Source organism: Pseudophryne corroboree, chromosome 7 (genome assembly GCF_028390025.1).
Source record: "Pseudophryne corroboree isolate aPseCor3 chromosome 7, aPseCor3.hap2, whole genome shotgun sequence".
NCBI classification, from domain to species: domain Eukaryota; kingdom Metazoa; phylum Chordata; class Amphibia; order Anura; family Myobatrachidae; genus Pseudophryne; species Pseudophryne corroboree.
In genome coordinates, this window is record NC_086450.1 from 53709727 (window position 1) to 53960460 (window position 250734).

At 45.8% G+C, this 250734-nt stretch overlaps 1 protein-coding gene and 1 long non-coding RNA gene across 5 annotated transcripts; one reads left to right on the forward strand and one right to left on the reverse strand.

Annotated features, from left to right (window-relative positions):
* Positions 1-2280: 2280 nt before the first annotated feature.
* MREG (melanoregulin) lies at positions 2281-160237 on the reverse strand. Of its 4 annotated transcripts, none has more exons than XM_063933169.1 (7): positions 160076-160237; positions 97607-97669; positions 53057-53150; positions 20058-20211; positions 15828-15918; positions 4359-4522; positions 2281-4268 (listed from the first exon to the last, which is right to left on the reverse strand). In XM_063933169.1, the coding sequence occupies exons 1-7, from the start codon at positions 160140-160142 to the stop codon at positions 4167-4169; spliced, it is 735 nt and encodes a 244-aa protein (XP_063789239.1). In that variant the 5' UTR covers positions 160143-160237; the 3' UTR covers positions 2281-4166. The 4 variants fall into 4 exon arrangements, with proteins under 4 accessions (XP_063789239.1, XP_063789236.1, XP_063789238.1 ...); XM_063933166.1 differs by lacking the exon at positions 160076-160237 and adding an exon at positions 159789-159848; XM_063933168.1 differs by lacking the exons at positions 97607-97669; positions 160076-160237 and adding an exon at positions 53475-53755.
* LOC134944538 (uncharacterized) lies at positions 53337-86968 on the forward strand. The gene is made up of 3 exons (XR_010181893.1): positions 53337-53457; positions 83999-84128; positions 86761-86968. It is a non-coding gene; the product is annotated as an uncharacterized LOC134944538 (long non-coding RNA).
* Positions 160238-250734: the final 90497 nt, after the last annotated feature.

Consider the following 250734-nt stretch of genomic DNA (forward strand, 5'->3'; position numbering starts at 1 on the left):
GACTCCACCCACTGCTCTGTGGGCGGGTTTATGCTGCCACCAAACTCCTAACCTGCCGTGGCGTTTGGAACCACGGTTCTGCTCTGTATGCGCCGATACGCTGCCTTACCACACCTGTGTGGTGTTGACGAATCCCCACTAGTCACTGGACAAGGCCTGCACCGGTAGCTGGCGGAAGGCGGAACTTGGAGACGCTGGTTCACCCTGGACAGCCGGTGAACGGGGCTAGGTTTTGCATAGCCCTGTAGGTCACAAGATGACGCGGTCGTCTTTAGGCAGAAGATCTTTATTTGCCCAAATACAGCCTTCAAAAAGGCTCAGCAATACAGCAAGATGTTCACAGCAGAAAGTAGTTGGTATAATACACTCTGAATGCTCGCAGGCCTCCTTTTTATGTCAATTTTCCACACAGTACAACAGGGGGTCATGTCCCCCCTGAGTCCTTTCTATCCAATCAGGATATCTTACAAAATACAAATACATGAATAAAACAATTTCCTCTTTCCTGTCACACAGACGTTTGTTATCAGTTTAACATTCACTATTGATAAATTTATCACATAGCTTCAAATACGGTTTGTATTTGATTTACCAAACAAATGTTCTTCCTTCCTGCATATACCATTCAGGATTCGTATATCAATTAAATCAGCTACATGAAACAGGTTCCAAGACCATACTACTTTACATATGGGATAAGGAGATCCCCCGTGAGTAACATCTTTCTCTAAGGAACTTACACATCAAAAGGTTTTGTCATTCACACCTCTCTGCTAGCAGAGGCGATTAGCATGTCACTTCCTATTTCCAGAAGACAGGAGATCCTTATTCAGACAGATATAGTAAGTGCATTTTCCCCTTTAAAATACAGGTGACCACATCTTGAATATAAATACAGTTAAACATGCAATCCTACAATTGTGCACAGAGCACTACATATGACATGTTAAAACACATCATTAAACATACTTTTAAACAGTCCGCACCCAGCGCCGTAAGTACGTTTAACAGTGACGCCAAGCGCCTATTGTCCAAATGGTGCCTGGCAGCTGAGGATTAACCCCTTCAGTGCCGCGGCCGCCATTACACGTGTGGCTGGTTAGTCTCTCCGGCCACACCGCCGATAGTTAAGTGGTGGAGAGAGCTTTTTAATGAGAGTCTGTGTTACGCTAGGCCAGCCCTCTGACCAAGTCCTGTGTGACGAAACGCGTTGGAGCATGGCCTAGCGTGAAGGAGTGAGTAGTGGTGTCTGAGCTGCTTGTGGACGTGATCCATGTATACCTGTTTTTAAAAAGTGTATACTTACGGTGGTTGAAACCGCCACCTGTGGTACGTGATTTCATCCTTATGGTTTGTGGAAACCGCTTGATCAAATTCTTTTAAACAGATTCATAGACTATTAGACGCCCTTTTCTCATTGACTACTAGAAAATTATATCCGGCACTCTCAGGATGACAACTTGCAGCGTGTCGGGTGCCTCACTAACACCTGGCCTGGTGTAATGTAGAAACAAATGCAATGGTTGGCACTCCAGACATGGAAAAAACAGCGCACACACACAAGGATGTAAGTTGTGTTCAACCGCAACTTACATACTTGTGTGTGTGCTGTTTTTTCCATGTCTGGAGTGCCAACCATTGCATTTGTGTATGTATATATATATCTATATCTATATCATTGGAAGCAGAGGCACTCGACAGACTAGTGATGAACATACAGCCTTTATTCCGGTCCTACGCCGTTTCGGGGCGATACCCCGTCTTCAGGGACAAGCAATACATGTATTGCTTGTCCCTGAAGACGGGGTACCGCCCCGAAACGGCATAGGACCGGAATAAAGGCTGTATGTTCATCACTAGTCTGTCGAGTGCCTCTGCTTCCAATGCTACATACAGGATTCCAGACTATATCCTCAGATGGCACCGCAGCAAGTATTCTCTCCCTTTTAAGGAGTGCCGAGCCTGACCACTGCATATATATATATATCTATCTCTATATATATATATATATATATATCTCTATATATCTCTATATATATATATATATATATATATATATATATATCTCTATATATATATATATATATCTCTATATATCTCTATATATATATATCTCTATATATATAAGCCTGATTTGTTGTGAAAAATACAATTGCTTAGACAAAAAAAAAAATTGAAGTTCCTCACAGTGAAAACCAACACAAAGGCGTAACAATATCTGTAAAATAACAAAAAATAAAAACATATCTACACAAGAAACAAACTTTGGAAGCATGCATGTTCCTGTAAACACAAGTGGTTTATTAGAGATGTGGCACCTATAAGCGGACCCAGACACAGAAAATAAACAGAGCAATAACTTCTTACAATTTCCAATGATCTGGCTCTCTGGCGAATACAATTATCCATTTTCATTTAATAAATATACAATATTTTATGTCCTGAACAACTGGTAACTATAATCTCTGCAATATTATCCTGGAACATACAATTATATTTATTTACAATGGTTTTACAAATGTATTCAGTAATTAAGCTGATATTTATAAAATCACAATAATGAATCCTCCTTCAGCATTGTACATTGCTGGCTGTGGCTGCTCTTTCAGACTCTGCATCTAGCTTTACAGACGTTTGCATCCATAACAAATAGCACAATGACTCACATAATAGTTAAGTCTATACCTGAAGACTTTTCCATATATATAAGGTGGCGATTGCCACCCCAAAGCCATATTTTATTACATCTTTATCATTCTGAAAGCTAAACATAAAACAGATTAAGTAAATACATTGGGGGAGATTCAAATGTTTGAAAAGTCAGTTGGGTGTCTGTTTTTTCCTGTCTATTAGATAGGAAAAAAAAGACTCCCAACTGACTTTTCAAACATTTGAATCTCCCCCAATATATGTATTTTGACTTAATATAATAAATAGTTAAAAGAAGGTGTAATCGATTCAGCCACTCTGAAGACAGGAGACATATCCTTTAGGTTTAACAGCACTCCATTTTCTCACATTGCGAGTGGCGAAACGCGTGATGCAATGGAAAAATATGTAACTATATAAACAGCATTGCACATTTAAGGGCTAGATGCGTCATTGCCCTTAAACGTTATCTGTTTCACTGCAACTTTTAAAGACCACCTGCTGACTATACAGAACGGTGGCATCCACTTTGTGCAATGAACCCATATTCATGAGCATGCATTCAATCATCTCACTAGAACACCACAGAGGCACTTCACAGCTAGTTTCTGTTAAGCAGACTTCATTCTCAATATTGATAAATTGCACAAATTGGATCACCTGAACGTTAAAAAGGTCTCTGTACAATTCTACAGTAGATCACATTTTCTCTAGCACCAACTCTTAGTGATGCCCCCACAACAAACAGAGACACTGGGGTCTGTTTACCAAGCCTAGGATGGATATAATGTACCAGCCAATCAGCTCCTAACTGTCAGTTTTTAAACCCAGCGTGTAACGTGAGAGTTAGGAGCTGGTTGGCTTGTACTTTATCTCCGTCCACTTTATCTTCAGCCAAGGCATAGTAAATAGACCCCACTATTTCATAACTGCAATCTATACATAAAAAGCATTAGCCTTCTAGGAACCCCGTTACTCTTCTGATGCCTTGAACTATTTTCATAGGCAGAAGATACACCCAGAACATTTAATATCAGCTTTAAAATGCACATTTTTAGAGTCTTGGTTCTATACTGTATCTAGCTATTTAACATATTGACTTCTTTTTTGTATCGTACAACTTGCAATACATCATTCCAGAAAATTGCAAGATCTTGAGTTTAAGAAACAATAAGTCCATGGAAGTTATGTATACGTTAGAGAGAAGTCTACCAAACAGTTCTAGAGTCGGGGGAAGTGTGTTATTCCAAGGAAGAACCTTTATGATGTTTTAGTGGTTAGACAGATGCATTAAATCCAGGGTTTAATATTTTCTAACTTCTAGTAGATTATTGTATCATTTTACGTTCTTTGAGTGACACTCGTGTGATAACCAGACGGAAAGTCAACGTTTCTGTTGTATAATCACTCACAGCTAAGACAAGTTAAAAAGATGTTGACAAGTTGGAAACAGAGCTAGCAGCCCAGCTGGAAGGAAATAATTTATATATAAAAAAAAAAAAAAAAGAAGAAGATGATCATTTTTTCAGCTTAGAGTCTGTTTCCATGTGTGTTTTGGGGTATTTCTTGTGAGCTATGTTGAAGAAGTCATCCACTGCATCAAGACAGATCAGCCGGTCCTATGTGGGAAATAGAAATAGTAATATATAGGGCTACCTTTTTAAGAGCATTGGAGATGACAAGGACTACATAATCAAAAGAGCATTTACCATTATATAAAGGTATCGCTCTGGAAGGTCCCACCCCGCAGGGAAGATGGTTGTATCGTCTGTGAGCCGAAGAAGCAGATCCATTGCCTTCTTCATGTTCTTAGGGTTACTGATCGTGCTTTGCTTTGAAACAGACAGAAGGGATTCTGCTTCTTTTTGAAAACCTGGGAGAGAAAAAAAAATCTCATAGATAATTCAGACAGGACTTGGGGGCCCATTTATCAAAGTATATTTGCGGCTATATCAGGTTATTTCAGGGCTTAGACGCAAATATTAGGTATCTCCTGAATGTAAGAAGTAGGGACCACAGCAGGTATTGAAGATACCTTCTGCGATCCCTTCATTGCCCCAGCAGCTGCATCCCCCATCGGTTTCTATGGGGGATGCGATGCTGCCCGATTTACCAATATCTGGAATGTGATGCATTCCAGATATTGGTCCCCATGGCTACCGCCATCTGAAGATGGTGTTATCCTATGAGCTACACATTGCATTGCTGGCCGGGGCAGAAAGTTCCCCTGGAACCCTCCCCAGAAGTGGTCGCCCTGCAGCGTGGTCTGAGCAGACCACAGATCCTCCGACAGCCCTCCCTGCACATCGCAGCGATGGGCTCCTTTCTGCGGGTGCTGGATGATGCATAGGGGGCGGTAAGACCCTGTCCGTATCGCATTCAAATGCCCCCCTAAGGGTGACATTTTCAAAGCATTGAGAGAAAAAGTAAGAGAGAGATTGGGGTATATGGGGGTAATTCAGAGTTGATCGCAGCAGCAAATTTGTTAGCAGTTGGGCAAAACCATGGGCACTGCAGGTGGGGCAGATGTAACGTGCAGGGAGAGTTAGATTTGGGTGGGTTATATTGTTTCTGTGCAGGGTAAATGCTGGCTGCTTTATTTTTACACTGCAATTTAGATTTCAGTTTGAACACACCACACCCAAATCTAACTCTCTCTGCACATGCTATATCTGCCCCACCTGCAGTGCACATGGGGGGGTCATTCCGAGTTGTTCGCTCGTTGCCGATTTTCGCAACGGAGCGATTAAGGCAAAAATGCGCATGGTACGCAGTGCGCATGCGGTTAGTATTTTAGCACAAAACTTAGTAGATTTACTCACGTCCGAACGAAGATTTTTCATCGTTGAAGTGATTGGAGTGTGATTGACAGGAAGTGGGTGTTTCTGGGCGGAAACTGGCCGTTTTCTGGGAGTGTGCGCAAAAACGCAGGCGTGCCAGGAAAAAACGCGGGAGTGTCTGGAGAAACGGGGGAGTGGCTGGCCGAACGCAGGGCGTGTTTGTGACGTCAAACCAGGAACGAAACGGCCTGAGCTGATCGCAATCTGTGAGTAGGTCTGGAGCTACTCAGAAACTGCTAAGAAATTTCTATTCGCAATTCTGCTAATCTTTCGTTCGCAATTCTGCAAAGCTAAGATACACTCTCAGAGGGCGGCGGCCTAGCGTGTGCAATGCTGCTAAAATCTGCTAGCGAGCGAACAACTCGGGATGACCCCCATGGTTTTGCCCAACTGCTAACAAATTTGCTGCTGCGATCAACTCTGAATTAGGCCCTATGTACTAAACCTTGAATGGAGATAAAGTGAACAGCAATAAAGTACCAGCCAATCAGCACTTAACTGTCATTTTTCAAACACAGCCTGTAACATGGCAGTTAGCTGATACTTTATCTCCATGCACTGTATCACTCTCCAAGGCTTAGTACATAGCCCCCAAAGTACCAATCAGCCCCTAACAACCATGTTACAGGCTGTGTTTGAAAAATGACAGTTAGAAGCTGATTGGTTGGTACTTTATCTCTGTCCAATTTATCTGTCTCTAAACTACTAAATCTCGCCATAACTTCCAAATAGAGGCTATCTGGGACTTCTGTGCTTCATCTACTGAAAACAACACCTGTCGGAGAGATCCTTTGTAAATAGCTCTTCGGTGAGTTTCGGCAGCCTGGCATTCGCACAATGCTGATGTGAAGTGGACAGTTTCCTGTAGCCGACAAGACCACGCATGCATACAAACAGTCTAGACAATTTCAGACTGCACATGCGTGGTCTTACCCTCTCGAACAAGCGTGTATACCCCTTCAGGGGATTTCAGGCTGCACAGGCATAAGCTGCAAGGCTGCGTATGCGCAGTAAAGACCTACACTAGTGCAGAGTCTGGGCATGCATTATGCTTTGAGCAAAAGGTGAGAAAATAAGATTTTAAACCTACCGGTAAATCTTTTTCTCCTAGTCCGTAGAGGATGCTGGGGACTCCGTAAGGACCATGGGGTATAGACGGGCTCCGCAGGAGACATGGGCACTTTAAGACTTTAAATGGGCGTGAACTGGCTCCTCCCTCTATGCCCCTCCTCCAAACTCTAGATATAGGAACTGTGCCCAGAGGAGACGGACATTTCAAGGAAAAGGATTTTGTTAATTAAGGGTGAGACACATACCAGCTCACACCACAAACACACCGTACAACATGGTATATAAGTAAACCAGTTAACAATATGAACAACAAATATCAGCAACAGCCTGATCTCAACTGTAACACAACCCTTGTGTAACCTTATCAATAACTATGTACAATCATTGCAGATTTCAGTCCGCACTGGGACGGGCGCCGAGCATCCTCTACGGACTAGGAGAAAAAGATTTACCGGTAGGTTTAAAATCTTATTTTCTCTTACGTCCTAGAGGATGCTGGGGACTCCGTAAGGACCATGGGGTTTATACCAAAGCTCCAGACCGGGCGGGAGAGTGCGGATGACTCTGCAGCACCGACTGAGCAAACATGAGGTCCTCATCAGTCAGGGTATCAAACTTATAGAATTTTGCAAAAGTGTTTGAACCCGAGTAGCTGCTCGGCAAAGCTGTAATGCCGAGCCACCTCGGGCACCCGCTCATGAAGAACCCACCTTCCTAGTGGAATTGGCCTTTACCGATTTTGGTAACGGCAATCCAGCCTTAGAATGAGCCTGCTGAATCGTGTTACAGATCCAGCGTGCAATAGTCTGCTTGGAAGCAGGCGCGCCAATCTTGTTGGCCGCATATAGGACAAATAGTGCCTCCGTTTTCCTAATACGAGCCGTTCTGGCTACATAGGTTTTTAAAGCCCTGACCACATCAAAGGACTTGGAATCCACAAAGACATCCGTAGCCACAGGCACCACAATAGGTTGGTTCATGTGAAACGACGAAACCACCTTGGGTAGAAATTGAGGACGAGTTCTCAATTCCGCTCTATCTACATGGAAAATCAGATAGGGCTCGTGAGAAAAGGCCGACAATTCGGACACCCGCCTTGCAGATGCCAAGGCCAATAACATGACCACTTTCCAAGTGAGAAATTTCAAGTCAACAGTTTGAAGATGTTCAAACCAATGTGATTTAAGGAACTGTAACACCACGTTAAGGTCCCACTGGGGGCACAAAAGGAGGTTGGATGCGCAGTACTCCCTTCACAAAAGTCTGCACTTCTGGAAGAGAGGCCAATTCCTTCTGAAAGAATATTGATAAGGCCGAAATCTGCACCTTAATGGAGCCTAACTTTAGGCCCATATTCACTCCTGTCTGTAAAAAATGGAGAAAACGACCCAGCTGGAAATCCTCCGTAGGAGCATTCTTGGATTCACACCAAGACACATACTTCCTCCAGATACGGTGATAGTGCTTCGCCGTTACCTCCTTCCTAGCTTTAAGTAGAGTAGGGATGACTTCCCCTGGAATACCTTTCCTAGCTAGGATCTGGTGTTCAACTGCCATGCCGTCAAACGTAATCGCGGTAAGTCCTGGAACACACACGGCCCCTGTTGTAACAGGTCCTCTCTGAGAGGAAGAGGCCAAGGATCTTCCGTGAGCGTTTCCTGAAGATCTGGATACCAGGCCCTTTGAGGCAAATCTGGAACAATGAGTATCGTCTGAACCTTTGTTCTTCTTATGATTCTCAATATTTTTGAGATGAGTGGAAGTGGAGGGAACACATAGACCGCCTGATACACCCATGGTGTTACTAGCGTGTCCACTGTTATCGCCTGAGGGTCCCTCGACCTGGAACAATATGTACGAAGATTCTTGTTGAGGCGTGACACCATCATGTCTATTTGAGGGAGTCCCCAGCAACTTGTCACTTCTGCAAAGACCTCTTGATGAAGTCCCCACTCTCCTGGATGGAGATCGTGCCTGCTGAGGAAGTCTGTTTCCCAGTTGTTCACTCCTGGAATGAATACTGCTGACAGAGCGCTTACATGATTTTCCGCCCATCGAAGAATCCTGGTGGCTTCCGCCATTGCTGCTCTGCTCCTTGTTCCGCCCTGTCTGTTTACATGCGCCACGGCTGTGATGTTGTCCGACTGGATCAGAACGGGTAGGTTGCGAAGAAGGTGCTCCGCCTGTTTTAGGCCGTTGTATATAGCCCTTAATTCCAGCACATTTATGTGCAGACAAGCCTCCTGGCTTGACCATATTCCCTGAAAGTTTTTTCCCTGTGTGACCGCTTCCCATCCTCGGATGCTCGCGTCCGTGGTCACGAGAACCCAATCCTGAATTCCGAACCTGCGACCCTCTAGAACAGGCCTGGCCAACCTGTGGCTCTCCAGATGTTGTGAAACTACACTTCCCAGCACGGCCTGCAACAGTTTTAGCATTCTCTAATAGCAAAACTGTGGAAAGGCATGATGGGACTTGTAGTTTTACAACAGCTGGAGAGCCACAGGTTGGCCAGGCCTGCTCTAGAAGGTGAGCACTCTGGAGCCACCACAGGAGAGAGATCCTGCTCCAGGGGGACAGGCTTATCCTCCGATGCATTTGGAGATGGGACCTTGACCACTTGTTCAATAGGTCCCACTGAAAAGTTCTTGCATGGAACCAAACGGAATGGCCTTGTAGGCCGCCACCATCTTTCCCAACACTCGAGTGCATTGATGAATCAACACTCATTTTGGTTTCAGCAGATCCTTGACCATGTATGTTCTGGATTTTCTGAGCTTTTTCCACTGGAAGAAAAACCCTCTGTCTTTCCGTATCCAGAATCATGCCCAAAAACGACAGCCGAGTTGTCGGAACCAACTGCGACTTTGGCAAATTTAGAAGCCAGCCGTGTTGTTGTAGCACCCTCAGAGAGAGATCCACGCTTTTCAGTAATTGTTCTCTTGATCTCGCTTTTATTAGGAGATCGTCCAAGTACGGGATAATTGTGACACCCTGCTTGCGCAGGAGCACCATCATTTCTGCCATTACCTTGGTTAAAATCCTCGGTCCATGGAAAGCCCAAACAGCAACATCTGAAATTGGTAATAACAATCCTGCACAGCGAATCTCAGGAACGCCTGATGAGGAGGGTATATGGGGACATGAAGGTATGCATCCTTTATGTCTAGTGACACCATAAAATCCTCCCTGTCCAGACTGGAGATCACTGCTCGGAGAGATTCCATCTTGAATTTGAATCTCTTCAAATACAAGTTTAGGGATTTTAGGTTCAGAATCGGTCTGACCGAGCCGTCCGGCTTCGGGACCACGAATAGAGTTGAATAAAAACCCTTTCCCTGTTGTAACCGGGGAACCATGATAATCAATTGCTGTTGACACAGCTTTTGTATTGCCGCTGAAACTATTGTTCTCTCTGGGAGAGAAGCTGGTAAGGCCGATTTGAAAAATCGGTGTGGAGGCACGTCTTTGAACTCCAGTTTGTACCCTTGGGCACAATTCCTAGCACCCAAGGATCCAGGTCCGACTGAACCCAGACCTGGCTGAAGACGTGCCTCTACCGGTGCGGACTCCCGCAGGGGAGCCCCAGCGTCATGCGGTGGATTTGGCAGAAGCCGGAGAGGACTTTTGCTCCTGGGAACTAGCAGTAGGTGGTGTTTTTTTCCCTCTTCCTCTACCTCTGGCGAGGAAAGACGATCCATGCCCCTTTCTGAATTTATGAGACCGAAAGGACTGCATCTGGTATTGAGGCGTTTTCTTTTGCTGTGGGGGAACAAAAGGCAAAAAAGAAGACTTACCCGCGGTAGCTGTGGAAACCAGGTCCACGAGGCCATCCCCAAACAAAACTTCACCTTTGTAAGGCAAAGCCTCCATAAGTCTCTTGGAGTCAGCATCACCAGTCCATTGACGGGTCCACAGCGACCTCCTAGCTGAAATTGCCATGGCATTGGCCCTTGATCCCAAGAGGCCAATATCTCTCGCAGCCTCCCTTAGGTATAACGCTGCGTCCTTGATGTGACCCAAAGTTAACAGAACAGTATCCCTGTCGAGGGTGTCCATGTCAGATAACAAGTTATCTGCCCAACCTGCAATTGCGCTACTCACCCACGCCGACGCAACCACCGGTCTGAGCAGGGCTCCCGTAGTCGCATAAATTGATTTTAAAGTGGTTTCCTGCTTGCGGTCCGCAGGATCCTTTAGGGTCGCCGTGTCCGGGGACGGTAGGGCCACTTTTTTGGATAACCGCGTCAAGGCTTTATCCACCGTGGGTGATGATTCCCACCGTAACCTGTCCTGAGAGGGGAAAGGATACTCCATAATAATACTCTTGGGAATCTGCAGCCTCTTGTCTGGAGTTTCCCAAGCCTTTTCAAATAGAGCGTTCAGTTCATGAGATGGGGGAAAACGTTACCTCACGTTTCTTCTCCTTAAACATACAGACCCTTGTGTCAGGGACAGAGGGGTCCTCTGTGATATGTAATACATCTTTTATTGCTATAATCATGTACTGAATACTCTTGGCTACCCTTGGGTGTAACCTCGCATCACCATAGTCGACACTGGAGTCGGAATCCGTGTCGGTATCAGTGTCTGCTATCTGGGTAAAGGGACGTTTCTGGGACCCTGATGGGTTCTGTGACACAGTAATATCCATGGATTGTCTCCATGTTTGGTTCCGAGACTCAGATTTGTCCAACCTTTTATGTAATAAAGCCACACTTGCATTCAAAACATTCCACGGCCAATATTTACTAAAAAATCGAGTTTGTCCGATCTGTGTTTTTTTTTCAAAGTCCCAATCCGGGAATTCACTAAGCACAAATCTCGGCAGTGTCTGGTCTATTCGTAATGGATTTAACGGCAAAGTTCTGAAATACGAATGAATAGACCATCGGTCAAACGTGGCTGTTATTTCATACAATACGGGTATTCACTATTCATTCGTATTTGGGTGTTAGTCTCTGAGTGCTCAAGTGCGGGTCTATTTTTTTGCGAATCGTTAAAAAAAGCAGCAAAAAAATAGACCTGCTTTTTCCAGTCGAGTTTGGATAACCATGCACGGATCAGTGAGATCTGTGCATGGTTATCTATGGGAAAGGGTGTGTTTAGTGTAAAAACAGAAAAAAAAATGCGTGGGGTCCCCCCTCCTAAGCATAACCAGCCTCGGGCTCTTTGAGCCGGTCCTGGTTGAAAAAATATGGGGAAAAAAATGACAGGGGTTCCCCCATATTTCATCAACCAGCACCGGGCTCTGCGCATGGTCCTGGTTCAAAAAATACGGGGGACAAAAAGCGTAGGGGTCCCCCGTATTTTTTAAACCAGCACCGGGCTCCACTAGCCAGGTACATAATGCCACAGCCGGGGGACACTTTTATTGTGGTCCCGGCGGCCCTGGCATTACATACCCAACTAGTCATCCCTGGCCGGGGTACCCTGGAGGAGTGGGAACCCCTTAAATCAAGGGGTCCCCCCCTCCAGCCACCCAAGGGCCAGGGGTGAAGCCCGAGGCTGTCCCCCCCATCCAAGGGCGGCGGATGGGGGGCTGATAGCCAAGTGTAAAAAATGAGAATATTGTTTTTAGTAGCAGTACTACAAGTCCCAGCAAGCCTCCCCCGCAAGCTGGTACTTGGAGAACCATAAGTACCAGCATGCGGTGGAAAACCGGGCCTGCTGGTACCTGTAGTAGTACTACTACTTAAAAAATACCCAACAAAAAACAGGACACACACACCGTGACAGTATAAGTTTATTACATACATGTTTTGTCAACCAGGACCGGCTCAAAGAGCCCGAGGCTGGTTGTGCTTAGGAGGGGGGACCCCACGCAATTTTTTTCTGAATTTTTAACACTTTAAACACCTTCTTAAGGTACACAATGAAGCCCTGCACGGATCTCACAGATCCGGCCGGGATTCCTTGTGTTTTGTCAGGCAGTGTTTTACTCATCACTCCCGTAAAACACTGCCTGACATTACGAATCACATCGACATCGGAAAATACGAATTTGGAAAATCGGCAGCTTAGTGAATGATCGTATCAGGATTCAAAAAGTTGCAGTAAAATGCACCCGATACCATTCGAGTTCAAACACCCTTAAAAACGGCAAAAACACGAATCTTTGTAAATATACCCCCACATGTCTACCCAATCAGCAGTCAGCGGTGCCGACGGAGTCATTACCACATTCTGCTCCGCTTCCTACCTTGAAGAGCTTTCCGCCTCAGACATGTCGACACACACGTACTGACACCCCCAAACACACTGGATTATAGGGGACAGACCCACAATGAGGTCCTTTGGAGAGACAGAGAGGGAGTTTGCCAGCTCACACACAGTCTGTAATATTAAAAATACCTCAGACCTGTAAGCGCTTTTATATATAAATATATATCAAATCAGCACCAAATTATTGTGCCCCCCCCCTCTCGTTTTGCACCCTGTTACTTGTGTATAGCAGGGTAGGGTCCGGGAGCAGCGTCTCTGCAACAAGCTATGGAGAAAATGGCGCTGGTTAGAGCTGAGGTTAGAAGCCCTGCCCCCTTGATGGCGGGCTTCGGTCCCGCTATTATTTATACTGGCGGGGGTTTGTATACCCTGCCTATGCAGTGTATATACTATGCCAGTTTAGTATCTGAGGTAAATTTTGGTGCCCAGGGCACCCCCCCTGCGCCCTTGTAGTGCCTTGTGTGTGTGTGGGAGCAATGGCGCGCAGCTTGACCGCTGCGCGGTACCTCACGAAGATCTGACGTCTTCTTGCTTCCTATACTCACCCGGCTTCTATCTTCCGGCTCTGTGAGGAGGACGGCGGCACGGCTCCGGGAACGAACAGCTAGACGACACCAGTGTTCAGACCCTCTGGAGCTAAATGGTGTCCAGTAGCCTAAGAAGCAGAGCCCATCAGTCTAGGAAAGTGGGTCTGCTTCTCTCCCCTCAGTCCCACGAAGCAGGAAGCCTGTTGCCAGCTGTGCTCCCTAAAAATAAAAAACCTAACAAAGTCTATTTTCCAGAGAAACTCAGTAGAGCTCCCCTAGTGTGTGACCAGTCTCCTCTGGGCACAGGATCTAACTGGAGTCTGGAGGAGGGGCATAGAGGGAGGAGCCAGTTCACGCCCATTTAAAGTCTTAAAGTGCCCATGTCTCCTGCGGAGCCCATCTATACCCCATGGTCCTTACGGAGTCCCCAGCATCCTCTAGGACGTAAGAGAAAGGGGAATTTTATAGATATCAATTCTGCGCAGCCACCATCGTTATCTTTGGGGGCTGCAGGAATGTGACAACCGAAATGAAAAAGTCAAAGATATCTACTCTATGAGTTCTATGCACTTTTCAGTTAGTAGAAACGAAAAATCCTGCTTTATCTGAAATGTGTTCTTGTGCATTTATAAAACAGATCCATCTGAGCCTTCATGCATGAAACCCTTAATGTTCTGGAGAACTACAGCCAGAACATTGGGGGTCATTTAAAGTTGATCGCTAGCTGCCGTTTTTCGCAGCGCAGCGATCAGTGAAAAAATCGGCTAATCTGCGCATGCGTATGCACTGCAATGCGCGATGTACGGGTACAGAGAGCATCGTGGTTTTGCTCAGGTTCTATCAACGTTTTCAGTCTCACTGGTGGCCGCAAAAAGATTGACAGGTAGGGGGCGTTTCTGGGTGGCAACTGACCGTTTTCAGGGAGTGTTTGGTAAAACGCAGGCGTGCCAGGGAAAATGCAGGTGTGGCTGGGTGGGTGTGTAACGTCAAAAGCCGTCCCTCCAACATTAGAATCAACGCACACGAAGAGTAAGTCCAGGGATGGTCTTGTTTTGCACAAAATGTTTTTGCAGGCGCACTGCTGCACACGCGTTCGCACTTCTGCAAAGCAAAAATACACTCCCCAGTGGGCGCCGACAATGCGTTTGCACGGCTGCTAAAAACAGCTAGCGAACGATCAACTCAGAATGACCACCAGTATCACTCCACTGCCGAGTCCAGTATTTGTAGGGAGATGGGTCAGCGCCATAGATCCAGACTGTGGACCTATAACCATACAGGTTGTCAGACACAAGAAGACTTCACACTCTAAAGACATTTTTGTCTATTTACTAAGCCTTGGAGAGAGATCAAGTGGACGGAGACAAAGTACCAACCAATCAGCCCCTGTCATGTTACAGACTGTGTTTGGACAATGACCATTAGGAGCTGATTGGCTGGTACTTTATCTCCCGCCAATGATTAGTACATAGACCCCTAATTCACACACACACACACACACACACACACACACACACACACACACACACGTGCTGACTAAATGAGGCCAGCAGATCTGATAACACCTTCACACGCACACTTCAGTTTAACACATTTTATCTTTTCTTCGCATCACCCCTCCTCCAGGTCCCAGCAGAATTCTACAACTGCGATGATTCCCATGGCAACTTTAAAATGTTAATGGTGTTCCTAAAGCAGAGACTGAAACACTGCAAGCCATAGTGATATGGGTTAGCACATTTAGGGGTGTATTCAATTGTAGTTGGAAGTGCAGTCTTGTCGGAAAGACGTCAGTTTCTGACTTTTAGGTCAGAAACTGTTCCGACCTTTTCAATTTAGCTGTCGTTTTTCCGACAAGTCGGCAATTCCAACTTGTCGGAAAACACATGGATTGGCAGAATAACCGTGGAGCCACGTGTTTTGTCGGAATAGCGCCCAAATCCGACAGGTTTTAGCCCTGTTTCTGACAATGTCGATAAATTGAATACACCCCTTAAGAGAGACGTTTACTTAATTTCTATGCAATCTAACTAGATTGCTTAGAAATTAAAATCCCATTGCTCCATGTGTAGGGGTGCCGGCGAGAGCAATGCGCGGTCCCGCGCGTCGCTATCGTCAGGGCTAGATTGGCCTGCATGCAGGCACAATCTAGCAGGTCACTCATTTCACCGCTGGGTGAAATGAGCAACCCCCGTGTCGTCCCACCCTCGCTCAGCACACATCTCCCTCCACAACTCCCATCTGTACGGCCCTTTAGGAGTAAAGCTTCCCCTAGGACCTCTTTCATCTGCTTCTGGAGATCTTCTGATGAATATTATGTCTGTGCAGGCCTCCAACATAATTACTTTTAAAAGTCCAGTCATGCTGAAACGTAATTACATCTGAGACCTGCAGCATGGTACTGGCCCCCCCAACACAACGATCTGCAGCGACCATCTCTAGAAAACCGTTTCCAAAAAATTTTCAAAAAAATTAAACAGGTACAAATGATTTAAGCTACCTTCCTGCTACCTACCTAGGTCTTCCAAGATACGCCTCCACCTTGCTCTCACTTCTCGCCTTGCCTGCCTCAGGGTGTAGATTTCATAGTTCAGTTTTTGCCATTCCTGAATGTTGACCAGAAAAATAAAAATTTTGTGATTATAAGATGCCAAGAAAAAATGCACAAAATTAATGAACTCCCTCGGATTTTGACCTCAACTACTTGTTCATAATCCCGGTAAAGTCAATGAGTAAAATGGGTGCCTCGGGCTCCACTGGAGCTTGAACAATAGATATTAGGATCACAGCGACCTACTCCTCCTTATCTCACATGTGCTGGGTTTACAAAGAACACCAGAACTGTAATATAATCGTTTCACACATATTCTAGTTTCAAATTGCATGCATCTCGATGCAAAGCCTAAAAATACGTCTCACTAGTACGTCATACTAAAGAGTACTATCCAAATACAAATGCAATCATCACCAATATGTCATGAATAAAAGTTTATTATAGAGATACAGTATATAGGCTATGGGCTGTATTCAATAAGAGTCGGAAACTGCCGTCTTGTCGGAAAGATGGCAGTTTCCGACTGGAATAGGTCGGAAGGGGTTTCGACCTATTCAATGGGGGCACATGCTGTCGGAAAGCAGGTGGATCGGCGGAATACCCGCCGATCCCCCTTGTGCTGTCGGAAACGGGGCCTAATCCAACAGGTTTTGGCCCCCTTTCCGACAAACTCAATCCGACTTGAAAACAAGTCGGAATGGGTGAGGAGACGGGGAGCAGTGCGGCTGGCTATGGGGATGATAGTACCTGCAGTGCCTCCTCCGCCGCGCATCACTCCCGCTGCCAGCTCCGGCCACCTCACGCTGCTCCCCCGCCAGCCGCCGCACACTGCTCCCCCCGCTGACAGCAGCAGCAGGACAGGACACAGGAACGGCCAAATCAGACAGTCGGATTTGGCCACTCTTTGAATAGGGGTTGTCTGGTCCATTTCGACAACTGCATGTCGGAATGGACCAGACTGTTATTGAATATACCCCTATATGTTTTGAAAAAGGTGCATAAAAATTGATTGTAATGGTAGGATTGTCAATAATACAAACGATAACACTTATCAGGAAAGCTAACGATGTTTCTATATAGTGGCCAGAGGGGGCTAGTATACGCAAGGAAGCAATGTCGCCACTTCTCCTGCATTTCTGATCAAATTCCATTTGTTTGCCTTTTCCATACCACCACTTCGAAATATACATTTATAAAACCGTATGTATGGTTTCTTTATAAATAAATGGTAATTATCTTATACGGCACTGTGTGAAATATTTAAATCCCTATGAAAATAAGATACACTTTGTATTACTATTTGACTTAATCCATGCAAAATGGAAATTTACATTTTGGGTGGAATTTCACGTTGTTTATTACAGTCCGCAAACCAGGGCTATAACTAGGGTGGTGCGGAGTGTGCCACAGCACATAGCACTGCAGGGTAGGGGGCGCTGCCTGCGGCACTTGTCAATTAAGATTTTAAATTATCCTCCCCATTTTTGAAGCCCAGCATCTCCTGATGGTCCTTGTCTCCTTCCCCCACCCCTTCCATTGCTAATACCTATAAAACATTCATAAACTTACTTGAGAGCTCATCGTCATTCAGTCACTGGGGGTCATTCCGAGTTGATTGTTTGCTGCATAGCGATCAGTGAAAAAAACCCGGCTAATCTGCGCATGCACCACAATGCGCACGCGCGTCATACGGGTACAAAGTCCTTTGTGGTTTTGCACTGGTTCTAGCGAACGCAAGGAGCTTGACAGGAAGTGGGAGTTTGCACGGCTGCTAAAAACTGCTAGCGAGCGATCAACTCGGAATGACCCCCCACTGTCCTTTATTACATTTCAAGATGCTGACATATATCCGGGATTCGAACCCATTGCCTGTGTCATTGCATTCAGACACTGTGTTCATTGAGCCATCTGCCTTATTTGAAGCTTGCCTTGTACTTTGTGAAAAAATGATCAGCATTGCAGCTGAGCAGATCTATGTAGTGTGCGGCTGCAAAATAATTGGATGTGGGGCTGCACACTACATAGATCTGCTCAATTGCAATGCTGATTATTATTATTTTTTATAGAGTACAGGTAGCTTCATATAGTTAGAAATCTCAGTTTTTATATAAAAGTTAGGTAGTGTACATAAGATTGACATGATAGCTAACAAGGTGGTTACTTTGGTTGGTTTTAAATATCTGGCAAGGTGTAGTATCAGAGTGCGTGTAGGTACGACAGGATACAATTATGTGCAAAAAATTGTTATATAGCCCTAAAAGCCCAAAGAGAACATGGCAGGATTCAAGCAATGGACACAGAACTGAGATACATTCCATGCAGCTCAGCCGGCCAGATCACAAACTCAGGGCAGTCACAAGCCCCAGTGTTGCAACTCAGTGACGTAAGAGATTATTTGGTAAGCAAAGCACAGCTGGGATTAGTATTAAACAGTTACATAAGCAACAAAGAAGTCACAGAGGAGTTTGCTATGTCTGAAGTACCTCCGCATTTTGGGGGTCATTCCGAGTTGATCGCTCGCTGCCAATTTTCGCAGCGCAGCGAGCAGGTAAAAAAAAATGTCAAAACTGCGGATGCACCGCAAGGCGCACGTGCGTCATACAGGTGCAAAGAGCATCGTTGTTGTGCACTGGATCTAGCGAAGATTCCATTCGCACAGCCGATCGCAAGGAGATTGACAGGAAGAGGGAGTTTATGGGTGTCAACTGACCATTTTCTGGGAGTGTTTGGAAAAACGCAGGCGTGTCCAGGTGTTTGCAGGGCGGGTACCTAATGTCAATTCCGGGACCTCAGTGGCTGGATTCATCGCACAGGATAAGTAACTACACAGCTGGTCTTGTTCTGCACAAAATGTTTTTGTACCGCTCGGCTGCACAGGCGTTCGCACTCTTGCAAAGCGAAAATACACTCCCCCGTGGGTGGCGACTATGCGTTTGCACGGCTGCTAAAAGTAGCTAGCGAGCGATCAACTCGGAATGAGGGCCTATGTGGAATTATACCACACCCTCCTCAGCATTATGGCCCCCGAGTTCTAAAAGCTATAATGAAATTTAGGGGGAGAGCCAAGGAAGCGTAAAGTTCTGACTGTGCACATTGCGGGTATTGCTCACACCAGCCCAGATAGCCTGCGTCATAGCAGCGTGAGAGGTTCCTATGGAACCTTGCAGCTAAGTACAGCTCCCGATAAACATTTCTTATGTGAATTGATTATTTTTAATTCAGAAAATAAAAGGCGAAAGCCATTATTATTATTATTACATTTTATTTATAAGGCGCCACAAGTACAGTATTTCGCAGCGCCGTACATATGGCAGACATTAGAACAAAGCCATTCAAATCCTACAAGCTCTGTTCTAAAAGAACTAATTTCCGTCATCCCCTGCCATGTCACCATGTTTGTTTTAGATTATCAGTTGATTATAGTTTTATACTTTACAATCTTTACTAGGATATCAACTACTGCAGAAACTGTTTTGTGTGTTTATTGTGGATGTTATAATTAATAAACATAGATAAAATGAAGCCCCCTTACTAATTAATGACCTAAAGCAGATAATAATCACTACTTAACCTAAAACCTGAGCTGTGATTTTGTTGGCATTTATGTCTTCTGTTTGATGCAGTCTGAGACGAGTTTTCTATTGTCTCTATGATATGAATATAGCATCAGGACCTGGCTGGGTTTGCAATGCCGGCGGTTAGAATACCGACCGCGGCATCCTGACAGTGTGAATCCCAACACGGGAAAGAAAGTATACTTACCTACCCCCAATGGCTCCGTAACCCTCCCTACCCACAACCTAAACCTTACTTTCTCCCCTCCGCAGCCTAACCCTAACCTGGTGTGCCTAACCCTAACCCCTCCCCCTCTCCCGCAGCCGATACCTAACCATAACCCTCCCACCGCAGCATAAATCTATCCTCCTCCCAGTCTGGCAGTTGGGTGTTCAGGTTCCCGGGTATCGGTACGCCAGGATTGTGTGCCCAGTTGGTATTCTCAGCTGTGTCGGGATTCCGGCGCCACTAGTTTGACAGCCAGGATCCTGACTGTTGGGATCCTAACCGGATCTCCCAGGACCACAGTGTCATTATTTCCATCTAGATTACTAAACTGGCTAAAGAGAGTGGATTTATCACTGTATATTGGGCACCTCTTATACAAAGCAGAAATCTCCCCAGCTCTCCACCCACCTCAGAGTCTTTTTCCAGTTGGCGCCTGGTCTGAATCCACGTGTGCAACAGCCGATCGTCCACAGCCTCTGTATGTGACAAGTCATGAGGGGAGCTCCATAGGTTTCGCTCATCGTCATGGATCACGGAATAATTCTGTATATGGTTGTTGTTGCTACAGAAAGACAGAGGACCAGTAATAGTGTCAGTAGAACATTTAATGCGGAAATAAACAAACTGTGATGAATTCTCTTGCACTTTATTACCAGGGCCATAACTAGGGTATGCGAGCGGTGCCAACAAACAAGGCTCTGGGAGAGGCACTATTACTGTCCCATGGCGCCTACATTTGGCTTGCAGGGTGCCAGTGGAGCTGCCAGGAGTCTCCTTAGGATGCCCCATACAGTGCTGTACTTACCAGAGACAGTGGCCTCACCTGTAATTGTGACGTTATGATGGGACAGGCAGGGCCATCTTAACAGCAGTATAGGACCCTGGGCAAAGCAATGCTCTGGGGCCACTACCCAGGGGCGTCGGTAGGGCAGTTCCGGTGGAGCGCAAGCTCCAGGCGCGACGGAAACCTCAGAGGGCACCTGGCAGCGCTGCAGGCAGGCCCAGCGATGACCACTAAGCAGAGTCTGCAAAGTAGGGAGGCGTTCTCCCTGCTCTGCTACTCTGCTGCCGGCTGCTGCTATGCCTGTCACACTGCATGACAAGCTGCGGCGCCGGCAGCACAGGAATGGGAGGGGGAATTAGATTGTATATGACTCAGTGTGTGAGAGAGCAGCAGCAGGGTCAGTCTCCTCCTCCTTGATCTCAGCAATAGGGTCAGAAAATCATGTGCCAAGCTGTGATTGGAGGAGCTCGGCACATGCTGATTAGAAGAGCCCTAGGGATAGACATCGGAAGCAAACCATCATATGATGGCCATGCCATGCTTCTGCCATTGAAACTTTCGATGCAATGGTTACTAACCATTGAATCAAAAGTATTCGATGGTGAAAACTATTTATATGACTTGCACATGCGCTAAAACCCTAGCATGTTGGTTGAAAGGCACACTATGGTGAAATATATTTTATGTATGTATATATATATATATATATATATATATATATATATATATATATATATATACATACATACATATATATACATATATACATATATATATATATATATATATATATATACATACACATACACATACACACACACACATATACACACTAGCTGTTCTACCAGTTCTTCGCACGGGAGTTTCTGATTTTCACTGTTGTAAATATAAATGAGATTTAATAATTTGGTAAATCTACACAGGTGAAAATCTGAGACGTCTTAATGTAAGTAAATATTAATCAATGGTTCTTGGCGTTACCCGAGGAGCACCTGTAGCAGATACTGTAAACAGCGACAGGACCATTTTTGTAGTTTATTAAATTCTACACACTGGAGGTGCAATCCAAATTTTGTTCAGATTGCCGTTCCTGCAACGCAAGCCACACATTGGTAATCACGTGATTATGTCAACCCCCTTTTCATCCCCTTAGGGAAGGTTTATTAAAATTCTAGATTACGTAGTTTTCCTATTTCCCACCTGAAGAATATGGTTTGTGAAAGGGGTAGGGGGAAGGGATTGGACTTCTGCACAACTTGTTATCAAATTTCTAAATTCCCCAATTTCTTAGGTCATTAGATAATGGAATCCACAAAGATGGGGTGCTGCCCAAGACAATAAAATTGGAGATCAAAACACAAAGAAAAACAGGATTGTATTTTGTTGGCACACTTGAAAAGAAGAAAGTATATATATTTCAATGTAGACCTCATTTTACTTGAAATATAACTTTTGTTTCATATTATTAAAATATCCTGTTATGTTAAATATCAACGAACATACAATTGTGAAAAACATTAAATGTGATCATTAAAATATCTTTTAGACTCAGTGTGTTTCTTTCTTATATAGATATTATGTTTGTTTTTGATGTTTTATATGTATATGTAATTCATGGATATCATATACTGTACGTCACCAACAATATATTTTCTCATTGTGAAGCTCAGCAATTTTATATACGTTTTATTATATGTTCCGGAGATATGCAAACTAGCTATTCTAAACAAGAATTATTTTTTCTCAAATATGTTGTCGAGTTCAAGTATTTTTAATAATCTCTATCACATCTGGTTATACAAGCAAGAATACATATTTGTAAATCATATAATAGGATTTTAATAACCTACCGGTAAATTATTTTCTCGTAGTCCGCAGAGGATACTGGGAATCCATTTAGTACCATGAGGTATAGACGGATCCACTAGGAGCCATGGGCACTTTAAGAATTTGATAGTGTGCTCTGGCTCATCCCTCTATGCCCCTCCTACCAGACTCAGTCTAGGAAACTGTGCCCGAGGAGACGGACATACTTTGAGAAAAGGATATAAAAGGATAGTGGTGAGTTTCCGAACTAACACACATACACACACACACACACACACACACACACACACACACACACACACACACACACACACACACACACACACACACAAGGAAAGCCATGCTAACCAAAACTTGAAAAGAGGAACAGCAACAGCTGAACCTTACTTAACCAAGTAACAGTGTAGGAGTGTAGGAAGAACAAAGCACCGGGCGGGCGCCCAGCATCCTCTACGGACTACGAGAAAAGGATTTACCGGTAGGTAATTAAAATCCTATTTTCTCTTCTGTCCTAGAGCACAGGTTCTCAAACTCGGTCCTCAGGACCCCACACAGTGCATGTTTTGCAGGTCTCCTCACAGAATCACAAGTGAAATAATTAGCTTCAACTGTGGACCTTTTAAAATGTGTCAGTGAGTAATTAATACACCTGTGCACTTGCTGGGTTACCTGCAAAACATGCACTGTGTGGGGTCCTGAGGACAGAGTTTGAGAACCACTGTCCGAGAGGATACTGGGAATCCTTTTAGTACCATGGGGAAGTACCAAAGCTCCCAAACCGGGTGGGACAGTGCTGAGGTTCCTGCAGAACTGATTGACCAAGCTGAAGGTCCTCAGAGGCCAAAGTATCAAAACTTGTAGAGCTTAGCAAACGTGTTCAAACCTGACCAAGTAGCTGCTCGGCAGAGCTGTAAAGCTAAGACACCCCGGCCAGCTGCCCAAGAAGAAACCACCGACCTAGTAGAGTAGGCCTGTACAGATTTTGGAACCGGCAATCCTGACGTGGAATAAGCATGCTGGATAGTGAGCCTGATCAAGAGCGCAAATTGACTGCTTTGAAGCAGGACACCCAATCTTATTGGGATCATAAAGAACAAACAGAGAGCCTGATTTTCTGTGATGAGCTGTTCGTTTTACATACACCTTCAAAGCCTTCACAATGTCCAAAGACTTTGAAGTAGCAGAGGTGTCGGTAACAACCAGAACCACAATAGGTTGGTTGATGTGAAATGCAGACACCACCTTAGGAAGAAATTGCTGATGAGTTCTGAGTTCATCTCTGTCCTCATGGAAAATTAAATAGGTGCTCTTGTGGGACAACGCCCCCAGCTCCGACACATGTCTTGCTGAAGCCAAGGCCAACAGTGTGACGGTCTTCCATGTAAGATATTTTAAGTCTACCTCCTGTAACGGTTAAAACCAGTTTGATTGGAGAAACTGTGGCACCAAATTGAGATCCCAAGGTGCCGTGGGAGACACAAAGGGAGGCTGGATGTGCAGAACACCTTTCAAGAATGTCTGGACCTCAGGGAGAGAAGCCAATTGTTTCTGAAAGAAAATGGACAAGGACGAAATTTGGACTTTTATGGAGCCCAGACGTAGGCCCACATCCACACCCAACTGCAGAAAAAGCAGGAAATGTCCCAGATGAAATTCCACCACAGAATATTGTCTGCGCTCACACCAAGAGATGTATTTCTTCCAAATACGGTGGTAATGTTTAGACGTTACCCCCTTCCTGGCTTGGATTATAGTCAGGATGACTTTGTCAGGAATCCCTCTCCTGGCTAGAATCAGCCATTTAACTTCCATGCCATTAAACGCGGTAAGTCTTGAAAGACGAATGGGCCCTGTTGCAGAAGATCCTCGCGCAGAGGTAGAGGCCACGGATCTTCGAGGTGCATCTCCAGAAGGCCCGTGTACCAGGCCCTTCTTGGCTAGTCTGGAGCAATGATTATTGCTTGAAACTTTTCCCTCTTTATTCTTTTCAGAATTGTTGGGATTAGAGGAAGTGGAGGAAACACGTACACCGTCTGATAGACCCATGGAGTCATCAGAGCGTCCACTGCCACTGCATGAGGGTCTCTCGACCTAGAACAATACCGCTTGAGCTTCTTGTTGAGACGAGAGGACCTCATGTCGATCTGTGGATGTCCCCACCGACATGTCAAGCACCTGAACACTTCCGGGTGAAATCCCCACTCCCCAGGGTGCAGGTCATGTCTGCTGAGGAAGTCTGCTTCCCAGTTGTTTACTCCCGGAATAAAGACCACCAACAATGCCACAGCGTGTTTTTCTGGCCAGAGAATTCTTGACACCTCTGACATTGCTGCTCTGCTTCTCGTTCCGCCCCTGTCTGTTTATGTACGTCACTGCCGCCACATTGTCCAACTGGACCTGAATGGCCCGATCTTGAAGAAGATATGAGGCCTGCAGAAAGGTGTTGTATATAGCCCTGAGCTCCAGAATGTTGATTGGAAGGACAACTTCCTGACTTGACCATCTTCCTTGAAACTGCACCCCCTGGGTGACTGCTCCCCAACCTCTGAGGCTTGCGTCTGTGGTTAGCAGAATCCAATTCTGAATCCCAAACCATTGACCCTCGATTAGGTGAGAAGTCTGAAGCCACCATAGAAGAGAGATCCTGGCTTTTGGCGACAGACGGATCCTCTGGTACATGTGAAGATGCGATCCGGACCATTTGTCCAACAGATCGAGATGGAAGGGTCTTGCATGAAACCTTCTGTACTGAAGCACCTCTTAAGAGGCCACCATTTTTGCCAAAAGGCGTATGCAGAGATGCACCGATATCCGGGTTGGCTTTAGGACATCCCAAACCATCGACTGGATTACCAATGCCTTTACCAACGGAAGGAACACTTTTTGTGACTCTGTGTCCAGTATCATTCCCAGGAATGAAAGCCTCAGTGTTGGCTCTAGGTGAGATTTCGGAAGGTTCAGGATCTAACAGTGATCCAGGAGTAGTCTGGTTGCGAGGCCAATGCTGTCCAACAACCTCTCCCTGGACGGCGCCTTTATCAGAAGATAGTCCAGGTACGGAATTATGTTCACTCCCTGTTTGCGAAGGAGAAACATCATCTCTGCCATCACCTTGGTGAACATCCTCGATGCTGTGGAGAGACCAAATGGCAGAGTCTGGAACTGGTAGTGACAGTCCTGCAGTGCAGAGAAGCCTGATGAGGCGGCCAGATCGGAATGTGCAGGTACGCATCCTTGATATCCAGAGACACTAGGAATTCCCCCTCCTCCAGACCTGAGATCACCGCTCTCAGAGACTCCATCTTGAATTTGAACACTCGTAAGTACGGGTTCAACAACTTGAGATTCAAAAATCGGTCGTACCGAACCGTCCGGTTTCGGTACTACAAACAAGTTGGAATAATATCCCTTGTTTTGCAGATGAGGTGGAACTGGAACAATGACCTGAGTCTGTACCAATTTTTGAATGGCGTCCTGCAAGGTTATACTTGCCTCTTGTGAAACTGGTAAACCTGAGGTGAAGAATCTGTGAGGTGGGAGCTCCTGAAACTCCAGTCTGTAGCCCTGGGAAATAAGATCTATGACCCAGGGATCCTGGCACGAACCTGTCCAGATATGACTGAAAAATTTTAGTCGGGCTCCCACCTGCCAGTCCTCCAGGCATCGCGGTCCACCATCATGCTGAAGGCTGTGAGGAAGCAGAGCTTGAGCTCTGTTCCGGTGAACCAGCAGTTGTTGGTTTGCGTGGTTTACCTCTAGCGCCTCTGGTGGCTGTAGAAGAACCTCTGGATTTTCCCTTAAACTTGGCAGTCCGGAAGGACTGTAGATTAGGTCCTGAGTAGGCATTCCTGGCTGGGGGAGCTGCAGAAGGAAGATACATGGACTTACCCACAGTAGCTTTGGATATCCATTTGTCTAATTCACCTCCAAATAAGGCCTCTCATGTGAAGGGTAGGCCTTCCACGCCTTTCATGGAGTCCGTGTCAGCAGTCCACTGGTGTAGCCATAAGCCTCTGCGTGCTGACACTGCCATAGCAGTGGTGCGTGCATTAAGCAAGCCTATTTCTTTTATGTCTTCCACCATAAAATTCGCAGAGTCCTGTATATGTAGCAGGAGTAAAATAATCTCCCCCTGAGGCAATGTACCTAACCTCTCAAGTAGGTTACCTGACCATTTGGCGATGGCCTTAGTAATCCACCCACTTTCTATAGTGGGTCTCTGGGCCACCCCAGCAGCTGAATACAAAGATTTCAGTGTATTCTCAATTCTACGATCAGCCGTGTCTTTAAGCGAGGCTGCACCAGGGACAGGCAATACATTTTTCCGTGACAGCCTGGATACTGATGCATCCACTATCGGTGGATTTTCCCATTTTTTCCTATCCTCAGGAGGAAAAGATGATATCAACCTTTTAGGGTTTTGAAATTTCCTATCAGGATTAACCCATGGTTCTTCAAACAGGGAATTTAGTTCCTTTGACACAGGAAAAGTGGCTGAGGATTTCTTTTTTTTATATTAAAATAAGATTCCCCAGTCTCCTCTGTTACCTTATCAGGGATATACAGAACTTCTCTGATAGTTTCTATGAGAGCCTCTATTCCCTGTGACAGAGTAGCCTCTCCCACCTCTGAGTCCGCCTCCCCCTCCTCCATGTCTGACCCTTCATCCTCAGAGAGTCAGACTGCAGGATATGGGCCAAAGAATGTTTTTGCAGACAAATGGTAGGGGACTGAGACACTGGTTTGGGTACGAAGTCTCTCTTCATAAACTCAGTCAGATTGTCTTAAGTATTGCATCTCTTTCTCATTGCAAGACAATGTAGTAGAAATCATTCCCCTAATGGAGTCCAGCCACACTGGCTCTGCCCCGCTAGCCTGGGAGGGTACACTGCAATGAACCCACTGGAGAAGAGGAACACTGTGCCTTACATGAAACACACTCTTTGTCTGAAATACTGTGACAGTGACAGTGACAGCACGCACACACACACACACACACACACACACACACACACACACACACACACAGGAAAAGGTTAAATGCACAATTAATCCACAAAGAGTCCTTCCAGGGAGACACAGAGATAGTATGGAGCCAGCACACAGCGCCCTTACTGCTAATGCCAAGCTTAGCCGGGCCGCAGACTAAGTACCCAGATTGGGGACTTAGTACACTAGTAAGCGCTCCCCCCCTGCTATGACCCCCTGGTAGCGCTGAGGTAATCTGGAGTCTCTTCGGAGGAGCTGTGCGCCCCTGTCAGTCAGCGACTGTGTCCACTGCAGAGGGAAAATGGTGCTGGTGAGCTGCTGGATCTGCTTATAGTTAAGCCCCGCCCCTTCAATGGCGTGCAGTCTTCCCGCACTATTTTATGCTGGCCGAGGTAATTTTAGTGCTTAAAATGGAGTCAGCCCCCCCCCCCCCCCCCTTTTAAGTCTGTAATGCCAGGCTGGGTACTGTGTACACACATAGTGTACTTAGACTCCGTTCGCTCCCTCAGAAGCGGTGCGCCTGCACTGTGTACTGAGTCTGGGGAGTCCTCCGCCCCATGTAGAAGCCGTGCATCTCCGTACCCTCATGCTGCCATAATGGCCGGCGACCCGCTAACCGGGATGCCGGCTTAGTACTCACCACTCTTCTATCTTCTGGCTCTGTTAGGGGTGGCGGCGTGCTGTGGGAATGTACGCTCGCCATAGTGGGGCTTGCAAATAGTTCCCTCAGGAGCTAGTGTCCTGTCAGCGGGGAACGAGACCATTAACCCTTCAAGAGGTTGGGCCATTCTCCCCCTAAGTCCTGTCAAGAGGTTGGGCCATTCCCCCCCTAAGTCCCACAAAGCAGGCAGGCTAATGCCAACCAGCCCTGCCTGAAAACAACAAACAGAGAAAATAAGTGCAGAAAACTCTTCAAATACTTCCAGCGACGTGACCGGCTCCTCCGGGCACATTTTCTAAACTGGTAGCAGGGGCAAAGAGGGAGGCACCAGCGCACACTATCACATTTTTAAAGTGCCCATGGCTCCTTGTGGACCCGTCTATACCCCATGGTACTAAATGGATTCCCAATATCCTCTAGGATGTAAGAGAAAATTTGTTTATATTGTAAGATGATTTATTTTACCTTTGTTGGCCTCTGCCACGTCTATTATGCAGATGCGATTGTCAGAAAAGGTTTTTATTTAAATGTTAATGCATATGATGCAGAGTCTGCTGACAGTGGTATCAGGTGTTATGACTGTCATTAATTGGTGAATCCTCCCCTTACAGTTCAAACATGTATGTTCCTCATCAAAAAAAACCCTGCACCACGTCTGTTATACAGACTTACTGTGAATTCCTATGTGCACATACTACTAAGGGGTCTATTTACTAAGCCTTGGATGGAGATAAAGTCGCTGGATATAAAGTACCAGCCAATCGGCTTCTAACTGCCATGCCACAGGCTGTGTTTGACTTCCTGATGAAACCACCAAAGGTGAAACGTGTACGTAGAAGTCTCCATAGGGAACCTGACCAACTGATGGCAACCTGATCAGTAATCAGTGAGGACTCTATAAGTTGTGTATTATTTTAATTCAAATTGTATAACAGAGTTGTGATATTTACTTATATTGTTTTTTATAAGCAAGTATGTTGAAAAATGTTCCTCAGCTCATTGAGCAGAATTGATTATATCCAGCAATAGTACTGAATTAATATCTATGATACACTGACAAGAGGAACACAGTATTCTTTGTGCACATTCTACTGTCATCATATACACTCGCTCACTTCTCCCCTGGCAGAGGGCAGAATGAGAGCATGAAGAGAAGAAGCAGCGGTGAGTGGTGACTTTCAGTGAGACTTTATATATTCTTACTATGGGAACTCAATCACCTTCTGAAATCTATTTCTTCATCTGTGATCTCTTTTTTTTGTCTAAATTTCTGAGCCCTCTCATCGGTGACTACCGCTGTGGCAGAACGATTTCAGTGGTTACCAAAAGCAGAAGCTCAACTATCCTTTTTACCATCGCTCACTGGCCTTAATGTTTTGATGATCAGTATATAAAAAAAACGATGGTGAGAGGCGGTGAAATGATCACATCAATATCGAAAGTATGTGCTCATCAACCGTCGTTTCTCTGAAGAGAGTCATTACGTAAAGGCGAGAAGCGGCGGTGTGTGGTAATTCTACTTTATACTTGCTCTCTAAAACATTTTTTTTCTTGATAATAATTTGCTATCGGTATTGGTAAACCATTGTTTATTAATTGTACACTAAAAAACATATTTTACCAAGGGCTTTATTTATATATGGTATCAGAAAGAATCTTCTTCTTAATAAGATTCAGTAATTGTAACATAGGGGGTCATTCCGAGTTGATCGCTAGCTGCCGTTGTTCGCAGCGCAGCGTTCAGGCTAAAAATCGGCACTTCAGCGCATGCGTATGGTGCGCAGTGCGCACGCGCAACGTACTTTCACAAAAGCCGATGCAGTTTCACACAAGGTCTAGCGACGCTTTTCAGTCGCACAGCTGATCGTTGTGTGATTGACAGGAAGTGGGTGTTTCTGGGCGGTAACTGACCGTTTTCCGGGAGTGTGCTGAAAAACGCAGGCGTGTCAGATACAAACGCAGGCGTGCCTGGGAAAACACAGGCGTGGCTGGCCGAACGCAGGGCGTGTTTGTGACGTCAAAACAGGAACTAAACAGTCTGAAGTGATCGCTAGCTAGGAGTAAGTCTCGAGCTGCTCAGAAACTGCACAATCTTTTTTTGTAGCAGCGCTGCGATCCTTTCGTTCACACTTCTGCTAAGCTAAGATACACTCCCAGAGGGCGGCGGCTTAGCGTTTGCACTGCTGCTAAAAGCAGCTAGCGAGCGAACAACTCGGAATGAGGGCCATAGTACACAAGAGTTTGGCTACATCCTGTAGTATGTAACAAAAATTAATTGGTTACACAAATACAAGATAAGAGGCTGTTATGCCAATTCTCACTATCTGCATGAAGAAATAACGAGTTTTCCTGCTTGTTTTCTGAGTATTTAAGACACCAGATATAGCATTAACAGTGTGAAATGAGTAACATATTTGAAGTATGATAAACTGATAATTGAGCAGTATAAAAGCATGGTAAAGGAAATGTGTTTAATTACTGCATGACATACAACACTACTGTGAAATAATGTCAATGATTGCATAACAATAATTGATGTAAGAGGTGAGAATTAAATAGTGAACTACAGGCTATTGGCATTTTATTATATAAGAGTTTAATGTATGTTTTGTCTACCAGGGATCCAAAATTGATATTTTAACAGTATTAATTGATAAGAGTGCCCCACAAAAAGAGTTTTCTTTTCTCTTTGTTCTATATTTTCTGTGTGTTTGAAGAATGACAGTTAGGAGCTGATTGGCTGGTACTTTATTTCCAGCGACTTTATCTCCATCCAACGCTGAGTAAATAGACCCCTAAGCGCTGAAACAGACTACCCAGCTGGCGTCGCCCGGCAAAAACCCGGCCGGCTTTTAATCGCTGCCGTGATGCAAAGACACATTGAGCGCAATGTGTCCTTACACACGGCACGGTCCCGGCCCGGCTGCAGCCGTAACTATCCACTGGAAGGTCCGGCTGCCGGGCCGTCTTTGCGGCCAGTGAACCGTGTGTGTGAAGGGGAGCTGTCACACACAACGTTTTTTTACCAAGCCGTGTCTAATGCTGCGCATGCGCACAGCATCACACACGGCTCAAAGCCGTCCTGTGTCAGAGACTCTGCCGGTTTCTCACGGATGTCAAAAAGCCGGACAAAGTTTGTCCGACTTTTTGCCATCCGGGAGAAACCGGCGCATGTGTTACAGCCCTATGTCTGCTGACAGTGGTCTTGAGTATCGTGAGTGCTTATTGTTTATTGGTGAATCCTCACAGCACAGTTGAGGTATGTTTATGTATTCCTTACAGTGAAATCCTGCACCATGTCTAGTACACTTGGGGCCTAATTCAGACCTGATCGCAGCAGCAAATCTGTTAGCTAATGGGCAAAACCATGTGCTGTGCAGGGGGGGCAGGTATAACGTGCAGAGAGTTAGATTTGGGTAGGTTATTTTGTTTCTGTGCAGGGTAAATACTGGCTGCTTTATTTTTACACTGCAATTTAGATTTCAGTTTGAACACACCCCACCCAAATCGAACTCTCTCTGCACATGTTACATCTTTCACCCCCCCCCCCCCCCCTTCCCCCCCCTGCAGTGCACATGGTTTTGTCCATTAGCTAACAAATTTGCTGTTGCGATCAGGTCTGAGGGAGTCATTCCGAGTTGATCGCTCGCTAGCAGTTTTTAGCAACCGTGCAAACGCATTGTCGCCGCCCACTGGGAGTGTATTTTCGCTTTGCAGAAGTGCGAACGCTTGTGCAGCAGAGCGCCTGCAAAATCTTTTTATGCAAAACAAGACCAGCCCTGGACTTACTCTTCGTGTCCGTTGATTCTAACGTTGAAGGGACGGCTTTTGACGTCACACACCCGCCCAGTTTTCGCCCAGCCACGCCTGTGTTTTCCCTGGAACGCCTGCGTTTTACCAAGCACTCCCTGAAAACGGTCAGTTACCACCCAGAAACGCCCACTTCATGTCAATCATCCTGCGTTGTGCCGTGCGACTGAAAGCTTTGCTAGAACCTGTGCAAATCTACAAAGAACTTTGTACCCGTACGTCGTGCGTGTGCATTGCGGTGCATACGCAGAAATGCAGATTTTTAGCCTGATCGCTGCGCTGCGAACGCCAGCTAGCGATCAACTCGGAATGACCCCCTGAATTAGGCCCTTGTTTAGTTACCATTTGCACGTGCATACTTTCATTTATTAATCTGCTGACTGTAGCATTGGTCCGTTTATATATTATTCCTTTGTATTCTTATGATAGAATATTGTGAATCATTCCATCCTTTAACTGTACTTCATGTAAATATATATGATACAAAAACTAGTTTAATTTTCAAAATTTAGATTATACAGTATAGTCTCAGAATATACAGGACAGTCAGCAGATTAATAAATGAACGTACGAGACATTGCTAGTTTTCTTGGAGTGTGAGGAAAAGACTTGCGATGTTGCTGGATGTAGTAATTGGCATTCCTGAATTGCACATAGCATCCATCACCCCATACTGCCATAGAGGGGCAGAATAAAGAGAGCCGATTGCCTGGGAGTGCACAAAGGGGGTCATTCCGACCTGATCGCGCGCTAGGATTTTTTGCTGCACTGCGATCAGGTCAGAACTGCGCATGCACCGCAATGCTCAGACGCATCGTACGGGTACAAAGCGGATCTTTGCTGAGCGATGGATTTTACAAAGAATCCATTCGCAAGGAGAGTGACAGGAAGAAGGCGTTTGTGGGTGGCAACTGACCGGTTTCGGTTTCTGGGAGTGGTTAGAAAAACGCAGGCGTGTCCAAGCATTTGCAGGGTGGGTGTCTGACGTCAATTCCAGCCCCAGACAGGCTGAAGTGATCGCAGCGGTTGAGTAAGTTCAGACCTACTCAGAAACTGCACAAAATGTGTTTGTACAGCTCGGCTGCACAGGCGTTCGCACACTTGGAAAGCTAAAATAGACTCCCCGATAGGCGGCGACTATCTGTTCGCAGCGCTGCAAAAAATAGCTAGTGAGCGATCAACTCGGAATGACCCCCAAAGTCCTCTAAATGTTGTGAAATCAGCCTGAACCAGCTCACTGAAGGTACATGTTTTTTATTTTATATAGTGTAACAATCTACATAGTTATATGGAGATCCGGTTAAGAGCCAGAAAGTTGGGATGCTGGCTGTCAAAATACAGACACCGGAATCCCAAATAGGATCACAATGCCGGTGTCAGCATTTCCGACAGCCAGGATTCCGATCGGCGGACTGTTGGGCCACTGTAGAGGTTAGCCGTAGGGTGGGGGGAGGTTAGGTTTAGGCTGCGGGAAATCCAGACAAGGATCAGAATGCCAGTGCCCCGAATAGGATCACAATGCCAGTGTCAGCAATTTTTGACAGCCGGGATCCCAATCGACGGACAGCTGGGCCGCCGAGATGTAAGCCGTGGGGTGGGGTGGTGGGTTAGGTTTAGGCTGCGGGGAGGGGGGATTAGGGTTAGGCTTAGGCAACGGGAAAGGAAGGTTCGGGTGTTAGAATCCCAACAGGGGTCGGTAAACCACTCTAAGAGGTACATTTATGAAGATGTGAGTTCTATAAGTTGGGATGTTGCCCACAGCAACCAATCAACCAACCAACCAGATTCCAGGTATTATCTTCTAGATGGTGCTATATAAATGAGAAGTAGAATCTGATTGGTTGCTATGGGCAAATCCTATCTTAAATAGAACTCTCATCTTAGTAAGTTTACCCCTAACAATCAGGATGCTGCTGTCAGTATTCTGACCCCTGGCCTCCCAACCGCCGGCATTTCAGCCCCAACTTGTTATGTGATCCTATTTTAGTGAAGGCTACAAAGAGATTCTGTAATCAGAGCGAGTAAATTATCTCATTATCCTCATTAGGTATTCTGAATTGTGTTGTGTGTGCCTAAAATGCCCCTTTCTGGTATCGAAAATGGTACACAGAATTCGAGAATATAAATAAAATATATTATTATTATTATTATTATTATTATTAATACTGAATAATAATAATAATAATAATTAAATCTTTTTCTCCTAGTCCGTAGAGGATGCTGGGGACTCCGTAAGGACCATGGGGGTATAGACGTGCTCCGCAGGAGACATGGGCACTTTAAGACCTTTAATGGGCGTGAACTGGCTCCTCCCTCTATGCCCCTCCTCCAGACTCCAGTTATAGGAACTGTGCCCAGAGGAGACGGACATTTAGAGGAAAAGGATTTTGTTTATCAAGGGTGAGACACATACCAGCTCACACCACAGACACACCGTACAACATGGTATATAAGTAAACCAGTTAACAGTATGAACAACAACAGAAAACAGCAACAGCCTGATTTCAACAGTAACACAACCTGTGTGTAACCTTATCAATAACTATGTACAATTATTGCAGATTTCAGTCCGCACTGGGACGGGCGCCCAGCATCCTCTACGGACTACGAGAAAAAGATTTACCGGTAGGTTTAAAATCTTATTTTCTCTTACGTCCTAGAGGATGCTGGGGACTCCGTAAGCACCACGGGGTTTATACCAAAGCTCCAGACCGGGCGGGAGAGTGCGGAAGACTCTGCAGCACCGATTGAGCAAACATGAGGTCCTCATCAGCCAGGGTATCAAATTTATAGAATTTTGCAAAAGTGTTTGAATCCGACCAAGTAGCCGCTCGGCAAAGCTGTAACGCCGAGACACCATGGGCAGCCGCCCAAGAAGAACCCACCTTCTTAGTGGAATGGGCCTTTACCGATTTTGGTAACAGCAATCCAGCCGTAGAATGAGCCTGCTGAATCGTGTTACAGATCCAGCATGCAATAGTCTGCTTGGAAGCAGGCGCGCCAATCTTGTTGGCCGCATACAGGACAAACAGTGCCTCTGTTTTCCTAATACGAGCCGTTCTGGCTACATAGATTTTTAAAGCCCTGACCACATCAAGGGACTTGGAATCCTCCAAGACATCCGTAGCCACCGGGATCACAACAGGTTGGTTCACGTGAAACGACGAACCGACCTTGGGTAGAAATTGAGGATGAGTTCTCAATTCCGCTCTATCTATATGGAAAATCAGATAGGGGCTCTTGTGAGACAAAGCCGCCAATTCTGACACCCGCCTTGCCGAAGCCAAGGCCAATAACATGACCACTTTCCAAGTGAGAAATTTCAAGTCAACAGTTTGAAGAGGTTCAAACCAATGTGATTTAAGGAACTGTAACACCACATTAATGTCCCACGGTGCCACTGGGGGCACAAAAGGAGGTTGGATGTGTAGTACTCTCTTCACAAAAGTCTGCACTTCTGGAAGAGAAGCCTATTACTTCTGAAAGAATATTGATAAGGCCGAAATCTGCACCTTAATGGAGCCTAACTTCAGGCCCATATCCACTCCTGTCTGTAGAAAATGGAGAAAACGACCCAGCTGGAAATCCTCCGTAGGAGCATTCTTGGATTCACACCAAGACACATACTTCCTCCAGATACAGTGATAGTGCTTCGCCGTTACCTCCTTCCTAGCTTTAAGTAGAGAAGGGATGACTTCCCCTGGAATACCTTTCCTAGCTAGGATCTGGTGTTCAACCGCCATGCCGTCAAACGTAATCGCGGTAAGTCCTGGAACACACGGCCCCTGTTGCAACAGGTCCTCTCTGAGAGGAAGAGGCCAAGGATCTTCCGTGAGCATTTCCTGAAGATCTGGATACCAGGCCCTTCGAGGCCAATCTGGAACAATGAGTATCGTCTGAACTTTTGTTCTTCTTATGATTCTCAATATTTTTGAGATGAGTGGAAGCAGAGGGAACACATACACCGCCTGATACACCCATGGTGTTACCAGCATATCCACCGCTCTCGCCTGAGGGTCCCTTGACCTTGAACAATACGTCCGAAGCTTCTTGTTAAGGCGTGACGCCATCATGTCTATTTGAGGGAATCCCCAGCAACTTGTCACTTCTGCAAAGACCTCTTGATGAAGTCCCCACTCTCCTGGATGGAGATCGTGTCTGCTGAGGAAGTCTGCTTCCCAGTTGTCCACTCCCGGAATGAATACTGCTGACAGGACGCTCACGTGATTTTCCGCCCAGCGAAGAATCCTGGTGGCCTCTGCCATTGCTGCTCTGCTCCTTGTTCCGCCTTGTCGGTTTACATGCGCCACGGCTGTGACGTTGTCGGACTGGATCAGAACCGGTAGGTTGCGAAGAAGGTGCTCCGCCTGCCTCAGGCCGTTGTATATGGCCCTTAATTCCAGCACATTTATGTGCAGACAAGCCTCCTGGCTTGACCATATTCCCTGAAAGTTTATTCGCTGTGTGACCGCTCCCCATCATCGGAGGCTCGCGTCCATGGTCACGAGAACCCAATCCTGAATTCCGAACCTGCGGCCCTCTAGAAGGTGAGCCCCCTGGAGCCACCACAGGAGAGAGATCCTGGCCCTGGGGACAGGGATATCAACCGATGCATTTGGAGATGGGACCTTGACCACTTGTTCAGTAGGTCCCACTGAAAAGCTCTTGCACGAAACCTGCCAAACGGAATGGCCTCGTAGGCCGACACCATCTTTCCCAACAGTCGAGTGCATTGATGAAATCAATACTCTTTTTGGTTTTAGCAGAGCTTTGACCATGTTCTGGATTTCCTGAGCTTTTTCCACTGGAAGAAAAACCCTCTGTTATTCTGTATCCAGAATCATGCCCAAAAACGACAGCCGAGTTGTCGGAACCAACTGCGACTTTTGCAAATTTAGAAGCCAGCCATGTTGTCGTAGCACCTTCAGAGAGAGCTCCATATTTTTTAGTAATTGTTCTCTTGATCTCGCTTTTATCAGGAGATCGTCCAAGTACGGGATAATTGTGACACCCTGCTTGTGCAGGGGCACCATCATTTCTGCCATTATCTTGGTGAAAATTCTCGGGGCCGTGGAAAGCCCAAATGGCAACGTCTGAAATTGGTAATGACAATCCTGCACAGCGAATCTCAGGAATTCCTGATGAGGAGGGTATATGGGAACATGACGGTATGCATCCTTTATGTCCAGTGAGACCATAAACTCCCCCCCCGTCCAGACTGGAGATCACCGCTCGGAGAGATTCCATCTTGAATTTGAATCTCCTCAAATACAGGTTTAGGGATTTTAGGTTTAGAATCGGTCTGACTGAGCCGTCCAGCTTCGGGACCACGAATAGAGTTGAATAAAACCCCTTCCCCTTTTGTAACCGGGGAACCATGATAATCACTTGCTGTTGACACAGCTTTTGTATTGCCGCTGCAACCATTGTTCTCTCTGGGAGAGAAGCTGGTAAGGCCGATTTGAAAAATTGGTGTGGAGGCTCGTCTTCGAACTCCAGTTTGTACCCTTGGGTCACAATTCCTAGCACCCACGGATCCAGGTCCGACTGAACCCAGACCTGGCTGAAGAGCCGAAGACGTGCCCCCACCGTTGCGGACTCCCGCAGGGGAGCCCCAGCGTCATGCGGTGGATTTGGCAGAAGCCGGAGAGGACTTTTGCTCCTGGGAACTAGCCATAGCTGGTGTTCTTTTCCCTCTTCCTCTACCTCTGGCGAGGAAAGACGATCCACGTCCCTTTCTGAATTTATGAGACCGAAAGGACTGCATCTGGTACTGAGGCGTTTTCTTTTGCTGTGGGGGAACAAAAGGCAAAAAAGAAGAAGACTTACCCGCGGTAGCTGTGGAAACCAGGTCCGCAAGGCCATCCCCAAACAACACTTCACCTTTGTAAGGCAGAGCCTCCATAAGTCTCTTGGAGTCAGCATCACCAGTCCATTGACGGGTCCACAGCGACCTCCTAGCTGAAATTGCCATTGCATTGGCCCTTGATCCCAAGAGGCCAATATCCCTCGCAGCCTCCCTTAGGTATAACGCTGCGTCTTTGATGTGACCCAAAGTTAACAGAACAGTATCCCTGTCGAGGGTGTCAGATGACAAGTTATCTGCCCAAGCTGCAATAGCGCTACTCACCCATGCCGATGCAACTGCCAGTCTGAGGAGGGCTCCCATAGTCGCATAAATTGATTTTAAAGTGGTTTCCTGCTTGCGGTCCGCAGGATCCTTTAGTGTCGCCGTGTCCGGGGACGGTAGGGCCACTTTTTTGGATAACAGCGTCAAAGCTTTATCCACCGAGGGAGAGGATTCCCACCGTAACCTGTCCTGTGAGGGGAAAGGATACGCCATAATTATTCTCTTGGGAACCTGCAGCCTCTTGTCTGGAGTTTCCCAAGCCTTTTCAAATAGAGCGTTCAGTTCATGAGATGGGGGAAACGTTACCTCATGTTTCTTCTCTTTAAACATACAGACCCTTGTGTCAGGGACAGAAGGGTCCTCTGTGATATGTAATACATCCCTTATTGCTACAATCATGTACTGAATACTCTTGGCCACCCGTGGGTGTAATCTCGCCTCATCATAGTCGACATTGGAGTCGGAATCCGTGTCGGTATCAGTGTCTGCTATCTGGGTAAAGGGACGTTTCTGTGACCCTGATGGGTTCTGAGACACAGCAATATCCATGGATTGACTCCATGCTTGGTTCTGAGACACAGCTTTGTCCAATCTTTTATGCAATAAAGCCACACTTGCATTCAAAACATTCCACATGTCTACCCAATCAGCAGTCGGCGGTGCCGACGCAGTCACTATCACATTTTGCTCCTCTTCCTCCCTCAAATAGCCTTCTGCCTCAGACATGTCGACACACACATGCTGACACCCCCACACACACTGAATTATAGGGGACAGACCAACAAGGAGGTCCTTTGGAAAGACAGAGAGGAAGTTTGGCAGCTCACACCCAACGCTGCCACAGTCTGAAATATAACAATACCCCAGACTTGTATAGCGCGTTTTATATATAATATAAATATATCAAATCAGCACCAAATATTGTGCCCCCCCCTCGTTTTGCACCCTGTTACTTGTAGATATCAGGGCAGGGTCCGGGAGCAGCGTCTCTGCAGCCAAGCTGTGGAGAAAAATGGCGCTGGTTAGAGCTGAGGGACGAAGCCCCGCCCCCTCGACGGCGGGCTTCGGTCCCGCTAATATTTATACTGGCGGGGGTTTTAAATACCCTGCAATGCAGTGTATATAGCTTGCCAGTCGTTTTTATGAGGTAATCTTTGCTGCCCAGGGCCCCCCCCCCTGCGCCCTGCACCCTTGCAGTGCCTCGTGTGTGTGCGGGAGCAAAGGCGCGCTGCGCGATACCTTCCGAAGCTCAGATGTCTTCTGCCGCCTGTGAAGTCTTCTTTCTTCCTATACTCACCCGGCGTCTATCTTCCGGCTCAGTGAGGAGGACGGCGGCACGGCTCCGGGAACGAACAGCTAGACGACACCAGTGTTCAGACCCTCTGGAGCTAATGGTGTCCAGTAGCCTAAGAAGCAGAGCCCATCAGTCCAGGAAAGTGGGTCTGCTTCTCTCCCCTCAGTCCCACGAAGCAGGGAGTCTGTTGCCAGCAGTGCTCCCTGAACATAAAAAAACCTAACAAAGTCTATTTTCTAGAGAAACTCGGTAGAGCTCCCCTAGTGTGTGACCAGTCTCCTCTGGGCACAGGATCTAACTGGAGTCTGGAGGAGGGGCATAGAGGGAGGAGCCAGTTCACGCCCATTAAAGGTCTTAAAGTGCCCATGTCTCCTGCGGAGCCCTCTATACCCCCATGGTCCTTACGGAGTCCCCAGCATCCTCTAGGACGTAAGAGAAAATAATAATAATAATAATAATAATAATAATAATAATAATAATGTGCAGGCATTAACAGCATTCTAAAATTCAACCCTAAACAGACTGACAAAATAGTAATACAGTAATGGCAAAACAGATTTATTCTGCAGCAAGAACAGATCATATTCCCCCCCAGGAATGAGGTGTAATTATTTGTAGTGATGGCATTAGAGTCACACACAGATCAGAATATGCCCTGCAGCATCCAGTCAGAATGAACCCGCCTGTGCTCTTGTCAAAGCGCCTACGCTATTCTGGGAGAATGTTTAGATGGCAATTTCAGAGAAGAAAGCTCTAGGGCAGTACGGATGGTGTAGTGGATAGTATTACTGCCTCACAGCACTTGAGGTCATGGGTTCCATTCCCACCATGGCCCTAACTGTGCGGAGTTTGTATATTCTCCCCGTACTTGCGTGGGTTTCCTCCGGGTACTCCGGTTTTCTCCCACAATCCCAAAAATATACTGGTAGGTTAATTGGCTCCCAACAAAATTAACCCTAGCATGAATGTGTGTGCGTGTACATGTGATAGGGTATATATATTGTAAATTCCACTGGGGCAGGGACTGATGTGAATGGGAAAATATTCTCTGTAAAACGCTGCGGAATATGTGTGCGCTATATAAATAACTGGTAATAAACAGGAAACGCTTTGAAGTAACCAAAGAAAATCTGCACAGTTCCAACTGGGCGACATTATGTCATTACACTGCACAAGTGTCACCTGCTGGTAGTCGTTATCTAGCAAAATACAAACACAGCTGGTGTTTGCGCAAGGGTTGATGGAAATGGCTACGGCACATACAGACTACCCTGTTAGCAACGATAAACTATACTGCCGATGTGTGAAAATCGAAGATTACTTTCAATATCAAGAACATTTATTTGCTCCCAAAAAATATAGAGTAAGACTGTAAGATTGCATATATATATATATATATATATATATATATATATATATATATATATATATATATATATATATATATATATATATATATATAGAGAGAGAGAGATATATATATATATATATATATATATATAGATATATATATATATATATATAGATATATATATAGATATATATATATATATATATATATATATATATAGATATATTATTATATATTTTTTTTTTTAAGATAAACCAACCCTTTCACTAGCAGTCAGCAAATACTGTATGTCTGATATAAAAGACCTGAAAAAAACAAGCAGCCTCACACCCATAAGCCACATGCACAGTCAAAGGTTTATTTTTTTTCTGGTCATAAAGGAATCATTCTCCCGACTCACCACACACATCCTGTCAGCCCTTAAAACAGGGACCATAGATTGCAGGGTGAATTATAGCTACTGTAGTACAATTAGGTCACACATAATATGACTATTCCCAGTTTCTCAGTCCTGTCAGGTTAGGGAAACATTTAGCTTCTTTGTGAAAGTGACAAAATGATGTTCATGCAAATTTTATTTTCAAAGTTTGTGACCACTAAGAACTTTTGGCCGGTTGCACAGTCTAGCGCAAGTCAGACGTAATTGCTTGGACGGGATAAATAAATGCGTAGATTTACATGCATTCAAGGATGTAGCTACCATAGATGCAGGGAGTGCAGCTGCTATGGGGCCCAGAGCTGAGAGGGGCCCACCTTCCCTGTCACAGTTACATGTGTTATTTACAAGGGCGTAGATACCATAGGTCATAGTTACCGACATTCTGGCTGCTCTCTGCGGGAGAGAGCAGCCAGGTCGGCTCACAGGGCGGGCAGGGGAGGCTGTAACGAAGAGGAGGGGGTGGGCCGGAGGTGGGGCAGGGGCGGAGCAAGGGCGGGGTCACGATGACACCTCCTTTAAGCCACGTCCCCGCTCTGTAATGCCGCGATCACCGGCATTATACTGCAGGGGGCGTGGCTATGATGACGCAATTCAGCAAGAATCGCGTCATCGACTGCCCGGACCGCCCACTTTACACACTAAGTGGGCGGACGGGCAGGGGGGACCCCGCGAATCAGGAGACTTGCCTGCTCTTCTGGGGGGCCGGGAGGGTCACCCGATTTTCGGGAGCCTCCCGGCCATTTCGGGAGAGTAGGCAAGTTTGCCATAGGTGCAGGGAGCGCAGCTGCTATAGGGCCCAGAGCTGAGAGGGGCCACCAACCCTGTCACAGTTGCTTACATGTGTTATATAGAAGGGCGTAACTACCATAGATGTAGGCAGTGTATCCGCTGTAGGGCCTGGAGCTGAGAGGGGCCACCTTCCCTGTCACAGTTACATGTGCTATAGTGCACTCTTTGCGATGTATGTAACCCATATCCAGTTTTTACTTGAGAGCAAAAATAAATTTGTATGCAAATGATTTTTAAAACCAGTAGGTAAGGAGACCTTTTGTATATCCTAATTACATGTAGTATGTATATATATTTTTTTTTGTTCAGAGTTTTCAGTGCTTCAGAAGCATAACAGGCATAAATTTCCATATAAAGACAAACACTATAAATATGTATAGATCATCTGATTCAAGCATAATACAATAACATAAGCGTTTGCAAAGTCAGGTTATGAAGGGACATGGGGGTAATTCAGATCTGATCTCTGCTGTGCGTTTTCGCACAGCGGGCAACCAGGTCCAAACTTCGCATGTGTATGCACCGCAATGTGCAGGCACGTCTGACAGCTACAACGGGCATCGCCGGTCAGCGAAGGAATTGTGCGAAGGATCCATTCGCATGGGCGTACGCAAGGTGATTGACAGGAAGAGGCCGTTTGTGAGTGGAAACTGAGTGTTTTACAGGGAGTGTCCGGAAAAACGCAGGCGTACCCAAGCGTTTTTTTCAGGGAGGGTTTCTGACCTCAGTTCTGGCTCCAATCAGCAGGATACAATCGCACTGGCAGAGTAAGTCCTGGGCTGCGCAGAGACAGCACAAACTGATTTTTAGCAGCTCTGCTAACACATAGGAACGCACACTTATACAGCGAAAATACACTCCCCCTGTAGGCGGTGACTATCTGATCGCAGGACAGCAAAAAACGCAGCACTGAATTCAGATCTGAATTACCTCCATTGGTCGAGGATTTCCCCCACCCCACCCCAAAAAAAATAAAAATGTTATGCAGATGAAAAAGCTAAAAAACGTAAAAAAATTCTGCTATACTGTGGAGAAAAACACAAAGAGAAGTGGTTATAGAAAAGTACAGTGCCAGATTCATGTAGCTCAGCGAGGAGCTATTCACTTTCTGCTGCTCAGGAAATATACAAGATAAGTGCACCCTCTTATCACGTGGGGTAACCCACAGATCGCAGCTGCCGACTTCCTGGCTGTTCTCTGCGGGAGAGAGGTGAGAGCATCTAGTTTGGCTCAGAATGGGGGCGGTACAGGGGTGTGACATATAAAAGGGGCGGGGTAGAGGTATGATAATTAAAAGGAGGTGGCACGGGGCATGTGGTAGCCACAATTGCGTCATCGTAGCCACGCCCCTGGTATATAATACAGATATTACTGGCATTACACAGTAGGGGGCGTGGCTACGATGACGCAATTCAGCAAGAATCGCATCATCAGCCTCCCGGACTTTACTTACAAAGTGGGCAGCCGGGCAGAGGGATCAAGTTGATATTGGTTGACTCACCCATTGTTCCAGGGGGCTGTGAGGGACACCCGATTATTTGGAGCCTCCCATCCTTTCTGGGAGAGTAGGTCACAATGCCATATATTCCAGGCACTTAAACCAGAATCTATGAGTTAACGCGTATTTGTAGTAGGCTAACCGTGCGGGGACATTGGCTATTAATTGAATAGCTCCATGCGTTAAACCCAGAGCTACAGCTGTGCAGTAAGTCCTGCGGCTAATTGAATCTGCCCAATTAAATATTTATTTATTAATTATTAGCAGTTTCTTATATAGCCCAGCATATTCCGTTGCGCTTTACAATTAGATCAAATTAGATTTCTCATACGTCCTAGAGGATGCTGGGGTCCACTTCAGTACCGTGGGGTATAGACGGTTACGCAGGAACCATGGGCACTTTAAGACTTTTCTAGAGTGTGAACTGGCTCCTCCCTCTATGCACCTCCTCCAGACCTCAGTTTAGAAAATGTGCCCAGGCAGACTGGTCGCACTCCAGTGGGGCTCTACTGAGTTTCACTAAAAAGACTTTATGTTAGGTTTTTTATTTTCAGGGAGACTGCTGGCAACAGTCTCCCTGTTTCGTGGGACTTAGGGGGAAGAAGTAGGAACCAACTTCCTAAATAGTTTCATGACTCTGCTTCTTGCTGACAGGACACCATTAGCTCCTGAAGGGTACTGAACACTAGCTGCTGCTATGCGCTCACTCCCACAGCACGCCGTCACCCCCCTAACATAGCCAGAAGTCAGAAGACGCGTGAGTATTATTACCGGAGATCTGCAAGAGGGACCTCCGGTCATCGTGACGGCTCAAGGTACCGCGCGGCGAGCGGGAACGCTGCGCGGACATGCTACCCATACACAGCGCACAGCAGGGTGCAGGGCAGGGGTGGGGGCGCGCCCTGGGCAGCATGAAAACCTACTCTTACACTGGCAAAAGTAGCATATTATGCCGTGGCACAATCCTGCACCCCCGCCACTATAAATAAATATTTTAGTGAAAAATTCTGAGGGGAAAGTAAACGCGCCATTACAGAGGGTGGGACTCCTCAGTCAGTCCTCCTCAGTCAGCCAGCACACTGCTCAGCGCCATTTTCTCCAAGCAGGCTGCAGGGTAAGAAACGCTGGTCCTCCTCCACTTCTGAACCAAGTATCAGGGTGTAAATAAGGGGAGGCACAGTGTATTTGGTGCTATATTGTATAATTTGACATTATAAAAGCACTACAGGTCTCTGTGGACATTTTATATTACACAGGGATTTTATATTGGCGCTGAGTTGTGAACTGGCAAATCCTTTCTGTGTCCTCCTGACATATTTTACTGTGGGTCTGTCCCCTATAAGCCCCGGAGTGTCTGTAGTGTGTTTGTGCACGTGTGGTGACATGTCTGAGGCAGGGAGCTCTTCCCCCGAGGGAGCCATTTTAGGGACACAGAGTTGTAATGTGGTGGCGCTGCCACAAGCCACGAGCCTGAATGGGTGAAAGAATTACGTGATAGTGTGAATCATATCAGTAAGAGATTGGATAAGTCTGAGTCTCATGCAGAAAACTGGAGAAAATCCGTGGAAGATGTGATTTTTAATAGTTCTGCTTTTTCATCCACAGGCGACCCCTCTGGGTCACATAAAAGGTCATTTGCACAAGTAGTACAAACTAATACCGACACGGACTCTGATTCCTGTGTCGACACTAGTGATTCCAGGGGAACAGATTCAAAATTATCAAAAAACATTCAGTACATGATTGTTGCTATAAAGGAGGTGTTAGAAGTTACGAAGGCCCCTCCTTTACCTCAGGAGAAGGCTTACTTTTATAAAGAAATGAAAATTAACATAACTTTTCCTCCATCTCATAAGCTGAACACTCTCTTTGAGGGAGTCTGGGTAAACCCTGAAAATAAATTTCAGATTCCCAAAAGAATTCAGGTAGCTTATCCTTTCCCAGCAGAGGATAGGAAAAGGTGGGAGTCACTCCCCGTTTTAGACCGTGCCCTGTCACGATTAACAAAAAGGTGATTCTCCCTGCTCCTGGGACGACGTCCCTAAAGGAACCGGCAGACCGCAAGTTAGAGACTACGTTAAAATCTATTTATGTGGCCAATGGGACACTACTCAGACCTACCATTGCCTGTGCGTGGGTGAGTAGTGCTATTGAAAAGTGGTCAGAAAACTTGTCATCAGAGATTGACACAATAGAGACGAGATTCTCCTAACGTTGGGTCATATCAAAGACGTTGCTGTGTATATACTAGAAGACATGAAAGATATTGGGCTCTTGGGATCAAAAGCCGCTACCATGGCTATTTCAGCAAGGAGGGCGTTGTGGATTCGCCAATAGAATGCTGACGCAGATTCCAAAAGGAATATGGAGGCTCTCCCGTATAAAGGCGAGGCCTTGTTTGGAGATGGGCTGGATGCCTTAGTTTCTGCAGCTACCGCAGGTAAGTTGACATTCTTGCCTTATGCTCCTGCGCCGGCGAAAAAAGACACATCACTCTCAGATGCAGTCCTTTCGGCCCAATAAATACAAAAAGGGTAAAGGGTCCCCTTTCTTTGCGGGTAGAGGAAGGGGAAAAGGAAAAAAGTCTGCAGCGTGTCTCCAGGATCACAGGAGTAGAAATCAACCCCTGCTTCTGCCAAATCTTCAGCATGACGATGGGGCTCCCTTGCGGGAGTCCGCTCAGGTGGGGGCACATCTGAAACTTTTCAGTCAGTTCTGGGTTCATTCTGGCATGGACCCGTGGATCTTACAAATTGTGTTCCACGGGTACAAACGGAGTTTCAAGACGTTCCCCCATGCCAATTTTTCAAATCGGCCTTGCCAGCTTCTCTCCCAGACAGGGAAGTAGTAGCAGCAGCAATACAAAAATGATGTCAGGATCAAGTCATTGTCCTGGTTCCCTTGTCACAACAAGGAGAAGGGTTTCATTCAAGCCTCTTTGTAGTTCTGTAGCCGGACGGCTCGGTCAGACCGATTCTAAACCTGAAATCTCTGAATCTTTACCTACAAAGGTTCAAATTCAAGATGGAATCTCTGAGGGCCGTGATTTCCAGTCTGGAGGAAGGGGAGTTCATGGTGTCAGAGGACATAAAGGATGCCTACTTACATGTTCCCATCTATCCTCCTCATCAAGCTTATCTGAGATTTGCGATACAGGAGTGTCATTACCAATTTCAGACGTTGCTGTTTGGACTCTCCATGGCACCAAGGGTGTTCACCAAGGTGATGGCGGAGATGATGGTCCTCCTTCGACAGAAAGGAGTCAATATAATTCCTTACCTGGATGATCTCATGATAAAAGCGAGGTCCAGGGAAAAGTGGTGCAGAACATTGCACTCTCCCTGACAGTACTTCAACAACAACACGGTTGGATCATAAATTTTCCAAAGTCACAGTTGGAACAGACGACAAGATTGTCCTCTCTCGGGATGATACTGGACACAGAAGTACAGAGGGTATTTCTTCCAGTGGAAAAGGCTCTGGAAATCCAGAGAATGGTCAAACAAATTCTGAAACCATCAAGAGTGTCGATTCATCAATGCATTCGGTTGTTGGGAAAGATGGTAGTATTCCGGTGGGACCTGTTAGACAAGTGGTCCGGATCCCACCTATACATGCACCGGAAGATAATCCCGTCATCCAAAGCCAGAATTTCGCTCCTGTGGTGGCTACACAGTTCTCACCTACTAGAGCGACGCAGGTTCGGGAATCAGGACGGGGTCCTAGTAACCACGGATTTAAGTCTCCAAGGCTGGGGAGCAGTCACACAGGGAGAAAGCTTCCAAGGAAGATGGTCAAGTCAGGAAACCTGTCTTCACATAAACGTTCTGTAGTTGAGAGCCATTTACAACGGCCTTCTACAAGCGGGACAACGTCTTCAAGTTCAACCCGTGCAGATCCAGTCGGACAATGTAACAGCAGTCGCGTACATAAACCGTCAGGGCGGAATGAAAAGCAGAGCGGCGATGGCAGAGGTGACAAAGATCCTCCTCTGGGCAGAAAGACATGCAAGAGCTCTGTCAGCAATTTTCATTCCTGGAGTGGACAACTGGGAAGCAGACTTCCTCAGCAGACACGATCTCAGTAGAATGGGGCCTCCACCAAGAAGTCTTCGCAGAGGTGACAGGTCTTTGGGGAGTTCCTCAAGTAGACATGATGGCATCTCATCTCAACAAGAAGCTTCAGAGATATTGTTCCAGGTCGAGAGACCCTCAAGCAATAGCAGTGGATGCACTAGTGACCCAGTGGGTGTTTTGGTCGGTGTATGTCTTTCCTCCACTTCCACTAATACCAAAAGTGAGCAAGATCATGAGAAGAACAAGGGTTCGAGCGATCCTCATTGTCCCAGACTGGTCAAGGAGAGCTTGGTATCCAGATCTTCAGGAGTTGCTACCTCTTCCTCTTCGCGAGGACCTGCTGCAGCAGGGGCCGTGTGTGTATCAAGACTTACCGCGGCTACGTTTGACGGCGTGGCTGTTGAGCGCCGGATCCTAGCCCGAAAGGGTATTCCAAAAGAAGTCATTCCCACTCTGAATCAGGTCAGGAAAGGGGTAACGTCTAAACATTACCACCGTATTTGGAGAAAATATGCGTCTTGATGTGAATCCAAGAAGGCTCCTACGGAAGAGTTTCAATTAGGACGTTTTCTCCATTTTCTGCAGGCAGGTGTGGATGCGGGCCTAAGATTGGGTTCAATCAAGGTCCAGATTTCAGCTTTGTCCGTTTTCTTTCAGAAACAATTGGCCTCCCTTCCAGAAGTTCAGACATTCGTGAAAGGGGTTCTACACATCCAACCTCCATTTGTGCCTCCAGTGGCACCATGGGATCTTAACGTGGTGTTGCAGTTCCTTCAATCGGATTGGTTTGAACCTCTACAGGAGACAGAGTTGAAGTTTCTCACTTGGAAAGTGGTCATGATGTTGGCCTTGGCATCCGCAAGGAGGGTGTCTGAGATAGGGGCCTTGTCTCAAGAGTCCTTACTTGACCTTCCATGAAGATAGGGCTGAGTTAAGAACTCGTCAGCAATTTCTTCCGAAGGTGGTTTCTTCTTTCCATATAAACCAACCTATTGTGGTGCCAGTGGCTGCTGACACCTTCGCTGCGTCAAAGTCTCTGGATGTGGTCAGAGCATTGAAAATTTATATCGCAAGAACAGCTCGGATACGGAAAACAGAGGCTCCGTTTGTCCTGTATGCTCCCAACAAGATTGGGTGTCCTACTTCTAAGCAGACCATTGCGCGCTGGATCAGAGGTACGATTCAGCACGCTCATTCCACGGCAGGATTGCCGATACCGAATGTGAATGTGATACCGATAGTGAATGCCCATTCTACTAGAAAGGTGGGCTCATCCTGGGCGGCTGCCCGGGGGGTCTCGGCGTTACAACTTTGCCAAGCAGCTACTTGGTCAGGGGCAAACACGTTTGCTAAGTTTTACAAGTTTGACACCTTGGCCGATGAGGACCTCAAGTTTGGTCAATCGGTGCTGCAGGGTCATCCGCACTCTCCCGCCCGTACTGGAACTTTGGTATAACCCCATGGTACTGAAGTGGACCCCAGCATCCGCTAGGACGTATGAGAAAACAGGATTTTAATACCTACCGGTAAATCCTTTTCTGCTAGTCTGTAGAGCAGAGATTTTCAACCCTTTACAACTCGCGGCACACTGAACAAGATTTAAGTATTGCCAAGGCACATTCAAATATAATGGTGATGCATGGTGCAGTTGCATGTCCTATGATGTCATGTTGCAGCTTCTCCATAGGTAACGCCTGAGCCACATCTGAGAAAGCCAGAAGAGCCCAACACTGCCTGGGTCTAAAATAAGAACTGGCTCTGCAACCACTAAACCCACCAGTATTGATCGTTCCAGGGCCTCAGTAGCGGCAAAACACTGACGGGCCTGGCTGTGCTTCTATGGCGGCACACCTGGAGACTGCTCAGGGCACACTAGTGTGCCACGGCACAGTGGTTGAAAAACACTGCCGTAGAGGACGCTGGGCACCCAGCCCAGTGCATACTTTACCTGCAGTTGTTATTTTGTTAAAAAAGTTTTCAGCACGGTTACTGTAATGTTCATGCCCGTTGGCATGTGTTTTGTTGACTGCCATGTGTGCGACATGGTTGAAGTGTAAGCTGGTATGAATCTCACCATTAACTTAAAAGTAAATCCTTTCCTCGAAATGTCCGTCTCCTTGGGCACAGTTCCTATACTGAGGTCTGGAGGAGGGGCATAGAGGGAGGAGCCAGTTCACACTCTAGAAAAGTCTTAAAGTGCCCATGACTCCTGCGGAACCGTCTATACCCCATGGTATTGAAGTGGACCCCAGCATCCTCTACAGACTAGGAGAAAAGGATTTACCGGTAGGTATTAAAATCCTGTTTTAAACTAGATTTAAATAACAATTACTTTATCATGGCGCACAGCAACGCATAACTGCTTTAAAACCTGGAATTTTACAGGAAATAATGATCTAGTCCTACCAATTCCTGTCATTTGATAAATCTAATCTCATGTGACAGGCCGCAACAGAGACATCACTGATCACTGCCAGATGAAAACGTCCACTGCTGCAAGATGCAATGCACTAAGGCACTCTACCTTATGGGAAGTGGAGCGGAGGGAAAACTGCAAGACCGATATCTAAACCACAATTATATGTGTGGTAGCTGGAAACCAATTGATGTTCTAGATCTTGTAGGCAATGCTGAATAACCAGCGCCTGTCCAGATATTAATTATTCAGTACAGAGCCATTCTCCAGAGGGTGACATGGGGGGGGGGGGGGGGGGGGGGGGGGTGCTAGACATGCACAGTATAATCAGCCTGCTTGGCCCAAGGGTTGAGTGCCAAGATCACCTTCAAAATGACCTACACATATAAACATCTTCAATGTTTCGCTACTTCATATGCAGGACGTAAGTGAAGGTAGGTGGAACTCTGGAGGCTTGGGTCTCAGAATTGAATGACATTGGGCCTAATTCAGATCTGTTCGCTCACTAGCGTTGTTCGCTGCACAGCGATCGGGTAGCTACTGCGCATGCATATGCACCGCAATGCCCAGGCGCGCCATGCGGTTACAAAGTGGATCGTTGTTGTGCACGGTTTCTAGCGAAGAAACCATTCGCACAGCCGTTCGCAAGGAGATTGGCAGGAAGAGGGCGTTTGTGGGTGGCAACTGACCGTTTTCTGGGAGTGGTTGGAAAAATGCAGGCGTGTCAAAGCGTTTGCAGGGCGTGTGTCTGACGTCAATTCCGGGCTCGAATAGGCTGAAGTGATCGCAGCGGCTGAGTAAGGTCAGAGCTACTCAGAAACTGCACAAGCTGTTTTTGTACAGGGCGGCTGCACACGCGTTCGCACTTGCAAAGCTAAAATACACTCCCCTATGGGCGGTGTCTATCTGTTCGCAGCACTGCAAAAAATTGCTAACGAGTGAACAGATCTGCATTAGGCCCATTGCCTCTTATAATCCTGTCAGCTAATGCTGCACAGATGGTTTAATAAAAATGAAAGAGGTACTAATTAGGTCACCTGTGCTCAAGCATCGTTATCCTGAAAACCTGGTCCATCGGGGTGCCTTGAGGACTGAGTTTGGGAACCACTGTTGTACTGTATTCATATAGGGCAAAATGTGTGTGTGCCCAAATCTTAGGCTGTATATGTGGGGAGTATAGTGCAGAGTACAGACATAAATATTGCAGACATGGTTGCTGGTTCTATAGGTTTTAGACCACTTGTATGATTGTCATGTAGACTGGATGACATCATTTTGGAGACCATGCTTCAGTGATGTCATTATTTCCAGGTAAATTGATATTTTGCATATTGGTTCAGACCACAAAATGTCTGCCCCCGCCAGGGTTACCACCTCATCGCTTTAATTCTGGACATATTAATTACACAGGTTCTGTGGATGGCTAACTTCAAGACTCCATTTCATCTGGTTTTAATCAGCCACTGAACCTGTGTAATTAATATGTGTCCAGAATTAAAGGGATGAGGTGGTAACCCTAGCCCCCGCTGTGTGTACAGGCGATAGGTACATAACAAGAATAATAAAGAACAGATTTAAAATACTATTAATGACTTTGTTCAGGCACTGCCACAGAGGCTCTATAGCGTCCAGCAATGGGGATGGGTTTAGCAATTTTCAGCACCCGCGCATGTTTCAAAATATTTAAAGGTTGTTCTGCCAATGCGTGGCCGCATAGGTACACAAGAGTCAGGGGCATTTTAACAGAGGAGGTGGGCCCCCTCCTCTGTACGTCGCAGTAGTCTCCGGCATTGTGCCAGAGTCTACTGCACATGCGCAGGTCTCCGGAAACATGGTGCCCACCATGTTCCGGAGACCAATTTGGCTACTGCGCATGCGTGGTAAACATTTTGGCAGCGATTTTCGCCGTGACAGCAGCGCCCGATGGTGGACTCCGGAAAGGCAAGTATTAAAAATGGATGAAGTGTGTGCCCCCCACCTGGACCCAGGGGCACCGCACACATTGCACCCATTATAGAAACGCCTATGACAAGAACCACATCTCTACCGGGAGGAGTGTGAAATGTATTGACCGTTCCTGGGCTGTGACTCGGAGGGGACCATGCAGACTCATAAAACTGTTCCTACTTAAGCGAGTGTTGTGGGCCTGTAGTTGGGATCGGTATGAAATACCTCCAATCAAAATCCTGACGGTCGAAATCCCAACAGCAATTGACAGACGGTCAAAATACCTACATGGACAAAATTCCGACATTTAAAATACAGACAAGGTCAAAATACAGACATGTAAAATGCCGACAGTTCAAAATACCGACATGTGATTTTCATTGTTTTTTTGTGTGTATGTCAACATAGGTCGACATGGACACCATATAAAATGTACCGCTGCGCTCGCCATGCTTCGGGCACAGTGCCTCGTTGCGCTCGGCACACTATTATATTCCCCATGCAGGTCCACTGGGATGGTAAAGTATGAAATAGTAGGTTTTAACGAAAAAATCATTAAAAACTCATGTCGGCATTTTGACCTGTTGGCATTTTACATGTCGTCATTTTGACCTTGTCTGGGTTTTGACAGTCGGTCAATTGCTGTCGTGATTTCGACCATCAGGATTTTGATTGGAGGTAAATTGACTGCATCCCCTGTAGTTGGGGGTTGCTGTAAATCTCATTAGTACTAATGATGGCTGTGACATCGGCCGCACAAAATGGGTGTTCCAGGCTTTCCGCATTCAGGTGCATGGCTGTAGAACTGGCTTAATCTCATTAGCATAGCACAGCAAACATGGATAAAACGCCAGATTAGCGCTGCCATAATATCCCTTTAATCAGGGACAGGTATGAATTATACAGGTTCTGTGGCTGGCTGGCTTTCAGTCTGCATTTCACCTGGTTTTAATCAGCCGCAGAACCTATGTAATCCATATGTGCCCCCAATTTAAGGTAATATTAGAGCAACCCTACCTACACCAGATGGAAAACTGACGCAGATCCTTCTTACTCAGAATCAGCCACTGCGTCTTTGAAAACAGTAGATATCCCATAGTAAAATGTGAGATACAGTACACACTACATAACATGTGCATATAGCAGGACAGAAAACTAACCCCAAGCAGCAGTTCACCCTCAGGCGACCTCACAAGTGAACTAATTAGATTAATGACAATGATATTGCTGTGGATGCCCTGGCTCATCAGAAGGTCCGAACAAGCATCACAGAAAACAGAACATGTAACTTGTACATACACACACAAATATATACACTGTGTATATATATATATATATATATACACACATACATACACACATATATTATTCATAAGAAATAAGAAGAGTTACTTACTTGACTAAAGGCTGCTTCTCGTTTTTGGGATAGTCCAGGCACCCCACTTTGACACAACAGAAGGCGCACAGCCAATCCTTAAGACCCATGGGTTCTGTCACAAAGTAAAAGAACAATTTGCAGTGAGAGGGCTGGAGACTACCCTGCAGCCATCATGCTATACACAACCCTCTCTTCCCCTGCATGTCTGGATCACACAGCTCCCATGTCAGTCCATGGGAGGCAGCAGGCACAAAACAAACACCCAGGAAAGGGGAATACTTTATGCTGTGCTGGGATAGGATTAAGCAGGAGGTTGCAGCCTGAGAAGAGGACAAGCACTGGCTATAGCCATAGGGTGCAGCATAAACTATGCAATCAGCTGAGGTGAGAGGAGTCCTAGGGAAACAGACATCATACATGTGAGTAAATACTGTACTGTGCTTCCAGTGCTGCTGGGATCACTGGTCTGGGCTCAGTCCTGGGCTGCCTGCATTGCTATGTCTCTGGCTGGCTGATCAGAACCTCCCTGGGACCTGGGTGTATATATAATATTGTATCACTTTCTCTTCTGACAAACTTTGCTCTGTCACAACTTGTTTTGCAACTTTGAGAACCGGTATGTATGTTACTTGTATAATGCATTGCCCCACTTCTGTCCCAGGCTGGGTAACATGAATATTCAGTGGGGGTAGGACTTTAGTAGGAGAGGAACCACATTGGTTTCTGATTGTGGAGTCAGTGGGTGGTGATTCTGCAATGATATGCTGCATTGGAGTCACAGGAGCAGTGGTTCCACCTTGTGTAAGGGATTTATAAGGGGCAGATGTATTAACCTGGAGAAGGCATAAGGAAGTGATAAACCAGTGATATGTGCAAGGTGATAAAGGCACCAGCCAATCAGCTCCTAACTTTTATTTTACATATTGGAGCTGATTGGCTGGTGCCTTTATCACCTTGCACATATCACTGGTTTATCACTTCCTTATGCCTTCTCCAGGTTAATACATCTGCCGCCCTGATGTGTAACCAGCACGTAGCTGGCACTAATCATCACACACAATCACTGCCTTTATTACCCAGCTGGCCAGACCAATAAGCTGCGTTACCATTACGTTGTTATAAGGAGGGCTGAAGACAGTGTGATAATTACAAACACGTCAAGCTGAAACATTGCAAATAAAACAAACAAACAACGCTTACAGGAAAACACTTCTATCAGGACTCGTACTTAAGGTGGGTACACACACTAGGCGACGTGCTCTGTGAGCAACATCGCCTACTGTTTCCCCCTCCCGGGCAGGGCAGTCGGCGGCAGGGTATACACACTGAGCGATACCACGACCATATCGCTCAGCGAGTTCACGTCGCTGCCGGGCCATGCATGCAGTTCTTGGATGATGGTACAAATTGAGCTGCATGCAAGGCCGCCAGCGAGGGTCAATAACGGCCTGCAGGGCCGCACATCGCTTGTCGGCGGCGGCATACACACTTGCCGAGAAAGTAAACAACGTCGCTCAGGAAGGGTGAAAATGAGCGATGTCGTTTACTTTCTCGGCAAGTGTGTATGCACTTTTAGGGAACTCTGCTGACCAATTACTGTGAAGGAGAAACATATTAGTTATTAATATATTAATTATTAATATTAATTATATTATATTATTTATAAGAAATAAAAATGATTTAAAAAAAATCCATCAAGAACAGTTTTAATTAATGATATCAGCTGCTGCTGTAGCTTCTGGAAGGGCTGCCATATACTGTATATACACACACACATAATTATTGTAGTAACATTTTCGAGACTCTTGGGGGTATATTTACTAAGGTGCAAGGTTTTATTTTAGAAGTGGAGATGTTGCCCATAGCAACCAATCAGATTCCACTTAACATTTATCTAGCTGCTTCTAGAAGATAATAGCTAGCATCTGATTGGTTGCTATGGGCAACATCTCCACTTTTAAAGAACTCACACCTTATTTAATATACCCCTTGGATTCTTCACTGGGACGCTAGCTGTTGTGCTTCCCCCTCCCTTGTATTAATCCTTGTCTCTATCTCCCCCTCCCCACCCATTCATCTTCCTCTCTTCTCCTGTCTTTACCACTCTTTCTATTTATCTCACTTTCTTCTTTTTACCCCATCTCTCTTTCTTCCCCTGTTTTATCCCATGACTCTCACTTCCCCTCCTTCTCCCCAGAGGTGCTTTAAGAGAGGAGGGGGCCCGCGGCGGCCATTTTCTGAGGGCTATTTGCTGCTCTCCAGCCCACATCAGGTAGATCAGGCATGTCCAAACTGCAGCCCTCCAGCTGTTAAGAAACTACACATCCCAGCATGCCCTGACACAGCTTTAGCATTCTCTGACAGCAAAACTGTGTCATGGCATGCTGGGATATGTAGTTTCACAACAGCTGGAGGGCCGCAGTTTGGACATGCCTGAGGTAGATGGAGCATGTTTGAGCCTCCCTTGACATAGGGGCCTGTGGGCTCCGCACAGCTTGCACCCATTATAGATACACCAGTGCTTCTCCCCATATCTCTCCCCTTTCCCTTTCCCCTGCCTCTACCCTTCTTTCCCTGTTCAAGTCTCAAATTGTTACTCCTTTTCTTTGTCTCTCTCTGGGGGAGATGTATCAAACCTTTGAGAGAGATAAAGTGGGGAAGTTGCACATAACTAACATCATTTTATAGACTATGTTAAAGAAATATTAGCTGGAAGCTACCTCTCTTCTTTTATGGGCTACTTGAAAAACTGCACTCTCTTGAAACCTCCTGCCTCCACCTCCTCTGTTGTTTCCTCCATTATTACTGTAAATGTCGATTTACTTTCAAGGAAAAATAATACCTAAACACTCTGTGGTACGGGCCGCTGCGGCCGCTGAATGCAAACAATAACCCCTACATTGTGTATGCACGTTGCGTATACACGCCGACACGCTATGCGCACAATACAGCGACACGTGTGGCTAAATACACCTTATTCCCCAAACAAGAATGGAATGCAACACCAGTAGTTAAATGTTATGCTGTGGTCCAACGCAGCAACAATATGTTTACTCAAGAGATAGAAGTAGAAAATACAACAATATTACAGAGAAGAGCTACAACCAATAGTACATACGTTTGTTCGCCAGCGCTACCGGATCCAGGTCTCAGTCAGTCTTAGCAAGATGACCTCCAGAGAATAGACTGGTGCCTGGTCAGGGAGCCTCTCTTTTATACAATGGGTCCAAAATACAATACAAAAGGAAATGTAAGCTCTTCTTCCATAGGTCAAGGGGCAGGTCATTTGCAGTACATGAGGGGTCATAGGTTGGTTTGAATAAGTGGGCGATGCTTGGTCCAGGTGTGCTTGCAGGTTTCCACCACCGGGTTCCCGCCGAATATCAAGAGTACAGTAATTACAGTATTTATGAATATTACAATTCTACGCACATCTATGCGATTATGCGCCCGCACAGAGGCCACTCTGTGTGGTGTTTGCACGTGGTGAGTGTAAATTTAATATTTTCGACTTCGACATTACCTTCAAAGGACAGCTATTTCTTTAAACATTTGAAAGAAAGTATGCAAGTATTTAATTGGTATTCTTTTAATTAGCTTTGAAATAAAGCCGTAAAGTGTGGATTACTCTACTGATCACGCATGCCTACTCTTCCGGAATGGCCATGAAACGCCCATGTTTTGGGAAGTCCTCCTGGACTCCTGGCCAGTAGACCTCCCTCCCTGATTCTCTTCAATTTCTTATGAAGTGTTTATGTGCTCATTGACGTGTAAAGTATTTACCAAGAAGTGCTCGCATGCCCAGGGACATACACAGACATACACAGCATATCTGCAGAAGTACCTGAAAGTAGTAATTGCTGGAAAAATCAGGTCTGCTGAGTGCTGATAGGTGTAAGCAGATACCTTTCTAAAAATGTTCTCCGATTTCAAAACAGAGCACGGGTGTCATTTTAAATTATCTCAAAACAAAACTTAAATAGAAAACTGCAAGCTAAATAATGAAGGCAGGCACATGAGACCTTTACATATCCACACTCCACAATTCCCTTCAAGCAACACTCGTACAAAATGTCACTGCTGCTTTTTCTCAAGGCTAGAACGTGTGATTATTAAGGGTACATAGCATATATTTTCGGATACATATGTATATGTCAGATATTTTCTTGTTTATTTATGACATCAGAATTTAAACATTTGTTCTATCTCTTTCCTGTGCATTTATTCTGTCTACCTGATATTCCCTATTTTATGTATGTCCTGCTTTCCTCACTGAACGAGACTGTGGAGTCTGACACATCAAAAACTATATGTCACGATCCGGGTATCTGGACGCCATTACTTACCCTTCAGATGCCTCCTAAGGCTGGCTCAGCGTTCCAGGACCGGATCCCGCTGTTCCTGAGTTTCCACATGCAGAATGTCAGAGTGGTGATTTCATCAGCCGCGGCCTCCGCTGTGCCCGCGTGGTTAAATGTGCGCTTGTCAGTCTGGCGTCTCCTGTCTCCTGTGGCCGGCGTCGCCATTACTGTTTCAATTCTCACATGGATTACAAACCAAACTTCCCTCCAAGTGTCTGCATGGGCGCAGCCATCTTGGATTTTGTCATCTGAGCATTTCCACCAATCTGCTGTCTGTATTGTTGATTTGCATAATTGCCTAGCCAACCCCTTCCTTGCTGCAGGTATAAGTAAGCTGTGCCTGAGCAAGGAAGGCGTCAGTGCTTTGGTTGTCTAACCTAGTTCCAGTTTGTCTCTCTCCTGTGGTTGTCTTCCAGGTTCCAGCTCCTGTCTCCAGACTTCTGCTATAGAGACCCGCACCAGCATTCCATCTGCGGTGTAGCCTGACTCTCCGATCCATTCTGGACTCACCTGTTTCCAGTTATCAATCACCTGCTTCCAGCCCAGCTTCCAGCAGTGTACAGCTTCTCTTAAAGGGCCGGTGTCCTTTCTGCAGTTTACCACTCTCCACCGGTATTATTATTTCACCGCTCTCAAACTCCTAACTTCATTATCAATCACCTGCTTCCAGCCCAGCTTCCAGCAGTGTACAGCTTCTCTTAAAGGGCCGGTGTCCTTTCTGCAGTTTACCACTCTCCACCGGTATTATTATTTCACCGCTCTCAAACTCCAAACTTCATTATTATTTAATCGCTCTCAAGTTCGTTTATTATTTAACTGGTTCCAGCCAGTATCCACTCCGTACCAACAACAGTCTGGTTCCAGCCAGTATCCACAGCAGCCGTTTTATCTTCAGCAGCCCAGCCTTTCCTGGAACACCAGCTGGTACGATCCTGGGTTCTCTCCATTGCTACAGTCAGGCCTGGTAAGGACTTTCCAACTAGAAGATTATAAGAACTGTCTCACACTACCAGTGCCTGTGGCCCTTGCCACCCTGTAGTACCCAGGAATTGTATTTATCCTCTGTTGACTTTTATGTTTCCTTTACTGCTGCTGTGTTACGGAGTTTGTCATAATAAACATCATTGACTTTTATCCTGGTTGTCGTGGTCACGCCTTCGGGCAGTTATTCTACATGTTACTTACATGTCTAGGGGTCTGATACAACCTCCCAGGTTCCGTTACATCTCAGCCCCTACAACTGAGGCTGCCTCCCGTCAGCTCAGGCCCTCAGTTGTGACAGTAAGCACTGACCTAATGAATCCAGCCGGAGACCAGGATCAAGCGACCAGGCCGATGCAAGAACTGGCAGCCCGACTTGAACATCAGGAGGCTGCACAGGGCCACATCATCCGCTGTCTCCAGGATCTCTCTACACGGCTGGATGGGATTCAAACGACCCTCCGTGGACCTGGCACGTCCGGTGCGTCCACTACAGTGACACCAGCTGTAACCCCACCCACCTTACCCATTTCCAGTCCACATCTTCATCTTCCAACGCCAGCAAAATTTGATGGATCTCCAAGGTTCTGCAGGGGATTTCTCAATCAATGTGAAATCCACTTTGAGCTTCTACCTGGCAATTTCTTCAGTGACCGTACCAAAATTGCCTATATCATCTCCCTTCTCAGTGGCTCAGCCCTTGACTGGGCATCACCTTTATGGGAGAAGTCTGATCCCCTGCTATCCTCCTATACTGACTTTGTAGCTACATTCAGGCGCATCTTCGACGAGCCAGGCCGGATAACATCTGCTTCATCTGAGATTCTCCGTTTACGCCAGGGAACACGTACTGTGGGACAGTATCTTATACAGTTTAAAATCCTGGCATCCGAACTGGCATGGAACGACGAGGCCCTGTATGCTGCATTCTGGCATGGCTTATCAGAACGCATCAAGGATGAGTTAGCTACCAGAGACTTGCCCTCTAAGTTGGATGAGCTAATTTCTCTTTGCACGAAGGTTGATCTACGTTTCAGAGAGAGAGCAACCGAGCGAGGAAGATCATCTACTCCTAAATCTTCTGCTCCTCCTCCTCGTCAACCATCTCCATCCAAGGATGAACCTATGCAAATTAGTCGTTCCCGTCTATCTCCCGCTGAGCGCCGAAGACGTCTCTCTGAGTCTCTCTTTCTCTACTGTGCAGCTCCGTCGCACACTATCAATGCCTGTCCCAAACGTCCGGGAAACTCCAGATCCTAGCTCGCCAAGGAGAGGGCCGGCTAGGAGTAATGATCTCCTCTCCATCTCCTCATGACTGTAACCTCCCAGTGTCGCTCCAAATTGCTCAACGTTACAGGAACGTCATTGCCCTCCTTGATTCCGGAGCAGCTGGGAATTTCATAACCGAAGCTTATGTTAAACGGTGGTCCCTACCCACCGAGAGACTGTCCTCGTCCATCTCTTTGACTGCCGTGGATGGCAGCAAGATTTTTGACGCAGTCATTTCCTTAAGGACTCTTCCAGTTCGTCTGAGAGTGGGAGTTCTTCATTCTGAGTATATTTCTTTTTTAGTGATTCCAAGAGCCACACATCCAGTGGTTTTAGGCCTTCCATGGCTCTGTCTCCACAACCCATCAATTGACTGGACGACTACGCAAATACTGGCATGGGGTCCCTCCTGTGCTGAGACTTGTTTAGCCAAAGTTCTTCCTGTTTGTTCTTCCTTCCCCAGATCATCTGATGTTCCGCCTCCTCCATATCAAGACTTCACGGACGTGTTCAGTAAAGCCTCTGCTGACATGCTTCCTCCTCATAGAGAATGGGACTGCCCAATCGACCTCATTCCAGGGAAGGTTCCACCGCGAGGTCGAACTTATCCGTTGTCTCTGCCTGAGACACACTCCATGGAAGAGTACATCAAAGAGAACCTGGCGAAGGGTTTCATCCGACCATCTTCTTCTCCAGCCGGCGCAGGCTTCTTCTTCGTTAAGAAGAAAGACGGTGGTCTGCGTCCGTGCATCGACTACAGAGGTCTGAACGACATTACCGTCAAGAACCGATACCCTTTACCCCTGATTACCGAGCTCTTTGATAGAGTTAGTGGTGCAACTATTTTCACAAAGCTGGACTTGAGGGGTGCCTACAATCTCATCCGAATCCGTGAGGGTGACGAGTGGAAGACCGCCTTTAACACCCGTGACGGACATTATGAGTACCTCGTCATGCCCTTCGGATTGAGCAACGCTCCAGCAGTCTTCCAGCACTTCGTGAATGAGATTTTCAGGGACATCTTGTACCGCCATGTCGTGGTTTATCTAGACGACATCCTCATCTTTGCTAATAATCTCGAAGATCATCGTTTCTGGGTAAAAGAGGTTCTTTCCCGTCTCCGTGTCAATCACCTCTATTGTAAATTGGAGAAGTGTGTGTTTGAAGTTAAAACCATTCCGTTTCTAGGTTACATTGTGTCCGGTTCCGGACTAGAGATGGATCCTGAGAAACTCCAAGCAATCCAGAATTGGCCTATACCCTTAAGCCTCAAAGGGGTCCAGAGGTTCTTAGGGTTCGCCAATTATTATAGAAAATTTATACGAGACTTTTCCACCATTGTGGCGCCTATCACTGCATTAACCAAGAAAGGTGCTAATCAGTCCAAGTGGTCCGAGGAAGCTACACAGGCCTTTCACCTTCTGAAGCAACGGTTCATCTCTGCACCAGTTCTGAAACAGCCCGACACCGACTCTCCTTTTATCTTAGAGGTAGATGCCTCCTCCGTTGGAGTAGGAGCAGTGTTATCCCAGAGGGCCAAAGATGGACATCTACATCCTTGCAGTTTCTTCTCCCGGAAGTTCTCCCCAGCTGAGCGCAACTATGCCATTGGCGATCAGGAGTTGCTAGCCATCAAGCTCGCTCTGGAGGAGTGGAGATACCTGTTGGAGGGAGCTTCCCACTCAATCACCATACTTACCGACCACAAAAATCTTTTATATCTCAAAGGCGCACAATGTCTGAATCCTCGTCAGGCCAGATGGGCACTTTTCTTCTCTAGGTTTGACTTTAAACTCCAGTTCTGTCCGGGTTCTCAGAATCGTAAGGCCGATGCCCTTTCCCGCTCATGGGAGCAAGAAAATGAGTCCGAGTCTGCAGACAAGCATCCTATTATTAATCCGTTGGCATTCTCCACGGTAGGGATGGACTCTACGCCTCCACCAGGGAAAAGTTTTGTTAAGCCAGTTCTAAGGAAGAAGCTCATGCATTGGGCCCATGCTTCCCGTTTTGCTGGACATACAGGCATTCAAAAAACCCTTGAATTTATTTCTAGGTCCTACTGGTGGCCAACTCTGAAGAAGGACGTTATGGAATTGCCTCCTGCCCAAAGTGTGCCCAACACAAAGTCTCCCGCCAGTCGCCTGCGGGGCAACTGGTTCCATTATCTGTTCCCCGTCGACCTTGGACCCATTTATCGATGGACTTTGTTTCCGATCTACCTATCTGCAACAAGTTTAATACCATCTGGGTGGTAGTTGACCGGTTCATTAAGATGGCACATTTCATCCGTCTCACCGGTCTTCCGTCAGCTTCCAAGTTGGCTCAAGTGTTTATACAAGAGATCTTCCGACTTCACGGTCTTCCTGAAGAGATCATCTCGGATCGTGGAGTACAATTTGTAGCCAAATTTTGGCGAAGTTTGTGTCAAGCCCTCCAAGTCAAGTTAAAGTTTTCCACGGCTTACCATCCTCAGACCAATGGTCAAACCGAGAGGGTGAATCAGGACTTGGAGGCCTTCCTCCGTATATATGTGTCTTCCCCTCAAGATGACTGGGTTCAACTCCTTCCTTGGGCCGAGTTCAGCCACAACGATCAATACCATTCCTCATCTTCTTCTACACCATTCTTCATTAATTATGGATTCCACCCTAAAGTCCCAGAATTCCAACCGCTTCCCGCAACTTCTGTTCCAGCAGTGGATGTCACCTTGCGTCAGTTTTCAAATAACTGGAGGAACGTCCGCGCAGCCCTGCTTAAAGCCTCATTCAGGTATAAGAAGTTTGCCGATAGGAAGCGTAGAGCGGTTCCTGCTCTCAAGGTGGGTGATCGTGTGTGGCTGTCCACGAAGAATTTGAGGTTGAGAGTTCCCAGCATGAAATTTGCACCTCGCTACATCGGACCCTTCAAGATTGAACAAGTCATCAATCCTGTTGCCTACAGGTTACAGTTACCATCCTTCTTGAAAATACCCAGGACATTTCATGTTTCTTTGTTGAAACCGCTGATCCTGAATCGGTTTCATTCCGCACTTCCTCCAGCTCCCAAAGTTCAGACTCAACGGGGAGTCGAGTACGAGGTGGCCAAGATTTTGGACTCACGTTTCCGTTACGGTCAGTTACAATACCTCATTGACTGGAAGGGCTATGGTCCTGAAGAACGCTCTTGGACCAATGCCTCAGACGTCCATGCTCCTGCCTTGGTCCGAAATTTCCACGCAAAGTTTCCTTTAAAGCCTAAGAAGTGTCCTGGGGCCACTCCTAAAGGGGGGGGGTGCTGTCACGATCCGGGTATCTGGACGCCATTACTTACCCTTCAGATGCCTCCTAAGGCTGGCTCAGCGTTCCAGGACCGGATCCCGCTGTTCCTGAGTTTCCACATGCAGAATGTCAGAGTGGTGATTTCATCAGCCGCGGCCTCCGCTGTGCCCGCGTGGTTAAATGTGCGCTTGTCAGTCTGGCGTCTCCTGTCTCCTGTGGCCGGCGTCGCCATTACTGTTTCAATTCTCACATGGATTACAAACCAAACTTCCCTCCAAGTGTCTGCATGGGCGCAGCCATCTTGGATTTTGTCATCTGAGCATTTCCACCAATCTGCTGTCTGTATTGTTGATTTGCATAATTGCCTAGCCAACCCCTTCCTTGCTGCAGGTATAAGTAAGCTGTGCCTGAGCAAGGAAGGCGTCAGTGCTTTGGTTGTCTAACCTAGTTCCAGTTTGTCTCTCTCCTGTGGTTGTCTTCCAGGTTCCAGCTCCTGTCTCCAGACTTCTGCTATAGAGACCCGCACCAGCATTCCATCTGCGGTGTAGCCTGACTCTCCGATCCATTCTGGACTCACCTGTTTCCAGTTATCAATCACCTGCTTCCAGCCCAGCTTCCAGCAGTGTACAGCTTCTCTTAAAGGGCCGGTGTCCTTTCTGCAGTTTACCACTCTCCACCGGTATTATTATTTCACCGCTCTCAAACTCCAAACTTCATTATCAATCACCTGCTTCCAGCCCAGCTTCCAGCAGTGTACAGCTTCTCTTAAAGGGCCGGTGTCCTTTCTGCAGTTTACCACTCTCCACCGGTATTATTATTTCACCGCTCTCAAACTCCAAACTTCATTATTATTTAATCGCTCTCAAGTTTGTTTATTATTTAACTGGTTCCAGCCAGTATCCACTCCGTACCAACAACAGTCTGGTTCCAGCCAGTATCCACAGCAGCCGTTTTATCTTCAGCAGCCCAGCCTTTCCTGGAACACCAGCTGGTACGATCCTGGGTTCTCTCCATTGCTACAGTCAGGCCTGGTAAGGACTTTCCAACTAGAAGATTATAAGAACTGTCTCACACTACCAGTGCCTGTGGCCCTTGCCACCCTGTAGTACCCAGGAATTGTATTTATCCTCTGTTGACTTTTATGTTTCCTTTACTGCTGCTGTGTTACGGAGTTTGTCATAATAAACATCATTGACTTTTATCCTGGTTGTCGTGGTCACGCCTTCGGGCAGTTATTCTACATGTTACTTACATGTCTAGGGGTCTGATACAACCTCCCAGGTTCCGTTACATCTCAGCCCCTACAACTGAGGCTGCCTCCCGTCAGCTCAGGCCCTCAGTTGTGACAGTAAGCACTGACCTAATGAATCCAGCCGGAGACCAGGATCAAGCGACCAGGCCGATGCAAGAACTGGCAGCCCGACTTGAACATCAGGAGGCTGCACAGGGCCACATCATCCGCTGTCTCCAGGATCTCTCTACACGGCTGGATGGGATTCAAACGACCCTCCGTGGACCTGGCACGTCCGGTGCGTCTACTACAGTGACACCAGCTGTAACCCCACCCACCTTACCCATTTCCAGTCCACATCTTCATCTTCCAACACCAGAAAAATTTGATGGATCTCCAAGGTTCTGCAGGGGATTTCTCAATCAATGTGAAATCCACTTTGAGCTTCTACCTGGCAATTTCTTCAGTGACCGTACCAAAATTGCCTATATCATCTCCCTTCTCAGTGGCTCAGCCCTTGACTGGGCATCACCTTTATGGGAGAAGTCTGATCCCCTGCTATCCTCCTATACTGACTTTGTAGCTACATTCAGGCGCATCTTCGACGAGCCAGGCCGGATAACATCTGCTTCATCTGAGATTCTCCGTTTACGCCAGGGAACACGTACTGTGGGACAGTATCTTATACAGTTTAAAATCCTGGCATCCGAACTGGCATGGAACGACGAGGCCCTGTATGCTGCATTCTGGCATGGCTTATCAGAACGCATCAAGGATGAGTTAGCTACCAGAGACTTGCCCTCTAAGTTGGATGAGCTAATTTCTCTTTGCACGAAGGTTGATCTACGTTTCAGAGAGAGAGCAACCGAGCGAGGAAGATCATCTACTCCTAAATCTTCTGCTCCTCCTCCTCGTCAACCATCTCCATCCAATGATGAACCTATGCAAATTAGTCGTTCCCGTCTATCTCCCGCTGAGCGCCGAAGACGTCTCTCTGAGTCTCTCTTTCTCTACTGTGCAGCTCCGTCGCACACTATCAATGCCTGTCCCAAACGTCCGGGAAACTCCAGATCCTAGCTCGCCAAGGAGAGGGCCGGCTAGGAGTAATGATCTCCTCTCCATCTCCTCGTGACTGTAACCTCCCAGTGTCGCTCCAAATTGCTCAACGTTACAGGAACGTCATTGCCCTCCTTGATTCCGGAGCAGCTGGGAATTTCATAACCGAAGCTTATGTTAAACGGTGGTCCCTACCCACCGAGAGACTGTCCTCGTCCATCTCTTTGACTGCCGTGGATGGCAGCAAGATTTTTGACGCAGTCATTTCCTTAAGGACTCTTCCAGTTCGTCTGAGAGTGGGAGTTCTTCATTCTGAGTATATTTCTTTTTTAGTGATTCCAAGAGCCACACATCCAGTGGTTTTAGGCCTTCCATGGCTCCGTCTCCACAACCCATCAATTGACTGGACGACTACGCAAATACTGGCATGGGGTCCCTCCTGTGCTGAGACTTGTTTAGCCAAAGTTCTTCCTGTTTGTTCTTCCTTCCCCAGATCATCTGATGTTCCGCCTCCTCCATATCAAGACTTCACGGACGTGTTCAGTAAAGCCTCTGCTGACATGCTTCCTCCTCATAGAGAATGGGACTGCCCAATCGACCTCATTCCAGGGAAGGTTCCACCGCGAGGTCGAACTTATCCGTTGTCTCTGCCTGAGACACACTCCATGGAAGAGTACATCAAAGAGAACCTGGCGAAGGGTTTCATCCGACCATCTTCTTCTCCAGCCGGCGCAGGCTTCTTCTTCGTTAAGAAGAAAGACGGTGGTCTGCGTCCGTGCATCGACTACAGAGGTCTGAACGACATTACCGTCAAGAACCGATACCCTTTACCCCTGATTACCGAGCTCTTTGATAGAGTTAGTGGTGCAACTATTTTCACAAAGCTGGACTTGAGGGGTGCCTACAATCTCATCCGAATCCGTGAGGGTGACGAGTGGAAGACCGCCTTTAACACCCGTGACGGACATTATGAGTACCTCGTCATGCCCTTCGGATTGAGCAACGCTCCAGCAGTCTTCCAGCACTTCGTGAATGAGATTTTCAGGGACATCTTGTACCGCCATGTCGTGGTTTATCTAGACGACATCCTCATCTTTGCTAATAATCTCGAAGATCATCGTTTCTGGGTAAAAGAGGTTCTTTCCCGTCTCCGTGTCAATCACCTCTATTGTAAATTGGAGAAGTGTGTGTTTGAAGTTAAAACCATTCCGTTTCTAGGTTACATTGTGTCCGGTTCCGGACTAGAGATGGATCCTGAGAAACTCCAAGCAATCCAGAATTGGCCTATACCCTTAAGCCTCAAAGGGGTCCAGAGGTTCTTAGGGTTCGCCAATTATTATAGAAAATTTATACGAGACTTTTCCACCATTGTGGCGCCTATCACTGCATTAACCAAGAAAGGTGCTAATCAGTCCAAGTGGTCCGAGGAAGCTACACAGGCCTTTCACCTTCTGAAGCAACGGTTCATCTCTGCACCAGTTCTGAAACAGCCCGACACCGACTCTCCTTTTATCTTAGAGGTAGATGCCTCCTCCGTTGGAGTAGGAGCAGTGTTATCCCAGAGGGCCAAAGATGGACATCTACATCCTTGCAGTTTCTTCTCCCGGAAGTTCTCCCCAGCTGAGCGCAACTATGCCATTGGCGATCAGGAGTTGCTAGCCATCAAGCTCGCTCTGGAGGAGTGGAGATACCTGTTGGAGGGAGCTTCCCACTCAATCACCATACTTACCGACCACAAAAATCTTTTATATCTCAAAGGCGCACAATGTCTGAATCCTCGTCAGGCCAGATGGGCACTTTTCTTCTCTAGGTTTGACTTTAAACTCCAGTTCTGTCCGGGTTCTCAGAATCGTAAGGCCGATGCCCTTTCCCGCTCATGGGAGCAAGAAAATGAGTCCGAGTCTGCAGACAAGCATCCTATTATTAATCCGTTGGCATTCTCCACGGTAGGGATGGACTCTACGCCTCCACCAGGGAAAAGTTTTGTTAAGCCAGTTCTAAGGAAGAAGCTCATGCATTGGGCCCATGCTTCCCGTTTTGCTGGACATACAGGCATTCAAAAAACCCTTGAATTTATTTCTAGGTCCTACTGGTGGCCAACTCTGAAGAAGGACGTTATGGAATTTATTGCCTCCTGCGCAAAGTGTGCCCAACACAAAGTCTCCCGCCAGTCGCCTGCGGGGCAACTGGTTCCATTATCTGTTCCCCGTCGACCTTGGACCCATTTATCGATGGACTTTGTTTCCGATCTACCTATCTGCAACAAGTTTAATACCATCTGGGTGGTAGTTGACCGGTTCATTAAGATGGCACATTTCATCCCTCTCACCGGTCTTCCGTCAGCTTCCAAGTTGGCTCAAGTGTTTATACAAGAGATCTTCCGACTTCACGGTCTTCCTGAAGAGATCATCTCGGATCGTGGAGTACAATTTGTAGCCAAATTTTGGCGAAGTTTGTGTCAAGCCCTCCAAGTCAAGTTAAAGTTTTCCACGGCTTACCATCCTCAGACCAATGGTCAAACCGAGAGGGTGAATCAGGACTTGGAGGCCTTCCTCCGTATATATGTGTCTTCCCCTCAAGATGACTGGGTTCAACTCCTTCCTTGGGCCGAGTTCAGCCACAACAATCAATACCATTCCTCATCTTCTTCTACACCATTCTTCATTAATTATGGATTCCACCCTAAAGTCCCAGAATTCCAACCGCTTCCCGCAACTTCTGTTCCAGCAGTGGATGTCACCTTGCGTCAGTTTTCAAATAACTGGAGGAACGTCCGCGCAGCCCTGCTTAAAGCCTCATTCAGGTATAAGAAGTTTGCCGATAGGAAGCGTAGAGCGGTTCCTGCTCTCAAGGTGGGTGATCGTGTGTGGCTGTCCACGAAGAATTTGAGGTTGAGAGTTCCCAGCATGAAATTTGCACCTCGCTACATCGGACCCTTCAAGATTGAACAAGTCATCAATCCTGTTGCCTACAGGTTACACTTACCATCCTTCTTGAAAATACCCAGGACATTTCATGTTTCTTTGTTGAAACCGCTGATCCTGAATCGGTTTCATTCCGCACTTCCTCCAGCTCCCAAAGTTCAGACTCAACGGGGAGTCGAGTACGAGGTGGCCAAGATTTTGGACTCACGTTTCCGTTACGGTCAGTTACAATACCTCATTGACTGGAAGGGCTATGGTCCTGAAGAACGCTCTTGGACCAATGCCTCAGACGTCCATGCTCCTGCCTTGGTCCGAAATTTCCACGCAAAGTTTCCTTTAAAGCCTAAGAAGTGTCCTGGGGCCACTCCTAAAGGGGGAGTGCTGTCACGATCCGGGTATCTGGACGCCATTACTTACCCTTCAGATGCCTCCTAAGGCTGGCTCAGCGTTCCAGGACCGGATCCCGCTGTTCCTGAGTTTCCACATGCAGAATGTCAGAGTGGTGATTTCATCAGCCGCGGCCTCCGCTGTGCCCGCGTGGTTAAATGTGCGCTTGTCAGTCTGGCGTCTCCTGTCTCCTGTGGCCGGCGTCGCCATTACTGTTTCAATTCTCACATGGATTACAAACCAAACTTCCCTCCAAGTGTCTGCATGGGCGCAGCCATCTTGGATTTTGTCATCTGAGCATTTCCACCAATCTGCTGTCTGTATTGTTGATTTGCATAATTGCCTAGCCAACCCCTTCCTTGCTGCAGGTATAAGTAAGCTGTGCCTGAGCAAGGAAGGCGTCAGTGCTTTGGTTGTCTAACCTAGTTCCAGTTTGTCTCTCTCCTGTGGTTGTCTTCCAGGTTCCAGCTCCTGTCTCCAGACTTCTGCTATAGAGACCCGCACCAGCATTCCATCTGCGGTGTAGCCTGACTCTCCGATCCATTCTGGACTCACCTGTTTCCAGTTATCAATCGCCTGCTTCCAGCCCAGCTTCCAGCAGTGTACAGCTTCTCTTAAAGGGCCGGTGTCCTTTCTGCAGTTTACCACTCTCCACCGGTATTATTATTTCACCGCTCTCAAACTCCAAACTTCATTATCAATCACCTGCTTCCAGCCCAGCTTCCAGCAGTGTACAGCTTCTCTTAAAGGGCCGGTGTCCTTTCTGCAGTTTACCACTCTCCACCGGTATTATTATTTCACCGCTCTCAAACTCCAAACGTCATTATTATTTCATCGCTCTCAAGTTCGTTTATTATTTAACTGGTTCCAGCCAGTATCCACTCCGTACCAACAACAGTCTGGTTCCAGCCAGTATCCACAGCAGCCGTTTTATCTTCAGCAGCCCAGCCTTTCCTGGAACACCAGCTGGTACGATCCTGGGTTCTCTCCATTGCTACAGTCAGGCCTGGTAAGGACTTTCCAACTAGAAGATTATAAGAACTGTCTCACACTACCAGTGCCTGTGGCCCTTGCCACCCTGTAGTACCCAGGAATTGTATTTATCCTCTGTTGACTTTTATGTTTCCTTTACTGCTGCTGTGTTACGGAGTTTGTCATAATAAACATCATTGACTTTTATCCTGGTTGTCGTGGTCACGCCTTCGGGCAGTTATTCTACATGTTACTTACATGTCTAGGGGTCTGATACAACCTCCCAGGTTCCGTTACATCTCAGCCCCTACAACTGAGGCTGCCTCCCGTCAGCTCAGGCCCTCAGTTGTGACACTATACTAGTAATAATAATAATAATAATAATAATAATAATAATAATAATGATGAAAAATGACTATTCTACATAGAACACTTTCAAAGCAAAACAGCTAGCACAGCACTTTTAAAAAGGCAATTCACTGTACTGGTATACCACCGATAGCGTCCCATTTATGCATCTGAAAAAAAACCCCCAAAAAACATTTGCTAAAGCTATACTAGCACCTCAGGGCCGTTACTAGACAATTTGGCCCCCACTGCAAAAAGTTACAAATATTTCCCCACCCCCCAGGACATTTTGGGGGGGAAAAAGACGGTGGTGGCGTGGCCTTGATAAAAGAGGCGTGTCCTTGCAGGAAAAGACTACCTTATACCCCACTTATGCCCCTGACACCATAATATGCCCCCATACAGTAATGCCTCTTACACATTACGACACGTTATTCCCCAAAACCATAATATGACCCACACAGTAATGTCCCTTACACATTATGGCACACACAGTAAGGCTACATGCTTTTAAACTCACTGCTCTTTGGTTCCTGTGACTCCCCCCCCCCCCCCCCCTCCTTATCCCAGCTCATTGTCAGAGGTTGTGCCAGCATACCCCCCCCCCCCTTCTTTCTCCCTGCCTCCGGCATGTCAGCGCAGTACTGGCACTTCAGGGTAGTGATGTGACTCCCGCATCATCATTTCCCTGTTACTAGAGGACCAGTAGGACATCTATCATGTCTCCTCTCAGGTGGTGGCCATTTAGGCATGGGCATTTTCAGTTGTATTACATGCGGACGGCCGGTTTGCATGTAATACAGCTGCAGACAGTGGTCGCTGCGCCCCTTGCGGCCCTAGAAACAACCCTGTACCTCCTAGTAAAATATTTTACTCCCCATAACTGATCTGCACCTTTATTCCATGGCTCATACAGATGTATCCTCACAGAGCATGGCCGCAAATGGGTCCCACGTGCTTATAAGTTGCATCTGTACGTTCTTACAGCCCTGTCCTAAAAGCAGGTGGTAGGAGGAAGATATGAGTCTGAAGGCCAATCACAATCACCAAACTGTTGTGATTGCCCCCCACCACTCACACTGCCCAATCTCCATGCCATTGGTACCATTTTCAAGTGTTAAACAAAATAAGATTGCAGTTCTGTGTTCCTTATCAGTTTTGGAGCTCCAGCTAGGGGTAGGGACACCTTAGTGAAATCTTTTATTGGGTATTACTGGTACTTTAAAGCAGGGGTGTATCTAGGGGTCTGAGCACCCCTGGCAAAGTAAAGTATTGGCGCCCCACACCCGCCCATATTTGAAATATCGAAGGCGCATGTGCCAAAAAGGGGCATGGCCACTCAATAGCACCCAAATACAAATTACACCACACAGTAGCAACCATTACTAACATTACACAGCACAGCAATGGTGGTCATTCCGACCCGATCGCAGGGTGCCCAAACTTTTGCAGACGCCATTTTTTTGTTTTCTGTTCTTTTGAAAGTGTAAATGATGGAAATAAAATCAAACTTTTTTTGACATGTTATAAGAATGTCTAATCTGTAATTTGATGCCTTTTGGAGATTTTCCATCTTTCCTTGCCTTCTTTTTGCCTGGGGTGCCCAAACTTTCGATCCCCACTGTGTGTGTATATATATATATATATATATATATATATATATACATACACATATTTACACATATATATACCGTATACACACACACACATATAGCATATTAAACATGCATACATATCTATATATATATATATATATATATATATACATACATACAGTACACGTATATATACACATGCATGTATATCATATGTGTGTGTGTGTGTGTGTGTGTTTATATGCATGCATGTATATACATGTGTGTGTATATAACTATATATATATATATATATGCATGCACATGGATATATACTGTATGTACTATAATTAAAATAAAGTAAACTTTTATTAAGCACTTTCAAGTGCCACCAGGAAGACAGCAGGCTACAGAGGACGCTAGACAGCCATTAATAATACTCATGGGTGCGCCACTGAGACAAGATAGAGGGAGAGAAAGGAGGAATAGAGAGACACTGTAGAGAGAGAGGGGAGGAATAGTGGGAGATGAGATGGGAGAGAGAGAGGAGGAATAGGGGCTGTGAGAGGACATGTGTATTATACACAGTAAAAGCACCCACAGGACATTTTTATAGACATTAGAAGCCGCCTCACAGGGAGCCTCAGAGATTCCTACCGTGTACAGCATGGAGAACAGCACTGTATACATGCTACACACACATACTGTATATACATGATATAGATATTTCACACATAAACATACATCACACACACATGATACATATATATCACACACATCACACACACATGATGCACACATATGAGACAGAGCTAGGCTGGTGATGAAGTCCTGGGCACCACTGGTGTCATCTTCAGATGTAGGAGGAAGGCAGTGACCACCATGAGCTTGGCCAGCCCGAACCATGCCTTCAGAAAGCGGGGTTCATTCCCCAGCAGTAGAGCCACAGTGTTCCAGGGCAGAGGCCGGCCTGGGAAAGCGCCACCGCAGACGTCATGGGAGTCCAGCTGCCGGTAAGCCATGCTCTGTTCCGTGAGGAAGACTGCTCCGAGCAGCATCTGGAAGAGCCCCGGAAAGGGAGAGCGCGACCTGCTCCATCCTGCGCCACACACTCTAGTCTGCTTCAGTCGGCTGTCCCGCGCATGGGGAGGCAGTTCACTGGGACACACATAGTTGCCCTGCCGCCGGCAGAATAACAGTTAAAGCTGCGGCTGTAAACTCCAGTGGGAGGGTGGGACTATCGGCCGTGGGTGTACGCAATCCGGTGGGAGGAGGGGCTAGCACTTGCGACAGCTGGTCTGGTAGGGAGGTGGGGAGGGTTAAGGCCCGTACACACTGGTCGATGTATCGGCCGTTCTCTTGAACGGCCGATACATCGCGGGACCTTCGGCCAGTGTGTACGGGCGATACGTCTGTGAACTCCGTCGTTCACAGACGTATCGCGTCGGCCGCGCAGCACAGCCGACAGCCAATATATCTAACGATATATTGGCCCGTCGCTGTGTGTGTACGGGGCGGTCGTCCGACCGCCCGTACACATGCTGCGGCGGCCGGCGGTGATTGACAGGTGAACTGGGCGGGCGCAGTTCATGACGTCAGTCCCCCGACGGATCGGGCTGTGTGTATGCACAGCACACTGCCCGATCCGTACATTGATATATCTGCAGATCAATTGATCTGCAGATATATCTAATAGTGTGTACCCACCTTTAGAGGTAGCCCCAGATGGGACAAGAAGACCCAGCTGAGCTGAGACAATCAGCTGCTGGTGTAAGCTCCTGCGAGGGGCTAACACTTGCAGCAGCCAGCCCGGCAGGGGGTAGGGTGGTTTTTGGCAGCCCCAGATGATACAACGAGACCCAGCCAAGCGGAGACCATCCAAGGGTCCTGGCGGACCAAACCGCACCTGGGCCTGGCACCCAACACCACCCCTCTTCCTGCTGCACTGACAGCCGCTGTCACCGCAGCACAAGCGCCCACAGGAACCCCCCTTCCCCGGCAAAGCACAGAAGTTGAGCACTGGGGACGGGGGAACTTCTGTGTCCCGGCCCCCCCCCCTTCCCATGCCAGGACACAGCAGTTCTTTTGCTGTTGCACCACACTGACACCGGCACCCAGGACACATGATGCACCGCTATCCCCGCCCTTTTATGCAAATAGACACTCAATTAAGCATCCCTGTTGGTGCTCGACCCGGGCCCCCTGACACCCGTGGGGCCCGAAGCGGATGCTTTGGCTGCCTAGCGTTAAATCCGCCACTGAATCTACCTCCTTGGCTGGCGCCCCTGGCAAGTACCATCCTGGCCAATAGGTAGATACGCCCTTGCTTTATAGGATATATTCACCCATATTGTATACAGTACATAAGTTTGAAGCACTGCATACAGTTTCTTCCCTATAGTACTATGGTTTAAATAAAGCATTTTTATAATGTATTTACAGCTAGGAATTGATAACTATTGAAAAGGAGTTTAATGCAGTGCTCTACATATGTAATATACACACTGCCGCCAAGGGGGGTAGGGGTGGGTACTAAATACATGGGACCATGATGGAGGGGCCCAGGTCTGCCGCCCCATTACCTGTTAGCAGCAGCTTCAGTTTATTCTCCAGCCAACACACGAGCCACCTTCTAGATTTGCCCCTGGCTGAGGGGCACGATAGCGCACCCCAAATCTGCTTCGGACGCTAAACATACTTTTTTTTTTTTTAACAGTCATTTGCATAAAAGGGTATGGCCACAACTCCCACAATTAGGCCACACTCCCAAAAAAGTATCTGGGCCAGCCACAGTTCTCTACTCCCCTGAATATACAGTGACCCTATTTGTTACGTCCAACTGTCTGTTGTTGCAGTTGTAGGCTTGCCATACCAGAATTAGCCAGCCAGCTACAGAACCTGTTATTCATTAGTGTCCTGGTTTAAATGGATATTATGTTAAGCCTATGCAGTTATCAAATCAACCAATCAAGTGGCAACAAAGCAATGTATAATGGTCAAGAGGTTCAGTTGTTGTTCTGACCAGACATCATAATGAGCTAAAAATTTTACTTTGACCATACTGAGTTACTGCTGCTGCCAAATAGGGAGGTTTAGTATGACTACGTTTGACAACATTTGACGGCATGGCAGTAGAGCGCCAGATCTTAGCTCGGAAGGGTATTCAGAGCGAAGTTATTCCTACCCTGATTCAGGCTAGGAAGGGGGTAACGTCTAAACATTATCATCGCATTTGGAAAAAGTATGTGTCTTGGTGTGAATCCAAGAAATTTCCTGCGGTGGAGTTTCAACTTGTACGGTTTCTCCTTTACTTGCAAGCAGGTGTGGACATGGGCCTGAGATTGGGCTCCATCAAGGTCCAGATTTTGGCCTTATCCATTTTTTTTCCAGAAACAATTGGCACTCCTCCCTGAGGTTCAGACCTTTTTGAAAGGGATTCTGCACATCCAACCTCCCTTTGTGGCGCCAACGGCATCCTGGGATCTTGATGTGGTGTTGCAGTTCCTGCAATCGGATTGGTTTGAGCCTCTACAGGAGGCTGAAATCAAGTTTCTCACGTGGAAGGCGGAAACTTTGTTGGCCTTAGCTTCTGCGCGACGTGTGTCGGAATTGGGGGCTTTGTCCTGTAAAAGTCCCTTTTTGGTCTTCCATGAAGATAGGGCGGAACTCAGGACTCGTCCACAGTTCCTTCCTACGTTTGTGTCGGCTTTTTATATCAACCAACCTATTGCGGTGCCAGTGGCTACTGACTCCTCAATTGCCTCAAAGGCCTTGGATGTTGTGAGGACTTTGAAGATTTATGTGAAGAGGACTGCTCGTCACAGAAAAATCAGACTCTGTTTGTCCTCTATGATCCCAAGAAATTTGGGTGTCCTGCGTCTAAGAAGTCGATTTCTCGCTGGATCAGGTTCACCATCCAGCATGCAAATTCTACGGCGGGATTGCCGTGTCCAAAATCGGTTAAGGCCCACTCTACTCGTAAGGTGGGTCCTTCCTGGACGGCTGCCCGGGGTGTCTCGGCTTTGCAGCTTTGCCGAGCAGCTACTTGGTCTGGATTGAACACGTTTGCTAAGTTTTACAAGTTCGATACTTTAACCTCGGATGACCTCAAGTTTGGTCAAACAGTTCTGCAGGAGCCTGCGCACTCTCCCTCCCGTTCTGGGAGCTTTGGTACATCCCCATGGTACTAATATGGACCCCAGCATCCTCTAGGACAGGGGTGGCCAACCTGTGGCTCTTGAGCCGCATGTGGCTCTTTCTTTCTTTAAATGTGGCTCCTGACACTTGAAGTCACATTACCACAATAGATACGGTAAACCACTGCACTCCAGAAAGACATGCGGAAGCACTACGAGGGCTGTGGACTGAGGAAGCCAGACACTAGAGATAAAACACCCACCGTCAAACAGAGGATCCTTAAGCCCCTTTCACATCGCCAATGCAGGATCCCACCCGGGAATTAGAAACGGTCCTTCCCGGGTGGTATCCGGCATTGGACCCTAACAGGTGGCTTACCGACCCGGCAATTTGCTGGTGTTAGGCGCGGCGGTGTTCGGCCGTGCCCTGACAGAGCAGCGGTCACGGCCGCCGCGCCTCTCTCTCTCCCTGCTTCCGCACGGTGCCTAGCAACGCCGGGACGCCGTGCGCGCGATAGCCGCCGGGTCCCTGGCAACGCTAGGACGCCGTGCGTGCAGGGCCGCCGGGTCCATGGCAACGGGTACGCCACAGGTGGACCGCGTTCCCCGTTGCCATAAGATTACTCACCTGTTCTCCCCTGGTCGTGCAGCAAGGCAGCTGCACGACATTTATCAATTAGGCTCTGTACTGCCATTGGAGGGTTCCCTGTTATATGCCTCCTCAGTGTCTCACACAAACGCCGGTGATAGCTTCCTGTATGCTGTTCCTGCCTTGTAGAAGTTTGTTCCTGGTCAGCTGCATCTGGTCGATCCTGCTCCCTGCCCTCTTGTATTCTGGAGTTCTGAAGCCGGTCCTGGGAATCCTTCTGGTCCTTGTGAACCTGTTACTGTCATCTGGGGTTCTCGCCCGGTTTCGTGAGTAGCGGCTTCTGCCGCGTGTTGCGGCCTAGGCCGCTTAGTATTTGCGTTTCTTTGAGTTGGTGCTTTTGCGGAGGTTTCCGCTTTCACTGTCCTCCCCAGAACTCGGCGGTGCAGTGTGGGGGAGTGGACAGTGGTATCCTTTGTAGTTCTTTTCCTTTGGCGGCGTGCCGCACATACGTTTAGTTTTTAGGTAGTTAGTAGCCCCTAGCTTGGTTGTTTCAGTTAGAGGTCCCCTTGTTATTACCCTGTCTCAGTTCACGCCTTGTCTCCAACTAAGACCGGGGGGCATCGGAGTTGGGCAGACATAATCCGCCCTTCAAACGCGGCTGCCGTGGGCCCAAAAAACCATAGTCATTCAGGCGTGAATTGACAACACGGGTAAGACAACGGAGGTAGGGTGCTAGGGGCTGTTTCCATTCCATTTCCCTATCCCAGCATCACGTCCTGGTGCTCTGGACTTACTGCATAAGATCTCCCCTGTCCTGAGCATCAGGATCGTAACAGCTGAGTTGGTTGCCATAGCTGCATGGGAGGAAGTGGGGGGGCGCGGCAGCGGGGGTGGAGGCGGCATTGGGAGATGAGCTCATCTCCGCGCCGCCTCTCCCTATGTAGTAAACGGGTCCCATCGACCCGGGAACCCATTTACGCTGCCACTGCCCTGGTATTCAACCCAGAAATAACACTGCTTATAACCCAGGTTGAATTATTGGGTCAGGCAACCCAGGAATTTGACCATGGCCCATTCACACTGCACAGCAACCCGGGTCGATACCGGGATATTTGTGCGGTGTGAAAGGGGTAATAAGGAGCTGCTACAATAGCATGAGTTGGGGGGTTCTGAAGTGACATATGAGGGGTCTAGCAGGAGTGACACATGGGGAGCTGGATGAAGTGACGTAGGAGGGTGCTAGCAGGAGTGACACATGGGGGAGCTGACTGGAGTGACACAGCAGGGTGCTGGCTGAAGTGACACATTGGAGAGCTGAAGTGTACTATGTGAATCGTCTTTCATTATATTTTATATGGTTCTGGCTTTTTCAATTATTTTATGCGGAAGTGACTTCTGCAATGTATTTTATGTTGGATCTTGCTTTACAAATGTATTTATGTGGGTCTGGATTTTTCAATGTATATTATACCAGGGTGTGGCCTAGCGGGCACAAGGCCACACCCCATTTGTGCATGCTCACCTTCGGCTCTTTGACGTACCTAACAAGATTTTTTGGCTCTTTGACTCTGACTGGTTGGCCACCCCTGCTCTAGGACGTAAGAGAAAATAGGATTTTCATAATCTATCGGTAAATCCTTTTCTCGTAGTCCGTAGAGGATGCTGGGCGCCCGTCCAGCGCTTCTTTATCCTGCAGTGGTTCTTTGGTTCAGTACTACCTGGTTCCTTGGTAAGTTCTGGGTTTGTTCCTGTTTCAATACTGTTTCAGCTGTTGCTGAGTTTCCCGGTCTGTTAGCCGGATTTGCCTGGTTTGTGTGAGCTGGTATGAATCTCGCCACTATCTGTGTATTTCCTTCTCTTGAAGTATGTCGTCTCCTCTGGCACAGTTTCTAGACTGAGTCTGTTAGGAGGGGCATAGAGGGAGGAGCCAGCCCACACTGTTAAACTCTTAAAGTGCCAATGGCTCCTGGTGGACCCGTCTATACCCCATGGTACTAATATGGACCCCAGCATCCTCTACGGACTACGAGAAAAGGATTTACCGGTAGGTAATTAAAATCCTATTTTTCATCACTCGATTGCTTCGGCTCCTGAACTCTGATCCCCAAGTCCCCAGTACCATCCGAAGGAGGGACTCTCTATTTTTTTATCCAATTGAAAGCTAAGAAATCTATTTCCAGGAACTGGAGATATCTGCAGTCAAGCAAACTGCCCTCCCACCAGAAAATGATAAATATTAAGTCCACTCCACTATCCACCATCCCCTGCTATTAAACATCCCCAACAACCCTAAAAGTCATGTATCGGGGCCCCTTCATTCAACCCAAAGCCCACTTCTACAGTTTAGTGTTCCCCCTCCCACCCCATCTCTCACCATCTGTGCAGTAAAGGAGTAATTAGCAGAAATTTCTTCTCCACGTCCTACATGCTGAGCGCAATATAGAACACCCCCTACCGCCTGCAGGACATCAAAGCTGCCGCTGATAGTACCCCACACCCAAGGCTGGTTCTGGGGCTCTGTGCGATCCGGGCGGCATTAGGGGGCGTGGCTTCATACAGGGGGCGTGGTCATTTACGCCCCCTGTACACACTGAAATGATGTGCGGTGCGCGATGAGGTCATCGCGCACCGCACAGCAAAGGTCCTCTCCACGAAGGGAAACTAGACGCGTACGCGTCTAGTTTCCCTTCACAGCGGCAGCGGGGGGCACAGCAGCAGCGGATCTTGCCCTGGTGCGGCGCCCTCCGGAAGGCGCCCTGCGCCCTCCGGAAAGGCGGCGCCCCGGGCAAAACTCCTGCTTGCCCGTGGCAAGATCCGGTACTGCCCCCACCCCTACTGCTTGATGATGCATAGGGGCCCCCAGGGCATTCCTTTGCCTAGGGGTCTACACTGCTGTTAAGACGGCCCAGTGTCAGATGGGGATCACAGCCAAAGAAGAAACTCTGACCACCCCTATCACTGTGAAGCCACAGTCCTGTCGCATTCTGGGTGCATGTGCTCCTGATGTGTGCTGTGATTAAGCAGACATTGAGCTAGGCAGGCTGAACTAGATGCATAATGCCTTTGCGGGCAGCTTATGCTGCTCATGAATTAATCAATTTACCACTACAAAGCCTACTCTGTATGTAATGAATTAGGTTCATTAGCAGACTTTATTTCTGTTTGTTTTTTTTTAAACCTGGGTCATGTTTAAAATACAATATTTAACATGTTACTAATAAGCAGAGCTGAACTCATAATGGAAAGCTTTTATGTCTTTAATGTAGTTAACCACAAAGCCACACATAATTGACAAAAATCATTGACAGTACATTATTCAACACTGATACAGCAGTCATAGGTAACATGAGACAATTTCCGCAGCTTGTAACATCAGGCCATCACCTCCTGTGCATAGGCGTGCGCAGGGGGGGGTGCCTGGTGCGCACAGGCACCCCCTAATGTCTGTCACCCTCTCACACACACCTGCTGCTGCAGTATCGGTGATCGCCGAGTGTGCTCATTTCTGTCCTCCCGCCCATTGCGCCCGCCACCCCCTCCGCTCAGTCTGGCTGTCATTCATTTGTATGGGTGCAACATCACTGACGTAATCCTACTCCCAGTTCCTCTAACCTGTGGGATGTGTTGTGATGATGTCATGCCGCGTGCATGCCCGCTCATGCTCCCACCCACGCTCTCTCTCTCCTTATCATGTGCCAACGCCACAGAATACAGCGTTCCTCTTGGAGGAGGACAAGTTCAAATTCAGTATCAATATATATTTTGAGAGATTAGGATATAATCTATGGTAATAAAATATACAAATGTAACATATATTAAACAGATTTTTTATATATATATAGACACGCCGGATAGGTGGTGCTAGATACGCCCATTAGGTGGTGTTAGACATGCCCAATAGGCGGTGCTAAACACACCCTTCTAATCGTGCACCCCCTAATAAAATGTCCTGTGCACGCCTATGCTCCTGTGTATTCACTAGAAAGTCCTTCATAAAAGTTCCATTCATAAAACTTGCTTTGTAAAGCAGAACTGGAGCTGGCCTGAACCTGGTAAAGTTATAGTATTTCAAGGTATGCCTACACATAATTTTTGCCAAGAAATATTGACCTAAATAGATATTTTCTAATTCTACTGCATAAGTTAATTGCTTGACCTGACTAGCAGTAGCAGCTTCTCTTACCAAATCGGCCGTGTATTTGCATCTGATAGCACAATCAGTGCACTGGACAAGAAAGCAGCTGCCAGCAAGAAGATATATATACAGTGGCGGATCCAGGGGGGGGGGCACTCGGGCCCGTGCCCCCCCTGTCATTTCTGGCCTCCGTCCCCGTTCTCCCCCTGCGCCGCACAGGGAGATGACGGGCGCCCGCTGAGATTGTGTTACCAGCGGGCGCTCGTCTCCCTGCACAGCGGCAGCCGGAGGCAGGAGCTCAGTACTGAGCTCCGGCTTCCGGCGCTGTCACTGTGCGCTATGGGAGAGACGTCAGTCATGACGTCTCTCTCATAGTGCTGAGTGACTGAGGAGCGGACGCCCAGGGAGGAGGAGGACTGCAGCGGTGCGGGAACGGGGCTCTGTAAGTATGAGGTTTTTTTCTTCCTTAATGCAGCGGGGGCATCTCCTGGGGGCAAACTACGGGGGACATTACTACTGGGGGGGCATCAACAAGGGGCATTACTACTGGGGGGGCAAACTACTAGGGGCATTATAACTGGGGGGCATCTACTGGGGGCATCACTACTGAGGGGTCATCTATTGGGGGCAGCTACTGGGGGATATTTTTACTGGGGGCCATTTACTGGGGGCATTACTACAGGGGGGTCATCTATTGGGGCAAACTCGTAGGGTGCATTATTACTGGGGGGGTCATCTATTGGGGGCAGCTACTGGGGCATTATTACTGGGGGGCATCTACTGGGGGCATTACTACTGGGGGGGTCATCTATTGGGGGCAGCTACTGGGGGACATTTTTACTGGGGGGCATCTACTGGGGGCATTACTACTGGGGGGTCATCTATTGGGGGCAAACTCATAAGGGGCATTACTACTGGGGCAAACTACTGGGGACATTATTACTGGGGGGCATCTACTGGGGGCATTACTACTGGGAGGTCATCTATTGGGGGCAAACTCATAAGGGGCATTACTACTGGGGGCAAACTACTGGAGGACATTATTACTGGGGGGCATCTACTGGGGGCAAACTACTGGGGGACTATTACTGGGGGCCAACTACAAAGGTGCCAACTACTGGCGGCGTAACTACAGGGGCATTACTACTGGCGGCTTAACTACAGGGACATTACTACTTGGGGGCTAAACTACAGGGGGGCCAAACTACTGGGGGCTTAACTACAGGGGCCAAACTACTGGGGGATAACTACAGGGGCCAAACTACTGGGGGCATTACTACTGAAGGCTAAGCTACAAGGGGGCATAACTACAGGGACTAAACTGCAATGGGGCAAACTACAGGGGGGCATTACTGCTGGTGGCTAAACTACTGGGGGCATTACCACTGGGAGGCTAAACTAAAGGGGGGGGGTAAACTACTGGGGTCATGAATGCAGGGGAATTACCACTGGGGGCATAATGACTGGGGGCATTACTGCAGGCAACATTACTACTGGGGGCAATACGGGCATTGCAAAAGGGGCACCACTACTTGGGGGTCTATATAAGGGGCACTACCAGTACAGTGGACATTGCATAATGAGCGCTACAACTGCGGGCATTGTATAAGAAGCGCCACCTCACATGCACCGAAGCCGCACGCAAATGTACTTGCCCCTTCCATGGTGCCCCCCCTATCATTTTCTTCTGGATCCGCCCCTGTATATATATATATATATATATATATATATATATATAAAAATACGGGAGTATGCAAAGAATCCCTAATTTGGAGTTGGGGGTGAGGTGGTGGATTTGGATGGGATGAGGGGGAGGGGCACAGCATTTTGTTGCTCCTGGGCCCACCGCTCGCTAGTTCCGCCATGGCTTTTAATGTAGGTTAGACCATATTGAAATTCCGGGACTGTATGGCACTTCCCAGGACTGCCATTATATTGTGCTTAGAAGGAAGAGATGGAGATCAGCCCATTACATGCCAATTTAAAAGTGCTGGACATACTTTGTCTTCTTTAAAATATTTTATAATTGACCACATCCCTGAGTCTATACGTGGTGGGGACAGATCTAAGTTACTATTAACTAAAGAAGCTAAATGGATTATCTGTCTGAACACTATGGGGTATATGCAATTGTGAATTCAACCGTTTTTAAATTCGACACAATTCGACAGTCACATACCCTCTCACCGGGACCCGAATTCGACATATTCAATAAAAAACGGATTTGACAGTCCCGCTGTTGAAAAACGGACCAATTGACGGATATGTGCGTCCTGGATTCGACTTTTTGGACGGCACAAAAATGTAGAAAAAACCCGGAAAAAAATTGCGTGGGGTCCCCCCTCCTAAGCATAACCAGCCTCGGGCTCTTCGAGCCGGTCCTGGTTGTTAAAATACGGGGGGGGGGGGGGAAATGACAGGGGATCCCCCGTATTTTTACAACCAGCACCGGGCTCTGCGCCTGGTGCTGGTGCAAAAAATACGGGGGACAAAAAGCGTAGGGGTCCCCCGTATTTTAAACACCAGCACCGGGCTCCACTAGCTGGGGAGATAATGCCACAGCCGGGGGACACTTTTATACTGATCCCTGCGGCCGTGGCATTAAATACCCAACTAGTCACCCCTGGCCGGGGTACCCTGGAAGAGTGGGGACCCCTTAAATGAAGGGGTCCCCCCCTCCAGCCACCCAAGGGCCAGGGGTAAAGCCTGAGGCTGTCCCCCCCCATCCAAGGGCTGTGGATGGGGGGCTGATAGCCTTGTGTAAAAAAAAAGAGTATTGTTTTTTGTAGCAGAACTACAAGTCCCAGCAAGCCGACCCCGCAAGCTGCTTTGATCTCTCCATATTATTTTAGTCAGTAAAAAAAAAAAAAATTATTTTAAAAAATATCAAAATAATACTTGTGTCTCCTAATAGACAAGTACATAATCCCTTCTAATATATAGATATGCTATTAGCAATAAAAAAAACAAAAAAAAAAACGTTTTAAATTTTTTTTATTAGATTCCGCCGGCAAAGTGAGGCGAAATTAAATTTACGAAATTACTGTCGAAAAGCACTGTTGTCGAATCGACATTCTTCAATTGAATATACTTTTGTCGAAAAGCCGCATTTTTACCAGTGCAGACATGTCGAATTTGACAACTGTCGAATTTCAAAAAGTCGAATCTGAAACGGCAGGTTTTTTGACGAAAAGTACTGTATTGCATTGTCGAATCCAATTTGACAGGTTTTTTGTGTCGAAAATGCCCAGTTTTTCGACATTTGCGGCAATTCGACCGCAATTGTATATACCCCTTTAACTCCAGGAGGGTTAAATGATAAAGTGGGACATGTTCTCAGCAGTGATAATAGTGGAGAAGTGAGCCAGTGGAGAAGTTGCCCATGGCAACCAATCAGCACTGGCATAACATTTATAATTTGCATACTATAAAAGTATACAGATCAGCTGATTGGTTGCCAAGGGCAACTTCTCCACTGGCTCACTTTTATCACTGCTTAGTACATCTCCCCCTTAATCAACTGGAATTTACTAATGTAGTTACCGTACTATATATTGAATTCTCTCTTGATAATGTATGTATGATTTTGCCTTAGTTGTCTTAGATTTATAAATACTTAAGGTGGTGATATTTCTATTGATATTATATGGTTCTTATATTTGGATTGTATATTTTGTGTTTGTTTTGTATTTTTGTATATGTGTTTTAAGTAATTTCCCCTCCCGCTGGATGTGCTGCAGGGTCTCGTCTGGCAGGAGGGACCCGAATTCCGACTCAGATGGAACGCAAGCTCATGGTTGCCTTGGTTACTAGGATTGCGCTGCCTGGAAGTTCAACGGCGGGGAACTTATGGTGGGCTGAGCATGGCAGGTCGGTGTAATTTGTTCTTGTTTAATATGACGTGGTTTGTACCTTAAGAAAGGGGCGTTCAGCCTCAAAATGGTGGAATGAAAGTACACGTTTTACGTGCTGTTGTCATCCCTGTAGTATTATTATTTACTGTATGATTATTTTGATCACTTGATTATCTGTTTAACATGAAATCATTTATTCTCTTTATTGTAATAATTTGTTTTTATACTTTTCTATTCTATGTCCACCCATTATTGCCCTTATTTATCAATGAGTGATACATTTTACTGTGACTGGTAAATTGCACCAGCCAAGCAGCTCCTAACTTCCATGTCACAGGCTGGGTTTGCAGAATGACAGTTAGGAAGCGTATTGGCTGGTGCAATTTATCACTCACAGTGAAATTTATCACTCATTGATAAATAAGGGCATATGAGATCTCTGGTTGGTTAGAGAACCCTTAAGGATATTCCTACACGGTTTTGACATGAAGGGCCTGATGTAATGACGCACGAGTTTGGCGCTCGTGCGGGATGCCGGCAGAACTCAGACATTGTTTTAAAGGGGCAATCACTAACAAGGCAAAACCATGCCTTGTAAGTGATTGCCCCTTTAAAAAAGGCTATATAACCACGGGGTGGAGGAAAGGGTATAGGGGTGCGCTTAGAAATAGCATCAAGTATGTCAATATTCCGTCTTGGAGGGGACTCTCAACCTCCACCACATAGAGAAATTGTAGAACAGAAGTGACAGAAACAGACAAGAATATTCTTTTTGGATACACACCTTGAAAAAGACCCGATTTGGCGGGTTGAAACGCTTTGGTGGACATGTGGGGTGACGGAGGCAGCTGATCTGACTGAGAACCGACCAGAGAGCCATCTGCATGTGTGGTCTGTGGAACCCGGGCTATCTAACGGACTTATGCACTGCCAGGATTGTTCCTTGCGAATAGTCTCACATCCAGCCGGTAATTGTTCACTTTGCAGCCTCCATGCAGGAATGTTCTTACATCCGGCCCTAAATCTCCACTGTAATTTCAACACTTCTGTGTTTGCATTCTACCGGGGAAATCATCACTTGCGCGTCTCAAAGACCAGATGCTGCTAAAGACAGACTTCTGGTGGAGGGTGGTCTTCAATTTGCCGGCTGTCGGGATCCCAGCCCACAGTATACCGGCGCCGGAATCCCGACAGCCGGCATACCGACACTTTTTCTCCCTCTTGGGGGTCCACCACCCCACTGGAGGGAGAATAAATAGCGTTGCGCGCCACCGTGCCCGATGCAAGCCCGCAAGGGCTCATATGCGCTCACCACGCTTTCTGTACGCCGGTGGTCGGGATTCTGGCGCCGGTATGCCGGTCGCCGGGAGCCCGGCCGCCGGCATACCATACTACACCCCTGGTGGATGCTACAACATGGAAACTTGTTGCGCTGTGGATGGATTATGTTTCGGTAGAGTACTTCCGGCATTACAAAGACCGGATGCAGATAATGATTCCATTTCCACGAGATATCTAAACACAGTTTTGGTGCCAGATTCATCATAAGTGGAAAACTAACTGGATATGGACTTTTTTATTCAATCAATTTCTTATTCTTTTTTTTTTTGTGATATTTAGTTATTATGTGTTATAAAGTGTTGTGTGGATTATAGATATATGTATATAGTACCAACTATGTACTGTCGGATGTGTATAATATTTTATATTATGAAATCCACTTATCCATGTTTTTTGTTAATGTTGTGTGCTTTGGTCATGTGACCAACCAGGTTGGTATATACAGTATAATGGGATACGTTTAATTTATCTGCTGTCGAGATCCCGGCTGTCAGGACCCGTTGCCGGAATCCCACTAGCCGGAGTTCCGGTGCAACAGGGCTATTCCCGCTGGTGGCGAGCCACCAAGCCCGCAGCGTGGCGAGCACAGCGAACCCACAAAGGTGCTCTTAGCGCTCGCCCTGCTGCCGGCATTCTGTCGGGTGGGATGCCGCGGTGGGGATATTGACAGCCGGCATCCCATCCACCATACTGAACCCTATATAACTGCCTTGGAGAAGACCCCATTATACCCCTAAGTGTCAGAAATGTGTTGGTGATATTGGGTGGGGACGGGGGGGACTCTCCATGGCCTTTCTTACATCTTTTGTACTCTCCTTTTCCACAAAACTCTGGATCAGATAAGTTGATATAGTTGTGATATTCTAATGCATTGTTGTGAATGATGCCCATGGGGTAATTTGCCTTTTTAATATATAAATGTTATTGTACTACTTTTTAAATATTTTTTATGTGAGAAATAAATTCTTTCTTTGGCATAACACATCTGAATGGTGAATATTTATTTTCTGATGTCTACATTTGTTTATGCATAAGAGGATCAGAAAAACAAACCCACCCCTATCTCTGGATGAAAGATACTTTTCATTGAATGACTAAACCTGTTCCCAGGTGAGTTATTGACTCTGAGGGATTTCACACAGATTGGTTGTGGGTTCAGAGATCAGATTTTCGTAGATCACTCTTGAAGGAAGTTGACAAAGAAACCTTTATGTGAACCCATCTCACTTATGTTGGGTGAGGAGTGTTGCTGAGATACATTGGATAATGCAATTGGTTAATCCAATTTTCTCTGTCTTTTTTTCCAGAAAGGGATATCCTTTAGGATGGACGACAACTCTAAAGAATTCATACAAATTTTTATTGTGAAGACTGCGCTTATTTTGGACTACTCATATTTTGATTATGTTATTTGGAGTTGTGGTGCACTCGTATGTACTAAGCTGCGGTGTTGGGGCGCAGGTTGTTTAAACCATTTATTGTATTTTTATCAGTTTTAGACACACAGGCTGATCACTGTAAAAAAAAAAAAAAGTAAAAAAAAAAAGTTATATCTACTTGATCCAATGAGGGCAGCCGGTCATCGAATTGCTGTGCTCCTGCTGTGACCCCCCGGTGCAGCAAAGTTATGCTGTGAAGCAGCATCTAACTTTACAGCACCGGGGGGGGTCACTGTGGAGTACAAGATTCGATGACCTCTGCCCTCCCGGATCATCAATCACAGGTCCTTGGGTGCAGGTAAGTGTGAGAGGGTGGGGGGTGGAGGGTACCTAGGAATGGCGCGGACACATTCTCAGGGTATTATTTTTCATGAAACATACCCTTAGGTTTATGGTAAGTGGATTTGCAGGGATTTGCAGGGCCTTCTTGCAGGCTCTGTCCCTGCAAGTGATGATTGATACATCCATGCAATGTATTCAATTATTGCATTGCGGATTTGGTCATATTTATCACATCCCATCTGCATCTGAGATGCGGATTGTGACAAATATCCCCCTAAATACTTTAGAGTAGTTTATAGTTATAATTTTACTTTGTGTAATTGTCCACTATGAAATAACCTCCACCAATATAATTGATTTGAAACTTCTTACTATTTTAAATGTAGGTCCAATATAGTTGTATTGATGAGGCATTTTATCAGTTTACCATGAGCATCTGTAGAATTATGTTTTCTTAAGTGAGAATTTGTCTTACTATTCAGTCTCAATAAGTACTAATGTAAATTGTTGGAAACAACAGATGCTATCAGTGATGTCCTTGCCTGCTTTGCTTCATTCCTTTCCAGACATAGGGAGTAATTCCAAGTTGATCGCAGCAGGAAATTTTTTAGCAGTTGGGCAAAACCATGTGCACTGCAGGGGGGGGGGGGGGGCAGATATAACATGTGCAGAGAGAGATAGATTTGGGTGTGGTGAGTTCAATCTGCAATCTAAATTGCAGTGTAAAAATAAAGCAGCCAGTATTTACCCTGCACAGAAACAAAATAACCCACCCAAATCTAACTCACTCTGCAAATGTTATATCTGCTCCCCCTGCAGTGCACATGGGCCCTCATTCCGAGTTGGTCGCTAAGAGTCTTCGCAACGCAACGCAAATGTACGAAATGTAAGTATCTGCACATGCGCAAATGCGTGATTACGCATGCGCGAGTACATACGTACGACAACTGTGCAAAATTACTCAGAAAAAAAAAAGCCGTGACTGGCAAACGAAAACGAGGAGTGGCGTGGGCGTGGCAGAGGCGAGACTTCGCAATGCTCCGACATGGGCGTGAAAGTGGGCGTACAGTGTGGGAGTATGCAACTCGCAATGGGCGTGTTTTTCGCAAATAAACATTGTCGCTGTTAAAACTAACATAGGAAACCGTAGCAACATTCACGCAGCAGCCGAGTAGGTCTGCAGTTACTCTACATTTGCGAAGTACTGGTACAAGTGTGTATGCAGTAATTAGCAGTTAATTGGATAGCACATTCATCTGATGTCCAATTACTTGTTAATTAATGAGCAGATGAAAGTTACCAACCAGCAATTGTCTGAACACACATTACATGTTTATTCTACTCACATATAAATCTCACACACTGCCAAAGAAGGGTGTGATTTTTGTTGAAGTTGTTGTGTAAGCATTTTTTAAACTTGTTTTAATGTGTGTAAGACTCCCAAATACAAACAAGTGAAAATATTTGTGAAAGTGTGTGAAATCTGCAACATTTTTTACAAATAATCCAACACCCACATAATGCAGCATACACTTTAATTTAGTCTTAAAAGTCACAATAATATTTGATTATAATATCTGACAATGTTTGAAATGATGTCCTGTTGACCATAGATATTTATAAAAAGCGTTGTGTCTGTTTACTTAATATGGACATTAAAGTGTGGTGCAAAGCATACCTTTTTTTTTTTTCATTTTTTAAGGAGAATTTGCAGATTGGTCTACAAGTGTCTATATGCTGACCTAATCTTTCTGGAACTGCATTACCTTGAAGAAACTGCACAAATTTTTAAAATATGTTTTTTATTACTATAATAATATTTCACAACATTTAAACAACATGGCTCCACGTGAGTCGCACAGGCAGAGATGGACCAAGCAGCAAGCAGATGGCACTGACAATCATTAGATAGCAGAACTCAGTACTCTGCAAAATTCTGCTTCTGACAAAAGTATATTTTTTAAGCATAAATAAAACATGACACACCCTGCCACACACAAATTTTAAACCAAATGAGAAAGAATTAGGATCCACCACACAAACACAACAATACATAGCACACTAGTAAGAGGAAGATGGCTCTGGTGTTTATACACATAAACTCACAGGCTACAATACATCCAAACAGAAAGAATACATTTCACTAAGAGGGAGTTATCCATTCTGGCCACACAAGCCAACTCCAAAAATACATAGAGGCAACATCAAAAACATGGGTGCTGCCCATCTGGAGAGACATCATTTTCTTCTTTTTCTCCCCGCCTGAGGCTGTTCTTCTTTGGAAGGTCTGCGGAGCGACCTTCGTTGGGCCTGCCCAGTGGGCTGTTCTTCCTGGGCAGGGGCAGGGGAGGGAGCCGATGTGGGTGGCTCTCTGCCACTGTGGGCAAGGGAGACAGCGATGGCCTGGAGCCCTTGCAAGATGTTATTTGCAAGGCTTTGGAATGAGGAGGCAAGTTGTTCTTGGCCCTGCCTGATCTCTGCCAGACGTTGGCAGAGTTGAGCAACACCTTGCTCAACACAGGTTCGGTGCTCAGTGAGCCGGACAGCTATCTGGCTTACCTCCCGGATGACCCCGTCTTGAAACCGATTTAGGCTCTCACCATACCTAGCGATTTCAAGCAGGATCTCCGGGATAGCAGAGGGTTGGGTGGGGGGGCCAGAAGGAACCTGCAGAGGTGGGATTTGTTGGCCCACACTGCCAGACTCACTAGGTCCCTCCACCTCAGCCTCAGCCACATAACCGTCCTGTGACTCAAACGGATCACCCCCCTGTGCTGTGTTTTGTGGCAAGCAAATAGAAGAATGTGTGGGGAAAAAGTTGGATACAAAATTAGTTTATTATTATAAATACAGTCAAAATTACTGACAACTATATGTGTAAACTTACCTTCCAAGTCATGTCCCGTCAGGATCTCAGGCAGGTCCGTGTCCATATGAGACACCCCTTGGCCCTCCTCATAACTGACACAGGGCATCGCCATCTCCTCCAAGTCAGTATACTCCACAGCGACAGGTGCTCCTCCACCTGTAGCCCTTGAGGCATTCCACTCCGCAGCCCTCTTTGCCTTCAGGCGGGATTTGAAGTCGGCCCACCTACATATGTATTGTGAAAGAGGGACAAAGTAGAGTCTTATTATTTGTCTAAGCTAATATATAGGACACGTGTTCTGCTTGTGTTTGCTAGACATAACATCACATGTAACTACATTTTTTAGTCAACTTATCACAGAAAAATGACTGTCAAGATGCACTTACCGTCGTCTCACTTCCTGTGATGTTCTGACGACAGAGCCAACTTCAGATTTTGTGATGTCTCTCCAGATGCGATCTTTTGAAGCAGCCCCCATGTTTTTTGGGCCTCTATGTATTTTGGACATGGCCTGCGTGACCAAAACACGCAACTCCCTCTTAGTGAATGCAGGCTGTCTTTTCTTCCGTCTGGAGGTAGCCTGTGAGGTTTCTTCTTGTTGGTCATCACCATCTTCCTCCTCACTAGCAGCTTCTGTCTGTTGTGTTTGTGTGGCTAAAGCCAATTCTCCCTCAGTTTGGTCACTATGTGTGTGTGGCAGGGTATCCCCAGTCAATTGTTGGGGTTCAGAAGCAGACATTTGCAGAGTACTAGGTCCTGCCTCTTCAACATCCGCAGAGGCGTATTCCAACATGCGCCTTTGGCAATCTAGGCGTCTTTTCCGCAATGCCATCTCCTGCTCTGCAATGCGGTCCATCTCTGCTGCGATTTGCTCACGAGAAGCCATGTTTGCGATGACGTGTGTACGCCGAGGTGTGTGCTTATTTATACCTACGTGCGTCGCGTTAATTCACACAGGTGTACAATGTTAATCTGGTTACTGATTGCACTGCTTATTTAAGGGCCTACTTTGCACGCTGTGAGTGTAGGTAGTTTGGAGTTTCACTGTTGAGTTTGTTGGCTTGTGCGTGAAGGTGCTATAGGATTTTTCCAAGTGAGTAATTGTCAAGCATACATTTGTCCTTTCGTTTGCGTTTAGAATATAGACAGTGTAGCATTTTGTCTGCGAATTTACGTTTGTGAGTATTCTGGAATTCGTCTTGTTGTTTTAAAAAAAAAAAAAAAAGTTTTTATTTTATGTTGATTGTTTGTTAGTCTTTTTTACACATATATATTTTGCTAGTCCATTTGTGCAAATAAACCTGTGCTTCATTGCTTTTACTGTCATTTTTGGTCTCTTGTAGGAGAATTGTTTTGGGTGACGTAACCCTAGTCTATTATTTCAAATTTGTGTGCTATATAACACAAATTGGTCCTTTCTTTATTTTGGATCAGGTAAGTTCCCTTGGCCTGTGTTGGTGCCTGTTTGTGTTAATGGTCTGTATGTTGTTTTTGACTGTCATTTTTGGTCTCTTGTAGGAGAATTGTTTTGGGTGACGTAACCCTAGTCTATTATTTCAAATTTGTGTGCTATATAACACAAATTGGTCCTTTCTTTATTTTGGATCAGGTAAGTTCCCTTGGCCTGTGTTGGTGCCTGTTTGTGTTAATGGTCTGTATGTTGTTTTTGACTGTCATTTTTGGTCTCTTGTAGGAGAATTGTTTTGGGTGACGTAACCCTAGTCTATTATTTCAAATTTGTGTGCTATATAACACAAATTGGTCCTTTCTTTATTTTGGATCAGGTAAGTTCCCTTGGCCTGTGTTGGTGCCTGTTTGTGTTAATGGTCTGTATGTTGTTTTTGACTGTCATTTTTGGTCTCTTGTAGGAGAATTGTTTTGGGTGACGTAACCCTAGTCTATTATTTCAAATTTGTGTGCTATATAACACAAATTGGTCCTTTCTTTATTTTGGATCAGGTAAGTTCCCTTGGCCTGTGTTGGTGCCTGTTTGTGTTAATGGTCTGTATGTTGTTTTTGACTGTCATTTTTGGTCTCTTGTAGGAGAATTGTTTTGGGTGACGTAACCGTAGTCTATTATTTCAAATTTGTGTGCTATATAACACAAATTGGTCCTTTCTTTATTTTGGATCAGGTAAGTTCCCTTGGCTTGTGTTGGTGCCTGTTTGTGTTTGTTCAAAGTGTTTTGATAATGTTTGTTTTCCATCTTGTTAATAAATGCTATGTTTTTTACCAGGATTGATCAGCAAAGTAGTGTGGTTCTTGGCTGGACTAGCTACTAAAGGGCTAACTTTTTGTTTGTTTTATTGTAATGTTTTAAACCAATTAGTCATTATTTTTTAGTAGGTGTTTGTGATGTGTTTGATGCTGTGTTTTTTTTTTATACTATTTTTAACATTTACAATTTAACATATGTAGCTTTCATCATAAAAATAATTTTGTTTATCTTTTTTGTGATAATATTCCTTTTGTTCCTGAATTGAACTCAGAAAAAATGTCTTACGCTCCTGCAGTAAGTTGACACCCCCTTTTTTTGGAAAAATTTTGGTTGTATATTTGTTGGACTTTGTTTTTGTCTTATTCAACCTTTTTTTGTTTTATTTTTTAAAGTGTGTGATGTCAATATTTATTGCTGCCGAAGCCCTACCTCCCCAACCCACGCCAGCACTCCCACCCCAACCGCCAGCCCCACAACCACAACCGGCTCCTCATCAACCAAGGCAACGGAGGCGTGCTAGGCCACCAATTTTCCGACCCCGTGTCCTACTTTTTGGGATGCCAGATGATGTGGTTGTACGTAGATACAGGCTGCCACCACATCTAATCCTAGACACTCTCTCCATAATAGAGAGTGATCTGGAGTCTGAAATTCGGTATCCTACAGCAATACCACCATTGACACAATTCCTTGCTGTGTTACATTTTTTGGCTACAGGCTCTTATCAGCATGTGGTAGGAGACCTGGTTGGCATGTCGCAGGGCCAGTTCAGTAAGGTCCTGCGGCGTGTCTGCCAGGCTTTCCTAAAGCGTGTGAAGCAATTTATTGCTATGCCTTTGGATGTTGGTGCCCTAGATGTGGTGAAGCGGCAATTTGAGGAAGGTGGTAGTCGCTTCCCACATGTTATTGGGGTTGTGGATGGCACACATGTAGCTATTCAGCCACCAAAACATAATGAAGAAATTTATAGAAACAGGAAACTGTTTCATTCTCTGAATGTAATGGTTGTTTGTGGGCCATCCCTCCAGATCCTTTCCCTGAATGCAAAGTTTACTGGAAGTTCCCATGATGCGTATGTCATTAGACAATCAGGGATATGGCACAGATTAAGATCAAGTCAACGAGCAGACATGTGGTTATTAAGTGAGTTGTTGCACAATTTTGTGTAAAATATTTTATTTTTTTTAAAAATAGACTATTTCTAATTTTGGTTTATCATCAAACAGGAGACCGTGGATATCCTTGCACCCCCTGGCTCATGACTCCTTACCGTAATCCCAGGCCAGGACCACAGACGGCATTTAACTCCGCGCTTACTGCCACTAGGCAGCTGGTGGAGCGCACAATTGGGGTCCTTAAAGGGCGGTTTCGTGTGCTCCACCGCACTGGTGGCGACATCATGTATTCGCCGGAGATGGCAAGTAAACTAGTGGTCCTGTGCGCTATACTACACAACATCGCGGTAAGGAGTAGCGTAGAGCTTCCTCAGACAGAGGAATTGCCTGATGAGGAGCCAGGGGTTGTCCGACACTTCGGTGGGGGGAGTGTTACACGGAGGGGGAGCCAAGTCAGGGCAAGCATTGTTGCGGAATATTTCAGGTATAGTGTTTTAAGTTTCTCTTTTTTAATCAAAATAAAACCACAGTATGCTTTTGTATTTTGATTAATTTTGTCATTTTGTTTGCTATTGTAAGGCCATTGGGTAATTATTTTTTGGCTTTGGAATATGTAATATTTATTTGCCACTAAATCCGTTAACACGTTAAGCTTACAATGTGTTATTTGCAAAAACAATACTGTGATGTTGCTAAATAGTGTCCTTATTTGTTTTCTATCCTAAAATCCTGTTTATTTCAACAAACACACAAACAAATGAAACTTAATGTTGTCCACTTTGTGACTGTCCAGCTGAATGATCGCACAAACTGTGGTGAGTACACAGATATGTATCTGAATTTACCCAAAACTGTGTGTGTGTCTGTGTCTGTTTGTTTTGTTTTATGTTTTAATTTTTTAAAAATTCCTTCTGCGAATGCGTATTTCCGCTCGTGCTAATTAACACTCTGCTCTTCCCAGCATTGCAAAGATCAATAAAGTTATTAGAAATTACAGCATAGATTTTGGACCAATCACATGCTAGCAGACACTAGAAATATATGCCCAAATAAGGAAAACGCCATTGCCATGATGCGTGCGGCACCTTTCACCAGGCGGGAGCTCCGCGTCCTGGTTGCGGTGATGGACCGCCGCGTAGGCCGCGTTGGGCGCTTCATCCCAAATCGGGTTAAGCGCGAGGCCTACGCGGAGGTCCGCCGCCTGCTGCGTTCTCGCGTCCGCAGCAGGCGGACAATAATACAGTTGGAGAGGAGATGGAGTGATCTCCGCAGGAGGACTCCAGAGCTGTTGGCGGAGATCCGGCAGCAAATCCGCGCAATGCATGCACGCAGTAAGTTACATTACATAAGATTAATAGCATAAATTGTGCAAATTTACACTAAGTGGTAGGCTAATTGCAACACTGAGTGAACAATTTTTTACAATAGGACAGTGTGTGTGGTTAGGGCAAACAGTACTGACTGTAGCAAAATGTCACCAAACAAGTGCATGTTTTCCTGAAAAAAAAACCAGGCAGGAAACTGTACCAAAAAACTTGATCAGTGCTGTCTATATAATAAGGTGGCTTGAATAGTGATCTGGTGATGTTGCCTAGACTAATCAATATGTCTCAATGGAATAGATTAAGGAATGAGCGTCCAAATAATTGTTTGGACTCATTTAGTTTGCTGTGGGCAACATGAAGAGGATTTTTTTTTTTTGTTTAAAAAAACCCACTGTGTCTTTTACATGGAACAGAACAGTGAAATTTACAATTGTTTAGTATGTAATTTAACATGCAAATTAAATTTTAACACAAATATCATTATAGGACGACCACAACGGCAAGCAACACATGAGGCACCATCTCAGCCCCCTTCCCCTTCTCACTCCCCCTCCACTTCCCAGTCCCCCTCCCCTTCTCACTCCCCCTCCCATTCCCAATCCCCCTCAGCTTCCCAGTCCCCCTCAGCTTCCCAGTCCCCCTCAGCTTCCCAGTCCCCCTCAGCTTCCCAGTCCCCCTCAGCTTCCCAATCCCCCTCAGCTTCCCAGTCACCCTCAGCTTCCCAGGCCCACTCCACTTTCCACTCCCCTTCTCACCCCACCTCTCCTTCTCTTTCTGTGACCCCTTCTCCTCCTTCCCATACCCCTTCTCCTTCAACTTCCAAATCACCTTCTCAGCCCCCCTCACCCTCTATTGGCCTAACATTCTCTCCGCCCCCCTCGCCCTCTCAATCAGACCCACCCTCTGAAATAACATCCCCAATCCCTCCTCCTTCCCCCATCCAGCCTCCTTCCCCCATCCCTCCTTCTTCCCCAATCCCTCCTCCTTCCCCAATCCCTCCTCCTTCCCCCATCCAGCCGCCTTCCCCCATCCAGCTGGCATCACCACCCAGCGAATGGGCAGAAGAAGCCCCAGATGGGCTAAGTGACAGTGTTGTGGAGGAAAGTAAGTGTTTTTATATTTTTACAATAATGGTTACCTACTTAGACTTACAATCTCAAAACATGCCCTGTTGTACTGTTGGGAATACGCTACCAAGGGAAAAAAAAGAGTTATTATTCATGGTGTACATGTTGCATTGAATTTTTAAAGAGTGTCATTATATGTAGTGTTATGTGTGCAATGTTTTGTGTGTCCACTCTAGGTCGACACTCATTAGTTCAACAGGGTTGCCAGGACAACATGGTTTATCTGTGCTCAGTTTTGATGGTAACATTTCTACTTAAGTGGAGTTCTCTTTAACATGGGACATTGCCCATAGCAACCAATAAGATTATAGTTTAAATTTGTAAGTCCACTTTTACAAGATAATAATTTTATTTTTATTGGTTGCTATGGGCAACGTCCCTTCTTAAATAGAACTCCAGTAGTAATAAATGTACCCCATGGTGTGGTCCACTTTCTTGTAATAAACAAAAAAAGATTGCTGAGCAGGCTTGTGTGTTGCTCTGCTACTGATTTATCTTGAAAACAGCCATGATGTCGTCACTTAGGAATTAAAGCAGGCCTCTCCAAACTGCGGACATACAGCTGCTGAGAAACTACACATTCCAGCATGCCCTGACACCGTTTTGCATTCTCTGTCCCCAAAACTGTGTCAAGGCATGCTGGTCTATGTAGTTTCACAACAGCTGGAGGGCATCAGTTTGGCCAGGCCTGCATTAAAGTGTGCTTTGTGCCCTGCTTGTATAATAGGTAATGTGAGTAAGTTATTAATGTTTTCTTTGACTCTTCTTTTCAGATTCTGCAGTTGGAGATCCCAGCACTTTGCCTGAACTTTTAGGGCGGCTGAAAGCCCATTTAAGGGAAGTGTTAGCAGATATCGAGGCAATAGAAAAAAAATCTGTGATATTTTTATTTTAATTTTGTTAAAAGTTTCTTAAAAAAACAAAAAAACAAAAAAAAAAAATTGTTGAAGTTAAGTGGGTGTTGTGCTTATTTATGCTATAAAGGAACAGCACATTGCCTTGCAGAAATTGGTGACCTTAAACAGTTCACACATCTTACTTAAGCTTAAAAATAAAAATATAAAACACAAAATTCTACACACACAAAACTCGTTAGGAGGTTATGGTTTTTAAATACATGAAAAGACATTTATTCACACACTACACATATACACAATACTTCAAACATTTGCATTATAACAATAAAAATTACAATATCTATATTTTACAATTTTAAACAACAATGTTTCTGGCCAATTAGAGCTACAAAGTGTTCTTCTGGTTTACTTTGGAGACTTAATTGGTCAGGACCATTGACATTAATTACACTAATTGGGTTCGTAATTGAGGAGGGCTTGTGGACTTTTAACATAAAGGTGTAATTCCACTGAATAGGGGAAAAAAAAGCATTGTGGTGCGTTTGTCCACAAAAGTGTGCACTTTTAACATGGATGGGTAAATATACTAAAACTTAGTAATTTTACGATGAAGTATGTGTTAATGCAATAGTTTCGCAATGCTGCGATGGTTTCGCATTGCTGCGATGTCATTTGGCGTACGCCCACTTTGTGTAATACTGCGTACGAATGTGCAAAAATACGTTGGGGGCGGATGTTCGCAAATTTACTACACTAACGCAACTTTGCGAATATGTTGTGCGAACGAAAAACTTAGCGACCAACTCGGAATGAGGGCCATGGTTTTGCCCAACTGCTAAAAAATTTCCTGCTGCGTTCAACTTGGAATTACCCCCATAGTTGCACAAATTCATTTTGCCTCTAACCATGTCACAGACTCACCACCAGGGGCACTGTTGCATGAAGTTTTGCTGAAGATAAACTTGGGAAACAGAAGATGGAAGCCTAAAACGAAATAAAAAATAAAAACTAACGTAAACAAACTTTAAGATCAAATGGTGACAATAAATATAGCCAAAACTATAGACTATGTTTTCACTTGTAAATTGCAATGGCTAAACAGTATGTCTTGGATAAAAAAACAACAACAACAACATCTTTATTACGCCCATAATGTGAAAATAAAAATGTATCATAACACATTTATTTATTATTTATCACCAGTGTCAAAGTCAGAAAAATATCTCTATGCACACTACCATATTTGCACCTCACACAGGTCCGTGCTGCGCATGCGTACGCTCTCCCGTACGTGCGCATACTCACAGTCGCGGGCACCCGCAGGCGCATGGTATGCGTATTTACGGTAGAGTTTATGTGGTTGTAGCGTGCGACTCAATCGTAACATATTTTCAGTAATAATGTATTTTGTAGATCATGGTCCCTTTGATAGATTCTGAAAGTTTGGTTAATATAGAATGTTTATGAACAGAGGAATCCCTCTTTGTTTGATACGAAGGGTCAGACAGGAGTAATACAGTGGTGTTTAGTATCCATCGGAAGAATATTTAATTAGAAATATTCCGGTGTTGGTTTGAAGCAGATCAATCGCTCGTGCGAATAGTTATGGACATAAGAAGTTTATGAACATTTACTTTATTTGCACTTTATTACCCATGCGGCGGGAAACCCAGTTTCCCTCCCACCTGAGCAGTTGGAAATAGTCACAGCCCACCTGTATGAATCAACCTATGACCTTTTGTTATAATGCGAAGCCGAATTCCTATGTCCAATGAACAATGAGATTGTAGGGACCATTGAATTGTATTGTGTGTGGGGCATAAATAGGCAGGCCAACCGTATCCAGTTCACTCTCTTCAACGGTTCTCATTGCTGATAATCGGGAGCTGGATATCGAGGCGCATGCGATCGTTTCCCCTTGTGCGTAAGTGTTTCTCCGCAATCATATTGTCTTGATGTTATTGTGAGCCATCTCTCTCTCTCTCCTTTCTCTTTCTCTCGTATTTTCCCTTAATAGTATTGTATTGTATTTTCTGTATAGTTATCTGGTTAGTTGGTTTATGTTATATTGTAGTGTATGCTTTGTACTGTGATTCTTTTGCAAGTATAATAGTCATAATACATATAATAGGTTTCGGACCCTAAGCCCAGGTATCTGTGTATTCTTTATAGTGTTAAGTATTCTCTGAGCGTCGGTGACGCTCAAGCAGCTTTGTAGTTAATCAGGTTACACCAGGTTGCACTTACACTCTATCACCACACTAAGGTTTACTGTGTATTTCATAGTTAAAGGTATAGATATAAAGGTTTAACGTTGTGAGCGTCTGCATCGCTGGTGATCTCCTCGTGGTCCCGAGCGTCCGCTACGCTATAGCGAATCATTACGTTAGTCGGCAGCCAATAGCGTGCCTGCCTGTGATCACTGGGCCGTAAGCGAACGTGACGCTTGAGCGTCTCGACTACGACTGAGCGATCGCTACGCAACTTGCGTACCCTTACGGTACTTCTTACGTAGATAGCGTACAGTGTTCTTAGACCTCTTAAAGTGATTTATATACGATAAATATTCAGCTTTATCAATTGGCGGCTCGCCCGTCCTTCACATATCCGCACTAGGTAGATCAGCAGACATTATCCCTCAGCAAAGGGCGGGAGGTTGTATCTCTCGTAGTGCTGACGGGATAAGCGTCTGCTTCGCTTAGGTAAAGAGTGCTGAAGGAACCCGGGAACCGGAGGTAAGAGCAAAACGCTAGTGTCTTTTAAAACTGTTTATTTTTCTGTCTTGCGTACACACGCACGCACATATATATCTGCATTTCTTTTTCATCTGTGTATTTTCGTATATCACTCTCCTGTCTGCTAGTTTTATAGTTGATAAAAGTGCTGAGAGAAATTTGCCGCTATTTTAATAGTTTGAGTAAAGGTAATATAGTTAAAGTGTAGACAAACACACAGTTTTTGCCTGGGAGATAAGGCGAAGTCAGTGTGGTGTGTGGTAGATGATCAAGGATCATCTACATTGATAAAAGTATAAATTGTGTTACGGTGGATCTTTGCTTTGCGTACACGTGTCTCTAACAAAGACTTGCGTACGCAATCCAAAGGCCGACGCACGCAGCGTGTATTACGCAACGGAGCGTCTGGGTACGCCCACGTAACTCAAACAACAGGCGATAAATAGCGCAACGCGATAAATAACGCAAGGCGATAAGTAGCGCAACGCGGTAAATAACGCAAAGCGATAAATAGCACAAATTGATTTCAGCTTTCCAAAACTTAGTTTAAATACCTTACTTTACTGTAATACCTCTGGGGAGAGCTATCAGACTACGGGAAATGATTTTTCTGATCAGAAAACTATAAGAATGATATTGGGTTGAAAACGGTATGAGTGTATTGAATCCCGCTTTGTGGACTTTGTGATCTGTGTGATAATCCCGCTTTGTGAACTTTGTGATCTGTGTGGAACATGATGAGCACGGCCTGAAGTGAAAACGTGCAACAGAGTGTGATAAAGTTTTCGTTGTATTACGCTCTGGCTGTTTTGGAGCACAGTAGAGAGACTCCAATGATCCTACCATTTATGGGCAACAAGTGTCTATAAGTGATACGATTGGACCGCACGGTTGTATGTGTGACCAATAACGCAACGTGATATGAGGTCGTATATCCATGCGTAAATCTTGCCCTCATACGTGTTGTAGGGAGCACATGCAAGCGTGATTTGTGTAAAGAAAAAGGAAGGGAATTTTCTCAGGAAAATCTCTAGAGATAGGGCCTGCAACGGCTACACGTGTCTGCTAGAAGGCGGAACGGAGATACCCGGAGCAGAAGAAGTTCAGTGGAAGAGCTTTAAGGATTTCCAACGAAGTTCTGTGTTTGGTGCATTTTAGGAAATTTTCTGTGTTAAAAAGGTCCACAATGGCAGCCAAGTGCACAACACAGAGACGGTCGGAGGTCAGGATTCAGACTCCAGAGGCTTGCAGACCCCGAGGGTCTGCTCGGTTAGTAATGTGGGGGAAATATGGTCCCCACACTGAGACCTTTTGTGATGAATGGACACGAATGACTGCGGGGGATAAGGTACCATTTCCCGGGATAGGTAGTTTTAACTCAGAGGTGTTGCATAATTTAAGGCGAAGGATATGTCTCATTAAATCAGCAAAGAGACGAATCAAGCATTATGATTGTTTACAGTTATGGCAACAGGAAGGTGAAATGCAAAGAAATGTAACTTACATACCTAACTTTCATCTTGAGAGGAGAGACATGGCAATGGAGGGGATTGTGGTTGCGGAGAAAAGCACAAGGGTGAACAATAAAAACGCTCTTAGCAACTGTAGTATAGATAATAAGAATAAGTGTAATAAATGTAACAAAGATAATTGTAATACTGTTGAATGTACAACTATTAACCCATGCAAGTCGCACCCCATGTTAAACTTTCCTCAGGAACACCAACAAGAAAATGAACCCAGAACGATGTCGGCACCTCTTCCAGAAGCCATCACACAAGACATCCAGGTGGACGCGACCCAATCGGTAAAGACTGTAATCAAACCCCCTAATGGAGGGTCAGGTGAGGTCGTGTCCACAGGTACGTATGGTATTATACATTACGCACAAACAAATGTACCTCATATTGTAGAATCAATTCAGAATGACGTTACTGGACTTAATCCTGTCAGGGTAATCGCAGTACCAAATGGGGAAACTGACTCTTCAGGAATCACTCCTGTCAGGAACATCGCCATGTACTGCCCCTTTTCCCGAACAGAATTAAGAACAATTCTGTCTGAATTTCCTGATCCCAGGAAAGACTTAGTTGCTTGTCAAAGATACATTAGAGTGCTAGGACACACTGCAGAGCCAAATAACAAAGATTGGAGGACAGTCTTGAGGGCATGTTTACCCCCCGATGTTGATTCATTGAAATTTATCGCTGATTGTAAGCTAGATGAGGAAGTGCCACTAACAAACGAGTATAACCAAGATAATGTAAAGAGAATCAATCTACAGTTGAAAGAATATTTTCCTACAGTAGTAAAGTGGAATAAAATCTGTACAATAAAACAAAAAGAAGGTGAATCCGCAGAAGAGTATTTTCACCGGGCTCTGCAGGATATGGCTAGGTACACTGGTATAGATGACATTGAAACTAATGTACACCACAGAGAGGTAGCTGTGTCCGTATTAATGAACAACTTAAAAGACACACTAAAAATCAGGGTACAAACCTCCATACCTCACTGGAGAGGCATCTCGGTGGCTGCATTAAGAGAGTCCGCTATCGAGCATGACCGAAATATCCAAAGAACCAGGGAAGCGCAGGGAGAGCGGTTGATGACACTGAACATCCAAGCACTAGAGGATGCATCAAGTCGACCGGAACCCCAGGCCCCTAGCATATGGAGAAAGCCAAGGATTTGTTACCATTGTAGAAGAGAAGGGCATTATGCCAGCACCTGTAATAACCCACATAAAGTCAGACCCCCTAGACCAAGAAATGAGCAAAATTATAACACACACCATTATAATTAGGGATCACATAGGCAGGAAAGGTGATCATTAGGACTGATGGTAAGCCTGAGGTAACGGTTAATAAATGTCATTCACTGAAGACACAGGAATGACCAGGTGAAACGTTGTAAATATATTTGTGAAGAAAAATGTTTTTCTCTCTCTCTCTATCCCCATCTCTGACGATTATTGGTAAGAATTTACACATTGCATATCCACTTGGTCCTTGCAGAAGTCTACCAAACCCCAGCATGACCTATCCGCCACAATGTATTTCTGGCCAGATACAAACAGTGGAGTAATGCAGGTGCTGGTGGGGAGGGACTGTTCAAGGAGACCATTAGACACGTAGATATGACAGCCTGATAATAATAACAATGTTTTCTTAAGGTTGAAAAATGTTTGATAAAAATGCCTTGTTTCTCGGTTCCTATTGTTGATTGTTGTTGAGTTATGTAATATATATATGCACATGAAGTGTTCTCTCTCTCTTTTGTTTTTTTTGACTCTCTCTCTCTTCTCACTCATGTTTTCATGGTTTAAAGATGGTATGTCACCCCTCAGTTGGACCAATGGTAATGCCAGATTTTTGCTCCTTACAGAAAGATCGCTGATTAGGAAGGAATATTGCATCACCAGAATGTTCAGTTGGAAGACTGAAGAGACAGCACCTTTTGAGAGGACAGCAGAACAAGAAGAACAACAAGACGAGAGAACTTATTATCGTAACAAGTTCTCTCCCCCACAAACTGTTTTCTTATACCCCCATTACAAATTTCTTCTTTTCTCCTCCTGTAAGATGGACTTGCCCCAAGAGACTGTGATATGGATTTTTCCTGTCGACCATGATGTTGACCAGAGCAGTCTGTTTCGGTGAAAGTACCAGTGAGGTCGAGAAAGGATCCAGAAAGGTTCTAATGACTGAGACGGAGGTGTAAATTTCCAATAGCAACCCAATCACCAGGCAAAGGCGAGTACCGGGCACGATCTAACAACCTTGTTATTTGCAAACGTTTTGAAGGATTGTTAGTTTAAGAAGAAGACCGTATCTGTAGGCTCTGTAACAATGTCATCAAGGATGGGTGCATTAAGAAATGCCAATCCAGGTTTAATATCCATATGAACCGGCATCCATTGAGTGACTATCACTCCTTAGTGGGTAATGTGTTAAATAAAACAGATTGTTGGGTATGCTCTCAAGTACCTCAAGGTCATAGCAAATCAGGGCTAGTACCATTTCCTTTAACGATAGGGGAGGTACTTGAGCTAAAGGGTGGGAGACCGGTGGACAGGAGGTTTAATATCTCCAGCCCTCCTAGTTTGAAGCTCCACCAATACCATGTGGATAGGTCCCTATTATGTTTCAACATCTCCAATCCCAGAAAGCCGGGAAATTGGGAAGTGTCATGGAGTAACCACACCATGACCTTTTCGCATAGAGCAGATAGAATGCCTACAGATACAGAGCTTGTACGCCACATAGCCAGTAGAGGAAAATCTTTCCGGTAAAGGTACACCTTAGGAAATAGGATTACGAGAGTTGGAGAAGTATCACCAGGATACTGTGCACATATCGTACAACCTGATACGTGTATTAAGCAGATGGAAGAATTAGGGTTAGGAGATTTCACCTGGAAGGTGTGTAATATGGTTATGTCCTTCTCCGTCCCATATGTTCTCCCCGATGATGCATATTTCATATGCGGGAGAAAGGCGTACAAGTGGCTTGCCCCAAACTCTGAAGGATTGTGTTATATTGGAAAAGTATTGCCTGAAGTGATGACTGTAACACATGACAAAATGAAAGACATACATCGTGGTGCCCAAGCTCCTTATACTCACACCCACTACGAGCACGTTGTTAAAAGACACCTGATAGAGAAGACAGAGCATCCGGCCTCTGATCTGATAAGTGAATCCACCGGGATTCAATTCTTAATCGCGTTAGATTTCACCCGCACCGCTAGAGGAGTGCTAAATTATAAATACATATCGGCGCTCGCAAATTTGTTAGATAATATCACTGAAATGTATGATGACACGTTTAGATATACGGGAAGGGAACTTCAAGCTTATAAAACAGAACTGGTGCAGCATAGAATGGTTCTTAATTACCTCACAGCAGTGACAGGCGGATATTGTGTTACATTGGCAACACAGTACGGCGTGAAATGTTGCACGTATATCACGAATAGCACAGAGGATCCGGTCGAGGTCATAGACCAAAAGATGGACGATATTCTCCAATTGAAGTGGGAATTTCGCCGAAAACACAATCTCACTCTTGCTGCTGTAGGTAATGAGCTGACTGGTTGGGTATCATGGTTGAACCCGCGAAATTGGTTCTCCGGTTTGGGAGACTGGGCTCAAGGAGTCATAATGGATGTTGGGAAGTTTCTCCTATGTATCTTAGGTGTTGTCATATCCATTGGCTTGATATTTAGATGCGGTCAGGCTTTAATGAAGTGCAAACATCGTACCAGGGTAATGAGTTTAAGGAGTGAGGAAACTGTAATTAACCTGGATTTGATTTATGACCCAATGATAGAAACAATGATGTGATGAAAATGCGATTTCTACGGTCCGTTTCTTTCACCTGTTTTTCTGGTTTTTCTCCAAGATAAAAAGATCCACTTGGACGAGGAAGTTGACGAGACGCTATACAGACAACGGATAGACCAAAGAAGAAGTTTTGACCACTTGAGATATGGACATTTGATGAACTTTGCCATGGATCCCCAGTTTCCCTAGAATTCTTAAACTTACGCTAGCCCAACATTTTTTGTAAATCTAATGGCATTGACAAAGCTTTTTGCTCACACCTAATGGGCAACACAGCGCAAAGAAGACGACTTTCAACTGATACCGAACAAAACTTCAACCGACAAATGTACATTAACCTGACATAGAATACCACCGCATTTACCGTAATTATGTCTTTTCTTCATTTCTACAACCCCCAGGTAATGACACACATAGTATAGGGAATACAGGCACAGATATCAGCAATCACATATCCCCCCCATTCATGTATCATCAACTAAAATGTGCTCCCCATTTTGTTCAAAACCCGAAAAGAGCTCGGTAAAGTTTGACAGCCCATCCACAGACCCGTACCACGGGATAAGAAGGAATTCAAATGTATACTTCGCAATACCTCGAAGCTTGATTTACAACACGTACGGCACGATGATACATGACCCCCCAAACAAGGATTCATACACACATGCTTCTGCTATCTCACTAGGTCATACCCTCTTCACACCTACTCCTCTCTCCTCCCTTACCCAACCATGGAAATGAATTAACCCCTAACATATATTTTTCTCCTTTTGAAATGTTTTCAGGAAGTGGCAGTTATTATTGACTGCCAAAGGGTGGACTGTCAAAGTCAGAAAAATATCTCTATGCACACTACCATATTTGCACCTCACACAGGTCCGTGCTGCGCATGCGTACGCTCTCCCGTACGTGCGCATACTCACAGTCGCGGGCACCCGCAGGCGCATGGTATGCGTATTTACGGTAGAGTTTATGTGGTTGTAGCGTGCGACTCAATCGTAACATATTTTCAGTAATAATGTATTTTGTAGATCATGGTCCCTTTGATAGATTCTGAAAGTTTGGTTAATATAGAATGTTTATGAACAGAGGAATCCCTCTTTGTTTGATACGAAGGGTCAGACAGGAGTAATACAGTGGTGTTTAGTATCCATCGGAAGAATATTTAATTAGAAATATTCCGGTGTTGGTTTGAAGCAGATCAATCGCTCGTGCGAATAGCTATGGACATAAGAAGTTTATGAACATTTACTTTATTTGCACTTTATTACCCATGCGGCGGGAAACCCAGTTTCCCTCCCACCTGAGCAGTTGGAAATAGTCACAGCCCACCTGTATGAATCAACCTATGACCTTTTGTTATAATGCGAAGCCGAATTCCTATGTCCAATGAACAATGAGATTGTAGGGACCATTGAATTGTATTGTGTGTGGGGCATAAATAGGCAGGCCAACCGTATCCAGTTCACTCTCTTCAACGGTTCTCATTGCTGATAATCGGGAGCTGGATATCGAGGCGCATGCGATCGTTTCCCCTTGTGCGTAAGTGTTTCTCCGCAATCATATTGTCTTGATGTTATTGTGAGCCATCTCTCTCTCTCTCCTTTCTCTTTCTCTCGTATTTTCCCTTAATAGTATTGTATTGTATTTTCTGTATAGTTATCTGGTTAGTTGGTTTATGTTATATTGTAGTGTATGCTTTGTACTGTGATTCTTTTGCAAGTATAATAGTCATAATACATATAATAGGTTTCGGACCCTAAGCCCAGGTATCTGTGTATTCTTTATAGTGTTAAGTATTCTCTGAGCGTCGGTGACGCTCAAGCAGCTTTGTAGTTAATCAGGTTACACCAGGTTGCACTTACACTCTATCACCACACTAAGGTTTACTGTGTATTTCATAGTTAAAGGTATAGATATAAAGGTTTAACGTTGTGAGCGTCTGCATCGCTGGTGATCTCCTCGTGGTCCCGAGCGTCCGCTACGCTATAGCGAATCATTACGTTAGTCGGCAGCCAATAGCGTGCCTGCCTGTGATCACTGGGCCGTAAGCGAACGTGACGCTTGAGCGTCTCGACTACGACTGAGCGATCGCTACGCAACTTGCGTACCCTTACGGTACTTCTTACGTAGATAGCGTACAGTGTTCTTAGACCTCTTAAAGTGATTTATATACGATAAATATTCAGCTTTATCAATAGCTATATAGAATATAGATTGTAAGCTCCATTGGGGTAGGGACTGATGTGAATGGCCATTCAAATCAGTCCCTGCTCCAGTGGTGCTAACAATCTATGGGGCAGATGTATTAACCTGGAGAAGGCATAAGGAAGTGATAAACCAGTGATATGTGCAAGGTGACAAAGGCACCAGCCAATCAGCTCCAATATGTAAATTAACAGTTAGGATCTGATTGGCTGGTGCCTTTATCACCTTGCACATATCACTGGTTTATCACTTCCTTATGCCTTCTCCAGGTTAATACATCTGCCCCATTATTCCCTACCACATATACACACACACATTCACACTAGGGTTAATGGGGGTCATTCTGAGTTGATCGCTCACTAGCTACTTTTTGCAGTGCTGTGATCAGATAGTCGCCACCTATAGGGGAGTGTATTTTCACTTTGCAAGTGTGCGAACGCTTGTGCAGCCGAGCGGTACAAAAAAATTTTGTGCAGTTTCTGAGTTGCCCAGAACTTACTCAGCCGCTGCGATCACTTCAGCCTGTTCGTGTCCAGAATTGACGTCAGACACCCGCCCTGCAAACGCTTGGACACGCCTGCGTTTTTCCAAATACTCCCAGAAAACGATCAGTTGCCATCCACAAACGCCTTCTTTCTGTCAATCTCCTTGTGATCGGCTGTGCGAATGGATTCTTAATTAAAACCATCGCTCGGCGACGATGCGCTTTGTACCCGTGTGACGCGTCTGTGCATTGCGGTGCATATGCATGCGCAGTTTTGACCTGATTGCACCGCAGCAAAAAAACCTAGCGTGCGATCAGGTCAGAATGACCCCCAATGTTTTGTAGGGAGCCAGTTAACCTACCAGTATATTTCTTGGATTGTGGGAGGAAACCAGAGTACTTGGAGGAAACCCACGCAAGCACGGGGAGAATATACAAACTCCACACAGTAAGGGCCATGGTGGGAATCGAACCCATGACCTCAGTGCTGTGAGGCAGTAAGGCTAACCATTATGTGGCACTATCCTGTGGTGTTCCCACTACAGTACAGGCCCATGCCTAGCAACGCAGCACTGCATAGGTTAACTATCCCCTAACTTTTAGTGATGTCAGCAGGAGCTGACATGGGGGGCACTAGGACCCAGGGGAGTCAAGTCTAGAACCAGAGGAGCCCAACTGTCACAGCCAGAGAGCTGGGAGAAAAGTACCCTGCGATTGGCTGACCCCATGACCTTTACAGAGCGGGAAGCTGAGGAGGCAGGGTTACTGCTCTGAGGAGAGTGTGTGAGGCTACAGTGTGGAGAGTTGTCGTCCAGAGAGCCCTAAAAGGGGTGACCAGCGGCGAAAGGAGAGCGGTCGCAAGTGGAGCCGTCTGCGCCCGACAACTGAGTGAGACGCTAGGGAAGGAAGCGTCACAGCTGCTGAGAGAGAAGTGCTGACAGGAATCATATCAGCGTGCGAGCCGCAAGTGAAGCAGCATGGAGTCTCTGTCATCACAGCTGGGAAGCGCTGAAGAGGCTGCCTGACAGTGAGAGGATGGAGTGCAGCTGTGGGGAACAGTGAATAACCTTGCCCCTTCACATTGTGTCCGTGACAGTGCCTCAGCACAGCCAGCCATACCTCAGTGACAGTGCCTCAGCACAGCCAGCCATACCTTAGTGACAGTGCCTCAGCACAGACAGCCATACCCCAGTGACAGCCAGAACCCCTTTTTGTGTCATTCTCCAGTCAGCCCTGTTTAAGTCTGTCAGCACAGCCTAAGACCCCTGTCACCCATCACCTGAGGCTGCCAGGGTCAGACAGACAGTTAGAGGTGTTGTCAGTCAGTGAGGCCATTTCAGCAGCAGCTCAACTTGACAGCCAGCCAACCCTTGCCAACTCAGCCAGGTGCTTCCCTCATGCAGCAATATTCCCATTTGTTACTACAGACAGAGAGGGGAAGAGCCCTGAGATATATGACACCTGTCAGCCAACCAGTACCGCAGCAGCACAGCCGTGTCCGACAGGCAGAGCCCAGGGGGAGAATTTGATGCTTTTAATCTACGCAAGGTCACCCGGGGACAGCGACAGTGTTGTGTTCAAGGAATGAGAAAAAAAAGGTTACTGCCTATTAGGAGTTACCTTAAAGAAGGTGATATTAGTTAGCACTAGTACCGACAGAACCAGCCCGTGCGAACAGTATTGATCCCCCCCTTACCCTAAATAGTGAGTGGCTATCTGACAGAATTGCATCCAGTTATTTTAGTCCGTATTTACCTCAGGATTTATACTGAAAGCCTTCCTATAAGATATCTGAGATAATATACAAAACTCAGTTACTAGTCACTGTCGGATTGTACTCCTACACCCTCTAGTGGACACTGAGATACTGTAAGGAACACTACGGTTAATAGTAATTCTACAGCCACCGTGTGGACACTTGGGACACTAATTTGGACACCGTTCCGGGTTACTTGCTGCCAGTCAATTGGTAGACATTTAAGGTTATGGTTAATAGTGACGTAATAGTATACGATAAATAATTTGTGAGAAGTTCATTTGCGAGTATATTGAAGAAATACTTGCAATTGTGAGTTCTCCTAAAAGCCGTGAATTTGTTGTATGTAACTAAAATGTTTAATGCTTGACTATATTACCTGTGATACCATATGATCTCGAACTGCTGATCTGCATATTGATCTGTTCCTATATATAGTGACATTGCTTAATTTCAATTCTACCCTACTAAACCGTTTAACACAATAGCAGTGACACCTTATTGGTGATAATAAAATACCAGTCACTGTCCAAAAGTGTGGTGACTTGTTTGTCTGGGGTCTGTTTGGGGGCCTCATCCTTCTGCTGGGTATCCAGAGGTGACAAGAAAGCAAAGTCCAAGAAGACTGGGACCGACATCATCAGGGGAAATTAAGGTACGAAACACCGCCACTTCACCACCCGGTGGCCTGTGACAACTACACTGTCCGTGCTGCCCTAATATGATTATAACTCTGAACATATGTGCAGGGCCAGTTCTAGATCTTGTGGCGCTCAGGGCGAAAGTTTCCTTTGGCACCCCTCCGACAGGCCAAACAGGGCTAGTGTGCGCTGCAGACGCACGTCAGAAATAGGGCCGTGGCTTCATAGGGAAGGGCGTGGTCACAGTTTTGCCCCCTGTAGAATTGTGCCCCCAGTAGCTATTGTTCCCCCAGTGGCTGTTGTGCCCCCAGTAGTTGTGCCTCCAGTAGTTTTGTCTCTAGTACTGCGCCCTTGGTAGTTGTGCCCCCAGTAGTTGTGCCCACATTAGTTTTGCCCCATTACTGTGCCCACCAGTAGCTGTGCTCCTAGTAGCGCCACTTACAAAAAATAAATAAAAAATACTCACCAGCCAGCTCCTGCTTCCCGACCCGCTGCTGCCCTCCGTCTGCTCCCTCAATCCCGTGTGGTGCGCGATGACGTCAGACGCACTGCACGGCAGGCATCAGTAGCGGGTAATGGTCCTCCACGCGAATGGAAACTAGACGTTATCTCACTGCGCGCCTAGTTTCCCTTTGCGGAGAGGACCTTTTCCTAACCTCCGGGACAGCGGCGCCCCGGGCAAAAATCCTGCTTGCCCGTGGCAAGAGCCGCTACTTCATGTGTGGAATCTTGGCATTGCGGAATCCTCATTCTGTCATCTGAGGAACATACCTAGAATCACGCACTTAGGCCCTCATTCCGAGTTGATCGCTCGCTAGCTGCTTTTAGCAGCAGTGCAAACACTAAGCCGCCGCCCTCTGGGAGTGTATTTTAGCTTAGCAGAAGTGCGACCGAAAGGTTCGCTGAACTGCTTCAAAATATTTTCATGCAGTTTCTGAGTAGCTGCAGACCTACTCCTACCTTGCGATCATTTCAGACTATTTAGTTCCTGCTTTGACGTCACAAACACGCCCTGCGTTCAGCCAGCCACTCCCCCGTTTCCCCAGGCACGCCTGCGTTTTTTAGAATACTCCCGGAAAACGGTCAGTTACCTCCCAGAAACGCCCCATTCCTGTCAATCACTCACTGAAAAGCGTCGCTAGACCTTGTGTGAAACTGCATAGTTTTTTGTGAAAGTACATCGCGCGTGCGCACTGCGGCCCATACGCATGCGCAGAAATGCCGATTTTTAGCCTAATCGCTGCGCTGCGAACAACGGCAGCTAGCGATCAACTCGGAATGACCCCCTTAATTCCCTCAGAAGAGCTATCTAAAGTCATACATACATTTGTATCATCACACCTAGACTACTGCAATGCCCCTACCTGGGTCTCCCAGCAAAATAATTGCACTGCTTACAGCTGGTACAGAACTGCAGTGTTTGATTACTATATATGACGCACACACAGATTGTGTGATGTTGTCGGTGAAGGTGGTACCACAGTAATATATTTTATTTCCTACTCATACATGTATTGTGCGACACAGTTATTGAAGGTCAACCAAAGTATTTGATCACTAATTCACATATTGTTCGATACTGTTTCGTGAAATTAAACTGCAGTGTTTGATTACTATTTCTGACTCATACTTGTATTGTGCGACACTGAAGGTGCTACATTTTATGTACAAATTGTGGTGTGTGCTGTACCCCACTTCATTCGTGTTTGTGGATAGATATGGAGGATGAACAATTGAGAGGACAGCAGGAAGCACATACTAGTGGGGGTGTGGTATTGAAAGTCGACAGTAACTAGGTCGACAATGTCTAGGTCGACCACTATTGGTCAACGGTAACTAGGTCGACAGGGTGTCTAGGTCGACAGGGTCTTTAGGTCAACATGTTCTAGGTCGACAGGTCAAAAGGTCGACATGCGTTTTTAATGTTATTTTGGTGTCGTTTTCTTCGTAGAGTGACCGGGAACCTCAATTAGTGCACCGCGTCCCCTCGCATGGCTCGCTTTGCTCGCCATGCTTCGGGCATGGTGCCTTCACTCCGCTCCCTTTTCGCTCGGCACAGATTACTGTTCCAATCGTAGTCCACGTGGATCGTTAAGTATGAAAAGGTTCAAAAAAAGCAAAAAATTGTGAAAAACTCATGTCGACCTTTTGACCTGTCGACCTAGAACATGTCGACCTAAAGACCCTGTCGACATAGACACCCTGTCGACCTAGTTACTGTCGACCAATAGTGGTCGACCTAGACATTGTCGACCTAGTTACTGTCGACTTTCAATCTGGATCCCACTAGTGGTGCAGGTGCTCCCACCAGTCATGACGATACAAGTCCGTCAGCATTATCTACTAAGGCAGATGCCATAGAGGGCTTAAGTCAGGGCATGTAAAATCATTTCATTTTGTAGTTGTAAAGAAAAAAAAATCAAAAGGTAATTTAGCTGCAAGGCAGCAAGACAAACTACATTCAGAATCAGAACCATCGGACATTCTTGAGGAACATTTAGGGGTGTCCAAGTCAGCTATGTGTGAGTCTGACATTTCTCACACTGTCCTCATAGAGAAGCCTCTTTCACCCCCTTCCACCATTTCTGAACCATCTGCACTGTGGGGAGTAGTAGTAGTAGTAGTAGTAAAGGTGGTGATGATGAGGACATAATAGAAATTGAAGATTTGTGTGTGGAAGTGGATCAGGATGAGGGGGATATGTGTGTACTACTACTACTACTACTACTATCTGACACTGAGGATGTTGATGATGTTGTTTGTGTAAGTCAACCACTGATGGCTGCAGTGGTTGACTGTGATAAAAAGAAAGCCATTGTGATGTCTGAGCATAAGACCAAAAAAGCCACCTCTTGGTGTGGGATTATTTTTACCCCAATCCTGAACAATGTTTGTGAAAGCATCTGCTCCATTTGTGAGGCCAAATATAGTAGAGGTAGGAACGTTAGCCATCTAGGCACCTCCTCCATGTTACGTCATTTGCGGCAAAGACATGACATTTATTGTACAAGATTTTACTGTAATTAACACCTCATCCAGGGGCAGAACTCTGGGAGGCAGTGGAGTCGGCTGCCGCCGGCCTCCTGACCTCAAGGGGGCAGATCTCCTCCATTGTCTCCAGCTGCCTGACCCTGAAGATCGTTCGCTGCGAGGAGCTTTTGTGTCAGTGACACAGAAGCTGCCTCCTAGTATATACAGAGAGCTGGCTGTGGCTACAGCTAGGGGGAGCTCCAGAACGCAGCTCCTGCCAGGCCCTTCCAGATGAGCTGGCTGAGTGAAGCTCTCTGTTCTTCCGTTGGGCTGATAGCAGCAGGTAGGTACTGGCAGCACTTGCCTCTAGCTGCACTGTGGGGGGGGGGGGGATGTAGTTGGAAAGGGGAGGGGTGCTGGGGGGGTCTTTAATAAATGTTGGCAGCACTGTGTTTTATGTGTACATGTTTAAGTGAGGTGTGTGTGTGTAAGTGAAGGAAGCATGTGTTTGTTTTTGTTTGTGTGTGTTTTAAGTGAAAGGCGTGTGTGCGTGTAAGGGAGACGTGTGTGTGTGTGTATGTGTGAGAGAGGCATATGTGTGTTTAAGTGAAAGAGGCATTTGTGTGTGTGTGTGTGTGTGTATGTGTGTGTGTGTGTAAGTGAAAGAGGCATGTTTGTGTGTTTAAGTGAAGGAAGCGTGTGTGTGTGGGAGTTTAAATGAAGGAGGTGTGTGTGTGAGTTTAAGTGAAGGAAGCATGTATAAGTGAGAGGCGTGTGTGTAAGTGAGGAGTCTGTGTTTAAGCGAAGGAGGCATGTGTGTGTTTAAGCTAAGGAGGTGTGTGTAAGTAAGAGGCGTGAGTGTGAGAGGCGTGCGTGTGTTTAAGTGAAAGTGGTGTTTGTGTGTGTGTTTAAGTGAAAGGCATTTGTGTGTTTTTTATATATATATACTGTATATCAGCACACCACTGCGCCAAAGCATCTCCTTGGAGACCCGCTGGCGGGTGAGGGAGCACTGTAGGTGTGCTATAAAGGTATGCTGGTGTCTATTTTATTGTGATGACTGACTTGGAGTGCCGTCCACTTTGTATGTGTATCTATATTACTATTGGAAAGGCACCTGAGCACGCTACTACTGTTCAACATGAGTGCCGGATAGCTACCGTATTTGCCGGCGTATAAGACGACTGGGCGTATAAGACGACCCCCCAACATTTCCACTCAAAATATAGAGTTTGTTATATACTCGCCATATAAGACTACCCCCTCTTCCGCACACCTTCCACACACCAAATAAAACGTAAAAGAACATCAGATTTGATTTGATTTCTCAGAAACACAGGCAGGCATTTTGCTATGCTATACTGTACTGTACAATGGTGCAGTACTGTGGTTGGCTGTTGGCTGTATACAAAGCCTGATTGGATTGGTCCCTGCCGTCTCTCTGTCACTAGCAGCTGTCTGGTCTGCCCTGTAGTACCAGTATTAAGCCCCCCTCACCTGCAGCTTCCCTGCAGTGCTGCCGCTGTCCCCCCTGCCTAAGCCGCTGTCCCCCCCCCCCTTCTTATGCATACCAAATCTCTTATACTGTAAGTGCTGCCAAAGTCCGCCTGTCACTGCTGAATGTCGGCTCCTGCTCAGTGACATGAGCCGGGTGCTGCACTGTAACAATACGTGCAGCACCTGGCTCCTGTCCCTGTGTAGGAGCCGGACTTCACACAGCTTCACCCGTACACTCACCGTACAGATAGAGGCACTTCACGGGGGAAGTGGGGGGGGCAGCCAACATCATCTTCTCAACCACCATTGCTGAAAACGGGGGTCCGCCCGCGAGGCCACGCCCCCTTATGCTAGGTCACGCCCCTGTTTCGCGACTTCCCACGCCGGGCGACTTCCCGCCCGGCGTATAAGACGACACCCGGCGTATAAGACGACCCCCCACTTGGAGGCATGTTTTTCAGGGGGAAAAAGTCGTCTTATACGCCAGCAAATACGGTACATATGAAGAGTGTGTGTGTATACAGTATGTAGGGGGGGGCACCAACATTTATTATGCCGCTGGGCGACTGGGGCAAACTTACGCCACTGACCTCATCATCAACATTCTCAGAGTATTTGCTTAAGGTAGGTAGTCCTTCTAAAAAATTGTTTTGTGGGGGCCCAAACAAACCAATCATTTCACCCACAAGTGATGGTCCCTGTCGCTGAAATGATTGGTTTGTTAACACATGTCCTGTTTAATATATACAACATAAGTGTGGGTGGAAGGACAAACATTTGTATAGTTTATTAAACTGCCACCCTGTCTGCCACTGCAGTGCCATTTTGTTTCCTAGATGTGCCATGTTGGAAGTTTAAGTGCCACATGTTTGTGCCGCCCGCCCACTGCTGTCGCTTAGCTTAGTCATCATCCAGCAACCTCAGTGCAACCATTTGGCCTAAATTGGATGAAAACAATATTGTGAGCTGTGAGGTGGTCAAAATTGACTGGAAATGAGTGGAAATTAATGTTATTGAGGTTAATAATACCATAGGAACAAAAACAGGCCTAAATTATGTGATTTTAGCTGTTTTTATGATTTAAAAAAAAAATACATATACAAAACAAATACAGATTTAAAACTCACAAAGGAGGTTTTGACAAAAAAAAATATAGATCCAAAACACGAAGGAGATACAAATCCAAAACTAGAACCCAAAACCCGATATTTGGGCTGGCGCACATACCTAATTCTTGTACATGTGCTACTTATTTGGTTTTCACTGCTGAATTAAACTGTGTTTTCATACAAAAAGACATCTGAAGTGAAGAATCGCTCTTTCTGGGATATATTCTTCCTAAATTGTGTCCACAGTTCACATTGCTATGCTCAAACAGAACACACTTTGTTATACTTCTTTTTTTATTCCATATACAGTACCTAGATTCATATGGTAGTCACATGACCCAAGATTCTTTAATAAGATAAGTTGCTGGATCTATCCATCTGTTCTTCGCAACATACACAATGTGTTATTTACAAAAAAAATCAAGAAACACTATTAGGCGCTCTGACTCCAATCCTCTATTTGTTATATATGATATACAGTGTTTGTGTGTATATATATATATATATATATGTATATCTATCAGAGATGAGGGGGTTCATTTCTCAGAGAACCGAACCATACCGGACTTCACGTCACAAGCCCGGATCAGTGTCAGGCTCGGGTTTTCCCGCCTGACTCGGAAACCAGAACGAGGCAAAATGTCATCATCCCGCTGTCGGATTCTCGCGGGGTTTGGATTCCATATAAACAGCCTTGCGTTGCCACCATTTTCACTCCGGCATTGGAGGGTGTAGAGAGCGGACGTATCTCTGTCCTCTCAATGTCCTCAGAGTCCGTGTCTTGTGTTGCATCTGTCCAGTCACAGTGGTTGTGTCCTCTGCTGCCATATGTCCAGTGCTGCTGTATAAGTCCATTGCAGTGTTGCTGCGTTGTGCTGAATCACTTCAGTGGTGTATTGTGCTGCATCAGTCCAGTCACAGTGGTGGTGTCCTCTGATGCCATATGTCCAGTGCTGCTGTATAAGTCCAGTCCAGTTGTGCTGCATCAGTCCAGTGGTGGTGTGTTGTGCTGCATCAGTCCAGTCACAGTGGTGGTGTCCTCTGCTGCCATATGTCCAGTGCTGCTGTATAAGTCCAGTCCATTGCAGTGGTGCTGTGTTGTCCTGCATCAGTCCAGTGGTGGTGTCCCTGTGCTGCCGTATATGTCCAGTGGTACTGCCGTATATGTCCAGTGATCCTGCCGTATATGTCCAGCGGTACTGCGTATAAATCCAGTGATCCTGCTGTATAAGTCCAGCGGTACTGCTGTATAAGTCAAGTGATACTGCCGTATAAATCCAGTCCAGTGGTACTGCCATATAAGTCCAGTGGTGCTGTCCTGTGCTGTATATTATTTACTCCAAATAAAAGAGCTATTAATATTTCATCCAAATAATTTTTACAGGGTTTGCCCAGGGCCGGATTAACAATGGGGTGGATGGAGCTGCAGCTCCAGGCCCAGCATTGAAAATAGGCTTACAACGTCCCCTGCAGTGCAGCCAGACAGTGTTGACAGCAGAATGTCTCCCTCCCGGGCAAGTCTCTTCCTATACCCTCCGGACAGCCCACAGCCATGCACAACCCTGCCCCCAGAACCGGCGCGAGCCGCTCAGCAAAGGGATGCAGTGCAGGGAGGCGCCAAACTGAAGAGGCGCTCAGCCTCTCCCTGCTCTGCATCCCTGCTGCTGCATGCTGCGCCTGTCACCCTGGATGACAGGTAGCGGCCCTGGCAGATTGCAGCACGGCGGCTCCCCCTCCTCCCCACAAAGTGTGCACGCAGTGTGTGCCTGTGTGGCCTCATCCTACACACAGCGCCGCTGCCGTCCCGAGCTGCCTAGAGTGTTGGGGCGTGGCCTAATCGCGGGAGCCGTGGCCACGCCCCTTTACAGGAAATATCATTGTAAAAAAAAAAGTCTAGGCTGTACAGAGCAGGGTAGGTGTAGTCCCTGAGCCCTGAGCCCCCAGCACTGCCCCTGAGCCCCTCAGCCAGGGTCAATTCGAGGGGGGAGTGTGATCACTGTGATCACAATCCCACCACCCACCCATACAGGAACAATAACAATAGCAGCAGCCTCTCTGCCCCACTGCAGCACAGCACACTGCAGCATGTGCTGTGCTGCCAACATGAGAGCTGCTGCTGCCCAGTAAGGTGGGAGGGGGTTTGGTGTGCAGGGGACCAGGGCCCCTCCATCAGGCCTGGGTAATTAGTTCCCGTTCCCGCCCCCTCTCGGGGTCACTGACAACATCCTACAGTCAGAGCCACTGGAGTAACGGAGCCTGCGAAAAACCGGAGAAGAAGGGAGAGGAGGAGCAGCGCCCGAGCCGGGACCTCCTGCAGGTACCAGGGCCGCACTGTGGAGGGAATGAAGGCTGTACCTGGCATAGGGGGTAATTCAGAGATGAATGCAGATCGCTGCATATGCAGTCGGAACTGCGTTCACCTCTGCACATGCTCAAGGCGGCCCAGCCGGACACTACTGTGCAGTGTAATGTGACTAACGGACACTACTGTGCGGTGTAATGTGACTAACGGACACTACTGTGCGGTGTAATGTGACTAATGGACACTGCTATGCGGTGTAATGTGACTAACGGACGCTACTGTGCAGTGTAATGTGACTAGCGGATGCTACTGTGCGGTGTAATGTGACTAGCGGACGCTACTGTGCGGTGTAATGTGACTAACGGACGCTGCTATGCGGTGTAATGTGACTAACGGACGCTGCTATGCGGTGTAATGTGACTAATGGACGCTACTGTGCGGTGTAATGTGACTAGCGGACACTACTGTGCGGTGTAATGTGACTAACGGACACTACTGTGCTGTGTAATGTGAGTAACGGACGCTACTGTGCAGTGTAATGTGACTAACGGACGCTACTGTGCGGTGTAATGTGACTAACGGACGCTGCTATGCGGTGTAATGTGACTAATGGACGCTACTGTGCGGTGTAATGTGACTAACGGACACTACTTTGCGGTGTAATGTGACTAACGGACACTACTGTGCGGTGTAATGTGACTAACGGACGCTACTGTGCGGTGTAATGTGACTAATGGACACTGCTATGCGGTGTAATGTGACTAACGGACGCTACTGTGCAGTGTAATGTGACTAGCGGATGCTACTGTGCGGTGTAATGTGACTAGCGGACGCTACTGTGTGGTGTAATGTGACTAACGGACGCTGCTATGCGGTGTAATGTGACTAATGGACGCTACTGTGCGGTGTAATGTGACTGACGGACACTACTGTGTGGTGTAATATGACTAGCGGATGCTACTGTGCTGTTTAATATGACTAACGGACGCTACTGTGCGGTGTAATGTGACTAATGGACACTACTGTGCGGTGTAATGTGACTAGCGGACGCTACTGTGTGGTGTAATTGTGAATAATGGACGCTACTGTGTGGTGTAATGTGACTAACGGACACTACTTTGCGGTGTAATGTGACTAACGGACACTACTGTGCGGTGTAATGTGACTAACGGACGCTACTGTGCGGTGTAATGTGACTAATGGACACTGCTATGCAGTGTAATGTGACTAACGGACGCTACTGTGCAGTGTAATGTGACTAGCGGATGCTACTGTGCGGTGTAATGTGACTAGCGGACGCTACTGTGCTGTGTAATGTGAATAATGGACGCTACTGTGCGGTGTAATGTGACTAACGGACGCTGCTATGCGGTGTAATGTGACTAATGGACGCTACTGTGCTGTGTAATGTGACTAGCAGATGCTACTGTGCTGTGTAATGTGACTAGCGGACGCTACTGTGCGGTGTAATGTGACTAACGGACACGACTGTGCGGTGTAATGGGACTAACGGACGCTACTGTGCAGTGTAATGTGACTAACGGACGCTACTGTGCGGTGTAATGTGACTAACGGACGCTGCTATGCAGTGTAATGTGACTAATGGACGCTACTGTGCGGTGTAATGTGACTAACGGACACTACTTTGCGGTGTAATGTGACTAACGGACACTACTGTGCGGTGTAATGTGACTAACGGACGCTACTGTGCGGTGTAATGTGACTAATGGACACAGCTATGCGGTGTAATGTGACTAACGGACGCTACTGTGCAGTGTAATGTGACTAGCGGATGCTACTGTGCGGTGTAATGTGACTAGCGGACGCTACTGTGCGGTGTAATGTGACTAGTGGATGCTACTGTGCTGTGTAATGTGACTAGCGGACGCTACTGTGCTGTGTAATGTGACTAACGGACGCTACTATGTGTGTAATGTGACTAACGGACATTACTGTGCGGTGTAATGTGACTAACGGACGCTACTGTGCGGTGTAATGTGACTAATGGACACTGCTATGCGGTGTAATGTGACTAACGGACGCTACTGTGCAGTGTAATGTGACTAGCGGATGCTACTGTGCGGTGTAATGTGACTAGCGGACGCTACTGTGCGGTGTAATGTGACTAGTGGATGCTACTGTGCTGTGTAATGTGACTAGCGGACGCTACTGTGCTGTGTAATGTGACTAACTGACGCTACTATGTGTGTAATGTGACTAGCGGACACTACTGTGCTGTGTAATGTGACTAACGGACACTACTGTGTGGTGTAATGTGACTAACGGACGCTACTGTGCGGTGTAATGTGACTAATGGACACTGCTATGCGGTGTAATGTGACTAACGGACGCTACTGTGCGGTGTAATGTGACTAGCGGATGCTACTGTGCGGTGTAATGTGACTAACGGACGCTGCTATGCGGTGTAATGTGACTAACATACACTACTGTGCGGTGTAATGTGACTAACAGACACTAATGTGCGGTGTCATGTGACTAACGGACACTACTGTGCGGTGTTATGTGACTAACGGACACTACGGTGTGGTGTAATGTGAGTAACGGACACTAATATGCAGTGTAATGTGAGTAACGGACACTACTGTGCGGTGTAATGTGACTAGCGAGCACTACTGTGCAGTGTAATGTGAATTGGTAATATTCTGTGGCCCCTATATTTTTGGCTCTTCCCCCTGCCGGGGGAAGTGGCATGTGTAAAAGGGTGCTCTACCTGGCGCAAAATGTAAGAGGGAACTCTACCTGGCTCAGTGTGTAAAAGGGTGCACTATCTGGAATAATGTGTGACTGGCTCTACCTGGTGGAATATGTAAAAGGGGGCTGTATCTGGCGTAATGAATATAATGGAGACTACTGTGCATCATAATTGTTTTACGCCCCTATATTTTAGGTAATTTTTTTATGACCGTATATTTATGGATCTTGAGGGGGGGGGGGATGGGGGGGCACCAAAATGTCTAGTTACAGCTTTGAGGATGAGATCGGTCACATTTGTATTTGTAGAAAGGCGCAAAATTGATAGTTTGCAGGAGGGCGCTGAACACCCTAGCACCGGCCCTGCCTGCCCCCTCCCCTATGTTTCTCAAATCTCAGACTCCGGAACACGCTAAGCCCCGCCCCAGACTGCAATGTGTTCTGTCCCCTGGGCGGCTTGCAGCTATGCTTCCGCAGACTGCTCAAAGCCCCAGAGGTAGCATATTGGGTGTGTGTGTGGGCGGACGCCGGATAAGCTGTATACTAATGTCTGCACAGTGTGCGGAGGCCCGGGGGTGGTGCCAAAGCGGGACTTGATGGCTACTGGAGTGATATGCGCGCCATCTGATGTAACATAACATGCGGTCTGCAGCACTCCGCGGTGACCTGAGGGGAGTGCAGTTTTTCTCTGCTGCCTGCTTGCAAAGTGCACTTTCTCTGCACAGAAGACTTGGAGGGTGCCTGCCTCTGGAGACCACAGCAGCTGAACTGTAACGAAAAGTAAAGTCTACACTGCAGTCATAGACATATTCAATTAAATGATTGATTCTAGTACTATGGTATGGCATAATATTTGTGTGGCGTACCACAATAGTGTGGCATTGGTATAATGGGTACCACCATAGTGTGGCATGTTTATAACAGGTACCGCTACGGTGTGGAATAATGTGCACAATGGGTACCGCTATGGTGTGGCATAATGGGTATCGCTACGGTGTGGTATAATGGGTACCACTACGGTGTGGTATAATGGGTACTGCTACGGTGTGGCATAATGTGTATAATGCAGGGGTTGGCAATTATTTCAGCTGAGGGGCCACTTGACATTTCCTGTCAGTATCCGAGGTCCGCATACAAAATAGCAGCTCCCCCCACTTGCCAAAAATATAGGGACGTGCTTCATGTGGAAGGGGTGTGGGCAAAAAATAATACAGATTCATATTAGGCAATAGTCTCCATTATTCAAATTGCGCCACACAGTGCCACTTACACACATTACACCAGGTACAGCCCCTTTTACACAGTATGGAAGGTAGAGCCCCCTTTTCTCTAACGTCCTAAGTGGATGCTGGGGACTCCGGAAGGACCATGGGGAATAGCGGCTCCGCAGGAGACTGGGCACAAAAGTAAAGCTTTAGAACTACCTGGTGTGCACTGGCTCCTCCCCCTATGACCCTCCTCCAAGCCTCAGTTAGATTTTTGTGCCCGAACGAGAAGGGTGCACACTAGGTGGCTCTCCTGAGCTGCTTAGTGAAAAGTTAAGTTTTAGGTTTTTTATTTTCAGTGAGACCTGCTGGCAACAGGCTCACTGCATCGAGGGACTAAGGGGAGAAGAAGCGAACTCACCTGCGTGCAGAGTGGATTGGGCTTCTTAGGCTACTGGACATTAGCTCCAGAGGGACGATCACAGGCCCAGCCATGGATGGGTCCCAGAGCCGCGCCGCCGGCCCCCTTACAGAGCCAGAAGACAGAAGAGGTCCGGAAAATCGGCGGCAGAAGACGTCCTGTCTTCAACAAGGTAGCGCACAGCACCGCAGCTGTGCGCCATTGCTATCAGCACACTTCACACTCCGGTCACTGAGGGTGCAGGGCGCTGGGGGGGGGGGGGGCGCCCTGAGACGCAATAAAAACACCTTGGATGGCAAAAAATGCATCACATATAGCTCCTGGGCTATATGGATGCATTTAACCCCTGCCAGAATACATAGAAAAATGGGAGATAAGGCCGCCGATTAGGGGGCGGAGCCTATCTCCCTAGCACACTGGCGCCATTTTCCCTCACAGCTCCGTTGGAGGGAAGCTCCCTGGCTCTCCCCTGCAGTCACTACACTACAGAAAGGGTTAAAAAAGAGAGGGGGGGGCACTAATTATGTGCAGTATTAAAGATACAGCAGCTATAAGGGGAAAAACACTTATATAAGGTTATCCCTGTATATATATAGCGCTCTGGTGTGTGCTGGCAAACTCTCCCTCTGTCTCCCCAAAGGGCTAGTGGGGTCCTGTCCTCTATCAGAGCATTCCCTGTGTGTGTGCTGTATGTTTGTGTCGACATGTATGAGGAGAAAAATGATGTGGAGACGGAGCAGATTGCCTGTAATAGTGATGTCACCCCCTAGGGGGTCGACACCTGAGTGGATGAACTGTTGGAAGGAATTACGTGACAGTGTCAGCTCTGTATAAAAGACAGTGGTTGACATGAGACAGCCGGCTACTCAGCTTGTGCCTGTCCAGACGTCTCATAGGCCGTCAGGGGCTCTAAAGCGCCCGTTACCTCAGATGGCAGATATAGACGCCGACACGGATACTGACTCCAGTGTCGACGGTGAAGAGACAAATGTGACTTCCAGTAGGGCCACACGTTACATGATTGAGGCAATGAAAAATGTTTTACACATTTCTGATAATACGAGTACCACCAAAAAGGGGTATTATGTTCGGTGAGGAAAAACTACCTGTAGTTTTCCTGAATCTGAGAAATTAAATGAGGTGTGTGATGATGCGTGGGTTTCCCCCGATAACAACTGATAATTTCTGAAATGTTATTGGCATTATTTCCTTTCCCGCCAGAGGTTAGGGTGCGTTGGGAAACACCCCCTAGGGTGGATAAAGCGCTCACACGCTTGTAAGGGCTCTACCCTCTCCTGAGATGGCCGCCCTTAAGGATCCTGCTGATAGAAAGCAGGAGGGTATCCTAAAATGTATTTACACACATACTGGTGTTATACTGCGACCAGCAATCGCCTCAGCCTGGATGTGCAGTGCTGGGTTGGCGTGGTCGGATTCCCTGACTGAAAATATTGATACCCTAGATAGAGACAGTATATTTTTGCCTATAGAGCATTTAAAAGATGCATTTCTATATATGCGTGATGCACAGCGGAATATTTGCCGACTGGCATCAAGTCTAAGTGCGTTGTCCATTTCTACCAGTAGAGGGTTATGGACACGACAGTGGTCAGGTGATGCGGATTTCAAACGGCATTTGGAAGTATTGCCTTATTAAGGGGAGGAGTTATTTGGGGTCGGTCTTTCAGACCTGGTGGCCACGGCAACAGCTGGGAAATCCACGTTTGTACCCCAGGTCGCCTCTCAACATGAGAAGACGCCGTATTATCAGGCGCAGTCTTTTCGTGGACAAGCGGGCAAAAGGTTCCTCATTTCTGCCCCGTGACAGAGGGAGAGGAAAAAGGCTGCAGAAATCAGCCAGTTCCCAGGAACAGAAACCCTCTCCCGCCTCTGCCAAGCCCTCAGTATACGCTGGGGCTTTACAAGCAGAATCAGGCACGGTGGGGGGCCCGTCTCAATGAATTTCAGCGCGCAGTGGGCTCACTCGCAAGTAGACCCCTGGATCCTTCAGGTGATATCTCAGGGGTACAAATTGGAATTCGAGACGTCTCCCCCTCGCCGTTTCCTAAAGTCGGCTTTACCGATGTCTCCTTCTGACAGGGAGACAGTTTTGGAAGCCATTCACAAGCTGTATTCCCAGCAGGTGATAATCAAGGTACCCCTCCTGCAACAGGGAACGGGGTATTATTCCACACTGTTGTGGTACCGAAGCCGGACGGCTCGGTGAGACCGATTCTAAATCTAAAATCTTTGAACACTTACATACAGAGGTTCAAATTCAAGATTGAGTCACTCAGAGCAGTGATTGCGAACCTGGAAGAAGGGGACTACATGATGTCTCGGGACATCAAGGATGCTTACCTTCATGTCCAAATTTACCCTTCTCACCAAGGGTACCTCAGGTTTATGGTACAGTACTGTCACTATCAGTTCAGACGCTGCCGTATGGATGGTCCACGGCACCCCGGGTCTTTACCAAGGTAATGGCCGAAATGATGATATTCCTTCGAAGGAAGGGAATTTTAGTTATCCCTTACTTGGACGATTCCCTGATAAGGGTAAGATCCAGGGAACAGTTGGAGGTCGGTGTAGCACTATCTCAGGTAGTGTTGCGGCAGCACGATTGGATTCTCAATATTCCAAAATCGCAGCTGGTTCCGACGACTCGTCTTCTGTTCCTAGGGATGATCCTGGACACAGTCCAGAAAAAGGTGTTTCTCCCGGAGGAGAAAGCCAGGGAGTTATCCGAGCTAGTCAGGAACCTCCTAAAACCGAGCCAAGTCTCAGTGCATCAATGCACAAGGGTTCTGGGTAAAATGGTGGCTTCCTACGAAGCAATCCCATTCGGCAGATTCCACGCAAGAACTTTCCAGTGGGACCTGCTGGACAAATGGTCCGGGTCGCATCTTCAGATGCATCAGCGGATAACCCTGTCACCAAGAACAAGGGTGTCCCTCCTGTGGTGGTTGCAGAGTGCTCATCTTCTAGAGGGCCGCAGATTCGGCATTCAGGACTGGGTCCTGGTGACCATGGATGCCAGCCTGCGAGGCTGGGGAGCAGTCACACAGGGAAGGAATTTCCATGGCTTATGGTCAAACCTGGAGACATCACTTCACATAAATATCCTGAAGCTAAGGGCCATTTACAATACTCTAAAGCTTAGCAAGACCTCTGCTTCAAGGTCAGCCGGTGTTGATCCAGTCGGACAACATCACGGCAGTCACCCACGTAAACAGACAGGGTGGCACAAGAAGCAGAAGGGCAATGGCAGAAGCTGCAAGGATTCTTCGCTGGGCGGAAAATCATGTGATAGCACTGTCAGCAATTCCGGGAGTGGACAACTGGGAAGCAGACTTCCTCAGCAGACACGACCTCCACCCGGGAGAGTGGGGACTTCACCCAGAAGTCTTCCACATGATTATAAACCGTTGGGAAAAACTCGACAGGTATTGCGCCAGGTCAAGGGACCCTCAGGCAATAGCTGTAGACGCTCTGGTAACACCGTGGGTGTACCAGTCAGTGTATGTGTTCCCTCATCTGCCTCTCATACCCAAGGTACTGAGTTTGATAAGATGGAGAGGAGTAAGCACTATATTCGTGGCTCCGGATTGGCCAAGAAGGACTTGGTAACCGGAACTTCAAGAGATGCTCACGGAGGATCCGTGGCCTCTACCTCTAAGAAGGGACCTGCTCCAGCAAGGACCCTGTCTGTTCCAAGACTTACCGCGACTGCATTTGACGGCATGGCGGTTGAACGCCGGATCCTGAAGAAAAAAAGGCATTCCGGATGAAGTCATCCCTATCCTGATCAAAGCCAGGAAGGATGTAACCGCAAAACATTATCACCGCATTTGGCGAAAATATGTTGCGTGGTGCGAGGCCAGTAAGGCCCGACGGAGGAAATTCAACTGGGTCGATTCCTACATTTCCTGCAAACAGGAGTGTCTATGGGCCTGAAATTGGGGTCCATTAAGGTTCAAATTTCGGCCCTGTCAATTTTCTTCCAAAAAGAACTAGCTTCAGTCCCTGAAGTTCAGACGTTGTAAAAGGGGTACTGCATATACAGCCTCCTTTTGTGCCTCCAGTGGCACCTTGGGATCTCAATGTAGTTTTTGGGTTCCAAAAAGTCACATTGGTTTGAACCACTTAAATCTGTGGAGTTAAAATATCTCACATGGAAAGTGGTCATGCTGTTGGCCCTGGCCTGGGCCAGGCGCGTGTCAGAATTGGCGGCTTTATCCTGTAAAAGCCCTTATCTGATTTTCCATTCGGACAGGGCGGAATTGAGGACTCGTCCTCAGTTTCTCCCTAAGGTGGTTTCAGCGTTTCACCTGAACCAACCTATTGTGGTGCCTGCGGCTACTAGGGACTTGGAGGACTCCAAGTTGCTAGACGTTGTCAGGGCCCTGAAAATATATGTTTCCAGGACGGCTGGAGTCAGAAAATCTGACTCGCTGTTTATCCTGTATGCACCCAACAAGCTGGGTGCTCCTGCTTCTAAGCAGACTATTGCTCGTTGGATTTGTAGTACAATTCAGCTTGCACATTCTGTGGCAGGCCTGCCACAGCCAAAAATCTGTAAATGCCCACTCCACAAGGAAGATGGGCTCATCTTGGGCGGCTGCCCGAGGGGTCTCGGCTTTACAACTTTGCCGAGCAGCTACTTGGTCAGGAGCAAATACGTTTGTAAAATTCTACAAAATTGATACCCTGGCTGAGGAGGACCTGGAGTTCTCTCAATTGGTGCTGCAGAGTCATCCGCACTCTCCTGCCCGTTTGGGAGCTTTGGTATAATCCCCATGGTCCTTACGGAGTCCCCAGCATCCACTTAGGACGTTAGAGAAAATAAGAATTTACTTACCGATAATTCTATTTCTCGTAGTCCGTAGTGGATGCTGGGCGCCCATCCCAAGTGCGGATTGTCTGCAATACTGGTATATAGTTATTGTTACCAAAAAAATCGGGTTATTGCTGTAGTGAGCCATCTTTTCTAGAGGCTCCTCTGTTATCATGCTGTTAACTGGGTTTAGATCACGAGTTGTACGGTGTGATTGGTGTGGCTGGTATGAGTCTTACCCGGGATTCAAAATCCTTCCTTATTGTGTACGCTCGTCCGGGCACAGTATCCTAACTGAGGCTTGGAGGAGGGTCATAGGGGGAGGAGCCAGTGCACACCAGGTAGTTCTAAAGCTTTACTTTTGTGCCCAGTCTCCTGCGGAGCCGCTATTCCCCATGGTCCTTACGGAGTCCCCAGCATCCACTACGGACTACGAGAAATAGAATTATCGGTAAGTAAATTCTTATTTTACACATTACAGCAGGTAGAGCCCCCTTTTACACATTAACATTTTATTTAGGATAATTATTGTGCAGCAAGCAAATTATCCAGTGTCTTATGGCCCCTGGGGAAAGGTGTGACAGAACACGGGGAGGGGGGGGTGACAGTGACAGAACATGGGGGGTGTGACACAGTGACAAAACACGGGGGTGACGTGACAGAACACGGGAGGGGTTGGTACAGCAAGAGCTAAAGATCTCTCCCCCAAACCTAAAAACAGTCTGACGCCACTGCTCTCACACACACACACACACACACACACACACACACACACACACACACACACACACACACACACACACACACACTTTCTTTCTCTTACTTTTGCCATTAACTTACTGATCTGGTAGGCAGTGGCAGGAGGAATGGATCTGTAGCAGTCTGGCTCTTGTCCCGTGTAGCTCCGCCCCCTATGGTCCCATGTAGCCTCGCCCCCTATGGTCCCATGTAGCCTCGCCCCCTAATTGGCACGTAGCCCCGCCCTTTTTTCAGCTGAACACAGTCATTGTCACTGGGGACTCTGGAGGCCGAAGGAGGAGGCTGCTACAATGCAGCAACAGGGGAGAAAGGCGCCGCCGGCAGCTTGGAGGTACTGCAGTGCAGAGCAATGACAAGCAGCTCAGCCGGTCGGGCAGCTTGTCATTGCTCGCTGGTGGGAGGCAGTGGGCCGGGCAGGATCGGTTTGCGGGCCGCATCCGGCCCGCGGCCCGTATTTTGCCCACCCCTAGTATAATGGGTACCGCTATGGTGTGGCATAATGGGTACCACTACGGTGTGGCATAATGTGTATAATGGGTATTGCAATGGTGTGGCATAATGGGTACCACTATGGTGTGGCATAATGTGTATAATGGGTACCACTACGGTGTGGCATAATGTGTATAATGGGTATTGCAATGGTGTGGCATAATGGGTACCACTATGGTGTGGCATAATGTGTATAATGGGTACCACTACAGTGTGGCATAATGTGTATAACGTGTACCGCTGCTGTGTGGCATAATGTGTATAACGTGTACCGCTGCTGTGTGGCATAATGTGTATAATGCGTATTTCTACGGTGTAGCATAATGTGTTTAATGTGTACTGCTACGTTGTGGCATAATGGGGCTGATTCAATCGTTTTACCCCGCTGCTATCACAAAATGGAGTAATTCAATTGTTGCTCCGTTTAGACGCCCAGTAGCCGTGGGGCTGGCATTTCTTCTTGCAGCCTCCTGAGGTGCGAGGAGAAATGTGCAACAAGTCAGCACTTTGGGCATCCGAACGGGAGTTTGGATGCCCAAAGCAGGGCTTTTGATGGATTTAGCAGTTTTATGCTGCTTAACCTGGTGTGTTTGGTCGTGACGTGCGATGTGCATGGCCGCCCAAACATCAATTGAATTGTGGCAACTGTATGGGCATCTAAACAGTCCCATTTAGATGGGGTTTTTAGACATCCAAAACAATTGAATCAGCCCCAGTATGCTAAATGCATACTACTGTAATGTGGCATAATGGGTATTGCTACGGTGTATAATGCGAACTACTACTCTGGCGTAACATGTATTTGGTGTTCTACTACTGTGTGGCATGTTTATAATTTATAAAAAGCCACCCTGGGGCCACCACTGGCTTAATTTTTTTTTTATGTTTTGTTTTGTTTTTTTTAAATCCCAGGCCTTGCTTATATCGCCGGGTGAACAGATGCCATGCACATGGCTTCTATTCACAGTAAGAGAAGATCTTGGGGGCAGCCCAGCATGTCCATAAGTGCTGGGCATGACATCTAGAATGACAAAAGGGGGTCATGGCTTCCCGGTCGGCCACACCCCTCTTTTCAGGATGCTCTGCCCGCACCTCAGTGCCTTGTCCAGCCCCCACTCTAGTATGAACATCAGGTTATGTATCTATATAACATGTCTATCATGCTGTTATACATTTTTTGTATTTATTATGTCATCTTTTGGGGGTTTCATCTTGCCCTGGGTGCCAGAAACCCAAGTTACTCCTTTGGCTAGAGTAGAGCAGAACAACAGGACAGGTAGATATATCTTTAATGGGCCACACGTATGGAGTGCAATGAGGTGTGCACCTATAACACGCACATCTTTCTCTTTTTTTATTCATTTCAATTATTCTAGCACTCAAGAAAAGGCAGACAATACAGCTCTTATCCTTAATTTTCTTTTTACTTTTTCTTGTTATAGCGCCACTATAAAGTAGTTGAAGTTGTGCACCAGCTATGCCCACCATAGAGATAGCCACACCCACAACACAGGCCACACCCTCTGTACTGGTCACACCCCACATCGGTCATTCTGCCGCAGCAATTGTCACACCCCCTGCAGCGGAACACAATAGGCCCTTCATAAATTTCAGCTCCAGGCCCAAGTGGACATTAATCTGGCACTGGGTTTGCCCTGTGTAGTGTAGGGGTACGTTCTCCTGTGCCGCATATTGTGTTATATAACTCCAGAAAAATAATGGAGAACAAAAATTTGGAGGATAAAATAGGGAAAGTTCAAGAACCACTTCCTCCTAGTGCTGAAGCTGCTGCCACCAGTCATGACATAGACTATGAAATGCCATCAACGCCGTCTGCCAAGGGCGATGCCCAATGTGATAGTAGAGTACATATAAAATCCAAAAAGCCAAAGTTCAGTAAAAAGACCCCCAAAAAATTAATTTAAATGGTCTGAGGAGAAACGTAAACTTTCCAATATGCCATTTACGACACAAAGTGGCAAGGAACAGCTAAGGCCCTGGCCTGTGTTCATGACTAGTGGTTCAGCTTCACATGACGATGGAAGCCCTCATTCTCCTGCTAGAAAAATTACAAGAGTTAAGCTGGAAAAAGCAGAGAAAAGAAATGTGCATTCTAAGATGGTATCACAAATCCCCAAGGAGAGTCCAAGTATGTCAGCGGTTGCTATGCCCGACTTACCAAACACTGGATGGGAACTGGGAAGAGGTGGCTCCTTCCACCATTTGCATGCCCCTTGCAAGTACTGGAAGGAGCACTCACAGTCCAGTTTCTGATATTCAAATTGAAGATGTCACTGTTGAAGAACAGCAGGATGAGGATATGGGTGTCGCTGGAGCTGAGCAGGAAGTTGACGATGAGGATTCTGATGGTGATGTGGTTTGTTTAAACGAGGCACCGAGGGAGACAGCTGTTGTCAGTGGGACGAAGAAGCTCATTGTGATGCCTGGGAAAAATACCAAAAAAGCCACCTCTTCGTGTGGAATTATTTCTCCATAAATCCGGACAACAGGTGTCAAGCCGTGTGTTGCCTCTGTCAATCTGTAATAAGTAGGGGTAAGGATGTTAACCACCTAGGAACATCCTCCCTTATACGTTACCTGCAGTGCATTCATCAGAAGTCAGTGTCAAGTTGTGAAACTTTGGGTAAGAGCGTAAGCAGTCCACTGACACCTAAATCCCTTCTTCCTCTTGTACCCAAGCTCCTGCAAGCCACACCACCAACTTTCTCAACGTCAACTTCCTCCTCAGTCAGGAACGTCAGTAGTCCTGCAGGCCATGTCACTGGCAAGACTGAGGAGTCCTCTCCTAACCGGGATTCCTCCGGAGGATCCTTGAGTGGTACGCCTGCTGCTGTTGCTGCTGGGAGTCGATCGTCATCCCAGAGGGGAAGTCAGAAGACCACTTGTACTACTTCCAGTAATCAGTTGACTGTCCAACAGTCCTTTGTGAGGAAGATGAAATATGACAGCAGTCATCCATTTGCAAAGCGGATAACTGAGGCCATGACAGCTATGTTGGTGTTAGACGTGCATCCGGTATCCGCCATTATTTCAGTGGGACTTAGAGAACTATTTGAGATACTGTGTCCCTGGTATCAAATCCCATCTAGGTTCCCCTTCACTAGGCAGGCGATACCGAGAATGTACAGAGACGTCAGAAAAAGTGTCTTCAGTGTCCTACAAAATGCAGTTGTACCCATTGTCCACTTAACCACGGACATGTGGACAAGTGGAACAGGGCAGACTAATGACTATATGACTTTGACAGCCCACTGGGTAAATGTATGGCCTCCCGCAGCAACAACAGCAGCGGCACCAGTAGCAGCATCTCTCAAACGCCAACTCGTTCCTAGGCAGGCTACGCTATGTATCACCGCTTTCCGTAAGAGGCACAACCTCATAAGGAAACTGAGGGACATCATCGCACAATGGCTTACCCCAATTAGACTCTCCTGGGGATTTGTGATATCGGACAACGCAACCAATATTGTGCGTGTGTTACATCTGGGCAAATTCTAGCATGTCCCATGTTTTGCACATACAATTAATTTGGTGGTGCAGAATTTTTTTTAAAATTACAGGGGCGTGCAGGAGATGCTGTCCGTGGCCCGAAAAATTGCGGGCCACTTTCGACATTCAGACACCGCTTGCCGAAGACTGGAGCACCAGCAAACACTCCTGAACCTGCCCTGCCATCACCTGAAGCAAGAGGTGCTAATGAGGTGGAATGCAACACTCTAAATACTTCAGAGGATGGAGGAGCAGCAAAAGGCCATTCAAGCCTATACATCCACCTACGATATAAGCAAAGGAGGGGGAATGCACCTGACTCAAGCGCAGTGGAGAATGACTTCCATCTTGTGCAAGGTTCTCCAACCCTTCGAACTTGCCACACATGAAGTCAGTTCAGACACTGCCAGCTTGAGTCAGGTCATTCCCCTCATCAGGCTTTTGCAGAAGCAGCTAGAGAAATTGAAGGAGGAGCTAAGATGCAGCGATTCCGCAAAGTATGTGGGACTTGTGGATGGAGCCCTTCAATCGCTTTGCCAGGATTCACGGGTGGTCAATTTGTTTTAATCAGAGCACTACATTTTGGCCACCATGCTCGATCCTAAGTTTAAAGCATACGTTGTATCTCTCTTTCTGGCAGACACAAGTCTGCAGAGGTTCAAAAACCTGCTGTTGAGAAAATTGTCAACTCAAGCTGAACGTGACCTGTCAACAGCTTCTCTTTCACTTTCTCCCGCTACTGGGGCTGCGAGGAAAAGGATAAGATTTCCTAGCCCACCCGCTGGTGGTGATGCAGGGCAGTCAGGAGCGAGTGCTGACATCTGGTCCGGACTGGAGGGCCTGCCAACGATTACTGACATGTCTACTGTCACTGCATATGATTCTGTCACCATTGAAAGAATTGTGGAAGATTATGTGAGTGACAGCATCCAAGTAGGCACGTCAGACAGTCCGTACGTATACTGGCAGGAAAAAGAGGCAATTTGGATGCCCTTGCACAAACTGGCTTTATTTTACCTAAGTTGCCCCCCCTCCGGTGTGTACTCCGAAAGAGTGTTTAGTGCAGCCGGTAACCTTGTCAGCGATCGGTGTACGAGGTTACTTCCACAAAATGTGGAGAGGATGATGTTCATCAAAATGAATTGTAAATTCCTCCGGGAAGACCTTGACCAGCGATTGACTCCAGAAAGTACACAGGGACCTGTGATGGTGGATTCCAGTGGGGACAAATTAATACTCTGTGAGGAGGAGGATGTACACACTGAAAGGGGTGAGGAATCGGAGGATGAGGATGAGGTTGACATCTTGCCTCTGTAGAGCCAGTTTGTGCAAGGAGAGATTGATTGCTTCTTTTTTGGTGGGGGCCCAAACAAACCAGTCATTTCAGCCACAGTCGTGTGGCAGACCCTGTCGCTGAAATGATTGGTTTGTTAAAGTGTGCATGTCCTGTTTATACAACATAAGGGTGGGTGGGAGGACCCAAGGACAATTCCATCTTCCACCTCTTTTTCGTCTTTGCATCATGTGCTGTTAGGGGCCTTTTTTTTATATCTGCCCTCCTGTCTGCCACTGCAGTGCCACTCCTAGATGGGCCAGGTGTTTGTGCTGTACACTTGTGTCGCTTAGCTTAGTCATACAGCCACCTCGGTGCAACCTTTTGCCCTAAAAACAATATTGTGAGATGTGAGGTGTTCAGATTAGACTGGAAATGAGTGGAATTGAAAGTCATTGAGGTTAATAATACCGTAGGATCATAATTAGTGATGTGCACCGGACATTTTTCGGGTTTTGTGTTTTGGTTTTGGATTCGGTTCCGCGGCCGTGTTTTGGATTCGGACGCATTTTGGCAAAACCTCACCGAAAGATTTTTGTCGGATTCGGGTGTGTTTTGGATTCGGGTGTTTTTTTCAAAAAACCCTAAAAAACAGCTTAAATCATAGAATTTGGGGGTCATTTTGATCCCATAGTATTATTAACCTCAATTACCATAATTTCCACTCATTTCCAGTTTATTCTGAACACCTCACACCTCACAATATTATTTTTAGTCCTACAATTTGCACCGAGGTCGCTGGATGGCTAAGCTAAGCGACACAAGTGGCCGACACAAACACCTGGCCCATCTAGGAGTGGCACTGCAGTGTCAGGCAGGATGGCACTTCAAACAAATTGTCCCCAAACAGCACATGATGCAAAGAAAAAAAGAGGCGCATCAAGGTCGCTGTGTGACTAAGCTAAGCGACACAAGTGGCCGACACAAACACCTGGCCCATCTAGGAGTGGCACTGCAGTGTCAATCAAGACAGGATGGCACTTCAAAAAAATTGTCCCCAAACAGCACATGATGCAAAGAAAAAAAGAGGCGCACCAAGGTCGCTGTGTGACTAAGCTAAGCGACACAAGTGGCCGACACAAACACCTGGCCCATCTAGGAGTGGCACTGCAGTGTCAATCAAGACAGGATGGCACTTCAAAAAAATTGTCCCCAAACAGCACATGATGCAAAGAAAAAAAGAGGCGCACCAAGGTCGCTGTGTGACTAAGCTAAGCGACACAAGTGGCCGACACAAACACCTGGCCCATCTAGGAGTGGCACTGCAGTGTCAATCAAGACAGGATGGCACTTCAAAAAAATTGTCCCCAAACAGTACATGATGCAAAGAAAAAAAGAGGCGCACCACAGGTATAGAATGTAGATGGATAGTATACTTAATGAATGACGACACAGAGGTAGGTACAGCAGTGGCCTACCATACTGCTATATATAGTATAGTGGTGGTCACTGTGTCAGCAAACTGCAAAACTAAAATGCACCACAGGTATAGAATGTAGATGGATAGTATACTTAATGAATGACGACACAGAGGTAGGTACAGCAGTGGCCTACAGTACTGCTATATATAGTATACTGGTGGTCACTGTGTCAGCAAACTGCAAAACTAAAATGCACCACAGGTATAGAATGTAGATGGATAGTATACTTAATGAATGACGACACAGAGGTAGGTACAGCAGTGGCCTACCGTACTGCTATATATAGTATACTGGTGGTCACTGTGTCAGCAAACTGCAAAACTAAAATGCACCACAGGTATAGAATGTAGATGGATAGTATACTTAATGAATGACGACACAGAGGTAGGTACAGCAGTGGCCTACCGTACTGCTATATATAGTATACTGGTGGTCACTGTGTCAGCAAACTGCAAAACTAAAATGCACCACAGGTATAGAATGTAGATGGATAGTATACTTAATGAATGACGACACAGAGGTAGGTACAGCAGTGGCCTACCGTACTGCTATATATAGTATACTGGTGGTCACTGTGTCAGCAAACTGCAAAACTAAAATGCACCACAGGTATAGAATGTAGATGGATAGTATACTTAATGAATGACGACAGAGAGGTAGGTACAGCAGTGGCCTACCGTACTGCTATATATAGTATACTGGTGGTCACTGTGTCAGCAAACTGCAAAACTAAAATGCACCACAGGTATAGAATGTAGATGGATAGTATACTTAATGAATGACGACACAGAGGTAGGTACAGCAGTGGCCTACCGTACTGCTATATATAGTATACTGGTGGTCACTGTGTCAGCAAACTGCAAAACTAAAATGCACCACAGGTATAGAATGTAGATGGATAGTATACTTAATGAATGACGACACAGAGGTAGGTACAGCAGTGGCCTTCCGTATCGTACTGCTATATATACTATACTGGTGGTCACTGTGTCAGCAAAGCTGTGCACTGTACTCCTCCTATATAATATTAATTATACTGGTGGTCCCCAGTCCCCACAATAAAGCAGCACACTGAGCACAGATATGGAGTGTTTTTCAGGCAGACAACGTATACTGGTGGTCACTGTCAGCAAAACTCTGTACTGTACTCCTGCTATATAATACAGCTGCTCCCCAGTCCCCACAATTAAGTAGTGTGAGCACAGATATATTATGCAGCACACTGAGCACAGATATGGAGCGTTTTTTTCAGGCAAAGAACGGATAAAAACTGGTGGTCACTTATCAGCAAAACTCTGCACTGTACTCCTCCTAACAGCTGCTCCCCAATCCTCCCCACAAATAAGCAATAAAGCAATCAAGTTCAACAATAAACGGAGAGGACGCCAGCCACGCCCTCTCCCTATCATCTCCAATGCACGAGTGAAAATGGCGGCGACGCGAGGCTGCTTATATACAATCCGAATCTCGCGAGAATCCGACAGCGGGATGATGACGTTCGGACGCGCTCGGGTTAGCCGAGCAAGGCAGGAAGGTTCAAACCTGCCTCGGACCCGTGTAAAAAGGGTGAAGTTCGGGGGGTTCAGTTTCCGAGAAACCGAACCCGCTCATCTCTAATCATAATTACCCCCAAACTCTGTGATGTTAGGTGTTTTTATGTTTTTTTAAAAAATCATCCAGATCCAAAACCAAATCCAAAGCACGAAAGGGTGGTTTTGGCAAAACCAACCCAAAACCAAAACACGAGTGGGGAATTAGAACCAAAACCAAAACCCGACACACATCTCTTTTATCTATCTTGTCAAAGTCAGAAAAATATCCCTATACACGCTGCCATATTTGCACCTCACGCTGGTCCGCGCTGCGCATGCGTGCGCTTTCCCGTGATAGCGCATACCCGCTGATGCGTGCACCCGCTCGCATCGGTATGCGTATTTACGGTAAAGAGTATGTAGTCGTAGCGTGCGACCCAATCGTTACATATTTCCACAATTAATGTAGTTTGTAGATCATGGTCCCTTTGATAGATTCTGAAAGTTTGGTTAATATAGAATGTCCCTGAATGGAGGAATCCCTCTTTGTATTGTGCGAAGGGTCTAACAGGAATCATACAGCAGTGTTTGGTACCCATCGGAAGAGTATTTAAATAGCAATATTCCGGTGTTGGTTTGGAGCGTATTAATCGCTCGTGCGAATAGTTATGGACATAAGAAGTTTATGTCCATTACTATTATTTACTCTTACTCAGGTATGCGGCGGGAAACCTAGTTTCCCACCCACCTGAGCTGTTTGGAATCATCACAGCCCACCTGTATGAATCAACCTATGACCTTTTGTTATGATGCGGGGCCGAATTCCTTCGTCCAATGGACAATGGGATTGTAGGGACTATGAGATTGCATTGTGTGTGGGGCATAAATAGGCAGGCCGACCATATCCAACTTCACTCTCATCAACGGTTTTCTTGCTGATAATCGGGAGCTGGATATCGAGGCGCATGCGATCATACCCTTTGTGCGTAAGTTTCTCTCCGTAATCATATTGTCTTACTGTGAGCCAATCTCTCTCTCTCCATCTCTCTCTCTCTCTCTCTCTCTCTCCCTTCTCTTTCTCTCGTATCTCCCATTGACTAGTATTGTATTGTATTAGATCAGCATAGTATTGTATTGTATTTCTTGTATAGTTATTTGGTTAGGAAGTCTCTGTTATATTGTAGTGTATCATTTGTACTGTGATTCTTTTTGCAAGTATAATAGTTATAATACAGATAATAGGCTTTGGACCCTAAACCAGTATCTGTGTATTTCCTATAGTTTTAAGTGTTCACTTGAGCGTCGGTGACGCTCAAGCAGCTTTGTAGTTAGTCAGGTTACACAAGGTTGCACTTACACCCTGTATTCACATTAAGGTATTCTGAGTATTTCATTGATAATAGGTTTAGTCATAAAGGTATAGCGTTGTGAGCGTCTGCGCCGCTGGTGATCTCCTCGTGGTCTCGAGCGTCCGCTACGCCATAGCGAATCATTACTCTAGTCATCACCAATAACGTGCTGTCCTGTGATCACTGGGCCGTGAGCGAACGTAACGCTTGAGCGTCTCGCCTACGGCTAAGCGATCGTTACGCAACTAGCGTACCCTTACGGTACTTCTTAAGTAAACAGCGTACTGTGTTCTTAGACTTCATTAAGGGTTGTTTATACGACAAAGGAATTTAACATTGTCAATTGGGGACTCGTCCTGTCCTTCTCATATCTGCACTAGGTAGATCAGCAGACATTATCCCCCAGCAAAGGGTGGGAGGTTGTCTCACAGTGCTGACGGGATAAGCGTCTGCTTCGCTTAGATAAAGAGTGCTGAAGGAATCCGGGAACCGGAAGTAAGAACAAAACGCTTGTGTCCTTTAAAACTGTTTATTTCTTTTCTGTCTTGCGTATACACGCACGCATACATACATATCTGCATTTCTTTTTCAATTTCGTATATCACTATTCCTGTTTGCCAATTTTTATAGTTGATAGAAAGTGCTAAAAGAGATTTGCTGTTATTTCATAGTAGAGGTAATAGTTAAAGTATAGACCAACACACGGCTTGTCTGGGAGATAAGGCAGTCAGTGTGGTGTGCGGTAGATGATCAGGGATCATCTACATTGATAAAAGTAGAAATTGTGTTACGGTGGATCTTTTGTTTTGCGTACACGTGTCTCTAACAAAGACTAGCGTACGCAATCCAAAGGCAGACGCACGCAGCGTACATTACGCAACGTAGCGTCCGGTTACGCCCACGTAGCTCAAGTTGTGATAAGGCGATAAGTAACGCACAGCGGAAGATAACGCAACGCGGTAAATAACGCAAATCTATTTTTGGAAAATTTGAAATTTAGTTTAACAGATCCTGCTCCTAATTGGTAACACAGCTGGGCTAAAGAAAATTTCTGCGCAGAAATAGATATAGAAACGAAAGTGTACATGTGTTGAGTGAGTGTGTTTCTATTACATAAGTTTATATAACTTAGAGGTTGAACCAAAAAGAAATCGGGTACTCGTAAAGGACATACGTGTAAGTGACATATACGGTGGCTAAGGAGGCATCCTTGGTTAAATAAAATATGAGCATTAGAGTATAGCGGACCACAAGGTAACAAGACCAGGAGGTCACAAGGACAAGGCCAGGAGGTCACAAGGTACAAGAATGTCCGCTATAAAGGTACAAGAAGCACAACCCCGGGGGTTGGTGCTAAAACCCATATAGGCCATTGGAAGCTCTGGCTGAAGGAATTCGCAGCCGCAATTTTCGATTCCATTGATCTCTCAGTACATAACAGGTAGTGCTTATGTACTGAACGATTGTACCGCACGTAATTGTGTGCAGTAGTTAGTAATCTGACCTAATACCATTAGAGTAAAGTGGTCACAAACGCTATTTGTACATTCTGACGTGATTTGTGTAATTTTTTATTTTTAAAGGGAAGTTCGCTGGTCACTCAGGAACTATCTAACAACCCCACCTTTACTGGAAAGAGTAAGTGTCCTGCGGGTAACCCTCGTATGTTCCAGTAAACAGAAGGTTTCTGGTAGGGCCCTGTATCGAGTACGCCAGCACCATATCGGTGTGATCAGGTCGTATTGGTCGAGGTGGGCGAGTGAGTGGGGTACTCGGTAAACCGCCACCGCCGGCCTATTTTGAATAATTTGGTTTGCTGTAAGGGTTCGCTGAAGACCGTGATATAAAGATCAAAGGAGTAGTAAGCAACACCTGCAGATTATGGGGGCCAATTGTTCAGGTAGGGGGCGATCAACCTCGGTTCGGGTTGATTCAGAGAACCGACCAGTCGGGTCGGCAAGGTACATCATGTGTGAAAAATACGGAAGTCACACAGAGGTTTTATGTGATGAATGGGAGAGAATGACTGTACAAGACAGGGAGAAATTCCCAAGAATAGGTAGCTTCAGTCCAGAAGTGTTACAAAATTTAAGGAGGAGGATATGTCTCATAAAATCAACAAAGAGACGAATTCAGCATCATGATTATTTACAGTTGTGGCAACAGGAAGGTGAGATACAGAGAGGTTTGGCTCTGGCGGCGGGATCTGGGGCAGTCAGGAAACTGATAGCCACAGCCCCGCCACCACCATACATAGCAGGAGAGAAGTTGATTACGGAGAGAAACGCACTGGGTTGTAAAACACAAACACTTAGTAACCCTGTAAATGTTAATGATGTTAACCAAGTAACCCATACAATTATTAACCCGTGCAAGTTGTACCCTGTTTTGAACTTTCCTCAGGAGTGTGATCAAGAAGACGATCCGGCAACAATTTCAGCTCTCTCTCTCGCAGCCACCATAGCAGAGACCACAGTAGGCACAGCAACACCCACGAGATTAGCGAAGGCCCCTAGCGGAGGGATAGGTGAGGTCGTGTCAACGGGTAAGTACGGCACCATGCATTATACTGAAACAATTTCACCACAAGTTGTAGAATCTACACAGAATGAGGTTGTTAGAGTTAACCCTGTTAGAGTAATAGCAGTTCCCAATGGGAAAACAGATGTATCAGGAGCCACTCCCATAAGGAACATTGCCATGCACACACCATTTTCCCGAATGGAATTAAGAACAATAGTGTCCGAATTTCCTGACCCCAGGAAAGACTTAGTTGCTAGCCAAAAATACATCAGGGATCTAGGTAACACTGTAGAACCCAACAACAAGGATTGGCAGATACTGCTAAGAGCTTGTTTACCTTCAAATTTCGACTCAGTTCAATTCTTAGCTGATTGTGGACTAGATAAAGATGTACCACTTTCAGATGTGTACAACAAAGATAATGTAAAAAGGATAAATTTACAGCTAAAGGAGTATTTCCCAGCCGTTGTTAAATGGAACAAGATATTCTCCATTAGACAAAAAGAGTCCGAAACGGCAGCAGAATATTTCCACCGGGCACTATTAGAAATGGCAAAGTACACTGGAATAGAAGACATTAGGACCAACCCAAACCACCAAGAAGTAGCAGTATCTGTACTGATGGATGGTTTAAAGGAAACATTAAAGACTAGGGTTCAGACCACGCAACCATGTTGGCGAGGTCTGTCGGTGTCCACATTGAGAGAGGCTGCTATTGATCACGACAGAAACATCACTAGACACAGGGAGTCGCAAAGTGATAAGTTGATGTCAGTAAGTATACAGGCGCTGACCACAAGGCAGCCTGCGTATGTACCACCGAATCCTGTGGGTAAGTCAAGTGTAATAACATGTTTTTCTTGTAACAAACAGGGACACTATGCACGAGACTGTAGAACAAAGAGTGTACAAAGATCTTTTCAACCCCCTAGACAACGACACGACACACGACATTGGGAGCAGGGTCCACAGAGGCGGAGTTTTGAGCCACATACAGGGGAAACAAAAAGATACCCCCCGAACAGAGATTGGCATGCCTCTGGTAGTTCCCAGCTAACTCCCTCACAAGTAGTCGCTGCCAGCGGGATTCAGGGAGGTCAGCATACCCAATAGGGGTGTGGCCATACCTGTAATCTGCAGCCAGTTAAATTGATTGCCAGTCTTGGAAGTGAACCAGAGATTGCAATCAATGTAGCTGGTAAAACCTTAAACTTTCTTGTAGACACAGGGGCGGCCAAGTCAGTGATAAATTCGACAGTGGGCATGAGAACCACTGGTAGGACAGTTCCAGCCATGGGAGTAACAGGAGTAGTCCAGCACTACCCTGTTAGCAAACCAGCCGAGATTACAATAGGGCCTTTGCATACCAAGCATTCGTTTTTGCTAGCTGCATCGGCACCAACCAATCTCCTGGGAAGAGACTTACTATGTAAAATGGGTTGCGTCATTTATTGTACTCCTGAAGGTGTATTCTTGGACATTCCTGAGAATCACGCTCAGGAAGTACGAGACATGTTAGACTCCCCATCAAAATTAATGTCACATCCCATTATGACAAATAGGAATCCATCCCAAATAGAAGAAATGACATCTCAGATACCAGAGTCACTCTGGACAAAAGATGGACAGGACACTGGATTAATGGCAAACGTAGCTCCAGTAGTTGTACAAGTAAAAGATGGTAGGATAGCTCCAAAAATCCCACAGTATCCTCTGAAGCCAGAGGTGGAGTTAGGAGTTTTCCCAGTAATAGAGCGCTTGCTACAACAGGGCATTCTAGTAAGAACGTCCAGCACAGCAAATAGTCCCATCTTCCCTGTTAAAAAGAGTGGGGGGAGGGGTTACAGGCTAGTGCAGGATCTAAGGGGGATTAACAAAATAGTTGAGAGTCAGTTCCCCGTAGTGCCTAATCCAGCTGTCATCCTAATGCAAATTCCTCCCACTGCCAAATTTTTCACTGTTATTGACCTCTGCTCCGCATTCTTTTCGGTACCTCTGCACCCTGACAGCCAATATTTGTTTGCATTCACATACAGAGGAGTCCAATACACGTGGACTCGGTTACCCCAAGGTTTCATAGATAGTCCAAGTATATTTTCTCAGGCTTTGCATGATTGTTTACAGTCTTTCCAACCGGAGAGTGGATCAGTATTGATACAGTATGTAGATGATTTACTACTGTGTTCAGATTCGCTGGAAGCTTCCCTGAAGGATACGAAACAGCTCCTGTTTCATCTTTCAGACACAGGACATAAGGTTTCCAAAGACAAGTTGCAATTATGCCAAGCTAAGGTAAAATATTTGGGACACTGTCTAACACAAGGACTGAGACACCTGACCGCTGATAGAATCCAAGCCATTAGAGACATGACACTGCCACAAACCCAGCAACAGATCAGGACGTTTTTAGGAATGTGTGGGTATTGCCGTAATTGGATCCCAGGGTTTTCCATATTGGTGTTACCTTTGCAGGAAATGGTCTCCTCAAACAAACCTGATAGGATCTCGCATACAGACGAATCCGAAACAGCATTTGAGAGACTCAAACAGTGCCTAACGCAGGCACCAGCACTAGGTATGCCAGACTATGGGAAACCCTTTGAACTATACGGAACAGAAAGTGCTGGTTGCGCAGCAGGTGTACTAACCCAAAAGCACGGTGACGCCAGCAGGCCAGTTGCATACTACAGCGCTCAGCTAGACACGGTAGCACGATCCCTCCCCACATGCTTGCGTAGCGTTGCGGCGATAGCATTGCTAGTGACAAAAAGCGAAGATGTCGTGCTAGGCCACAACCTCACAATCCATACACCACATGCGGTATCTGCCTTATTAAATTCTGCCCAAACCAGACACGTCTCATCAGCGAGGTTTACAAGATAGGAATTGGCACTAATGGCCCCAGTAAACATCACCATAAGGAGATGCAGCGCATTAAATCCTGCAACATTTCTCCCAGGTGTGCCTGGTCAGACACAAAGGGTGGAAGGTGAGAGTGATGGGGAAGGAGGATTTAATACAAAGGAAGATACACATGATTGTATGGAATATTTGACCCAAAATTTTACCGCAAGGCCTGACATCAGTGACAATCCACTGGAAGATGCAGAACTCACGTTCTACACGGACGGTAGTTGTCACAGACAGTCAGACTCGGGAGACTTGTGTACTGGATACGCAGTCGTAGATGACCAAGACACCATAGAAGCGGAACCGCTAGGTCCACCTCACTCAGCCCAGGTTGCTGAACTGGTCGCCCTAACCAGAGCATGTGAATTGGCTAAGGGTAAGTCAGCCAATATCTACACCGATTCTAGATACGCCTTCGGGGTAGTACATGATTTCGGAGCCCTATGGCGTCTCAGAAATTTCATGACGGCAGCTGGTACACCGATAGCGCATGCAGCTTATATAAAAAGGCTTCTAACAGCAATACAGGAACCCGACAGAGTGGCTGTTATCAAATGTAAAGCACATACATATAGCCAAGACCCAGTATCCCTTGGTAACAGCCGAGCAGACGAAGCCGCAAAGCTTGCAGCTGCTACCCCCATACAGACAGACACCACACAACTGATGGTATTTAATACCATCAACACACAGAAGTTGTGTGAGATGCAGAATTTGTGTTCCACACAGGAAAAGGCAGTCTGGAAGGCAAAGGGATATGGCCAGGAGTCCTCAGGGCTCTGGACGGATGGACATGGTAAACCAGTGGCCCCCAGGACATACCTTCCATGCCTGGCTGAAGCAGCTCACGGGCTGACTCATCTAGGCAAGGAGGGGATGTGCAAATTGGTAAGAGCATACTGGTGCGCCCCAGGATTCTCCTCTCATGCGGGTAAAAGAGCAATGTCATGCCTTACCTGTCTGAGAAAGAATATTGGAAAAGCAATACCTACAGAACCATCCCATGTCCCACCTGCCGGCGGCCCTTTCCAGGTAATACAAATTGACTTCATTCAATTACCCCCATGTCGAAATTTGAAATATGTACTTGTTTGTATAGATGTTTTCTCGAATTGGGTCGAAGCATTTCCAGCAGCTACAAATACCGCTATGTTTACAGCTAAGAAAATTGTGCAGGAATTTGTATGTAGATATGGTATCCCTAGAATCATTGAAAGTGATAGGGGTACCCATTTTACCGGTGATGTCTTTCAAGGAATGTGTCAATTAATGGGTATTGATAGCAAGCTGCACACTCCGTACCGTCCACAGGCGAGTGCGAAGGTCGAAAGAGTGAACAGCACTATTAAAAATAAATTGAGTAAAGTAATGGCAGAGACAGGATTGACGTGGCCAGAAGCTTTACCCATTGTTTTGTATAGCATCAGAACCACTCCCAGGTCCCCTCTTAACCTGTCCCCTTTTGAAATTCTGTTTGGTCGACAACCGCATGTCATGATTAACCCTCAGGATGATTTGAAATGTAACAATGAAGTGACTGTAAAATACTTGATTAACATGAGTAAGCAGTTGAGGAATCAAAATGATAATCTGAAGTTGGTGATTCCTGATTTACCAGATAGTAATTGTCATGACATTGAACCTGGGGATTATGTAATGATACGAAATTTTCTACGCTCAGGTTGTCTTATTGATAGATGGGAAGGACCATACCAGGTCTTATTGACTAGCACCACAGCATTGAAGGTTGCTGAGAGAGAGACTTGGGTCCATTCATCCCACTGCAAAAAGGTTGCTGATCCAGAGAAGTCCCGTGATAAGGAACAGACGGTAGAGGTTGTATCACTGGAGTGTCTGTTCCAGGAGGACTGAGGCGGCACCTGAGCCTTGAAGACCGAAAGCAGTTGTTGACTCCCTTCTCCCTTTTATTGTTTTTCTCCACTTCCCATCCCCTCTCCCTTAAAAATGTCTTTTTCCCCCTTCTCATTCTTCTCTATTTCCTCCTCAAAGATGGACTTGCCCCAAGAGACTGTGATCCGGATTTTGATGTTAACCATGATGTTGACCAGAGCAGTCTGTTCCGGCGAGAGTACCATAGAGGTCGAGAGAGGTTCTGGAATGGGTTCCGATTATGATGATGGAGGCGTAGTTTTCCAAGATCAACCAAACCAACAAGCAAAGGCGAGTATCAGAAAACGATCTGATAGAAGAAATTGTGATGGATTATTAGCTGAAGAAAACTGTATCTGTAGGCTCTGTGACAATTTGATTGAGGATGGGTGCATAAAGAAATGCCAATCCAGTTTTAATATCCATATGGACCGGCATCCATTGAGTGACTATCACTCCTTAGTGGGTAACGTATTAAACCAAACAGACTGTTGGGTATGCTCTCAAGTACCTCAGGGTCATAGCAAATCAGGGCTAGTACCATTTCCTTTAACGTTAGGGGAGGTACTTGAGCTAAGTGGTGGGAGACCGGTGGACCGGAGGTTTAATATCTCCAGCCCTCCTAGTTTGAAACTCCACCAATACCATGTGGATAGGTCCCTCTTATGTTTTAATATCTCCAATCCCCGTAAGCCGGGAAATTGGGAAGTGTCATGGAGCAACCTTACCATGACCTTTTCACACAGAGCAGATAGAATGCCTACAGATACAGAGCTTGTACGCCACATAGCCAGTAGAGGAAAATCTTTCCGGTATCGATATACCTTAGGAAATAGGATTACTAGAGTTGGAGAAGTATCACCAGGATACTGTGCACATATCGTACAAACCGATACGTGCATTAAGCAGATGGAAGAATTAGGGTCAGGAGAGTTCACCTGGAAGGTGTGTAATATGGTAATGTCCTTCTCTGTCCCATATGTTCTCCCCGATGATGCATATTTCATATGCGGGAGAAAGGCGTACAAGTGGCTTGCCCCAAACTCTGAAGGATTGTGTTATATTGGAAAAGTATTGCCTGAAGTGATGACTGTTACACATGACAAAATGAAGGACATACACCGTGGTGCCCAAGCTCCTTATACTCACACTCATTACGAGCACCGAGTTAAAAGACAACTGTCAGAAAGGTTAGAGCATCCGGCCTCTGATCTTATCCATGAATCCACCGGGATTCAGGTTCTGGTAGCGTTAGATTTCACTCGCACCGCTCGAGGAGTGATGAATTATAGATACATTTCCGCACTCGCCAATTTGTTAGATAATATCACTGAAATGTATGATGACACGTTCAGATACACTGGAAGAGAACTTCAAGCTTATAAAACAGAACTAGTTCAGCATAGGATGGTTCTTAATTATCTTACAGCAGTAACAGGCGGATATTGTGTTACATTGGCAACACAGTACGGCATAAAGTGTTGCACGTATATCACAAATAGCACCGAGGATCCGGTAGAGGTCATAGACCAAAAGATGGACGATATTCTCCAATTGAAGTGGGAATTTCGTCGAAAACACAATCTCACCCTTGCTGCTGTAGGTAATGAGCTGACTGGTTGGGTGTCATGGTTGAACCCGCGAAATTGGTTCTCCGGTTTAGGAGACTGGGCTCAAGGAGTCATAATGGATGTTGGAAAGTTTCTCCTATGTATCTTAGGTGTTGTTAGATCTATTGGATTGATATTTAGATGCGGGCAGGCTTTAATGAGGTGCAAACAAAGTACAAAAGTGATGAGCTTGAGGAGTGAGGAAACTGTAATTAACCTGGATTTGATTTATGACCCAATGATAGAAACCAGGATGTGATGAAAAATGCGATTATACGGTCCGTTTCTTTCACCTGTTTTTCTGCTTTTCTCCAAGATACAAAGACCCCCTTGGACGAGGAAGTTGACGAGACGCTATACAGACAACAGACAAGCACCAAAGATGAAGTTTTGACCACTTGAGAAATGGACATTTGATGAACTTTGCCATGGATCCCCAGTTTCCCTAGTATTCTTAAACTCACGCTAGCCCAACATTTTTGTAAATCTGATGGCACTGACAAAGCTATTTGCTCATGCCCAAGGAGCAATACAGCGCAAAGAAGACGACTCTCAACAGATACCGAACAAAAACTTCAACAACAGATGTACATTTCCCTGACATAGAATATCATTGCATTTTCCATAAGTGTTCTTTATCTTCATCTCTACAACCCTCAGGTAATAACACACATAGTATAGGGAATACAGGCACAGATATCAGCAATCACATATTCCCCCATTCATGTATCATCAACTAAAATGTGCTCCCCATTTTGTTCAAAAGCCGAAAAGAGCTCGGTAAAGTTTGACAGCCCATCCACAGACCTGTACCACGGGATAAGAAGGAATTCAAATGTATACTTCGCAATACCTCGAAGCTTGATTTACAACACGTACGGCACGATGATACATGACCCCCCCCAAACATGGACTCATACACACATGCTTCTGCTATCTCACTAGGTCATACCCTTTTCACACCTACTCCTCTCTTCTTCCTTACCCAACCATGGAAATGAATTAACCCCTGACTTATATTTTTCTCCTTTTGAAATGTTTTAGAAGGTGGCAGTTATTATTGACTGCCAAAGGGTGGACTGTCAAAGTCAGAAAAATATCCCTATACACGCTGCCATATTTGCACCTCACGCTGGTCCGCGCTGCGCATGCGTGCGCTTTCCCGTGATAGCGCATACCCGCTGATGCGTGCACCCGCTCGCATCGGTATGCGTATTTACGGTAAAGAGTATGTAGTCGTAGCGTGCGACCCAATCGTTACATATTTCCACAATTAATGTAGTTTGTAGATCATGGTCCCTTTGATAGATTCTGAAAGTTTGGTTAATATAGAATGTCCCTGAATGGAGGAATCCCTCTTTGTATTGTGCGAAGGGTCTAACAGGAACCATACAGCAGTGTTTGGTACCCATCGGAAGAGTATTTAAATAGCAATATTCCGGTGTTGGTTTGGAGCGTATTAATCGCTCGTGCGAATAGTTATGGACATAAGAAGTTTATGTCCATTACTATTATTTACTCTTACTCAGGTATGCGGCGGGAAACCTAGTTTCCCACCCACCTGAGCTGTTTGGAATCATCACAGCCCACCTGTATGAATCAACCTATGACCTTTTGTTATGATGCGGGGCCGAATTCCTTCGTCCAATGGACAATGGGATTGTAGGGACTATGAGATTGCATTGTGTGTGGGGCATAAATAGGCAGGCCGACCATATCCAACTTCACTCTCATCAACGGTTTTCTTGCTGATAATCGGGAGCTGGATATTGAGGCGCATGCGATCATACCCTTTGTGCGTAAGTTTCTCTCCGTAATCATATTGTCTTACTGTGAGCCAATCTCTCTCTCTCCATCTCTCTCTCTCTCTCTCTCTCTCTCTCCCTTCTCTTTCTCTCGTATCTCCCATTGATTAGTATTGTATTGTATTAGATCAGCATAGTATTGTATTGTATTTCTTGTATAGTTATTTGGTTAGGAAGTCTCTGTTATATTGTAGTGTATCATTTGTACTGTGATTCTTTTTGCAAGTATAATAGTTATAATACAGATAATAGGCTTTGGACCCTAAACCAGTATCTGTGTATTTCCTATAGTTTTAAGTGTTCACTTGAGCGTCGGTGACGCTCAAGCAGCTTTGTAGTTAGTCAGGTTACACAAGGTTGCACTTACACCCTGTATTCACATTAAGGTATTCTGAGTATTTCATTGATAATAGGTTTAGTCATAAAGGTATAGCGTTGTGAGCGTCTGCGCCGCTGGTGATCTCCTCGTGGTCTCGAGCGTCCGCTACGCCATAGCGAATCATTACTCTAGTCATCACCAATAACGTGCTGTCCTGTGATCACTGGGCCGTGAGCGAACGTAACGCTTGAGCGTCTCGCCTACGGCTAAGCGATCGTTACGCAACTAGCGTACCCTTACGGTACTTCTTAAGTAAACAGCGTACTGTGTTCTTAGACTTCATTAAGGGTTGTTTATACGACAAAGGAATTTAACATTGTCAATCTATATACACTGCTCAAAAAAATAAAGGGAACACTAAAATAACACATCCTAGATCTGAATGAATGAAAATATTCTTATTAAATACTTTGTTCTTTACATAGTTGAATGTGCTGACAACAAAATCACACAAAAATTATCAATGGAAATCAAATGTATTAACCCATGGAGGTCTGGATTTGTAGTCACCCTCAAAATTAAAGTGGAAAAACACACTACAGGCTGATCCAACTTTGATGTAATGTCCTTAAAACAAGTCAAAATGTGGCTCAGTAGTGTGTGTGGCCTCCACGTGCCTGTATGACCTCCCTACAACCCACACAAGTGGCTCAGGTAGTGCAGCTCATACAGGATGGCACATCAATGTGAGCTGTGGCAAGAAGGTTTGCTGTGTCTGTCAGCGTAGTGTCCAGAGCATGGAGGCGCTACCAGGAGACAGGCCAGTACATCAGGAGACGTGAAGGAGGCCGTAGGAGGGCAATAACCCAGCAGCAGGACCGCTACCTCCGCCTTTGTGCAAGGAGGAACAGGAGGAGCACTGCCAGATCCCTGCAAAATGACCTCCAGCAAGCCACAAATGTGCATGTGTCTACTCAAACGATCAGAAACAGACTCCATGAGGGTGGTATGAGGGCCCGACGTCCACAGGTGGGGGTTGTGCTTACAGCCCAACACCATGCAGGACGTTTGGCATTTGCCAGAGAACACCAAGATTCGCAAATTTGCCACTGGCGCCCTGTGCTCTTCACAGATGAAAGCAGGTTCTCACTGAGCACATGTTACAGATGTGACAGAGTCTGGAGATGCCAAGGAGAACTTTCTGCTGCATGCAACATCCTCCAGCATGACCGGTTTGGCAGTGGGTCAGTAATGGTGTGGGGTGGCATTTCTTTGGGGGGCCGCACAGCCCTCCATGTGCTTGCCAGAGGTAGCCTGACTGCCATTAGGTACCGAAATGAGATCCTCAGACCCCTTGTGAGACCATATGCTGGTACGGTTGGCCCTGGGTTCCTCCTAATGCAAGACAATGCTAGACCTCATGTGGCTGGAGTGTGTCAGCAGTTCCTGCAAGACAAAAGCATTGATGCTATGGACTGGCCCGCCCGTTCCCCAGACCTGAATGCAATTGAGCACATCTGGGACATCATGTCTCGCTCCATCCAGTAACGCTACATTGCACCACAGACTGTCCAGGAGTTGGCGGATGCTTTAGTCCAGGTCTGGGAGGAGATCCCTCTGGAGACCATCCGCCACCTCATCAGGAGCATGCCCAGGCGTTGTAGGGAGGTCATACAGGCACGTGGAGGCCACACACACTACTGAGCCTCATTTTGACTTGTTTTAAGGACATTACATCAAAGTTGGATCAGCCTGTAGTGTGTTTTTCCACTTTAATTTTGAGGGTGACTCCAAATCCAGACCTCCATGGGTTAATAAATTTGATTTCCATTGATAATTTTTGTGTGATTTTGTTGTCAGCACATTCAACTATGTAAAGAACAAAGTATTTAATAAGAATATTTCATTCATTCAGATCTAGGATGTGTTATTTTAGTGTTCCCTTTATTTTTTTGAGCAGTGTGTGTATGTATATATATATATATATATATATATATATATACTGTATATATTCAGTTTACCTGTCGTGTGAAAGCGATCATGATACATCTGCAATGGAACGTTTTTCCAAAAGATATGATTTCCACTCTTCCTAACTGGAATTCTTGCATGTGAACCTAGGCAGCAGAGAAGCCTCAACAGAGTTTTTCACCAGACATAACTGCATCTGGACTGCAGCCTCGACAGCCAGCAAGGAGCAAGTAATAGTTTTTTTTTTTTTTTACAAAATACAAGTGTGTGAGGCGCTGGGAAGTGTTTATTAGAGAAAGGAGGGAGTTTTCACTAGGGTGGCAAAAAACTGGCCCATGTACTGGCTGGTGTTAGTGGCAATGCATTAGACTGAGAGGTAGTGATGTGCGTTGAAGTCAATGGCGGGGGAGGCACTAGATAGCATCAGAGCCAGATTTACACACACATATATAATTTGGTGAGCTTTAACTATAAAAATGATTAGGCTAATGCTGTGTGTATGGACTTACAGGACTTTATCCGGGCTTCACCCACTCTGTGGAATGCCCTCCCACGCACAGTAAGACTCGCCTCTAGTCTCCAAACCTTTAAATGTTCCCTGAAAACTCACCTCTTCAGACAAGCCTATCAAATTCCAGACCCACCCACATAACCTTCAGTGCTTCCCTATCTAATTACATCCTCTGTAGAGTATTCATAACATCACATATCTTGTCTTTCTTTAGTCTCACACCCTCCTGACACTTGGATAACATTGTGGGGTATCATCATACAACCCATTAAGAACCTAGCAATCTGGTGGACCATTATGCAATAGGTAGCATCTATCCTTGTGTATCTATGCCTATCTCCCTATAGATTGTAAGCTTGCGAGCAGGGCCTTCCTACCTCTGTCTGTTTTACCCAGTTTTGTTCTATTACTGTTGTTCTAATTGTAAAGCGCAACGGAATATGCTGCGCTATATAAGAAACTGTTAATAAATAAATAAATAAATAAATAAATGTGCATTAGACAATCTGGAAATTTGCAGGCTACGTATACGGTATACCTGAACCAGTAAGCCGCACACACACTGCAAGAAACGAGAGGTTTTTCTTGTACTACAACGGAAGGAGCGCCCGTACATCGCAAGCGCTAAAGCGGAGCATAACGCCATTCTGTATGTTTTTTGTTTTTTTTTAACAAAAACAGCAAAAAGCAGATGCGAAAACCCCAAAAAGCCCTCTAACTGACAAATTAAGTTGATCAATGTTGGGAAGGGTTATTTGTTAATTTCTCTGGCCAAAATGCCAGAGAAAATAATTCGGTATGTTTAATAAAAAGATCCCTAATGCTGTTACCATGGGGATAACCTAGTCACACACAGGGTGATCCAGCATTGCGGCATTAGGAGATCTCAGCAGTTAGATAACTGCTGGACTGCAGCACCAGCTGGATATTCCTGGCTGCTTCTGGAACATTAGCCATACTGTGTGAACGTTACTGTCGATGGGTTCTGTAGACACAGGCACTCTTGGCATTTTGACTTTACCTTTCACATGTAATTACTGGTTTTCATTTTGTTACTCATTAGATCTTGTGAAAAAGCCACTAATTGGCAATTATATTATAAATGATAAATTAAGTGACTATTCTGTCTGAGCCCAGCTCCATAGCGGTCACCTATTTATGCAGAGCATCCAACTCCTCTCACTAACAGTCATTGACACTTCTCACATTACAGCACTGTATCACACTCTACCCAATCACCTGCAGATACAGCTGCGTCTAGTGTTATCATGTGTTACGCATCCACCACTGTTAACCTTCCACATTTTAAAACAATAAGTAAATAAACGAATGAAATAAATGATTTATTGAAATAAATGATTTATTGAAATAATGTCAATAAATACATTTAAAGAAGCATTGAAATAAATGCTTGATTGCTGCACCTTTCAGTCTTTGTTGCTCCCACACAGTCATAGCAGGTCTATTTTCTCACCACACGTCATCACAGACGTCTATAGTCTCCCCTTCCCTCCAATTACACACGTCTGCATTGACATATATATATGCCAGTCCCTCATGTTACTCATCCCTATAACGTCACCTGTCACTTCAATACAGTGTGCCCCATCTCACTTTAACCCTGTAGCCGGAATACTGCACATACTGTACAGTACATACAGTACTACCCCCCCCCCCTCCCACGGGCATTCTAGAAGGGGTGTGGTTCATAGGATCAACCACACTTAAGTCGACAGTGTCTAGGTCGACTACTATTGGTCAACAGTAACTAGGTCGACAGGGTTTCTATGTCAACCTGTCAAAAGGTCGACATGAGTTAAAAAAAAAATTGTGTCATTTTCTCTATACAGTGACCGGGAACCCCAATTAGTGCATCGTGTCCCCTCACCTGGCTCGCTTCGCTCGCAACACTTCAGGCAAGGTTCCTCGCTGCGCTCGGCGCAGGTTACTATTCCCAATCGTAGTCCACGTGGATCGTTAAGTATGAAAAAGTTCAAAAATATATTTTTTTTGGGAAAAACCCATGTCGACCTTTTGTCTTGTCAACCTAGAAACCCTGTCGACCTAGTTACTGTCGACCAATAGTGGTCGACCTAAACACTGTCGACCTACGTGTGGTTGACCTAGAGACCGGATTCCTTCTAGAAGACAGGTCTTCCAGTCAGGCATGGATTGGGACGCTGGGACACTGGTACAGATCCCCCTTGGCTGGTCCCATTGTCCCCTCTGTGGCTGTCCATCAACCACCCGTGGGCCGGCTGCTGCAATCAGAGCTCAGCTCCGATCGGCAGCGTCAACTGTTAGCTACAGAGTAATAGCCACCGGGGGAGCTATTTGGCCTCTAGCGGTTTGCGTTCCAGTTTGCGGAAGTGGAACGCATCCCGCTGCGCTGGTTGCCATGTTCCCTCCAGCGCACCATGGAGATGAAATAGTAGCAGCGCCAGCAGCAGCAGCAGGGGACCGTCTGAAGGGGCTCCGGGGGTGCCTGTCTGCTATTACTACACACAGGTAAAAATCCCAGCCGGGAAGATAGTAAAAATAAGATTTTAAACCTACCGGTAAATCTATTTCTCCTAGTCCGTAGAGGATGCTGGGGACTCCGTAAGGACCATGGGGTATAGACGGGCTCCGCAGGAGATAGGGCACCTAAAAAGAATTTTGACTATGGGTGTGCACTGGCTCCTCCCTCTATGCCCCTCCTCCAGACCTCAGTTAGAGAACTGTGCCCAGAGGAGATGGACACTACAAGGCAGAATTTAGAAATCCAAGGGCAAGATTCATACCAGCCCACACCAATCATACCATGTAACCTGGATCATACATAACCAGTTAACCGTATGAACAACAACAGTAACGGTCCAAGACCAAATTTAACTGTAACAGAACCCTTATGTAAGCAACAACTATATACAAGTCTTGCACAGTTTCCGCACTGGGACGGGCGCCCAGCATCCTCTACGGACTAGGAGAAATAGATTTACCGGTAGGTTTAAAATCTTATTTTCTTTTACGTCCTAGAGTATGCTGGGTACTCCGTAAGGACCATGGGGTTTATACCAAAGCATCCAATCGGGCGGGAGAATGCGTATGACTCTGCAGCACCGACTAAGCAAACGCTAGGTCCTCATCAGCCAGGGTATCAAACTTGTAGAATTTAGCAAAAGTGTTTGACCCCGACCAAGTCGCCGCTCGGCAAAGTTGTAATGCCAAGACGCCTCGGGCAGCCGCCCAAGAAGAGCCCACCTTCCTAGTGGAATGGGCCTTAACCAAATTTGGTACCGGCAATCCAGCCGTAGAGTGAGCCTGCTGAATCGTATTACAGATCCAGCGAGCAATAGTCTGCTTCGAAGCAGGTGCGCCAATCTTATTGGCCGCATACAGGACAAACAGAGCCTCTGTTTTCCTAATTCTAGCCATCCTGGCTACATAAATCTTTAAGGCCCTGACTACGTCCAGGGATCTGGAATCCTCCAGGTCACTTGTAGCCACAGGCACCACAATAGGTTGATTCACATGGAATGAAGAAACCACCTTAGGCAAAAATTGCGGACGTGTCCTCAATTCAGCTCGATCCACATGAAAAATCAAGTAGGGGCTTTTGTGTGACAAAGCCGCCAATTCTGATACTCGCCTTGCTGATGCCAAGGCCAACAACATGACCACCTTCCAAGTAAGAAAATTCAACTCAACCTTGTTAAACGGTTCAAACCAGTGTGATTTTAGGAACTGCAACACCACGTTGAGATCCCACGGTGCCACTGGAGGCACAAAAGGAGGTTGGATGTGTAGCACTCCCTTTACAAACGTCTGGACTTCTGGAAGAGAAGCCAATTTTTTCTGAAAGAAAATCGAGAGGGCCGAAAGCTGAACCTTAAGAGAGCCTAATTTCAGGCCCATATACACACCTGTCTGTAGGAAGTGAAGAAAACGACCCAGATGAAAATCTTCCGTAGGTGTATTCTTGGTCTCACACCAAGCCACATACTTTTGCCAGATACGGTGATAATGCTTTACCGTCACCTCTTTCCTAGCCTTTATTAAAGTAGGGATGACCTCTTCCGGAATCCCCTTTTTCGCTAGGATTCGGCGTTCAACCGCCATGCCGTCAAACGTAACCGCGGTAAGTCCTGAAATACACAGGGCCCCTGTTGCAACAGGTCTTCCCTCAAAGGAAGAGGCCAGGGATCTCCTGTGAGCATCTCTTGTAGATCTGAGTACCAGGCCCTTCGAGGCCAGTCTGGGACAACGAGTATCGTCTGTATTCTTCTTTGCCTTATGATCCTCAACACTTTTGTGATGAGAGGAAGAGGAGGAAACACGTAGACCGATTTGAACACCCACGGTGTTATCGGAGCGTCTACTGCCACTGCCTGAGGGTCCCGAGACCTGGCACAATACCTCCGAAGCTTTTTGTTGAGGCGTGACGCCATCATGTCTATTTGAGGAGATCCCCAAAGACGTGTTATGTCTGTAAAGACTTCTTGATGAAGTCCCCACTCTCCTGGATGGAGATCGTGTCTGCTGAGGAAGTCTGCTTCCCAGTTGTCCACTCCCGGAATGAAGACAGCTGACAGAGCGCTTACATGATTTTCCGCCCAGCGAAGAATCCTGGTGGCTTCCGCCAGCGCGACTCTGCTTCTTGTCCCGCCTTGGCGGTTCACATGAGCCACTGCTGTGACATTGTCTGATTGAATCAGAACCGGTAGGTTTCGAAGAAGACTCTCCGCTTGTCGAAGGCCGTTGTAAATGGCCCTGAGTTCCAACACATTGATGTGTAGACAGGACTCCTGGTCTGACCAAAGTCCCTGAAAATTTTTTCCCTGTGTGACCGCTCCCCATCCTCGGAGGCTCGCGTCTGTGGTAACCAGGATCCAGTCCTGAATTCCGAACCGGCGACCCTCCAGCAGGTGAGCACTTTGCAACCACCACAGGAGAGACACCCTGGCCCCTGGGGACAGAGTTATTTTCCGACGTAAGTGCAGATGGGACCCGGACCACTTGTCCAGAAGGTCCCATTGAAAAGTCCTTGCATGGAACCTTCCGAAGGGAATGGCCTCGTAGGCCGCCACCATTTTTCCCAGAACTTGAGTGCATTGGTGAACTGACACCCTTTTCGGTTTTAGCAGGTCTCTGACCATGTTCTGGATGTCCTGGGCTTTCTCTATTGGGAGGAAGACCTTCATTTGTTCCGTATCCAGTATCATACCTAGGAATGGTAGTCGAGTTGTCGGAATCAACTGTGACTTCGGTAGATTTAAAATCCAACCGTGTTGCTGGAGCACTCTCAGAGAGAGCGCCACACTGCTCAGCAATTTCTCCCTTGATCTCGCTTTTATCAGGAGATCGTCCAAGTATGGGATAATTGTGACTCCATGCTTGCGCAGGACCACCATCATTTCCGCCATTATCTTGGTGAAAATCCTCGGCGCCGTGGAAAGTCCAAACGGCAACGTCTGAAATTGGTAATGACAATCCTGTACAGCGAATCTCAGGTATTCCCGATGGGGGGGACATGAAGGTACGCATCCTTTATGTCCAGAGACACCATAAACTCCCCCTCCTCCATGTTGGCTATTATCGCTCTGAGTGATTCCATTTTGAATTTGAATCTTTTTATGTACAGGTCTAGGGATTTCAGATTCAAAATAGGTCTGTCCGAACCGTCCAGTTTCGGGACCACAAATAGGGTTGAGTAGTAACCTCTTCCCTGCTGGTGCAGGGGAACCTTGATTATCACTTGCTGTATACACAGCGTTTGAATTGCAGCTAACACTACATCCCTTTCCGATGTGGAAGCTGATAGGGCCGATTTGAAAAATAGGCGCGGGGGCACCTCCTCGAATTCCAGTTTGTACCCCTGGGAAACTATTTCCAACATCCAGGGATTCAGGTCTGATCTGACCCAGGTCTGACTGAAAAGTCAAAGACGTGCCCCCACCGGTGCGGACTCCCTCAGGGGAGCCCCAGCGTCATGCTGTGGGTTTTGGAGCAGCCAGGGAGGACTTTTGGTCCTGGGCACCTGCCGAAGAAGGTGCTCTCTTGCCTCTGCCCTTACCTCTGGCGAGGAAAGAGGATCCCCGACCTCTTCTGGACTTGTGTGCGACCAAAAGGACTGCATCTGATAGGGTGTTGCTTTCTTTTGCTGTTGGGGAATATATGGTAAAAAATTTGATTTACCTGCTGTAGCTGTGGAAACCAGGTCCGTCAGCCCATCCCCAAACAATACCTCACCCTTATAGGGTAGAACTTCCATATGTTTTTTTGGAATCCGCATCACCCGTCCATTGGCGAGTCCATAAGGATCTTCTCGCTGAGATAGACATGGCATTGGCCCTAGAAGCTAGCAGTCAAATGTCCCTTTGAGCATCCCTCATAAATAAGACTGCGTCTTTAATATGGGCTAGAGGTAAGAATATAGTATCCTTATCCATATTATCAAATTGATCAGTCAGCTCATCTGTCCAAGCTGCAATTGCGCTACACACCCATGCCGACGCAATTGTCGGTCTTAGCACAGCACCCGTATGAGAATAAATACACTTTAAGGTAGTTTCTTGCCTGCGATCTGCAGGGTCCTTAAGGGCCGCTGTGTCAGGAGATGGTAGCGCCACTTTCTTGGACAAGCGCGTCAGGGCTTTGTCCACAGTGGGGGGTGATTCCCAAATCTCCCTGTCCTGCTTAGGGAAGGGGTATGCCATATAAATTCTTTTGGGGATCTGCGGTCTCTTTTCCGGAGTCTCCCAAGCTTTTCCAAAGAAATCATTTAATTCATGAGATGTGGAAAAATTAATAATCTGCTTCTTTTCCTTAAACATGTGTACCCTTGTGTCGGGGACCGAGGGTTCATCCTTCATATGCAACACATCCCTTATTGCCACAATCATACACTGAATGGTTTTAGTCACCCTAGGGTGCAATTTTACTTCGTCATAGTCGACACTGGAATCAGAATCCGTGTCGGTATTAGTGTCTTGTGTTAAGGGATGCTTTTGAGACCCCGACGGGCCCTGTGAGTCGGTCCAATCCGAGGATTGACCCCCTGATGTCCCCCCTAATTCAGCCTTATCAAGCCTTTTATGTAAAGATGCCACACTTGCATTCAACATATGCCACATGTCCATCCATTCCGGAGTCGGCACAACCGACGGGGACACACCACTCATCTGCTCCACCTCCTCCTTGGAGAAGCCTTCCGCTTCAGACATGTCGACACCACATACCGACACCCCACACACACAGGGATTACCCTACAAGGGGACAAAACCCCAACTAGGCCCTTAGGAGAGACAGAGAGAGAGTATACCAGCACACACCCAGCGCTTAATAACACTGTGGTAAAATATGACCAGATAGCGCTTTTTTATATAATAATATTCCACACACACTACTGAGCCTCATTTTGACTTGTTTTAAGGACAATACATCAAAGTTGGATCAGCCTGTAGTGTGTTTTTCCACTTTAATTTTGAGGGTGACTCCAAATCCAGACCTCCATGGGTTAATAAATTTGATTTCCATTGATAATGTTTGTGTGATTTTGTTGTCAGCACATTCAACTATGTAAAGAACAAAGTATTTAATAAGAATATTTCATTCATTCAGATCTAGGACGTGTTATTTTAGTGTTCCCTTTATTTTTTTGAGCAGTGTGTATATATATATATATATATATATATATATATATATATATATATATATATATACACAAAAAAAGAAAGTCTAAGAATAGAGCAAAAAGTAGTGATTTAATATTATGTCCTCATCAACGTTTCGGAACTAGTCTCCCTTTCATTTCGGGAATTTTGTTTGAAATTGCAAAAATCTTTACACAATATATGTAGATCATACAAAAAGACAATAAGTGATGGGCAAGCATCCATGTTTTAATTAATTAATTTATTCCCAAAGCCGTGAGTCCCCCCCCCCCCACCCCCCCCCCCCCCCTCCCCACACACCCCAGCATGCTGACTGGCTTCCCTAGTTTCCTTGTACACCCTAAACCCCCCAGTTGTGACTGCCATATGAGGCGGTAGTATCCCACCCCCTCCACAAACCCGCCCCCATTAGGACTGTTTCCAGAAATCTCCCGGGCTGGTTGTCCATGCCAATCCGCCCCTGCTTCCAGTACAAGTTAGACATCAGACGCCTTTCACTCATTACTAATAATGACTAACTGCAAGCACATTGCTACAGTACATGCAGGTTACAAAACACAGATTTCACAATCACCAGAGCTTCATGCAGTCATATTTTGCCCAGTAATTTACAGTATACTTTAATGTTTTATTTATTTATTACATTTATTTATTTATTTTACTTTATTTATTTATGTTAAAGGCTGCAGACACATTTTGAACACTGCAAATGTATTTCACAAAATCAGTACATGGTGACATGCATTTAACACACACACAGGTCATTAAGGGATATCGGTTTTGTAATTGGATACAATTTGGATACATTAATAATGCTCTGTACCATTTAATGTGCTCCCAAATCGGATACAGGATTACACCATTGTTCAGACCAAACAGCAGCAACTGGTGATTACCTCTATCACTGACGGATTCATTCCAGCCATTTGGCTATTGGTAGGAAGGACACGGTGCAATCTATTGTGCTAGATGATAGACCACCCATTTTTAATCATGATACTGTACATATACAAAGCTTAACATGATGCATGGTGCATGCACACACACTGCACTGCTATCTGCAGCTATAATCCCATCATTTTATAACGAACCTGCTATAAAATACATTATACAGCTACAGTTCTACACTGTTTGATTTCCTCTTCAGTTTATGGAAATCCCAGAACGAACAAATAAAATATGTCTATACGTGTCTAGTGCTATGTATTTGCTTGCAGGCAGCACATAAAGAACACTGTACTGTAAGGGGGGGGGGGGGGGACACATATGCAGTGTGACATGCTACATCATACCTCCCAACATGACCCTCTCCAGGAGGGACACAGCGCTCTGCTTCTGGACTTTTCTCATCATTTATGATTACCAGCACCTGTATTGAACAGGTTACTGGATAAGAAAGGTGTTTCAGCACAGGTGATGGCAATCATAAATTAAGAGGGAAGTCCAGGAGCAGAGCATTGTGTCCCTCCTGGAGAGGGTCGTGTTGGGAGGTATGCTACATGGATAGAAATATAGAAGGTCATTTATAAATAGACATAGATACATGCATACATACACTCCCATTATGTCACATCCATACCTTTTGTTTTGGGATCAGATCCCTCCTTTTGTAGAACAGAATTTTTAGCAGTTTCTGGATCCTTCATTTTTTTCCTTTTCTTCCAGCTGGAGAATGTGCTGAAATCACTTGATGCACTGATTGCCTGCACAGACAGCAAGCCATCCAACACAAGGTGGGGAGAGGGAGCGAGCAGGAGGGATAGATAGCTGCAGAGGTACAGTCAGCCCTCTCCTGTGTAATACAGCTGAGCCGCCACATAGCAAATGCTGGGCATAGAACAATATAGGGCTCCTTTTTGTTGCATCTATTAACTCATTGATGAAATGGTTATTAAATAAATAGCAGTACAGGCCTGCAGCAAACGTTGGAATAATTGTCACATCCTTGGCTCATAGGGTTAGTATGAAAATGAGCGAACCATGATTTAAGACTAAGGGGTCTATTTATTAACATTATTTTTACTAACATAATGTGAAAAAGGGTGTTTTCTGTTTTCACACCGTTTTCACATTATTTTAGTATCACCTGAATGTATTAAAGGGCATTTGGAGCAGTTTTCTTGTAAAAATTGCTCCAAACCCTTTACTTCACTTTTTTTTTTTAGTAACCTGCATCGCATTCCCCATACTTATAATGGGAAATGTGATGTGGCCAAATTTACTAAAAACAAAAATGTGAAAAAACACTGCAGTGTGCCCTGTGATAATCTCACCAGCTCAGGCTGGCGTGTTTACAGGGCAGCACTGCGATCTGCACCCTTTTGCCCAGCTTTCTCTGCCCCTGGCAGAGAAAGCAGGGCGGGGACCCGGCAGAGTGATCAGCTATGTGTGTCTGATGAACACACTAGCTGATCACAGTGTAAAACTAAAAAAAAAAAAAAAATAGTCAAAAAATCAACCATACTCACCTGTCCAGTGAACCGGTGTCCGCTGCTCTGGTGAGCGCTGACGGGTGCCGAGTCCCCCATATGCTGCGCTGTGACCCCGGTGCAGTAAAGTGACACTGCAAAACGGCAGCGCACTTTACAGCACCGGGTGTCTCAGCGCAGGAGAAGGACCCAGTGCTCGGGAGCCTCCTGAAGCAGAGCGGACCGGCTCCCTGGACAGGTGAGTATATCGATCTTCTGGGGGGGGGGGGATTTGCGGTGCGTGGGGGTAGTCGTGACGGGGGGTTGACCGGGCGGCAGCGGTAGCGGCGATGTGGGCAGGGGCGGCGCATGCGCAGCAGGACATCAGGGTATTTTTTATGAAAAATACCCTGATGATGCTGCGAAGAGGCATCGCAGGGACAGAGCTTGAACGCAAACTCTGTCCCTGCACGCGGTAATTGATACATCCCTGTGATGTAATCAATTATCGCAGTGCGACTTGGGGCGATTTTATCACCTGTCATCCACATCCTGGATGCAGATGGTGATAAATAGGCCCCTAAATTAGGCCAAATATAATAATAATAATAATAATAATTATTATTATTATTTTATTTGTATAGCGCTCTTTCTCCAACAGGACTCAAGGCGCTTTATATACATAAAAAACAATGCACATAGGGGGTAATTCCAAGTTGATCACAGCAGGAATTTTGTTAGCAGTTGGGCAAAACCATGTGCGCTGCAGGGGGGGGGGCAGATATAACATGTGCAGAAAAAGGGGAAAGAGAAAGCGCTACTGGGATCATACTAAATACCTTATAAGTAGATTCAGAGCCGGTAAATAAATTAATTCAAAAATGTATTATTAATATCTGCTAAAATTAACATAAATTAATAATTAAATAATATAACAATTAAAAACACCATATGAATCAATAATTTACTAGCTGGCCAGCAGTATCTATTGGCAATAGTAAGAATAAACTCCCCTCCGTGAGATATCAGTGTACTTAGAGAGCTGGTCTGTTACACTGTCAGCATATTATAACTTTGTATCAGTCAGTAACAGAAACTGTTGCACGCTAGAGAGTATGGAGATATACGGCTGTGAGAAGCGTGTACAAAGTGTCCAATTACCTCCTTTATTAATACAGCAGTGTGGTCCTGCACTTTGAAAAAGTCACGTGATTCCGTGATGAAACGCGTCAGTCTCCGCCCACTTTCATGTAGCTGCAGCGGTGTTTTCGGCAAACACGGAGGTGTACGGCTTAGCGCAGCGGGACCGCCTTTGGTTTTTGCCATCTGTCCAACCCGCCATCAATTTAAACACCCCTGCTGGAATAAGCGTCAGCTTCAGGGGATAGATTCAGTACTCTCCTCCCATGGAACATCATCCTTTTACAGCTGGTGACAAGATAAAGGCAACCCCTGTGGACATATAAATCATACCCGAGGATGCTCGGCCTTTGGTGAAGGACCACACCGCTGTATTAATAAAGGAGGTAATTGGACACTTTGTACACGCTTCTCATAGCCGTATATCTCCATACTCTCTAGCGTGCAACAGTTTCTGTTACTGACTGATAGAAAGTTATAATATGCTGACAGTGTAACAGACCAGCTCTCTAAGTACACTGATATCTCACGGAGGGGAGTTTATTCTTACTATTGCCAATAGATACTGCTGGCCAGCTAGTAAATTATTGATTCATATGGTGTTTTTAATTATGTTATATTATTTAATTATTGATTTATGTTAATTTTAGCAGATATTAATAATACATTTTGGAATGAATTTATTTACCGGCTCTGAATCTACTTATAAGGTATTTAGTATGATCCCATCAGCGCTTTGTCTTTCCCCTTTTTTTGCTGTTTAACTATTGTTAAAATACAGGGGTGTATACAGCCCCTAGAGTGAAGTGAACTTGGGTCCAATACTTTTTAAAGCACAGGCGCTTCACATATTTTTTCTTTGGTCGATAACATGTGCAGAGAGAGTTAGATTTGGGTGGGGTGTGTTCAATCTGCAATCTAAATTGCAGTGTAAAAATAAAGCAGCCAGTATTTACCCTGCACAGAAACAAAATAACCCACCCAAATCTAACTCTCTATGCACATGTTATATCTGCCTCCCCTGCAGTGCACATGGTTTTGCCCAACTGCTAACAAAATTCCTGCTGCGATCAACTTGGAATTACCCCCATATTACAGCGGATCTAAGTAATACAGCAATAGATAAGCAACACAGACATAAAAGAAAACCTTAAGCACACAGAAAGCATAATGCATGATTGGTGTAGGCATTTTGAGTAATGACTTCCAAGTGTTGTGTACTCCACCCTCACCAGGTACCAAGTGCGGCAGCCATCTTGGGAGCACAGCGTAGGATTACCCAGAGTGGAATAGTCCACCCCTAGAAGAGATGACACAAAATGGGGTTATTTCAGAGTCCTAAAGTTCAGAGTAGGGTTCCAACAAAACCACCAGGTCCATGTATTTTTCATCCCATCCCATCCACAAGTGTACCATATGGGGCAGCCATGTTGGGCAGACTTCAAAGGTTACATTGTGGGAGGTGAGCGATACAAGGGTCCAGTGCATATATGGGAAAACTGACACTCGTGTAATAGTATGATGAACCCTGTATGTAGGGTGCAATGGCAGGGTGTGCAATCAGTGGAGTTAAAGAAAAGCACACGGTGGGGTGGAAGAGAGAAAAGAAAACAGGGGAAAAACAATTGCAGATAACCAGTGGCAGAAGAAAAATTGGGTTACCATTATTTTGATAAGATCATAGTATGGGTGGGTATGAGAATGTGGGGGGCACACTCAGGAGCAATGGGGATGCCCCTGCTGAGCCCGGTCCTGGTGCTGTGCCCCCACAGTTCCCATCTCATCTTGACGGTTAGGCCCCGGGGCAGAATTGATGTTCTTAGCCGAAGAGGTGGTAAGCCTGGTCCTGGAGTTCTTATGGTAGTGGTGAGGAGAGGACACATAATGATCCTGAGTTTTGTGGTTGTAACACATTCCTTATGTTATCTTGTTAGTTTGTTTGCCTTCTGTTTTCCTTCGGTTTAACACAGGTATAACACTGCTATTGATTTTAGCTGCCACTTTATAACTAGCCACTTCATATACTAGGCACTGCAGCATCCTAAGGGACTTGCATCCTGACCTATACTGAATAAATAATACTACAGACACATGTTAAACCTAATTACAATCCCATCCCCCACACAGCAACCTTCCACCTTCAGCAAAAGGTGTTAATCAAATCTAACAAATGTAAGGTCAGTAAACCACACTCTATCACTATACAGTGGGGATTGAAAGTTTGGGCACCCCAGGCAAAAATTCATTTTAATGTGCAAAAAGAAGCCAAGGAAAGATGGAAAAATCTCCAATCTGTAATTTGATGCCTTTTGGAGATTTTTCCATCTATCCTTGGCTTCTTTTTGCACATTAAAATGAATTTTTGTTTGGGGTGCCCAAACTTTCAATCCCCACTGTAAGTTCTTTGGTTAGTACAGTTATAAATCCGCTTAGAACAGCTTTCTAAAGTTTAACCATGCAATGTAAATTGGAATAATCTGCAATATATTGTTTACCTAGTAATACTTCAGTAAAAACTGTTGGAATAATCTGCAATATATTGTTTACCTGTTGAAGAGATGGGGAGAGGAGTCAATTTGCAATCAAAATCCGTTGAAGATGTAACTAATGACATTCAGTTATAACACTTTATCCCTCCCCTCCATTTATCCCACCCTGTCCTCCTTCCGTCCCACTTCAGAAAAGGAAGTCCACTCCCTCATCTTATCCTCCCCCCATCCACCTGCCCCCTGGACCCTCTTCCCTCCTGTCTTCTCCGCTCCCTCTCCCCCACTGCCTGCTCCCACCTTGCTCACCTCTTTAACCTGTCCCTCTCTACTGGCATCTTCCCCTCGCCATTCAAACATGCTCTGGTCTCACCTATTCTCAAAAAACCCAACCTCGACCCCTCATCGCCCACTAACTACCGCCCCATCTCTCTTCTCTCTTTCACCTCCAAATTACTTGAACGACTGGTCTACAGCTGTCTCACAAGCTACCTCTCTGACAACTCCATCCTCGATCCACTACAATCTGGCTTTCGCCCACTCCACTCAACTGAGACTGCCCTGGTGAAAGTCACTAATAACCTGCTTTCGGTCAAATCCAGGGGCCACTTCTCTCTGCTCATCCTTCTGGACCTCTCTGCTGCCTTTGACACTGTAGATCATTGATGGCTAACCTTTTCAGCTTGGTGTGTCGAAAATCGTAAAAAAGTGTAGCCTTCCTCGGGTCGCGTGTTACTTCAAGAAATATCAATAATTTGGTGATATTTGCAGCCATAATAAAGAAAGAGTTTTATATTTAATATATTTATTATATTTATTAGTTCAAAAAGCAAAAAAACAAATAATGATTTACCAGGCTTAGTGAATTTTCTGTTGTTGAATTGCATTTGCTAAATCTTCAATTGCAGGGTTGTATTTTGTGCACTTCAGGGCCAAGCAAGCGCTACTAACTTCATCTGCCAGTTTGTTTCTTTTATTTGTTTTAATTTTATTTAATGCTGAGAATAAGGTCTCACAAAAGTATGTTGAGGGAAAAATTGTGAGTAAAGCCATTCCTAGTTTTTTCAGGGTGCTAAAAGTGTCTGGTAATCTGTTCCAAGCACTCCAAATTTCCAGTTCGTAGTGGCACTCTTCATTCTCCAAACGATTTCTTTCCAGATTCTCAAGTTTGGCCCTCAAATCAACAAACACTTGACTCCAGATGCTGTCTTGAAATTCAGCAAGTTGCATCTCCAAATCATCAATTTCCATCCATTTGAAACTATTTCATTCTAAAGTACTGTAGACTACTACATCTGGATACTTAATTATTATAGTGGTCTGTTCAAGGCTCCTAAATTAATTAAATCTTTCACTGAACTGGTCAAGTAAAGAGTTCACAATATCATGGTACTTCATGTGCATGGGCTCTAGTTCATTTTGTACAGTTGTGCTGGCATTCTCAAAATACTTTTTTACTTGTGGAAAATACGTATACGTTTTACTTTCTATATCTCGCTTAAAGATTTTAAGTTTACTTTGAAAGGCTTTTATGTATCCAAACACAACATCAATACTTTTGCCAAAACCTTGTAATTTTAAGTTTAGCTCATTCATATGAATAGAGATATCTGTGAAAAACATCAATGCGTTGACCCACTTATGATCATTGAGCTGAGGAAATTTTGCAAGATCCTTATTCTCAAGAAAAAGCTTAATTTCTGAAAAGCATTCCACAAATCGCTCAAGTACTTTTCCTCGCCTTAGCCACCTCACATTATTGAACATCAGCAGTCCAATGTAGGTTGAATCAACTTCCTGTAAATGTGCAGAAAATTCTCGCTTGTGAAGGGGTCGTGCAGCTATGAAATTCACTATTTTTGTTACAACTGACATTAAATCATTTAATTCTGTGAACCCTGCCTTGGCACACAATACCTCCTGATGGATAATACAATGAAAAGGAACAAGTGGATGTCCAATAGCTTCCATAAACAACTTCACAAATCCTACACTTTTCCCCACCATAGTAGGTGCCCCATCTGTCGTCATTGACACGACTTTACACATATCAATGTTTAGGTCACGGAATGTTTGTAGAACAACCTTACATATTTCCTTCCCTGATGTACTTGTTGGCACTGATTCTAACTTAATAAACTCTTCTCTCATTGTGAGGCCATCTGAATATCTAGCATTAGTGGCCAACCGAGCATTTGATGTGACATCGGTAGTTTCATCAAGAGAAATCGAAAAATATTTACAATTATATAAGTCTCCTTTTAACTGATGCTGTATGTTTGTGTCCAATCTCATTATTCTGTCTTTGATGACATTTCTACTGATTGGTAACTCAGAAATTCGCTTAATAATAGCATGTTTATTTTGCATATCGTGAAATAAAACTGGTGCACATCTTAGAAGAGTGTCTTTAATAAATTCTCCATCACTGAGGGCTTTTCCATGCTGAGCTATGGAGTGAGCAATGCATAAACTTGCTGATGTTAAATGTGTAGAGCCTTTTACAAATGTAAGGAGGGATTTTGATTGGCTCTTATAGAGGTGTAACTGCCTAGAAATGTATTCCTTCCTTTCATCCAGACTTTTTTCTAAGAGCTGGCGATGATTAGTTTCAAAATGTCCATTTATGTTCCACGTTCTGCTTACTACTGTCTCATTACATAGTATGCACAATGATCTGTCTTTCCTGTCTATAATGCCATACATCTCTGTCCATGTGTCTTGAAAGGGTCTGCTACTGCCACTCCCTTTATCATTCAATCTTGCTTTTTTATGTTTTGGATTATCCATCTCAGGGCTGCAAAAATACATAAATAAAAATCATGGCATTATAAGGTAAATTCAGAAATTAACTTATATTATTTTATACCAGGAGTCAGTCCAACAACACTGTTACAGAGGTAATTAAAAACCTATTACATTAAATGCTTTATTACCTCTGTAACGGTGTTGTTGGACAGACTCCTGGTACAAAATAATGTAAAGCACTACACTACGTAATGATTGCACTTACAGGAGAGCCACACAATGCTGCTTATCACAAGTCCTCCTACGCTGCTTATGACGGTCTGGGCTGGGGTGATCACACAGGGCTGTGAAACTCGTCTCCCAGGTCTCAGGTCTGCAGGTGCAGGATGTGGGGATCGGAAGGCCACCTTACTTGGCTGTCTACAGGGCTGTGACCTCGCCGATCTCCTTTCCTCCTGTAGCGTTCTTCCGACCAGTTCTCTGCAGAGGGCTCACGCCAGCGCCAGCGGTGACACCACACCTCCACGCAACAAGCACGCAACAAGCAGGGATTGGAGCAGAGCGGCACATGACGCAACAAGCAGGGATTGGAGCAGAGCGGCACATGTAACCAAAAGGCAGCACCAACAGGCGTGTCAGTCACGAGTGACTCGTGTGTCATAGGTTAGCCATCACGGCTGTAGATCATCCTCTCCTTCTCCGCACACTCCAAAACGCTGGCCTCTCTAGCACTGTCCTTGACTGGTTTTTCTTCTTCCTCAATAACCGCTCCTTCTCTGTGTCTGCTTCCAGCACCACCTTACACCCTTCCATCCTTCCTGTTGGTGTCACTCAGGGTTCTGTCCTTGGACCCCTTCTGTTCTCCCTGTACACCTCTTCCCTGGGTGCGCTCATTAACTCCTTTGGCCTTCAATACCACCTCTATGCTGATGACACACAACTCTACCTCTCCTCTCCTGATCTGTCCCCCTCTATCCTCTGGAGGGGAGAGGAGTCAATTTGCAATCAAAATCAGTTGAAGATGTAACTAATGACATTCAGTTATAACACTTTATCCCTCCCCTCCATTTATCCCACCCTGTCCTCCTTCAGTCCCACTTCAGAAAAGGAAGTCCACTCCCTCATCTTATTCCCCCCCCCTCCACCTGCCCCCTGGACCCTCTTCCCTCCTTTCTTCTCCGCTCCCTCTCCCCCACTGCCTGCTCCCACCTTGCTCACCTCTTTAACCTGTCCCTCTCTACTGGCATCTTCCCCTCGCCATTCAAACATGCTCTGGTCTCACCTATTCTCAAAAAACCCAACCTCGACCCCTCATCACCCGCTAACTACCGCCCCATCTCTCTTCTCCCTTTCACCTCCAAATTACTTGAACGACTGGTCTACAGCCGTCGCACAAGCTACCTCTCTGACAACTCAATCCTCGATCCACTACAATCTGGCTCTTGCCCACTCCACTCAACTGAGACTGCCCTGGTGAAAGTCACCAATGACCTGCTTTCGGCCAAATCCAGGGGCCACTTCTCTCTGCTCATCCTTCTGGACCTCTCTGCGGCCTTTGACACTGTAGATCATCCTCTCCTTCTCCGCACACTCCAAAACGCTGGCCTCTCTAGCACTGTACTTGACTGGTTTTCTTCTTACCTCACTAACCGCTCCTTCTCTGTGTCTGCTTCCAGCACCAACTCACACACTTCCATCCTTCCTGTTGGTGTCCCTCAGGGTTCTGTCCTTGGACCCCTTCTGTTCTCCCTGTACACCTCTTCCCTGGGTGCGCTCATTAACTCCTTTGGCCTTCAATACCACCTCTATGCTGATGACACACAACTCTACCTCTCCTCTCCTGATCTGTCCCCCTCTATCCTCTCTCAGGTTTCCAGCTGCCTCTCCGCAATCTCCTCCTGGATGTCTGAGCACTCTCTGAAGCTCAACATGGACAAAACTGAACTCATCATCTCCCCCCCCATCCAGAGCAACACCCCCGACCAATATCTCTATCATTGTTGACAACACCACCATCTCCCCCGTTCCCCAACTCCGCTGCTTGGGTGTCACTCTTGACTCCTCCCTCTCCTTTGCACCCCACATCCAAGCTCTGGCACAATCCTGTCGTTTCCAGCTACGCAACATTGCTCGTATCAGGCCATATCTCTCCCAGAGTGCAACTAAACTCATCATCTACTCACTGGTCATCTCATGACTTGACTACTGCAATGTTCTCCTCACTGGCCTCGCTTGCTTCCATCTTGCTCCCCTCCAATCTGTCCTGAACTCCGCAGCTAGGCTTATCTTCCTCTCCCGCCACACCACATCTGCCACTCCCCTTCGACAAAATCTACACTGGCTCCCATTCCCCTACAGAATCCTCTTCAAACTCCTCACCCTCACATACAAGGCCATCTCTAATTCCACTGCTCCCTACATCTCCAACCTCCTCTCCCTTCATATTCTCTTCCACTCCCTACGGTCGACCAATGACCGTCGCCTCTCTACCGCCCTGGTCACTGCTTCCCACGCTCGTGTTCAAGACTATGCCCATGCTGCACCCCTTCAGTGGAACGCACTCCCCCGCTCCATTAGACTCTCCCCGACCTTGCAAAGCTTCAAACAGGCACTAAAAACCCACCTATTCATCAAAGCATACCCTCCCAATCCATAACTCAGTCCTGAAGCTGCGCCTCCACCCCCCTGCCTCATGCCTTGAACATCTCAGCTTTGCTTGCATACTGCCATCAGACTAACTCCCGCTTGCCTGCACCTCTTGTCTTCTGTCTGTTGCCCCACCCCACTAGATTGTTAGCTCTTCAGAGCAGGGCCCTGTTTCCTCTTGTTATCTAAGCCCTCGTCCCGACACATTTCACTCGCAGCTCTCCCCTACTCAACGACCATATTTACCCTGCTAGTAAAGGCTCATCTCCATCTATGGCCACCAGCCTCTAGTAGTATGATGATCATTCCCTCAATACTTACATCTTAGCTGTATTATGTCTTGAGAATGTGTGGTGCTCTATGTTACCTGTACTCTATTTCTGTTATTTATTTACTGTAATGCTATGTTTTGTCTCCCTGTACTGTCCTTTGTCCTTTGTGTGAAACACATGTGGCACCTTATAAATAAAATGTCATAATAATAATAATAATAACACTGCTATTGATTTTAGCCGCCACTTTATAACTAGCCACTTCATATACTAGGCACTGCAGCATCTTAAGGGACTTGCGTCCTGACCTATACTGAATAAATAATACTACAGTCGCATGGTAAACCTAATTACAACCCCATCCCCCACACAGCAACCCTCCACCTTCAGCAAAAGGTGTTAATCAAATCTAACAAATGTAAGGTCAGTAAACCACACTCTATCACTATAAGTTCTTTGATTAGTACAGTTATAAATCCGCTTAGAACAGCTTTCTAAAGTATAACCATGCAATATAAATTGGAATAATCTGCAATCTATTGTTTACCTAGTAATACTTCAGTAAAAACAGTTGGAATAATCTGCAATATATTGTTTACCTGTTGAAGAGAAGGGGAGAGGAGTCATTTTGCAATCAAAATCAGGTGAAGATGTAACTATGACATTCAGGTATAACGCTGCTATTGATTAATGACAGCTTCAAATGCAAAAGTACATTGATGATACAAGTTAGAACTGTGTTGCTCAATTTTTGGCATGTGGACAAGATAAAGCTTTGAAAAATATACTTCCCAGCACATATTGTACCGTCATCAGTAGAGATGGATGGGTCAACTCATGTCTACAGGTTACACATTTCATCAGTATTAAAGTATGTTCATTTAACAACAAACATTTATCTAGACCAGACATGACACTGGGTGGGAACACTTATAAGTGGCATATCCGATGGCTTGCTCCCCATGGCTTTGAATCAAAGAGGCGTAGGGCTTGCATGCAACGTGACTGCCTCCTCTGCACAAGGCTCAGTCATTGCCCTCCAGTGTGTGCCAGAGAAGGAAATTGTTCTGTCTCTCTGCAGGACCTACTGTCCTAAAGGTAATGTTGATGGCATATAAAGGGAATCTGGGGGAGGGGTATGATAGCATATAAGATGTATGTGGGAGAGTGTGATGGCATACGCATACAGTGCATATGGAGAAGTCTGTTGGCAAATTATGGGCATGTGGCTTGTCATGAGGTGACCTGTTTTTGGTTAGATCAACACAGAGGACTCGTGGACACTCGCTCAGGTTAGAGGAGAGGAGATTCCGCACAATACGGCGTAAAGGCTTTTTCACGGTAAGGACAATACGTGTTTGGAATTCCCTGCCCGAGGGAGTTGTAATGGCGGAATCTGTCAACACCTTTAAGAATGGGTTAGATAAATTCCTATTGGATAAGGATATCCAGGGGTATGGTGCATAGTCATGCATTATAGTTACTATAAATAGGGATTAAATGCAATGGCTGACAGCAGCATCAGTCAGAAATTTTAGTCAAATCATCATGCATAGGAGACCACAAATAGGTTGAACTCGATGGACAATTGTCTTTTTTCAACCTCAGATACTATGAGGGCATATAATTGACATGAGAAGTCTATTGGCATACAGGAATCATGTGGGAGGTCTGGCGGTATAAAAGTGGCAAGTGGAGGGGCTGAGAGTGAGAGGTCCGTTGACTACTCCTGATTGGTCTATTTACTAAACCTTGGATGAAGATACAGTGGACTGAGATAAAGTACCAGCCAATCAGCTCCTGTCATTTTTCAAACCCAGCCTGTGACATGAAGGTTAGAAGCTGATTGGCTGGTACTTTATCTCCATCCACTTTATCTCCACCCAAGGCTTAGTAAATAGACACCTAGATCCTAACGCTAGTTTATCATTTAACTTTGTATACTTACATTGCACATTACAGTTTTTCTCACTTTATCTGCATTCCCTTACATCGGGAATTCTGGATAGTAAATAGCAAACATCAAGGCCAGTATAGAGCCACAGAACTTTTTCCCTCAGGGATAAGACTATGAACAGCCTTAAATGGCCATATATATTATACTATCAAGATAGTTATTCTAGATCATAGGTTCTCAAACTCGGTCCTCAGGACCCCACACAGTGCATGTTTTTTAGTTCTCACAGAATCGCAAGTTAAATAATTAGCTCCACCTGTGGACCTTTTAAAATGTGTCAGTGAGTAATTAATACACCTGTGCACCTGCTGGGTTACCTGAAAAACATGCACTGTGTGGGGTCCTGAGGACCGAGTTTGAGAACCTAAGTTCTAGATAATGGCTGTAAGGCATACTTGCCTACCTGACCCTCTCCATGAGGGAGAAAATGCTCTGTTCCTGGACTATCCTGGTAATGTATGATTGCCATCACCTGTGGTGAGCTAGGTAATTGATAAGAAAGGTGTTTCACCACAGGTGATGGCAATCATACATTACCAGGAAAGTCCAGGAACAGAGCATTTTCTCCCTCATGGAGAGGGTCAGGTAGGCAAGTATGCTGTAAGGTCATGTGCCAGTGTATACTGTGCTGTACGCTGCAGCTTAGACTAGTAATGTTGCATTTTCTAAGCTCTTCTGACAGCAATAAATGTTTGGCTTGTGGCATTTTTAAGATATACAGCCTCACCAGTAGTTGTGGAACTAGGGCTTTGTTTTTTTTGTGTAAGTCATTATTGTATTATATAGGAAATGAAGACATGGGGGTATATTTACTAAGGTCCCGATTTTGACCGAGATGCCGTTTTTTCATCAAAGTGTCATCTCGGTAATTTACTAAGCAATAATCACGGCAGTGATGAGGGCATTCGTAATTTTTTGGAAGTCCAACAAAAAAATTACGAATGAATACACCATCGGTCAAAACGCGGCTGTTTAACTATGAATCTCGGTAATTTACTAAGAAGTGCAAAGCAAAAAACAAACAAACACTGCCGTGAAAAATTACAACTCGTAAAAAAGTGCTAAAAAAAAACAGACCTGCTTTTTTAATCCGTGATTGTATAGGCATGCAGGGATCCATGAGATCCGTGCATGTATATCAGTGGGAAGGGGTGGGAAAGTGGTTATTTTCTTTAAAAAAATTGCGTGGGGTCCCCCCTCCTAAGCATAACCAGCCTCGGGCTCTTTGAGCCGATCCTGGTTGCAGAAATATGGGGAAAAAATTGACAGGGGTTCCCCCATATTTAAGCAACCAGCATCGGGCTCTGCGCCTGGTCCTGGTTCCAAAAATAGTAGGGGTCCCCCGTATTTTTAAAACCAGCACCGGGCTCCACTAGCTGGACAGATAATGCCACAGCCGGGGGTCACTTTTATATAGTGCCCTGCGGCCGTGGCATCAAATATCCAACTAGTCACCCCTGGCCGGGGTACCCTGGGGGAGTGGGGACCCCTTCAATCAAGGGGTCCCCCCCCCAGCCACCCAAGGGCCAGGGGTGAAGCCCGAGGCTGTCCCCCCATCCAATTGGCTGCGGATGGGGGGCTGATAGCCTTTTGTGAAAATGAAAAGATATTGTTTTTAGTAGCAGTACTACAAGGCCCAGCAAGCCTCCCCCGCATGCTGGTACTTGGAGAACCACAAGTACCAGCATGCGGCGGAAAAACGGGCCCGCTGGTACCTGTAGTAGTACTACTACTAAAAAAATACCCAAAAAAAGACAATACACACACACCTTGAAAGTAAAGTTTTATTACATACATCCACACAAACATACAAACATACTTACCTTATGTTCACACGAGGGTCGGTCCTCTTCTCCAGTAGAATCCATGGGGTACCTGTTGAATAAATTCTACTCACCAGATCCAGGGTCCCAGGCTCCTCGGAGAATCCTTTTGTAATCCACGTACTTGATTAAAAAAAAAACGGACACCCGAGCCACGCACTGAAAGGGGACCCATGTTTGCACATGGGCCCCCTTTCCTCGAATGCCAGAAACCCACTCTGACTGATGTCTAAGTGGGTTTCTTCAGCCAATCAGGGAGCGCCACGTTGTAGCACCCTCCTGATCGGCTGTGTGCTCCTGTACTGTATGACAGGCGGCACACGGCAGTGTTACAATGTAGCGCCTATGCGCTCCATTGTAACCAATGGTGGGAACTTTCTGCTCAGCGGTGAGGTCACTTTCGGTCAACCGCAGGGCAGAAAGTTCCCACCATTGGTTACAATGGAGCGCATAGGCGCTACATTGTAACACTGCCGCGTGCTGCCTGTCAGTCAGCACAGGAGCACACAGCCGATCAGGAGGGTGCTACAACGTGGCGCTCCCTGATTGGCTGAAGAAACCCACTTAGACATCAGTCAGAGTGGGTTTCTGGCATTCGGGGAAAGGGGGCCCATGTGCAAACATGGGTCCCCTTTCAGTGCGTGGCTCGGGTGTCCGTTTTTTTTTTTTAATCAAGTACGTGGATTACAAAAGGATTCTCAGAGGAGCCTGGGACCCTGGATCTGGTGAGTAGAATTTATTCAACAGGTACCCCATGGATTCTACTGGAGAAGAGGACCGACCCTCGTGTGAACATAAGGTAAGTATGTTTGTGTGGATGTATGTAATAAAACTTTACTTTCAAGGTGTGTGTGTATTGTCTTTTTTTGGGTATTGTTTTAGTAGTAGTACTACAGGTACCAGCGGGCCCGTTTTTCCGCCGCATGCTGGTACTTGTGGTTCTCCAAGTACCAGCATGCGGGGGAGGCTTGCTGGGCCTTGTAGTACTGCTACTAAAAACAATATCTTTTCATTTTCACAAAAGGCTATCAGCCCCCCATCCGCAGCCAATTGGATGGGGGGGACAGCCTCGGGCTTCACCCCTGGCCCTTGGGTGGCTGGGGGGGGGACCCCTTGATTGAAGGGGTCCCCACTCCCCCAGGGTACCTCGGCCAGGGGTGACTAGTTGGATATTTGATGCCACGGCCGCAGGGCACTATATAAAAGTGACCCCCGGCTGTGGCATTATCTGTCCAGCTAGTGGAGCCCGGTGCTGGTTTTAAAAATACGGGGGACCCCTACTCTTTTTGTCCCCCGTATTTTTGGAACCAGGACCAGGCACAGAGCCCGATGCTGGTTGCTTAAATATGGGGGAACCCCTGTCAATTTTTTTCCCATATTTCTGCAACCAGGATCGGCTCAAAGAGCCCGAGGCTGGTTATGCTTAGGAGGGGTGACCCCACGCAATTTTTTTAAAAGTTTTACAGTGTTTATTTAAAAAAAAAAAAAAAATGAACCCCAGCACGGATCACACAGATCCGGCCGAGATTCATTTTGAAAAAGTCGGCAGTGTTTTGCTAATCACTGCCGTAAAAAACAGAAAAAAAAAAAAACGAATGACATCGACCTCGGAAAACCCGAAAAGGCAAAATACGGCAGCTTAGTAAATTAGTCGTAATCAATTCAAAAAGTTGCAAATTTACACTGTCGATGTCATTCGTGATTGAACTTTGACCTTTTTCCGAAGAATTGCGAATGTTAGTAAATATACCCCATGATTTCAATATTTAACAATATTGTGAACAATTGTATATTGTATGACAGCATACAGAGGCAGATTCAATTAGCTGCAAGAAGCCACAGGTTCAGGCGGCTTCGCTGGATGTGTGTCAGTAGTTTATTCCACCTTGCAGCCTATGGAGGAATCAGCTACCTTAGTGTACACATACTGCATGTGTACATAGGAGGTCATTCCGAGTTGTTCGCTCGCAAGGCGATTTTAGCAGATTTGCTCATGCTAAGCCGCCGCCTACTGGGAGTGAATCTTAGCATCTTAAAATTGCGAACGATGTATTCGCAATATTGCGATTACAAACTTCTTAGCAGTTTCAGAGTAGCTTCAGACTTACTCGGCATCTGCGATCAGTTCAGTGCTTGTCGTTCCTGGTTTGACGTCACAAACACACCCAGCGTTCGCCCAGACACTCCCCCGTTTCTCCAGCCACTCCTGCGTTTTTTCCGGAAACGGTAGCGTTTTTTCCCACACGCCCATAAAACGGCCTGTTTCCGCCCAGAAACACCCATTTCCTGTCAATCACACTACGATCGCCTGAGCGATGAAAAAGCTGTGAGTAAAAATACTAACTTCATAGCAAAATTACTTGGCGCAGTCGCAGTGCGGACATTGCGCATGCGCACTAAGCGGAAAATCGCTGCGATGCAATGAAATTTACCGAGCGAACAACTCGGAATGACCACCGTAGTGAGATGCTGGACTCATCTGAATCTGCCTCATTGATGTGAAATTGGGGTCATACTTAGCTGATGTTGTCTGTGGGAAATTCAGGAGGTCAATATTGTAGGTATGTGGGTACCAGTTTCCTTGCTTTTTGCAATCAAAATATAAAATACTTGTAGACCTGTCATGTTTACAATGTTTACTGAATACATAATATCTCAAGTTTCTTATCCAAGAGCTGTAGACATTGTGTTCAGGGTCAGACTGGCCCACAGGGGAAATACTCGGTGGGCCTCCTTGACTGAGGGTCCAACCCCTCCTCTAAGCTCAGACTCCAGACTGTGCACGCAAATTATACATTGTTACTCTATTAAAGGGTCAGTTACGTGATAGAGTGGAGCCACTGATAAACAAGGGTGCTTAGTTGACTTTTATAGAAACTACACCAAGGTTTGCCTAATGGTTAGCCAAGTATATGTGGTGGTTGGTCACACCCTATATGGTGGCTGGCCACACCCCTTAAGAATGGGATCCTACTACTGCATTTCCCTTAATAACCCAGTCCTACAATGATTGTGGTTCTTCCTTGAATATACTACCACTACCATTGTCACGCCTGAGAGTTTGGGTAGGCTTGGGGTGGTGTGTGAGGCTTGAGCCGGAGCAGTGATGGAAGCGCGGAGGCTTTATCCAACTTTTACTCATGAAGTGCTGTGCACTAGAAGTGTATGATTTAATTAAATTGGAGAGATACGTTGGTGCTCTAGCAGTGGCTGGCCCGAAGACAAGGTGAAGAGAGATACAACTTTATTAAACAGCAATAGTTAGTAGGCTTGCACTCTTGATAGATGTAGGCAAAGGTGAAAGGATACAGGAAGCTGACTGACTAGATATTCAATGATACTGCACTAGAGCAAAGAAAACAGGACTATAAGTTGGTAGTGACCAGACTGGATCTGGAGAGGAAACTGGACTGGAACCAATTATTGACCAGGCTGGAACTGGAGTGGAAGTTTGACTGGAAACAATATTAACTGTGCTGGAACTGGAGTGAAAGGTGAACTGGAACCAGTATTCACCGGGCTGGAACCAGGGTGGAAGCTGATCCGTAACCAGTATTAACCAGGCTGGAACCGGAGTGAAAGCTGAACTGCAGCCAGTATTATCAGGAGCAATAGTAATGACACATAAGTATCAGGAAGCACAGCCCAGAGCTGCATACACTAAGGAAACAACATTGTACTGGTGGGTTGGGAGTGGCCAAGCTGCTCCCTTTATAGCAGGCATTCCCAACTTTGGTCCTCAAGGCATACTAACAGTCCAGGTTTTAGTGATATCCATGCTTGAGCACAGGTGACTTAATTAATACCGCCGTTATTTTGATTTAACCTGGATGTCAGTAAAACCTACACTGTTAGTGTGCCTTGAGGACTGAAGTTGGGAATGCCTGCTTTATAGGTATCAGTCTCTCATGATTGGCTGCAGTAAACAGCTGACGGGAATGCAGCGATCAGAATGGCTGAGAACGATCAGGTGACTTCCTCCAACATGGCTGTGACTATTAAAATCCAAAATAAAGGGGGGGGGGAAATTAGATGTGACAGAAATACAACAAATGTGAATAAAGATTTAAAAACAATGCTAATGCGTCGTGTCCTTTATATATTCCCTTGGGAATTGTTCTAAATGTACATGAACGTATGTATATTTATAATGCACTGTAACAGTGCTAGATTTAATCAGCATCACACAGGAATTTAGGGATAGATACCAGAACAAGATGAAAATAAAAAGCTTCATCAACTATTCAACACAGGGAGTAATCTATTGCCTTACATGTCCGTGTGGGTATAAATATGTGGGCATGACAAAGAGACTCTTCAAGAAACGCATTCTAGAACATACATATAATATAAAAAATGCACGGAGAGATTTGGAAAACATGAAAAAAATGACCAGTGTGGCCAAGCATTTTCTGAGATTCCATGACAGTGATTACAAAAAAATGAAAATCTATGGTCTGGAGCATATCGAATTGGGAATCAGAGGTGGTAACATCACTAAGGAACTGTTGAAGAAGGAATCCAGATATATTTTCTTGTTGGATACCATGACCCCTGCCAGTCTTAATGAGGAGATACATTATTCCGCATTCATTTAATCTATAGGAACTTCATATATATACTTGATAATATAGACTTCCATTCTTTATAATGTCAGGAATGTATGTTAGCTAATTACATCAATCATGTTAGACTTGTGTATCAATCTTAGGTACTCCATCGACCCAGCATGTGTCCCTGACTTAAGGAATTCGCATATCCATTCTTAAGGTGCTGTTCACATTATAAAACAACATAACCTTTGAGGTTGATCAGGGCACATAAATTGAAACCCAAGACTTACCCGTAGCCCAAGGAATCCCAATCTCCTTTTTGGAATGTAGGATTGGTTTAAGTATTCTACTTAGGAAACTAAGAAGTGTAATATATATAGAGTATATCAGGCAAATATGGTTTCGTATTTTGGTACTCCCTTATTATATGTGAACTCACTTGGAAGAACTGAAATATCCTACACTCATATTACTAAAGAAATCATATCTATTGCAACATATACTACATTTATCATGAAGATTCAATTGTATCTATCATTACACTTATCTATTATTATGAAAATTTACCCATGAAATATTTACCAATACCCATTATTGATACTTACTATACTTACCCATTATACTTACCATCAAAACTTACTGATGAAATACTTATTTGTAATACTTACCATTAAAATTGTTATGACTTGTCGAATTTTCATGCCCCCCTCCTTTTATTTTTTTTACCTTGGGCTGCAGAGAAAAGTTTTATTAAAAACATAAGTCTTTATACAGGTTGAGTATCCCATATCCAAATATCCGAAATACGGAATATTCCGAAATACGGACTTTTTTGAGCGAGAGTGAGATAGTGAAACTTTTGTTTTCTGATGGCTCAATGTACACAAACTTTGTTTAATACACAAGGTTATTAAAAATATTGTATTAAATGACCTTCAGGCTGTGTGTATAAGGTGTATATGAAACATAAATGAATTGTGTGAATGTACGCACACTTTGTTTAATGCACAAAGTTATAAAAAAATATTGGCTAAAATTACCTTCAGGCTGTGTGTATAAGGTGCATATAAAACATAAATGCATTCTGTGCTTAGATTTAGGTCCCATCGCCATGATATCTCATTATGGTATGCAATTATTCCAAAATACGGAAAAATCCGATATCCAAAATACCTCTGGTCCCAAGCATTTTGGATAAGGGATACTCAACCTGTACAATATAATTGATGTATAAATTAAAATAAATTGTGTGTCACACAGTGTGTATACAATTCTGAACATTAATATATACAATATAACTGACGTATATATTGGAGGTCACATTGATGTGTCACATAGTGCATATACAACTCTGAACATCAATATTCATTCCTTGATATCTAGTAGGTACATGAAGGGCATTTAGGACAGTAGATTCCTTTGACTGTAAAGATTTCCAGCCTTTGAAAATAACCTTTTGGTTCTTTTTTCCAGTTGTTCTGTCCTGTTTTAATCCATTTCAGATTTTACATAATCCTGCAATTAAAATTATTTTTTTTGATATTTAATAAAAAAAATTATGCATTAGCTAAAGTATACTGTACATGAAATAAAAACCATAATTTTGTTCATTAATATTGAATTAATATTTGAATAGTGATCATAAGGGCTAAAAGAAAGAACTTATCACACTTTCTGAAGGCCTACATTTCTATACCTGGAAATAATTGGCACTCTATAATAGGTGCAGGGTTTGCGGTGCACACAGTCCCCTTTTGCGGGCAGTGCTATGTTTTTTGTAATATATTTGGAAAGATGGCACCAGTGCAACTGATAATAAAGACTCTGGCACTGAAAATATAACATGGGAGATGGTGACAATGCAAATGATAGGAAAGGTGGGACAATGTCTTGACCAATGGTATTCATGTGAATACCATGCAGTACAGACAGCATCCCAGTGACCACCATACAGTATATTGAGTATCCCAAAGCTGGCCATACAGTACAGTTAGCATCCCATTGACCGCCACACAACCCATTGGGTGGTATTCAATGATATATCATGCCCAATCTCCTTTCTAATGTGATCCCTGTTATCGCGCATATCGCACCTATAGTAATCAGGTTTAGTTGCGTAATGGGTTGGGCGCCCTCACTACCCTGGATGTAGCGAGCTGAAATGATTATACCACGCCCATCAGCAGAAACAGAATGGGTGTGGAAGGGGGTGAAAAGAATTAAATACTGCCTATTGGGTATACCAGTTACTATCATGCAGCACATTGACTATCCCAAAGAGGACCATATAGGGCAGTTCTGAGCATCCCATTGACTGCATACAGTACTTTGAGCATCCCAGGGACCATTATACAGTACATTAATCATGCTAGTGACCACCAAACAGTACATTGAGCATCCCAGTTAAAGAATAAATAGCGTGGCACGCATAGCGCGCCACCATGCCTGCATAGCGCGCCAACATGCCCGCAAGGGGCTCATTTGCACTCGCTACGCTGTCGGTATGCCGGCAGTCGGGCTCCCGGCGCTGGTATGCTGGTCGCTGGGAGCACGGCCGCCGGCATACCATACTACACATCTTTTTGCGCCGTAAGGTGTGAGTTACCCGGCACAACTTAGATGCCCCGGCACGGTGAGCAATTCTCGTACTTGATCACTTTTCCTGAATTTTGTATCTTGATTTGCTAATAGTGTACTAAGTGTCAGTGGCAAACAGGATTTCTAGAGGGGCGTTTCCAAATACAATCCGCAATCTTCCACTCGGTGGTATCAAGTAAATTTTCCAAATACAATCCGCAATCTTCCACTCGGTGATATCGTTTAAGCCACGATAATCAATACATGGTCATAACCCCCCGTCCTTCTTCTTCACGAAAAAGAAACCTGCTCCAGCCGGGGAGGTAGAGGGGCGAATGAATCCTTTCAGTAGATTAGATTTGATATAGTCCGACATAGCTTGGGTCTCAGGTAATGACAAGGGATATGTGCGTCCCCGGGGTGGCATTTTTCCTGGGATAAGCTCAATGAGACAGTCCCAGGGTCTATGGATTGGTAACTGATCGGCCGCCTGTTCCGAGAACACATCTGTGAACTCCCGATAGGCCTCCGGAATGAGCTCCTCATCCGACTTGGAAGATGCATGGAGCGGGTAAACAGGAGTGAGACAACTAGAGTGACAAAACGAACTCCAGGACAATATTTGTGACGACTTCCAGTCGACGTGAGGGTTGTGAATTTTAAGCCAAGGTAGACCAAGAACAAGATCGTGAGGCATCTCCCGAATTACTAGAAACTCCAAATGTTCTTGATGCAGAGCTCTGACCTGCAGCTTGTTTGGCTCTGAGCGACTTGTAATAAGACCATTAGATATTTTGATACCATTGATGGCAGTCAACGTAATAGGTCGTTTGACAGACTGTAACTGTAAACCCAGACTCTGAACCCAAGAAAGAGAAACAAAATTCCCTGCAGCCCCAGAGTCCAGCAGGGCCTTAACAGGTTTGGCTATAGACTCAGAAAACAGAGACATGTAGAGTAAACAATCCACTGTCGGAGAAGATTTAGATGTAACCCCTAACTTGACGGGACTTGCAGAACTTGATAAAGTGATCTGCGGCTCCACAGTAGAGGCAGAGTTTACCCTCACGACGGCGCTGTCGTTCCTCCGGGCAAAGCTGGTATCGGTTGATTTGCATGGGTTCGTCCGGACTCGGGGTAACTGTTTGCTTAGGCGGGAGAAGCCGGAATCTGGATCGATCCTGCATCACCTGGATCCTGGATCACCTCGTTCCTGCATGCGAAGATCCACCTTGACACAGAGTGAGATCAACTCTTCTAAAGGATCCAGCAGATCCCTAGTGACCAGCTCGTCCTTCAGACGGTCAGAGAGCCCGTTCCAGAAAGTGGCCCTAAGAGCATCATTATTCCAGTGTAGTTCTGAGGCAATGGCCTGGAGGTGAACCACATACTGTCCCACAGAACGGGAGCCTTGACGGACTTGGAGCAGGTCCGAGGAAGCAGCGGTCGCCCTGCCGGGCTCATCAAAAATCCTTCGGAATGACGCGATGAAATTAGTGTAACTGGAAACCAATGGGTCAGTTCCCACAATGGAGACACCCAATCCAACGCTGAACCTTCAATCAAGGAAATAATGTATGCCACTTTGGACCGATCCGTGGCGAAATTGTGTGAGAGAAGTTCAAAAGCACCTCGCATTGGTTGAGAAAACCACGGCAATTCTTTGGATTCCCATTATAGCGAGAGGGAGTGGGAAGCTGAAGGCGTGACCTGGTTCCAGACGAGGATTGAACATTACTGGAGACGACTACTGGAGCGGGTACTGGAGCAGGAGCCGGAACTACTGAAGCCAGGGAGGCCTGAATTTGATCCAGCCAGCTGGATAATTCCTGGAGATACTGCATCACCTGGCTCTGTGCCGCCTCCTGACTCTGAACTCGGGAAGCCAAGTTTTGGATGGTGCTTGACTCTGTGTTCCGATCCCCCGGGTCCATGTGGCCTGAGTATACTGTCACTGACCTGGGTTGGGAGTGTTGAGAACTCGGGGGTTCTTCCGATGATCGGGAAGAGGAACCACAGCTGGGCTGGAGCAGGGATGGCCGGATGTAGGTTTTCCTCATGAAGAACTTAGCCATTGTAACCGATGTGTAATGCTAAAGAATTAGTTGTGGCCAAGGCTTGGGGCGATGCTGAAGTACACAGAAGAATGAAGAACTTGTGAGCGATGTTGAAGAAATGAATGAAGATTTGAGAATGATGTTGAGGCACACAGACGAATGAAGAACTTGTGAGCGATGCTGAAGAGATGAATGAAGATTTGAGTACAATGTTGAAGCACACAGAAAAATGAAGAACTTGTGAGCGATGCTGAAGAAATGAATGAAGATTTGAGAACAATGTTGAAGCGCACAGAAGAATTAAGAATTTGTGAGTGATGATGAAGAAATATATGAGGATTTGAGATTCAGTGTAACTCTGGAAGTTTGGGAGGCGTTCCACTTAGGGATACCCTGTAATACTGGAAGCACAGGAGGTGTCCGTCTGAGAGATACACTGTAACGCTGGTAACGCAGAGAATGTCCCACTGAGTGATACACTGTAACACTGGTAGCACAGGGAAGGTTCCACTGAGTGATACACTGTAACGCTGGTAGCACAGGGAAGGTTACACTGAGTGATACACTGTAACGCTGGTAGCACAGGGAATGTCCCACTGGAAGATACTCCGTAACACTGGTAGCACAGGGAATGTCCCACTGAAAGATACTCTGTAACTCTGCTAGCACAGGGAATGTCCCACTGAAAGATACTCTGTAACGCTGGAACACAGGAGACGTTCAGCTTGAGAACACGCTGAACGCTGCTAGCACTGGTGATCATTGGAAAGACGATACTCAGGCGCCGGGGCTCTGTACGGCATCTGCCTTTGAACTTCCCGCCCTCTCCCGATTGGCGGAAGGGGCCGATGACGTCACCCGCTCACCACGCTCTCGTGGATACCGGGCGCAATGGCGGCGCACACACCCCGGGAACCCGCCGGAGGCAGCGCCAGCAAGACGCAATGACCCGGAGCCCACCGGGGGCGACTACCACCGGGAGACCCAGCGCACCCGGAGCGGTAAGCGTGGCAGTCGCAGCGCCGCGAGTGTGACAGTATTGCAAACACGCAACCTCCCCCCCCTCCCCCCCCCCCGATTTTTAAGGGGACCATGACAGTAAAATTTTTTGAGAAGGAGCAAGACCTTCATGAACCATGGGGGTCATTCTGACCTGGTCGCTTGCAGGCTATTTTTAGCACTGCTGTGACCAGGTAATCGCTGCCTACAGGGGAGGGTGTAGTTGATGTGCAGGGCTGCGATTGGCTGCGCAGAGAGCTGCTGTTATGCACACCAGTACCTGCAGGAATGTACTGGTGTCTGAACTGTTATGCACACCAGTGCCTGCAGGAATGTACTGGTGTCTGAACTGTTATGCACACCAGTGCCTGCAGGAATGTACTGGTGTCTGAACGGATAGGGATGCAAAACAAATGAACTCACAGACAGACTGGGGAATATGACATTACGTACACAGAAGGTGATAGGGTAACAAAATAAACACAAAGTGAACAGAGAAGCCCAGAGGCTAAGAAACTGGGTGTCTCCCTAGTATTAGTAAATGCTCAGATGGAAAAAGCAAGATGTTGTGTTTTAATACGTAGAGAACCCGAAATGCTGTTGCTAAGGGCAACAGCAAAACCCTAAAGGGTTACCAACGGGTGTGGCAGTAAACTCCTTGGTCAGAGATGGAATGATAGACACAAGGAGAGTCTCCACAATCCTAATCCTCACTTGCAGTGCACAGGTTCATCTTACTGCCACTAAACTGACACCTGAACACCTTGCACAGTGAGACAGGATTTAGGCAGGCAAGTCTGAGAATACAGCCGCAAACTTGCTAAGTTCACAGAGTAGCAAAAGAACCCCAGCAAGTTAAACGACTGACTCCAGTCTTTCTGCTAGGTCTGGATTGGCAGAGTGTAGTACCAAATCCCCAGGCCTATTTGCAGTAAGCAACAACAAATGCAAAGCTACACAGTACTGGCTAACTTTCAGGAACTGACTAACCAACAAAGATTCAGCAGCATCTGCTTAACCTGAGAAGAGGCCTTATATAGCAGGTGCTGTCCACGCCCCACTCAGACCTCACAGACTGTGAGCACAAAAACCAGCACCGGATCCCCTGCCGTGCACAGAGCCTGTAACCACTGCACAGCAAAAGACCCGAACCGGAGTATCAGCTACGCTCAGGTTACTCCGCTAGCACTTGTCTCCCGGTTGCCATGACGACGTGGCAGCACAGGGCAGGAGACCCTAACAGTACCCCCCCTCTGACGAGGGGTCAAAGAACCCCTACCACCGGGTTTATCGGGGAACTGCGAGAAGAAAGAGTGTATCAGTCTGGGGGCATGAAGATCACAACTGCGCACCCACGACCGCTCCTCCGGGCCATACCCCTTCCAGTGCACCAAAAATGACAGCCGACCCCGAACCATCTTGGAGTCAAGAATCCTTTCAACAACAAACTCCCTCTGGCCACGTATCAGAAGAGGGGAAGGTCTTCCACTGGAAGAAGGATTACTAATCGCCTGTTTTAAAAGGGAACAATGAAATGTTTTATTGATACCCAAAGAACGGGGCAGATCTAACTGAAATGCCACCGGATTGATAACCCTGGTGATCTTATAAGGGCCGATGAACCGGGGGCCTAACTTATGAGATGGCTGTCTCAACTTCAAATTCTTGGTAGACAACCAGACGAAGTCTCCTAATTTGAAGCTGCAGGGTCTTTTCCGCTTATCAAAAACCCTTTTGGTCACTAATGACACAGACACAAGGGCTTTCTTCACTTTCCTCCAAATACCTCTAAGGACCGAAACCACAGAGGAACCACCAGGCGTGGAGTCCAGGGGGTCAAAAGAATTGGCCTTAGGATGATGCCCATACACACAAAGGAAGGGAGAGATCCCTGTAGCAGAGTGAGCCGCGTTGTTATAGGCAAACTCCACCATGGACAGATGAGCAACCCAGTCAGTCTGACACTTGGAGACATAACACCTGAGGAAATGCTCCAAGGACTGGTTCACTCTTTCAGTCTGCCCATTAGACTGCGGATGGTAGCCTGACGACAAGCTGACAGAAATCTGGAGATCGGAACAAAATGACCTCCAGAATTTGGCCACAAACTGGGATCCGCGGTCAGAGACCACATCAAGTGGCAACCCGTGGAGACGCACAACATGCAGCATAAATAATTCAGACAGGCGTCTGGCCGATGGCAGCCCAACCAGTGGAACGAAGTGCGCCATCTTCGAAAACCTGTCAACGACAACCCAGATGGCTGTCATCCCCGAGGATTTGGGCAAGTCCACCACAAAATCCATTGAAATGTGGGTCCATGGCTTAGATGGGATAGAGAGTGGATGTAATGGGCCAACAGGAACCCCTCTAGGAGTCTTATTTCGGGCACAGATGTCACATGCCCGAACCCACTGATCCACATCCTTAGCCACCGAGGGCCACCACACCGCCCTAGATAGCAACTCCTCGAGTTCTGGCAATACCCGGGTGACCTGCCGACTTCTTGGCATGGAATTCCAGGAACACTGGCTGTCTTAACCTAGGAGGCACAAACAAAAGACCTACCGGAAGGTCTGGAGGAGCCTGCTCCTGTGCTCTAAGGACTAATGATAAGAGGTCCTGGGTAATGCCCACTTTAATACATGATGGGGACACAATGGGCAACGGCTCCTCGGTGGTCTCTTGGATTGGAGCAAAACTCTGCGAGAGCGCATCAGCCTTGATGTTTTTTGACCCAGGGTGATATGTTATCAAAAAATTAAAGCGAGCAAAAAACAAAGCCCATCGTGCCTGCCTGGCATTGAGACGCTTCGCTGACTCTAAATATGCCAGATTCTTATGGTCGGTGAGAATTGAGACCACAAACTTAGCCCCCTCAAGCCAGTGTCTCCACTCCTCGAGTGCATCCTTAATAGCCAACAATTCCCGGTTACCCACGTCATAATTCATCTCGGCAGGCGAAAATTTACGGGAAAAGTAAGCACAGGGATGAAGGCGATTATCAGACACTCCCATCTGAGAGAGCACTGCCCCAATACCCATCTCAGAGGCATCCACCTCCACCACAAAAGGACGCTCTGGATCTGGGTGTCGCAGCACCTTGGCCGATACAAATGCCCTTTTGAGACGGGCAAAAGCCGCTTTAGCCTCACAAGACCAGTGAGCAACATCCACCCCTTTCTTAGTGAGTGCCACCAAGGGCGCCACTATAGACAAAAATCCAGCGATAAATCGTCTATAAAAATTCGCAAAGCCCAGGAAACGCTGAAGCGCCTTCAAACTAGTGGGCTGCACCCAATCCAGGACTGCCTGTACCTTGGAACCCTCCATTTGGAAACCTTTTGGGGAGATAATATATCCTAGAAATGCGATTTGCTGAACTTCAAATTCACACTTCTCCAGCTTCGCCCCAAGCCGGTGGTCTCTGAGTTTCTGGAGGACTAAGCGTACTTGCTTCCGATGTTCCTCCAGGGAATGGGAGAAGATTAGGATGTCATCTAAGTATACAACTAAGAATCTATCCAAATATTCCCTGAGTACATCATTCATGAAATCCTGGAAGACTGCCGGGGCATTACAGAGCCCAAAAGGCATCACCAAATATTCATAATGCCCTGAGTGGGTATTAAAGGCAGTCTTCCATTCATCCCCCTCTCTTATTCGGATTAGATTGTACGCACCGCGTAGGTCAATCTTAGAAAAAATGGTGGCAGTACGAAGCTGGTCAAACAGGACCGAAATGAGAGGCAGTGGGTATGAGTTTTTAATCGTGATACGGTTCAATTCCCTGAAGTCGATGCAGGGTCGCAACGAACCGTCCTTTTTACCCACGAAGAAGAACCCCGACCCAACTGGAGACTGTGAAGGTCTGATAAATCCCTTAGCCAAGTTCTCCTGAATGTACTCTGCCATAGCCTGAGTCTCAGGACGTGACAGGGAGTACAACCTGCTCTTGGGAAGCTTAGCATTTGGCAACAAATCAATGGCACAGTCATAGGGGCGATGGGGAGGTAGTACCTCTGCAACTTTTTTGGAGAACACGTCCGCAAAATCTGCATAACACCCTGGCAATCCTGGCAAACTTAGCTGCGAGAGCCTGACTGGAAGGCTCAAGCAACTCCTGAAACAATCAGTACCCCAACTAAGAATCTCCCCAGAGACCCAGTCAAATTGAGGATTGTGGGCCCTTAACCAGGGTAACCCCAACACCAATGGGGCAAAAGTACAGACAGTCACATAAAAGGACAATTTTTCAGAGTGTGTGGCTCCAATAAACAAAGAAATCTGGCTAGTGCAAGAGGTAATTTTACCTTGGGATAATGGTTCCCCGTTTAACCCACAAATCTCAATTTCCGATGCCAAGGGTACTAAGGTAACAGAGTGTTTCAGGGCGAATTGGCGGTCCATAAAAACCCCGTCGGCCCCACTGTCCACAAAGGCCTCAGTCTTGACAGTTTGACCGAGGATCTTCAAGGTCACCGGAATGATAAAAGTCTTCTTGGGAAATTCTGACTTCTGGCCTGACAGGATATTTCCCATCACCCTCAGGCCCTGAAGTTTTCCGGCTTTTCTGGGCATGATACTACTACATGACCTTTATTCCCACAGTACAAACACAACCCCTGCTGTCTCCTCTGCGTCTTCTCACGCGAGAAGAGGCGGGTAGCCCCAATCTGCATAGGCTCCTCGGAAAATTCCTCAGAGTCTGAAGTTCCCTTGGGAAAGAAGGAAACCTCGGTCTCCCTTTCAAGCCTACGCTCTCTCAGCCGTCTATCCACCCGGATGGATAACTGCATGAGCTGATCCAAGCTATCAGGCAAGGGATATTGTACCAGTCGGTCTTTTATCTGGTTAGAAAGACCTCTTCGGTACTGGTGTCTCAGGGCTGGGTCATTCCACTGGGTATCATGGGCCAACCTCCAAAACTCCGTACAGTAAACCTCAACTGGCCTTCGCCCTTGCTTAAGGATCGAAATCTGAGCCTCGGCTGAGGCCGTCTTGTCAGGGTCATCATACAACATGCCCAGTGCCGTAAAAAAAGCATCAACACTTTTAAGCGACGGACAGTCAGGCTGCAACCCATATGCCCAGACCTGTGGGTCTCCTTGTAGCAAGGAAATCACTATGCCCACCCGCTGAATCTCCGACCCAGAAGACTGAGGCCTAAGCCGGAAGTATAGCTTACAGCTCTCCTTGAAACAAAAGAACTGCGAGCGATCTCCAGAAAAACGATCCGGGAGATTTACTTTCGGCTCCTTAACCCCTGAAGGTGCTGCTGCTGCGGGAGCTCCGCCAGCGGCCTGGGAGGTGTGCATTTTAATGGACAAATCATTAAATTGTCGAGTCAGGACCTGCACCTGATCGACCACCTGTTGCAACATATTTTGAGGGGTATGCTCCATATTCCCACAAAATTTCAACAGGAGTATTTGGCTGCTGAATATGTTATGCACACCAGTGCCTGCAGGAATGTACTGGTGTCTGAACTGTTATGCACACCAGTGCCTGCAGGAATGTACTGGTGTCTGTACTGTTATGCACACCAGTGCCTGCAGGAATGTACTGGTGTCTGAATGGATAGGGATGCAAAACAAATGAACTCACAGACAGACTGGGGAATATGACATTACGTACACAGAAGGTGATAGGGTAACAAAATAAACACAAAGTGAACAGAGAAGCCCAGAGGCTAAGAAACTGGGTGTCTCCCTAGTATTAGTAAATGCTCAGATGAAAAAAGCAAGATGTTGTGTTTTAATACGTAGAGAACCCGAAATGCTGTTGCTAAGGGCAACAGCAAAACCGTAAAGGGTTACCAACGGGTGTGGCAGTAAACTCCTTGGTCAGAGATGGAATGATAGACACAAGGAGAGTCTCCACAATCCTAATCCTCACTTGCAGTGCACAGGTTCAGTTTACTGCCACTAAACTGACACCTGAACACCTTGCACAGTGAGACAGGATTTAGGCAGGCAAGTCTGAGAATACAGCCGCAAACTTGCTAAGTTCACAGAGTAGCAAAAGAACCCCAGCAAGTTAAACGACTGACTCCAGTCTTTCTGCTAGGTCTGGATTGGCAGAGTGTAGTACCAAATCCCTAGGCCTATTTGCAGTAAGCAACAACAAATGCAAAGCTACACAGTACTGGCTAACTTTCAGGAACTGACTAACCAACAAAGATTCAGCAGCATCTGCTTAACCTGAGAAGAGGCCTTATATAGCAGGTGCTGTCCACGCCCCACTCAGACCTCACAGACTGTGAGCACAAAAACCAGCACCGGATCCCCTGCCGTGCACAGAGCCTGTAACCACTGCACAGCAAAAGACCCGAACCGGAGTATCAGCTGCGCTCAGGTTACTCCGCTAGCACTTGTCTCCCGGTTGCCATGATGACGTGGCAGCACAGGGCAGGAGACCCTAACAGCTGCACAAGCACAATGTCTGTGCAGTCTCTGCACAGCTCAAGACTTACTCACCCGCTGCGATGATCCTTCCTGGAGCTGACGTCAGGATTCCTCCCTGCAAACGACCAGACACGCCTGCGTTTTCTGCGACACGCCCAGAAAACAGGTGAGTTGCCACCCCCGGTTGGCCTCTTCTTATCAGTCTTCTTGCGTTCACCACTGCGAATGCTTTCTTCGTTGTTCTCGTCGCTTCTGTCGCCGGGCAACGATGCTCCTGCACATTACGACCCATGCGCAGGTGCACTTCAGTCCTGATCGCACCGCAGTGTGCAATCAGGTCGAATGACCTCCCATATCCCATCAGTAGGTCAGGCAAGTGCCGGCAAGCCAGGCTGCTGTTGCCCAGTCAAATTTACAAGAAAATTCCCTACCATTGGCATAGCTTATGCAGACAAAGCTGAAGGGACCCAAAAGCGATTGGGCCTGCTTGGGGGTAATCCTATGAGCCGTGGCGCAATCCGCTGAAGCTGCCCACACTTTGTAAACCTTATCCCTGGGCGTGGATCTATTTGACTTGGCCTTGCCGACCAGTGAAAGTCATAAAGATAGTGGGCTAACCCATGGGCGCAAGATAATTACAACGCAGCAGTGGAGAAAAAAACAAAATGCTAAAAATGTGCCTGACATCGAGCATCCCATTGGTGGACACTTGTAGACATAATGGGCGAAATACAATGAACTTAAGTGACTTTAGATGCAAAGGAAGCAAACGGAGAGCTGATTCAACATCCACCTTGCACCGGGACACCAGGTCTGTAGTCACAGAACACCCCTGGGGCCTGGAGAGTGACCGATGTACCAAAATCCATTTGTGCAGCTCTGCTACACATGCAATCGCACAAAATGTGCCTAATTCAGATCTGTGCATTTTCGCACAGCCAGAGCCGGCCCTAACCAATATGATGCCTTAGGCAAGATTTTGGCTGGTGCCCCCTAGTACCACTGCTGGTTCTGCCTCTGACCTTGCACCTCTTTCCCAGCACCATCACCCCTCACCCATAGCAGTCCTTGTATCCCCTATATTTTAAATAGGAACAGTTCGCACATTTGACACACAGCCCAAAAAGGGGCATCTTCTTGCTGGGAAGGGGCATGGCCACACAATAGTAATTCCAATTATGCCACACAGTACTGCAACTTTATTCACATTTTATCTTGCAATAGTGTCCATAATTCGTATTACATCCCACAGTAGTATCACTTTACCTTATAAACATTACTCCTCACAGTAGAGCCCCTTATTTACATTACATCACACTGAATTGCTCCTTATTCACATTACACCACACATTATTGCTCTTTATTCACATTAGATGACACAGTAGTACCCTTTCTATATGCAACTCCACATAGTAGAGCACCTTATACACATAATGCCACACATTAGTAATGCATTTATACACAATTCCACACAGTAATGCTCCTTACACATATGAGACACATTAATGTCCTTATAAACATAATGTACCCTACACATTAGGACAACCTTTATTAATGCCCTTTTACACATAATGTCCCTTACACATATGCCGCACATTAATAATGCCCTTATACACATAATGACACACATAGTGCCCCCTACACATTTGTTGCACATTATTAGTGCCCCTATACACATAATGACACACATACAGTAGTACCCTGTTACACATATGCCGTACATTATTAATGCCCTTATACACATAATGACACACATAGTAGCCCTTTACACATATGTTGCACATTATTAATGCATTTTTACATGACACACATAATGCTCCTTACACATATTCCGAACACTACTGCACAACCAACCCACTCACATGCACACAGCACTCACACTTCCACTAACACTGTGACCTCTGCCTCTGCTTGGATACAGATGTGTCCTCACAAATCTTGCATCAATGTTAACGTCGGGCACCTTTTTTTAAATGATAATGCATCTTATTTGCATTGCTATGTGGCACAAGCAGCTTCTGCTGATTAAATTGATATGCAGCATGCCTATATACTGTGTGAAACTGTGGCTGTATCTGCATATGAAATGCTACATACAGAATATAGGCATGCCGCATATCATTTTAATCAGCAGAAGCTGCTGATGCTCCTAGGCATATCAAATGCCCTAGGCAATTGCCTAGTTTGCCTATGCCTATGGCCGGCTCTGCGCACAGCAGACGATCAGATCAGAACTGTTTTCCAGGAGTGTCCGGAAAAACGCAGGCGGGCTCAGGCGTTTTCAGGGAGGGTGTCCGATGTCAGCTCCGGCCCCGATCAGCCGGAATCAATCGCACGAGAAGAGTAAGTTCTGGGCTGCGCAGAGACTGCACAAAATCAGTTTGTGCAGCTCTGCTACACATGCGATCGCACACTTGCACAGCGATTTAACCCTCCCCCTGTAGGCGGCGACTATCTGATCGCAGGGCAGCAATAAACGCAGCCCAACGATGAGATCTGAATTAGGCCCTGAGACTGTGTATAAATATCCATGCCAGGCTGGAGCCAGGGATATAACTGCAAGAATCAGGCAAGACTTTAAGATTTTGCAGACTATCTGCCCAAGTATAGTGAGGGGCGAAGAACTGAGTTAGTGCCCTGAATGGGGGGCAAGGCTGTTTATTATTTTCCATTTAATTTATGCTGACAATAAAGCACCATTTCATTTATTTACCTGAAAAACTGTGTGTTGGATCCTGATTAAGCATCTAGACACTGCACCAATACACTCCTCTACCGAGCTTATTACCCTAGATCATGACAGCTGCTATAAATGTTTGTCAAGGTGAGTTTGACATGACGACAACAGGGTGCACATAAACCTGGTATCCTCACACAATATATGGTTTATTATGTACAGAACATAGGGCCTGATCGGCATTCCTGGGTGATGACTGGAAGGTAGCTAGTAGTGCATGCAAAAATGGTCTGTTCAGTGGGCGGATGTACACAACGGAAAGAGTTGGTAGCGCCATTTGTATAAAGACACAGACACAGCTTACACAGGCTGGCTGTCACAGGGGGTTTTGCAAGGCCAACAAATCTGCGTCTATAGATGCAGACCTTGTCCTCGCTACCCCAGAAAATGGGGGCGATGCGCCCCCATTTCTGGCAACACTGGCTGTCCCCACCCCACCTCCTGATCACCTCTGCGTGTCAATCAGGCAAAGGCTTACGGAGGGCTGCCTGCTATTACGCAGCAACTGTTCTGCACAAGTGCAGAACGGGTCTGCACCTGTGCAGTTTCCCGATAATCACAATAGTAATCAGTACTTAATTAGTCCTCAAGTTCACAAAACCCCGTAGCATTGGAATGTGTTATAACAGATCAAAGTGTGTACTGCAGTGAGCTACAGCTCTGCTGTTGTGTCTTTTATGATGAAAGAAAGGAGAGCGAAAGTTGTTTTAAGGAAATGCACTAATTAGTATAAGAAAACTTTTCTGGGGATTTTATCAAAGCTTGGAGGGAGATAAAACTGTGAGAGGTGATGTACCAACCAATCAGCTCCTAACTGTCATTTTTCAAACACAGCCTGTAGCATGTAAGGCAGAAGCTCATTGGCTGATACTTTATCTCAAACAATTTTATCTCTCTCCAAACTTTGATTTAAAAAAAAAAAAACCTCAGGGCTCTACAGTATTTATTATCATTTGCAGCCAGCACCCGAAAATAAAGATTCCTTATTGCCACAATTATCTGCAATAAGGAATCTTTATTCTCCCAGATGTACCATTGACACTGGACTGGAGAGAAAACAAGGGTGTAGTGGGGAGGAGACACTGGCATGGAGAAAACACAGGAGCATGATGGGGGCTGGGGAGTGGGTTTGACACTGGCCTGGAAAGATCTCAGGGGTGGGAAGGTGACGCTGGCCTGTAGAGAACACGGGGGTGGTGGTGGGGGGGTGGCACTGGCATGGAAAGAACAGAGGGGTGGGGAGGTGACACTGGCCTGGAGAGAACACTGGGGGGGGGGGGTGTGAAACTAACCTGGAGAGAACACCGCTGTGTGGAGTGACACAGTGCCTGGGAGAGAACACAGAGGTTGGGGGTGACAGTGACTGGGAGAGAACACAGGGGAGGGGTGACACAGTGACTGGTAGAGAACATAGAGGGGGTGAAATAAATAATGGATAGCGTAGAAAGGGAAAAATGGCAGAAAGAGAGTAAAGTTAGACGCACAGAGAAGAAAAATACGGCACAGAGAGGCAGTAGGGGGTACAAATAGAGGCAGAATGGGTACAGAGAGACAAAATGGGGAACAGAGAGCCAGAATGTGGGACAGATAAGCAGTAGGGGGTACAATTAGAGGCAGGATGGGGCACAGAGGAAGAAAGGAGTATAGAGAGGGAGAAAGAGGTACAGATAGTGCCACAGACAGAACAGAGCATAGGTTGAAGCACAGACAGAATGGGGCACATATAGAAGCACAGACAGAAAGAAGCACAGACAGAATGGGGCACATATAGAAGCACAGACAGGAAGAAGCACAGACAGAATGGGGCACATAGAAGCACAGACAGACAGACAGACAGACAGACAGACAGACAGACAGAATACAAGTAGAAGGAAATGTGTAATTGGTTGGTGCATCTAAAACAACAAATAACTTCAAAGTTGTAGACAGGTCTTGAGTGATATATTTTTAAAATGAAAAAGTGGCATAAAGGCAAGGTGACCTGGATTCAGAGGGTGGGAGGTAGGTCAGGCATCTACCAGTTGTACCAACAGGCCAGCACCAATGTGGTTAATGGTGGTAAAATTACATAGACTGGGCTATTCTGACATTCCAGGGATGAATAATAGCTGGAAGGGCCACCAATCTTCAACTTGCCTAGGGTCCCACAAGATGACGTTCTGGCTCTGCTGTTGCCGACTGCCGCTGCACCCGATTGAAAATCCAGTCTACTTGGTGCTTATCTCCAAAATCAGGTCTCTCCCTCCTTTCTCCTCCCTGCTGCACCTGTACGGCAGACAGGCAGCAGCAGACACTTCAGTCTGCAGCAGCACAACCCTTCCCCCACTCTCTCCTACCCTCCTCTGGACATTATGTGTAAGGTGCACTACTACTGAGGGCATTAGTGTATGTGTGGCACTACTACTACTGTGGGCATTATATGTATAAGCGGCATTACTACTGTGGGCATTTTGTGTAAGGGGCATTATGTGTGTACTGTAAGTGGCACTACTACTGTGGACATTGTGTATAAGGAGCAATACTATGGTCATTGTGTGTAAGGGACACTACTGTGTGTTGTAACGTGTATAAGGGGTACTACTGTGTATCCCTTTATTAAATATGGGAGGGCACAAATTTATAGTTTGCAGGGGGGCGCCAAACACCCTAGCATCGACCCTGCTGATGCACTGCATTACACACACTGCACTTTGGTGGTGATACAGACCTGATTGTAGATGTGCTAAATTTAGCACATTTACGATCAGCTTCCCTGACATGTGGGGGGACGCCCAGCACAGGGCTAGTCCACCCCGCATGTCAGGCCCTGCCCCATTGCCCAAGTACAAAAGCATCACACAGCGGCCCGGACCGCGCCCCCTAAATTTCGGCCAAACGCCGCCGGCCCACCCCCTTCCACCCAATGACCGCCTCTGCCTGTCAATCAGGCAGAGGCGATTGCAGGGCTAAGACATCGGTCGGCTATCTGGCATGCGCCGGCGCACTGCTGCGCTGGCGCATGCCCAGTTCAGTTTTTGCTATCTCTTACGCAGTATTAAACAAAGTAGGCGTATGCCAAATGACATTGCACTAATGCAAACCCATCGCATTACCACAAACCTCATCGTAAAAATACAAACTTCTCGTAGATTTACACATTCTTCTTAAAATTGCACACGCTTTTGCTAAAAAACGCACAGCAATGTTTTTTTTTTAAAGTTTAATTTCAACACCTTTCAGTTCAAACTCAACAAGCCTTACTCAATTACGAGTCCAATTAGTGTAATGAATGATAATGGTCATGACCAATTAAATCTTTAAAGAATACCTGCAGAACACTTTGTAGCCATAATTGTAGGCGGAGAGGGTGATTGGGCCACAGAAGGGGAGTGGGGCGAAGAAGGGGATTGGGAAAGAGAGGGGGGCAGAGAGGGGGATTGGGCCACAGAAGGGGAGTGGGGTGGAGAAGGGGATTGGGAAAGAGAGGGGGAGTGGGGCGGAGAAGGGGTTTGGGAAAGAGAGGGGGAGGGGGGGCGGAGAAGGGGATTGGGAAAGAGAGGGGGAGTGGGGAGGAGAAGGGGATTGGGAAAGACAGGGGGAGGGGGGTGGAGAGGGGGTTTGGGCCACAGAAGGGGAGTGGGGTGGGGAAGGGGATTGGGCTGGGCTTGAATTTGTCGGCCTTCCAGCCGCTGCTTGCCGTTGTGCTTGCCCTAGAATGACATATGTAATAATTAGGTTGTGGCTAAAAAAATACCCATCAGCATTTCAAAATTACATTGTTCTGTCCCTTGTTAAATACACAGAGCAAGTTATTGTGTTCAGCCGACAGCCTGTGTAGCAGCTCAGTACAACAACATTAACTTTTTCACAAGCACTTTGCTACACAGTCAGTACTGCAAGCCATAACCACACACAATGTGTAAACTTGTCATGTTTGTGTTACAATAGTGTAATTACACAGTCTGCTAATTTTCTCACTATAGCACTTCTTAATGAAAATGTGCAGTCTTTACATTAAAATTTTCTGCTACTAATCTCAGTGTAATAAGCATGTTTATTGTAATGTGTTTAACTTACTGCGTCTGCGAATTTCTTGGCGCAGCTCCGTCAACAGCTCCGGCGTGTGACAGTGGAGGTCACTCCACCGCCGCTCGAGCTGGATAATAGTGCGCCGTGTCCGGGTCTTCAGTATGCGACGGACCTCCGCGTAGGCCTCGCGCTTAACCCTATTGGGTATAAAGGGCTCTGCGCGGCCTACGCGGCGGTCCATGACAGCTATTAGCACGCGCAGCTCCCGGCGACTAAAGGCAGCTGCGCGCATGGTGTCAATGACGTTTTCCATACATGGGCATATATTTATAGTGTGTGGTGGCATTTGATTGGTTGTCATTTTATGGTGTCATCTGTATTAAACTTTATTGATATGTGTACATTAATGTGCAGGACAGTGTATACAGTTCGCATTAGCGGAGATTCGCACCCGCGGACGGACACACACACACACACACACACACACACACACACACACACACACACACACACACTTATTATGATCATTTTTAATTCAAAAGTCATGCATCAAAATTAATAGGATTGTAGGTTTGTAGAATAAAAGCAAAATAAACTAAACATGACAATGTTTAGATATATGTTTCTAGATAGTTCTATAGATACATACACACACACACACACACACACACACACACACACACACACACACACACACACACACACACACACACACACACACACACACACATATACCATTAATATATGGGCGCAATTCATAAACATATAAGTCTACATATATATATACATATATATATATATATAGAGAGAGAGAGAGAAAGAGAAACAGAAACAGAGAGAGCAACAAATTTACATAAAAATATATATATACACACACACACATATATATTTATAAGCTATTTTTGGGGTAAGAAAAAAAAACAACTAAGTGTAAAAATCTGTTTACTCACCACATTTTGCACGAACAATCAGCTACACAAAGTGACAAAGTTTATGTTTTTTAGCATCAGATGTTGTGTCATTTGTATGGTAAACAGATGCACAAGCAAAACATAAAAAATAAAAAAAAAGGTTGCTGTTATTGTTGTTTGATAACACAATGACCACAAATTTAAAAACAAAAAACAAAAAACAGTAATACCATTGTATACAACAATATTACACATCAAACATGATAAGGAGAACATTACAGATAAATTCTGTACTGAAACACAAAAAAATACTCCAAAAACACAAGCAACACACTCTGATCTTGACCAAGCTATCTAAATGCCATAAGTCCAAAAAAGTAAACACATACAGACAGATTGGGGAGACAAAACCAGAAAGAAAAAAAAAATACCTGAAATAATCACACACAATTCGAGCCCTTACAGCATTACTACGGCGGTTCACACTCCCTCCACGGAATGTCCGGCCAAACCCTGGGTTCCTCATCTGGCAATTCCTCCATGTGGGGAAGCTCTACGCGACTCCTTACAGCGATGTTATGGAGGATAGCGCACAGGACCACAATTTTACTTACCATCTCCGGCGAATACATGATGTCGCCACCAGTGCGGTGGAGCACATGAAAATGCCCTTTAAGAACACCAATAGTGCACTGCACCAGCTGTCTAGTGGCAGTAAGTGCGGCGTTAAATGCCGACTGTGGTCCTGGCCTGGGTTTACTGTAAGGAGTCATGAGCCAGGGGGTGCAAAAATATCCACAGTCTCCTGTTTGATAATATGATAAGAGAAAAAGGATAAAAGCAACATTAAAGAATGTAATTCAAACAATATGACTGTTCCAATACTAAAAAATAAAACACTCACCCAATAGCCACATGTCTTGGCCTTCCATCGATCTTAATCTTTGCCATATCCCTGATTGTCTAATGACATGGGCATCATGGGAGTTCCCTGGGAACTTAGCATTCAGGGACAGGATCTGGATGGATGGGCCACAAACAACAATTACATTCAGAGAATGAAACAGTTTCCTGTTTCTAATAATTTCTTCATTATGTCTTGGCACAACAATGGCAACATGTGTCCCATCCCAGTGACTACCCCCTTCCTGAAATTGCCGCTTCACCACAGCCAGGGCACCAGCATCCAAAGGCATTGTGATAAATTGCTTCACTCGGCTTATAAATGCTTGGCTGACATGCCGCAGGACCTTACTGAACTGGCCCTGCGACATGCCAACCAGGTCACCAACTACATGCTGGTATGATCCAGTGGCCAAAAAATGTAACACAGCAAGGATTTGTGTCAATGCTGGTATTGCTGTAGGATACCTAATGGATTGTTCTAGATCACTCTCTATTATGGAGAGAGTGTCTAGGATTAGATGAGCTGGCAGCCTGTATCTGCGCAATAACACATCATCAGGCATCCCAAAAAGGGTGACACGGGTACGGAAAATTGGTGGCCTTGCACGCCTCCGTTGCCTTTGAGGATGAGGAGCCGGTTGGTGTTGTAGGGCTTGCGCCGGTTAGGATGGGAGTGCTTCCGCTGCCACATGTATGGACATCACCAACTTCAAATGAAGGTAAGAATCATTAAAACACACAATCAATTAACAACACACATTACCAAAAATGTAAAAAAAGTGTATGGGTGTTCAAACACTTACTGCAGGAGCGTACTCCATATCTTCATGATGAAAATACAGAACAATAAACAAAAAAAACCATTACGCCACAGTTAGCTTCGTAGCTACAACATAGGTTAGCATCACAAAGAAAAAACAAATTCAAAATACAAACAGACCCATTTAAATACTGCAACAAGATATGAGTGACCTACTAAGTATGAACAAAGAAAAAAATATATAAAAACAATACAAAAGGAGTAAGATAATAGGCCACTTACCTGCTCAGAAAAGAAATGGAAATGTAAGTAATAACTGCAACTCAAAATGGCCTACTTGGCAAAACAAAACTATAGAGACACCTATAAGAGAGAGAGAAAAGGACAATGAGAATAGCAACACACACACACTGTCAGCACTCCCACACCATGCCACCCAGGGACAGGCCACTTACCTGCTCAGAAAAGAAATGGAAATGTAAGTAGTAACTGAAACTCAAAAATGGCCTACTTGGCAAAACAAAACTATAGAGACACCTACAAGAGAGAGAAAAGGACAATGAGAATAGCAACACACACACTGTCAGCACTCCCACACCATGCCACCCAGGGACAGGCCACTTACCTGCTCAGAAAAGAAATGGAAATGTAAGTAGTAACTGCAACTCAAAAATGTCCTACTTGGCAAAACAAAACTATAGAGACACCTACAAGAGAGAGAAAAGGCCAATGAGAATAGCAACACACACACTGTCAGCACTAGAACGTGCACACTGCAATTACATGTAACATAACTATTCGATACTACATGTAAACACAGATAATAAATTACACATAAAACAACATACAAAATGAACATATTACAAACCACTACAAAGGAGCATTGCACACCCATACATACTCTGTTTTGTAATATACTAACTAATTTTAAATAAAAAAAATAGTTGTGTTAAATTCGCCAACCGCAACACAACAGTAAGAAATGAACAAGCTAACAAATGCACATTTTTATGCAATATACTGCAATAAAAACTCACTCTGAAATGTGCTATGCACCACTTCCACCTTGCTTCTGTCTTGATCAGTATTTCTCATCATACACCCACTCACACAGGCTGCAGTCAAGGCGTTTAAATAGCCAATACAACAATTACTGGAACTATTTGCATAATTGACACCTGTGCGAATTCCCGCACTGAAAAATCACACGCAGCTATAAATCGCAAGACAGCTGTGCAAACACACATGCCACCAGCAACATGGCTATACGTGAGCAGATGGCAGCAGAGATGGACATGGTGCAGCAGCAGATGTCCGCATTGACAGCTAGGCGCCTTGCGCTGCGGAGACAGATGCTGCAAGCTGCCAGTGCGGATGTTGAAATAGCAGGACCCAGTACTTTTGAAACACCATCTTCTGATACCCAAGTGTTAGGTGTGAATCCCCTACCAGACATAGATACTGGGGAAACTGAGGGCGATTCTGGACTACCATCTCAAACCCAAAGTACACAAGCAGCTAGTGAAGAGGAAGATAGTGAGGAGGGACAGGACAATAGCTCATAGACTACATCCAAAAAACGAAGAAGACAGCCCGCCTTCACTAAGAGGGAGTTACGTGTTTTGGTCACACAGGCCATGAACAAAATTCATAGAGGCAGCAAAAACATGGGTGCTGCAACCAAAGATCGAATCTGGAGGGACATCACTGATTCTGTTAATGAAGTCGGCTCAATTGTCCGCACCTCACAGGAAGTTAGAAGACGGTAAGTGTATATTGACACACCATTTTCTGCCCTAATTATTATTACAAACTTAGCTAGATGTGATGTTGCCTATAGCAACCAAATATATAACATGTGTACTATCCAGAAAAACAGGTATTCATAACTTTAATGTCCCTTGCCCCTAATTCTAATCACATATGTAGTTGGGCCGACTTCAAATCCCGCCTGAAGGGCAAGAGGTCTGCGGAGTGGAATGCCTCGAGGGCAACAGGGGGAGGTCCAGCTGCCACTGTGGAATACACAGATCTTGAGGAGCTGGCGGTGGACTGTGTGAGCTACAAGGAGGCGGGTGGGGTGTCTTATATGGACACGGACCTGCCTGAAATAGTTAATCTACATGACTTGCCAGGTAAGTTTACACACATATTCCTAAAAAAGTAATTTAGTGTTTCCAAAAGTCTAATGTTGTTTTTTTCTTCCCTTTTTCCACTAATTCTTCTATTTGCTTTTAACTTAACACAGCACAGGTGGGTGAGCAGGTAGAGTCAAAGGAGGATTATGTAGCTGAGGCTGAGGTGGGGGGACCTAGTGTCTCTGCCAGTGTGGGACCACATATTCCATCGGTCCAGATTCCAACTGCCTCCCCCCCCCCCACCCAACCCTCTGTTATCCCGGACATCCTGTCTCAAATTGGCAGGTATGGTGAGAGCCTGAATGCTTTTAAGGACAGGATGATTCGGGAGGTAAGCCAGATACCTGTCCGGCTCACTGAGCACAGAACCAGTGTGGAGCAAGGTGTAGCTCAACTCTGCCAAGGTCTGGCAGAGATCAGGCAGGGCCAAGAGCAACTCGCCTCCTCGTTCCAACAAATTGTCAATTCCATTCTGCAAGGGCTCCAGGACATCACTGGCTGCCTTTCCCACAGTGGCAGAGAGCCAGCCACGTCTGCTCCCTCCCCTCCCTCTGCCCAGGAAGAACATCCCACTGGACAGGGCCCACGAAGGTCACTTCGCAGACCGAGCCATGAAGAACAACATCAGGTGGGGCAAAAGAAGCTAAAATGATGTCTCTCCAGATGCCCAGCACCTATGTTTGAAATGTTGCCCTATGTTTTTGTTTTTTTGGCTTGTGTGGCCAGAATGTACAACTCCCTCAAGGTGAAAGGGGGTTGATTTTTTTTTGGATTAGTAGCCTGTGAGTTATTTTCCTGTACACTTGAGCCATCTTCCTCTTCCTAGCGTTCTGTGTATGTTAGGGTTGGTGTATTGGTTCCAGAATCGACCTCAGTTCCCCTAAAAGTTTCGTCTGGGCTGGGGGTTCACAACATATACTTAGTAAATATTACACATCATATTTTGGCAGAAGATGTGGTTACCATAGTACTGGGTTCTGCTATGTAAAATTGGCCACTGGCAGCTGCTTGTTGCTATGTCCATCTTTGTATGTGATGCTCATTTGTAGCCATGTTGTGTTGCTGCTTTACTTTATTTACTGAAGTAAAAAAACCAAAAACTTGTTTGTGTGTTTTTATTAAGGTTATGCACTCTTGAAAACTGTACCCTGTTAACTTTAACATGCCGTATTCACATTTGTGGAACAAGGGAACAATCAGAATATTCGTACAAACAGTGAATCTTAAAATGTTAAAAATGTATGCCGTGCACAACACTTAACTGGGCATATAAAACTAAAAAAACATGGAATTGAACTTGGGTTACTAGGGGCAACATGGCATAGTATTAGATATGGACACATATCCTACCCCCCCAAAAAAAAAAAAAAGTGTTATTAAGTAACATTAAGTGTAGGCTGCATTATGTTGTTCATGTTATTTGGTATGTGCAAAGGAATATGTCTATTTCGATAACATTTAGCTGATGTAGTTTATAAGTTGGTTTATTCACACTTGATTAAATTGCAAAGTATTCAGCAAATAATTAAAACATGCAATTAACATCAAAGTATTTTACCTAATAAATAAAAAACAGTGCATTATTTGTGAGTGTGTCAGATTTAGATCTGGTAAATGTAAATTTGTTATGTGGGAATGCAATTGCTGTTTGGAGTCATTTGTAACTGCAGTGTTTGGCAAGTAATTGCTCAACAGGTGAATTCATGCTAATTATTTGCTAAATAGGGCAGACGCACTTGTAACAATACTTCGCAAGTGCTGAGTAGCTGCAGACTTACTCCTCGGCTGCCTTAAGAGAGCGAACATTTGTTGTGTACTTTTTACCATCGGATATGCATTTCTGCTCAAAACATGCCTACTGCCGGTTGCATACTCCCACACTAGCCACCCACTTTCACGGCCATTTCGTTAGATAGCGAAGCCGAGCCTCTGTCACGCCTCCGTCACTCCCTGTTTTCGGTGCTGTAGTACAAGCTGATTTTCAGTTTAGTAATTTTGCACAAGAGTCTTATGCGCATTTCTGCTTTTGCGCATGCGCAGTTTGCAAATTTTTTGCCGTTTGCGATACGATGAACTGCTGCGATCAACTCGGAATGAGGGCCCATGTGCAGTGCGGGCAGATACAACATGTGCAGAGAGAGTTAGATTTGGGTATGGTGTGTTCAAACTGAAACATAAATTGCAGTGTAAAAATAAATCAGCCAGTATTTACCCTGCACAGAAACAAAATAATCCACCCAAATCTAACTCTCTGCACGTTATATCTGCCACACCTGCAGTGCACATGGTTTTGCCCATTAGAGAAAGATTTTGCTTTTGCGATCAGGTCTGAATTAGTCATTATAGCTTGTTACATGCTAATTACACATCCTTCATGGTCTGGCAACAATTGCTCCAAAATAAAAAAAATTGGAGACCCTCCCTCCAGAAATTCAGTGTTTGCCCTTGATATAGACTTAATGGGGACTAATGTCTGTACTTTCATTGTACTAAAAATGTAATTACAGGTTGAGTATCCCATATCCAAATATTCCGAAATATGGACTTTTTTGACTGAGAGTGAGATAGTGAGACCTTTGTTTCTGATGGCTCAATGTAAACAAACTTTGTTTAATACACAAAGTTATTAAAAATATTGTATTGGTGGCCTGGTTGCTGAGGGAAGCAGTCCAGCATCGAAAGAGCTCCTGTGCACCGGGGCTTATATTTCTTTCTATATCGCCTCTCTGAGCTCCCTTAGTGCTTTCAGGAATCGGGGAGCGTTTTTTACTGCTCCCGCGGATTGCGGCCTACGGGACTTCCACAAGCCGGGGCCTGGATTCATTCCACGGCCCGGCGGTAGCTCCAGGGACCTCCGGATTTGACCGTGGACCTCCCCCGGACCTCCGGTTTCTCATATTGCCGCTGGCCGCGGCTGGGAGACTCACCCCGCTGCCCGCCACCTCCCTCCATTGCCTGGAGACGTCGGAGCCCTCCGAGACTGGACAGGGCTGTAAGACGCCCGCCGGCCATCTGTGCTGCGCATTCTCGGCTCCCTGCTACCTCTCTCCTGCTGGACCCCTGAGTGAGTACACTTTTTAGATCTGTGGTCTGCGGGGCCCCAGCGGGGGGAGGGGGGGGCGATTGCTGAGTTGCGCTCAGGGTTAGGAGGTGGCGATCTCGGAGACACCTGCATTCTACTGTCCGCTTTGGTGCGGTGCCCGCTTGATTCTGCCTGGTCCCTGCTCTTGCTGGAGCTACAATAGATTCATTACCCCCCACTGTCACCAATAGCAGACTGGGCTCCTCTGAGCAGGGGGAGTCTCGAAGTCCAGGGTGCTGGGTTGCAGCCACAAGTTTCCTGACGCGAAGTGTCGCATATCTTTGTTCCGACTGGACCGTACCCTGATGCCGCGCTGCTGGGATCAGCTGTCCAGTCCCATAGCTATTTGTCTGCCTGCCTGATGTCACCCTAAGGCCACGTAGGGGGCCACTGCACGATGACGATCCACGTGTTTTTATATTACCAAGGCCATGTAACAGTGCAACACAGCACCACCTTATCTACAGACAGATCTCATGGTGAGAGGCACAAAGAAAAAAAGGCCAAGACCAAGCCGGATGCGACCCCATCCTCTGCGGCCCGCCATTCGTCAGATCTACGTCGGTTCTTAACTCCACCGGCCGCATACCCTGCCGCTTCCTCTGCTGTTTCGGCCTCCCCGACTCTGCATAATCCGGTGGACGACGTGTCGTCCCCCAGGAACGCGCAGCCCCCAATGGCCTCCTTTTCATCGGCAGAGATCAGCGAGATTCTGTCTGATGTCAGATCACTTCCCACGAAACAAGATTTTTCGGCCTTAGAGACTCGCTTGCTTTCCACCATCAAGCATGAAGTGACAGCAATCCGACAAGACATGTCTCAAATTGCGGCCCGTGTGGATATATTGGAACGACATGAGCCGTCTAGCGTTGATTCCCTAACCAAATTTCGGGAGGTGCTTTCTCATCAGAGGAGTGATATCTCCTTTCTCAAATCACGTATTGAGGAAATGGATAATCGCGGTCGGCGAAATAACATCAGGTTCAGAGGTCTGCCCGAGAGCGTCCAACAGGCTGATCTGATGAATGCTTTGACTGCAATATTTGGAGAACTTATTGACCTAGACCCAAACAAGGACATTCTATTTGATAGAGCGCACCGTGCTCTCCGTCCCCGGGGCTTACCATCTGACAGACCACGCGATGTGATTTGCAGGCTCCACTATTATGTCCAATGAGAAAGGCCCATCAGCTGGAGAGTATTGACTTTCAAGGCGGCAAGATTCAGTTATTTCCGGATCTTGCATGGGCGACCTTGCAACAACGTCGAGCCTTGAAAGCCCTCACCGATTCCCTCAGGAAACTTGAACTGAAATACAGATGGGGCTTTCCTTTCTCTCTTCAAGTATCTCACAATGGCAAAGTTGCTATTCTCTCCAGACCCTCGGATTTACAAGCCTTCTTCACAACCCTGCGAATGCCTCCGGTGCTACTACCTGATTGGGAAGCTTTTCACCACCAGCCTGACCTGCCCGTCGTGATCCCTCCAGATGATATATGGCAACAAATGCGATCCCTGCGGACGCAGGGAAATAATCCTGCAACCTCACGTTCTTCTGACCCGCCGTGAAGAGAGGCGTTGTCTTGTGCTGATATGGACTTTCCTGCTACTACTGCTGCATATGTGGTTTTTCTCCTTTATGTTGCAATATGTTGCTCATATGTGAGCTCGGTTTTGTAATGGTTTCATAGGTCAGTTATAGGTTATCGTTGGACTATGTTCCTGATTTTGTTCAAGCTGCATCTTTATTTCCGTGATATTATTCCTTTATATATTTCTACAGTTTTCAGGAAAATTTGCAGAAAGGTTTTAGAAAAAAAAAATTTCTATACATTTTCCTACTGTGCCCATTTACACTCCTTGGTAATTTTGCATATTTAATTAACTTCTATATAGTTGGTGGTCGCTGTCTTTGGCCCCCCGTAGGATCCCCGTCATGCTGCATCCCCTGTTTCTCTGGGTAAGGAGTCGTCAGGATTCCGCTCCTGTCCCTTTTGCAGCTGTTTCTTTTCTAATATTGCTTATAGCTTTGTTAGGCATTATTGTACTTTACAGTTTGGCTCTCCACACTTCACTTTCTTTCTTTCTTTCCTTTCTCTGATTTCCTTCTCATTCCGTTTTCTGCCCTTGTTGTTCTTTCCTTCCCCTCTCATATATTTGTTGCAGGGATAACTATTGCGAATCTTCCAGGACTACTGTAACAATGGGTCTGAGTGATTTACACGTCACTACCCATAATGTAAAAGGTTTAAATGTTCCAGAGAAAAGGTCTAAACTCCTCAAATGGCTTAGAGATGAGAAAGTCGATGTTGCAATAATTCAGGAGACACATTTTAAGATGGGTCATGTACCGTCTCTGAAATTTCACTATTATCCTCATGTTTTTCTATCTAATAATCCTTCCAGTAAGACATTGGGTGTAGCCGTCCTCTTGGCTCGCCACCTGCCTATTCTTATTTTTTTGCAAATAGTTTTTTATTGAAGTTTCAAAATGAACGAAAACAAGAAGTTGCAGAAACATTTCAATAGCATCTAGTACCATCAGAGATACATCATCCGGAGATACAGCCACCTGCCTATTCTTAATGTCACTAACCATAGACTAGCTGAAGGTAGGGGGTTGCTGGTCAAATGCGATATATATGGCCAACGCTTTTCTTTTTTGAATGTTTACGCTCCCAATGCTAAGCAGCCTTCCTTTCTGTCCTCGGTCTTGGAAACTGCTGAGCCTCTCCTTGAAGGAGTGGTGGTGATGGGAGGTGACTTGAACTGGACTCTTGATTCCCTCCGCGACTCCTCCAAAAAGATTTCGTACAGACCGGAGAAGGAGTATGGGAGGGTGAGACGCACCTTGCTCGACCACCAGCTGATTGATACATGGAGATTGACACACCCTGCTGAGGTAGATTATTCCTTTTTTTCACACCCACTTCAGACATACTCTAGAATTGACTACTTATTTTTGAGCCACCGACACCTACATCGTCTTTCTGACGCCTCTATAGGACAAATTGTGTGGTCAGATCATGCCCCAATTAACCTTACAATACGCCTTCCATCATGTACACATCGACAATGGTCTTGGCATTTTAACGTCACTCTTCTACAAGACTCGGAATGTCGATCCCAAATTGACTCTGCCTTAGACTCCTATATTTGTACTAATGACTTGGACGATATTTCCAAGGTCTCGGTCTGGGAAGCACATAAATGCGTCATTAGAGGGGTTTGTGTCCAGATAGGCTCTTTTTGTAAAAAACAGAGGGAAAAACTTAGAGATGATTTACTGTCTAGGATAAAATCTCTCGAACTTCTACATAAGAAATCCCAGACCCCTCATCATTATTCTGATCTTGAGGCTGCTAGGGCTGATTTGAATAAATTACTCTCCGATAGAGTAAAATTTTCATATCGGAAGTGCCGTAGGCTCGTAGCAGATATTATCAATGGGGCAATAAGCCCGGGAAACTGTTGGCCAAAGCTCTCAGAGAACAACATGCACTCACTTTTATTCATTCAATTAAAGATGGTCATGGTCAGTCCCAGCATGAGACACTTCAAATTGCTAATGCCTTTCGGACATATTATTCCACTTTATACAACCTTTCTAGTCTAACTGGAAGGGCTGATAAGCTATCCCACCAGGCAGACATAGCTGCCTACTTGTAGACTCTAGACTTCCCTACGTTGCCCACAAAAGAGGCGGAAGGCCTAGATGCCCCCTTCTCTACTGAGGAGGTTACGAAAGTTATTGATTCCTCCCCTAACGGTAAAAGCCCAGGCCCTGACGGGTATAGTATTGCCTATTATAAAGCTTTCAAGGAGAAATTAATCCCTCTTCTCACGAGAGCCTTTAATACTATATCAGAGAACGCACATTTTCCCCCACAATCTCTTGAAGCCCATATTGCGGTTTTGCCTATGGAGGGCAAAGATCCCAGTCTCTGTTCTAGCTACCGGCCAATCTCGCTATTGAATATAGACATAAAACTTTTTGCCAAACTGATTGCGAATCGCCTGAAACTATTATTGCCCGGTTTGATTCATGGAGACCAGGCCGGATTCGTTTTAGGACGAGAAGCCAGAGACAACACCTCTAAAGCGCTTAATATGATTCACTATGCTGGCAGGGTTCCGTCCCCCTCGATTCTGTTGTCAACCGATGCTGAAAAAGCGTTTGATAGGGTGGACTGGGACTTCCTATCTGGCATCTTGAAACATTTAGGGCTTGGCAATGCCTGTCTCCATAGGATCTTATCTCTTTATACTTCCCCGTCAGCCAAAATTAGGATTAATGGCTCCCTTTCTGATTCCTTTTCTATTTCCAACGGCACTCGGCAGGGATGCCCATTATCCCTGCTACTTTTTGTTTTATGCATGGAAGCATTAGCACAAAGCATCAGGGCTAACCCAAATGTCTCCGGTTTGCTGATGAGGAGGACCGAATACAAGCTGGCTCTATATGCTGACGACTTACCCGCTTTAATTTCAAATCCGGTCACCTCGTTACCCAATCTGATGTTAGAATTCAAGAGGTTCGGAGCCCTCTCTAATTTTAAGATAAATTATTCGAAATCTATCGCCATGAAACTAACTACACCCCCTGATGTGGTTGAGGGTCTCAAATGCTCCTTCCCTTTTGCCTGGCATGACTACAAATTAAAATATTTGGGGATACTACTCTCCAATTACCTTTCCAAACTATTCTCCCTGAACTTTAGTCCCTTGTTTACGAAGCTCCGTCTGGACTTCCAGAGGTGGAGGAAATTGCAATTGTCGTGGTTTGGCAGAATCAACGTAGTCAAAATGAATGCCCTCCCTAGGATATTATTCTTTCTTCAAACCCTCCCTATACACATCCCCCTGCTTTGGTTCCGGGATGTCCAAAAACTTATTCGATCATTTGTTTGGGGTTGCAACACACTTAGATTTAAACACAACATCCTATTTAGGAGAAAGCACCAGGGTGGACAACAGCTCCCGCATATTTCTAGCTATTACCATGCGGTACATTTGAATAGGATTTTGGAATGGTCACGGGCCAAAGATTGCAAACAGTGGGTTCTTCTAGAGGAGGGATGTCTCCCACATTATATCAAAATTGTCCCATGGCTACCTATCCTTCCGAAGGTTACCCACCCCACGGTCTCCCCCACGCTTAAACTGTGGACCAGGCTGAGGTCTAGGAGCCATATATTCTCTAAATGGTCCCCCTTAACTTCCTTTCTTCATAATCCTGAATTTGTTCCAGGTCTCCTTGAAAAAGCCTTTGCTCCGTGGGCGAGGGCTGGGCTTTTTAGGGTTGGTGAGCTGGTGAGTTCGGGCAGGGTGCGGTCATTTTCGGATATTCAATCTCTGGAATATAACCGGATCTGATTTTTGGAAGTTCCTTCAGGTTCATCATTTCGTAACTTCCTCTAGGAACCTGTCTGATATAACTAGGGATCTTACCACATTTGAGAAACTGTGTGTCTCACCTAGATCTCCTACTCATACCGTCTCTCAAATTTATGCGCTCATTATTGAGGACCTGTTTCCGCAACCCCCTGCCTTCATGACTTCTTGGGAGAGGGAACTGCCAGGGCTAGCTACACAGGTCAATTGGGACTCCATATTCCATAACACCCAAGCGAGCTCCTTATGTTTATCAACATTGGAGACTCTCTACAAGCTCATTTATAGGTGGTATAGGACTCCCCTTATCTTTAATCAAATGTTTCCCTCTCTTTCAAATCTTTGCTGGAGATGTAGAAGCGCCCCAGGGAGCTTTTTGCACATATGGTGGGACTGCCCTCTTATAGTTCCATTCTGGATGGAAGTGTTTAAATGCTCTGAGCTGATAGTGGGGGATGTGGTACCTAGGGACCCGGAATTTTGGCTTCTCAATCACACCCCCGTGAGGGTACATTCCTACAAACACTCCCTATTGAGACATCTTAGCAACACTGCTAAAGCGGTTATTCCTACTCTTTGGAGATCCGCCACACCGCCCTCGATTAAGCTGTGGTTTAACAAGATTGATTATTTTTTGGATATGGAAGACCTTGTCTCTTTCTCAACGGGAAAAAACATTAATTTTACAGCCATCTGGTTTCCCTGGTATGATTTCAAAGAGTTAACTGTATATCGGTCCTTTATAACTTCTTAATTTTTCCCCCATTACCCATTCAGATATCTCCCTGGCAAGGGTTAGATATCTAAATGGAAAAAGCCATCCTCCCTGCTCCAAAAAGACTCTTCTTCTCTATGCTGATACCCTCATTTACCCCTACATTTCACAACTTCTCTTTTTTTCTTTTCTTCCCTTCTTCTCCTCTCTCTCTCTTCCTTCTCCATTTTTTTTAGCTGTTTTATTGTAACGTTTCCTTTTTATATGTTTTGATGCTGAAAAAATAAGCAGACAATTCTGTTCCGTACTTTAGTTGCTTAAAATGTACTTTATTGACATACATAATATGTGTTGATTTTTGTCTCATATTCTTGAACATGTACTGTTTTAAAGATTTGTCTGCTGTCTCAATAAAAACAGTTTAAATAAAAAATAAAAATAAATATTGTATTAAATGACCTTCAGACTGTGTATATAAGGTGTATATGAAACATAAATGAATTGTGTGAATGTAGACACACTTTGTTTAATGCACAAAGTTACAAAAAATATTGGCTAAAATTACCGTCAGACTGTGTGTATAAGGTGTATATGTAACATAAATGCATTCTGTGCTTAGATTTAGGTCCCATCACCATGATATCTCATTATGGTAAGCAATTATTCAAAAATACGGAAAAATCCGATATCCAAAATACCTCTGGTCCCAAGCATTTTGGATAAGGGATAATCAACTTGTATAACCATACTGTTAATAGGTTAAAGAATTAATGGTTGTTAAGAATAATGTAATTAAGATAGGTTTATTGCTAGGATTTTCACATAATATATAGTAAAACTTCTGTTAAACTACATCCTAGGATATTGCACGGCTTAATTGTAACTCTATAGATGTATGTATCTATACTTGTCCAAAACATTATTTGGTTATACTGTACTTCGCTGTTCAACCCGAACCATAATATGTGTAATCCTTGTTAAGTCTCTTGGAAAAAGTAATTTTATTGTTACTGCTCTTGAAACAAAGTAGCTGACAGTAATGACATTGAAAATGTATCAGCTGCTTCTCAACACGGGATGCCAGGGTCGGTTATGTGTCCGCAGGCATCCCAAACATCAAGATAATGTATCACACCGCTCAACACTGGCCTTAAGAAATACTTGGCCTGGATTCTCTCCAGCCACAACCCTGCAGTTGTCCAACTTAAGCTGTCTATGCCACATTTCTTCCTTCTTAGCTTCGACCATGCTGGTGAAGCTACCGGATTCCTAAGCAAACACCCTGATTCGCCCAGACCAATTCCTACCAGATTTCCAGAACAGCACCCCATCCGTATAACTTTCCAGAGTTTCTCCTCCTCAACCTTTCCTTCCTCCTCCCTTAGCTTCACTCATTGGGGTTCATAAACTTTCTTGAGAGGGCATCTGCATTGAGGTGGAGCTTCCCAGGGTGGTGTTGCAACTCAAATTTAAATGGCTGTAGAGCCAAAAACCAGCGGGTCACAAAAGCATTCACCTTTTTGTGTTCATCCACTGTAGAGGTGCATGGGCTGTAACTAACCAGAATTCTCTCCACAGTAAATAATACCTTAGGGACTCTACTGCCCACTTAATCGCCAAGCACTCCTGTTCGACTGTTGAGTACTTGCGCTCCCTGGGTAACAATTTCCCGCTTAAGTACAAAATGGGGTTTCCTCACCATTTACCTCCTGGGAAAGGACTTCACCCAACCATGTCCCAGACACATCAGTCTGTACTATAAACTGTTTCCGAAGGTCTGGAGTATACAACACCAGTTCTGCACATATGGCTTGTCTAAAGTCTCACCAAAAAGCTTCTACTAGCTGGGACCAGACTATTTTGTGAGGTGCCTGCTTCTTTAAACATTCAGTCAGTGGAGCTGCTCAAGTGGCAAAGTCACGTATAAGCCTTCAATAATAGCCCACTAGTCCGAGAAATGTTCTAAGCTGAGACTTTTGTTCTTTCTTAGGCCGTGTTGCTACTGCCTCTGCTACTCTATTGGGTTGTGGTTTAACCTTCCTCTTACCTACCACATATCCCAAGTATTTTGCCTCTACCATTCCGATAGCGCATTTCTCTGGGTGAGCCGTAAACACATGTGCCCATAGGGACTGCAGAACTGGCTCTACCTTTGGAAGGTGAGTTTTCCAGTCAGAGCTAAATATGATGATGTCATCAAGATAAGCTGCTGCTTACTCTCAATGAGTCTGAAGCAACTTGTTCATAGCCCTCTGAAAAGTTTCAGGGGCCCCATGCAAACCAAAGTGTAGCACTTTATACTGGAACAACCCCTCTGGAGTAGAAAAAGCTGTTTTCATCTTGGCAGTATTAGTTAGAGGTATCTGCCAGTACCCTTTTGTCAAATAAAGAGTAGTCAAATATCGGCTTTTTGCAAAATGTTCTACTAGCTCGTCAACCCAAGGCATAGGGTAGGCATCAAACTGTGAGACTTTAGTTTTTTGAAGTCATTGAAAACCTCAGGGTTCCTGGAAGCTTGGGTACCAACACAATGGAATTATTCTGTTCACTTTTTGACTCCTCTATGAACCCTAGATGCAGCATCTCTTCCAACTCTTTTTTTACTGCTGACTGTTTAGCTTCAGGAATGCAATATGTTTTTGTTTAATCACAACCCCTCAGGGGCATTTCAACAGAGGAGGGAGCCCGTGTGCACCTCCGGGTGAGCACCCTCCTCTGTACGGCGATACGGCGATGTAGACTCCGGCATTGTGCCGGAGTCTACTGCGCATGCGCAGGTCTCTGGAAACATGTCGCCTGCCATGATCTGGAGACCAATTTGGCTACTGCGCATGTGCAGCAGCCATTTTGGCAGAGATTTCTGTAGCGATCACAGAGCCCGATGCTGGACTCCGGAAAGGTAAATATTAAAATGGGTGCAATGTGTGTGATGTGGGCCCCCCCTGGACCCAGATGCCTGTGTACACCGCACACATTTCACCCATTACAGAAAAACGCCAATGCAACCCCTGGTGGAGTAACAATATCATGCTGTATTATCTGGGTTTTCTCAGGGATAGCATAAAAGACATCTTGGTTTCGTGCTACCAGGTCTATAGCTGCCCTCTTTTGATTGGGATTTAATGAGGCTTCGATGGGCAACTGGCAGTCCGGGGTTTTAAGGGCCAGTAGAGACTAACAATTTCCTTCCAGAATTTTTTTTTTTTTTTAAATTGTTTATTTTAATTTTTAGGTTATGAATATCACCACAGCTCCCCACCACACGTGGGGTGAGCTGTTGTCATGTAACAGATACAACCAAAAACAGAGATATAACTCTAGAACATGAATCATGCGGTTCCCATCCCTGGTAAGTTAGCTCTCTGTCTGGAAATGTTTTAGTATTGACCTTTATCATGAGGCGTACTGTGACAAATTACATGGCCCAATGTGGGCACTGCTATTAAGTAGTTAGGACTGCTGTATCAGAGAAGCCGTGAAGTGGCCAGCAGCTTAAACATGTGTTTGCAAACATTTGTGACAAATTCTCTGAATTTTATTACCAGATAGATTCAGGGATGGTTACAGGTAATTTTCAGTGTGCGGAAGGGAATTTGGGGGTGGGGATTTGCACCCCCCTTCCTCCTCTTTGTTTGCCCATCTTGTGACAGGAAAGAAAGGAGGTAAATAAGAGGAATAGGATAACATGTGAGTCATTAATCATACATTTGTTGAAATGAAAAACAGTTATGGATTATACCTCTGGGTGAGAGTAAAGAGAAGACCCTACTGTCGGGTGGGAACCGGATATTACGCACTTAGCGTATGGCATTAGAAAGATGAAGTCTAGGGAAAGAAAGAGAGAGCAAGAAGAGAGAGAAGAGGGAGCGGGTCAAGACGGGATGGGAATAGGATATAGGGGGGGGGGGGGGGAAGACCCAGGTTTGGGGGGGCCGCTAGTGCGCCTCCTCAATCCGCTGATCACGAGTAGGGCGTTAGTATAAGAAGGGAAAAATGCTACCTGAGGGACACGAAGAGGTCACATTAGGGGGCGAGCTTGTAACTACTTGTCAGGATAGGTGGACACCGAACTCAGAGCAGGAGAGCCATCGAGCTTCCGGGGGATCGTAATCCACTTGCGGGAGCCTGTGAATCGAACCAAAGTTCCCAGCTCAGAAGAAACTGGAAAGATCTATTATGGAGATATGCAGTGATTTTTTCCATGCTTGCGAGGTACCATACCTTGTTGATGACCTGTCTAATAGGGGGGGGCTCCCTCTTTTTCCATTGAAGGGCAATTGAGCATCTAGCTGCGTTTAGGATCTGTTCAAATTTGTGGTTAATTTAGCCTGTGCGTGGCCCTCAGAGACTATATGCCTCTTTCTCCTCTTTGAACATTTACTATATGCTGAGTTCAAACTCAGTTTCTGGTCATTCCGCACGGCACACTAACTGATTACTGTTGTGCATAGCTGGCACATAATTACGGTCAAATCCAATATACAAATACAGACATTGGAACTAATTTCATTATCGACTAAGCAACCTAATTACTTAAATCATGGCAAATTTCTCAGTGAAGAATGCCTTGAATGGGAGGCGTAAAATGGAAGATTTGAGCAGTATCTTCCCGGACGCCATGGTGGAACAAAATAATGAATCAAATTGGGATCAGGATCTTTTACGATTAAAACAATTATTACAAAGACAAATACGTACAAACTGGGACTTGACCAGTTTGGAAAATTATCTTAAACATAAAATCTCCCCGAGGGGTCTTAGACCAAGGGTATTTCCAGCCTTTGATCTGATCACTGAAAATCTGAGCAAGGAATGGGAAGCCTGTCTCCTCAAGTGCTCACAAGAACTAATGAACATCTTGGTAAAGCATGACAATTTAGTCTTAGAAGAAATTGGTAAAGAAATTGATAAACTTACCAAAACATTGGAAGTGTGGGAAAAGGATGCCCATTTTCAGAAAATATTTGAGAAACAAGACAAAGAACTGGAAACCTATGAGGATACAGTGATAGAAAGAAAGAGAAATAAATTCATGCGTGACAAAAGAGACTTTCTGAACAATAGAATCTTTAAATGGAATAAGGGATTCAAGGATCCTGATAGAAGACAAAAATATCAGGAATCATACACATCATCAGAGATAGAATCCTCAGGAGGGGAAGACATGCATGAAACCCAAAGAGTGGACTCCAGAAAGCATTCCAACAGTGAACAGGATCCTTTTTTAGGGGGCAAGCGGGGAGGAAGAACACTCCCCGCAAAAGAAAAACGAGGAGGGGGTCAAAGAGGCAGATACGAGACCCAGAGATGGGACACTCCAGGGACGGATCGATATCCCAAAAGGAAGGTGAATTACAAAAAGAAATACTGAAAGAAGACTCAGCAATGAAGATAATTAATTTATCGGATCACCTTCTCACAAGTGAACAGGATACAGTCCTTAGGAAGGGTCTATCCTTCGCACCCCAGAAGAATTGCAATCGCTTCCAATGGGAAAAAGATATTAAATTATTTGGCCGCAAACTTTTGTTGATGAAGTATCATGCACGAAGGGACTTAGAACAAAAAGAACATCTACCTCAGCTTTCACAATCTATGACAGAACAAGATGATAATGATTCTGTACCTCCTAATGAGGGCTTAATCACTTTTGACGAACAGGATCAAGAAATGATATTAGCTCTGGAGGAACTATCAGAAACCAATTATGCCAACCCTGAAACGGTGAAGAGGGTTATTTGTAAAAATAGATCCACATTCTTCCCTCAGGATCAGATATGTCCTGAAGTAAGGATCTTTATGGATATGGTAAGCCAAGATTTGGATGGAATCTGCAAACATAAACAGTGGCGTAAGGATAATCTCTCACTTGAGGAGAGGAAAGCTCTGAATGAGATCAGCAAATGGGATGACGTGGTAATAAAACCATCCGACAAGGGGGGAAACGTTGTCATTTGGCCAAAGGATATGTATGTTAAAGAAGCTCAAAGACAGCTTAATGACCCCCAATGTTATAACAAAACCCTTTTCAACCCTACAGACAACTGTAGGTTGGCATTGAACCGTATTATCGATAGAGCATTGGCTGAGGGAGTGATAACCAAACAAGAAGGGGACTATCTCCGGACAGAACATCCTAGGACTCCGACCTTCTATCTGTTACCGAAGGTGCACAAAAACCTCCAAAATCCCCCGGGTAGACCTATTGTGTCAGGGATAGGAGGAGTGTCGGAAAGAGCAAGCATTTTCATTGATACACATCTACGTAAACACGTTACAAGTTTGCCGTCATATGTACGAGACACTGGAGACGTTATCATGAAACTGCACGATGTGAAACTGGAAAGAAACCAGCTCTTAGCTAGTCTGGATGTTGAATCTCTGTATAGTAGCATTGATCACTCAAAAGGTATCTCTGCGGTCAGATACTTTCTAGAGATGGAAGGCCCTAGTGACTTCAATGATTTCTTACTAAAACTGCTCCACTTTGTTCTCCACAAAAACGTTTTCACATTTGCTGATATATTTTATACACAAGTACGAGGGACAGCAATGGGCGCGGCTTGCGCCCCGACATATGCCAACCTATATTTAGGGTGGTGGGAACGAGAAGTGGTTTTCAGTGAAGATAACGAGGAATTCACTAAGAGGATTATCTCATGGATGCGGTATATAGATGATATACTTATCATCTGGGAAGGAGAAGAGAAACTGTTGGAGACCTTTGTCAGAAAACTCAACGACAACACTTTAAATCTCAAATTGACATATGAGATCAACAAAAATGAAATTCCATTTCTTGACTTGCGGATATATCGTGACACTAATGACATGCTAGCAACAGAACTGTACCGAAAGAAGACAGCCAGCAACAGCTTACTTCTCAATTCCAGCTCTCACTTTCCGGCTACCATACAAAACATTCCGAGAGGAGAGTTTCTCAGATTGAGGAGAAATTGCACGGAAGATGAGATATTTAAAATCCAAAGAAAGGAACTCACTGTCAGATTAAAGGAAAGGGGCTATAGTACACGTTGCATCAAGAAAGCAAGTAAGGCGCTCCTCCACACAGACAGACAGGCTCTTATTTTTCAAGAAAGCAGGAGAACTACAAAATCGAAGGAGGGGGACAAACCGAAAGTGAGGTTTGTCGGCAGTTTCTGCCAGGAATGGCGGCAAATCAAAGATGCTATTAATAAACACTGGCCGATACTGCTTAATGACCCTGATCTTGCATCTAACCTGGACTCCTCAGTATCAATGAGTTGGAAGAGATCACCGAATTTAAAGGACAGATTGGTGAGAAGCCATTTCTGTCGCACACCAAGACGGACGCCAACCTTAACAGGAACATATCCCTGTAGAAAGTGCAAGATATGTGACCATGTGGACACAAGCCCTAAAATCAAGGATAGATATGGCAATGATGTAGAGATCAAGGAGTTCACAAATTGCCAATCATCAAAAGTGATCTACTGTATCCAGTGCCCGTGTAAGATGTTATACATAGGCATGACTACAAGAATGGTCAAGGTGAGGATAATGGAACACATGGGCAACATCAAGAATGTGGAGTCTGATTTAGCAAGATTCAGGCAAATTACATCAGTTGCCAGACACTTTTACTTCCGACATTCCAAATCTCCCAGTCAATTGAAATTTTTCTGTCTTGACAAACTAAAAATGGGAATCAGGGGAGGTGATTCGGATAGAGAATTACAAAAACTGGAAAGTGAGTGGATTTTTAAGCTAAACACTATGGCCCCTGATGGCCTAAACGAAAACATTAATTACAGTGTCTTTTTACCCACTTGATGTACTTCGATGACCGTTGAAACTTAATATGTTAGGCTCTGAGGAGTCCATGCATCACAACTCTAAAGGTCAAATATGATTGCACCCCTTTTTAGGTTGCTTATGATCCTACCATGATGCATGAATAGGATCCAATTCTATCAATAAAACTCCATTAATCAGAGCAGAACATGAAAGGATAATCTTTCTACCAATTCTGATAAAACTACATTAGTAGACACTTTGGCCACCACTCTTATAAATGCTACTATGATGAGCGTAGATTAACCTTTTACATGTTATCATCATATATGCTATCGGAGTAAGGATACCCATTTTTTGGTTTCAATTACAATATCAATTACCCATGATGGAAAACTACGTTAAATCATAGAAATATCATCATACATGCTATTGGAGTAAGGATATCCATTTTTGGGCTCAATTATAATATCAATTACCCATTATGGAAAACTACGTTAAATCATAGAAATATCATCAAATAATTAACAACACAAAATCATGTTGGACATTTTTCATCTGAAGTAGGACATGCGTCAATGCAGGCCTGACCTAAATAACAAGCGGGATGTGGCAGTCAGAATTATATACACACATATATATTCCTCATTATATGTGATATATCTTGTCTAGCACAGGATTCATATTGATGTAAGCTTGACCCAAATTATGAGCATAATATTATAGTTAGGATTATATGCAAGTATATTTTATTATATACGACAAATGTAATTTATTTTAATTTATTCTATTCTCTAACACTCAGAACTTATATTTTGTGACGGTCAGCATCCTCTCTACTACTGTGGTATCTTCTATCTGCTATAGAATCAAGCATTAAATCTGATACAACTAAGAGCACACACATATATATATATATGCCTGTGGATGCCATATTACCAGATTATAACCAACATTTACTAACTTTGCCTAGCAACGGTCTTTGAACAATACCTAGATACATTTAATACCTAGATACAGAGATTACTAATTGGAATCTTGATCTATTGAATCTTTTTGGCCTGCAAACCGCTCCAGAGGTAACATGTTCAAAAAATGCCTCACCTAAAAGCTGTGAATAAATTGCGAGTCTAAGATTGTTGTGGGAATAAAGTTACTAGAGTATTACCAGTGTCTATTAATTACGCCAACGTAATTGGGAAGCAGTCCCTAATTGAGTTGGAACAGCAAATATATTTTTAACTTTAAAACTTTTTTGTTTGGAAATTGAACCCATTAAGCAGAAGTAGGTTATATGTATTATCCCTCGATTTGCTAATCGCTCTGGAAATAATATTATAAACAACACTTTGCAACAACTAAGATATATGTCTTTGAACATAAACATGTCAGATTTTCTCAAATTTTATCTTTGATCCGTATACTCATTTTTGGGACATTAATAATTGAATTCTACTGAGACACAATGCTGTCAAACATTTTAATAATAGGTATTAATGATATCAGCTATTTCAGGCAATCATCTCTGATTAAAATTAAGCACTGAATATATTTGACTACTTCACCTGTTAGCTATTAGCAAAGCTTACTGATCTCAATCATATGTTATTATTTATGTTCCGTAAATAACTTAGGGGACAATAGGGGAATTAATATTTCATCTCCAATTGGGTAAGATTTCTCCCAATAATAAACCCCTTTCTCTATATAGATGTTTATTATCTCTCGGTTTGTAAAAACTGCTTTAATGACTGCAATTACTATGCTTAATTGATTAATGACGCCTTAAGCACTGAAACTGCTACATATATAGATCTGGCTCACAGATCTATGCATTACCGATGTGAACAAGCTTCAGTGAAACGTACGTCAGATACTTTTCTAGCTACCCGTATTGTTCATTTAACTTATATTTTCACTTATTGTTTCACATATTTTCTTTTACTATTGTATGCTAGAAGTGGCGTTTGATGGGCTGCTCTTGCAACATTGTTAACAGCGCACTACCTACATTATTTAATTATCTATTTTAATAAAAAGGATTTTTTTATTTTATTTCATATCTACAAAAGTAGCAGATACGTGGCCATATATGGATCCACCTACTGTGAGATCATATTCATTCATATAATAGAATGAACAGGCACCACGTAAAAATCATGCTATGGCTCAGGATCATCTTAGGTCAATTTTGACTGACCTCTTTTGTCTTGTTTTGTTTGTAGATTTATTTGACCCTCTATTTTTAATGATCTTAATAAATGTTAAGTTTTAATTTTATAACAATTTCGATTTAAAAAAGAGTGCACCACCAAGTAAGCCTTCTCTGGGTGACAACCTCCTTATGGTTGTTCTCCCGTTTGTGTCCTTCAATATTGTATTTTGCTTATTGGTGCACCTCCAGCCCCCCCTTTATGCCTCACAGGGTATTGTACTTGTTTAATGATCTTTTGAAAAATAGGCTGGTTCAAATTTGTGGTTAATTTAGCCTGTGCGTGGCCCTCAGAGACTATATGCCTCTTTCTCCTCTTTGAGCGTTTAGGATCTGTGTCAGTAGTTTACCGGAGTTTGGGGGTGCGTTAGCAATGGGGAGTCCTAGTAGGAAGGACCAAGGGGCTTTTTGTACTTGAGTCTGGAGTACTGTACTCAACAGGTGTGCGATTGCATCCCAGAATATTGTGATTTTAGGGCACGTCCACCAAATATGGAGGAAAGAGCCATGTTCCCCGCATTCTCTCCAGCACATGGGTGATGAGGATGGAAACATTTTGTGGAGTCTTGAGGGGACAAGATACCACCTGTATAAGATTTTGTATGCGTTTTCCTTTACCAGGGTTGAGATAGAGGACTTCGCGACCGCAGCGAAGATGTCCGACCAATCGTAGTCATCAGGTACCGGCCCTAAGTCCCGTTCCCACTGGAGCACGAAGGCCGGGGTCGTCTTCTGATCCCGATTCTGGAGAAGGGAATACAGCAGAGAGATGATTCCTCGCTCGAGTGGTTTGTGATAACAGTAGGATTCCAGCGTGGTGAGAGGTTGGAACGGGGACGTGTTTGATAAAGAAGTGATAAAATGTCTCAGCTGGAAATAGGTGAAAGGGTTTGCCTCCGGGAAGTCAAATTTCGTCATGATGTCCGATAGAGGAGCGCAATTTCCATCGGTGAGCATGTCCAGAACAAAGCGTATGTTCCGTTCCGCCCATGGACCCGAGCGGGATAATGACTGACCCGGTGCAAATGAGGGGTTGTCCCATAAGGGGGTAAGCGCCGAGGGAGATGTCAGTAAGTGAAAGCGACGCGTGCAATAGTCCCAGATCTGACAAGTGAACTCTAGCACCGGGTGCAATTGTAGGTGGGGAGATCTGGATCTAGGGAGGGATAGGAGTAGGGATGACAAAGATGGGATGTGGCTAAGTGCCGACTCCAGCTGGAGCCAGCGTAAAGTCTGTGTAGGGGCGAACCAGGTTACCGCCTGGCTAAGGTGGGAGGCCAAATAATATAGGCGGATGTCTGGGAAACCTCTACCTCCTTCCTGCACTGGTTTGCGCAGGGTTGAGAAGCCTATTCTAGGCACCTTGTTCCTCCACACAAATCGGAGCAACCATGAGTGGACTTGTGCTAAAACAGATTCCGGAACCGTCACTGGTAGTGTCTGAAACAGGTAAAGTAGACGGGGAATAATGTTCATTTTCAGAGCTACAATGCGACCCAGCCAGGAGATAATTAGTGATTGCCATTTATGGAGGTCGGCTTTAAGGTTTTTGAACAGTGGCGAAAAGTTTTCCTTATATAAGTCTCCGTAGCAGCGGGTAATAAAGATCCCCAGATAACGAATTTTAGAAGCGCACCAGGTGAATTTAAAGTTGCTTTGCATGTGGGATAATCGGGGAGGGGGGATGTGGAAGGGGAGAGCCTCCGTTTTGGACCAGTTTACTTTGTACCCCGAGACTTGGCCATATTCAAGGAGGAGGTCAAAAAGGTTCGGTAAAGAAGTGTGTGGTGAGGAAAGCGATAGGAGGACATCGTCTGCAAACAAAGAGATTTTGTAAGTGGAGCCCCCCACCTTCAGTCCCCCGATGTCGGGCGAGGCTCGGATGCGGGCTGCTAGAGGCTCTATAACTAAGGCAAAGATCAGAGGCGAGAGTGGGCAGCCCTGTCTGGTGCCGTTGGAGATAACTAGAGGGTCCGACTGCACTCCGTTCACAGATACTCTGGCGGAGGGGCACGAGTACAGGGCCTGGATTCCTGTGAGAAACTCCCCCTGAAAGCCGAAGTGGGCAAGTGTTTCGAATAGAAAGGGCCACCCTATCCTGTCAAACGCCTTCTCTGCGTCCAGAGAAAGCAAAAGAGCAGGAGTGTGCGTGAGGTTGATGTAGTGAGCAAGGCTAACAATGCGTCTTGTGTTGTCTCGGGCTTGGCGGCCGGGAATAAATCCCACCTGATCATTATGGACAAGGTGTGGTAATACACTATTCAATCGTAGGGCTAAAATTTTTGCGTAGATCTTAATATCCGAGTTAAGTAGCGAAATAGGTCTATAGTTAGCGCAATTAGAAGCGTCTTTGCCGTCCTTGTGGATAACTATAATTTTAGCCTCCAGAGCCGATTTGGAGAAAGAAGCTCCCTGTAAAACAGCGTTGAAGAGGGATGAAAGGTGGGGTGTAAGTTGGGGAAGAAAAGTCTTGTAATAGGCGGCCGTAAAGCCGTCTGGGCCCGGCGCCTTGGTAAGTTTTAGGGCTTTAACCACGGTGGCGATTTCTTCATCGGAGACCTTTGAGTTTAATCCTGCGGCTTCCGATGGGCTCAGACAAGGCAGCCGGCATTGGGACAGGAAGGCACGGATGGCCTCATGAAAGTCCGGTTTCGATTGAGTGGGCCCATGGGCGTTGTATAGCTTTTCGTAGAAGCGAGAGAAAGCTTCAGTAATACCTTTAGGGTCAGCTGTTTTCTTGCCAGAGGAGGACTGGATAGATAGGACATTGTTCCTAGCAAGTTTAGCCCGAAGTCTAGAAGCTAGTAGTCGGTCAGCTTTATCCCCTTTTTCGTAAAAGGACTGATTAAGCCATTTCAGGCTAGTCTCTGCCTTCGCCGTCAGGAGCATATTTAGTTCTCCCCTGGCCGCGGACAGGGACGAACGATCTGCTTCGGAACCAGTTTTTTTGTGTTTTTGTGAGAGGGACGTCACTAAGTCCGAGAGCTCCCGGATGCGTTTGGATCTGGTCCTCTTATTATGAGATGAGGCACTAATCAGGCTTCCGCGTATTACTGCTTTGTGGGCGTCCCATAATATCATAGGGGAAATAGATGGGGATATATTTGTATCAAAGTAGTGTGAAATTTCGGCAGCTATGCGAGTTTTTGTTTGAGGGTTCAGGAGGAGTCTGTCATTCAGCCTCCAAACAGGGTGCCGAACGGGGGGGTGCGGGCCAGGGACGTCCACAGAAACCGGGCCGTGGTCTGACCACGTGCTCGGGTGGATGGAGGCGTCAAGAATGCATTGGGCTGGTTCTGCACTTAGAAATATCATGTCCAGTCTTGTGTAGACATCAAAAATGGGGGAATAATATGTGTAATCCCTAGCATTTGACTCCTTCGTTCTCCAGGTGTCGAAGAGGAGGTGCTGTGACAGCAGGTGGTTTAGAGCGGCTGCGTTGCGCGAGTGTAAGGAGCGCATGGATCTGGGCAAAGGTTTTGATCTGTCCAAGTCGCTGTCCAGAGTTATGTTAAAGTCTCCCCCCAACACCACGCTGCCGTTTCTGTGCAAGGCTAAGAGGCTATTTAGGGAGCGAAAGAAAGGGGCCTGAAGCTGGTTTGGAGCATATACGTTCAAGAACGTATAGGGGGATCCATTTAATAACCCTACTAATAGCAAGTATCTGCCTTCTGGGTCCCGCAGTATTTCAGAGGGGGTAAAATCTAGATGGCTAGCAAATAGTATAGAGACCCCCTTCTTCTTGCGCATGGGGTCGCAAGCATGGAAAGATTGTGGGAAAGATTTTGATCTAAGTTCGGGGTGCGACTTACCCGAGAAGTGGGTCTCCTGTAGGAATACGATGTCACCACTGAGTTGTTTAAGGGACTGGAACAAAAAAGAGCGTTTACGTGGGCTGTTTAATCCCTTCGTGTTCAGGGTAATTATTCTAAGAACCATGGTGTTGAGGTGGAGCACAATTCCTGTGGGAGCGCATCAGCGGGGCCCCTGGGGAGAGAGGGGAAAGGAAAGGGGAGGAAATCAGAGAAAGAGGGGGAGAAAGAGTAAGAGAACAGAAGGAGCATAGGCAAAAATTAGTATCCATAACTTGATAACAGAGAAATTCCATTCTCACTAGTCGGACCCAAGGAAGAAGGAGACCCGCAGGTCCAGTTCGTCCGACGTCGACCTCGGAGGTCGAGTGGGGGGTGGATGAACCCGGCCGGTTGAAGAGAAGACCGGGTCCCGTGTGTGTACAAACTCAATTTAAATGTATGTATTGCGGCTTGTAAGCCAAAGGAGCTAACGGGGAAGGGAGGGGAGGGAGGGGAGTGGGGAGAGGAAGGGGGTGAGTCGCATATTGCGGTTGGTAGGCAGAAGAAACCAACAGAGGGGGGGGAGAAAAGCAAGTTCGAGGGAACTAAAGGTACATGTGATATGTCTGTTACGAAGCAACAATAGTAGCATTGGGATCAGTTTGGATTAAGAAAAGGAGGTTCGGCCCCGTCGGGCCGCTCGCGGCAGGAGCCCGCGCGGCCAGGCGCGCGGGACCCTGTCCCAAGGGCCCGGGAAGGCCCACCCAAAACACATTCACCAAGGCAACAAGCGGTCAACAGCAGTTATCTAGCGGGCTCCGCGCCATTGAATGGGGGGTGAGTGGAGGCGAGGGGGGGGGGGGGGGAGGAAGGGGAGCATAAAGGAACCAAGGGTAAACACGGCATGGCAATCACAGAGCAACAATAGCAACACTTAGAGTAGTATGAGGTAATAAGAGAGAGGCGGCGGCCCAGTCGGGCCGCCAGGGACAGTAGCCCCCGCGGCCAGCCGCGGGGAGCCCCTGCCCCAGGGGCCCGAGAAGGCCCGCCCGCCAGACATGCAGCAGTGTAATAAACAGTGAATAATTGTTATATAGAGGGCCTTGCACCCCATGCGAGCCTCAGCAAGGCGCACCGGGATCTTCCGTGGTACACTGAGGGCCCGTTCGGGCATCACGGCCCTGTAAGGCCCCTAACATATAGCGGCTCATGTATCCAAAGAGGTACGTGTTGTCGGTCCAACTGTGTTCCATTCTGGAGATGGGGCCGTGAGGGAAGGGGAGGTGTTGACTGGTAGAGGTCGTTGAGAGGCGGCCGGGGGGGCGGATATGTTCAGTTGACGGAGTAGTTGTAGGGCTTCGTCCGGTGATCTGGCAGAGAGGAATTTACCATCCGCCCTGACCTGGAGGGCAAAGGGGAAGCCCCATCTATATCTGATGTTGCTGTCTCTCAAGGCTTTGGTTATGTCCTTTAATTCCCGCCTCCTATTCAGCGTAACTGGTGACAGGTCCGGGAAGATTGAAAGATCTGAGCCTTCGAAAGAGGTAACCGGAGACCTCCGAGCTTTGGCGAAGACTTGGTCTTTGGCCGCAAAGTAGTGAAACCGTAGGATCACATCTCTCGGTGTTGTTGCCTCCTGGGATCTAGGACGCAGGGCTCTGTGAGCTCTATCTAGGAGTAACATGTCGTCTGGAACGGAGGGGGCGAGAGTGCGGAAGAGGCGGAACAGGTAATCCATGAGGTGGGATTGCTCCACCGTTTCGGGAACGTTACGGATTCGAAGATTGTTCCGACGGCCTCTGTTGTCTAAATCTTCTTGTTTATCTGCCATCAGCATAACATCGGTACGCATTTGGGTCATCTCCTGTTCCGATTCTTGTTGGAAGGCTATGAGCTCTTCTTGTTTTCTTTCGATGGCGTCGACTCTGGAGCCCAGGTTGTCCACATCGCTTTTTAGGCCCGATATCGCCTCCTGTACCTCCGCGCGGATTGGTTTCTTAATGTTGCGCATTTCGGACAGGAGAAGGGCGACGTCTGCTTTTGTGGCGGGTGTAGAGGAAGAGTCATCATCTGAGTCCCGGTCAGAGGTGGGTGGGGGTGAGGCAGATTTCCAGGTGGAGGATGGGGTAGAATTCTTGAAGTAGCCCACCAAGTTATGGGCGTTCGGCTTTTTCCCCCCTTTAGGCATCGTGGTGGTGAGGGGTGAGAAAAATTGGTAGTCAACACCTAGGCAGGTATGGGGGAGCTCCTAGAGCATTAGGATCGCACACGGGACCTGGAGCGCAGTATGACAAGATCACATGGTGAACGGTTCACGGGAGGATGGCCCGCAGAGCCCGGTCGGGTGTGCTGAGGTGGGAGGGTACACCCTTAAGCCCCCAGTTAGTTTAGGATCTCCCGGGGTCACTGTTGGGGTCGTCCAATGGGCCGCGTCGGTTGTCTATGTGGGCGTAAGAGATGGCGCCCTGAGGGTGCCCCTGGTGGTGTCAGTGTTCGTGGGCCCACTATTATATGTCAGCCAGCAGTGGTGCGTGAATAGGAGGGGGAGAGCACGCGTCAGGCAGTGTGTCTCCTCTGGTGCTGTGCGCAGCGGTGCCCCGTCGTCCGTGCGTGGGAGGCAGTGCAGCCAGATGGGGTGAGCTTGGACCATAAGGGTCTGTTCTGATGGAGCTCAGACCTGATGCAGCACCGCGAGTCTGGGGAGGGCAGATGAAGGGACACTCAGTCACTCAGACTCCGGGCCACGATCTCATCTATCCCCAGCTTCAATGTAGGGCTATGTTATGTATCTATGCCCCCTGGCCCAGGAGTGTGACCCTGAGCGAGGGCACCTGCGACGTTTCCAGGGGATCTATAGCTGAGCCAGGCCTCTGCCAAGATGGCCGCCGCTGCTCCCTCCGTCTCGTCTGGTAGGCCGGGGATGTGAGCAGGGCCAGGATAAAGCCCCTACAAGGGCCGGTGATGTGATGTCCCGTGGGTAAAGAAAATATATTTCTTTTGTGTGTCGGGGCAGCGGGGAGAGGTGTCCGCGGTGAGATGCTGGGAAACACCAGCGTGTGACTCACCCGCCGCGCGAGGCTGTCTCCGTCCGCCGCTCAGAGCTCCGTCTTCCTACCTCACTCGCTGAGGACCCTAGGGAGCTCCGGTGCAGGGGGTATCTCTCTCCGCCCGCCTGTATTCTTCGACGGGGTAAGTTACGGTCGTCTCCCGGGTAACGCCGTCCGCAGGCCGCAGGGCAGTGCTGAGTAAGGGAGGGGAAGCCGTACTCCAGCCCCCGGCTTCTGATGGAGGGGAAGGCCGCAACCCGCGGGAACCCTTAAAAGGGCTCCCCGGCTCCGCAACCGATGCCCCTCGCCCTGGGTGACAAAGGGCACAGGAATCTGTGTCTGTGCTCCCGTGGGGTACAGCAAGTCCCTGCAAATAGTCTATTTATGTGTGGGGCTGCAGGAGCTCACATGAAATGCTTCCTCACAGCACACCAGCCAGGCCACGCCCCCTCCTTCCAGAATTTTAACTAATTAACATGGTAAATTTGTATTTCTTTTGTTCTACCCTCCTGGCGTACTTTATAATTAACGGGTCCCACAGCCACTATAACCCAATTAGTACCTTGCCAGTGGGCATACAATTTCAGGGGTGGGAACTAAACTAATAGCTTGCCCCCAGTTTAAATGATCGGTTAACCGCTCTGACATCATAATTATGTTTCTGACGTTGTTGGGCCTAGTTTATATACTCTTTTACTAGTGGCTCAATTTGACTTAGGTGACCATATAACAAAGACACAAACTGAACAATATTAGGCTCAAGTCGGTTGCTGCTCCCAGCCCTCCTTAAGAGATGCAAAATCCCTCTAGGCTGCCTACCATAAAGGAGCTCAAAAGGGCTAAACCCTGTAGATGACTGGGGTACCTCCCGTACTGCAAATATTAGGTAGGGTAGGAGCAGGTTCCAATCTCACTCCACTTGGGAAACTGCTCGCCTTGGCTTAAGAGTTTGGTTAAATAGTTCTACTAGTCCATCCGTTTATTGGGTGATACACTGAGGTGGAAATTCTATCAATCCCCAGCAGGCAGCTACGAATCCCTCAATGTAGACATAAAAGAGGTACCCTGGTCCGTCAGTACATCTTTTGGGATACACAAATGTGTTAATAACATTACCAGCTCCTGGGCATTGGTGCTAGGCTTAGAATTCCACAGCAGTATCGCCTCAGGGTACCTTTAGCGTAATCAACCACTAATATATATATTGATGCCCATGAGCAGACTATTCCACTGGACCTACCAGACCCATAACAATCTTCTCAAAAGGTACGGACATGATAGGTAGGAGAACCAGGCGTGCTCTAAATTCTGGCTAGGGTGCTGTCTCTTGGCATACCGGGCATTCGTGGCAATATTTTTTTTTACTGCAGAATGAATACTTGGCCAGAAGAACCATAACTGAATGTGTTGGAGAGTTGTCTCCTCTCCTAAATGGCCACCCCATAAATGCATGTGTCGTGAGCAGCCCTCAGTACCAACCCCTCATGCTTTCTGGGGACCAGTAACTGGTCTATATGTTTACCTTGCACATAAGCAACCCAGCATAACAATTCTTTACCATGAGATACATATGGTGTGCCGCCAAGTAAAGCAGTTTCTATATTACAGTTTATTACAGCATTTTCAAATGCATGTACCATTATTTTTTTGATTCCTTGCAAAGTCCATGTAATATAGTTTGTTGGTTCCGCACTAGCAGTGCGCTATAGGGCCACACTAAAATATATAAATAAATATGTGAATAACCATTATATACAGTGCTAATAGCCAAATCTTTGCATAGCACTTTACTATTGGTGGTGCTCCCAAAACACTTTTGTAGATTAACTACACATATATAGAGAAAGAGAAGACAAAAAAAAATCCTTTTTGGGAGCACTCTTATTTGAAAATAACAATTAATCAATAAAATAAAGTAGGTAATGAGATGGTGAGTAATCTAAAACATAACATTTATTCTGTTCTTTTAAAATATCGACCAAAGTCCTGTAAGGAAACGTTTTTATCCAATGGTGACTAATTAGCCTCCAGATCACTGCCCTCTTGGTGCTCACCAACCAGGGAGGGTTTTATGGTCAAAGGACTTTGACAGAGTACAGTACTTGCATTTATGGGGACCTAAACTGCCGGTTTCCTTTCACTTTCATGCCAGGTAATTATCTCCTGCAACAAAGGAAAATCCCAGCCCAAGATCACTGGGTAGGGAAATCTTGGGGCCATGGCAGCCACCATTTTTATCAGTTGCCCCTTTAACACCACCAACAGTTGTACACAAGGGTACTCTTCCACATTCCCATGGATACACTGTATTCTCACTGAGGGTAATACCTGATCAGCCCCTTTGGTACCAGTTCAGCCTACACAAGGGACAGTTCACTGCCCATATCAAGGCCCAGACCTCCTGGCCTTTAATCTGTAAGGCCATCCGGAACAAGCTGGTTCCCCCTGGAGTTATATTACTTGCCAAAATATTTAAAACAGGTTGGGCTGCTTTACCCGTGCTGCAGTCCATCAACTCACCCTGGTTTGCACAGTCCTGGTGTGTATGGCCAGGTTCGCCGCAGTTATAACTAGAGATGAGTGGGTTCGGCTCCCTGAGAACAGAACCCTACTGAACTTCACGTCACGAGCCCGGATCCGAGCCCGGCTCGTGTTCTCCCGCCTGACTCGGAAACCAGAACGAGGCAAAACGTCATCATCCCACTGTCGGATTCACGTGGAGAGTATAGCGAGAGGACATGTCTCCGTCCTCAGTGTCCTGCATCAGTACAGTTGTAGTGTCTTGTGCTGCATCAGTCCAGTCACAATGGTGGTGTCCTCTGCTGCCATAAGTCCAGTGCTGTTGTAAAAGTCCAGTCTAGTAGTGCTGTGTTGTGTTGCATCAGTTCATTGGTGGTGTATTGTGCTGCATCAGTCCAGTCACAGTGGTGGTGTCCTCTGCTGCCATATGTCCAGTGCTGCTGTATAAGTCCAGTCCATTGCAGTGGTGCTGTGTTGTCCTGCATCAAAACAGTGGTAGTGTCTTGTGCTGCATCATTCCAGTCACAATGGTGGTGTCCTCTGCTGCCATATGTCCAGTGCTGCTGTATAAATCCAGTCCATTGCAGTGGTGCTGTGTTATCCTGCATCAGTCCAGTGGTGGTATCCCTGTGCTGCTGTATATGTCCAGTGGTACTGCCGTATACTGTATGTCCAGTGATACTGCCGTATATGTCCAGCGGTACTGCTGTAAAAATCCAGTGATACTGCGTATATATGTCTAGTTGTACTGCATACAATTCAAGTGATACTGCCGTATATGTCCAGTGGTACTGCCATATAAATCCAGTGGTACTGCCATATAAATCCAGTCCAGTGATTTTGCCATATATGTCCAGTGGTACTGCCATCCAATTCCAGTGATACTGCCGTATATGTCCAGTGGTACTGCCGTATAATTCCAGTGGTACTGCCGTATATGTCCAGTGGTACTGGCGTATAAATCCAGTCCAGTGATACTGCCGTATATGTCCAGTGATACTGTCGTATATGTCCAGTGGTACTGCCGTATAATTCCAGAGGTACTGCCGTATAATTCCAGTGATACTGCTGTATATTTCCAGTGGTACTGGCATATAAATCCAGTGATACTGCCATATAAATCCAGTCCAGTGGTACTGCCATATAAATCCAGTGGTACTGCCGTATAACTCCAGTGATACTGACGTATAATTCCAGTGATACTGCAGTATAATTCCAGTGGTATTGGTGTATAAGTCCAGTGATACTGCCGTATAAATCCAGTCCAGAGGTACAGCAGTATAAGTCCAGTAGTACTGTTGTATAATTCCAGTGATACTGCTGTATATGTCCAGTGATACTGCCATATAATTCCAGTGGTACTGGCATATAAATTTAATGACACTGCCGTATATGTCCAGTGGTACTGGTGTACAAGTCCAGTGATACTGCCGTAAAAAATCCAGTCATGGTGTACTGCCGTATAAGTCCAGTGGTACTGACGTATAATTCCAGTGATACTGCCGTATAATTCCAGGGGTACTACTGTATAAGTCAAGTGGTACTGCCGAATAATTTCAGTGATACTGCCGTATAATTTAATTGGTACTGGCGTATAAATCCAGTGATAATGCCGTATAAATCCAGTCCAGTGGTACTGCCGTATAAGTCTAGTGGTACTGCCGTATAATTCCAGTGGTACTGCCGTATATGTCCAGTGGTACTGGCGTATAAATCCAGTGATACTGCCGTAAAAATCCAGTCATGGGGTACTGCCGTATAATTTCAGTGGTACTGCTGTATAATTCCAGTGATACTGCAGTATAATTCCAGGGGTACTGCTGTATAAGTCCAGTGGTACTGCTGTATAATTTCAGTGATACGGCCCTATAATTCCAGTGGTACTGGCATATAAATCCAGTGATACTGCCATATAAATCCAGTCCAGTGGTACTGCCATATAATTCCAGTGATACTGCCGTATAATTCCAGTGGTACTGGCATATAACTCCAGTGATACTGCCGTATAAATCCAATCCAGTGGTACTGCCATATAAATCCAATAGTACTGACCTGTGCTGCATATTATTTACTCCATTTAAAGGGGTTATTAATATTTAATACAAATAATTTTTACAGGGTTTGCCCTGTGTGGTGTAGGGGTGTGCTCTCCTGTGCATCATATTGTGTTATATAACTCCAGAAAAATAATGGAGAACAAAAATTTGGAGGATAAAATAGGGAAAGAGCAAGAACCACTTCCTCCTAGTGCTGAAGCTGCTGCCACTAGTCATGACATAAACGATGAAATGCCATCAACATCGTCTGCCAAGGCCGATGCCCAGTGTGATAGTAGAGGGCATGTAAAATCCAAAAAGCCAAAGTTCAGTAAAAAGACCCCAAAAAATTAATTGAAATGGTCTGAGGATAAACGTAAACTTGCCAATATGCCATTTATGAAACGGAGTGGCAAGGAACGGCTAAGGCCCTTGCCTATGTTCATGACTAGTGGTTCAGCTTCACATGACGATGGAAGCCCTCATCCTCCCACTAGAAAAATTATAAGAGTTAAGCTGGCAAAAGCACAGTAAAAAACTGTGCATTCTAAGATGGTATCACAAATCCCCAAGGAGAGTCCAAGTGTGTCGGCGGTTGTGACGCCTGACATTCCCAACACTGGATGAGAATAGGTGGCTCCTTCCACCATTTGCACGCCCTCTGAAAGTGATGGAAGGAGCACCCACAGTCCAGTTTCTGATATTCAAATTGAAGATGTCACTGTTGTAGTACACCAGGGTGAGGATATGGGTGTTTCTGGCACTGAGGAAGAAGTTGACGATGAGGGTTCTGATGGTGATGTGGTTTATTTAAATCAGGCACCGAGGGAGACACCTGTTGTCCATGGGATGAATAAGCCCATTGTGATGCCTGGCAAAATACCAAAAAAGCTACCTCTTCGGTGTGGAATTATTTCTCGACAAATCTGGACACCAGGTGTCAAGCCGTGTGTTGCATCTGTCAATCTGTAATAAGTAGGGGTAAGGATGTTAACCACCTAGGAACATCTTCCCTTATACGTCACCTGCTGCGCATTCATCAGAATCAGTGTCAAGTTGTGAAAGAGCATAAGCAGTCCACTGACACCTAAATCCCTTCTTCCTCTTGTACCCAAGCTCCTGCAAGCCACACCACCAACTCCCTCAACGTCAACTTCCTCCTCAGTCAGGAATGTCAGTAGTCCTGCAGGCCATGTCACTGGCAAGACTGAGGAATCCTCTCCTAACCGGGATTCCTCCGGAGTGGTACGCCTACTGCTGCTGTTGCTGCCGCTGCTGTTGTTGCTGCTGCTGGGAGTCGATCGTAATCCCAGAGGGAAAGTCGGAAGACCACTTGTACTACTTCAAGCAAGCAACTGACTATCCAACAGTCTTTTGTGAGGAAGATGAAATATGACAGCAGTCATATTGCACATACAATTAATTTGGTGGTGCAGAATTTTTAGTAAAATGACAGGGGCGTGCAGGAGATGCTGTCGGTGGCCCAAAAAATTGTGGGCAACTTTCGGCATTCAGTCACCGCGTGCCGAAGACTGGAGCGCCAGCAAACACTCCTGAACTTGCCCTGCCATCACCTGAAGCAAGAGGTGGTAATGAGGTGGAATTCAATACTCTATATGCTTCAGAGGATGGAGGAGTAGCAAAAGGCCATTCAAGCCTATACATCCACCTACGATATAGGCAAAGGAGGTTGAATGCACCTGACTCAAGCACAGTGGAGAATGATTTCTGTCTTGTGCAAGGTTCTCCAACCCTTTGAACTTGCCACACGTGAATACAGTTCAGACACTGCCAGCTTGAGTCAGGTCATTCCCCTCATCGGGCTTTTGCAGAAGCAGCTGGAGAAATTGAAGGAGGAGCTAAGATGGAGAATTTCTGCTAAGTATGTGGGACTTGTGGATGGAGCCCTTCATTCGCTTTGCCAGCATTCAAGGGTGGTCAATCTGTTGAAATCAGAGCACTACATTTTGGCCACCATGCTTGATCCTAGGTTTAAAGCCTACGTTGTATCTCTCTTTTCCCTGAAGACACAAGTCGGCAGAGGTTCAAAAACCTGCTGGTGAGAAAATTGTCAACTCAAGCAGAACGTGACCCATCAACAGCTCTCCTTCATTTTCTCCTGCAACTGGGGCTGCGAGGAAAAGGATAAGATTTCCTAGCCCACCCACTGGCAGTGATGCAGGGCAGTCAGGAGCGAGTGCTGACATCTGGATCGGATTGAAGGACCTGCCAACGATTACTGACATGTCTTCTGTCACTGCATATGATTCTGTCACCATTGAAAGAATGGTGGAGGATTATATGAGTGACAGCATCCAAGTAGGCATGTCAGACAGCATCCAAGTAGGCATGTATGTATACTGGCAGGAAAAAGAGGCAATTTGGATGCCCTTGCATAAACTGGCTTTATTTTACCTAAGTTGACCCCCCTCCAGTGTGTACTCCAAAAGAGTGTTTAGTGCAGCCGGTAACCTTGTCAGCGATCGGCGTAGGAGGTTACTTCCACAAAATGTGGAGAAGATGATGTTCATCATAATGAATTATTAAATCCTCTAGGAAGACCTTGACCAGCAGTTACCTCCAGAAAGTACACAGGGACCTGTGATGGTGGATTCCAGTGGGTACGAATTAATACTCTGTGAGGAGGAGGATGTACACACTGAAAGGGGTGAGGAATCGGAGGATGAGGATGAGGTTGACATCTTGCCTCTGTAGAGCCAGTTTGTGCAAGGAGAGATTGATTGTTTCTTTTTAAGTGGGGGCCCAAACAAACAAGTAATTTCAGCCACAGTCGTGTGGCAGACCCTGTCGCTGAAAGATTGGTTTGTTAAAGTGTGCAAGTCCTGTTTATACAACATAAGGGTGGAGGGAGGGCAAGGACAATTCCATCTTGCACCTCTTTTTCTTCTTTGCATCATGTGCTGTTTGGGGACTAGTTTTTTAAAGTGTCATCCTGTCTGACACTGCTGTACATCTCCAGTGGTACTGCCGTATAAGTCCAGGAGTACTGCCATATAAGTCCAGTCCAGTGGTGCTGTCTTGTGCTGTATCAGTCCAGTGGGTGTGTCTTGTGCTGCCATAAGTCCAGTGGTGGTGTACTGTGCTGTATATTATTTACTCCAAATAAAAGTGTTATGTACATTACTTATATTATTATCCAAATAATTTTTATAGGGTTTGCCCTGTGTGGTGTAGGGGTACGCTCACCTGTGCTGCATATTATTATAATAGCTCCAAATAAAAGGGTTATTATTATCCAAATTAATTTTGCAGGCCTTGCCGTGTGTGTTTGGTTTAGGGGTATGCTCTCCTGTGCCACCAATATTGTGTGTGTATTACTTCTGGGAAATTTCCAGCATGTCCCATGTTGTTTGTGCCGCACACTTGTGTTGCTTAGCTTAGTCATACAGCTACCTCATTGCACCTCTTTTTCTTCTTTGCATGATGTGCTGTTTGGGGCCTAGTTTTTTTTAAGTGCCATCCTGTCTGCAACTGCAGTGCCACTCCTAGATGGGCCAGGTATTTGTGCCGCACACTTGTGTCGCTTAGCTTAGTCATACAACTACCTCATTGCACCTCTTTTTCTTCTTTGCATGATGTACTGTTTGGGGCCTAGTTTTTTAAAAGTGTCATCCTGTCTGCAACTGCAGTGCCACTTCTAGATGGGCCAGGTGTTTGTGCCGCACACTTGTGACGCTTAGCTTAGTCATACAGCCACCTTGGTAAAACCTTTTGGCCTAAAAACAATATTGCGAGGTGTGAGGTGTTCCGAATAGACTGGAAATTAATGTTATTGAGGTTAATAATACCGTTGCATCAAAATTACCCCCAAATTCAGTGATTTTAGCTGTTTTTATGTTTTTTTTCAAAAACCATCCAAAACCAAAACCAAAACATGAAAGGGTTTGTTTTGGAAAAACCAATCCAGATCCAAAACATGAGCATGGATCTAGAACCAAAACACAAAAAGTGCCCGCCGCACATCTCTAGTTATAACACATGACTGGAAGTGGTTTGTCTGGCTTAACAGCTGGGATCTAGGTCCTAGATTTAGGAACTACCTGGTAACCTTGCTTGGGTTTATTCAACTTTCTCAGGGTCACAAATTGTTCAAGTTCAACTGCCAACTCCTCAAATGTTTAGGGGAGAGTCTGGAGAGCCCATTTAAACCTCATTACCAAGACCTATACAGCATAGTCTAAAGCCACCATCTCCACGATTTGCTTAGGGTTGTTCATACCTCGCTGTAACCAAGCTTTACTTTGCCAGGCCAGTTCACCCAGTTGAACCCTTGGGTCTCAGAGATGGTCAGTCATCAATCGTGAAAATTTTAGGTCCCATCACCACAAACTTGGCAAGGATAGCTGTATTCAGGTGCATATAGGAATCTGCCTGAGAAGCATGTAGATCCACATAAGCCCTATGGGATTCTCCTGTAAGACAGGGAGCTTATTGCTGGCCACTGCTCCTTGGGTATTCTTAGCCAGGCAGCGGTGCATTCAAAAGTACACAGGAAAGCTTCTATATCATCAGATGGTGCTAGTTTATGCACCACCTAACTCTCCTGTTCATATTTCTTTATCTCCACCAATTCCTCATGCAGCAGCCGAATCAGGGCCATCTTAACAGTAGTGTAGGCCCCTGGGCCCAGCAATGCACTGGGGCCCCTACACATCCTCCAGCAGTAGGGGTGGGGGGTGCTACCAGTGTCAGCTTTGATGTCCTGTGGGCGGTATGAGGTGATCTATCTTCCGCTCAGCATGTAGGACCTGGAGCAGTAATTTCTGCTAATTACTTATTTACTGCATAGCTGGAGCGGAATGGAGAACACTAAACTGTAGAAGGGGGCATTGGGCTAAATGAAGGAGCCCTGGAACATGACTTCCAGGGTGATAGGGGGTGTTTAATACGTAGGGGAGGGGTGAATAGTGGAGTGCACTTAAAATTCATAATTTTCTGATGGGAGGGCAACTTGCTTGACTGCAGATATCTCAAGTTCCTGATAACAGATTTCTTAGCTTTGAATGGAATAAAAATACTAGAGAAACCCACCATTCTGGAGATACTGGTTACTTGGGGATCAGAGTTCAGGAGCCAGAGCAATCCATCAACGAAAATATAAAACTGCATATTAAGTGCGTGGAGCTGCTGCAGTGACCAGCTGCTGGAAGGCTGATATCTCTGGTTCTGAACATAGTAAAGACAAGCTTCCAGTATCCACTCAAAGGAGAGAGTCCCAGCTTTTGGAGTATACGCTCAGAAAAAACTTTATGTCAGACAGAACCCAAGATATCTGGCTGGTAATAGCAATCAACAGGCTTGGATGGGGACAACCGCTTTAAAGTCAGATATCTCCGGTTCCTCAGGGCTAAGTTTAAAAATCTGGTACCGCTAGAAAGAAGGGACCCTCTGTTATCAGCTTAAGTGCCCTTATACTCCTGTGGCCCTTTGGCAAAGTGCCCATTGAGCCCATATGAAAAGACGGCCCTGAGCTGAATATTAGTTTGCTGGCCCTTTATCAGGGTCTGCTGACCAGTGACCATCTCAGCAAACAATTTCAAAAACCTCCACCATTTTACACTGTGGACAAATTTGACTGGTTTAATTAAATCCTTTTGGTAAGCTAGAATACCAGCAAAATATATCAACTGGTTACCCTAGACCAGTGATGGCTAACCTTGACACTCCTGCTGTTGTTGAACTACACATCCCAGCATGCCCTGCATCAGTTTTAGCATGGCCAAATAGCAAAACTGTAGCAGGGCATGCTGGGATGTGTAGTTCAACAACAGCTGGAGTGTCAAGGCTAGCCATCACTGCCCTAGACACTGCACAATGCACCCGATTTAGTAAGGATTGCAAATTCTGCAAATTAGCAGAATTTGCAATCCTTGTGAATGCATGTTGGGGGCCGCCCATCAAAGGGCAAGGCCACCCAGCATGCTGACCGCTGCCTTCCCCCATGATCAAGTAGAAATTGCAATTGCATCGTAATTTCTGCTTGATAGCAGAAATGAAGGTAGCCGCCTGCCGCCGCAGCTTGGCTGCGTCTGCAGGAGGCCCGCTGCCATCTTTCTGATCGCAGCAGCTGCGCGTGACATCGCGCAGCTGCTATGATCACACCCACTCCACGCCCCCATTTTAATAACGCGGACCAGGTTTGGCCACCTCCACCTCCGCAACGCTCCGTCTATGCCTAGGAAATGGAGCGTTGCTGCTCACCCCGCGAACGCCTCTGCCTGATTGACAGACAGACGCAAACAGATCGTCTTCGGCCCCCAGAAAATGCAGGCGCATGCGCAGGACGGGCGCTGTGCCCGCATCTTTTTTGTATTTTTTGCGGTTGGATCGCGTTTTGTTTATACTCAGCCTCACCAAGCCACTGTGCAAGGGCCGGATTCTGCTTTGGGGGTGCCCAGGGCACTTATGTCAGGGGGGCTCCGGTGAAGGGGGGAGGGTATGTTAGATTGTGCATACTTCTCAACATGAACCATTCCAACAGGGACAAAATGCTCTCCACCTGGACTTCCCTCTTAAGATATGATTGGCGTCACCCATGTTGAACTATTTAATTGATAAGAAAGGTGTTTCCACACAGGTGATAACAATTATAACTTTAGAAGGAAGTCCAGGTAGAGGACATTTTTTCCCCACTGGAATGGGTCATGTTGGGAGGTATGGTTGTGTATATTAAATGTAAATCAATGGTGTATATTAGATTTAAACTAATAGTTTAATAATGCCTGAGTATTGTTTATAGCTCCACCTAATTGAAAGACAACTATTTTATACAATTTTCTTGTAGTGGAACAAAGACAACTCATACCCCTTTTCCACTGACTTCAAAATCGCAGGTTTTTGCATGTGAGCTGAGACCCAGGAAATGGGCAGGTTGATAGACCCGGCAATTTCCGAGGTTGCAGTGGAAAAAAGGATATATTAAACAACTTAAAAATACATGTACAAATATAAAATCTATAATTTATCTTGTCCATGCAAGAGTATCAGCAGCCTCTGTACTGCTTACACATTGGGAAAGAACAGAGGAGGTCTTGCTATAGACCCTCATTAGATAACAGGTTACACAGGACCCAGAAACCCAGGCAGGGAGGAGGAGAAGCTGGGATCCCTGTGTCACTTATAGCTCTCGCCACCCTCCTATCTGCTTTGATCGGAAAGCTCGATAGGTAGGTCATGAAACCTGATACTCCTGGGTCTCTGCCTGCACTGCATACTGTCCTGCTTGCATTCTGGCTGCCTGGTTCTGCTGCTGCATAAGAGGGAAAATTATTGATACACATTTATTGGCAAGCTGCTCAATCAGATTGTGGGGGTAATTCTGAGAAAGAAAAAACATTTTGTTATCCCTAATGCACACTGAGTGAAAAACAAATGGGGTGGGTTTGGGGTGTGGTGGGTTTGGGGCGTGGTGCCACCTGTGTTGGCATGCTGGGCTTCTTTAGGTCGGCACACCCTAACACTTTATTGACACTTATGGTTTTCCCTATCACATTTCATATATTTTTTGTATTATTTTAATCACACCTATCACTTACATAGCACTTATTTGCTTCTTATTAACCCTTACTAAGTTTCACCTGAATGCTGGCCCCACACCCATACCTAGTGTTAGGGATCCCCAGTGACAGAGACGCCTTGCTGAATGATCTTGTTGGTGAGTTCCAGGATCTTCTGGTCACTGTGCCTCTCATGTATCAGTGAGTGAGGTGGAGGCACCGTGATGGGGCTCTGGGTCCTGCTCAGTCCTCCTGACACACGGGCAAGGCTGCGGCATGCCTCACACTCACCAGATGTCTTCTTCACTAATGTGTAACCCACAAGGCAGCAGGAGCAGAGAGCAGCCATTGCTGTGTCTGGCAGCAGGGTTACACAGTAGTGAAGAAGACATCCGGTGAGTGTGAGGCACGCAGCAGCCTTGCCCGTGTGTCAGGAGGACTGAGCAGGACCCAGAGCCCCATCACGGTGCCTCCACCTCACTCACTGATACATGAGAGGCACAGTGACCAGAAGATCCTGGAACTCACCAACAAGATCATTCAGCTGCTGACCGGAGAGGAGTGGAGTTTGGAACCAAGAACTGCTAGGACCGCTAGGAAAGTTAGGACCATTTCAAAGATACCTTTACACACAAGTCCCGCATTATCCAGTGTGAGTTGGGTACGCCCACCATTTTTAGCATCTGTTCTACCTCTGTGAGAGTGACCTTGTATGAGAGAAACAGGATTAAGACCTATGAACCACTGGTAGAAGAAAAAGATACCTTTATGTGTTTTCACTTTTTCTGCACGGATATGAGTACGGTACCCCCCCCCCCCCATTACAGGAATAAGTCCAGAGGAGTTATCCTCTTTTTATGGTCATCCATCGCAACGTACTTACTGCACTATCAGCTGTTTTTCCTGTCTCCTTTTTCCCAGTCTCGAGGATAAGAATCACTCGAGGGTCCTGTTAGGAGGAATAGGAGGAAACACAGTGATACTAAAGATGCCTTTATACGATAGGGCACATCACGTTTTAACGTGAGTACGGTACGCACCAAGCAACCCCTACCTTAACCTTTTGGATTGGGACCACCTTAAAGATACCCTTATGTAAAGGTCCACAAACGATTTTGTGTGAGTTGGGTACGCCCACCATTTCTATCACTGGTTTACCTGTAGTATAATCCCCTGAATCACCTTTAGTAGTTAAGGACATCCTTCACGATGTGCTTACTACACTATCAGCCGTTTTTCTGTCTCTCTTTTCCTAACTTTTGAGGATAAGAACCATCCAGGTGTCCTGTAGGAATAGGAGGAGACACAGAGAAGGGATACTAAAGATACCTTTATATAAGAGACACATCACATTTAAACGTGAGTACGGTACGCACAAAGTCATTTCCACCCTAAGTTTTTGGATTGGGACCATCTTAAAGGCACCTTTACGTATAGGTCCACGCACTATCCTGTTACGTACCCCCTCATTAAGAAAAAAAAGGAAATAGAAGCCACACGCCCATTACGAACTTACTGCACTATCAGTTGTCTTTTCCTTCTTACCCCCGAGAATGCGAACCCACTGAGGATCCTATTCGGAGAAGGAGGAGGAAAGACAGGAATGAAGCTCTAAAGAGTCAACGTGCACATTTCTATGAAAAAGAACTGATTGTTTATCAAAGACTTTGTACCACAAACCCACCTCTTTAATTTGTTTAAACATTTGATGGGCGCAGACGTGATTTCTCATTTGTTTGTGTATTTATGTCCTAAGGAGGTTGAGTGACCACCTGTAGACATCATGACTGCCGCTCTCTTAGGCGCAGCAGTCCTCTATAAGCCATATTTTAGGGTACAGTATGTGCTGTGCCCCTCCTTATTCTGGCTATACGCTGGAGTGGGTTGCATTCTGCAATACATTTCACTCCTGCTGTGGTGTTGATTCAGTCACCGTGCCCAGGCTCTATATGAGACAGGAATCACAAAGGCCGGAGTAAAATCCAAGATAAGTTTTATTCTTGCCACATGCAATGTATAGGCAATTGCAGGATTCGCAGGACAGATTAGTTCTTTACAGCCAAACAATGTTTACAAGCCTTCTAATATAGCAAACACAATTCTTCAGCAGACCTTAAGGTCCAGGACCCCTAACAGTAACCATCCCCTGGTCTATCACCTGGGCAGCTTGTCCACCATCAGCAATGTTGTTTGTGTCTGAAGCCCTTTTACCAGCAGCTGACAGGTGCCTGCAATCAGCTGCTTCTCAACACTTGCCTCAAGAAATTCCTGGCCTTTATTCTCTCCAGCCACAACCCTGCAGTCTTACACCCATGTCCAATTTATGCTGTCTCTATAATGTATATATTAGAAATGAGCGGGTCCGGTTCTCAGACAACCAATCCCACCTGAACTTTGCAATTCGAGTCTAGATCCGAGTATGGCTCAGGGCTTCCCCCCTTCGTAGGATCCCAAAACGAGGTAAAAATTTGATCATCCCGCTTTGCAGGCTTGCAGGCTTTGGATTATATAAAGGTCCCTGTGATTGGCGCCATCTTCACACCGGCTGTGGAGAGCGTACTGGATGAATGTGCACGTGCCCATCTCAGTACTGTGTTGTCTGGTGTGGTGGTGGGTGCTCTGTCTGCTGGATCTAAAAGGGGTGCTCTGTCTGCGGCATAAGTCCAGGGGTGCCCTGTCTGATATATCTGAAAGGGGGGATCTGTGCGTCCATGCAGGGGCTCCGCCCCAGTGTAAAATTAAAATAATAAACTCTAAAAACAAAAAGCAGAAAAATATAATTATAAAAATATATATATATATTTTTTGTTTATGCTGTATCCCAGTGTACTATAAAAAAAGTATTTTATTTTCATAAGTACTGTGACACTGCCGGTCAGACCGCAGTATATTATTATTTCGCACTCATACAGGTACTGTGTGACACTGTTGGTGAAGTTCAACCGCAGTGTTTGATAGAGATGAGCGGGTTCGGTTTCTCTGAATCCGAACCCGCCAGAACTTCATGTTTTTTTTCACGGGTCCGAGCGACTCGGATCTTCCCGCCTTGCTCGGTTAACCCGAGCGCGCCCGAACGTCATCATGACGCTGTCGGATTCTCGCGAGGCTCGGATTCTATCGCGAGACTCGGATTCTATATAAGGAGCCGCGCGTCGCCGCCATTTTCACACGTGCATTGAGATTGATAGGGAGAGGACGTGGCTGGCGTCCTCTCCGTTTAGAATAGATTAGAGAGACACTTGATTTACTAATTTTGGGGAGCATTAGGAGTACTCAGTACAGTGCAGAGTTTTGCTGATAGTGACCAGTGACCACCAGTTTTATTTATAATCCGTTCTCTGCCTGAAAAAAGCGATACACAGCACACAGTGACTCAGTCACATACCATATCTGTGTGCACTGCTCAGGCTCAGGCCAGTGTGCTGCATCATCTATTATCTATATATAAATAATATTATATATATCTGTCTGACTGCTCAGCTCACACAGCTTATAATTGTGGGGGAGACTGGGGAGCACTACTGCAGTGCCAGTTATAGGTTATAGCAGGAGCCAGGAGTACATAATATATTATATAGTGAGTGACCACCAGACACACAGTGCAGTTTATTTAATATATCCGTTCTCTGCCTGAAAAAAGCGATACACACAGTGACTCAGTCAGTCACATACCATATCTGTGTGCACTGCTCAGGCTCAGGCCAGTGTGCTGCATCATCTATATATATTATATATCTGTCTGACTGCTCAGCTCACACAGCTTATAATTGTGGGGGAGACTGGGGAGCACTACTGCAGTGCCAGTTATAGGTTATAGCAGGAGCCAGGAGTACATAATATTATATTAAAATTAAACAGTGCACACTTTTGCTGCAGGAGTGCCACTGCCAGTGTGACTAGTGACCAGTGACCTGACCACCAGTATATATAATATTAGTAGTATACTATCTCTTTATCAACCAGTCTATATTAGCAGCAGACACAGTACAGTGCGGTAGTTCACGGCTGTGGCTACCTCTGTGTCGGCACTCGGCAGCCCGTCCATAATTGTATATACCACCTAACCGTGGTTTTTTTTTCTTTCTTTATACATACATACTAGTTACGAGTATACTATCTCTTTATCAACCAGTCTATATATTAGCAGCAGACACAGTACAGTGCGGTAGTTCACGGCTGTGGCTACCTCTGTGTCGGCACTCGGCAGCCCGTCCATAATTGTATATACCACCTAACCGTGGTTTTTTTTTCTTTCTTTATACATACATACTAGTTACGAGTATACTATCTCTTTATCAACCAGTCTATATATTAGCAGCAGACACAGTACAGTGCGGTAGTTCACGGCTGTGGCTACCTCTGTGTCGGCACTCGGCAGCCCGTCCATAATTGTATATACCACCTAACCGTGGTTTTTCTTTCTTTCTTTATACATACATACTAGTTACGAGTATACTATCTCTTTATCAACCAGTCTATATATTAGCAGCAGACACAGTACAGTGCGGTAGTTCACGGCTGTGGCTACCTCTGTGTCGGCACTCGGCAGCCCGTCCATAATTGTATATACCACCTAACCGTGGTTTTTTTTTCTTTCTTTATACATACATACTAGTTACGAGTATACTATCTCTTTATCAACCAGTCTATATTAGCAGCAGACACAGTACAGTGCGGTAGTTCACGGCTGTGGCTACCTCTGTGTCGGCACTCGGCAGCCCGTCCATAATTGTATATACCACCTAACCGTGGTTTTTTTTTCTTTCTTTATACATACATACTAGTTACGAGTATACTATCTCTTTATCAACCAGTCTATATATTAGCAGCAGACACAGTACAGTGCGGTAGTTCACGGCTGTGGCTACCTCTGTGTCGGCACTCGGCAGCCCGTCCATAATTGTATATACCACCTAACCGTGGTTTTTTTTTCTTTCTTTATACATACATACTAGTTACGAGTATACTATCTCTTTATCAACCAGTCTATATATTAGCAGCAGACACAGTACAGTGCGGTAGTTCACGGCTGTGGCTACCTCTGTGTCGGCACTCGGCAGCCCGTCCATAATTGTATATACCACCTAACCGTGGTTTTTTTTTCTTTCTTTATACATACATACTAGTTACGAGTATACTATCTCTTTATCAACCAGTCTATATATTAGCAGCAGACACAGTACAGTGCGGTAGTTCACGGCTGTGGCTACCTCTGTGTCGGCACTCGGCAGCCCGTCCATAATTGTATATACCACCTAACCGTGGTTTTTTTTTCTTTCTTTATACATACATACTAGTTACGAGTATACTATCTCTTTATCAACCAGTCTATATATTAGCAGCAGACACAGTACAGTGCGGTAGTTCACGGCTGTGGCTACCTCTGTGTCGGCACTCGGCAGCCCGTCCATAATTGTATATACCACCTAACCGTGGTTTTTTTTTCTTTCTTTATACATACATACTAGTTACGAGTATACTATCTCTTTATCAACCAGTCTATATATTAGCAGCAGACACAGTACAGTGCGGTAGTTCACGGCTGTGGCTACCTCTGTGTCGGCACTCGGCAGCCCGTCCATAATTGTATATACCACCTAACCGTGGTTTTTTTTTCTTTCTTTATACATACATACTAGTTACGAGTATACTATCTCTTTATCAACCAGTCTATATATTAGCAGCAGACACAGTACAGTGCGGTAGTTCACGGCTGTGGCTACCTCTGTGTCGGCACTCGGCAGCCCGTCCATAATTGTATATACCACCTAACCGTGGTTTTTTTTTCTTTCTTTATACATACATACTAGTTACGAGTATACTATCTCTTTATCAACCAGTCTATATATTAGCAGCAGACACAGTACAGTGCGGTAGTTCACGGCTGTGGCTACCTCTGTGTCGGCACTCGGCAGCCCGTCCATAATTGTATATACCACCTAACCGTGGTTTTTTTTTCTTTCTTTATACATACATACTAGTTACGAGTATACTATCTCTTTATCAACCAGTCTATATATTAGCAGCAGACACAGTACAGTGCGGTAGTTCACGGCTGTGGCTACCTCTGTGTCGGCACTCGGCAGCCCGTCCATAATTGTATATACCACCTAACCGTGGTTTTTTTTTCTTTCTTTATACATACATACTAGTTACGAGTATACTATCTCTTTATCAACCAGTCTATATATTAGCAGCAGACACAGTACAGTGCGGTAGTTCACGGCTGTGGCTACCTCTGTGTCGGCACTCGGCAGCCCGTCCATAATTGTATATACCACCTAACCGTGGTTTTTTTTTCTTTCTTTATACATACATACTAGTTACGAGTATACTATCTCTTTATCAACCAGTCTATATATTAGCAGCAGACACAGTACAGTGCGGTAGTTCACGGCTGTGGCTACCTCTGTGTCGGCACTCGGCAGCCCGTCCATAATTGTATATACCACCTAACCGTGGTTTTTTTTTCTTTCTTTATACATACATACTAGTTACGAGTATACTATCTCTTTATCAACCAGTCTATATATTAGCAGCAGACACAGTACAGTGCGGTAGTTCACGGCTGTGGCTACCTCTGTGTCGGCACTCGGCAGCCCGTCCATAATTGTATATACCACCTAACCGTGGTTTTTTTTTCTTTCTTTATACATACATACTAGTTACGAGTATACTATCTCTTTATCAACCAGTCTATATATTAGCAGCAGACACAGTACAGTGCGGTAGTTCACGGCTGTGGCTACCTCTGTGTCGGCACTCGGCAGCCCGTCCATAATTGTATATACCACCTAACCGTGGTTTTTTTTTCTTTCTTTATACATACATACTAGTTACGAGTATACTAACTCTTTATCAACCAGTCTATATATTAGCAGCAGACACAGTACAGTGCGGTAGTTCACGGCTGTGGCTACCTCTGTGTCGGCACTCGGCAGCCCGTCCATAATTGTATATACCACCTAACCGTGGTTTTTTTTTCTTTCTTTATACATACATACTAGTTACGAGTATACTATCTCTTTATCAACCAGTCTATATATTAGCAGCAGACACAGTACAGTGCGGTAGTTCGCGGCTGTGGCTACCTCTGTGTCGGCACTCGGCAGCCCGTCCATAATTGTATACTAGTATCCAATCCATCCATCTCCATTGTTTACTTGAGGTGCCTTTTAGTTGTGCCTATTAAAATATGGAGAACAAAAATGTTGAGGTTCCAAAATTAGGGAAAGATCAAGATCCACTTCCACCTCGTGCTGAAGCTGCTGCCACTAGTCATGGCCGAGACGATGAAATGCCAGCAACGTCGTCTGCCAAGGCCGATGCCCAATGTCATAGTACAGAGCATGTCAAATCCAAAACACCAAATATCAGTAAAAAAAGGACTCCAAAACCTAAAATAAAATTGTCGGAGGAGAAGCGTAAACTTGCCAATATGCCATTTACCACACGGAGTGGCAAGGAACGGCTGAGGCCCTGGCCTATGTTCATGGCTAGTGGTTCAGCTTCACATGAGGATGGAAGCACTCTGCCTCTCGCTAGAAAAATGAAAAGACTCAAGCTGGCAAAAGCAGCACAGCAAAGAACTGTGCATTCTTCGAAATCCCAAATCCACAAGGAGAGTCCAATTGTGTCGGTTGCGATGCCTGACCTTCCCAACACTGGACGTGAAGAGCATGCGCCTTCCACCATTTGCACGCCCCCTGCAAGTGCTGGAAGGAGCACCCGCAGTCCAGTTCCTGATAGTCAGATTGAAGATGTCAGTGTTGAAGTACACCAGGATGAGGAGGATATGGGTGTTGCTGGCGCTGGGGAGGAAATTGACCAGGAGGATTCTGATGGTGAGGTAGTTTGTTTAAGTCAGGCACCCGGGGAGACACCTGTTGTCCGTGGGAGGAATATGGCCGTTGACATGCCAGGTGAAAATACCAAAAAAATCAGCTCTTCGGTGTGGAGGTATTTCACCAGAAATGCGGACAACAGGTGTCAAGCCGTGTGTTCCCTTTGTCAAGCTGTAATAAGTAGGGGTAAGGACGTTAACCACCTCGGAACATCCTCCCTTATACGTCACCTGCAGCGCATTCATAATAAGTCAGTGACAAGTTCAAAAACTTTGGGTGACAGCGGAAGCAGTCCACTGACCAGTAAATCCCTTCCTCTTGTAACCAAGCTCATGCAAACCACCCCACCAACTCCCTCAGTGTCAATTTCCTCCTTCCCCAGGAATGCCAATAGTCCTGCAGGCCATGTCACTGGCAATTCTGACGAGTCCTCTCCTGCCTGGGATTCCTCCGATGCATCCTTGCGTGTAACGCCTACTGCTGCTGGCGCTGCTGTTGTTGCCGCTGGGAGTCGATGGTCATCCCAGAGGGGAAGTCGTAAGCCCACTTGTACTACTTCCAGTAAGCAATTGACTGTTCAACAGTCCTTTGCGAGGAAGATGAAATATCACAGCAGTCATCCTACTGCAAAGCGGATAACTGAGGCCTTGGCATCCTGGGTGGTGAGAAACGTGGTTCCGGTATCCATCATTACTGCAGAGCCAACTAGAGACTTGTTGGAGGTACTGTGTCCCCGGTACCAAATACCATCTAGGTTCCATTTCTCTAGGCAGGCGATACCGAAAATGTACACAGACCTCAGAAAAAGAGTCACCAGTGTCCTAAAAAATGCAGCTGTACCCAATGTCCACTTAACCACGGACATGTGGACAAGTGGAGCAGGGCAGGGTCAGGACTATATGACTGTGACAGCCCACTGGGTAGATGTATGGACTCCCGCCGCAAGAACAGCAGCGGCGGCACCAGTAGCAGCATCTCGCAAACGCCAACTCTTTCCTAGGCAGGCTACGCTTTGTATCACCGCTTTCCAGAATACGCACACAGCTGAAAACCTCTTACGGCAACTGAGGAAGATCATCGCGGAATGGCTTACCCCAATTGGACTCTCCTGTGGATTTGTGGCATCGGACAACGCCAGCAATATTGTGTGTGCATTAAATATGGGCAAATTCCAGCACGTCCCATGTTTTGCACATACCTTGAATTTGGTGGTGCAGAATTTTTTAAAAAACGACAGGGGCGTGCAAGAGATGCTGTCGGTGGCCAGAAAAATTGCGGGACACTTTCGGCGTACAGGCACCACGTACAGAAGACTGGAGCACCACCAAAAACTACTGAACCTGCCCTGCCATCATCTGAAGCAAGAAGTGGTAACGAGGTGGAATTCAACCCTCTATATGCTTCAGAGGTTGGAGGAGCAGCAAAAGGCCATTCAAGCCTATACAATTGAGCACGATATAGTAGGTGGAATGCACCTGTCTCAAGTGCAGTGGAGAATGATTTCAACGTTGTGCAAGGTTCTGATGCCCTTTGAACTTGCCACACGTGAAGTCAGTTCAGACACTGCCAGCCTGAGTCAGGTCATTCCCCTCATCAGGCTTTTGCAGAAGAAGCTGGAGGCATTGAAGAAGGAGCTAAAAGGGAGCGATTCCGCTAGGCATGTGGGACTTGTGGATGCAGCCCTTAATTCGCTTAACAAGGATTCACGGGTGGTCAATCTGTTGAAATCAGAGCACTACATTTTGGCCACCGTGCTCGATCCTAGATTTAAAGCCTACCTTGGATCTCTCTTTCCGGCAGACACAGGTCTGCTGGGGTTGAAAGACCTGCTGGTGACAAAATTGTCAAGTCAAGCGGAACGCGACCTGTCAACATCTCCTCCTTCACATTCTCCCGCAACTGGGGGTGCGAGGAAAAGGCTCAGAATTCCGAGCCCACCCGCTGGCGGTGATGCAGGGCAGTCTGGAGCGACTGCTGATGCTGACATCTGGTCCGGACTGAAGGACCTGACAACGATTACGGACATGTCGTCTACTGTCACTGCATATGATTCTCTCAACATTGATAGAATGGTGGAGGATTATATGAGTGACCGCATCCAAGTAGGCACGTCACACAGTCCGTACTTATACTGGCAGGAAAAAGAGGCAATTTGGAGGCCCTTGCACAAACTGGCTTTATTCTACCTAAGTTGCCCTCCCACAAGTGTGTACTCCGAAAGAGTGTTTAGTGCCGCCGCTCACCTTGTCAGCAATCGGCGTACGAGGTTACATCCAGAAAATGTGGAGAAGATGATGTTCATTAAAATGAATTATAATCAATTCCTCCGCGGAGACATTGACCAGCAGCAATTGCCTCCACAAAGTACACAGGGAGCTGAGATGGTGGATTCCAGTGGGGACGAATTGATAATCTGTGAGGAGGGGGATGTACACGGTGATATATCGGAGGGTGAAGATGAGGTGGACATCTTGCCTCTGTAGAGCCAGTTTGTGCAAGGAGAGATTAATTGCTTCTTTTTTGGGGGGGGTCCAAACCAACCCGTCATATCAGTCACAGTCGTGTGGCAGACCCTGTCACTGAAATGATGGGTTGGTTAAAGTGTGCATGTCCTGTTTTGTTTATACAACATAAGGGTGGGTGGGAGGGCCCAAGGACAATTCCATCTTGCACCTCTTTTTTCTTTTCTTTTTCTTTGCATCATGTGCTGATTGGGGAGGGTTTTTTGGAAGGGACATCCTGCGTGACACTGCAGTGCCACTCCTAGA

What these genes read in the sequence shown, in the direction of transcription:
- MREG (XM_063933169.1), bottom strand. Translation starts at nt 160,142, where the DNA reads ATGAAGGATCCAGAAACTGCTAAAAATTCTGTTCTACAAAAGGAGGGA. An exon ending in ATCTGATCCCAAAACAAAAG is followed by an intron (nt 97,670 to 160,075) that starts GTATGGATGTGA and finishes ATTTCGTTTTAG; the next exon opens with GCTTCCATCTTCTGTTTCCC. An exon ending in GCGTATCTTGGAAGACCTAG is followed by an intron (nt 4,523 to 15,827) that starts GTAGGTAGCAGG and finishes TTTCTCTCCCAG; the next exon opens with GTTTTCAAAAAGAAGCAGAA.